General features: G+C 39.8%; 2 protein-coding genes and 1 non-coding gene across 6 annotated transcripts; 1 reads left to right on the forward strand and 2 right to left on the reverse strand.

Annotated features, from left to right (window-relative positions):
- Positions 1-39,057: 39,057 nt before the first annotated feature.
- On the reverse strand, positions 39,058-190,909 carry LOC103178075 (coiled-coil domain-containing protein 171). Its single transcript, XM_007892585.2, has 25 exons — positions 190,829-190,909; positions 179,406-179,597; positions 175,153-175,288; positions 171,425-171,599; positions 163,482-163,672; positions 160,078-160,224; positions 158,156-158,248; positions 154,342-154,502; positions 153,913-154,051; positions 150,855-150,957; positions 144,013-144,119; positions 139,123-139,212; positions 134,077-134,277; positions 121,847-122,014; positions 118,003-118,191; positions 113,586-114,081; positions 112,193-112,309; positions 106,123-106,349; positions 104,412-104,600; positions 102,623-102,814; positions 84,843-84,988; positions 83,480-83,534; positions 66,383-66,514; positions 63,349-63,501; positions 39,058-41,332 (listed from the first exon to the last, which is right to left on the reverse strand). Exons 2-25 carry the CDS (start codon positions 179,567-179,569, stop codon positions 41,087-41,089), a joined length of 4,017 nt encoding a protein of 1,338 aa, XP_007890776.2. The 5' UTR covers positions 179,570-179,597; positions 190,829-190,909; the 3' UTR covers positions 39,058-41,086.
- On the forward strand, positions 108,067-108,138 carry trnaa-cgc. Its single transcript has one exon. It is a non-coding gene; the product is annotated as a tRNA-Ala (tRNA).
- Positions 190,910-205,883: 14,974 nt separating the features above from the next.
- On the reverse strand, positions 205,884-225,150 carry c9orf72 (C9orf72-SMCR8 complex subunit). Of its 4 annotated transcripts, none has more exons than XM_007892584.2 (10): positions 225,033-225,150; positions 222,658-223,160; positions 221,641-221,736; positions 220,618-220,682; positions 219,211-219,283; positions 217,125-217,241; positions 215,173-215,408; positions 214,064-214,121; positions 212,671-212,780; positions 205,884-206,996 (listed from the first exon to the last, which is right to left on the reverse strand). In XM_007892584.2, exons 2-10 carry the CDS (start codon positions 223,099-223,101, stop codon positions 206,810-206,812), a joined length of 1,386 nt encoding a protein of 461 aa, XP_007890775.1. In that variant the 5' UTR covers positions 223,102-223,160; positions 225,033-225,150; the 3' UTR covers positions 205,884-206,809. The 4 variants fall into 4 exon arrangements, with proteins under 4 accessions (XP_007890775.1, XP_007890774.1, XP_007890773.1 ...); XM_007892583.2 differs by having other exon boundaries at positions 224,994-225,150; XM_007892582.2 differs by having other exon boundaries at positions 224,804-225,150.
- Positions 225,151-249,004: the final 23,854 nt, after the last annotated feature.

The following is a 249,004-nucleotide window of genomic DNA, read 5'->3' on the forward strand; positions in this document are numbered from 1 at the left end:
CAATATCACATCACACATTGCATTCCCCACCACATATTGTTTCCACCACTAATTGCACTCCAAGGCACTGCTGGGGCATTCCCTCCTTTGGATGAGATGTTAAACTGAAGTCCTGTTTGCCTGTCCAAGTGGACGTTAAAAATCTGATGGCACTATCTGAAAAGAGAAGGGAGTTTCTCTCAGTATCCTGGCCAACAATCCCCCAAATAAAATTGGTAACTCACTCCATGGGACATTTGTGTGTGCGAGTTGGCTTCTTCATTTGCCCACAAAATATACAGAGCCACAATACTTTACAGTGAAGCGCTATCCTGTGATGTCTTGACAACATGATGAGGCACTCTATCAAATGCAAAGAATATTATTATTATTATTTTCCTATTGGGGTCAAAATTATGGCATTCATAAACAGTCTTTATTACAAGACAATGACAAATAAAGAGTGACTAAGTGACTGACTTTGTAAAATGTACGCAATTTGTTAAGCAGCGCTATTACTGTGTTTTCATTGTGGTTTGCTCGTATATTTACCCTCTCTTTGTAAATTATCTGCGCTGGTTGTATCTTTGTCCCATCTGGCGCTCTCCCAGTGGAAAGGACAGTGCTCGGGGCTATGTAAATGCAATCAGCTCCTGTGCGCTCATTGCTATCAGTAGCAGCCTTTAGTCTTACGTGTGCAGGGCTGTACAATGGCACAGAACCGCTGCTGATGTCAGCGCCAATCAGACATACACGTGGTTCTTCTTGCTTCCCACCTGTAGAGGCCACATTGGAACTGAGGAACTGAGCAGAGTGAGCATTTGAACCTCCATCCTGCATTCCCTGGTGTCTACCTACAGCACTCCAATGTGCTGCCTCATTGTATCTCCAAGGGTCCATATTTTTAATGTGTTGTGTGAAGTAATTTCCTGCCTGACACGTTGTGAAGTCGAAGTGTGCTGGAAACTCATTCTAATGAGATCATTCGCTTTCAATTCAGAGGCACAAATCAACAGTTCACTTCATGGAATAAAATTGGGTAACATCGCACATCTAGGAGCATGAAATTAGTAACAACATTCTTGGGGAGCAATGAGCAATAGTATCTTTTTGTAGCATATTTCATCCAATGGTACATGTAAACCGTTCATTCCAAAGTCCCCGTTACATGTTATAAAACTAAACTAATGTAATGAGACCAAAAGGAATGCAACAACAAAATTACATTTGTATAGTGCCTTTCTCATCGGGAGGACATCTCAAGGTGCTAAACAATCAGTGTTTCGCATTCGAGCTGGGGTTCGAAATCCGGGAGGGTGGAAGGGCGGAAATAGGGTGATCGAAGGCAAGATCGAAGAGGAGGGTCATGAGATGGGTCTTGAAGGAGGCATGGGAGGGCGCAAGGTGGAGGGACTGCGGAATGGAGTTCCAGAGGGTGGGGGCAGAGTGGCTGAAGGCCCATCCACCAATGGTGGGCAATGTAAAGCAGGCCAGAGCTCACTGAGTGGAGGGAGGGGGCAGGTTAGTAGGGGATTAGGTCGCAGAGGTAAGGGGAAGCAAGGCAATGGAGGGCTACAGCATCTTGAATAGTATCCTCTGTGATGGAAATCCAGTGGAGTCAGACGAGGATAGGGTGATAGGGTCGCAGAGCCTGGTGCGGGAGAGGACACAGGCTACAGAGTTCTGGATGATCTGCAGCCTATGGGGGAGGTCGACAAGCGAGGAGTTTGCATTACATCAAGCCTCAATGTACGAAAGCATGTATGAGGCCTGAGGTGTGAGTTGGTGGCAGAGCCAGGTGATGTTGCGGAGGTAGGGGAAGGCACAAGATGATACGGGGGCTAGAGGAGAAGCTTTTTGTAGAGATGAAGTGGAGATGGTGTGATAGGTAGGATCTGAACCATTCAAGGACAGAACCATGATGGTTGAGGTTCGAGGAGAGGCAGTGGAGGAGGATAGAGTGGTCAATGCTATCGAAGGCAGCAGTGGGTCAAGGAGGACGAGGAGGCAGAGGGAGCCCTGGTTGCAGTTGGACAAAATGTAATTTGTCACTTTGATCAAAGCTGTTTCTGTGCTGTGGGCGGCATGGAAACCCGATTGGAGGGGTTCGTGAAGGAAGTGGTGGGAGAGTAAGGAACGAAGCTGGGAAGCAATGACTCATTCCAGGACCTTGGAGAGGAAAGAGAGGTTGGAGATGAGGTGGTAATTTGAGAGCAGGGTTGGGTCCAGGGAGGAATTTTTAAGGGTAGGCGTGATGTTGGACATTTTTAAAGGGGTGGAAACAATGCCAGTGGACAGAGAGCAGTTTATGATGTCTGTGAGTAGATCTATGTAAAGGTGGGAGGTGTTACCAGCCTAGTCTCCTTTTCACCTGAAGACACTGTCGGCTTGTGGCCTGTGGAGCATCTCTCATTGCACCTCGATACAAAGGTAAAAAGAAAGATCAGAATAGAACTGATGTTACACTGCATGAAGTATAAATATTTAACTTGACTAACAAACGAGCCATCATATAGAAAAAGAAGATAATAGATAATGTATATGTATCCCGTTTAATGTAATAGCAACACTAATCCTTGCATTTGATACAGCACCTTATATTGCCAAAACATCTCAAAGTGCTTCACAGAAATTTTACTGAGACACGTAGTCAGTGTTATTTGCAGGCACGTATAATCAGTTCATACACAAACCAACACCACCAACAACTTGCATTTATATAGTGCCACTTACATATGGTAGTGTCCGAAAATGTACAGTCACTGCACTTTAAAATAAATCCTATGACATGCTTTGGAATGGCTCCTGACGTGAAAACTACTATACCATATGTAAGGATTATCATTAGTAATAAAAAAATGTTGACCTTACTGTAACTGGATCGATTTCTGCCAACACTTATCTGCACCTTTTTATGAAAACAAATATTTAGACTTTAAACTGACTTTTAAATCAATGATTATGTCAGTTCTTATAGCTCCAGCTTGCTGAATAACAGGATATTCAGATGACCTCTGTCTCGCCTTCACAAGCTGGACATGACTAAAGCTGTGCTAAGCATGAGGAAGCAGAGAGCTTCTCCAGGGGGAAAAGCAGGCCTGAGTGTCAAACCCGTCATCACCTGCTTGGGGCGCCGCATCTAAGCTAGTGCCCATTTGCAACTAATCCATGTGTATATGATAGCTACACAAATCAGTGCCAGGTTGGACTGAGTGGAGGCAGACACATAAGAATCTGTGTGAACTGTGAGCACAGGGTAATTTGTTACTATACGTAACATCATCCAGTGTATTTTATAACCAGAGTGCCATTGTGGTGAGACAATAAGATCCAATGTGACAGCTTGCTGCCTGTTTCTCCTTTACAAACACTGGACATACTTATTAAGTGTTCGAAGTGTTATGTCTGGCTCCTCCAGTGGTGTCATGCAGACCAAGTTGTAGGTTCAAATCCCAGTACTCGGTGCTGGGTTAGCTGATCGTAGCCAGGGCAGCAATTGAGGCGCCACAATTGGCCTCAATCTCCCTGGGCTAGGCGGAGGAGGAAAAATCAGCATTCCCACTGCTGTTTGGGATCCAGTGATCCCTGCTGGAAAGTATGTATGTGTGGACGTCGGGTGAGATCAGGATTATGCTCAGCTGTATTGCTCCCAGAGGTGAATCACTTGCTGACACTCACTGCCTAGGTTTGACCATGAATAGTCGCCACTTGGCTGCGGGCGGCTGCAAACCTGCAACCACAAAGAGAGTCTGCGTCTTCAAGCATAGGATTGTTATGAAACGTGGAAAGCTGAGTTAAGTCAGTATTCCGTGAATCGGTTGTGAAATGCTGAGGGCTAGCAGGTTCAAAAGTGCCATGAGCTGGCTCATTGGCTGCCACAAGCAGCTTTGGACCCAACCTTGTTTCCTAAGCCTGGGCCTGTTATTGATTAGGAGAGCACCGGCAGCAGAAAATCACGCAATGTGATAATTAGAATCAGTGCTAATTCTTATATCAAGTATCATATTGACCACTGGTGCTAATTATCATACCCACAACTGTTTGTGGGACACTGTTGTGCGCAATTAGTGGCCGTGTTTTGCCCACAACAATAATACATAGTAAATCCACTTTGCAGTATATTCTGTGAAGCACTTTGAGATATCTCAACGGCATTCTTGGTGCTACATCAAATGCAGGGATTATTATTGTTTATGACCACCCTAAAAGCCAAACTGTCCTTCAACAACTCGAGTAATCATTACAGTGAATGTTTCGTACTAGCTAATTGTATTGTTAGAATATACACTTTTTGTATACTGCCAGAATCATAATAGATGTTGTGAATGGGTTAACTTTTAAGTTAAGTCTGGGGGGCAACTGGACTGACAGTCATGGGATAGGACACATCTGGTTTTCTCTGTTTTTGAAAGAATAACAGGACAGCTTTGGAAAAGGGCAGGGGGTTACCTTTTATCAGTAAATGACAACACGCCCACAGAGATAACGGTCCAAAGTACCGGTCGACACAGGATCTCAAGTAAGGAATAAGTCGCTAGATTCTGACAGGGCCTGCCAAGCGGCAGAAGGCAACCCTCAAGAATAGCAACTAATGAGCAAGTTGCTTAAACTAGAGGGCCTTGGTACCATCCCGGGATACTGATAAGAAATAACCAGTCACTTAAAAGGAATGTACTAATGATCCCACCTTACAAAATAAAAAGCATCAGATAACAGGGGTCTTAAGGACAATGTGTATGTGTGCTGAGACACGTACACCCCATGAGGTGTTCACATGAACCCAGCATGATTTCGACAGGTGATCTAATGTCCGCACCATGATTGGACGAACATCGGTATAAGAGTTCTGATAACTTTGTGTACGGGGCCGTCCCGGGTCGCGGAGACAAGGATACGGGAGATGGAGCCATCCCGGGCTGCGGAGACAAGGATACGGGAGATGGGGCCATCCCGGGCTGCGGAGGCAAGGGTACGGGAGATGGAAGACTGAGAGCTCGAAACACTAAGACTGAGGATATCAGATGGAAGATTGAAAGCTGTAAGCAAGAAGACTGAAAGCATGAAGAATCAAGCTTGTGTGCTGGAAAGACACAGTGTTGAACTCGAGATATCTACGGTGGTATTATTCTGTTATAAGATCTGTTGATTGTACCAGCCTTTGGTCTGACCCATTGGGATATTGGGGAATAACGAACGAATAATAATAAAACAGTCTGATATCTGGTTGCAAACGGATTATGGATGATTTTATTTTCTAACAGTATAAACCGGAAGACAGGGTGTTATTAGATGTTAAATGACATGGCATTGTGTGTCTCAATGGTTTCTTCTAACCAATCATTGGTAAACCTATTATAAATAATCTCACTCATGTAGATACGTGAAGGTTTACACAGGATTTATGGTGAAATATCTGGACCTAAATTGTTCCTCAATATGTCTCAGGATAAGAAGCCCACAGGTATAATGAGCGACAGGGAACCTACAATAGAAAATAATAATAACCCTTATACAGTATTTGATATAGCGCCTTTCACAATGGGAAAATGATTCAAAGTATATCACAAAATATACTGTAAAGTGTATTGACTGTGTACTTTTTGTAGGTAAATGCATTCAGCCAATTTGCACACAGCCATGCCCCACAAACAGCCAAGAAGTGAACGACAAATTTTATTTGGGGTATTGTTGGCCAGGACTCCGAGAAACTCTTTTCTCTTTTTCAATAGTGCTTTGGGATCTTTCACATCCATCTGAACTGGCAGACAGGATCTACTTTAAGGTCTCATTTGAAGGACAAAGCATTGTTCCCCCAGCATTGCCTTGGAGTGTTTGTTCAAAGTCCTAAAGAAATCCTCGAGCACTCCAACATCTCACCAACAAGCTACTCCAGCAGTTCATCTCTCTCTTTATCTTTCTCTTTCCTGCTCTCTCAGCAATAGATTCTCTCCAAGCCATCCTCCTTCTTGGATCCCTGCACACGGAATTTGCTCCCTTGGCTAAGTTATTTGCTGCTTTTCAAAGCATCTGAAGACAGACGCTCAATTGCTGCAAATGAGCTAGTCACTTGACAATGCCAGACATCCGCTTACTATTCAGAATGTAGAAAAAAATCAGAAAGCTTTTTTAAAAAAACACATGGTAGAAAAAGAAATTGCCTTTGTAATTTTAATATCACCCCCATATGGTGTAACCAGTTTAACCACATATGGTATCTTCTAAAGTCATGTTTCCTGGCGATATAAACATCAGCATCCACTGCAGTCCTGGCCAACTGTTATACATACTACTCATTCCTCAAACAATGCAACAATACTAATAATCCTTGCATTTGATAGAGCGCCTTATCACGTTGTTGAGATATCTCAAAGCCCTTCACAAAATATACTGTAAAGTGAATTAACTGCATATATTGTGGGCGAAACGTGGCAGCCAATTGTGCAGAGCAGTGTCCCACAAACAGTCGTGTATTGAGTGACCAAATTATTATCATTTTTTTTAAGCGATTATTACGCCCAGAAAAGTGATCAACCGGGTTCCTGCTTACTGATAGGTAAACAGAGGCATGTGGAGAAAGGAAACTTTCCCAAGGTATCTCCCCACCTGGGAAACGGCCTCAATATTCCTGAGATTGTACCAGGAAATAAAAGTACCCACCTGTTCTTATTGCTGTTTTTGGACAGGTATTCTTCCTCTCTTCCTCTTTCCCAAAAAATATCCTCAAAAGATTTTATTGCCTCACATAAAACCATAGCTGGAAGAATCATATTGTTTAAGTACAGTCTTGTACACACTGTAATATAACCTTCATTGAACACATATTGGCTGAATGCCAGGATTGATGAGATGCTATGCTGTTCAATCTCAGTTGTCTTTCTCAGTATTAAAAGAAGTCTGTTTTTATCCAAGGACCATCTGTTTTTGATCTTTATGTTTCAGGTTTCCTTTATTTTTAATGTAATGATGTATTTTAATGCCATAACGCTGATTTAAACGGCTAGTGGTGAAGAGAGTGTGAAAATTATATTCCCAGTGCGACAATGTAAACATCAGTGAATCAATTAAAAANTCAGTTCTTGCTGCTAATGAATGAAGCAGTCTCGTTTTTATGTGTTGTGATGTTCTTAAAATATAAATATCTCCACTGGCCACAATCAATGCAGTAACTGGGGCTTACGATCTGATGTACCTTAACATATGGGAACCACTGTTTAATCTACTCCATTGAAATGTAAGGGCCTCTATCTATGAGAACACTGGTACAGGGGACAATCCTCTCATAACGTGAGTGCCAAAAGTTCTTTTAAGCCCTGAGAGTTCCATTTAGGGGAAATGTGCCACATCTACAAATGATTCTAAAATGCTTTGAAATGTATCTCCAGCTGTCTCAAATTCAAAAATGTTCCAGTGGGAGCAAGTATCTGTAACCTTCTGAGCTGAAACTGTTCAATGCTTCTTAGAGTGTACCTCAGTGTCAACTCTTGTATATTTGTGTTGTAAACTGGGTAGGTTGTATTCCATAGAAGAAGAAACTGCATTTAAGTGCAAGGCAAGCTGTATTGAGGACATTGCTTGGTACTCATTGCCCGGAAACTCAGAGCAGTGCAATAGCCACGTTTCATTCTTATAATAATAAGATAATAATAATGCTTCATTTGATATAGAGCCTTATCACATCATTGAGACGTCTCAAATTGCGTCACAGGATATACTGTAAAGTGGATTGACTGCGTATTTTGTGGGGGAAACGCAGACAGCAACATTCCACAAACGGTCGTGGAGTGAGTGACCAATTTTATTTGGGGGATTGTTAGCCAGGACACCGGGAGAAACTCCCTTCCCTTTTTGAATAGTGCCATTCTTTTGTTCCATTTCATAGGACACTCTGAATGAGTAACATGGGTCACCTGGAGGTTTAAGGTAGCACCTGCCCTCTCATGAATGTCTCCCCCCATATGACTGTCCGGGGATTGAGAACTCACCATGTGAGAAATGATGCGAGCAAATGTATGCCCTAGCAGTCTGCCATGCCATCAGGCTAACACCCAACCTTCTGTTGTTCTACATATAAATAGCTCCTCTATTCGCTCTCCTGGACATAACCTAGAGTTATGTGCAGGAGAGACTCAAAACTTGAAGGTCTAATGTTTGGTTTAATAGAAAGAAAGGGCAGTTGCACAGCAATAAATTAGCACAAGTGAAGATCAGACATCGGTCATATAATAATAATAATCATAATAATAATCCTTGCATTTGATATAGCATCCTATCGTATCATTGAGACTTCTCAAATTGTTTCATAGAATTTATTGTAAAGTGAATTGACTGTATATTTTGTGAGTGAAACACGCCAACCAATTGCACACAGCAGTGTCACACAAAGCCATGGATGAGTGCGCAAATTATTATTTTATTTTGAAGGGATTATTATCCTCAGAAAGCGATTCACCAAGTTTCTACTTCCTGCTAGGTAAACAGAGGCGTGTAGAGTAAGGAAACTTGCCTAAGGTTTCACCCTGCCCGGGAATGGAACCGTGTCCTCTCACTTGAAAGCTGAGTGCTCTAACCACTAAGCTGCACAACACGACATCTGTCAAGTGAAAAATTGCCATTTTCCAACACTAACATCCTTCATCTTAAGGAACCCAAAGGTCCTTAAGAGTAACCCAATAGTCATTAACCAAAAAAACCAGTGATTCCATTCTTTCACACTGTGCATTCCAGAGTTGTACATTCAAATCCCTTTATTATCACCATGGAGCCTCTAATTTAACTTAGTCTGGATCCATTTAATGTTTGAATGCAATCTAAGAGAATCTAATGCACAAACACATTCCTCTAGCTGGTTTTACTATGTCATAAATTATCTAATTGGATCTTACACAACAAATTGAGAATCCAGTAGGAGTTTTGGTGAAGCTTTTGGAGATGACTGAATGACTAAGCATGTGATTATTAATGAATGGCTAGTGACCGGAAATCAATTCCAATATTTAAAACCTGCTGTCTTGGTATTTACATCGTCTCGATTATAGCTGTGCAAGATTACTATTCTCTTAATTGGTTGCTGCAAGCATAATAGGCCATTCAATAATGGTTTGAATTTTAGTTATGTCTGCAAAATATGATGGCCTGACATTATGTGCTTTAAAGTTTATGTATGATGTTGTCAGTTCCTTAACAGTATCACATATACTTTTCTTATCTAAAATCAATATAATATATTTTCTCTCAATAAATAATGCAGACCTGAGTAAGGTTTTCTTTGTATGGATGCAAGCTATGACCTTTTCCCAGCAATTTAACCTGTCATAATAATTGTAATTCTAACAGTGGTCAGCATTAATGCGTAAAGGCTAAAATATTGTTATGTTGCACAGTCTTCCAGCAGTAAAATGTCTCAGGATTTGTATGAACCAGGAAAAGCCATGGACAACACACTGGTTTGTTAGCAGTTTTGAATTACAGCAGAGTTTCGTGGTTAAACTCTGTCTTAAGAATAGATGGCACACAGTCTTTTTTAAATCAAATAACTATTAAGATTTATGATGATTGCCAACATCCTTTTGTTTTGTTAGCTCATTTTCGGTTGTCTTTTTTGACATCATGTTGAGAACATGATGGGATACGTGAAGAGTTACTGAGAATGAAGCTGAATTAACGCACGTAGATGATGCTAAAGTAAGATACTGTAAAATACAGTATCTGTTCCACTGTTACACAGATTCCTTGAAGTGTCCAGCTCTGTAATTCCTTTAAGATACTGCGCTAGTGAAGCCATCAACAATCATCTTTGTCTACAAAATACACAGTTAAACCACTTTACAGTATATCTCATGAAGTTTCCTTACTCCACACAGAGCCTAATAATAATCCCTCCAAAAACAAAAAACAATAATAAATTGGTCATTTTCAATCTACGACTGTTTGTGGGACTTGGTTGTGCGCAATTGGCTGCCGCGTTCGCCCACAAATATACAGTCAATTCACTTTACAGTATATTCCAGAATACACTGTAAAGTGAATTGACTGTATATTTGTGGGCGAAACGCGGCAGCCAATTGCGCACAGCAGTGTCCCACAAACAGTTGTGGATTAAGTGACCAAATTATCATTTTTTTTCCTTGAGGGATTAATATCTGGCAAAGGAGTAAGGAAACTTGCCCAAGATTTCACCTTGCCAGGAATCGAACCCAGGTCTCTCGCTTGAGAGGCGAGTGCTCTAACCACTGAGCTGCAGGATATCAGAATCAATTCCTTTACTGGTTCCAACCACCTTCAGTGGTGAGAAATTCTAACTGGGTCTAGATTTGCACCATTTTCTTAGCATTTCAAAGAGTGAAGAATTTGACAAATCAGGCTTAAGTTTGAGATCTTAAAAGAATACAAAAAAAATCGGCTTCAAAATCAAGACTGAATTTAAGTATTTGTCAAATTCGGCACACTTTCAAATGCTATAAAATAAAGTAAGTCTAGAGCTAGCTGGAAGTTCCCCACCAGAAATTGTATTAACCTAAATGAAGCAACTAATGCATTTGTTTCTGGCTTTATCCCAGAATAATAGCGTAGATAATATGGATAGCTGCAAAAGATAACCTCTTGCACTCACCTGCTCCTCAAAGTAGACCGAGTGAACTGGAAAGACAATGGCTTCTTAAATTTTGATGGATATTACGGAGTAAAGGTTACCCTCTGGATACCCTGGAATCTCTGGATTGGCAGCTGAGTTGAAGGACAAGACTGCCCTTCATTTGTTATTCAATCTCAGTTTCAGTCACTCTGTGTTGGACGGAGACAATATTGTGTTGCACTGAGCACAACAGTGTTACAGTGTGAATACAAAAGTCCAAGAAGCTAAAAGCGTATTTGTAACCAGGATTTAACTGAACATTGTTCTGGTATCTTGTTTAGAATAAAGATGTTTTTTCTTTTTAATGTATTAACTCATAGTCCTTTTGTGACAGTCTATACTCAGTTCACTATACACAGCCAAGCAAGGAGAATGTTCCACTGTTAATGAAGGTAAGCTGAAGGGGTTCAGAGGTTCACAAGATAGGTTTACGTGAAGGAGATTCAAAAACAAAATTGGCCAACTCGATTTCATCCTTCTAGAATATCTGCTTCCTGCTTCTAGAATATCTTTCACAACGACCTCTTTCTGTGATGGCAAACCAGCAGGGATGCTTCCCACTTAGCTCCTGTTAAGCCTGCAAGCCCAAGCCTTAATGGTGGTCCTAGCTGGATAAGCAGCAGGAAAGTATTTTGAATGGCAACTTGTACTGATTTAGCTGGTTAGACTCCTGCAGTACCCCAACGCACACTCTGGCATCCCCATGCTTTGGCTCTTGCCAACCTACGCCTAATACTCCCCAGATTTAGGTAAACCAGATGAGTTCCATTCCAGACACAGGGAAATTTCCATGCGTAGGTGGCATGCATGGAATTCTCTCATTCTGGTTTATATGGTGACAACTTTCCACCTGTGTCGGACACCTGGCAATAAAACACCAAGCAGTTTCTCAAATTAATCCATAATAACAGCTTGACTTCTGACTCCCATGACCTCTGATCTTGTTGCCTTGGTGTATCTGAACAAAATTTAGAATCTTGTTAACATGCTCACTACTAATGTCAGAATCACTGAAGGATTGAAACTGTTAGCTTTGGCGAGAACGCAACACTTATATATGTGGCAAAAGGCAAAATACTGCAGATGCTGGAAATCTGAAATAAAAACAGAAGTCGCTGGGAACACGGAGCAGGTCAGGCAGCATTCATGAGAGAGGAAAGTGAGTTAACTAATATTTCAGATCGATAACCTGACAGGTTCTGATGAAGGGTTATCAACCTGAAATGTTAACTCATTTTCCTCTCTCCATAGATGCTGCCTGACCTGCTGAGTGTTCCCAGTGACTTCTGTTTTTATTACTTATACATGTTCGTCTGGTTCATTTGGTAGCAGCCTTACCTCTGATTCAGAAGGTTTTCGGGACTTGAACTCACATAGTCTAAGTTTGACAATTCCATGCAATGCTGGGGGAGGATGCACTATTTGAGATGTTGCCCTTCAGATGAGACATTAAACTGAGGTCCCTTCTGCCTGTTCAGGTGGACATGAAAGATCCCATGGCACATCTCAAAAGGAGAAGGGAATTTCTCCCGGTGTCATGGAACAACCTCCCAGATAAAATTGGTAACTCATTTCACGGCTGTTTATGGGACAAATTTTGCTGTATGCAAATCAGCTGCTGTGTTCATCCACAAAACACATAGTCACTGCACTTTATAGTATATCCTGTGAAGTGCTTTGCAACACACCACCTGATGTGAAAGGTATTATACCAATTTTAAGAATTATCATATGTTAGCAGGTGGTCAACTAGCATTTTAACCCCAAGGAACCAAAAGGAAAACTATGAGTGTGAGGATCACTGATTGTTATCACAATGCTCACCTATTTCATTACAGAATGTCGGCATCTTTTCCTGCTGGCCAGCTTCTTAATGACAGGCCTGCTCAGTTCAACTTGTAAAAGTGATCCCAGCAGTAACTTGAATCAGGGCCCCCATGAATTGGACCCCACTCGCCCATTTTACTTGACAATGCAGAACCCTTTCAGGGAGCCAGTGTGACACTGTTGCCAAAACATTGTGAACTTTGTTCTTTATAAAAGTGAAAAACTTGACAATTCGACACCAGAAAAACACAAAAAAGTTGTCATTGACTTTGCTGAACTAGATGAGACAGAGTGGATCTGGAATCATGTCCGGGCACATAAAGCCTGTTTTTTAAGATGTTGTATTCACACCCTCATCCCCCTACCCTCTGATCCTCTTTGTTCCAACCTCCAGCTTGAGTACAAACCCTTACCTGTCCAACCCCTTGGGATGTCCTTCCCACGTGAAAGGCACTATACAAATGTAATTTGTTCTTGCTATTATTGTTATTACTCAAGAATAGTTTCACTAATGTTAAAGCTATCCGATGCCCAGAAAACATTTGAACTTAAAGCATCTTTCGCACATAAAAACTGTCTGGTCATACAGTAGAACAGCAGATCTCAGAGCTCCACATTGACATTGAGTTACTGCTGCACTAAGACATCCTGAGCTATGTCATATTTAGCCACACATTGAATGAGTGTTGTGACATTCAGGACTCAGTTGGCGGTGTCTGTGAGCGATGCGACCAGTGGTAGACAGAAGTGGTTTACATTGACATCTAAAGAGCACTACAATGTCATTCAGTGGCGGATTGGCTGCCCATAAGTGTTCATGATTGTCACATAAAATAATAATAAAATAATAAAATGCTTGCATTTGATATAGCACATTTCACGTCTTCGAGACATCTCAAAGCGCTTTACAGAATACACTGTAAAGTGAATTGACTGTATATTTGTAGGCGAAACGCAGCAGCCAATTGCGCACAGCAGTGTCTCACAAACAGTCATGGATTGAGTGACCAAATTATTATAATTTTTTTTTCTTGAGGGATTATTATCAGGCGTGTGGAGTAAGGAAACTTGCCCAAGATTTTTCCTTGATGAAGAAGCACCAATATGTGGGGAGTGCCTAAAGTATAAAACATCTGCGTGTTTAAAAACAAATTTGAAACTTCTGGACTAGGCTGCACGAGTTGCAGGGAGTGGCATAGGGAGCCATTCGTGGGGGCACTCGGGAAATTTCCTAATATCCTATATAGCCAGTCCATTCCAGTTTGAAACTGCTGCGTTACCACTTGGAAAGCATTCTCGCCAGGGAATCAGGTCCAAGCTGATTTTCGCGACATTGTGTTGTGACGAGGATTCCCTGGAACACTGTTTATGTTGCAGGTGCTTTTGCTGGGGGCCATGTGACTGCCATGTTGCTGGAGTAGGGTTTAGACACCATTGTGTCTAAACCAGATCAGTCCTGGAGCAAAGCCAGCAAACCTTGATGTTATTGGCCAAGATATCTTTGCAGAAACATGACACCATTATAATAATAGCAATAATAATAAAAATAATTGTATTCGATACAGGGGCTTTCACATCGGGGCAATGTCGAAAGGAGAAGTTCACATGATTTACTGTGAAATAAAATGTAGTGATTGTATTATAATAGATGAACTTGGCAGCCAATTTAGGCACGACAATGTCCCACAGACAGCCATGAAGTAAATGACTAATTTATTTTATCTGGGGGATTGTTTGTCAGGACACTGTGAGAAACTCCCTTATCTTTTCAAATAAAAAAAAGATGCTCTTTTTGGGGGGGGGGGGGGGGGGGTGGCAATGTGGCTGTGAAGTGATAATTATCCATGGTAATAATTAGAGCAAGAAAATTGGGTTTTTCACCAAATGTGACATTGAAGGTGTAAAATGTAATTGTACTTTTGAAAATGCATTGGACTTATTTAGAAGCTCACAAGGAAGACATTTTAAGTTACCAACTAGAAGAGAATAGCAATTACCCATATAATATACCTATATAATAATATTTGTATACCAATATCAACAACAGTGAACAGAGTAATCCTTCCCTCATCCTTTCCATGGTTTGTTGGACAGGAATCTTATGGCTGGTTAAGAATTATCTTTGAATCGTGTACTTGGCATCAGACCCACATAGAGACCTACAATAATGCCAGCAACACATGGAAAGGTGACAAGGGTACATTAATAAGAAGCCTTTACAGGTCGCACAGAAAATATGAAAATCTTCAAACAGCCTAGATGCGGGGATGATGCACTGAAGCATTCAACAGTATGATGTACAATAATCTCAAATCATGTCAAAGGTAATATAGCAGAAACAATATTGGCTCTTTTTTGTTTATGGAAGGAATTTCTAAAGGCTGAATTGACGCTGGCATGGTTTTGTAGTCCCGTGCTCTCTGTGCCGTGTGACACATGATCCATCTGTGCTAAGTACAAAGTATCAGCTGTACCATCTGTGCCATCAATGACAGCTGTGCCTTTTTCCCCACTATCAGCTGTGACAATTGCTCTCACTCTGCCAAATGTGTCAGGTGCGGTGCCCGCTGTTTGAGCCCTGCCAGATACGCAGCAGAGGAAAGGTGGAGCGGATAGGAGACTGAACACATCAATAAATGAATACCTGTATACAGCAGGACGCCATTAGCTTCACTGTGGAACTCCAGCTACTGCCGATGAACATGGAACCGGGCCAGTGTGGTCCAGGGCTGGAGCACTTGTCAGGGGAATCAGCCACTGTTGCTCAGGGCCTGAAGTGTTCATTAGGAAACGCTGGACCTTGACTCCTGGCTCCTAGAAAGTAAATAAGAAATGTTGATTCAGGTACTTTGAGCATCTGTCAAGGGAAGTCTGGAGCATTGTTACAAGTGCCTAGAGTGCCCATTGCGTTAGAGCCTAGAGAGACTATCATTAGAGGATCATGCAGTAATAAGTCGTCCTCAGGAGGTGAAGTGGGTAGGAAATGTTTGTGTCTGGAGTAATTTTGAATTGTGTTACAATGGGGATTGGAGGTGCTTGTAAAAACTATGATTGGTTTGTTTGACTCAGATTAACCTGTGCTTGAGCCACTCTCCCACCCCCCAGCCTCCTGACCCCAATTTCCATCTCGGGTCCAAAAACCTGATTGTCCAGCGCCCTGGGCATCTTTCCGACGTGAAGGGTCCTATACAAAGTGTGATTTGTTGTTGTTGTTGTGAACGTTGCTGTATCAAATGGAAGATAATTATTATTATTATCAGATCCCATTCCGTCTTTTGTTGAAGTTATGAATTTTCTGATTTTTCTTTACTCCCCTACTGGTGAGACCTTCAGTTTTATGGCAGAAAGAAATTATAACTTCCGAGATCACTGAAAGATAACAAAGTTTCACCAAAAACACCTTATGTTTTCTTCAGCAAAACCTGTTGAATGTTGATCTTCTGCATCAGTATCCTACTGCTACAAAAGTGTATCAGATTCAATGTAATGTTTACAGAAAAATAAGGACACCTGTGATTGTTACTGTGCTGACTGCAGAATCATAGACATAATGAAATAATCCTTCACATCGGGAGGAGATCTCTAAGCCTTCTTGGGTTATTTTGGTAATGTGTAATAATTATATATTTTGTAGACGAAAGTGGCAGCCAATTTGCTAATGTCCAACAAACAGCCATGACGTGAATAATCAATTTTATCTGGAGGACTGTTGGCCAGGACACAGGGAGAAACTCCCTTTTCTTTTTGAACGAACAGGCAAATGGATGGCACCTCCAACATTGCAGCACACCCCCAGCACTGCATTGGAGTTATATGATCTGATGTCCTGGCGTAGGCTTCAATTTAACAACCTTCTGAATTGGAGGCAAGAGTGCTAACAACTGAGCAAGGCTGACAAAAATGACAGCATTGAAGGAAACCATCAACCCTAAACTGGTATTAGCTCATCCAGAGCAGCAAGCTAATCTAATCCCAATTCCCTATGGTTTATTCCAAATATACTGAACAAGAGATGTAAAATTCACCTGAAATATTTAATCTTCCTCCAAGAAGACATGGCTTTATACGCTGAAATCTTTCACAATATATAACAGTAAATATTTAAAACGTGGCTGTAAGACTATATCGAAGCTGCATGCATATGGTAAATGTCAGCATAGCATTTACCTAAACCAGGACAACAACTGTTTTAATTCATACAACTCAATGAATTGCAGCTCATTTCTATTTCATAACATGGCATTCAATGACTAAACATAGGAGTTGTGATTAGTAATTATATGAATTACTTCTTCGACTACCCTTTAATATATTGTGACATGGAGTAAAATGTAATTACTTTGTTGTTTATTAGTGTCACTCTAGATTGAAAAAGATTACACAGCATGGAGTGTATTAATGCTATTCTTGATAGCCAGGCTGAAAGTATACATACTACCAATAGGCTGCTTTTAATGGCTTCTATGTCAATGAATGAACCATGAAACTGCATATTAAATCAGAGGACACAGTATATCAGAGGATGTTACAGTGAAGGGCCATTGTGTGAAATACGCCACCCCCACAAAAATAACCACTCAATTTACTGTTGTTCCTGTACAACAACAGTTCCATCAGTCCGCATTATAACTCAGCTCTGAGAAGTCAGTGTTAGAACAAGATCACTGGATCCAAGGCACGATTGATGGCTGTCTCATTCATCAAGACTCAGAGGTATACAAATGTCCTCAAGCCAAAGCTATAATAGGTAGGATAGACCTAGTGAAACAACTAATGCTCGTATATATTCACTCAATCCATGACTGTTTGTGGGATACCCACGTGGGCGATTGGCTGCTGCGTTTCCCCCACAAAATACACTCTCAATTCACTTTACAGCATATTCTGTGAAATGCTTTAGGGACGTCTCAACTAAGTGATAAGGCGCTATATCAAATGCAAGGATTATTGTTATTATTACAAATTATATAGGGTTTATAATGTCAAAATGCCTTTACAATCATTATTGTTAACTGTGTATGTACTTGTAGGCAAACACGGCAACCAATTTGTCTCAGCAATGGCATACACCCACCAGTAGGTGAATGACCAATTTATCTCTAGAGGATTGTTGGCCTGGGTACCAGGAGAACACTACCCCAACACCAGACTGCAGTGTCAGTCCAGATACCATGAAATGTATCAGTGTTTAGTCCTAGCAAACTACTCAGTTGCCACAATTTATATTCAGATGGAAATTAGGTTGAAAGTGTGCAGTTATTTTACAACTGTGCAAGCATTAATATCCTCAGCTGTACTCTCTCACAGGACTCTCTACATGGACATCAATCACATCCCTCCCAGCACAGTCCTGATCCTCTTGGGCAGGATGGGGTTAAATAATAATTAAGCTTTTCAGCTGAATGATTGAAGTGGGTTCAGTAGGAAGTGTAGTTATTGTGTTAGCTTGTTTAGACATAAAAGCAATGATCTTGTACTTTCAGACATCCGGAATAATTAATATGACAAGGTTCAAGTTACAATGACCAAATTAGCTCGTTTTTGCAGTTTTGAAGCTATGAATTAAAACGCTGCACTTAGCTTGGCATGAACAGGGTTTGTAATGCAATTTGCTCCAGAGACAATTTGAGCCTTTTTACACAAGACTCAGATCCCACCAGCATGCAATGTTTACGCATTACACTGATCCCCTGACCCTAGTTCTGAGCTATACAGAACCTAGCACCAAGGGGACAATGTCAATGCTATTTATAAGTATCGTTAGATATTAGAAACAAATCAAACATATCAGAAACATATTGAATTGCAAACGTGACTTTTACTGGGCGAGTATTTTGACTTTTAATTTTAAAAGTGCATCACAGAATGTATAAAGTGTAGTTTGAACCGTTCAACGTTGATTATTAAAATCCACTGACACTCATATAATTTTGCAATCAGAATCTGGTCAGCAAAGAATTTCAAAAGCTCAAACAGTCAATTTATTTTTACAGAACATTTTGTCATTTTCATTATAACAATTAAAGTCTGATGTTAGATTGTTTTCTAGGCTAAAATAAATCCATTTAATAGAATTTAATAGGCAGACATATTATAATAACAATAATAATAATCCTTGCATTTGATATAGCACCTTATCACTTTGTTGAGATGTCTCAAAGCACTTCACAAAATCTACTGTAAAGTGAATTGAGTGTATAGTTTGTGCGTGAAATGCGGCAGCCACTTGCACACAGCAGTATTATAAGTAGCATATTGCACTTAGACCTTTTCACACCTAGAGAAGCAGATGTGAAATGGCTTGACTATAGAGCAAGCAGTTACAGGCATGTCAATAGTCTTGGCTTTTTGTGCTAATGCTTTAATTCCTGCACACCTATTCTGAAAGATTCTCTCTCTCTCAGAATTGTATTTCCCCCCTTTACAACCAGGGTAACAACCATGTCTGCCTGTCTGCGACAGAAATATTCCCTCACAGATGAGCAATTTCTTTATTACCTGTCCTCTTGGACAGGTGAAATGCGGACGTGAAGAATTTCTACAGCTACATTAAATGCAAGGGCACAGGCCCATTTCTGTAAAGGACAGGCTTGCCTTTCAGTCACATGCCTTGAAGTACAATTGCTTTTCACTGGTACTTTCCATCTCCATTTACAACACAAATGTCACCTTTCAATGTCTAAGATTTCCTGATTCATTTTTTAATGTTAATAATATCTCTTTACAGTTCACTACACAGCTGTTTGTAAGAAATTGCTGTGCTCCAATTGGGCTGCTGCATTTGCTCACAAGATACGCAGTCACTACACTTTACCGTGAATCCTGTGAAGTGATTGTTTGTGACAGTATCCTGACATGAAGGCACTATATCAAATGCAAGTGTTATTATTATTATTTGTTTAGATATTTTACCATATAACATTGTGTGGGGAGTTAAACTACGACTCCCAAATATGACAGTGGCGGGGGGGAGGGTCTAAACTACAGGTCTATTCCTATGTTTACTTGTTCTTCCTAGGATTACCGTGCTATGAAAGGTGATTCTGAATGTCAAGTTATATTGACATTTCTTTGGTGCCAGTGGTGGTGATTTCATAAAATAATTTGTTTATTCACATTGATGTGCTCTGAGATATCTCCCCGGCATAAAAGACGCTATGTACAGGGTGTCCACAAAGTCCTGTTACCACCTGTTGCAAAACAGTAATATGAGACTATGGAGGAGCTGAAATAAACTGTCAGAGATGCATTTCACTTCATCATGTTACAGAAGATGTTTCACCGAACATGGGGATGGATCATTATCTGCCATGAAAATGATGACTCTCACACTGATCTTCTAGACATCTAAATACAGATAACATTTGTACTGAACACACTTAAAGACTTCTAAATACAATTATCATCATTCTTCCACATGTTTCAGTTGTTGGTGCACTGTGTGTGTGTGTGTGTCTGTGTGTGCATGTTGGGGGGAATAATAATAATAATCCTTGCATTTGATATAGCGCTTTTCACGTCTTCTAGACGTCTCAAAGTGCTTCACAGAATATATTGTAAAGTGAATTGACTGTATATTTGTGGGCGAAACGCGGCAGCCAATTGCGCACAGCAGTGTCCCACAAACAGTCGTGGATTGAAAATGACCAATTTATTATTGTTTTGTTTTGGAGGGATTATTATCCACTTAATATCATTCCACAATATCAACTGTTGGTGTTTGAATGTGTCACCGTACTGGACGTTCTCAAATATTAGGATAAGAGTTAGGATTGATAATATCAAAAGGATGAAACATTAAACTGAGGAATTTGTGGATGGCATATATCTGTGAATTGTATTGTATTTTGCACAAACTGAATGACATTTTCTAGTTTGGTCTCACAAGTTTAAGAATGTTTATTATAGTAACATTTCATGATGATTATTATTGATAATGAAAGTTTACACCTGGCTACGGGACACAATAATAGAGTGACGGATGCTAAGAAGGCAGCTCACCCACCTTGACCTGAACAGGGAACAGATGCTCTATTGTCACCAAAACAAAGTCCCAATTGCCTGAATTTGAAGGGTGGGTTAACACAATAGGGTCAAGCTGAAAGGCTTCATCATGAAAATTTTATCAGCAACTTTCAGTATTATTGAAGGGAAGGTACCTACTTTCAGCCTGACCTGGAACCTGCTATTCAAGGTACCGCTTGTCTGTATATCGCATCAATCCACAAGATATTAAGGGCACTCCAATTGAATTAACACCAAATCAAACCAGTGCACTTAACAATACAAATGCACTTAAGGGATGCCTCAGAATGATTTGTGACTGAAAAGTTGAAGGAAAGAAGAGCGGGGAGAGTAAATCAGCTCATAGGATCCGAGTGGTATTTGGTGTGTCATATACAGGAAAAGCCATCAGTGAAATCTGAAATACCGGGAAGACACTTTGGAATTGCAAGTGCTCTCTTATACCTTACAGCAGGTCAGAATGTAGTTTGTCCATTGGGTTTCTGAATGTATAAATAAATCACCAGCTTATTTCATTACTGACCTGCAACTTCCATTAAAATTGACAATGCTGTTCTTGTATCGATGCAATTTACTACTTAGTGTGTTAAGGCAACCTTTTTAACACATTCTCATAACTTTTAGAACGGACTTTTTGAAATACATTTCTACCGACTAAATGAGCTGAATCGTCAGACTTGCTTGTGTAAAATACTGATCACTGCATTATTTTATTAAATGCTACTTGGATCCTGCACCCACCTTGGACCAACTTACCAAGAGTAAATAGCAAGTACATTGCAGTAAAATAAACAGGTTTATTCGGAAATGTGTGGATTTCTTTGTGCAATTATAGCAACTGAAGAAGAATGTAAAGGTTATGGGGAAAGAGCAAGGATATGATATTGGAGAAGTTAGCTCCAATGGAGGAGCAAGCACTAATTTAGGCTGGATGGTTCCAATGGCTTTTTCCCCATGCTGTAATTTCTAACAGGACACATTTGGGCCATTCAAGCAACTCAGAGTCTGATATTTACAGTGCTATGGATGCTATAAATAAAGGAACGATGCTAGCATTTGTTCTGTATTAGGGACTATTAGTAGAGAAAAATGTCATAAACCTAACAACAGGTTCCATTGGAACCCCAACCAGCCCTTAACCCCATACCTTGTGACAAACAACAACAATAATAATATTACATTTGAATAGCTCCTTTCACGTCGGGAGGATGTCCCAAGGCGCTGGACCATCAGTGTTTTGGTGAATTAACCCCATCATAACCAATGAATTAACCCCATCATACAATATACGCCATCTATAGTGGAGTAGATAATTATTTGGGGAGGATAAGTTTGCAGGGCTACGGGGAAAGAGTGAGGGAGTGGGATTGATTTGGATAGTTCTTCTCAAAGAGGCAGCACAGACACGATGGGCTGAATGGCCTCCTCTGTACTGTATAATTCTATGATTCTATGAATACTGCGCAATTCAATGCAATACAAAATTACATTTCTTTAGCGCCTTTCATGTCGGGAGGACGTACCAAGGCGCTGAACAGTCAGGGATTTGGACCCAAGTAGTGGGGTTGGGATAAGGGAAGGTAGGAGGGTGGCCGAAGGCGTGGTCGAAGAAAAAGGTCTTGAGACATGCCTTGAAGAAGGCAAGGCAGGGAGCGAGGCAAAGGGAATGTGGGATGGAGTTCCAAAGGGTGGAGGCAGAGAGGCTGAAGGCCCATCCGCTGATGGTGGGGGGGCAGGGCGGGGGGCATGGAGCAGGCCGCAGCCTGCTGAGTGGAGGGAGTGGACAGGTTGATTTGGGGTTAGCAGGTCACAGATGTAGGGAGGGGCAAGGCTATGGAGGGCTTTTTGTGTGTCTTTGTTTCTCCGTTTTTGTGTCTGGGTTCCTGCCTATGTGTGTGTCTGGATTCCTGGCTGTGTATCTATTTTCCTGACTGTATGTTGAAGGTGAGGATGAGGATTTTAAGAGGGATCAGGAGCCAGTGGAGGGTAGGAGTGATAGGGTCACAGAGCCTGGTGCAGGAGAGGACATGATCTGCAGCTTGTGGAAGGAAGAGTTGGGAAGGTAGAGAAGCAGGGAATTGGCGAGATCGATCCTAAATGTGATGAATGCGTGGATGATGCTTTTGGCGACTTGAGCGGCTAGGCAATGGTGGAGCTGGGCGATGTTGCGGAGGTGGGGGAAGGCAGAGCAGGTCATGGGACGGTTGTGGGGTAGAGAGGATAGTTGAGGGTCAAACAAGACCCCAAGGTTCCGGACTAGCCTCGTAAGGTGGAGTGTGTATCCTTGGATAGTGATGCTGTCAGCATCTGAGGTGTAGAGGCATTGACGGGAGACAATCAGTTGGGTCTCGGTCTTGTTGAAGTTTAAATGAAGAACGTTAGCTCTCATCCAGGACTTGATGTCCGACAGACATTCTGTCAGGACAGTAGTGGTCCTGTAGTCGAGAGTGGAGGCAGAGAGGTAGAGTAGCGTGTCATCCACATACATGCGGAAGTTGACCCCATGTCTGTGGATGATGTCTCCAAGCATGAGTATGTAAAAGTTGAAGAGGAGGGGACCAAGGACAGCGCCCTGATGAACACCACGCAAGACTTTGATTGGAGGTTTCTTTAATTATAGGATCAAATGGTCTTAGAGCCTAAGACCAAGGGAATTTGATGCCTCTGAACTCCTAACAATTGCACATGGTGATGATGGACAGGTATGGAGCTGGTGGTCCAAGCCTCTAAACTGATTACCAAGAGTTAATTTTGAGGCCTCGGAGAGGTTAGCTTCCAGCTCCCCTTGGCGGAAAAACCCTAGGAAAGCAAAATTAAACATAAAACTTACATCCCAATATAGTGCCTAGAATTTACAAAAAACATAAAAACATCATCTTTGGGGGTAAAAACAACAATGGCGGCACTAAGGGCCTGACTGGAGCAGAGAACCTACCTGGACAAGGGCACCACCTGCTGGTGCTCATAAAAGCGTTCCTTAAATAAGGAATTGACACCTTTTAGTGTATAAATCAAAATGAAGGCAGCTCTATTTCTGGATACCTCCATTTACAGTTTGTGAAAGATGTTTGAAGTAGTCCTAATATATAATGAGTTACCATTATAGTAGGTGCACCTGCACGCAAACTCAATCATCTGAATGCAGCATTGCACTGCAGGATCTTGTACCAGAGCACTATGCTTTTGTAGAGTATGAGAAGCACTCCGATTCACAGGTTATTGAGTTATGAAAGAACAATGTAGGTCATTGACCTCTAAGTGAGCTCTCCTCTTTAGACGATGCGCGAAGGGATTAGATTGTAGAGGGACTAGTGTTCAATAGCTGATCAAATTCTGTACAGGTCTCAATACACCCTGTTGGATCATTGGATTTTAAAGGGCCCAAATGTTACGCACTGTAGGTTGTTATATTCTAAGGAAACCATACTATGGCAGGACACTGAGTTGTGAAGGAGCCTTGCTATACCCTGAATTTTTGCAGTACTGAGCTTTGAGTTAACCTGAAGGGTCATATAACTAAGTTCATTGTAATAAACTTTTATACATTAAAATATTTGAGTTTATTTAAGGAATAAAATTAACGAAGATGTGTTTAATGTTCTTAATATTCAATTAATTATATGATATGGTGTATTCAATATGATGCAGTCCATTTACTGCACATCTACATATCGGTTAAGTGTGCACAATAGCAAGCAGAGCTACACATAAATATTTGGAAAGCTGCTGTTTTCTATTGACAATAATTACCTTTTGATGAACCCATAGGTTTAGTTACCATTTTGATGAACCCGTAGCCTTGGATCTGAAATAGACATTGAATAGGATTCCAGTTGCATTAGTGAGATGAGAGATATGATTCAGCTGTGAGTTACATACACATTTAACACTGAGTTCTAGTTATTATTGTGTATAAATAGAACAAGTTCCACATTTAGTGTTGTTTATATTGAACAGTTGCAGTGCTAATACTTTTAATGGTTAATATCAAATAGATTATATATCCTTCAGAGTTAAAAGTATGTTTAGGGTCATGTTAACAGAGACACACTTTCTTAGAAATCAATAGGGAAACATTTTGACTTTTGGAAAAATGGCACTTTAGTGGAGTGAACACTTCAGTGAGTTTACAGAATATCCTCTAGATATGTTACATACAGTATGTTAGTATAGTTTACAAGATGTAAAGAACACTGATCCTTTACAAAGGTTAAACTAACAGAAACTTGGTTTGTTACACCAGCTCAGAAAGGTCACTACAGATTGCTGACTTGATTTTAAGCCGATTGTTAAAGTTTTCTGCTGCACCCAATTTATCTGTAATGGAACGTCATGTTTTGAGCCTGAGAACAGGATATATTAATGGTTTCTGTATTGTGTCTGACAACTTCAGAAGTCGAGCAGGAGGTGAGAAAAGGATTACAGGCCCATCTAGACTTATCTCAGAATACATAGTGCTGAAGCCATGGTAGGCAGGATCTGTGTGATCAAGCAGGAAATAGGAAACAGAGTTCTGATGACTTTTCCGACAGGTTTGTGGCAAATATGCACTTCAAGAGACATGATGTGAGCTTATGTAGCCATTCTGTCCCTCTGTGTATTAACGTCTAAGAACACACTATCTTCAACAAATTCAGCTAAACTGATCAAATTTGAAACATTTCATCTAAGTCACTGTCACTTGGAGACTATTTATTCCAAAGGATGCACTTCAAATAGGGGGAAAAGAAAAGAGTTTTCAATTTGCATTAATGCTGCAGCGCCTTTTCCCAACAATCTAAGTGTCAGTTTATGGACCATATCAGAGGTTCAAGATGAACCAGCCAGGGATTTCCCTGCAGAGCCGAAATGTCTCTAAGAGCAGAGATGTTGATAAATGGAATTTAAAATACAAAATTAAAATGATTGGGATTAATTATAGGAATAATCCTTGCATTTGATATAGCGCCTCGTCATGTTGTTGAGACGTCTCAAAGCGCTTCACATAATACATTGTAAAGTAAATTGACTGCGTTTTGTGGGCAAAATGCTGCGGCCAATTGTGCACAGTTAATTAAACATTTTATCTATATTCCAGAAGAGGCTGATAGTGCATCGTTCTGCACATGTGAACCATTTTTGTTGGAAAACATGTAGTTCAGTCAAAGATATTGTTTTTTACTTTCTGAACAGATTAATGATTACATATGATAAGACACATTGCAGAACTTAGAAATAAGAGGTGGAATGACCTCATATGTATCACATTTATGTGCAAGTATATTTATTTAATAATATTATTTAATAATATATAGTGCCATTAGATGTTAACAATAATAAAATGATATAAGTAATAATAATTATTGTCATCATCTTTGCACTTGATACTTTACCTGTAACGTCAAAACATCACAAAGAATATGACAGATAATTGCTGTAAATTGAAGTGACTACACATTTTGCAGGCAAAATCAGCAACCAATTTGCACACAGAAATGTCCTGCAAACAGCCATGAAGTGAACGATCAATTTTATTTAGGGTTTGTGGTTAGGACACCAGGAGAAACTTGCTTCTTTTTTTGAATAGTGCCATTAGATGTTTAAAATGTACAAATTCAGAGCACTCCCAACACTGTATTCCAGTGCCAGCCCAGGCTGTGAGCTCAAATGCCCAACCTGGGGTTTGAGTTGAGAGTGCTACCAACTGAGCTAAGCTTATGCCTTAAAATACTACATAATGGAATCGAAAACAGTGGGGTCACGCATATAAAGTAATGCACTACGCACAGCAACACTGCACATAATAACAGGAAATAAATGATACGGCTGGCACTGAAGTTTTCTGTCTGGGGCCATTTATTTCCTAACACTGCTGATCTCATGTGCTATATCTGCACCAAGCAAACAAACCACTTCGTGCTGTGAAAGGCATCTCTGAAATCACTGCTGCTGAAAGATGCCATGGTAGAGAAGCTGAGGCCAATGGTACGGTTCAATTGCCCAGGCTGAGCTACATTCAACCTTGCAGTCACATTACATTGCAGTCTTAATGCAGTCTCACTGCAGTCACTGTGCAGTCACATGGCAGTTTCGGTGCAATGCTGCTGCAGACCTCCCACACGCAGGTGTTAACCTCAACTAGTGTTAGCCTCACAGGTCAGCATGTCACAGGCACTGCTTTACTGCCAACTGTTGTTAGCTATGGATCTTCCTGTACATCTGTTGCCTGGCATTCAGCCTATACCCTCCCTCAATGTCACTCTCCACTGCAGAGCTCTAAAACAACTTGCATGCATACAATACAAATTTATGTTATACACTGACTTTCACGTTGGGAGAACGTTCCAAGGCTTTGGACAGTCCAGAGTTTGCATCAAGCTGGTGGTGGGGGGTGAGGGGGGGATAAGACATCCAAAAGTGCAGGCAAAAAGGAAGGTCTCGAGGCGGAACTTGAAGGAGGCGAGGGAAGTGGAATGGACTTGGGATGGAGTTCCAGAGAGCAGGGGCAGATTCGCTGAAAGCCGACCTCCAACAGTGGGGTTGGCAACATGAAGCAGGATGGTGCTTGTTGAGCAGAGGGAGCAGCGGGTTGGTAGGATTTAACAGCATCTTAAACAGCTCAAAACACAATCACGCTCCAGGCACTAGCGTTATTAATCTTCTCGTTACAATTTTAGAATAATAAAATTTTTCAGCACAGTAGAAGCCATTTCGTCTCATCGTGCATGTGACAGCTCTATGCGCGAGTTAACTGCGTTGTCTCACTACTCTGTGGAAAACTACAAGTATTAATGAATGTGATAGACACCCACAGCCTTTTCTCCCAGGTCTCTCTCTCCTTCACTTTCCTGAGCTGTTGCTGTCTTATCAAGGCTGTAAATATTTTGAAGGATTATTGCAAACATCAGTGCTAAATGGCACCTGCATTGAAGTCAGGCCCCATTGACATTAGAAACAAATAATGCTACATTTTTAACACTGATAGTGGAATATAAGACATGGCTGGACTCGACTGCCTTCAGCAGGGAATTCATTCAGTCTCTGTTTTCTGCTGTATTTGCCAGAGGCATGTTTTAACGGAGTTGGAATCAGGAGTTAAGTTAAAGCCCTCTCTAACAGTAACAGACAGTTTCCCGCTGTTGATTGTGCACTCGCCAGGGCCACTAAAATTAGCAGAATATTTTCCTTTCCGTATCTGTAATTGGTTGAAGAGGAAAGTCTTCAGGTGTGATTTGAGCAAAGAGGGGACAAGACAGAAGGATTAAGGCAAGGAGTCCAGAGATTCGGCAAATAGTGGCTGAAAGCATGGCTGCCAATGGTGGAGCGAAGGGGTCCAGGGACGTGAAGCAGATCAATGCCAGCTAGGGTCGTGGCTAAAGGAGGTAAAGTAAGGTTTGGGAGTCATCTGCATATATGTAGAAGTTGACTCCATGTCTACAGATGACATCACTGAGAGGGAGCATGTAAAATGAGAAAGAGGAAGGGGCAATGGATGGAGCCTCAACTACACCTTGGTTAATGGTTTGAGCGGGGGTGTGGGGTGTGGGGAGATTGCAAGCGCACAGGCTTGTAAGTGGGGTGGCAGGCATCGGCCAGGAGCCCAGGTGTCTGCACCCCTCCACAGTTGTTGTGTTGTTGTGTGACTGACCTTGTGCAAATGTCTTTTTGTGTCTGTATCTGCCTCACTTGGGGTGGGGTGGGGGGTGCATGCTACAATATGTTAAACAAATCAGTAAAAGTGGTTTGATGGAGTGACTAGTGACAACCATCGTGTCACACGCTGCCCTTTACACTCAAGAAATTGTAGAAAGTTTACAGCACCGAAGGAGGTCATTTGACTCTACCAACTCTGACCAGTTCCATGCCCCTCATGCGCTCTGCCCAACCATTGCCAGATGAGCTTTTAAACACTTTACCCCCACTGCAATTCTCTTCTGTAATCCCTCACTTTGCCCTTTTTTCTCTGCTTTCAAAACCTGTCTGAAGACCCAGCTCTTTGCTGTACTTTCAACCATTTCCCTTTACCTCGCCTCCCCCACCTCCCTCACAGCTTATGTTCCCACTCCATTTTTGTAAACCTTCTCCCTACATGAAAGATGTTATACAAGGTCAAGCTGTTGTTGCTTCACCAGCTAGCAACCTAAAAGAAAATCTACGGAAAAAGCTAACTCCACTGTTCCGTGAACATCATTCAGTCACTGGTCTGAAAAAATGAACCTTGCTGAAAATAGGAGCAATCTTGTGACTGTAAAGAAAATCATATGGTATATATTATATAATAAATACCAGCAGGTGAGTTCAAGGCTGTAACCTAATCTCAGAGACTGAACCACACTCATAAAGCACTGAAGCTTGGCTCTGCTTGGGGCACTGTGTTTGGTTCTTTGACCGTTCACAGCAGGCTTTGGTTCCTCAGGGTCTTAGCTTTGCTTTGAACACCTGATCCAATCCAGGAACCCATAAGGTGAGCTTTGGCTTCAATGCAATTTGATTGACCCAAAGCTGAATTTCAAACTACAACCTCAAGGGCACGATCTCTAGCCTGGCAGTTAATAGCATTGTATGAACTTCTAAATTAGGACATGCTGCTAAAACTCCAGCTGCTGTCTTACGTACAGGGCAAGATGTGGATTTTATTTAAAAAATACATTTAAAAAATAAACACTAAAAATCATTGATCCTGACAACCAATGTGGCCACTGAACGATGGGAAGCAAGAACATCTTATAAGATATTAACCAAATTTATTCTAATTACAGGTTGTCAGACTGTTAGGACATCAATTGTTCTAATGAAGAGTTTGATTCCTCTCAAGCACGGTGATGGGTGTCCCGCTGCATAGTGGTTAGCGCACTCGCCTCACAAGCGAGAGGATCCGGGTTCAATTCCTGAGCGGGGCGAAATCTTAGACAAGTTTCCTTATTCCACATGCCTGTTTACCTAGCAGTAAATAGGAACCTGGTTGTTAGTCAATTAGTGGATCATTTTCTTGAAGTAATAATCCTGCAAAAAACATTTGATCACACAATCCACGACTGTTTGTGGGACACTCCTGTGCACAATTGGCTGCTGAATTTCATTCACAAGACACAGTCAATCCACTTGACAATATATCCCGTGAAGCACTTTGAGACATGTCAACAATGTGATAAGGCGCTACATCAAACGCAAGGATTATTATTATTTTATTTTTTTTAAAAAAGGAAGAAGCAGTTGTTTTTAGTTCAATAAGCACTTGATAGATACCATTGCACTTCTTGCTTGACACCCTCTTAATTATTGTTGTGATCCATAGTGGCACAACATTGAGATTTTTGGGAGGTGAGTTTACAGTGTGACAGGGTTCAAGGCTAGCTGGACTACTTAAGTAAAACTGCTAATTGGATTACATCTTTTAGGGCACATTTCCTTACACTTGCTATTAATTAGTCGCAGGTTCTATCATGGTCTGCGCAGTGTTAGCTGATGTCACTCAAGTCCAGCATTCCAGTTCCTCTTCGCTCACCATCAGCCTCGATGCTTTCAATGCTCAGGTGCCGATCCCTTTTGAACAATTTCATTGCTTCAGCTTCAATAGCCAATTGTGGTAATGAATTTAAAACACTGATAACTCTCGGTGAGACAAAACTCCTTCTAAGCTTTCTCCTATTTTTGTGCTAACAATGCTTAGACGATGCCCACATTCTCAAATATTCCCAACTAAAGGAAATAGGTTTTAATAATAATAATAGTCCTTGCATTTGATATAGCGCCTTATCACGTCTTTGAGATGTCTCAAAGCGCTTCACAGAATATACTGTAAAGTGAATTGACTGTATATTTATGTGGGTGAAATAAATAAATGGGATTTCCCTATTTATCCTGCATTGTCGCTGCAGTACCTCAAACACCTCTATCACATTACCTCCCAAGGTCTTCTGCTGCAGTGAAAGATCTAATATACATACTGTCTCATACCTGTATCATCCATATCTATGACTTCCATTCTGTAATGTAAAACAGACAGGTACTGTGGTACCATCACCAGGATCAACACGTTCAGGGAAGGAGGGGAGAAGAGGTTAACATGTCAGGATGCTAAAACTTGAAAACGTGTACAGGATTGCACATCTCACCCAAATCCAAGCGTTAGCTGAAAGCAAACTGAAAAAGTGCAGTGTGGTTTGAAAAAGATAAAGCCTGACTGGAACTAAAAGCAAACACTAGGGACTAACTAACTAACTAACTAACTAACTAACTAACTAACTAACTAACTAACTAACTAACTAACTAACTAACTAACTAACTAACTAACTAACTAACTAACTAACTAACTAACTAACTAACTAACTAACTAACTAACTAACTAACTAACTAACTAACTAACTAGTGGCCCCTATGGGAAGATCTAAAAGGCGGCTTGGGTACATTAGTGTTAAATGGAGTGCATAACACAATCCCATATGACAATGCTACCACTTTTAAAGTGTACTTAACAGGACGGTTTTTACTTGACTCTCTGAACAGGATTGTAGGAACATTAACAGATGCAAACAGGTAAGAATAGTACTATGTCAATAGCGTTTAACAGAGCGGTCCACGCAAAAAAAGACAATAAATACAGGATATCCTACAGAGTACAGACAAATCTCCAGATCATCTCATGAGTGTGAAAGGCAGAATAACTTATCCGAGAGACTATGTTTGCATGGCTCCCTGTGGGATCGGGGTGACCTTTCCCTCTCTCCCTCCTTCGTAATAAATAAATCTGTGGTGGTGCTAGTCTTGGGGTTACTGTCTGAGCTGTTAATAATAATAATCTTTGCATGTGAAATAGCATCTTATCATGTTTTCGAGACATCTCAAAGCGTTTCACAGAATATACTGTAAAGCAAATTGACTGTATATTTTGTGGGTGAAACTCAGCAATCAATTGCGCACAGCAATTTTAAATCAGTGACTTCATTTACCAGTGTTGCCAAAACATGTTTTTCTATGGAAATCCTTTTTTGTTCTTTTTAATATAAGAAATACAGTCGGTTGGTTATTGAGTTTTCAGAAAGAAGGTGGGTATCTTGAATGTGCTTGTAAGGTAGTTTGAGAAGAAGTCTTGGCACCAAAATTGGTAATTCACTTTGTGGTTGTTTTTGTGTGACCTTGCCTCCACAGCCACCTACAAAATACACGGTCACTACACTCCACACTAATCCTGTGAAGGCTTTGAGATGTTTTGATGACATTTTTTGGTTAGCTGGCCGTCTGACACATGTGGACACCCATCACCATGCTTGAGAGGAATCAAACTTGACAGAGTTCCACATATGTATACCATTTACACATGGGAAACTTTGATACCACGATAAAGGCTATATTGAATGGAAGGATTATAAGGATTATATAAAATCTGCTATTCAGCTGAATTCCAGGCTGAGCATCAAGATTACACCCAAAAGCTTTGGCTCCTGACTAAAACTCAGGACTTTGAATTTACAATCTGGGCTGACACTCGATGCCCACAAAATACACAGTCAATCCACTTTACAATATATTTTGTTAAGTGCTTTGAGACATTTCAACAATATGATAAGGCACTGTGGAGTCCTGTAGCTCAGTGGTTAGAGCGCTTGTCTTGCAATTGAGTGACTAGGTTCAATTCCTGTCAGGGTGAAACGTTGAGCAAGTTTCCTTACTCCACAATCTTCTTGGAACTCCATCCCCCAGTGCCTTCGCCTTGCTTCCTCCCTTTTCTCCTTCAAGGCCGGTCTCAAGACCTTTCTCTTTGATCGTGCCTTCAGCTCCCCTCTCGACTCTCTACCCCCTCCTCGTTCCCTCCCTTCCCTCCCCTCACCCTGACCATTTCCCCCCTGCTCGGGTCCTGACCCAACTGTCCAGGGCCTTGGGACGTCCTCCTGATGTGAAAGGCGCTCTATAAATGAAATCTTGTTGTTGTTCTGTTTACCTAGCAGTAAATAGGAACCCGGTTGTTAGTCGATTGGCGAATTGCTTTTCCAGGGGTAATAATTCCTTCAAAAATAATAATTTGGTCACTCAATCCACGAGTGTTTGTGGGACACTGCTGTGTGTGATTGCCTGCTGCATTTTGCCGACAAAATATACAGTCAATTTACTTTACAGGGAAGCACTTTGAGACGTCTCGAAGACGTGATAATGTGCTATATCAAACGCGAGTATTATTATTATAGCAAATGCAAAGATTATTATTATTATTATTCGGCATCTGACACAGTCGCTATGAAGAGCACCGAGATATCCTACATGAAGGGAAGTATATAAATGCAAATTGTTGTTATACTGGTACAGATATGGAGAGGAATAAACAGATGCTGAACACCATTATATTACAAATGTAACTTTGCATTAACAGTTGAGTTCCATCAAATTCATCACAATTATGAATACTTCGCATTTCACATCAAATACTTTAGATTTTCCCAAAATAACAGCAGGGGAAATTTTGAAATTGCACCTTGAGTTATTGTTACTGTCGCTTTAGATGAGACCAACTTGAAAATGCTCTCTATACATTGTTTCAATCTGCATTGCAATCTCTGTGTGACTGCCCTCTGACAGACTGTTGCAGATGATACTCATCAGCTTGATAAAATGGATGAAACATGACAGGGGAGGTCAGCAGTAACAGAAAATAACATGTAATTCAATTTTAAAAAACAGACTAATGTAAGATACCTGGATAATTTTCCACATATCACCAGCAATGATTATGTGTATTCTATCAAGCAGCCATTCACATTTTGCAAAGTGAGACTTCACTGATCCCAAACTAAATGCCACTTCATATTTTTAGTTTTTTTTTAAAAATGTTTCCATTTATCTGTTGTGGTGATGGTACAGGTTTTCTTCTTCCAAACAGAAATTCTCTTTCTTAAAAGAAAATAGTTTCTGATTTCTGGACATCACCCATTCCAACGTAACAAAAAAAACTTGCAATTTTGTGTTTATTAATAATAATAATGATTGTGTTTGATATAGCACCTCATCAAGTCGTTAAGACATCTCAAAGTGCTTCATAGAACATTGTTAAGTGGATAGACTGTGTATTTGTGTGCAAAATATATATATGTACTATAATTTAAGATTCAGGATTTGAATCGTTCTAATTGATTATGTTTTATACAAAATATACACTGAAATCTTAAACAGAATTGTTTAATAAGCCAAAATATATAGTCACTTCACTTTACAGTATATTCTGTGAAGTGTTTTGAGACATCTCAATAACATGATAAGGCATTATATCAAATGCAAGATTATTATTACGGTTCCGTTTTTAAGAATGCTCTCATAAGAACTCGTGAGAAGATTTTATAAACCAGTTAATTTCTTTCTCTTTTTTGCACCAACAAAAAAATTATTCTTCCAACTCAAACCACTGGAGTGGCTTAAAAGATCATCCTTATTAACATGAAGTGTCCAATCAATGTAAGACATACTGTAAGTTTTCCATATCAGATCACTTGGCTACAATTTGATCAACCACAAACATATTTCAGGAAATCTTGAGGCATTGTTTCCCTGAAACATTCTCAAATCAGTATTTCTATAGGACTCAAGGAATATATTGTGAATGAAACACGAGACAGCGAAGTGCCAAACTAGAATGGGTGATTCAGTACGTTGATGAAAAAAAAATGATGAAAACTGCTGATGCAAAGAAAAATGAAGCTGATAATGCTGGTTTAGTGATTTATTGTGACCACATTTAGTGGCACCATTTGGTGGAACTATGTCGTGGCTTGACCTTAATGCTATCTCTGTGACAGAAAAAAAGGAAGCAGGATAAAAAATTGTATTGATTTGCTGATGGGTGCAAGTTAGAAGTATGAAAGCAATGAGTTCATTGATGCAACATGAAAGGAGAAGCACATTAAGAAAATTGTCTTAGTGTTAAGAAATTCTCATGGATCAGAAGAAAGCTTTTTCATTTTGTGAGTATCAGAGTGGGTTACAGACAAGTACAAACACCTGACCTGTTTCTGTGCAGGTCCTGCATGCTTTGGCATGTAATCTCTATTGTAAACACAGATATCACTCGAATAAATCTTACAACACAACTGCAAATGTGTTTTTTTTACAGTTCAAACCTCTTTGGGATTTTTCACCGTAATGACCATCCAACCACAAATATAGTAGTTCAGTTTAAACTTAATCTACAGTGAATAGAAAATAATATCCTTGGTACATAATCAAGAATTAAGCTGCACTTTACAGCGTTTCAGATGCGTTTCAAAGCGCTTCATGTTAATTATTGTTAAAGGTAAACACAAAAGCCATTTTGGGCTCAACATGGTCTCCCAAACAGCCATGAGATAAACAACCAATTAATATGCCGCCAGAACAGTGGATGAAACAAGCTTTTTCAAATGGTCTGATGCGATCTTTAAGATCTACCTGAGGATGGGCAAATGGGACCTCAGTTTTAGTGTATTTTCTTAAGGATGACAATAAATGATTCAAATTGTTTGGCTACTTGCTGTGGAGAGATAAAACACGACTCCCGACACTGATTGTAGATGGACAGGAAAGTTGAGGAGGTGGAATAAAGAAGAGCTGTGTATCATTTTTAAGACAGTGTTGTCACAAGCAATCAGTGTCTTTTGATGTGATTTATATCATTATAATATCAGTTTGCAAACAAGAAAGCTTTCTCCACTTTTTTTCTAATGATGAACCCATTAACTATCAGTTAATGGAAATGATTTAAATCACAGGGTTTACTGCAGCAAAATATAGCTGCACAACTGGAAAAAGCCACATAGTGATAGCACACAATTTTATGCCCATTATTTCATTATTTGGCAAGATCTCAGTACCAGACAGAGGTAAGGTTCCTTAGATAAATAATACAAATCCTTACATTTGATACAACCCCTTTCACCTTGGGAGCACATCTCAAAGCTCTTCACAGATTTCACTTTAAAGTTTAGTGTATTTTGTAGGCGACTTTCCAAGAAGGTATGTTGTACCACATGGATTTTGTGACCTTCTTGAAGCTACTCAAAGCAGTGGCTTCCTTAGGGATCACCTGACTGCCTACTCAGATCAGAAGATGGTGCATGACCCTGGGAGGAGTGGGGAATTTAACAATGCTTTAAAGAATAGAACTTAATTTAGGGTGCAATTACTTGACGTGCATTCAAAGAAATTGTGCTGTATAATGATGCATTCCAATGCATGTACCTCTTTGTAAGAGAGTATATCAATGTAATATTGGGCATTGAACATTACATAAAGTTGAAAATATTATCAGAACACAAGAGTGTGAATCACACCAGTGCTGCTGCCCCAAGATCAGCTCAAGGCTGTCAGGGTATCTTATAATAGGTAAATCAAAATAAAGACTAATATTATTAGTCCCAGAGAGGGAGGCAGATGTTGCAGGCCAGTGCTCAGTCTGTTTGGTACTTACCCCTCAGTACTCTCTTTTAGGTCATGACTGAAGACCTTCCTCTTCGACCGTGCTTAGTCACCTCCTCCCTCTCCCCGGCTTGATGTCGGGCTCCACCACTGTTAAGCGCTTTGAGAGACTGCCCCGCGTGAACGGCTCTATATAAATGCAAGGCAAAATACTGCAGATGCTGGAAATCTGAAAACAAAAACAGAAGTCGCTGGGAACACTCAGCAGGTCTGGGTTTCCTGACCTGCTGTGTGTTCCCAGCGACTTCTGTTTTTGCTATATAAATGTAAGTTGTTGTTACCACTCAGCAGTGAGATCAATCTCTGTCCACTGAATTATTGGCTTGAGTGAGTACCTTATAATTTCCTGTGACACCAGTGTACCTCCTTTTTATTTTTATAACGTCGCCAAGGTCAGAGTTATCTTAAATGCAATGCTGCAATAATGTTTATGATCGTCCTAACGTTTTGGACATATTTCATCATTGCAATAAGTTAGACACAAGAAGCAAAATCTGGATTGGAATCAAGCTTTTTCAAACCAACAGAAATACAAATCGGGCAAGAAAATACTTCAGTGTCAGGTGGACCAAATTTTTATTTATAACAGTGACAGCAAAGTTGCTATTGCATTGCTCCCATTGTTGTTTCACTCACATGCAAGTGTGGAATTTTCCCTAGAGTTGTTGCTTTGTGCTTCTGCTCGCATTCTGTGTTCATATTTCATGCTGGCCTTCATATGATAGGAGGTAGGCAATTTAATTTGGCAACTTTCTGTTACACCCACAAAACAATACTGTGGAGTCCTGTAGCTCAGTGGTTAGAGGATTCACCCCACAAGTGAGAGACCTGGGTTCAATTCCCGGCAGGGAAAACCTTGGATAAGTTTCCGTACTCCACACGCCTGATAATAAATCCTCAAGAAAAAAAAACAATAATAATTTGTTCACTCAATCCACGACTGTTTGTGCGACACTAATGTGCGCAATTGGCTGCCACGTTTCACCTACAAATATAAGCAATTCACTATACAGTCTGTTCTGTGAAGCGCTTTGAGATGTCCAGAAGATGTGAAAAGCGCGAAATCAAATGCAAGAATTATTATTATTAATACAACTTTACATTTATATGCCTTTCATGTCAAGAGGACGTCCCAAGGCATCATAGAGTCCAGGGTTTGCACCGAAGCTGGTGGTGGGGGATGACTGTGGTGGAGGGGAGAAGGGTGTCAGAAAGCAGTCAAAGAGGACCTTGGAGGAGACAAGCCAAAGGGACTCCAAGATGGAATTCCAGAGAGTATGGGCAGTGCAAAAACAACAACAAATTTGCCCACAAAATACACTGTCACTACACTTTACAGTATATTCTGTGATGTGCTTTGAGACGTCTGGAAGAAGTGATAAGGCGCTATATCAAATGCAAAGATTATTATTTATAGTGCCTTAATACTTAAAAGTTCACTCCGCAGAGTTTATACAATGCTGATATTGTTTATCCACTGCCAGTGAGCAATGGAAACTGATAAGGTTGCATCTGCTGACAAAATATTGCAGAACATACATGTTCCTGCTGAGAAGACTTCATCCAAAATCATGGTTGTGGTTGGCAGGAGGTCACTCTTTCCATCCATAATTAAAACTAGTTTCCACATCCACTGGTTTTATATCAGCCATCTGAAATCCAACAAATATTTGGTGTGTATATGTGTGGTGGGGAGGGGTGAGGGAAGGAAAAGAGGAAAATAACCTAGACTGGATGACATATTGGTACAATATCACCAATCTTGCCCCCTTGTGGACCAATCTTTCAGCCAGCAAGTAATAATAATAATCCTTGCATTTGATACAGCACATTTTCACATCGATGAGAGTTCTCAAAGCACTTCACAGAATATACTGTAAGTGAATATAATGTGTATTTTGTGGGCAAAACATGGCAGCCATTTGCACACAGCAGTGTCCCTCCCACAAACAGTCGTGAATTGAGTAACCAAATTATTATTTTTTTTATGAAAGGATTATAATCCACGGAAAAGCGATCTGCTGATCGACTGATAACCAGGTTCCTACTTACTGCTAGTAAATCTAACCAAGACGCTATAGGACTCCACAAGTAATGAACATCCGCTTTGTCAGAGGTATGCAAGTTTCTTGCTATCTATCCTACAGTATTAGTACCACCAAAGTATACAGTGCATATTGTCAAGATTTCCAACATACTATCCTACTGATGAGTACAAGATAAACAACACCTAAATCAGAAAAAAAACACTCATTCACAGTTACAAATGTTAATATTCAATAAATGAAAAATACTCATAAAATAATATAACTTTTTTTTCAAAAAACAAATTAGTTAATAACAATAACTGACACTTAAAGTTATGCGTTTTTGTAGAGAAAGGCAAAGCCATCATTGGTTGGGGAGCAGGGCTTTAAACACATCTCGTAAAAGTATAGTGATCACGTAATGAGCACCCTGAGGGTAAATTTGGTTTTTAATTAGAAATCCATAAACAGTTTTATATGTTGTAAAATGTCCATTGTTTAAGGGTCAATAAGTAGACCTGAATACACAATTTCACTTATTATAAAAATATTTTATTAGTTTTAACTAACTAGATTGATTACACAATTGCATTGTTAATTCATCAAATGCTGCCAAATGTAGACATTTTGGATGTACTTACGTCTAATTCAGTGTATCTACACTTGCACTTTCTATCTCTTGCCTGTTGCACATATGTGCCATAAGGACAAAGTACTCCCCTGTGCACACATACCATTTCTCTTTCCTTGTTACTAGACTGAGGATCACATGGTAGCTGTTTTGAGAATCCCTGTTATTTATGGCTGGAGCCACTAGAACAGAATTGTTTTAATTTCTGGTGGGCAGCTGGGAGGTGCTGATTCCCAGCGTAGCGGTGGATATGGGCTTCTGCGCTCTGGCACACCTAACAAACAAATTAATCTACAGGAAGAGATATGTTCATTGTTTCCTGGCAATATAACAAGAACAATTCCCTGACACTCTCGTGGGGGCTGGGAGGTTTACGTCAATATTTCTTAACAGTTCAGGGAGGTTCTCAAGAGTGACTTGTCACATCATGTAACACACTGGTTTTCGGTAGTCCACTGCTCCGGGAACTGTGAATCCTGGAAGTCATCAGTATATACAGAAATTGCAAGAGCTATACAAAATTGTGAGATTGATTTCAGAATAATTTTATTATAAAATAGTTCACTTTAATGTTTCTCCCAAGCCCATGTGATTCCAAATCTCTTTTATTGCTATTTTGTGTTCGGTTCATTTTCTCGCCTGGCAAATTGTACATGACAAAGAAATGACAACAGAAATCTCACTGGTCGGTGCAGTGTTGAAGGACTCATGTAAACCAATTAGAAATTAAAATCTCTTTTTCTGGGGAATAGTCTTAGAGTTTGACAAATGAAGGGTCTTTTCTTCAGAGAGAAATATTTAGCAGTCTATTTTCCCACAATTTAAAATACACTGTTTTATATTATCTGAACAAGAAGAATAGCTATGTAAACAAATCTTTTTTGCGGTACAGAAACACCCAAAATACCAAGTAAAAACAAATTCAAGTTGGTCGAAATGTTTACTTTAACTGAACTGGAATTTTTTGATCAAACCATGGCGATCCTAATGCTGACACTTAAGGGGTTAAAGACTTTTAACCAATGTCAATAGCGTATCCTTTGAAGCTATTAAACAAGGGACTGTATTCGTTTGCCCAACTGAACATCACTTCATAAATTGCAGCCTCCTAAAAGCTTGTCAAATAAGTTGCCAGAAACCGCCTAGTGGTTAGCACTCAGTTCCTTCCTGCTTGACCTATTATTTGATATTTGACCAGTTGGTTGCGAGACACTTGCTCTTTCGAGCTGAAATGTCACAGGGGCTTCATGTCAACTCCCTGACATGCCGGCCTGACGTGCGTTTTTTTGCTTTTGTGTGCTACAAAGCAGAAAATGCAGGGCAACAGCTAAATTTCTAATTCAGTGCAATTTTTTTTCAGGGGGCAGAGGGAGGCAAAGGGAAGAGGTAGTCAACCATGGGATTCCAACAAAGCAAGAATCTTGTTTTTATTTTTACCTGATTTAATCCTCCCCACCTCTCGGTTCTCTCCCATCTTCCAATCATAACCTCATGCTTCAGCAATTTTCCTTTAGCTGGGAGGGCGGCGGACGTCTGCACACATGTAGCATGCTTGCTGTGAGTCCCGCTGGATAAAGTGATAAGAAACTCATGAACTGACTGCGCCGCTTTAGAACTGCCAAAATTCAGAACCAGGAATGCAACCCAGAACCATTCTGATTAACGTAACCACTACAGCTCCTAGCTGCTAAACAACTTTTTTGGGCCATGAAGGCCAAAGAAGCAATTATTTCACTAAGGTCTGTGAGAGCTAAATGAATTAGTTGCTGTAGTGACATTCTTTCAGGAACCAACACTGCGCAGTCCATAAACATGTCACCTCCAGTCTTCTCAGTACAGGTGTTTTACCTTCCTTATCAGACAATAACTGATAAAAAGAATGAGGTTGAGGGTCTGCAGGGACCAGAGACCAACAGTTAACTCAGTATGTTCAGATGGGCAACGCTATCATCATGTAACTCAGTGAGAGGCAATCTGACCTTCTCACATTGACCAGGAGTGACATTATTGTGCAGAGAAGAACCAGTCACATCATTTCTGCTCTGCACAACCTGTTTAAAGTTTGCAACTAAATGCTTGTCTTCAGTTCAGTTGACAAGAGAGAAGAGGGGGCTCAGTGAACCATGGCAAGGCTGCCATGAAATGACAGGAATCATTGGCATACATTTCAAATAGCTTTAGCGATCCTATTAAAGTGCTGCATCCCACCTTAAAACTGACATGTATGAAAAAAAACTTTGATAGATAGAGACTAAAATGGCTTATTGATTTCTTTTAAGCCGGTGGAAAATTACTTAAAATGTGTCACTCTTTTGCATTTTAAAATATAGTTATTCAATATAAAATGAAAATCACACATTATAAATAAAAGCTATACTTAACAAATAAACTGCTCAGCTATACAAAAAGGGTTTTGAACAGCAATGGTGTGGAAACATTGAAATACATAAATATAAGATTGTTTACAATTGCCATCATTTTAAGAGACACAAACTGCAACCGAAAGAGTTGTTTTCTTAATTCATATATGTACATCAAAATAGCTTGGATCTGTTATCTAAATGCATTATAGGGCGTATTTTGTGCTGGTCTTAAGGACCCAATGTCCGAAATAGTATGAAATGAGTAGGATGAGGAATGAGAACGGGTTCGCCTGTTCCCTGGAGGATCCCTCAGAAAGCTGTAGGAGACATCAGTTTCTGGATGCAAGGGTGCAAAGTCTTGGTTGACACTCTTCTCAGGTTGCAAGTCCATTTGAGACAGGGGCGTGAATGGCTTTTCCAATACATCTCTGGCAAGCTGCGTGATGGGAATGGAGGGAGAAACAGAAAAGAACAATCAGAATTTAATTCTGAAAGGCAAGAATCTGGAAAACTGTTTATAAATACAATTTTACATTCAATTGACGCAAATGGGAACATGACCTGGTGTGAAAGTTTATTTTCCAACATGTACATGCTGAACTCTACTTTCGGCAAGTCCAAAGCAGGGTGTGATGTTCAGCATGTATACAAGGCAATAATTTCTACATTATTAAATTTAGAACCGGTTACTATCATCACTGCAATATATTAAGTCTTACTTAATGTTATGCTTCTCAATAATGTAAACTTCTGTTTTTTGAATTCTTGACAAACAAGCGGGTCATAAGGGAGGAGGGAGAGAAGGGGGAAGAGAAAATTTTGTTTGAGTTCTTTGTTTACTAAAAAATACGGTATTCTGGGATCTCTGGGATTCGAAGGTCACAAAACGTACGTTCAACAATACAAACCCTGCTTTTCAGGTATCGCCATTGAGAAAGTTTCTGGCTCATTCAGTCATATAAATATCACATGAATTTCAAATTTGACAGTGAGTGTTTTTCTGCTCTCCATGATCAGGTGTCAGCCTGGCTCAGATGGCAACAATCTCATCTCTGAATCAGAAGGTTGGGTTCAAGCCCCATGTCGGGACTTTGAACTTCCCTAATCTAGGCTAACACTTCATTGCAGGACTGGGGAAACGAAGGCTCAGCCCCCGATGGTGGCATAGAGAGTGCAGGGGATACGCAGAAAGCATAGTGGACGAGTGGAGGAGAAGGTAAGAGAAGATCATAGAGAGGAGGTGCTAGGGCATAGAGGGATTTGTAGGTGAGTGCGAGGGCTTTTGAAATCAAGGGAGGACTGGAGTAATGGGTGTATGGAGTCTGGTGTAAGATACGGGTAGCGAAGTTTAAAATAGAGCTTCTGCATGGTGGAGCTAGAGACCAGAAAGAAATGCATTAAAAGTCTAAGTGGGAGGGAGGTAACAATAACTTGAATAAGTATCATTGGGTGTAAGATAGTGCCAGTGGTACGCAATGTAGTGGAGGTGAAGGAAAGTAGTTTTGGCCATGGTATGAATGGCTGGATGGGAGGGGGCGAGGTGGGGTGCTGGTGTTGCAGCTGCTATTGAGCTGCTCAACCAATGGGCGGCTCAATAGCACCATCGCAGTTAGGGCGGGTGGAGGGCCAACAGGAGCGAAGTTCAGAGATTGAGTGGGAATTTGAGAGTTTTCTCCACAACAACTTGCATGATGAAGGATTGACATGGGGAGGGGATTTAGGATGTAAAGGTAAGGAAGGAAGTGGTCTGAGATTGCAAACTGAAATTGAGACCTTATGTAATGACAAGATGTAGATGAGGGACGTGACATGTTAAGGGAGTTTGTTAAGGGAGGAGAGGAAAGCAAGGGTCAGTCGGGTTCGTGTGAGTGAGGAGTTCGATGAGCTCAACCAAAATGCCATGGATAGAAAGATCTTTGATAATGAGGCAGCAGATGTTATTTATGGTGATAGTAAGAGAAGGGGAGGGGGAGTGAAGGAAGGGAGGAAAAGCTAGAGGAATTATGACTGGAAATAAAGTGTGGGAGGAGAAGCCAGGAGTGAAATGGGTTGCCTTGATAGAGGTATACAAAATTATGAGGGGTTTTGTTAGGGTAAATAGGGAGACGTTATTTCCATTGATAGGGGAGCCAGTATCTAGGATACACAGTTGCCAATAGCCACAAGAACAGCAATAGGAAAATTAGGAGGATTTTTTTCACCCAGAGTTGTTGGGATGTGGAATACTCTGCCGAGGAGGGTAGTGGAGGCTAAGTCCATCGCAGCTTTCATGAGGGAAGTAGACAGGCATGAAAGAGAGAGGCTTGAAGGAGCATGGGGAAAAGGTGGGGCATTGGAATTGAAGCACTCTCTTTGCTGTGTAAACTAGTGCAGCCTCGATGGGCTGAATGGCCTCCTTCTGCATTGTAATCCAAGTTTCTAACTCTACCATCTTTTGATTACAACATATGAATGAGTGAATTTGAAGACACCATTAACATGTATTGAACAGTAACTAGTTTTCCACAAGTGAACACAGCTTCTCAAATAAATATCAGGAGAAACTTATTCCAAGAAAAGCATTTTTTTAAATTCCTTATTGGCATGTAGGTCAATTGTTGATTTAATTTAAATAGAACAATAATTTTAGAATATGCTGCTTTGTGCTGCTATGATGAGAAGTCTTACTGCAACACTCAATATTGTTAAACTCTAAACCACTTTCCACTTTTTTTGTTGATGTAACTTTTTCCACACAAACATCTTCACGTCAAATAGCACAACACAGCAGGAAATGTTGTTGCTCTGTGAACTAATGAGGTCTAATATATGGCAATTTCTAACTTGATTTCTTAATAGGGAAGATAGAAGTGTGACACTCTGACCCATGGGAATTCCATTCCTACGAAATCTATTTTCACCGCAGAATTCCCGCAGGTCGACGTGATATGTGTGATGTTTGCACAGTTACTCAAGAAATACCCATCCAGATTCCTTATGAAGAAATACTATTAGAATTGCAGTGCCAGTGAGGAAGCATTGCTTAATTACATACAATTCATGTCACTAGAGAATTACTATCCATTTTATTTAATGCTAACATACTGTATATTGTAGTCAAATCTCTTACAGATATATTCTGTTTAAGAATATGTTACTGTTATAGTAAAATATTATAAAGCACCTCTCATACCTTCACAGCACGCTACATAGGCCATCTTGAGAAGTTTATTAAAAAATAGACTTATCTAACTCACTCCACTATGATAAATCCACACAGATGTTTAAACCTAAAACATTTGATAATTCAACTCAGCAGAATTCTTCATAATCATATGCAATGCGATCCTTTCTATTCCTTTGGGATCCAGACATGGAAAACAGAGAAGCCATAAGGATTTCTACAGACTGTACTGTCTACATTTGCTGGCAGTAATTATTCAGATCAGCCGTCTTTTACTTTCCACAAACATTTCCATTGTCAGACACAACAATGTTTTTGAATGCCAGTCATCAAGATAAGTGAGCCCTAGATAGTTAACAATATATTTTAAACTTTTTATGTCACAGATTGCCAAGTCAGTCTCCTCATTAGAAGTGTGCATGTGTGTATTGGACGGTAAGAGAGGAATGAGGTTGAAGCCAAACTACATAACTTCATTTGCAGATCTGACTGAATGCCAGATTCATTGGTCTAACCTCTCTCTGCTTGTGAAAACTGCATGTTCACCACTTTAAATGCACTAATGGCACGCCTAACAGAACAGCTTTCAGTATAGCCAAATAACTCTCAATTTAGACGATAAAATGTAAATGACAAGACTGATAGAATTTACCTTGGAATAGAGAGGTGAAAAAGAATAGAAAGCCCCCTAAGAGACACAGTAAGCATCCACGTTCAATCCTCTAGTGTTTAAGAGTTACCATCTCACGCATTCTCGACTGGCTCAGCTCCAGTTTCCTTTTGGAACCATCTCAGATAGAAGAAATTACTTCCCCTACTTTCTTCCCAACTGTCTCTGTTCTCCAAATTTGAGAATTTTGACCACATTTTTAAAAGCCCTCAAATGCACACTTGACTCTTATGACCTGTGATATGATGAGATTATCGTATGCTATGAATTCTGAATAGAAAATAGTGTCAATGTTGAAAATAAACTATTTTCCAAGTTATTTGGTGGAAGAATTTACAAGTGATTCATTGAACCTAGAGTATTTTAATTTTGTTAAAATTCTTAGTTTTTGAGAATTTGCACTCATTTTAACATATATTATTGCAAATGTATCTTTAATGTCTATAAATTCAAGTAGATTAAATAAAGATTGATATTATACTTAAATCAACAATGATGACATTCAGCAACATTTAATTTTTGTTCATGTAAGTTCTTTGCCATTTTCTGTGCCCACAAAAATAATGAATCCAATGCTATACATCTGGAATACTACCTATTTCTCAAACAAAATTTATCCTAACAATACTGCTTTTAATGCTGGATTATGCAGCATGAGGTGAGATTAAGAACAATACAGTATTAAAATGAGCTGGTCACCAAATCTGACTAAGCCAGGGGTAGAAATTAGCTTGAGAACAAAGGTTATAATTTTTTGCTTGCATGTCCCCCGACTTGCCTGCCCCACCATTGGCGGGCAGCCTTGCGCCACTCTGCTCCCACCCTCTGGAACTCCATCACGCAGTCCCTCCGTCTTGCCCCCTCCCTTGCTTCCTTCAAGACCCACCTCAAGACCCTCCTCTTCGACCATGCTTTTGATCACCCTGCTTCCCTTCCTGCCCTCCACCCTCCCCAATCCCGACCGCCAGCTTGGGTCCGAAACACAATGGGACATCCTCCCGATGTCCGGGCGCTATACAAATATAATTTTGTTGTTGTACATTGAAGTGACTGAAAGGTAATTCAATTCAGGTATTCCCAAAAGGATATAAACAAAAGCACCAACCAACTCTAAGGACAAGCTACTTAGTCCAAGACTAATTGTTGGAAAACGGATCCACGAAATGTATTAGCATAACATTTCCATTCCTGAAGTTCCCTATCTTTATGGCTTCTCTGATGCAATAAACGAGAGCGACATGCAGGTGTTGAACTGAACCCCTCGCCCACCCTCACACACACAATCCTCAAAAGCAATCAGCAGAAACTTGCAACGCTTACTTAGCAAGATTTATTCCTACTTTACTAAGATGTAAAGAGAGTATTTCAGTTGATCAGATTGTTGACATTTGGATGAAGAACATATTTTTACATTTGTTAAAAATGGAGTGTGAAGCGCTTTGAGACAACCTCCTAACGCGATAGGCACTATATAAATGTAAATTATAATAATAAGAATCCTTGCATTTGATATAGCGCCTTATCACATCGTCTCAAAGTATTGTACTGTTTTATCATATGTTCAAATCAGTTTTTTTAGTAGCAAATGCACATGTGAAAGAATGACCGAAATAAATCAAAATTCAGACACAAAGTTTAACTAGCAAACTCCAAATATTGCGTCTTCTTTGCTGATACTGCTCAAAATACCTCAAAGTGAAATACTGCAATATACTAAACCGCTACCCACTTTAGCTTTACTGCTGCTTCTTTATTAAACAAGAGTTCTCATTACATCAGGTTTTGTGAAATACTGACTTGAACACATTGCTTTATAGGTCATTAAAACATTATTAGATTTATAAATCTCCTTTTAAAATGCCCTCTTCACAATTTTTTCAATATGCTGCTTATTATAGCTTGTAGCAAATCTCCAAATCACCAAAATCAATTCAATCAAAATGTTAAAGCTGCACGTGCCTTTTTTTTAAATAAAGTCTCCTACAAATAACAAGCTTCTGCTCAAAATAGGTTTGAGGAAATTCCTTCAGATTCAAAATATATTTTGGTGGTCAAAATTATGGTATTCTTAAATGCACCCCATTCTGTAATTATTGCCGCCAATAATTAATGAACACTTAATCAACTGGAACATATTCTAAATGACAGGTATGGAGCTGAAGATCCCTCCAGGAGGCTGGTGTCTCTCTCAGAGCCTGGATCAGAGAGCGCTGATTATGCACTTCTTTGCCAGATACTGGCCAAAATGTGAAAGCAAAAAATTAGTTAAAAAGCCATTCGAGCAACTATGAATGAATAAAAAGTTTCTCACTAAATTAACAACAAAGTTGTCCAAGGCTGAAAGAGAAACAGATGTCAGGAGCTGTTCAGTCCCAAACCTGTCATTTAAGGACAGGTTTTAGGGGCATGTTTTTAACCGTATCCTCTTGTTATATAATGGTTAGCTTTAATTTTTCTAAACACAGCATTTATATGCAGGATCACATTATATCCCAGACATATAGAAGGTTATTCTCCCCTTGTCAGGACGTACAATGGAATTACTGTATAATGTGCTTGTTGCCAAAGGTTGTTAAATTTACCAACCTCCATAGTGTAATTAATTATTCTGCTGACATGCAAACATCATAAAGCTTTGCCATCAATCAGGTCTTTCTTGTGCAAACATAAATACTGGTTTGTGCAATTGAAGAATTCAATTTCTGGGAAAATACTTAACTTCAACTCACTGGGGCTGAAAATGTATTGTAGTATTCCCAAATTTGCAAATTGTAAACCACAGCACTAATAACAGCTTCCTTGTTGTAACAAATTGCAGGATTCACTTCCAAATTTGCTTAAAAAAAACTGGGATAAAATACAATCTTGAAGGCTGTTTCTTATCGGCATTTTATTATTATTTCTCAACTGAGAAATGGAATAAAAGCAAATGTCAGCGGCAATCAAAAACTGGAAGTCACGAACACTACATTTTGAATCATCTTTCCATAGCTAACATGCAATGTAAAAGCGGTGGAGAAAAATGACTCAAATATTGTAGGAAATAGCCATTGGCTTTGCAGTTTAACTCTTAGAGAGTTGCTAAGATACACTTCAGTTAGGTTGCTAAGTTTACTTTTACACATTCAGGCTCGCCCACTCATGACTTTTCACTTTTTCTTCAAACTAAAGATTGACAATGGTAGCCAGTCAATAATAAAAAAAATCACTCCCACATTCCACAATGGACATAAATACATGAGGAAACAGCAATGGTAAAGTTAAACGCAGGGATAGTTAGAAAAACAGGGTGGAAATAAGGTTGAAAATTAGTAAAATTAAAATAAAAAAAGCGAGATTAAGAAACAGAAAATAGATTTAAAATTAAAAATGACAGGACAATTATAAATAATTAAAATGTTTTATTTTTTACTTTTGTTTGTGAGTTTATTTTAGTCCGAGACGGATGTGACAGTAATAAAGCTACTTATAATGTGCAAGAAGCTTTATTACCATAATAATATCGTTCAGTCACTGGAAATATCCAGTACCAATGGCACCTTGAAAGACAGGGATTCCCATTGATTTCCCAGAAACTTAAGAGCTAAAAAAACAAAAGTAGAAACAGAATAAGTGAAAATTGTTCATTTTCCAAGCAAAACCTGCATCCATATTACTTCTGAATACCATGTGATCTTTATACCTCTGTCATACTCAACACGGAAATGCTTTGTCAAATGATTTGAATGCAGAAACACTGAGCAAAAAAAGAAAAGCAACACGAGTTGACACGTACAGTGTGAAAGCTGAGGTGTCTGCATGTAATAAGGCTAGATTCTGAAATTGAACCACATTTCAGCTATCTTACAGTGCTGTAGTCCACATGAACTTTGTGACAGGCCTCTGTCTCCTCAGCCACACTTGACTGGCTCTCACTGACACTCAACTGTCAGTTAGCAACCCTTTACCATGCCCCTAACATGCTCTACAGCTTCACCCAATTAACTCGCTTTCACATGACATTGCAGCAAAGAGCTTCATAATAGGTGGTCAAGGTGCACCGTGTCTGCCTGCCCTCTGACTGCTCACGCAGAACAAAAAGTTTAACTACCTGCTAGTGGTGAATGGGAATGTGGGGATCATAAACATATCAGTTATATTTTCTTCTCATATGGACTTGAAATCACAAGTAGCACTAAGTTCTAATATAGCAAAATGCCAGTGACAGTAGCTAAATAAAGCATATTTAAATGAAATTTTTTTTAGCTGAATACAAGAAAAAAAATCTTGAGCTTTTAAAACATCCAGAATTATGTTCTTTTCCATTAATGGATTTAACAAAAAAGTGAATACTGTTACCTTTTACTGAAGCAGAACATTTTATAGGACTAGTAATTTTTCAGCAAACTAATCTTATATTTAAAATTACAGTCAAATATTTTATCACCACAACTATAAGCAATAATAATAATCCTTGCATTTTTGATATAGCACTTGATCACGTGTCTCAAAGTAGAGCTGTCTCAAAGTAGATAATAATTAGAATTGTGTACTCCAGGGCTTTGATTTATAACGTGAAGTGATTTTTATCCCACTGATCATCAACCACTGAATACAATGGGATCTACAGCTAATGGAAGCCCAGCAATAACTCTAAGGTAACAACCTAACTCCACCTGCACCAAGAGGTCAGCAGTGGATGCAATCTGGATAGTTTAAAGTATAGAAGGGGAAGGAAGCCAGGGAGACAAATTAACATAGGTCACTCTGGGAGCATGTAATTGTTGCGTAAACGAGAAGCAGATACGTCAAGACACCGAGGAACACTCTACTGTAGGCAAGGTAAGAGAGCCAAATAATGAGATGAAATCTTGGAGTAAAATAGATTTATAATAAATAATAATAATCCTTGCATTTGATATAGCGTCTTATCACGTTTTGTAGACGCCTCAAAGCGCTTCACAGAATAAACTGTAAAGTGAATTGACTGTATATTTTGTGGATGAAACACGGCAGCCGATTGCGCAAAGCAGTGTCCCACAAACAGTCGTGGATTGAGTGACCAAATTATTATTAGTAGTAGGTTTTGAAGGGATTATTATAAGTTATCAGGTGCAAAGGTGATAGGTTTCTGGTTTAATTCCAATATTATCCAGGCGCACAAAAACAACTTGCACTTTATAGCACTTTTCATGCAATTAGACATCCCAAAAGTACTTCAGAGAGATGGAATGAGTGGGCCTGGATAAGCTACAAATGTATGTGTTGGGGGGGAGTGGGGGAAGAGGAGGAGGAAATGCCTGGAGTCACAGTCAAAGAGATAATTTTTTTTAGAGCAGACCAGAGAGGAGTGCAGGGCAGAGGGATTTAGGCTGATAGATCCAGAAACGGGGGCAAGAAAGGCTGAAGGTTCACCCATCTGGTGTGGAAGGAGTGAGTAACATGGAGCAGGTAAAGGATCAGGGCACTGAGACATTTGAAAGTTAGAATGACGCTCTTAAAGTCAATCTGGGATTAGTGTGTGATTGTAGTTTGACATGGATGCAAGGAGCTTGGATAAGGCAACCACCTCCCTGGTACAGGAGACAACACTGACTTTGGAGTGTTGCATGACATGTACCTTGTGGTGAGTTGCCTCAGGAAGGCCAGAGAGAAAGGCATTGGAGAAATCAGATCAAAAGGTGACAAAGGTGTGGATGAAGTTTCAGCTGTATTGGGAGTGAGCTAGCAACAGGGGCAGGCAATATTACTGAGTTGAAGGAAATGTTAACGACCGGGGGAAAGGCTTAAAGAGAGCTGAAGGTCAAACAAAATGCCAATATTTCACATTGGTTCTGTTCACTGGAGTGAGAAGCTAGGAAGGTTGATATAATCAGAGCAAAGGTAAGTAGGGACTGTGGGAGCCAAGAAGGATGACTTTAATTTTGTCAAAATTTAGATGAATGAAGTGGTCACTCATCCAGGACTTGATGTCTGATAGTCTCTCAGTGCTGCAGTAGTAATGGACTTCAAAAGATGTATGTAAATAATGTGTGCAGGAGGGAATTCAATTTGTTATATCACAGCGGCTTTTTTCAAGTAGAAGGAAGTCCTATAAATGTCACTTCTAGGATGGCCTGCCTATTACTAGAATGAGAGCTAACTGTTGGCACAAAGCACAAGTGCAGCAATTGGGAATCGTTTAAACTAGACTCAGAGGGGAGGAACAAATGCTTCAGTAGATGATAATGAGCTCAAATGGAGCAAATGGCCATTTTCATCAAAACCTCACATGATATTGTGAAGTCAATGTCTAAAATATCATTTGGTTTGCCCTCTGAAGCCAGATATCTTAAGCATTTATTTGTGCACAACTGCTGAATGCAAAACTCTTCAAGCTAAATTTCCTCAGATACTACTTGTAGCTCTAAGAAAATACCAATACATATTAAAATATATACTCTAATTACATCAGAAAGCAGCTTTATGTGTAAAGAAAAAGATGTGGTGATGTCTTGAAGATTATGTAGTTAGATCATTTTGCAATCAATGGCTTTATATTTCTCCATTTTTTCCTCTCAAGAAGCAAAACTGTGGGGATACTGGACTCGTGGAGTCTTCTAGTTTAGAGGTTAGAACACTCGCCTCGCAAGCGAGAGGACCGGTTTCTATTTCCGGTCAGGGTGAATCGTTGGGCAAGTATTTTTAGTCCACACACCTCTGTTTACCTGGCAGCAACTAGAAACCTGGTTGTTAGTCGATTGGCGTTTCACTTTTCAGGTGGTGATAAGCCCTTAAAATAATTATTAAAAAAATGATTTGGTCACTCAATCCACAACTGTTTGTGGGACACTGGTGGGTGCAATTGGCTGCCGCTTTCAACCACAAAATATATAGTCAATTCACTTTACAGTATATTCTGGGAAGCACTTTGAGACGGCTTGAAGACGTGATAAAGCGCTATATCAAATGCAAGGGTTATTATTACACATCAGTTCTAGTACAGATGCTGGTTAACTGAGAATTATACCGGCAAATACTCTTGAAAGATGTGTTCACCCTCCCACATTGCATATATAATGTTGGCCTTAACAATTTACATTTATAAAACATCTTTCACATTAAACAAAAGTCTCAAAGCCCTTGAGAATCGCAGGGTGGACACAAAACGGAGCGCCCACCACGCAATTCTATCTGAGTGCTCTTTAGCATCTATCCCCCTGCACAAATAAACCATATGGATGGAAAGCAAGGTTAAAAGTGAAGATCTTTGTTTGGTTGATGGTGACTACAGCACGTTTGCCCAATAATTACCATTATTCCTTTACATGCCATAGGTCAGTATTCCACAAACAGAATTTGTATACGTCCAGACATTCCTTAGGATGGTAAGATATAAACAAAAGGGCACACACTACACAAAGCAGTAGCTTTGCAGATACTTTCACTATGAACTGATCTAACACTAGGCTAAAACGTGGATTAAAAGCTGTCCCATTGGATAATCACAGACTACCCATGGAAGCAACCTATTAGTTAGCTCAAAGTGCAGCCACAACCTCCTGCTGAAGCCTGCTAATTATGTACCATTGTAACTGTTTCAACCAGGAGTCAAACAATCTATCTAGCCTTTTAATCCAAATTTTCTAATTTCCATCGACATATCCATTGGATCATTTAGTACCCCTAAATGCCTTTAATTTCCAGAAACATATTTAATTCCTTTATGGTAACAAATATTGAAATTATGAACATTTTGTCCTGCATCAATAAACAGGTTGTCTGACTCTGGCTCTATATACTAGAGCTGGCACAATGCTCTGGACCTCTTGTACATCAGGACCTCACAAAATACAGTGAAGTGGGTCTTTTAACATCATCAACATCAAAATTAAAAAATTAGTATCAAAATTTATATATAATCCAAGTGGATAAGATAATCATTTGAAAGAGGAATACAATAGAAACAAGGTTGAATTTGAAGCACTTCTGATTTGAGGAAAATCAAAATGAAACAATCTGCTGGAAGTTACTCATCTTTAGATAAAAAGCACAAACTCAAGATATTAGATTAGAAATTGTCAAGAGATCATTATTGAACACTTAGCAATGTATAAAATGGCCTGACCATTGTTACAATAGCATTACTCTTTGAAGAAGAAGAAATAATGTCACCCAGATGGCCTAAGCTACGGTTTTAATGCAAGTGGCTTTGCTCAGATACAATAGAACCATACTATCATTGGAAGCAACGTTTCATCTTATTCTGACTAGTACATTAAAGCTGCATACACTTTTTACAGATTACACTGGATTTAGCTGATGATTGACAACTATATTGCTAATACAGTGGTCTCCGAGATGATTTCCATAATGTTGTTAATGAAGTCAGACAGAATCAGGACATCTAGTAAAGCTCACAAATATGTTTGATATAGCATCTTATCAGGACTAAAAATCTCAAAGTGCTTCAAGCAATGGGGAGACCTACAGCTCCACACGCCTCTGTTTACCTAGCAGTAAGTAGGAACCCAGTTGCTTGTCGATTGGTGGATCGCTTTTCTGCCAGTAATAATCCTTCCTAAAAAAAAATAATAATTTGGTGACTAAATCTACGACTGTTTGTGGGACACTGCTGTGCGCAATTGCTTGCCACGTTCCACCCACAAAATATATAGCCAATTCACTCTACAGTATATTCTGTGAGGTGCTTTGAGACTCTCGAAGACGTGATAAGGCGCTATATCAAATGCAAGGGTTATTATTATTATCCATGATTGCTAAAAATGGGATTGATTATGACTTATAATGAGCATTCCTATCAGCACATCCATTGTTGTTAGACATTTTACCTGTTGGTCACTTTTCCTATTCATCAAGTTGGGGGAAGTTAGTACTCAGGAACAAAATACCCAGCTTCAGCAATAAGCATGACTATTTTTGGTTTAGAAATACAGCAAATATTACTCTAATCTCAAAATTAGATGTACTGAGGTAGCATTGCAAACGTTTCTATTTCCCACATCACACGATCCTTCATGTGAAAGGCACTATATAAATGCAAGTTATTAATAATCATCCTCATTGTCTTTTTGAGTGAGACTGACAATTTAGGACCACTTCATGCACTCAGCCCCCTCACAATTGTAACTGGGTGAGAGACTATTCTAATTCATATAACATTGCCAGACTCTGCCACTGCCTCACCCCTCAGGCTGCCGAAACCCATATCCATGCATTCGTCATATCAAGGCTCGATTACAGAAACTCAATGAGCTCTGGTCTGCTCCATGTTTCCCGCCCGACCTGCCCTACCATTGGTGGCCGGCTCTGCCCCCACACTCTGGAACACCATCCCACGGTCCCTTCGCCTCACTTCCTTCCTTGTCTCCTTCCAGGCCGGTCTTAAGACCCTTCTTTTCGATCGTGCCTTTGGTCGCCCTCCCAGCTGTCTGACTTCCCTCACCCCTACACCACCTCTTCCCCTTGCTCGGGCCCCGACACCTGACTGTTCAGCGCTTTAGGACGTCCTCCCGACCTGAAAGGCGCTCTATAAATGTCATTTTGTTGTTGTTGTTCATGTAGGGTTCTTATAGTTGGTAAAGATTACTTTAATTCCATTGACCCTGTTATTTAAATACTAGCAAAATTTCTTTTTTTTAAAATAACAACAGTTGGATTGCAACAGCTACAGAATTTGCTGCTCTGTAAAACTGACACGATGGCTAACATGGTGATGATGGAGCAGAGCTTTGTGCTGCAGGAACTCAACCCACATGGAAACTCCCTATACATGAGTTGAGAGGGACAGAAAGGAGTCGATAAAATCTTTTATCAAAAGAAGAACACAGTACCTCTTTTCTAATTACATTTGACGCAGAGTATTCATTCATTTCAAAACAACTATTTTAAAGAAAGTAACATTCAAGCAACTGAAAAAACGTCCTTTCATTGAAGTGTTGTACAAAGCAGAGGGTTTTTTTATATGAAGAAATCTCGATTGTGACTTAAATGTTCCCATCTTTAAACAGTGGCTCAGTTTCAAGGTTAGCAAAGAGCGACTGACATGGGCTCCAATCAAGAAGCTTAAATCAACATTGTTTTCACAGCTGTAATTAAGTCATCTAATAAGAAACACATTTTGACAAGACCAACTATAGAAATCTGACATTACCATTGCTTGTTGTCCAGAGGGTTGACACTCACACAAAGCAATTAGTACAGTAAAGTTGTTTATACTTTAAAGACAATAAAGAGTTCAGGGAGCTAACTGAAATTAAGCAACTGCTTTTCTGTCTTTCACTCCTTCCCCCAGTATATTAATGCTCCAGTGGCAACAGTGACCAGTCTCATTTCCCGCCATCTCCTCCCCTTTTGTACAGTCCCCATCTCCCAAGTGGCAACTGCATAAGGGGGAGATGAGGAGCTGAGCCAAAGTCAATAGTTGAGCTGGTCTGAACTGGCTCTCCCTGTGTTCTGCTTGTAAATTGTGTTGGTGTCGATTAGAAGGCTAGTACAGAGTGTTGACTCTTAAAGATGTCCAGAATGAATTTTGTCAAATACCTTAGATTTTTGACTATAGTATTAGGTGAGACCTGCAATAGAATTTGTTCAGCTACTGGACATGAATTTCCAAACAGTCTAAAATTATAAGATAACTTAATTGCAGCCCGGCTTTCATGAAATACTAAACATTTTGAAAATGATAGTACAGATTGAATATGACATATAATCTATGGCTAGAGGTACTCCCACTCTCTCCCCCCACCCACCTACACACACACACTCCTTTCTTGTTTGATTGATATGTGCTGCTTTACCAATCTGAGACATAGTAATCACAAAGAAGAGATTGCTGTTTCTTTTGGGTAAGAGTTTTTGTGACCTGCCTGGAACAGAGTGTCACTGCTGCAGGTTTGGCAGACAGCCCACCTCTCCTCCCGCGTTCACAGGAATGCTCAGCTTGATTTAATCAGGAATGGGCAAGAGACCAAAAGCCGAACTCTGGGGCAGGCTAAACCCTGCAAATACTGCAGAATTGAATGTAGAGCAAAGAAAAAAGAGAAAAATTAAGAGCGGGACAAAAACATTTGACTACCTTTAAGATGACGGTCTGCACAGAAACACAGATAGAAAACTATGTTCATTACTGAAGAGAGCACTTCTTTCATGGGTTAGTCCCCTGCTGAGCTGTTCAGGCTCTAAACCTTGCACATAATTCTTGTTGACAAGCTCCTGAGCGAAAGTATTTGCATTTTGTCTCCCTACATTCCTGGTTTCTGTGCTTGTTCAGGACTTCGTTCCTGTACTAACTACATTCTCAAGATATTTACAAATGGGTAACAATGTATTTGTCTCCCAAGGCATTTTCTTTTCACAAATAGTCAGAAATTATAAACTGACTGATGTTGGTCACCAATGTTAAACATAAGGGTCAAACATAGGAATAAATACTGCATGTCGCAAATGAATTAATTCAATTATAAACCAAAGAACCCCTCCCTGTTCCCAAATGACTTTGTCTATGTTATAATGGTAGAAATGTCCACCTGATGGATGTAAACATAAAATGTTGTCCCCTGACACAAGCATCGATTTACTTCATAATGCACTCTGGGTGACTTCTTGACAATTACAAGATGCACTTTATTAGGCCAAAATGAACTTAAGTGTCATAGTAAACTAACTCTGAAGCAGATAAAAGACAAGGCACTTCTGAAATTGTACATCTTACCATTATTAATCTGCAGGTACAAGCGAGAGCTTTTTTGGCCCTCTAGTACGTATTTACCCAGAAGGTAGAATACTTCCTCTGAGGAACACTAATTATTACACAATTCAATCGGATTAAAAAAACATAAAATTCTTAACTAAAATAATCATATCATTACATAAATGCAAAGGAAAAGAATAAAGATGCTAATTTATATCACAGTGAAAAATTGCAGTCAAGAATTCACATGTATTTTGTCAGAACTCATACTCTACATCTAAATGATAATAATGAACAGCTATATACAGCAATCGTTCAAATGGAGGATCTCTCAGTTGGAGTGTTTTCTATTGTACTGTACTTCACTACTCATGCAGGAGCTTCCTCAAGATATCATAACTTTTAAGTAGTTGAGGTGAAAAGAACAAATGCTGGAAAGTTTCCTCCACCCAGAAAATCTGGATATACATGGCATATATCTGGATATACATCTGAAAGAAAATGCGACTTTGACATTTTGGCTGTGACCTTGTATCATAACATTTCCACAGGCACCAGCCACAATACTACTGTACATCCAATGAGCCCAGATAGTAAGTGCTAGAAGATTATTCTATTGTGAAGTGTTACAGCTGAGCCTGATCATGTCTTCACCCGACGTCCACAGATGAGCACCTTCCAGCAAGAGTCACTACATTTACAGTCCTGTAGCCTAGTGGTTAGTGCACTCACCTTGCAAGCGAGAAGACCTAAGTTTGATTCCTGGGCAGTACGAAATGTTGGGCAAATTTCCTTACTCCGCAACTTTACCTAGCAGTAAGTAGGAGCCCAGTTGTTAGTCGATTGGCAGATCAGTTTTCTGGGGGTAATAAACCCTTCAAAAGAAACTGTTTGTGAGGCACCGCTGTGCGCAATTGGCTGCTGCGTTTCACCCACAAAACTCACAGTCAATTCACTTTACAGTATATTCTGTGAAGTGCTTTGAGACATCTTGAAAACGTGATAAGGCTCTATATCACATATGAGGATTATTATTATTAGTAATATTATGTTACATATAGATAGCATTGAGGAACAAGAACCCTAGTCCAGGGATGCCAAGATCAATTGCAACACCCCTACTGCCTGGTTGGAACAGATCGGTGGCGTTCTTGGTCTGGCTTGTTTAGGTCATACTAAGTGGCATTATTTAAAAGTTTTGAATTAATTTAGTAGTTTATATATGTTTCAAAATCTTTACTCATTCATGAATTTTCAGCTTTCAGTTTGTTTTTTCTTAGGAACAGAATAAAACTTGCCCAAGCAAACGCACCCGTTATTTAAGAACCGAACCATGTCTGCTAGTGTAAGACTGAAAGATAACTGAGTGGCTCAGGCATCAGTAGACTAGCCCTAGCTATTTTTTAATGAACACATAATACCTATAACCTATAGAGCAACACAATACTATTTTTCTACGAGACTACCAGTGTTGTGAGTTGTACCATATGTCTAGATTTCACACAGGTGATATCAGTATCCTCTGGACAATTTTCCATTTAAAAAAAAATGAGAATATCCTCAAAGCTGCAAGTTTCGTGAGAAACCACTGCAATAAACCTAAATGTGAACTGAGCAATATTGAAAATCTTTCGTAAATAACATTGTTCTCAACCTCTAACATCCACATACAGTTAGAACTCAACCCTGTTGCCACTGTACGGCCGAGCCATCACTTGCAATTATAGTATTCATCCAAGAAGCTGCACATAAATCCAACATTAGATCTTCAATTTTTTTTTACATCAATATTTTAGAAATGTTAACACCTGACAATATTTCACCATGCCATAAACAGGATACCATGGCGTGCTGGGTGTGATACAATACTTAACAACTCATAGCCCCAGCCATAACAGGTACAATAACAAAAACAGCAAAATTACATTTGTAAAGCGCCTTTCACGTTGGGAGGATGTCCCAAGGTGCTTGTAAGCAATGAAGCAGTTTAAATACTGTGTGACATGGAACAAACCAGTTAATATAGATCTATACAATAATTTACACTAACAAACCCGTATTTTTTTTGAATGAGAGACTTTTGGAGCTTTTATGGCAGACATTTAACCAGTGATTTTATATCTCTGTGCCACTGCCATTACTATAGTATTGTTAAGAGTTCATATATGTTGCTTCATCACATAAGAGAATGAGAAGGTATTTTAAACATATTACACTTTAGGCCAGAGTTATCACAGTACCATAAAGCTGACATCAGGAAAATAAACTGTCTTAATCAGTGAAAACTATTTTTAATGCAACTGAAATACGGATTTAAAAAGCAAAGAATACTACACTGAATGAAAAATGGATGGGTTACATAAAAATCTAAAAAAAATTACTGCAATGTTATGGCACCCTACAGATATTAAGCTATTCATGGTAGGGACCTCATTGTACTAAGTTCTAAAGCTGTAACTTTCGTTTAGCCTGAAAGTGGCACATAAAGGTTGTAACCGCTTAGTTCTCTAACCCAAGAGATTAAAAGTATATTGGTTCTTTATAATGAATTAAACATTTATCCAGTAATTTTTCTTCCAATACTTTTCAATGCATATGCTCACAGCTACTGTATCCGTCAATTGTTAATTTACACTAGGGTCCAATTTGAAGTATTTAACAGATTTTTTTTAACGACGTTTAATTATTGAATTTTTGAAACTGAATATGCTGAAGATACATTTTATGATTTAGAAATTCCTAATGCATCTGCAGCACATCCAATGTTTTAGAAATTTGATAACACATTCCTTATTAAGAAAGAAATTAGACCACAACTGTTGCTTATTTTTGCAAAGGCGATCTTTGCTCATGTACAATGTAAAAGATAAGTTCCGAGCCTGTGACTTAGCACACCGCTCTGCTCAAACATTACTAAATGCAATTTTCTAAATATTTTATATTCTGGTATTTTAGTTTTTTTAGAAAGGAAAATGTTTAAAATGAAGATTCGGATCATGTTGCTGAATGCTAAGAAACTTTGCTGACTTATTACTTGAGGGATTATCTGTGTAATGTAACTATTCACATCTGTAATGTACCTGAACCTCATTCTGCAGGGCTTATTTTTGGATCCTTGGTTTTGGTTACCATCAAGATTGCTGGACATCAATGTGATTGAAATGGGCCATCGGATTAAACATCCAAAAGAAAACTGCAGGAATATACTTGCACTAAAACTATGAAAATAAAGTAATTCTTTGGAGATAATACAAATAGCTATCTCGAATCCCATGGAATTCAATGAATTGATTCATAAGCTGCAGAGTTTTTCCTTCAGTATTATGATTACAAATATATTCCACAATGAAATGTGTTAATTAGATACCTGGCCTGTTTTAGCATAGAGGAATCTGGTATTTTGGAGAAAAATAACACTGATTTTATGAGAAACTTCTATAAATAAGATCACTGGATTTGAGCAGCTATTATTTAAAAAAGGACAAATCTCAAGTGATTCTAAACATCTCACTCTATGTCAGTCAACTTTTCCTCTATTAGGATCTGTTTCATGTGGTCTTGAAGCATTTTATTAATTGTGCAGAGGCTGATTGCTCACCTTCAGTCACAGTATCCATAATCTTTCAAATGCAGTTATCTCTAAATAACAAATATAAGGTCAGTCCATTAAGGCGACATTTACTGGAGACATTTACTGGAGACAGGAGATTTCTGGATGGCACCACATCATTTTCTCTGCCCTATAAGGCTGTACTCCATATACCCACCTTTGTTATTTTAGAAATATAAATAAAGCTAACACAACGAGCATAAATAACGCCACCACACAGGAATCTATTGATCTCTCCTTCTTAGTTACCAATAATTTTCCACTGCAATTTTGTTTGTTGTTCATTTTGGCTCGAGCACATATTAAACATATTATTATGCATCATACAAAAAAATTAAAAATATTAAAAATTAAAAAAACTCAATTATATGTTATTGCAATTATTAAAAGGTACATCCTGGTCTGATCAGGTTGCCAAATGTTGCTGGAAAAAGTACACTTGTGGGGCTGAATGATTATCTTACTGAGCAGGTCCCAGTATTCAGTACAGGTGCTAATTTCTGAGTTTTTCAGGAGACTTTGGGGCTGTTGGTCTTCTGCTCAATAGCCACAGCAAGTGAATCCTTTTTAATTGGTTGATTACACAATCAAGGACACTTGTATGTGTGTGAACTATTAGTGGGCTATTATTCCAACATATTTCTTTAGATCCAAGAATCACCCTTCACTCAAAATACTGAGTTGAGAAGAACTGAAAACTTGCTAAATAAATAACCAATATGATAGACTTAGTGATAAGTGCTGTGCAACCTGGAAGCAGAAAAACTATACATGCCATCATCTGCAGTTATCCTGATGCTATTAGGCAATCTAATATGCAAACTGCCTGGAGGATAGCATTCACTATCATCATATTGAACAGTTTCTTCAGATATATTGTGAATGTTCCCCTTTTTAGATACTTAAGCATAGGTGGAATAAAACAAGACCTACTGAAATTATTCATGCAGCTTAGTATTTAGAGGTAGTGGTTCTTATCCCTTGTACAGAAAGGTTTTTTTATATAGGAGTTTTTGGTCTTGAGGTGTTGTGCCCATTGTTTTTCTGTGGAGTGCTGCTTTGAACATGTGAACATTTTCTTATCTTGTTCCTCAAAGACTTTCACTACCAAAAGGTGACTTTGTCCTCTTAGACTGAATATTTGGGAGTATCTCTGAAACTTTTAGCTGGGATTGTTAGCCAAGTATCAGTTTGCCTTTGCAGATCAAATGTCCAATTTATGGGCAGCACAGGCTCTCTCATATTTTCCTTAGTAATGTTAATAATATTCACATGATGCAAAGTTATACAAGGCCACACGCATAACAGACAATCACAAGAAACGTCTTCCTGCAATTGACATGGATTATGAAGAAAGATTTGGCATAAATCATGTTCTCTGAATGAAACATTAAAATTCACTTTAGTTAAAAAATACTTGATGCTGCAGATGAAATCTGGCCCAGAACTGTCTGAAGCTTTTAATTTGAGGTGGTATTCTGAATCCAACCTGACGCAGACATCGGATGAATAAGAATTCAAAATCCCAACTATTTATAAGGTACGAGAAGAAGGGAGGTATTGTATAAATCCAATCAGAATTTTTAACAGGTGTCTTTAGTGGCAATTCTTAAGTTTTATTAATATTCTGATTTTAAGAATAAAATAATCCTGGCGTGTGGAGTCCTGTAGCTCAGTGGTTAGAGCACTTGCCTTGCAAGCAAGAGCCCTGGGTTCGGTTTCCAGTAGGGCAAATTGTTGGGCAAATTTCCTCACTCCACATGCCTGTTTACCTAGCAGTAAGTAGGTCGATTGGCGGATTACTTTTCCTGGATAATAATTCCTCCAAAAAAATGAAAATAATAAATTGGTCACTTCAATCCACAACTGTTTGTGGGATACTGCTGTGCGTAATTGGCTGCAATGTTTCGCCCACAAAAATATACAGTCAATTCACTCTACAGTATATTCTGTGGAGCGCTTTGAGACGTCTCGAAGGCATGATAATGTGCTATATCAAATGCAAGGATTATTATTCGAAACATCACCTTTTATATCTGGAGGATGTCTCAAAGTGGCTTCACAAGATTTAGTGTGAAGTTTAGTGACTGTTTTGTTGGTGAAAGTAGAGGCTAATATGGACACAGGAATATCCCACAAATAACCACAAAGTGAATGAACATTTTTTATCTGTCAGATGTTAGCCAGGTATGGGGAGAGTAAAGAAAGAAAAAAAAACTAGATTTTTCTCCTCAGAATTTATCTAAGTAAATAGGATATTTAATGGTTTACACAATATCAATTATCATGTCTTCTCTCTCTCTCCACCCCAACACAAGCCACTACTATTGAACAAAAAACCTAAACTAACCAATTAAATAATCCTGCACTTGACAATGGCGATAATCGATTTTGCTTGCTGAAAATGTGACATTATTATGTGCTTGATCACTCCTCAATTTTGTTAATATTTCCTGACTTATTCTAATCTCTAAAATGTATTATGTACAGTTATTTTGTAAACAGAAAACTCAGAGGAATGAGTAAATTTCGAACAGGAAAGAAGTCATTCAGTCTGCTCACAACAGACCATTCCACAGCCTATAAATGACAATCTCGTATCAACAACTTGCAACAACAACTTGCACTTATACAGCAACCACTAGTACATTATCCAGAGGGTGGCCACAACCAATAACTCGTAGAATCAAGTACATAAGTTAGTTGAGTCTGCCTCATAGGTACAGCTCCTAACTACCACTATACAGTATGTCCAGACATGTTTCCTTCAAATGAATAGAACTATATTTCAGTAACTGACAAAGTACGGTGAGGGTTTGACTCTCTACTTCTCTACTTCTCTGGCACCAATAACCATTTTAAAGTTATGACCCAGTTTGAAATCTGGCCTACAATTGGTAAAGGAATGAGTCTGCCAATGGCAGATGGTAGACCTGTTATTTCACGCCTTGAATTTAATCTACAAGATACATGTTGTTGTATTTAGTCATGTTTGCTAACAAGTTGACAACACATTTTCAGCAAACAATTCCTACCAATCAATGCATTATAATGGACAATGATTTTTTTTCTGCAGTTGAAGATTTTCTGCTTATGTTAAATTAATACTGTAATTGTTTCTTACATCACAAATACAAAGTGAATAAATGCAGGTTTTGTAATATTCATTTATAACAACTAGAAAGACAGCTGTATTTATATTGCACCCTAGCAAATATGTCAGACGTAAACACAAAAACATTACTTGATTACAGAAAGCACTGCTCATTCTGCACCTACTGCTAACAATGGAGAGGTGACCTACCTGTAAACCATTATGTGTGAAAACTGACACTTACTGGAGTTGAGCCATTATTTTCACGCAGGCATGCAGTCTGAAGTTCTGATTTGAGAGCTGCAATGTGTTTCTGATGTGAAGTGATTTCTGTTTCCAGAGCAGCAATTCTGGAGCTAGCCAGCTGGTAAATGTCCATGAAAGTCTGGGTTAAATTCTAACAAAAGGGGAGGAGGGGGGTTAAATAGTATAAAACTGTGAGTAACTGCTAACAACTTACATTTATATAGTGCCCTTTGTGTAAAACAACTTTTGTACAGATAAATATTTCACAAGCATTTGTACACCACATTTTATCTCCTTTCATGAAAAATGAAGAGTCTTAAATATAAATTACCACATTATGCAATTTAAAGATCACTTACTTAATACTCTTTACACTTAAAAGGCACTCCTAGCCAGCAAAACATTTTGTATATTATGTGGTGCATGCTTATAATAAACATTTCATAATGTACCATAAAGTGCATGAAATGTCAGAAGTCAACTTCCAGAAGTCTTTAAACAGTGTGAATGTTATAACCAATGAACAGATAATGAGGATCAAGTGCATTACATATCCAAAAAAATTTAATATGGTAACCTAATCCTGTCTGTGAACCACATCTCAAAGAATTACTTTTACAAGATCACTTATGAAATTCAGCTATTTATTGGCTTTCAAGTGACATACACCTCTCGGAGAATAGACTGATTGCATCAAATCAGAAACCAACAGGAAATAAAATTCTGTTTATGTGTATTATGGAGGACTGCTGTCCCAGCTGTGTAATATTGATCAGCCAAGATAATAAAGTTAACTGCAGATGCAAGTTGAAATGGTTCTGTTGTGCTGGTAACTTTATATCCAGTCAGATTACTATAACACAGTTGGGATTAATGGAGTTCTTCGTAACAGGTAAACTATATATTTTTAAGGAATTGTTTTCCCCATGGAGCTAATCTACTTGCCAAAGTGTTACCAGCAAAACGTACATTTTCTAGGACTTGCTTTGTATTTAAAAGATTTCTACATATCCCCTACTGTGCTAATTAGAGGTTGTTCCACGTTTGGTGCTTATCCAATTGAAATTGTCTACAATAGCATCACTGGAGGTACGATTAGATCAGATAGTAGCAAATGCATGTTGAGAATCCACATTATTCAAGATATTTTTAGTTTATGCAGTATGGACCCATTTCAAATATGCAATGCTCATTCAACGTTAAGAACACAAGCAGATATAATGATTACATCTGGGAATATGGAGATTCCTTATTTTCCACGTACTTGTGCCACAGCTCAACACTCATAAGTGTGATTATATTGTACAATATTACTAGACAATTTTATCAAGACTATAAGGAGGAAGAATGAGAACTTTTAAGTTCAATTTACAAAAAATTACACTAAAGCAAAAGAATTGAATAGGATTAAACAATGATATTCAGATTTAAAATAAATTAACATTTAATCACACTCAACTCCCTTTTGAAACAGCTCATTGAAAAGCATGCTGCAAAGCTGAATAATATGTCTTTTTTCAATACTTCCTTTCTCATCTCCAATTGATTACCAAGCTTTGACCACAGTATTCAATATATCAGAAAATCATGCAACTACCATGGTGTTCACTGCACTTCCTTTTTTTTTATTTTGGAGGCAGAAAGATTTTTACCTAATGCGCTATTAAATTAACTAAATACAACAGCAAAATAAGACCAACATTTAAAAAAAAGCAAAAACTGTACTCAATGATCTAAAACAATGGTGAAAAAACACTGGTTTATTTTCATGGTTTACCTTCTTTCTTTCACTAAATTAAACACTGTAATACATTTTGCTGAAACCCACCCCAAAATCCTCAGTTACACTGAATATTTTGGTTGTTATTCGGCAAGTAAAATACCTAAACCGCTCATGTTTCCAGTCCTACAGTAATTAACTGGGCTAATTCAATGGTCTGTACCTACAACGGGTTAAGATTTTAACCACCAACATTTTGGTTGTAAAAAAAAAGACAAAATGGAACAAAAGCACGCTCTCAGTTTGATAACTCTTTGATAGTTACGAATATAAATGTTTGTTCCCAAACCAAAAAAAACAAGTGGAAGAAGGATCTTTGATAAAAGTTTAAAAAGGCAGTATTTGAATGTACTTCTTTTTTTCCCAGTCTTCTGATTTAAGTGCACAAAGCAAGTCGTCTGTTCATCTCCTAGACTGTACTATTTTAAACAGTTTCAGATCACTATTTAACACACTTATGCCATTAACTGTCTCTTCACTAGGGTTACAGGATTATATTCAAGTTTTAAGCGTTTGCAAATGCTGAAGACATACACATCTTTAATCTAGATTTATCTATCAAAATGAACTGACTCAAACCAGAAAATGATTCAGTTTATTAACAAACATACTTCAGTCCCTGCTCTTGTGAAGTATGTTTTGGAAAACTGGTCTTTGCAATAGATTTGCTATAACTTCAGGAATGTTTTTATTTTGCAAACTGGAGCAATAGGACTGATACAGCTGTGAAACGTAAATTTCTTCATTTAATCTAGGATCCTGGAATTCCACAACATGTACAGGAACTCTGGATTACTTTTTATTAACTAATTTAAATACACAGCACACAATAAAGCAGTAACATGTTTATTGTTTTTTTCTCCAGATTTCCCTTCCCAGCCACCATATTATACGGTGGAATGGCATATACTACATGCAGGAGGCATATTTACATTAAGAGGCTTTTTTAAATTCAGAAATGTTATAGCCCAGTTTGATAACTGTGGTATTTTTCATATTCATGGGAGCATTTCCAGTAACTGCTTTTGCTTAAATTACCATGCAGAATAGGGCAAATCAGGGTCAGTTTATGTCAGCTGCTTCAATCTGGGGAACTTCATCAGTCTTTGTTTCAAGGCATTATGCAAAGAAAACTGACATTAAGGGAGCTTTAACTGACAGCAAATGAAATCAATCAGCGAATCACTAAGCCATAATAAACAATCAGCTCCTGAGTTCCCGATTAACTCTGTGCACTATGTCAGACCCGAACCTGGAATGCAGCCGTCTCCATCCCACCCTTCAGCCCCTCTGTGCTGAAGGTCTCCATGTGCAGTTTGGGTAGCTGCAGGGTGAAGTCATTCCTTGCTGCCACAGACCATGACAGTGAGATCTGATCTCTGACCTGAGGAAGAGAAAACAGCATCAATGGTAATTCCCCTTCAGACACATTAACTAGGATGAACTGGGTCCCCTTGAGCCCGCTGAGTGGACTTGCATTGATCGCTAGGCCTGAAATCCATGAATAAATTTAAGACTAATTGATTTTTTGTTGCAAATAAATCAGTAATTCAGAGCAGCCACTGAGAATTTTAAAAAGATGGCGTAGTATTATCTGATTGAAATTTTAAAAAGTTGCCAAGAGTCCTTTATCAAGTCACTAAAATACTTTCTTTGGGGCGGGGGTTTGAGCGGTTAAATTCTTATGACCAAGTCTACACCAACTCTTTCAAAGTACTGTGCTTAAGGAGTCTCTAGGCCATGTCTTTGCATTTAAAAACTCCACACAATAAAACGTTAAAGATAAATCCCAGTCATACACATGCAGGAACTGGTATTTGATCTTTAAGAATTTAACAGCCAAGCTCTAAGTATCACACTGCCACCCTGTGGAAAACGTTAGTCTTCCTCTTAACCATAGCTGGAGAGACATCTGCTATTTATTGTTTTACCAAGGTTACAGCAGCAATCAAAATGTTTTGTTATTTGTTTTTCAAAAAAAGGTATTATATACCTTGATGTGAATAGCAATTTACTTGTTTTTTTAAAAAAGAATATTCTCTTCCCACAAGTCAGTCGTAATTGGTCTGAAAATTATGCAAAGTGTTTTTATAAGGTACAATTCAAAGAGCATTTACAAAAATAGTGAACAATTCAATGTTTAAAGCTGAAAGGCTGACTGTTTATTTCTTGCCATTTTAGAAATTAAAGGAGTGAGTTTATGTTTGGTTCATGGGAATGGAATGTGGTCAAATACAGAAATAACAGCTGAATCTGGAAGACTGTCTGATCTTAAAGTGAATGAGTATAATGTCAACAAAACACAGAAGTAGGGATGATAAAGGATCTATGAAAATTTAGTAGGCTTCAGGTTAATTGTCAATGAATAAGTTGACAGGAATGAATGGAACGTTTTTTCAGAACTACTACATTTTGGGCATTTAGCTTTACCGCACATCAAATTCAATTCTGCTGTGTATTATTCAATAGGAATACACACTTTGTTCATCACTACTTACTTATGAAAAAGCTAAATGTTACATTTCCATAAACAAATCTGTACTTTTATCCTGCACTAAAAGCTTTACATACACTTAAAACTAATAACAGCTTTCAAAAGAATAACTACTGCACTTCATAGATATTTATAAGTGTTAATTCTACTGTTAAATGTTAGCAGGAAAAATGCAGATGTTTTAAAAGAAACTGCCCTAAATTGTACGAAAAATACATATTAGGGAAATTTTGCATAAATCCACAGAAAGTAAGTTGTTTTAAATAACTCTGGAGAGTAAACACCATTTTACTTCATAAACCTCAAAAGCACATAAAAGAATTGCCATTTGTAAACTGTAGTATGCAAAATGTACACATAAAATAAACATTCTGTGGTCTGCTAAATAATCTGCCTATATGTGACGTGAAAAGTGCTCTATCAAATCCAAGGATGAAGGGCAATTCTGCTAGACAAAAAAGCCAAATGCATATAAATGTCATAAGGTTGTTGCAAGGTTGCTTTAATATATTAAGAATTCTAGATGAATATAAACTAGGTTTACAAATAAACATCGTATAGGACATTTAGTGCCAGATTTTATTGCGTCTGTACCAATACAAATTGTATTAATGAAAAATTCTGTGTCAGAAATGTAATCTTGTACCATGTATCACAGTCTTCTTTGCAACAACAACTTGCATTTATATCACGCCCTTCACGTGCGGTAGCGTCCCGGAGCATTTTACTGCATAAAACCTTAGTTGGGGAGGGCAGGGAGAGCAGAGGTGGCATTAATGTGACATCATCTACTTTTAGTGGGCACACACTACTACCTACATCATATGCAGTGTGTACCTTATTTTTATTTCTGCCCTTTATTCCTTTCATCAAACACTTTTGTCCTAAAACCTTTGTACCTGAGACAGATTTGTATGTACCTCCAATTTGTGGAGTCCTGTAGCTCAGTGGTTAGAGCACTCGCTTTGCAAGCGAGAGACCTGAGGTCAATTCCAGGCAGAGGGCGAAACCTTGGGCAAGTTTCCTTACTCCACACAGAGCCTAATAATAATCCCTCCAAAACCAAAAACAATAATAAATTGGTCATTTTCAATCTACGACTGTTTGTGGGACATTGCTGTGCGCAATTGGCTGCCGCGTTCGCCCACAAATATACAGTCAATTCACTTTACAGTGCTTTGTAAAGCGCTTTGGGACGTCCTCCCGACATGAAAGGCGCTATATCAAATGCAAGGATTATTATTATTATACCACTAACCTTAGAGCAGCATTAAAGTGCTGCTTTGTTGCCAAACACTGAAAATGCATACAGACCATTGAGCTGATGGGTCAGTGACTTCCAACAGACATAATTGCCATTTCTCACATGTTGCGCTTTTCTAAGTCACCTCACTCAATTGTAATTCTTGCACATCGAGGTAAAAGCATTGCAAAAATATATTTAAATAAGGAAAATAAAACTTGGTCTCCAGCATGAAACTGCACATTGTGCTGCTGAAAGCATTACATGAAACTGCACACATCACTGCTGATACACTGACTAGTGCACTAAACAAAAATAAAATTCTGTCCCTGGTCACTTGTTTGTCCAGCAGCTGTTTTTGTGCACAACACAGTACAGTTTAAATTCAATCTATTACATCCTCACTATAATAAGTTCTATTCTAGATTATGCCAAAAATGTTTGAAAGAATTCCACTGTAAATATTTGCACTGCTGTAACAAATCAAAAAANTACAGATGAGCATGCTTTCACATTCTATGTGAAAAAATTGACTTTAAAAAAACAAAACAAAATATAAACTATTTTTTCATTTGCACTCAATTTTACATGGTGTAAAACCTGAATTTGGAATGTTTCAAAATAGATTCACACTATTTCCTTTCAAATAGTAATAACAGATAGTAGCTCAATAGCTTGCTGTATAACATACAACAGGCTATTTGTTCATAAAAAAACAAATATTCAGTATTCAAAGGCTTTTTCTCTGTTGTATCAATAATTGAAGATACTGAATAGTAAATTGTTGGACAAAATGTAAATTACACATAAGGTGAAAATTAATGAGTGCTAAAGTGAAAAGCAAGTTATATAGTTTTTCCTCTCAAGTATAATAGATATAAATATACTTATTTTCTAAATGGTGCAGGACAGTTCTTCGTTTTAAGATGCAGCATATTGTAGTAGAATGTCCCTTTTTCTGAAGGTTTTTAACCTCTTATAAGTGTATATATTACTTTCCTATTCTCCCCTTTACTTTTCCCTCCTGCAGCATCCATCCCACAGCTAAGACTGGGGCCCACTTCAAGGATACTGTCAAAAGTCAATTTTGCAAACTGCTGCAAGGCAATGAATTCTATTCATCTCTTCTCCCTCTCCCCGGCCGCCTCTACCATAGAGGCCAGCTAATGCGTGAAAGCAGCTGTCCTCCGTGGATCTTAGGCTTGGGGAGCATTTGGTTCCATGTAATCTCTATTGATATGTCTTTTCACTTTATTTAAAGATCTCTACAGCGACAGTTTGTGTGTCAGCCTTGCTTTCGCTTCTGGGTTCATCTCCCCCCCCCCAGTTGGGACTTTGAAGTCATATATTAGACTGACACTCCAATGCAAAACTGGGGGAGGGGGAGATGCTGCATTGCTGGAGATGCTGTCCTTTGGATGAGACATTAAACCAAGGTGCTGTGCAGGTGGACATAAAGATCCCATGGCATCTCCTGGTATCCTGGCCAATGATCCCCCAAAATAAAATTGTTGATCACTTCAGACCTGTTTGTGGGATACTGATGTGTTCAAATTGGACTACAAAGTACACAGCAACTACAATTTACACTATAAATAGTACTGTGAGACACTTTGGGTTATCTTCCCAACATGGATGGCGCTAAACCATTTGTAGTTATTATTATTAATAATGACAACAACAATGATGTTATTTATTATTGGCATGGTACAGAGGAGTGCTGTAGCATCTATTTTGGTACACAGCCCCTTAAATTTTAGTTAAAGCTGGAAATTTACATGTTGCCAGCAAACAAAATTAAAGTCTTTCAACAGTTAACTGGGACCATTGGCGAAAGATATGTTTTGGGAGGGAGGTGAAATGAGAAATTATGATTTAAGTAGCGCGGTAAATAAGGAACACCATTTTAAAACTTTTTTTTAAAAAGAAATATCAATTGTATAATAAGTAATTACTTTTCTGTGGAAAATTTAGAGGGAAAGTCAGTTTTTCCTTTCTCTTTTATTAAGCTTTCCTTTTATTTCAGTGCTTATACAGAAAGGAAAAACTCACGAGTGGGGATTTCACATTTCCCCTGTGCTATGTGCAAGAATCATCAATATCTTTGGCAAGCAAATATCTACAAGATAGGGATACTGTGATGCAATTTTTATTGAAGTACTGGGTCTTTGGAGAACTAATTGTTCATGCTCTGGGCTGGACTCAAGCCATACGGATGTACAAGAGCAAGTCCCCTAGGAGGCTAAAGGACCTGGTTGCATACAAATTTTTAGCTGGTAACAATTATCACAAAAATGAACATGTTCAGCAGGGGCCAACTCATCTCCAGCTCTGTAGTAAATGTATAATTAAATATTAAAATACTTCTGAAAAATCTTTCTTTAGCCTTTTTACAGAAATTCAGGCTGATAAAAGGAAAAACTCAAGTGAATTAGAGTGCTCAGATTTTATCAACATCAAACCACAAGTGATTTTTTTGCCGTCTACATCTCACAGCTACAGTCAATAGATCTAAATATTTTACTGCACCCTGGCCAATTTATTGTTTGATGTTTAAAAACTCACCAAAAATCAAAGAAAATTCATTAAATCAGAGCCCTCCAATGAGTTGCTATCATCTTTGAAAGTTGAGTTTAACTGCAATATTGATAATTCTCTTTTTTCTGTGACAACAGCCACAAGGGAAATGTTTATTGTCAGAGTACAAAAGAAGATTGCCAATAACAGCAGGGAACAATGTACATATGACACCAAAGACCAAACAGTGTGGTGCTCCACACAGCGTTCCTGTCAATACTACCTGACTTACAACTCTCCTCTCTCCTTCCTATATCACCCCCCACCCATCCAAAGTAGGCAGTGATCTTTTTATCTATCCCTGTATCTATTTTTTATATCAGATATTGTATTAAATGCATTTATGGGAAAGTTACAGTGGAAAAAAATTGGCAAAACATATGTATTTGTTTCTACCCTGAATGACAAACTTCTATACAGATTTTAACAAGTGCATTTGTCTTAAGTTGTTAAAATATATCTTCACCACAATACATTTCTGTAACTATTTTTTAATGTTTACTTTTTGAATTCAAAATCAAGACTACATTTTCAGAATAGAATACTATCTTCAGCACCAGCAGTGGATTCTATGGTCTGATTAATTTGAATCGATGGTTTTTTACACTTTTGAAGTACACACCCTGGACAATACTAAATCCCTCTCAGCTTTAGAACAACCACAAACTCTTTACTCATATTTTGTTTTCAGGAATTTTGTAACCAACTCTGATGGGAGTTGAAAGCAACTTCACACGATAGTGCCATCTAATAAAGTGACTTCTGTTCAAATGTCCGTGAATAAGGGTGAAATACCTTCTTCTCCCATAAGCAAGAGAGATCTTCATAACTCACGTAATTTGTCATGTCTGTTTTCTTCTTTGCTCATACAATAAAAACAGTATTTCACCGATGCCTACACAAGATGGCTTGCATTCCAATAATAGTGTGGAATGACAAAACAAATATTTACAATTTGGAGAATATAGATTTACCTCACTGAGGTAGTCCACAAAAAAAGTATAATGCAATATAGTTTTACCTGAACACTCGAAAGTCTTTAAATGTTTTACAGAGATCCTGTCAAATTACTGTACCCTAATGAAAACAAATCACATCATTCACTCAATTATCAGCCAATGTTTTAGAAATCTTTAACTGTGAGTAAAATTCACAAAAATGTTTCATTAGTCATTTGTGATTGTACAGGCCATTGTTACTTTAAGTGGTCTTTAGATGAGAGTACTAAAAATTATGAAGGCTATGTAATCAGAATGCAAATCATTGCATAGACTTTAACCACCACCCCCTCCCCCACCTGTAGATGACAAAATCAAATGTGATAAGGAACCATCCTATAGAAGCTGCAAAGTAGCTTTGTGCTAAAATGAGTCTTCCCAACCACATTCATAAACTGTAAAATGTCACACAAACAGCTTGATACTGAGTGTGGACTTCATTCTATCCTTCAGAAGTATAATTCCCCCCTTCGTGCAGTTGGCAATTTCATGATTTTAGGCGTTTTGAATTTACAATACACAATTTGAACAGATACTTTATCAATAAAAGAATGGTTCTTTCAGAATCCAGAACAGATATTAAGTAACCACAACATACTAAAACAGTACATAATCAAAATTTATGCTACCACCAAAGTCCTGGATGAAAATTCAAGCTATGAATCACAATTTAAAACTTACATTTTTGGAAGCAATTTTCCAAAATTAAGAGGCAGATTTGATTCTACTTATCGAGGTAAGATGGCTTACTAGGTATTACTAGACTGTTCATTGATTCATTGATCACCTTGTCCAGTGTGAAATAGCACTAAACAAAGAAAACAGGATGTTGTACTATACTGCTAAATCATTTGCCTTCAATTCCCCAGAAGTCAAGCTCTAGCTGTACCGTGCTCTGGGTAGGCCACACCCGGAGTTGTGCACAGTCTGGTCACTGTGATATAAAGGGACTAACCAAGGCCTAGAGGCGGTGCAGAGGAGAGCACTGAGGTTGATCCCCAGGGTTAGAAGGATGAGCTATGCAGAACAACTTGATAAGCTAGGGATTTTCAGCCTTGAAAAGAGACGTCTCAGAGGGGCCTTACAGAGGAATACAAGATATTTAAAGGGATAGAGAAATTAAACCAAAACAATACTTTCAGATTCACCGAGGCAACAAGACAAAAGGGCACAGGTTCAAGGTTGTGAAAAGCAATTGTCAAAATAAATACGGGAAGTATTTATTTACACAGAGTAATCAACACCTGAAATGAGTTAAAAGGATCAACTGTGGAGACCAAAAGACTGGACTCAAAACAGCTTTATGCTGTATAAAAAAAGCTTTAAAGAGAAGACAGTTAGCATGCTGGAAGGAATGATATCTAATAAGACCTATAGTCTTTCTCCAAATTTATCTAGTAAAAGATGCAAAGAAATATGTGCAACAAATCTATTTTGTTGTACAAAGTCTACCTACTATTGTGTGTGAGAGAGAAAGAGAGAGTTCAAACATTAAAATCACAAGATGAGTATACAAGGAAAACAAGGTGTTCTCAAATGCTCACTTGGTAAGTTGTGGGCGAGTGCGAGAGTAATTGGTTACAACTGAAACTGTGTACAAATAGGAAGAGATGCCGTGAACTCAACCACGGTGGTACAGGCACAATTAGTCAAATGGCCCTTTCCTGTTCTTATTATATTACATTTGGATGAATGGGTTTCTAGTCACAAAATTTCTTGGGGTTTAGTAGGACTGATGACATGTGTAGCCTTGGCTCCTACACAGTAATGTCCATATGTTTATGGACTGCAGCTGAACGTCAGCAAGACTGAGAGTCTTTTGATTGGCTCGCGCCAGCGCCTCCACACCTCAGGCACTGGCAGCATCAGCATCGACAGATGCACACTCCACCTCACCAAGCCAGTCGGGAACCTGGGCGTTTCTTTTTGAACCTCAACTGTCTTTTCTCTCTCACATCCGTGCCATGATCCACTCTGTCTTCCCCCAACTCGGCAACATCGCCCGACTGCGCCACTGCCTCACCCCGCTGAACCCCTCATACTAGCATTTGTAACCCCAAGGCTCAACTACAGAAGCTCCTCCTTGTCGGCTCCCCAAATCTTCCCTCCACAAGCTGCAGATCATCCAGAACTCTGCAGCTCATGGTCTCTCCCACACCAGGCTCTGTGACCCCATCACCCCCACCCTCGCCCGGCTCCACTGGCTCCCCATCCCTCAGAGGATAGAATTCAAAATCCTCATCCTCACTTTCAAGGCCCTCCATGGCCTTGCTCCTCCTTCCTCTTTGACCTACTGACCCCATCAACCTGTCCGCTCCCCCCGCTCAGCCGGCTCCAGCCTGCTCCATGTCTCCGGCCCGACCCGCCCTACCATTAGTGGCCGGGCTTTCAGCCTTTCTGCCCGCAGTCCCTTCGCCTTGCTTCCTCTCTTGCCTCCTTCAAGACATAACTCAAGAACCTCCTTTTCGACCATGCCTTCATCCACCCTCCTCCCTCTCTGCCCTCCTTCATCCCAACCTTGCACCCCCACCCTGGGTCCCGATCCCCGACTGTTCAGCGCCTTGGGACGTCCTCCCAACATGAAAGGCGCTTTATGAATGAAATTTTGTTGTTGTTGCTTAGGAAGAAGAACGTAATCCCTTAAATGAAAAAAAGGAAGCTTGAAGGAAAAGTTAGGAAAATATCAGGAAAAAAAACTAGGATTATGTGAGTGATAGATAACCAGCAAGGAGGTTTCAAAGACACCATCAAATAACTGATCAATAATTAGAGTTTAACTGATCATATTCCAAGTCGATGTCAAACTGTTTCACTCCACAAAACTACCCACACTTTTTTGTGTTCACTTGGGTCAGAACATTCATTTTGCTTAGCGTTTTTGTTAAAAAAAACGCTAAATGTACTTCTTTCTTCCATGGAACTGAATAAGCAGTGATTAAGGGGAGCAAAACAGTTTAAACCCATTAGTGCTTTGGTCCTCATTCCTCACGCTATAGGATCTCATTCTGGTGTCATATCCCCAGTCTTTTGAAGAAGTCACAACATAGACAAGACAAGAAACATTTCAAGAAACATATACACATTAGATTGCTGTTCAGGTCAGAGAGATGAATCTTGAACACAGGTTCTTTGGTTGCAAAGTTTGTATTAAATTCAGATATAAGGCGGTAAATGTGACATTCTTCCTCAATCATTCAATCTCCATATACCAATGAATCATTCAAAACTACTGGGAAAAAAACAAGAATCAGGAAACACTAATTGAGTCTTGAGGTTGACTTGAAACACTGAATTGCCAAAATGCCATCTTTTATCTAACAGGTAAAGACAACCCATTTTGTGAAAGTGTGCCTCATCTTCACAAACTCCTTTAACTCTACCGACCTGGTCATCACTCTGCTCAGCAAACACTGACCTGCAATTTGACCCACCGCCATCATTACATTGCCTCAGATGGTTTATCCTCCATCCTTGCCAGGTCACCTTGGGATACGACACAGGTATGGTCAACTTCCATATATATGGGATGATACATAAATCTACTTTTCCCCCATATGTGCTCTTATCAGACATCAAGGCCTGGATGAGCGCCAACTTTCTGCAACTGAATAGTGACAAGACAGTAGAGGTCCTCCTTGGCTCGAGGCAATGTCTTCTCATCTACAGCTACTTAATCTTCTGGCCTATCCCTCAGACTTGCTGAACCTGTGCACCACGTAGGCATCAGGTTTGAAACCCAGCTATCCTTCCTTTGCCAATTTGACCCTGACCAGGTCCACTTTCCTTCACCTCCGTCCCCCACATTGCTTGCCTTCGACCATACCTCACATCCAACACTGCTGAAACTCTTATCCATGTATTCATCACGTCTCGCCTCGAATTCTCCAATGCCTCCTCGCCAGTCTCCCCAGGTTCACCATTCATAAAATCCAATTAATTCAAAAGTCCGCTGCCCATTTCCTATCCCATACTAAATTCCGCATCCCCATCACCCCAGTCCTTGCCAGGCTTCACTGGCTCCCTATTTCCAAATAGAACAATTTCAAAATCCTCACTTAATTCCCTGGCATCTTCCTATCTGTCTGACCTTACAGCCCATTCCTCAACCCACCTCCTTCGCTCAACTAACTCGGCCGCCTGTACGTTCCTTCACCCCCTACATTCCTGAGACTCTGGAACTCTCTGCCTCAATCCCTCCACCTTGCCCCTCCTTGCCTGTCTTCAGATGGCACCTGAAGAGCTTCCTTTTCAGCCACATCAACTGTCATCCCCCCCTCTCCCCGGCTCAGCGTCAAGCACTTCGAGCTGCTACCCAGCATTAAGGATGCTATATAACAACAAGATTACATTTGTATAGCGTCTTCCACGTCGGGAGGACGTTCCAAGGCGTTGAAAAAATATAATAATCCTTGCATTTGATATAGCGCTTTTCACGTCTTCTCGACGTCTCAAAGCGCTTCACAGAATATGCTGTAAAGTGAATTGACCGTACATTTGTGGGCGAAACGCGGCAGCCAATTGCGCACAGCAATGTTCCCACAAACAGTCATGGATTGAAAATGACCAATTTATTATTGTTTTGTTTTGGAGGGATTATTGTTAGGCATGTGGAGTAAGGAAACTTTCCCAAGGTTTCGCCCTGCTGGAATTGAACCCAGGTGTCTTGCTTGCAAGACGAGTGCTCTAACCACTGAGCTACAGGACTCCACATATAAATGCAAGTTGTTGTTGTTGTCAAGCTTTGCTACTGTTAAGCACTCTGAGCCTCTTTCCCACATAACCGACACTCTATAAATGCAAGTAGTTGTTGTAATCATTTTAACAAACATTATCTACCTACAATATCCATCTATCTACTGAGGTTACAGAAAAATATTTTCTAGGGAAGAAATATTACTGCATTGCATATCAAGCCGCATAGGCTGTGTGAGTAGTTATTTAGCTGCATAACAATTATATGAAGTGAAGGAAGAAACATTTTAATTAATTTTAATGAAGCCAGAACATAAATTTGCACGAGACAACATTGATGTAAACTGCACTGAAGTGATTATGAATTTAATACACAATATATCTCTACTGACTGCACTCGTTGAGAAAACCATTCCCATACAGTCTTATAATAATAACCCTTGCATTTGATTTGGCACCTTAAGTCACATCGTTGAAACGTCTCAAAGCGCTTTACAGGATATACTGTAAATAATAATAATCCTTGCATTTGATATAGCGCTTTTCACGTCTTCTAGACGTCTCAAAGCACTTCACAGAATAGACTGTAGAGTGGATTGACCGTATTTTGTGGGTGAAACGCGGCAACCAGTTTTGCACACACAATGTCCCACAAACAGCCATGGAATGAATAATCAATTTTTTTTATTTGGGGAATTTGTTGGGTAGAACTCCCTTTTCCTTTCGAATAATGCCATGGCATCTTTAACGTCCATCTAAACAGGCAGATGGGACTTCGGTTTAACGACTCATCTGAAGGTTGGCACCTCTGACAATGCAACAGACCCCCCCAGCACTGCATTGAAGTATCAGCTTAGGCCTAGGGCCTGAACCCACAGCCTTCTGACTCAGAGGTGAGAGGGTTACCACTGGGCCAGGCAGACATACGAGTGAGGGGAGTGATAGAGGGGAAGAGGGGAGGTGCAGAATAGTTTTGTGCAAACATCTACAGTCTGCATTTTGTGTAGAGGTGCTGAGGACATAAACAACATAAGGCACAATATCAAATGCAAATGTTATTACTACCTCCTGTATGAAAGGTGACCGACACCAAAAGGATCTCACTCATATCACCCCTCTTTCCAAATCAAAATCTTCTGTGGAAAATAAGTCAAAAGAGTCAGATTGTAAATCTATGCATAGCTAGAAAAACTCAAATATTCTATAGAATGTGATCGTTCCTAAAATCTGGAAGCACAGAGCTAACCAAAGAAAAATAGTATAGAACGAGGATTTAACTGCAATATTTATTAAAGAAGTTGTAAATAATAAATCTCACAGGTGACCAGATTCCAGACTCTTGATTCCAAATTAACTGCCACGTTTCATTCAAACGAAGGGCCTGAAACTCTACAGGAGATCAGTGTGACACATCTGCTTCTCAAGAATCCTTTAGCAAATATCACAAATTAGCCCCTTGGATGTTCAGATAAATGGCCAAGGTTGTGGCATTCACAACCTGAATTGGGAGTACGATTTATAACTATTAAATCTTGGCAGAAAACAGTGTGCACGGATCTCACTGGCCTATGGGAACTCGGTTCCAAAACATAGGATGTAGATCATGTAAGAGTGCAGTTCCCATGAGTCAGCCTAATGTACATCTGTTAAAAACAAGATTAAATACTGTATTTACAAATCTTTTGGGAATCCAGGTTTAGACTCCAGCTTCTTTGAGCCCATTGTCGATTTATTTTCAGGAGAGATCTGGGAGAAGCTTGGTAGCACTTTCCTTCAAAAGATGTATGTTTTGATCTAAAAACTCTGCTGCCCATTTTCTCACCCAAACCAACTCTACAACCTCATCACCCCAGTCCTTGACAAGCTTCAATGACTCCATATTGCAGAACAGATAGATTTCAAGACTCTCACACTTACTTACAAATCAATTCATGGCCTAGCATCTCCCTAGCTCTCCAACCTGCTTACACCTGACTCCACTACCCACCCTTCACTCAGCTGTCTACGACCTTCTACATGTCCCTCGTCTCCACTGTTCCAACATCAGTGGCGATAACCTATTGCCACTAAAAGTTTTTTTTTGGTCAGCCGGGTGTCTGACACATGTGAAAATCCATCGGCATGCTTAAGAGCATCCAAACCAGACAGTGTTCCGTGCATGCTCAAACACATGGAAATTCCTGTCTGGTACTACTAAGAGTTTGGGTATGTAAGTATTCAGAATAGCATACATAATGCTTAAGGTTAATCCATTTTTTAAACTTTACAAGCTTGAGCAGAAGAAACATGCTTATTTGTTTTACCTTCCTTAGCGGGGATTTTTCCATTATTAGAATACAACTGTTGGCAGCCAACTGCATGTTTACCTGTGATCTGATTGATACCACTACCTTCGATATTAAGAAATTCTTTAAATGTTCCAAGTGGATTTAGTTTTTCCAGAAATTAGTGTTTTAAGTTCACTATCCAGCTGTTTTGTAAAGGCACAGCTTTGATACGTCAAGGTTTTCAAATTCTCTCTGTAACTGCAGAACCATTTATAGCTTGGCTGGGTCAGAATGACATGAAGTGATGCAATTGATGACATGCTGGACAGCACAGCTGCTGGATGACAAACTAGTTCAAGTATCCAGCACCTGTACATCTTGACAACTGTCAGAAGAAAGCTAGAGGAACTGGGCCAAATCTTCCCGTTTGCTGGCCCTGTCTTAATCTTAAGCACAAATCCACTGTTCCTTGCAGACAAAATTGTCTCTTAAATCAAAATTGTATCTGGAAGGAGAAATGGTCATACATATAGTTTTATATTTATACTCGAGACAATTAAATAACTGCAATTAAACGACCATTAATGCAATGGTACTCCTCTCCTGGTCTTGAAACAGTGTTATGTAACTAAAGTTTCATTTTAAATACAAAAGACAGTCAATCATTTCTTGGAAGTTTTTTCATTGCTCTATAATTTTTCAGGGGAGGGAAACATTGTCTGGGCTGTTTAGTTAAGAAAAACATCACAGAAGTCGATACTTTATTGTTCTGACGTTCTGACCTACCTACCTTGATTCAAAAACAATAAATCATCTAACTATCTGGAGGGATAAATTACTTGGACTGGGTTAGCTCTGTGTGCAAATAAGTGTTTGGACCAGTTGGAAACTGCTACCTAATATCCCCAGCAAATTAGCATTTGTGGTATTTCTTTTTTTGCAGGTATAATCAATGCTGTTGACTTTTTTTGAAGATGTACACCAATCAGGACACTGCAAAGTAATTTATACTTTAGGACTGCAGCTGATTTCAACACATATTTAAAAATAAAAGTCAAAATGTCCCTTAAGCTTTAAATTTTAATAAAAAGCTAATCATACACCTGGTTCTTTTGTTTTTCAATATTATTAATACAGTAATAACATTGGAAAACAAAGAAATGTTTGGCAGAGCAGAACCATTCAGAGGAATAAATATAAATCCAGCTTCCAACAACAAATCACACAACTAGTGGGAGTAATGTTGGAATTCCTTTAGCTCTACAAAAACGCAGAAGTGATATAACAATGCAAGAATCTGCAATACGTAGAGAGCTTGAAACCAAATACTATATCTGGCTAAGGAGAGTAAGGTTCGAGCCAACGGGATAAGAGGTTTGAATGATCACTATTGAACATTAAACAAGAAATTGTGCTCAGCAACTGGAAGTTAATGCCATTGATACTGAAGCTGTTAACTTAAAAAATACAGTAAATATTAAAATATCTAAAAATCTATATAAAGAAAAGGGCAAGATTAAAGCGTGCAAAATGTATTTATTAAACAAATTAAACTGAACCAGGCAAGATGTCACAGGCTAGAGGAGTGTGGGAAAACCACAAGTTGTGTTGGAATATTAAATCTGAAAGGGACAATAAGTGATGATTCCCTGTTGGGTATTAGCTTGTTCCATTTCATGTGGCAGTTGAATATATGAGGAAGAGCTAGCTGGTTCTATTTCCCCCATAAAACCTTGCTTATGGCTTTGATTCTGTAAAAACATGCCAAATTGCTTGAGTGTTATGAAATCTTAGAACAAAAGGCCACCTCTGATATAGAAAGTTGGAATGAAATGAATGTTGCCGAAAGGAGCAAGACTTTGATTTCTGCATTTTCTGCATTCTTCTGTCACAGTGAGTTCTTCTTTGATTCAGATATTTATTACTCTGGGCCAAAAAGCTTATCACCACTTGAAGGAGACCCCTGATAAATGAGCCTTGGAGTCAGAGGCCTGCTAGAGGAGCCAAAGGCTTCTTCAACCCACTATTCTCACTATCGTGCCTCTGGTGACTACATGAATGTGACATCAAAGCAAAAAACAGCTAGTTTGCTTCACATGAAGAGGAGGATTAAGTTCTTTACTAGCTTAAAGAGATCTATCTAGCACTATACGGAAAGGTCACGCAGTTTGTATTACTTATAGCAATCTGTAAAGATGCAAAGGTAAGTGGGGACGGGAGAGAAATTGTGAGGAATATTTAAAATCTGAAATAATCCTCTCACTCCTCTCTCTCTGGTAGGAAGTGAATAGTGCACAACATTTATCCGGAGTTAACTACCCTGCTCTCTGTTGCTAGTGCAGATAATGCAATGTTAAAATAAAATACATCTGAGGTAATATATTTTCAAATTAGGGGATTCACTCTAAATATTAGTGTATGCAATTCAAAACAAATGCAACTGAACTGTGATCAAGCAATTGTATATCTGAAGCAAATAAAATTTAATTTATTTTAAAAGAAGTTTCTACATGTCTTGCTCTGAATAACAACCCCAAGTTTACATATTTAATTGGTTTTATAATCTCACACTGATCATCATAAAATCGACTTGTGACACATTGGGGTTTAATTTACCACTCTAAATTAAGAGACACATTTTCAAATATGAATTGCCTGGTTGTACCCCTCTATCGTTCTCAATGCCAACAACCTGAAGGCGATTAGTGCAAGTGTCGTAAGATCATGGCAGTTCACTGCTGTAGCAATATCAGTGTTATTCTTGAGCTTTTACTTGTGCTGGTTTTCTGCTAACTGGCAGTCAAAAGCCATGATCTGGAAGACGGACGTGCAACTTTCAGGATGTTAGTCCTGACAACTGGGACGACTAGACCACAAATTAAACTCCAGTATCTATATTATGTAATTGTAATGTGCTTTCATCTACTCATCTGTTCTATGGTGAGCATTTCTGCGAAGACGGGAGTAGGAAGAAAAGCTCTTTGGGGAAAAAAGGAATCATATTTTATAGAAAGTGCATCACAACAAGCCATTCATTTGTGTTTTCCTGCAGGGAAATTATCACAAGAGAGTAGTAGCCATCTTCAATGTTTTTCAACTCTTAACGTGGGATAAGGGAATAAAATAGTTCAAGTGTAATTTTTCCAGTGCAACTTATATGGCCAGAACAGAATATAAATGAAAAACAAATAAAGGGTTGGGTCTCTTATCTACAACCCTCAATTGATTTTATTTTGTGGTTTAAAACTTCAAACATTGCTTCCCACACATTCTTCCCTATCATGACTGGAAATGTGCCATGTACTGCTAGTCTTCCTCAGCAGTTTCTACAATCTGAAAGACGCTGCATGCAGACTACCTTTGATAGTCAAGGAGAATCGGATGATGACTGCTGCAAAGTCAAAACATAAAAGAAATAAACTCAAAGAATCCAACTGCTTTATCTTTCTTTGTGAATTGTGCACCATTAAGGCGCTGCAGAAGGGAACATTTTTCCACTTTGTACCCAGTAAGAGCATCAACAGCACAGTTCATCTACAGCACAGACCTATTCTGCTCCAACAAAAGGCTTAACCCAAATTTAGAAGAGCACCTCTTACTTGCACCAGACATTTCTATTTCCCACACCATTTATTCTTATAGTCGTTCTGAGGCCAATTAGTACCAAATTATGGGAAGTTTCATGCTGCAGATTCACATCTAGAAGCAATTGAGCTGAGACTGCCCAAGATCATTTCCCTCAGGATATTTAACAGCCAAGAGAGAGAAGAGACCTTAATTTGGTGCTAATTGGCCTCAGAACAACCATAAGGATAGATGATGTGAGAAGCCGAAATGTCGCCCTGGTCCAACACAGGTATTTTTCGGAATTTAACTTGAGTTTCATGGTTGGTTCAGTGTGGATTTGAAGTGCTGGATTTGAACTCAGGGCCCCAAATCAAAATGACTGTGTAAAAATTAATGTTGAACGCTTCTGTAAAATCGGAACTTTATCCCTAATATTTATATTTGATAAAAGCAAAGATGTATACAAAATAACTGAAAAATTATTAATAAGTTTAAAACATAAGTAATTTACCTCCACAAGGATAGTATCCACGGATCTCACGTAACTAATCAAGTGTTCTCGGTTTCTGTTAGGAAAAAACATTTGCTATGAAAGTTGCTATAATGCGGAAATAAAAACAAATAAATCGTAACTGTTATTTCATTAGAGCAAAGCATTCATTTTGCTTGAAGAAAGCAATCCCTACCTTAAAACAACACTTCATTTGGCTGTCGTCGTCTCTTCCTGCTTAAACAGGAATGACACAGTGGTGACTGATACCTAAAAGTCATCAATTTTATTTTAGTGCAGGATCAGCTGACCTGCTTCCTGCTTGTGCCCAAGTGCAGTTATATCGTACTCCACAAGACGCAGATTACGATTTTATGGATCCCAAACACTGCATTATAACTGGGCTGTACTGTACACAGTCTCTACACTTCACAGACAATTCTGTGGAGTGCTTTGAGACATTTCAACATGATAAAATGCTGCATCAAATGTATGGATAATTTATTAGGAGTTTTAGAGGTGAAAAATGTAGTATATGATGCAATAATTAAAAAGTGTAATCCAAACCTGACTTTCATTAGACAAAATTGGAAATTAATATCCCACATCCCCAACTTCAGCACAATGGTTTAGTCCAAAGCCAATCAATTCTTCACGAGTCACCATTTTGTTATCACCACCTTTTAGTCACTCTACACATATTATCAGCCAAACTTAGATTGAATTATGCTGAAAGACTGTCAGGGTAGCAAATTGGAAATCCAGTCAGGGTTTCCAATCCGATCATTACACATTGAACCACTGTAAAATGTGACATCGAGGGAGACTTGGTTATGGTGCTCCTACAGTCAATGAGTCTGCCGAAATAGTATGTAAAACATACTTTAAGAAAGAATCCTCAAGTGGCCACTAAGGCCAGTACAGCTGGCAAATGTGGAGCCATCTCTCAAGCTGAAAATTGAAACAATATTGTTAGATTAAAAATTAGAAAATGGGATGGGAAAAACACAGGAAGGAAGATGTTCAATAGAGGATAAGAAATCGAGAGACTTTCTTTCATATAAAAAACTTTTTAAGATCTAGAAAACTATTCAGTGCAAAATGTGTTGCTTTTATCTCATAAAAGAGCATTTTTACAGATGTTCACATGTAGATAGATAAAGTGCAAAATACAGACCTTTGCTTCAACATATATATTTAAAAAAACAAGCATTTCTGGAAACCTTCAGAACAAAAAAATATTGACCCTGTAACTCTCAAAGGTAGTCTCTGCCATTTGCTTTTGAACTCTGGCCCCAATTATTTTCTACTAAAAATCTCTACTCTGAGAGCATGCATTGATCCTAAGCTGTTTTAAGTATGGTCCCAAAAGTCCTATGCTCACTTTGCTGCCATGCAGAGGGCATTTTCTGCATCCTGGATGCTCCTCTCAAGTTGACGCTTGTCCTTCTCCAGCTGGGTTAGGTGTTTGTTTAGCTGACGCAAAGATTGATCTTTTCTCCTTAGTTCCATTTTTGCCTCCGAGAGACTCTGAAACAAACAGAATATCCTCCAGTTCAGAATTTCAAATTGTGCCATTGGCAGAAATCTAACATAACTAACTTCAACCAGTAACTGGGAAAACAGTGATGTACAAATTCGCAAGCATCTTAATTTAAAATAGGTTGATGTAATCTAGTAGATGATTATATATGTAAGATAAATTACACCATTGGTATAGTCTTAATTTCAAACAAAGGAGTAATTAAAACATATGTAGTGACAAATGGTGGGACGCTGAATTCATCCCATTCGTGAATAAGGCTTTTATAACTCATGAGCTTTAACACTCAAGGGTAACACAGACTTTCTCATTCAGGAGATAAACTCTCATGGTTTCCTGCATGCATCGTTTTATTTATTCTTCAGTAGAAATTAACTCTCAGAAGCTAATAGCTTCAAGGAGAGCAGCAATCAGAATTCTCAACCACTGAAATCTGAATTATTCAAACCTGATCTTTAAACAAATGCCAGCAGATAAACGCGCATAGGCCACTCTGAGTCACAAGAGAAAGGGGATACATGGGGACAAGAAAAATATTTGGTATGAAAAACAAACAAAAACACCCAGAGAAATGCACATGGACAAAAATAAAGCTAGAAATATGGCCATTAGCTAAGAACATCACAGTACTCTGGTGTTATTAGCCCAGTATACCATCAACAAAAACACAAATGGGAAGGACAAGTTTGCAGGGCTATGGGGAGAAAGCAGGGAGTGAGATTGATTTGGATAGCTCTTTTCAAAGAGCCGTCACGGCAGAGATACGATGGGCCGAATGGCCTCCTTCTGTCCTGTATAATTCTATGGAATTGCATTTATATGGCATCTTTCACATTGGGAGGATGTGCCAAGGCACTGGATAGTCAAGGGTTTGAATTAAGCTGCAGGCAGGCCCAAGAGGGTTGAAGGTGAGAAGATGACCAAAGGCGTGGTCGAAGAGGAAGGTCTTGAGACAGGCTTTGAAGGATGCAAGCGAGGGGGCAAGGTGGAGGGGCTCCGGGATAGAGTTTCAGAGCGGTGGGTGCAGAAAGGCGAAAGGCCTAAACTCTGATGGTGGAGTGGGCCGGGCGGTGGACATGGAGCAGACCAAGTGGAGGGAGCGGTCAGGTTGGTAGGGTTTCAGGAGGTCATAAAGGCAGTGTGGAATAAGACCATGGAAGGCTGTGAAGATGCAGACAAGGATTTTAAATGCTCTGGGGGACAGGGAGCCAGTGAATCCGGGCGAGGATGGGGGTGGTCAGCCAACATGCTACAAACCAGAGTGCATAAAATGAGACTGCTTTATAACCTAGAGCACTTTATACAACAACAAAATTACATTTGTATAGCGCCTTTCACGTCGGGAGGATGTCCCAAGGCGCTGGACAGACAGAGTTTCGGACCCAAACTGGAGGTCGGGACCGGAGAGGGTAGAGGGTAGGGAGGGAAGCAGGGTGATCGAAAGCACGGTCGAAGAGACGGGTCTTGAAGGAGGCAAGGGAGGGGGCGAAGCGGAGGGACTGTGGGATGGTGTTGCAGAGGGTGGGGACAGAGTGGTAGAAGGTCTGCCTGACAATAGTGGGGCGAGCGAGGTGGGGGACTTTGAAGCCGGCTGAGCCTGCTGAGTGGAGGGAACGAACAGGATGGTAGGTGGTTAGGAGGTCACAGAGGTAGGGGGAGCAAGATCATGGAGGGCTTTGAAGGTGAGGACCAGGATTTGAACTGTATCCTCTGGGAGATGCGAAGCCAGTGGAGTCAGGCGAGGATGGGAATGATAGGATCACGGAGCTTGGTGTGGAAGAGGACACGGGCTGCAAAGTTCTGGATGATCTGCAGCCTATGGAGGTAGGAGTTGGGGAGGCTGACAAGCAAGGAGTTTGGATAGCCAAGCCTCGATGTAATGAAAGCATGCATGAGGGTCTCGACAAACTGCGGTGTGAGACAGTGGCGGAGCCGGGCGACGTTGCGGAGGTGAGGGAAAGCAGAGCGGGTCATGGCACAGATGTGGGGTAGAAAGGATAGTTGAGAGTCAAACAAGATGGCAAGGTTCTGGACTGGCTTAGCAAGGTAGAGTGTGCAACCATGGATGGTGATGCTGTCAGCGCCTGAGGTGAGGAGGCGCTAACGGGAGCTAATCAGGAGAGCCTCGGTCTTGTTGACGTGCATTACCCCCTCATTTCAAGCCTAGCCACTGATATCACTGAGCCCGGCTCCGCTTGTGTCTTGCGCGCAGGAAACAGGCCAGTGCTCAGCACCTCCTCATGGTGAAGCAGGTAGTCAATATGCACGATGATATATCCAAACCTGCACTATATTGAATAGATTGTATTCCCATTTTCCCCATGTCTCCTAGGGGAACATTTGTCGAGTTGGATTGAGTCCACATGTGCAAATTGATTCTGAGTGCTTTAAACTTCAGTGCCTTAATCTTACAATTACATCGGAAATATCAGGAGCACCACATAGAATAAGAAACTAGTGAAAATCCACCAAAATGTAAATTCTGAAAAATAGCCATAAATATTGCTTATTGAATCACACAAACTCAATGTGACATCTAAAGTGTGAGAAAATGGATGACGCTCAGTGCTTTTAATTTAATTGGTTCCAATGTGAAAGTTAATTTGTACACAAACCTGCAATAATTTATAATTATTGAAATGTAAACACATTTTAACCACCACTAAATGACAACCTGGTTTCCACTTAATAGGAAAAACTGAAACGGCTAAATTGATTTGGATAATTCAATTCAGCAAAAGTTACATTCTTTAAATTACCTACAATCAATTAAACACTGAACTTAAAATGCAAAGGGTAAAATTAATATTGTCTCTTAAGGGTAATCAACAGTTGTACATTTAAGAAAGAGCTTGATACTGTTAAGGGAAGAAGATAGGTTTGACAATCTGGATTGACATTCAATCAAATGTACTGAGATGCCTTCTTTATCCATCTCTCGCTTGTAATAATAATATAATAATCCTTGCATTTGATATTGCGCTTGTTCATGTCTTCTAGACTTCTCAAAGCGCTTGGACAGAATATACTGTAAAGTGAATTGGCTATATATTTGTGGGCGAAATGCGGCAGCCAATTGTGCACAGCAGTGTACCACAAACAGTCATGGATTGAAGTAACCAATTTATTATTGTTTTTTTTTCTTGAGGGATTATTATCAGGCGTGTGGAGTAAGGAAACTTGCCCAAGATTTTGCCCTGCTGGGAATCTAACCCAGGTCTCGCTTGCAAGGCGAGTGCTCTAACCACTGAGCTACAGGACTTGTAATTTAATGCTTTGAGATTCTCAAAATTTTGGATTATATACTCTGTGTAAGTAGTCATTCTTATTATTGGAAGGTAGATATATTTTTACTCTTCCCCTTTTGGAAAAGCTTTCCAGCCTTTATTATTCATCCCAACACATTAAAATGAACACTTACTATTCTAGTTTTCTACTCTATCTGGGGCTCCCCACCCACCTGCCTTTAAAAGTACAATACTGCATGTGAAACTCATCACATGAATGTAATAGAATCTGCCATGAGATGTTAAGCATGCAAACATTATCAACTGTCACTCAAGGTGACTAAGTCTGCACTGACAGTGGCAGGGAACAAGTAGCACTGTTTTCTTTCTTAAAAAAAAACTCTTTGGCGAATGGTACTACATTGATACAAAAGATAAATACTCGTTTTGCACACAAAAGATACAGTCAATTCACTTTACAGTATACTCTGTGAAGCGCTTTGAGACGTCTCAAAAGACGTGAATATGGTGCTATATCAAACCCAAGTATTATTATTATTATTGTCACCAGGACTGGAGAATCAGGGAGAGGAAACTAATCAGCTCCTCCTCCCTTCTCCTATACATATGTATAAATAGTCAGTTCTGATATCTTCAAATAAAAGAAGCACCAGTGGTAAATACCTCTGTTAACCCAGTTTTTTTAAGATCATCATTTTGAAAATCAAAAAACTGAGGTTGACTCGCAGCTCTTGCAAATATTTTTTTCGGAACAATCCCCAAACCATCCTTCCCCTCACTCAATAAGAAACAGATAAATTGGTCATCCATTTCATGTTTTTTTGTGGGTCGCTACTGTGTCTAAATTGCCTGCTATGTTCGCCTATAAATACACAATCACTTCACAGCAATTATTTGTGAAGCACTTTGAGACATTTTGATGTTATACGCACTATAGCAAAACACAAGGATTTTTATTGTTAAGCATTTTCAAAGTTCTTCCGATAGATGAGTGATTAATATTTTGTGGTGTGGTTCTAAACCACGCATATCAAGCAGAACGTATATCAATTCCTCATTTGTATTGAGGTAGCTGATCATAGTTGGAAAGACAGTGAGATTAGTTACCCTATATGAAGGACATTATTTCAAGTTCTTATTGTAAGAGGGCGAGGAGGGATGGCTCGATACTCAAAAAATAATTCCCTTCTGTAATGTGGAGATATTGGCTGTGCAGAGGCTCCATTGAAATATTCTGTGATTGAATAGCCAGCAAAGCTGACCTTCAAGTTAGAATGTAGATTGCCAATTCTAACAAGATACTAGAGAACTCCCAGTAAACAGGGATCCACACCCCTTTCAGGAGAAGATGAGAAATTGGGGGCAGAAATCAATAAAAAACTTTTACTATAGAATATCCTGAGAATAATTCTGATATTATTCTCCCACTAATAATTTAATACAATTTTTTTTTTCTTACTTGACCATGCATCAAAAAACTTGCTCTCAGTTTTTTTTATTCAGACAAGAAAGGCCCAAAGGCAACAGGTAAAGGAGGGAGCGGGTGGACATAGAACCGGCATTTTAGATTTTTGGTCACATAAACAAAAAAAATGAAAAAATTACCACCAAATAACCTACCCGATTGCTGGATTTGTTTATTCTACATACATCTCTCCTTCACCAAAGCTGCATAAATGAAATACAAATCTCAAGACTCAGAACAGCAAGACATGAAGAAGGGCTCAGGAGTGATCACTGGACCAATCAAAATGTTTTGAAGCTTGTTCAATGCAGCTTCTAATTTGACTGAGTGATACAAATAAGGAGTATTTGAAGAGTTTGAAAAAAGTTGAAAGGAAAACCCAAATACAAATACCCAAATCAGAGGGGAATTTCTCCCAGAGTCCTAACCAATAATCCCTAAATAAAACTGGATAATTTCCATAGCTGTTTCCTCACATCAACACAACAGCAAAAACAACTTGCATTTATATAGCGCCCTTCACGTGGGGTAGTAAACCGGAGCGCCTGACAGTGGAGGAGTCTGACACCGAAGCAGGGGGAGATGGAGGGGGAGGTGACCTTAAGCACGATCAAAAAGGATGGCCTATAGGTGGGATTTGAAAATGGGGAGGGAGGGGGCGAGGTGGAGGGATTGAGGGAGAGAGTTCTATAGTTTTGGGGCATAGTGTCTGAAGTCATGGCCACCGATGGTACAGCAGAGGGGTCGAGGGACAAACAGGAGGCAGGAGCCAGCAAAGCAGAGACAGTGGGTGGTGGTGTGGGGGCATAAGCAGATCGGTTAGGTAGGGAGGTGTGAGGGCATGAAGGGATTTGAAAACAAGTGAGAGGATCTTGAAATCAATCCATTCGGTAATTGGGAGCCAGTGAAGTCTGGCAAGGACTGGTGTGATGGAGGTACAGAGTTCTGTGCAGATGAGTATCCAGGACAACAGAGTTTTGAATTAATTGACTTTTGTGTATGGTTGAGCTGGGGAGACCAGCAAGGAGGGCATTGGAATAGGCCATGATAGTGTGAACGGCGGTTTCGGCTGGGTTGGTTGTGAGATATGCGCAGAGATGGGCAATGTGATGGATGTGGAAAAAAGCATTCCTGGTCAGCGAACGGATGTGTGGTAGAAATGAAAGATGGGCATCGAATCTGACGCCTAAGTTACTCACGGGTTCGGTGAGTCTGAGGGAGAGCCCAGGGAGGTTGAGGAGTTCAGACTCACATGAGAGATGACGTTGACGGGAGCCGAAGAAGTGCGGCTTCTGTCTTGCCGACACTGAACTGCAGGAAATTTGCGCTCATTCAGGCCTTGATGACCGTCAAACAAGCTGACAGGACTTCAGCGGACTGGGAGTTGCAGCTGGAGAAGTAGATTTGGGCATCACCTGCAGACATGTGGATGTTGACCCCATGTCTGCAGATAACATCGCTGAGAGGGAGCATGTAGCTAAGGAAAAGGAGGGGCCAAGGATGGAGATTTGGGGTTACCCACAGGTGATCGGGCGGGGGCAGGAGGAAAAAATATTTGCCGAGATTTATTGTTGAAGGTTTGTTAAGTAGGACTCAAACCATACGAGTGTGGTCCCACTAAGGTGGATAAGGGAGGAGAGGAGGTGGAAGATGGCGTGATCGACTGTATCGAACTTGCCGTAAAGGTCGAGGAGAACGAGGAGACAGAATGAGCCCTGGTCACAAAGAGAGAGAACATCATTTGTTACTTTCACGAGCACTTTCTGTGCTGTAGGCAGGGCGAAAACCGGATTGGAGAGGTTCGAGTAGGGAGTGGAGGGAGAGGTGTAAGCAAAGTTGATTTGCAGCAACATGTTCCAAAACTTCGGCCAGGAAGAGCAGGTTTGAGATGGGTCTGAAGTTTGTGAGGATGGAGGGATCAAGGGTAGTTTTTTTAAGAAAGTGGGCTCCCTAACTGAACCCACTATTCTTAAACTTTGCCAGTTGCCTGCCACTATCCGTATCATACCAAACGCTGCCGGAAGCCTCATTCATCCCTTTGACTTCTCTAATGCTCTCATCACAAATCTCCCAACTTCCACCATTCACAAGCTCCAATGCTCTAACTCATTCAAAACTCTGCTACCCACATCCTCACTGGCTCCAAACTCTGCATGCCCAACATCCCAGTCTTTACCAGGCTTCAATGGATTAATTTCAAGGTTCTCACACTCACGTATAAATCCCTGCATTACCCTAAATTAATAAGTGAAAGGTGTTATATAAATGTAAGATGTTATTGTGGGACTATGCAGTGGAAAAATTGGCTGCTGCAAAATAAATGCAGTCACTACAGTCTACAGCAAATCCTGTGGGCACGCTTTGAGATGTCTCAAAGTCACGATAAGGCACTCTATCAAATACAAGCATTACTATTAAAATTCAGGGATTATTATTATAATTTCCCTCTCTGCCTATTTAATGCAATTAGCATTATCCCATATGAATCTCTACCATCAGATTTGCAGTTGTGTTAATGTAATAGGCAGAATAGAATAGTGACAGTTTTTGGCTGGAAGTGAAATTTCCAATGGTTATAGCAGCCAAAAAATATTGCTGATTTAGCAAATTTTATAATCCCCTTGACCCTAGCTTCTCTTTGTTCCTGACTCTTTCACAGATCTCCATGACACCTTTCTTCTCCATTGCCAGTCAAACTAACACTGAAGGAAATGTTGATTGCTATTGTGGATAATGAACCCATTATAGCAGTACGACATCAATCAAATTCTTAGTTCTAATCCCTGCAATAGTAGAACAGAGCATTTGTAACAAAAACATATTGTAGCCAAAATGTAAGATTAGTCGCGGCAAAATTAAATGTGGAATTAATACCAGTTTAGCTCCAATTGTACTTCCATTTTCTCACCACAGGTGTAAGCATTAAGAAGGCAGGAAAACATATTGGACCCTTTGAACGTTTTTTTCCTCCAACAATTTTTTTTGTATATGTATGCCAAGTAATACAATAAAAATAACAGAGTATGAGAACACTGAAGAACAAGTAATTTATAGAGGAGTGAGGCACAGGTCAGAGTGGGAGAGAGAGAGAGAGAAAATCATTCTTACTTTATCTTCACCATACTCTGCTTTTTATGTTTATATTTGCTTATTCGTCAATTCCAACTGATCTACTACTAATAATAATCCTTAAATTTGGTATAGCATCTTTCATGCCAGAAAGACATCTCAAAACGCTTCACAGGATTTTATTGTAAATGTTTTGTGGGCAAATGATTGAACTGGCATGTCTTCAACAACATATGATAGCTAGGCCTACAAATTCATGCTTTGCACAAGATCAAATGTAGCAGGAGACAAACACTAATATTTTTACAATATTTATACCAAGAGTTGAAATAGATTTGGAACTAAACTAGATGCTCCTAAGTAAAATGGCTTTCTATTTGATCAGGAATTGCTGTATCCTATCCAGCATTATTATTTGAACAATACTGTAGCTGTGCTGGTGCAAAATGAACAAGGGCTCTCTCAATGCCACACACCAAAATCAACGGTCAGCTGTCTGCTGTATAAACTAAGATTGTAAAATACATACAAAAAGGAATACTTGTTAAACGTTTCAACAAACGTGCTAGAATTGGGTCATAGAAAGAGAACGAATTTGATTAATGTTTTATGGGATTTTTTACGAACATGTTAAAGCAGACTTTTGTTTGATTATTACCAGCTTGTTTCTTCTGTTGCTGGGTAAACATTGTAACTGAAGACTCTTTTAAAAAAAACTTCCAGTTAAAAGATTTATTATATTCACACTATTGTATAACCATAACTACTAAAATTGCATATTTAAATTAGTAAAATTAATTCTCATTCTCACTATTCTATTCCAGAAATTCTTTCTGCTCAACCTTCTCCAGCATGGTTTTCTGAGATGTGGAATACATTTACTTGTATTTTAAAAATTGGCAGGCTACAAAAATGCCTGCGTTTTTAATACAGTATAGACGTGCTGCTTGCGGTTTCTGGTTTTCAGGCAACAGACTGGTTTCATTAATCATTGGGTTAATACTGGAGACAATGTTATAAAATAATGTGTGTCAAGATGGAGAGGAAAGCTATTTGAGAGTTCAGAGACCCCAAAGCTAGGAGTCAAAGAGTTCTTTGGAGATGCTCTTGCTGCACACTTTCTGTTAAACATCACAGATTCTATTTCCAGGACTATTTATGTGTTTCATATCCATGTTCAACTGCTCAAATATTTGGTATTAATTTTTCTAACTGTTGAATTTTTTTTAAAACTCGACTCTTTCTTGGCAAGAATTCAGTGGATTGGCTCAAAGAATGTTTGAATGTCTGGTTTGGCCCTTTACAAAATATATTTCCCCACTCCAGGAGGTAGGTAAATGTAAAACATGGTTAATGACCTATAAACATAGAAACAGAAGTAGGCCATTCAACCCTTCAAATCTGTTCCACCATTCTTTAAGATCATGACTGATCTGTACCTCAACTCCAATTGCCCGCCCTTGCCCCATATCCCTTGATACCCTGACCAAGCAAACATCTATCTACCTCCGTCTTGAAAATGTGAATGGATCCAGCATCCATAACCTTTAGGGGGAGAGAGTTCCAGATTTCCACTACCCTTTGGGAGAAAAACTGCCTCCTAATTTCACTCCTAAATGGCCTAGCTCTAATTTTAAGATTATGCCCCATTGTTCTGGATTACCCCACCAAAGGAAATAGTTCCTCTGTATCTACCCTATCAAATCCCTTTATTATTTTGAAAACCTCAATCAGATAACCCATCAACCATCTAAACTCAAGGGAATTGAAACCCTGTTTATGCAACCTGTCCTCATAATTTAACCCTTTAAGACCTGGTATAATTCTGGTGAATCTGCTGTCGCCATTTTCAGTGTTGCTCTGAATTTTGTCCCAATGTCAGACATTTCTGCAGATAGATTTGCAACAGTAAACAATTCCAAAAGCAAGAAGAACTTCCTGTGCTATTTGTGACAGCTCTGGATAATCGGATGCCATTTTTGGACGAAAAATGCCCAAATTATCCAAAGGTAACAAATTGGAATATGTTGTGCCAAAAAACAATGAATAGTGTTTAACAAGCCAGGCTTTCTCAAACTGGTTTCAATATCAGTTTTGTCAGCAGAAAAAGTATTGAGCATTTGTGACTGAGACCTAGATGGTAACATTTCAGTCATATTTCTGACAAGGAAGCAGGCTTGGAGTTGAGAATAAACAGATGACTGACTGTAAATCGTTTCCTGACTTTATGCAACCCAAGTCTTCAATTTTCTCTGGTTGTATCATACAAGACAACATATTTATTCTATTTTTTATGACAGCAGAATTCTACTCTGTTCAGTAGGAAGTTAAACATACAATGGCACAATTTGAAAAGAGAAGGAAGTCTTCTGCCACCCAATATTCTGTCCAACAATCCTACAGATAAAATTGGTCATTCATCTCATGGCTGTTTGTGGGACATTGTTGTGCACAAATTGATTGTCACATTGACCTACAAACTACACTTTACAGTAAATTCTCTGAAGGATTTTCAGACATCTTCATAATGTGAAAAAAGCTATATCAAATGCAAAGATTGTTAAGTAAACTCCAAAATGGATCCAGTGATGAATTATCCAATATGACTAGTCAGCCATTGGTCCTCACCTAATTCTCCCAGGTCTCTTGCTGCCGCGCTCTCCCTCTCTCTCTTTCGCTCTCTCGCTCAGCCAGCAACTGCTCACCCCAGACACCGCATCTGAGCATGCGCGCCCAACCTTCCCTAACCGCCCAACCAGGGAGTGAGGCCACAGCACTGCCCTCCAATAGAACAGAGGCCTCTGCCATGTAAGAGGTCTTCTTATAGAACAAGTTATCTGATCAATTTTACATTGCAAGTAGTTTCAAGAATTTCTAAAATTCGACAAATTACACATTAAGCGGAGTGACGAGTAAAGTTTTGTGCCTCATTAATAATAATCCTTGTATGTGATGAAGTGCTTCACAAAATATACTGAAAAGTGAATTGACTGAATATTTTGTGGGTAAAATGCGGCAACCAATTGCGCACAGCAGTGTCCCACAAACAGTCATGGATTGAGTGACCAATTTATTATTATTTTTTTTGAAGGAATTATTACCCCAGAAAAGTGATCCACCAATCGACTAACAACTGGGTTCCTACATACTGTTAGGATACCAGAAGTGTGTGGAGTAAGCAAACATGCCCAATGTTTCACCCCATGGAATCGAACCCAGGTCCTATTGCTAACAAGGCGAGTGCTCTAACCACTAAGATACAGGACTCCACAGGACTTCCCATATAAACTATTAACAGTTTATATGGGAAGTAATCAGGATATTGACAAAATGATGACTTAAGTGACAGTGATGAGTTAAGCCAGGTTAAGCCAGGTTGAGTTATCAAGAGTTCACGTATTTTATTTTTCTGTGGAAGGAAAAAAAAGAGTCCGAAAGGTTAAAATTACTGCACTAACTGAATAACATTTTGGTTAACCTCTGCTGGGGAAGGGGATGAGTTGGACAGAGTTTGCTTTTGTCTTATTCATGATAAATGAGTCCAGATTTACTATTTGTTGATGGAGAATGTTTTGAATGATTGATATTTAAAAAAAAGTGTTCACGATAGAATTTGAATGAAAAAAAATCCAGTGTTGTTGAGGAAAATGAATTGACCTTTCCAAATTGGGAATGGAGAAGCAATCGTGTCCCGTATTAGGTATATCCAAATAGGTTTTTATTTGGCATCAACTCTTTAAAAGAGATCTGTACAGTTCTATACAAGTGTTCAAGCAGATGTTCCTCACCCTTCCTCACTTCCAATTAGGACATTACTCATTATCTGAATAAGACCACATCATGGTACTATCCAAAGCAAATACTGAAAGTACTTTCTGAAGTTATGGCCAAAGTCCTTTAATAGCTGCCAGAGGAGAAACAAATCAATGAAGGATTTAACTTTGGAGAATCTACTGGCATTAAAATTTCAACTTTTGCGGAAGACTGATGAAAACAAGAATTGGAGCTACAAATAAAACTAACCACTGGTTGACAGGTTGAACAGACTGAATTTTTCCTACCGGGGAGCCAAAGTGACACACTTCTGCAGACAATGAGACAAAATGAAGCAAGGACTGTGCATATGGGTTGCATACTCCCCTAGAGTGGGGCAACATCGTAACTTATCATTGAATCATCGTAACATTTATTTTGGTCAGCTGGGTGTCTGACACACAAGGAAACCCATTGCCATCCTTAAGACTATCCAAACAAAGCTAAGAATTCCATGCATCCCACCTACAGATGGAAATTCCAGAGAGTTTGTTGGAACGTTGACTACAATAAATTATGAAAAGGAAACAAAAACAAAATCTCATAAATAATATAACACATTATAATAAGCCTTGCATTTGATATAGCACATTATCGCGTCTGCAAGACATCTCAAAGCGCTTCACTGTATATACTGTAAAGTGAATTGACTGTATATTTTGTCAGTGAAACATGGCAGCCAATTGTGCACAGAAGTGTCCCACAAACAGTGGTGGATTGAAGTGACAAATTTATAATTTTTTTTCAAAGGAATTATTACCCCCGGAAAAGTAATCCACCAATCAACTGACAACCGGGTACCTACTTACTGCTAGGTGAACAGATATGTGGAGTAAGGAAACTTGCCCAACTTTTCGCCCTGCTGGGAATCAAACCCACGTATCTCGCTTGCGAGGCGAGCGCTCTAACCACTGAACTACAGCCAATTGGAAAGATCGTGGCGACAGAGGTTTATAATCTAAAAGTTCCTTTTACATGGGCAATAAAAAATTGAGAATGTAAAGCATAAAAATCTTCCTACCAAAAAGGGCAAGGTGTTTTGACATCTTTCATACCAGGCATATATTTACATAATACTTACTCATTAATCAACTGCATTTTTTTTTACCCCCTACTGTTGATATTATGCACAAAAACTTTCCAGTGACTGATAACATGTTTTTACAAAACTGACAGTAATGTTGAAAGACTTCCTCCACTGACTAAGCTACATCATATGCTTTACACAGGCCTAATTAAACCCCTTGATAAATTCTGAAATTCTCAACCTTGCAACTGAAAGTTGCTGGCTACCTTTGTGTAATACAAACAACAATGATAAGTCATTGAATACCCATTAATTTCCAACAAGCGTGAGTTCATGGTCCTCCTTGAGCATGTGATGGCCTGATATCCGGCAAGCAGTGCAGGAGAGAATAGGATAAATCAAGTTTAATAACTCTGCTCCTAATTGTTCCACCAATGCTCAACTCTAATTACTCAGAGAACTCTCTCGACTGTCACCTGATATTAAGTTGTTGGAAGCTGAGCGAGGAGCAGCAAGATAATCAATAAACATTTAGTGAAGATCCTGCTATGTAGTGGGAACCTGCAGCACCCAAAGCCCTTCTGTTCATGATAAAGCCTAAGGGATAGCTAGACTGATTGCAAAGCAATAATCCAAAGCACTGTTTTAAGGTTCTGAGACCTTCAGGCGATTGTAAGTTAGAAAGAAAAAGGTGAGCATGGTCATCCTAATTACAGCCTACTTTCATACACTTCACACATTAGCAAAGACAGGCCAATTAGGTAGAGAAAAAGATAAGGAAAGTTTTATTTGTATACTAATTAAACCCCAATGAAATTAAACTAAAAACATACAGCTCGGCAATTGTGTGTCTGAGAGAGGTCAATAAGGCAACACTTATCTGAATTGCACACACCACAGCTTAATCTGAGGCACAGCACATACCAAGCATCAAGAGTCATAAAAAATGATGTAAGTTAATCGCACAAGTCGATAATGCTACGTTTTCTTCTGCTTTATTGCAGTATTAGAAGCACAAAGAAAACTTCAAACTGAACAAGTTTAATTTTTTAATTTAACTTTAGCTGACAAAATGGGTTCTTCTAAACAGTCATTTCAAACATATTTCAGAACACTCCCATTAATAATGCAAATTCAAAGCAATCTTTTACACAACACTGCCAATATAAAAACAAATTTAATTGAAATAAAATGCCCATGTGTTGAAATTCATGCAAAATATATATTTTATATACACTATATAGGTGAGTGTGGGCATGACCATGTGTGTATAATAGCTCTCAAAATTACTGTTTTGTGAAAGTTTTATTTTTCTGTTAACCATTTTAACCATTTAAATTATACAGTCCACTAACCACTTATTCTCTATTTAGTCGCTCAATTACTTTTGTATTAAGGTCATAGGCCGCAATCTATTCATTTGACCGTAGAAAGGTTTTGTATGATCAACATAAAAAANTTGCCCTTTTGAAATATTATTTTAAAATTATGGAGATGGAGGAATAAAGGGGGAATTCTTTGGTCAAGATGAAACTGGGCATCATCTTTGATAGAAAAATTGAGTTGGGGCAAAAAGGCAAGCTCAGTAAAGCTCAGTAAAGCTATTGATAATCAGTAACTTGATATTGTTTACTTTATGAGCAGCAACAAATGAAATAGACAATACAATCTTTCAAGTTGCTTGTTTGAAAGATGGTTGAGAAGAAGCAAATTAAAATTTCAGAAAAAAAATTTAGAATTTAAATTCCAATTGGGAACCAATGGTTTAACACTATTCATAAATCTGAAGATAAAAGATGCTCTCCCACCAAACTGATAGATTACGGAAGACTTCAATTGCTACTCAATGCCACTGACCAAAATGAAATTAGATTTTGATCAAACATTTAACCAAACATTTGTAAAGGATTATTACCCCTGGAAAGTGATCCACCAATCGACAAACAAATGGGTTCCTACTTTTCCTACTTACTGCTAGGTAAACAGAGGCGTGTGTGTATCGCGTGTCTGTGGAGTATACCTTAAACTTCCTTCTCTTTTCGAATTGTGCAATGGGATCTTTTAACATATGGCTAAATACGCAGATTGGACCTCGATTTAACATTTCATCCAAAGGATGGAACCTCTAACAAAACAGCACATGCCCAGCACTGCATTGAAGTGTCAGCTTACACTATGTAAATTCAAAATCCAGACTAGGGCTTAAATTTACAACCTTCTGACTCAGAAGCAAGACTGCTATCAACCGAGCCAGATTGATGCAAGGATTTGCAGGTAAATTAGAAATGAAAAGAACCAAGACTTTTTTTTAGATGAACAGCACTGCACAAACTGTTTCTATTTTGTAGCCTAGGGTGAATTATTAGATGATTCACAGGAAGACAATAGCATATTCAAGAAGTAGGTAATCAGTGGAAACTGGTTATTACCCAACACTTAGGACTTAGGACAGGATGTCTTTCTAGGGGGCGGAGGGGAGAGAAGGAGAATCCTCTTCCCCCTTCTTTTCTCTAATTTTCTATACCCTGTGGGAATGGGGAGGAAAGATTGAACATACAGGGGAACAAACCATCCAGTCTGGAAAAACTACTATGTTACTTTACTATTTTGATATCACATTGGTGCAATGGAATTATTTTCATTTCCACTGATATCTTTCATCCCAAGTGTTTTAAAACTTATTACAGTATCAAATCTTTGGAGTGTTACACTGCCTCTAATGACTAATTTTTTTTGTCAAAGTATTGATTCGCAAAATAATAAAGATTTTCATCCACAAATACAATGGCTGGGTTAAAAAAAAGTAAAACTTTAATTCACTGAAAGTACTATTGAACCTGTGCAACATTAGAAAATAAGCCCTGCATATGATCTTTAAATTGCCTACAAACCTTCTTATAATTGTATCAGACATAAAATAAATTGGGAACCTTTAAAACAGTACAAGTTATTCTATCAATATTTATGGTTTCAAAAGCTTAGTTCCATTACAGTATCTATTAATAGGATACGCTCTTACATCTGTCTGTATCCATGTACAATGCATTTCTAAACTGATCAAGATAAGAAATGTTGTAATGGAACACTTTTCCACTTTTGTCACCCTTTACTGCTATCAAGTTATATACTGCAATATCAGATAGAGTGAAACTTGTAGGGGTTGAAGAAACATTAAGATTCTGCACAGGCGTCATGAGCTGGAATGAGAAGCCTGAATAAGATAAGAGTCAGAGCCAGAGGTTGGCCAAATTCATTTCACGTAGGAACTTAATTGATAGCGAGCAGATTTTCATATCATTACTCAAGGATGGATCTGAGAAGTTCCTGATCTGAGAAGTAACAGAACTGTGTGATAATTCCATGAGCTAACAAGTCTCATACTTTTATTTTATAGGATATATTTATCAGTGTTCAAAACAATCAGCTGTACTTTACAAATCACTGCTTCGGTTAAGTGCACACACTTCAACATTACTAAATAGTCTCTTATTGGATTGTCATTCTGAAGTACAGATTTCAGGCTATAACATGGTTCTAATATCTCAGAGGCTGCATTTTTAGCGAATAAAATGGCCGACACTGACATCACTTCTCATGATTTGCACGCTATATACACGAAGCAACGCTGATATCATTTCCTACAACCTGAAGACCTGAAAGTCTGCCATTTCTTGGTGCAGGAAGCCAGGTATACAACAAATTTACATTTATGCCTTTCATGTCAGAAAGATGTCTCAAGGCACTGGACAGTCCAGGGTTTGCTACCCGAGCTAGGAGTGAGAACGGGGTTGGGCCAGGGGAAGATGAACGAAGACACGGTCAAAATAAAAGATCTTGAGGCGAACCTGGAAGGAGTCGAGAGGAGGGGTTTGAGGGTTAGCATGAGACAACAAAACACTAGTGCTACTTGACTATTTTATTACAGAAAAATAAAGGTCAATCATATGAGTTTAAAATCAGTTATTTTTGTAATGAATTTTTGCAATACTGCTTCATTAGTTCAGCCAAACAAAAAATGGACATGAATAAGAATATTACATTATTATCCATGATAATTGCTATTTTTGATGCTTTTGCTTTAGGTTTGAAGGGTTAATAAACAGAAACTCTCTGTGGGGTTAAAGGGAGACTATTTTTGGACTTCTTGTGCTCCGAGTGGATCGATGGGTAGAGTGGATCGATGGGTAGAGTGGATCGATGGGTAGAGTGGATCGATGGGTAGAGTGGATCGATGGGTAGAGTGGATCGATGGGTAGAGTATTACTACGATTACTGGGGGAAATTCTAATTTATGGATTCTATTTTTGAATATTCTATGATTCTGTTCTATAAACGGCAACTTGTGTGAGGTGCCAGATCCTGGAAAACTATGCATCAATATTAGTTGCTTCCTTTATGAGAGAGGACAGAAGGAAATAAAACTACACACATTTTTGATTGAGTTATTTGGTAACTGTATGCTTTCAACACACCAACAGCATGTAATAACAAATTACAGGCGACAGACAGATCAATTTTATGTTTTCTAAAAGTCATCATAGATATAAACGACTACAAAGGAAAACAGCCTTGGAAAACAGTGAAAAGATAATGCTTGTACATGCTTGTTGAGAAAATCAAAGAAGGCACCCCACAAAGCACGGATAAAACTCAAAATTATCTCACGCGAGAGGATGATTGCATGGAGCTCTTCTTCAAAAGTAAGATGATGATTACATTTCACAGTGCTCTGTAGGATGTCCCAATGTCTTTTTTCCTCTATCTTTCTCTGACAAAGTTCAAGATTAAGCAGAGCCATTGTTATGGCTAATGTAAACGATTTTTTTTAAGACCACAATATACAGGGTAAAAGAGCATCATTAGGTAAATTTATTTGAAGAGTACCCATGAATTAACCAAGACAAAATAAATGGATCAGAATTAGTTGTGAACTAATGCAACTTATTGTCAGATTATGATGAGACACAAATCACTCTTGCCAATGTGGTCAGGTGCCTACCTTTATTGCCTCAGAAAGGGTCTGATCCTTTTCTGCCTCTTCACTGGAATGCAGCTCAAGTCGTAAGCCCAGCTCCTGCATCTGATGAGCTTGTTCATTTAACAGCATTTGGGCTTGCTGTTCTCTGTGCAATGCATTATTCAGCTCTTCACATATACTCCCAAACCTTTCAAATGGAACCATCTTCTGGGTCTACCAATTACAAAAAGATTTATGAAATATGCGATTGTAAGTTATCATTAAGTTATGCAGCATCACAAAAATACTTCATTAAACTATTTGAACTATAGTAACTATGAATACTGGTGTGCAAGCCTAGCTCAATTGCTTGCACTTTCGCCTCTGAGTTAGAAGTTTGTGAGCACAAGCCCCACATCAGGACCCATTTAGTTTATGCTGACATTTCAATGCAGTACTTGGGGTGTGCTGCAGTGTTGGAGGAGCCATCCTTCACATGAGAATTTAAATTAAGGTCCCGTTTGCCTGTTCAGGTGGCTGTTAAATATCTCATGGCACTATTCAAAAAGTTAAGGGAATTTATCCCGGTATCCTGGTCAATAATTCTCCAAATAAAATTGGTGATTCACTTCATGGCTGTTCATGGAACATTGCTGTACCCGATTTGACTTTCACATTAGCCCACAAAATACAAAGTCATCACGTTTTACAGTACATCTGTGAAGTGCATGGAGACATCTCAACAACATGATAAGGCACTATATCAAATGCATGGATTATGTTATTACATAAAATAATATTGTGCAGTATTTTATTGCTGATTTTTGAGGGGAGCCCCAGCTCTCGTATCTCAATTTAACTTAATCAATAAGGTGTTCTCTAAACAATATTATTATTGAGGTCGGTTTGATCTAACATTGTTTCAAATACAGAGTGTAATATTGTGTCTGATTATTTTAAGAATAGAAATTCTGTAGATATAACAAGGAAAAGTGTCAATGAATGGCTTGTGTCCTTTATAACTGGGCCTGTGAATAAGCATCATCGCAAACAATTTCAACACAGCTTTAAACAATAGTGGCCTGTCAAACAAAAGCCCTGAGTGGAGAATGAAGCTGGCCAAAACCTTCAAGTTAGGACATACCAATTGGAAAACCAGAACTCTATTGGAACATCTTGACTAATATTTCCAGTTAAAATTTATAGATGCTACAGATTTTATATTGGTAATCTGGAGCTCCAAAGTACTTATTAGAATATTTATGGCTATATAGTGGTGCAGCCTGAAAAATAAACACAACCAGTTTTGATTGCTTTGGGAATGATGTTTGTTCTCCCTCCCTTTCTTGGGTATTATATGAGAGAGAGTGCAGCCAGAGCCAGGACTCTACTTCATTGCATATTTAATGGGTTATAAGAAATTTCCTAATACAAAATGCTATCCCAGAGAGCAAATTATGTGATAGAGAAATATTTATCACCAAAATTAATGTAGACCAGCATGGTGAAATGACGTTACTGAGGCTGATACACTATTTCCTAAGTGGCCTACTACCAACAAGATCTTAAAAGAAAACGAACAATAAACTCATTACTTTATACACTTGAAAAAATCAGGACAGCAGGTATAGAAAATATATTTATGCCATTTAGATGTTTTCGCACAAATAATGTGAGCTCAAGTGCAAATACCTGAAGATCATTTTTCCTCTTAAAATGGCATTTTCAGGGAGTGCAATGCTAAACAAACGAATGGATGCAAGATAGCTTTTATTTTAACCTTGGGATAAAAGCCACAGCAAAATAATAACACACAAAGAGATATCTTCACCCTCATAGCTTGCTTGAGGTCATTCAGCTGGTGTTCAAGGTTCTGAGATTTCCCAGTTTCTTTTTTCTGCTCACTCAACTCATTTTTAGTTTGTGTAAGCTCCATACGTAACGAGCGACGCTCTACTTCTGCTGCATGCAGGCGCTGCGTAAATTCAAGGATCTGTTTCTTCAATACTTCCACACTTTGCTAAGTGAAGAACACAAAATATTTGGGAATATAGGGTTAACAACTTACTAAAATGGCATAAAAGTTAAACCATTCAAAGAAGGATGCAATTGAATGAGGAAAAAGTGTTGATTTGATGACATTTTCTTTGGTTTAAATTTATTGTCAACTTATTGTTGTTAAAAGAACATTTATTACTGATGAAAGCCTATTCTACCCTGCCCTGCACTAATAATGTTTTTTAGGTTGTTAATGTTAAGGGTTATTCTCCAATGCACAAGATGCAAATTACTACATAAACTCTTTCATTGGAACACAGGGATACTGCTCAAGCATCTACTGCTACAAGAAGCTAATTGTATATTTTAAACAAATATTAACTACTATAATTTACTGATGATCATCATGACCAAATAAAACATATAAAATCAATCTACGAATAAAGTAAGCCACATAATTCAAATATTGTTTTGTTCCCTTAATTATCACACTCAAGAGTTTAAAAACACGCCATAAAATTGAGATACAAACTCAAAACCCAAGTGCCTATTTTCAAACATCCAAGGTACCTTAACTGTTTTAGTAAGACAATAGGACATATCAAAGAGTAAAACAATTTAGGCTGGATTCAAGCACTTCATTGGCATGAACTCTACATAAAGGTTTGAACAAACACATACTCTGGATGGTGTTGAAGCGAGAAATGGGATTGAATGCCATTTCTAGAATGAGTAAAAGTAAAGCCACTGCTTTACTGTAATAAATTATTAAAATAATAGTTTGATCAGGTTGGCTGGGAAGCATTAATTCCCAGTAGAGTCCAAAATTCTAAGAACCTAAAAGGGAAAGAAAGTCTAGAGGGATTACTTTATGTTCAAAGTACTCCCCCGAGTTATAGAACAAAAATATTGTATATCGTATTCTACCTTTAGTGAGAACTCCTTGCTTTTTACTGTGCACTTGGGACCAATTTCCTCAGCTGCCAGCTCTGTCAGGTGCCATCGCTGCCAGGAAGAAAGCTGGCACATCCCAGAATGGTTTCATTTTGTTTAACAGAATAGGATTGATGGACTGGTCTGGGAGTTGATCCAAAGACCTCTAATGCTGGCTGTGCATTATATTATATACTGAATGTTATAGAAGCTCCAGACTGGTTTAAAGTGTTTGCTTTTATTAATCCAAATGGAGTTATTTCTGCATGTACCAAACTTCACCCTGTAACATATGCCACCAGATCAGAGGAGGCACATCAAAGAGTTGTGCTAAAAGTGGTGATTATTACCAAAAAGTAATATAGTTTTATAACAATACTATTTTCCTCTATGAACAGGGAAAATAGTTTGAATTGAATTTTTTTATTTTCCTTTACTCAAAATAGGTCAGTGTGCACAAACTAACATCTAAGAACACGAGGGCTTTACACACAAGATTTCAAACTAATTTAAACTCTCATCTTTCACACTGCATTTTAAAACTTTGTTTTTATACACGATAGTGTCAATAAAGCAACAAATGGTTAATAATTGTAAACTGTTCACATTACCTTAATGGGCACAGTGACTCCAATTCCTTGTTTTACTGCCTTGGCATTAGCTCTGCAGAGCCCATGGCCTAATATCTGTATTAATGAACCCTTCTGCCCATATCCAAAGTATCTGTCATACACAACTGGATCATTTTCCATCTCCACACTTATTCTGTCCATGAGTTTTGAAAATGAATTCTTAGCTGCATTTGCAATGAAACGGCTTGTAGGAAGGGGATTTGTGTCTAAACAGGAAGAAAAACATGAACCTTGTAAGAACTATACTTTTGGAGCAACGTTTACTTAAATATACATTAGATACTAAAAAAATTTAGGAAGAAATATTTTAAACAGGTCTACACTTTGTTGCTAAACGCCATCTCTTAACCCCTGATGCCTTGATATTTATATCCTGTGGAGTTAGGCTGTAATTTACCTTTTTATTCTGAGGCAATTAAATTTTTACTACTAGCACAATTACTTATTTCCCCTGTGGAGTTTGGTAATTATCCTTCTCATATGATGGTTTTATGGCCTCAGTACAACAAACATGTTCAGCTCACTGCTAGTTTTGTCAGGTTTATAATTAATAAATGTGTTTTATGTAGATAAATAAAATTATCAGTGCTAATACTGGTTAGTATTCCAAATACCCTGCATTTCTAAGTAGCTTTATTTGAGATTTAATAAGCATTATTTCCCTCCTCTTTCAGGTATGGGTTTTCACAGAAAATCTTAATCCATCTGTTGCTGTCTATGTACCAAAATACAGAGATAATTATAGAAAAGGTTTTATACATTCTGTAGCTCTGATGAAGTCAAGAAAACAACGTTGCAAAGCAGTGTATAGGATGATCATATCAGAGGAACTGCCTTGCAACATATGAGGCTTGAAATGAATTCAAGACTACTTGCCAAAAGCAAGTAATTAACAAAGCAAACTCATCAAGTTTACTAATTATTCAATATTGTAGAGTTGGTACAGCGAGGTGTGATTGCTTCTTTCAACAACTCTGTTGAATAAAAGGTTTTTTTTCACAATTTGAAAACCAAAGGTGAAGTTCTTTCATTTGTTTAAAACTACCAAAGTATGATTGAACATGTTTACCTCAGCAAATAGCTTCAAAAGGTGTTTTTTAATAGATATATAAAAGGAGGCAATGGGACTGAAGCAAACATGTTTATTTTGATAATTGAATGGATGTTTATGATCCTGACCACATAAATATTAATGAAAATAACAGGGCATTTTCACTTAAAGGAGCAGAAATTGTGCTCCCATGCCACTTCAAGAGATGGAGAGTGAACACAATTCTAAACTGAATGAATCAAGCAGTGCAGTGTATGAAAATATTTTAATTTGTTCCCCTGAATGTGATAGTTCCATCAAATCTGCAAGGGGATTTTCAGAAGACACGTATTTTGCAATACCTGGCAACTGACTGGATGTATACAACAGCATTTAGTTTAAACTATCAGTAGCCTCTTTATAAAAAGCACTGTTTGCAATCAAACATAGTAAGTACAACAGTGGCTAAAAACAGAATTACATGATACACTAGCTCCCACCTAATGGTGTACAAATGTACTACAGTTAAAATTAAAACTAAAAAAGGTTACTGCAAGTGCAAAATTGATGAAATTGATGAATTAAGCTGAAATTGATCGTTTTATCCGTGCATTTTACTTTTAGAAGATAATACAAGTTTTTATTCTAACAGAATTTAAATTGTTTTAGACTACCTGTAATAGCAATTATCTGCCTTTAGGATATTACACTTCCCCACCCTCAAAACCTGCTTTAAGACCTATCTTTTCAACACTGCTTTTAGTGACCTTCTCAACCCAAGAGAGTTTTATCAACACCAGTCAGGGAAGATGTGTCTATCCTGAAGCCCCACATAAACTGTAATTGGGTGTCTCTGAACAGCTATGAGGATAGTCAATATTGTAGACAACTGGAGTCCTGTAGCTCAGTGGTTAGAGCACTTGCCTCGCAAGCAAGAGACCTGGGTTCGATTCCCAGCAGTACGAAACCTTAGGAAAGTTTCCTTACTCCACCCGCCTGATAATAATCCCTCAAGAAAAAAAATAATAATTTGGTCACTCAATCCACTGTTTGTGGGACACTGCCGTGCGCAATTGGCTGCCGCGTTTCATCCACAAAATATACAGTCAATTCACTTCATAGTATATTCTGAAACATCTAGAAGACACTATATCAAATGCAAGGATTATTATTATCTTAGAAAACGTAAGAAGTTCTTCAAATTAGACTTGGAAAAGGCAACAGTGGGCTTGGTGTCAAGTGTGCTGCTGGCTGAATACAAGTAGAGCCCTCAGGAGAACAGGCAGTTGACAACTGTATCTGTTTTTTCCCCATTCAATAGTTCATCAAGTGTAGCCTTCAGGTCTAGGAGATGGTCTAACAGACCCCCCTCCACCCTCCCCTCCCCCCATAAACACAGACAATCTGGAACGTGAAATGTTTGGAACTGAGGCACTTGAGATCTGCTAATGGATTTCCAAAATGGTGAAGGGTGAAATTTACAAGATGGCCACACTGGCTTGAAGAATATTGGTGCCAATTCTAAAAAACAATGTTGGCTATATTACTGGTCAGCATGAGAAGTCTCAACTGACACACCCAAAAAAGACTTGAGCTGGTTAAACGAAAAATAACAATTATAAATGACAATGACAAGTGAATCATAAAACAGAAACACTAAAGTTTCCTGAATGTTTCTCTGGACACAATTAACTAGTGTGCCTGGGGTGGGGATGTGATTATATAGTGCACAGGAATGGAAGAATCACAAGCAATGTCTACATATATAATGTCGCAAGCTTAAAGGAAATATTCTCAAGTGATCTTCCCCTCGCAGAACATACCTCAGGTGCCAGTAATAAACAGACTCCAGCAGTGTGTGAATGATGGTCATTGAAAGAACTTAATATATATTAATAAATAATAATACATTGCTTTAACTTAAAATACTTTTAAGAAAATAATCAGGCTTTTTACGTTGCTGGATAGTAAAAATTGTCTTTGAATTTTATGTTGCAATGTATCTTTATCATACAGTAATAATATTAAATATTATTTATTTGTAGGAACATAAGGGCTCTACTTTGGAACATGGGATCTCAAATAAATTTAAGAACTTGTCTTGCATTCTGCATTTTAAACTTGATTGCTAAACCTAATCGGAGGAACGAACTTCCATTGTTCAATATGCTACAGCATTAACAATGTTGGGGTTGAGAGAGTGAAGTTCACAAGATGGGTTTTTGTGGATTTAAAGTGTTGAACAGACTTCTCCTTCCATTATTCAAGTTTGTTTGATTTTCAAGATGACATAACTCCATTTAAAAAATGTCTTTAATAAAATGCAATCAGATATGTATTTGGGTTCTAACATTGTAAATATATTTAAATGTTCGTTGGTTTGTCTTCGGATAGTGATGGTGCAATAAAAAAAAATGAACTGCTCAATATGAAATTGATGCACACTCCAGTATTTGTGGCATAAGTTGTGTAGCCAACAGTTTACCAAATCAAGTACTATATTCAAATATTCACAGAAAGAGATCTGAAAACATAGAATAGCTTTGATTGCTAAACTTCATCATATTTTAAAATGAAATATTCCACCATTCAAAAGGTCAGGTTGCGAGCACTAGTATCCATTAGCACATGTACATCACAACTCTTTAAAGGTCAGGTGCCGAGGATTTCCAATTTCCTGTTAAATGTGTTCTTTACATAGTTTCCCATCTCTACTTTTTTCCACCGTTATAAATTAAATAATCGAATACTCTTTAAAATGCATATACATAAAAATACACATTTGTATAAGATTCTCTCAATGAAAATATAATTGATGATTCCACGCTAAATATAACTAGGTCTTCAATTTTAGGTATTAACAGACTTAAAAATATAGTGTTTTATCAAATTGTGGTTTGTCTTCTGAATCCAATGATAAATACCCTCTAAACAAAGAAAAACTCCCTGGTATTTGTCCTGAAATTGCCCTTTGCAACTCTAAACCTGTGTTCTCTTGTTCTACTCTCTTCGTCATTCTAAAGTATTGTTCTGAGTTTATTTTTGCAATACCATTCAAAATGTTATGCTCATCTATAATGTCCCTCTAAGACGCCTTCTCTAAAGACTGAAGAGTCCTAGCTTGTCTAACCGTTGCTCATAGCTCAGTAACCCTGGGCAATCATCTTTGTTACTCTTGTCTGCACTGCCTCTAGTGCCTAGGCAGCATACTTATATTGTGATGACCAGAAGTGTATGGCACCATCATGGCCAAAGCAAAGTACATTATAATAATAATTATGCCACAGTAACATGGCCAGATAGGTCATCGAAACCCAGACCAACCAGTGTTTAATTCCAACCTTCAGTGATGATATATTGTAAAAAATACATACATACACACACACACATATACAAGCAACAGATTTTGGAGGTAAGATGAAAATATCCTGCTCAAACATTATATCCAATTCTAATAGTTACTGCCTTACACGCACATTGTATGTTCCTACTGTGTTATGGATTGTCATGCTATTTTTATATAATAAATAGCTTATTTAGAAATGTGAGAATTAATTACAATTATAAATATCCAACTTAATTGAACTCATATTCTAGGCTGAAACAATAGTGATTTCCTGGGTAAGTGTCAATTATCAGGGGTGCCATCCTTGAGGGGAGAATTTGTTTTACTACAAAAACGGTCACTAAATGTAAGATGTAATTACCAGTGAAAGTTTAAACTTTTGATGTGATAAAGTATTCTAAAATGCAAGTTCTTTCTTTCTAAACAATTCAAGGCTTACCAATAACATTTAGAAACTTATTTTTATTCAGGACACAAATTCTGACAGTTAAAGCACATTTATCAGTGCAATTTCTGATATCCAAACCAAGTGTGCGATGTAACCATTGTTGAGGAAATGTTGCAAGTAGAAAGCATACATGGGCAGAATGAGTCAGAAACGATTGCAGCATTCCTTCCCAAGTTGGAAGATTCCTTCCCAAGATGTGAATCGGATGGAACACAATTGACCAAGACGGAAGGAATGCTTGCTTGATGGAAGGAATACTTTCCAGAATTAGGTAAGCAGAGAGCAATCCCTCCAGAGGGAGAGTGTGCACTCTATTCCTGCCACAGGGAAATTTCCATGTGCAGGTGGTATGCACATAGAGAAGTCAGTTTGGTTTGGATACTCTGAAATATGTTGATGGTTTTCTAACTGTCAGACCCCTGACTAATCAAAAAATAAATAAAATGCCTACACTATACTGAACAGAACTGTAGCGACAAACAATTTACTTCAAATGAAAGGAACCTTCTTAAGCGTTTAAAATAATGTTGCAGAATCTGTGGTGTTTAAATCACAGATTATGCCTGCCTGACAGGATGTTATTATTCTTATGAAAAATCAGGGCTAGCAAATACTCTACTTGAAAGAACACATTGTATCAGTGATTGGGTCCAGCTGAGCAAATTAAATTGTTAATTTGAACGCTCTGTGAAACTATATCATATGTTTAATGATTATAGCTTGTGTTATTTTGAAAATTATCATCGAGAATGACTCATGTACTGAAACAAGATTCAATTAGTCATATAATTACTTAATTAGTAATTAAGGCCATAGTGACTCAAAACCATGTGACATATTTTTGAAGGTTAAAACATTAACCAAAACTCTCAGGTTAAAAAAAATACATTTTGTTAATTTTTGCAGCAAGATCAGTTTATTTTGGTGGCTAAAAGCACTGTCAAGTGCATGGGTCTTAAGGTGGTTTTAAAAGCAAGGAGGGAAGGAGCAAAGACTCTGGGATAGAGCAGGGGGAAAAGGCTGAAGGCTCATCCATTGATGGTGAAGCAGACTGGGTAGGGAGACATGAAGGGAGCATCCAGAGGAGTAGGGTCGCAGGAGATCACAGGGGCAAGAGACATCTGAAAGTGAGGGTTTCTTGAGAATGGAGGTGCTGATAGCGGTTTTGAAAACAGGAGATACTATGACCATGTTACCCAGATGGTGGATTGTACACTTTGCTTACCTGTTTTAATAATTACATCTTGGAGCTCAGTCACTGAATCAACCACCGCAGCTAAGAGATCAGAACTTGAAAACCACCCAAGTGTTTGGCTAAAGGGGCTCTGCTGTTTTTCTTGACCTAACAAAAAATTAAAACGTAACATGATGGTACATAATCTCCCAAACCACAGAATCCTGTAAAAACAGAACATCTGAAATCACTGCTACTCCCTTTCTGAAATGACACCATGGTCAAAATTCCTTCAAAGCAAATAATAAATTGATCAATTCAATCCACGACTTTTTGTGGGACACTGCTGTGCGCAATTGGCTGCCGCATTTCGCCCACAAGTATACAGTCAATTCACTTTACAGTATAAACTATGAAGCACTTTGAGATGTCTCGAAGGCATGATAAGGCACACAGCTGGCACAGACATGATGAGCCGAATGGCCTCGTTCTGTGCTCCATAATTCTATGATTCTCAATAATTCTATGATATCAAATGCAAGGATTGTATTTATTATATTATAAGAGGCAGTCACAATTCAAATCCAAAATGTTTAGATTGCATTAAAAAGTTGCAAAATAAAAGCTTTAAGATAATACTACTAATGTTTTATAAACATCTTTTATTTAGCTCAATCGACATTCAATGAGTATTAACTCAATGAAAAATTTGTTTAGTTTCTGAGAAACATTCTTCTTTAGAATACAAAGGAATATTATCAATACATATTGTAAACTCCTGTGGAGTCCTGTAGCTCAGTGGTTAGACCACTTGCCTCGCAAGCAAGAGCACCTTGGTTCGGTTCCCGGGCAGGGTGAAATGTTGGGCAAGTTTTCTTACTCCACACGCCTGTTTACCTGGCAGAACCAGTTTGCTAGTGGATTGGCGGTTCGCTTTTCTGGGGGTAATAATCCCTTAAAAATATATAATAATAATTTGTGATACTGCTGTGCGCAATTGGCTGACTCATTTCACCCACAAAATATACGATCAATTCACTTTACAGTTATATTCTGTCAAACGCTTTGAGACCTTTCAAAGACGTGATAAGGCGCTATATCAAATGCAAGGATTATTATTATATTATATAACTGAAATAATTTGCAATCTTGGACATGATGCTCAAGAACGGCTATACTGCTTAACAATGTATCAAATTGAATTACCTCTTTTGTTCCACACAAAATAACTTTCAATTAAAAATGTGTCATCACTGAACAAAATTCAATAAAATGTTAAATAACTTTAGATAGTAAAATGGGTAGCATCGTGCATTAGGGCAATCTTCTCTCACCTCTGGGACCAGGTTAAAATCGTCATGGGACAACCTCTCCAAGTAAGCAATTGGAAATTGAAAGAAATAACCTTAGTAATATGCTGTTTGCTTATTGTGCTGATACTTACTTGAACTAATGTAGGACTTTGCTCTGCCTGTGCAAACTAAAAGTCTTGGCGACTCCTTAAAGTTCTCAATCCAGGTAAAGAGTTGACCACATCCTCGACCAAAGGTTCGAAATCTATTTGCTGCTATGACGGCAATAACACAGTTTCTAAAAACCTGAATCATTCCTCTGTCAAGAGTCTTCCTTTTCTTCGATTTGCCTGGATTACCTTCCACAGAAAGTACCTGAACAACAGTCTTGACCTCATTTTTGAAATATTCATAACTAATTATTTGCTCTTGAAGAAAGTTTTTTTGCACAAAGAATGCACAGGATCTACTGTATAATGGGTACAATGCACCAGCCATCAAGGCACAAGCGGCCAGCAAGGCGGTATGCTCCTTCTGTGTCTGACACAAGGTCTTCTTGAGGAGAGATAATCCAAGAGTCAGCTGCTCTTTGACTTTTTCCAGACCAAATACTTTTTCTTTGGCTTCTTCAGCTGCTGCATGACATTTCTGTGAAAATTAACCACATTGTTTCATAAATGAGGTTCATAATTTCAAAACAATATGAAACGAAAATGCTTTGGTTAAAAATAATGTAGGGTACAACAAAGCTGCTAACAGAGGTTGTAATAACAGAGGAAAGCAGAACGAGATTCAGCGCTAACATGTATACTGGCTAAAAAGAAACATTTGGGTAAATTTTGATTGTTATTTGTGATTAATATTTTTAATATTCTCCAAGTCGATTTCGTCAGGTTATCCAAAACTGCCGCACTCGTCCTCACCTGCACAAAACTTGCATACCTGTCACCTACATACAACCTCGACAGACTCCATTCGGCAAACTTAAGCCAGCTTTATGCCCCCATGAACTCCAGCTTTGGTGCCTGAGCCTTTAACAACTAAGATCCTACCTTCTGGAACACCTATCAGTCTTCAAAAGCTGATTAAATATATACCTACTGCAGCAAGCATGCCTGTTGTCACTTCCCCTCTCCTCCTCACTCCCCATCACTCAGTAGCACAGTCTGTGTAAAGTATTCTGAGACTTGAAGGATGCTGTATAATCAAGCTGTCGACTACAGTGGATCCTGGATTATCCCCCAAATAGAGGTTCGCAAAGAGTTCTTGTAAACTGATTCTCTAGCCTGACTTTTTTTCCAAAAATGCTACATCAGCAACTTACTAAACCATATTAATATTAAAGTATTGAATAAACTGCATGTGCAATTACCTAGTTTGCTAAGTATTCCAGAAGAAAGCAATTATCTGCTAAACTCCATTGATTAGTTTTAATGTTTTTTGCCAATCGTGAATTAAAATAGCAAATTTTAATATATTTAAAGTTCTAATAAACAGAAGTTTCAAGACAAAAGAATTATACCACCAGCTACAGGACCCAGCAGTAGCTCTCTTTACATACATTGGTATTGGGAAGAAATATGATTGAGAACACACTGTGGTGTTCAGATTTATGAACTGCCACAATATGGCTGCCGCATTTCGCCCACAAACTATACACTCAATACATTTTTCAGGATATCCTGTAAAGCGCTTTGAGATGTTTCAACGACATGATAAGGCACTTTATCAAATGCAAAGATTATTTATTATTATGAAAGGTACCAAGAATGTTAAATTGTTCATTTCCCACCTAGGATTTGTTCTGAACAAAATTATGTCAGAAAGGTTTGAAACTATTATGCTTTGCTTCCTTAAATCTTAGATTAAAAAAAACTGTTGTTCTGCTGACATGTTATAAAGGGCTGCTCTGTATTTGCTTTTAAATCTGAGAATAGAAACAAATTCAAATTGACTGGAAATGGCACTCAGATTTTAAGCGTTCTGGGATGCTAATGGTTGAGGGGTGCTACATGAATGCAAGTTGTTGTTGCTGTTGTACTAATACCAACTTTGAAACTTTTTCATTCTAATATTTAATCTGTAACTTCCCATTATCAAAATGTTGTTTCTATTCAAATGTAAGTACTATCAAATAAAAGTCAATCTGAACAATAGTAATAATAATACTTGCATTTGATATAGTGCCTTATCACGTCTTCAAGATGTATATATTATATTCAATCACCCTTTCTCAATTACCCTCTCTCAATCTCCCCCCTCTGTTTCTTTCTCTCTCCCTCTCCTTCACATTCACTCCATTTCACCCTCTCTCTCTCTGCCTCACACTCTCCCTCTCTCAAATTTCTCTCTGCTCTCCACTCTCTCAATCGCTCTCCGTCTCACTCCTCCTTTCTTACCTCTCACATATACTCTCTCCTCTTTTGCCTCCCACTTTCCTGCCACCCTCTCTCCCCCTTCTTTCCTCACCTCTCTTTCTCCCTCTCTTCCCGCTCTGTCTCTCCCCCTTCGCGCCCTCCCCTCTCACTCTTTCTCCCCCCTGTCTCTCTCTCCTCTCTCTTCCCCTCTCTATCTCTCCCCTTCCTCTCCTCCCCACCTCCTCTATCTCCCCTCTTCCCCCTGTCTAAATCCCTCTCTCCTCCAATCCCTCTCCCAAGTGTGGGTGACTATCTGCAGCGGCAGAAGCCAGTGATTGGCTGTTAAGGACACAGTTGGTAAGAGTCGCGCTTGCCTTTCTGACAAGACTGCAGTAAAGGTTTTGCGTGCTGCGTCCTCCCAACCGCTGGCTCCTGACACTGCCCTGGGGGTATGTTCACCAAGGAGGGAGGGAGGGAGTGGAATTTGTGATGGAAATGGTCGCGGGCCGTATAAAATCACCTGCTGAGCTGCTGGCGGCCCACGTGCCACCTGTTGGACCACGCTGCTCTAAGCAAAGAAAAGTTCCCTGGTATCTACCCTGAAATTGCCCCTACAACTCTACTATCATGATACATCATAAAGTATTGTTCTGGATTTATTTTTCAATCGCATTTAAAATTTTGTAGATCTCTGAGATCCTCTCTGAGTTGTCTTCTCTCAAGACTGAAGAGCCGTAGCTTGTCTAGCCATTGCTCATAGCTCTTTCCTCTAGCACTAGCTGGCTGACTGTTTATGGGACATTGCTGCGCGCAATTGGCTGCCGCGTTCGCCCACAAATATACAGTCAATTCACTTTACAGTGTGTTCTGTGAAGCGCTTTGGGACGTCCTCCCGACGTGAAAAGCGCTATATCAAATGCAAGGATTATTATTATTCTTGTTGCTCTCCTCTGCACCACCTCTAGGACCTGGGCACCCCCACCCCCCCACTTTTGTCATGGTGACTAGAAGTGTATGCAGTGTTCCGCTTCGTGACGTCATCCACAAACATTGCACAAACTTCCACATGTACGTGGATGACACCCAACTCTATCTCTCTGCCTCCACCCTCGGCTCCAGGACCACTGCTGTTCTGCCTGTCAGACACCAAGCCCTGAATGAGAGGTAACTTTCTCCAATTGAATGTAGACAAAACAGAGGCCCTCCCATTAACACCTTTTCACCTCAGGCGCTGATAGCATCACTATACATGGATGTACCCTACACCTCACTAAACCAGTACAGAACCTCTGTGTTTTGTTCAACTCCCAATTATGCTTTAACGCTTCCCCCCCCTCATTTCCATGCCTTGACCCAATCAGTTTTCCCCCACCTTCGCAACATTGGTTGTCTCCGCCACCACCTCTACCCTTGTGTCCCCAAGACCCTTATCCATGCTTTTATCACTCTAGGCTTAACTATGTGGAGTCTATGTTCACTGATCTTCCAAACTCTTCACTCTACAAGCTGGAGATTTTTCAAAGTTTTGCAGCTCATGTCCTTATTCGCACCAGAATCTGTGAGCCTATCACCCCCATCCTCGCTTGGCTCCCTTGACTACTGGTTCCCCATTCCTCAAAGGATTGAGTTTGAGATCTTCTGGACAAACAAAATTACTCTTCATTGTAATTTTAAATTTGAATATGCAATCACCATTCATAATGATACTTCACAATTTGGACTCCTCAAAAAAGTCTGAGATTGGTCAGACAAGACCCACCTTGTCTGAACCGTGTTGGCTGTCAATTATTAGATTATTTTGATATGGGTAATAATACAAGTGTGAACATCATCACACATCATCAGCAGGAACAGTGGCCACCATGACAGTCACTATAAGGTAAACCGGAACTCCATCACATCAACAATTACAACTTGCATTTATATAATGTCCTCTTCACATAGGGTAACATCTAGGAACACTTACATTATATACTATACACACACATATACACGCTACATCCATTGTAGTTAGGAGATTCCATGAACTGCTTTTAAAGTTGTAATCTCATTTTGAGGTTAAGTTGGTAGTGATACACTACTCAACCTTCACTCTTAAAGCTTATGATATCAACTGAACTTTCACACACACCAGTCAAAACCAACAGGGGACTACATACACATCTGCAATCCACTCGCACAGACACTGTCAATTCAGTCATTCAGATTGTACCTGTGCCCTTGTATGAACCTCCCCAAGGAGTCCAGAATAATGTTCTTCTAACTCTATTTTCTGCTTCTGCCAGCCAGCCTCTCGCTCCTTCATCTGTTCGGCCAGTTTACTGAAAGTATTATCCTGGCTTTGTTGCAATTCTTTTATAGTTTCATCCTTATTCCTACAAATATGCTCCAAGTGAGATACCTGTAGGTTCAGAATTATTATAAAGGAATTAAAAACATTCACATCAATGTACACTTATAACAATAATAATCATCCTTGAATTGATGTCGCGCTTTTCACATCTTCTAGAAGCCTGAAAGCGCTTAACATATATACTGTAAAGTGAACTGACTGTATACTTGTGGGCGAAACTCGGCAGCCAATTGTGCACAGCAGTATCCCACAAACTGCCATAGGTTGAGTGACCAAATTATTTTTGTTTTCTTTTCTTGAGGGATTTTTATCAGGCATGTGGAGTAAGCAAACTTGCTCAAGGTTTCGCCCTGCCAGGAATCGAACCCAGGTTTCTCGCTTGCAAGGCAAGTGCTCTAACCACTGAGCTACAGGACTTCACACTTGTACAAAATGCACAATATAAATATAGAATATTATGAGCTGTATCTACAAGTCTTTCATTTGGAAAAAACTGATGGGCTAGGATTACTGTAAATTAAAAAGTTACCAGTGGAACAAACACAAAAATTACACTAATTGTAATTTAAAATATACAATCATCATTCATAATGATGCTTCACACATGAAGCCAAATATCTTCAGTACTTAATTTAAGCTGCTGTGCGTGTCCCCACTTTTTACAATTGGTACTTATGACATTAGGATATACGATCAGAACTGAAGAAGGGTCGTGGACCTGAAACGTTAACTCACTTTCCTTTCTCCATAGATGCTGCCTGACCTGCTGAGTTTTCCCAGCTCTCTCTGTTTTGGTTCAGATTCCAGCGTCTGCAGTATTTTGTGTTTTGTTCATATTAAATTCACAGTGTATGCTGATACTTCAGTCCAATAATAACAATATATTGATCCTTGCATTTCATTTAGTGCCTTTCAAGTTGGGAAGACGTCTCAAAATGCTACACAGAATTTACTATAAAATATAGTGTCTGTATATTTTGTAGGTGAACATAGCATCTAGTTTGGACAGAGCAATGTCCCACAAACAGTCATTAAATGAATAACTAATTTTATCTACAGAATTCTTGGCCAGACACTAAGAAACTCCCTTCTCTTTTCAAATTGTGCCTTGGGATCTTTAACATCCACCTGGACCTTGGTTTAATCCCCTCAGGGCAGAATCTCTGGCATTGCAGCGCACTGCAAACGAGCGACAGTCGAAACATCAAATTCAAAATTCGACGTGGGGCTTGAACCCACATTCTTCTGACTCAAAAGTGAGTCATTTACTCAAGTCAAGGCTGACACTTACTGGTGGAGCTTTGTATTGTCAGAGGTGTTTACATAGTGCTTTGTGGGACTTGTTGTCTCAAAATGGCTGCCACATTTGCGTACCAAAAATTATTACACTTGAAAATAATTACTTGTGAAGGACTTGAGATGTTTTGATAATGAGGCACCAATCATCCAAGGGTTTTGCTCATCTTGGATACTGGAATCTGAGCAGAATTCCAGTAGCCTATTGCTCTGGTATTGCCGTACAGGGTCTACACGACTTCTATTTTTGAAAATATAGAATCTCAAGTGAAGAACCGATCTTTCTCCTTTGCTGAAAGGGTCTAACACTTTGTTCTGTGCCCCCATTGAGGTGCCTGCCTAACATATTCATGGAGGTCAATTTATGTCAATGTTCAAAGGTTTCAAAAGCAGTACATTGTTGAGAGATTCCCATGCTGCTTGTTGAGGCACTGGAGCTCAACAATACTGTCAGTTTACAACTTCATGGAACTCTGTATAATTCTTGCCTTGCAGCTCAGATTTCTTGCATGTGATGAGTTGTAGGGGCAATTCCACTCCGCTGACTGCAAAACTCTCTTTATTTTCCTTTGAACTCTCAACACAAAAGCAGTAAAAATATAGTGTAGAGCAAAGTAATCCAAACTTAGCAGCACATCAAACTATTTCTGAAATCTGGATTCGTACACTTAAATCTTAAGGTTGAGTTTTAAGTTATTGATTGAATTCTCCAATGGTTGTATTTCACATTTTGGCAAGTGATTAAATCAGGATAGAACGTCCTTAAATTATTAAAAACCTTCACTAAACCCCAGCTCTGACCTCCCTAGCTTTTCTCTATCAACCTCACCAAAGCGTGCACAACCAGCCTTGTCATTCAGTTTAATTCTCAGCTCTTCTTTCCTCCTCACATTTGGTACCTAACCAAAACCGCTTTTCTTCTTCACCTCTGCCACACTGCCCACCTCCACCTCACACAAAAGGCTATTGAAACCCTTATTCACGCCTCTGTTACCCGCCATATCGATTATTCTAACACACTTCCCATTGGTCTCCCCAGATCCACAGTCTCCAGCTCATCTGAACTCGACCACCTGATTTCTCATCCATAGCAAACTCTGCATGCCCATCACCCCACTCCTCACCACACTACAGTGGCTTCCACCAAATCAATGTCAAGGTCCTCACCTATAAGTCCATTTACATCCTCGTACCTCCCTGTCTTGGACCAAGGAAAGAATGGCAGATTTCCTTCTCTAAAGTACATTGTAAGTTTGATTTTTACAATAATTTGCAAAGAATGTACACCATGAGAAGAGGCCACTTGGCCCAATCAGTCTGTACCAGTATTTATACAGTACTTTGCATAAGTTTCCAACCATTTATTACTCTATCCTATATCCTTCTTCTCCACTCCCTCATGTGAAGGTCCAGCTTCCTCTTGAATGCATCTATACAAAATTTATACTATGAGATATTGCTGTGTGCAAATTAGCTGCCACATTTGCCTGCAAAATCCAGTCACTACACTTTACAGTGAACCTGATGAAGCACTTTGAGATGTTCAACCATATAAGGTACCTCAACAACTATAAGGATTATTATTATATAGTCAAATCACTTTACAGTATATTCTGTGTAGCACTTTGAGATGTCTCAATGACGTGATAAGGCGCTATATCAAATGCAAGAATTATTATTACTATTAGTAGTAGTAGTATTACCCTCAATTTTTATTATAAGGTAACAACCTATGTTTGGTTGTTTTCAATATCCATGCCAGCTTGCAGGTTAGTCCAAGACACTGGTTCTCATTAATATCAATTAATATCAGTGGAGTGATCTGAGGCAATCCTCATGCAAGTTGTAAATATTGTCAGCTTGTTATTTTGTTAAACAAGCATCAAATATGTTACAGGTAGATTCAAACACTGTTTGTGATCGATGTGCTAAAATTGATCAGAGTAGAGGAAGGGTGCACCAACTCATTTTTATGCAAATCTTTTTGTGGAGGTGTATATTGTTGTGTTGTGCTGTGAATATGATTTTGTTTTATTGCTACAAGTGAACAAGTGCTTTGAATTTTTCTTCTTGGTAAAATTTAAATTAATTTATTTTCTTCTAATTAGGTCCCTGTGGCTAATCCTCAGTAGCAGAATTAGCAAGTCCTGAAAAAGTATATAACAAAATTCAGATTTGTTTTTGAGACGAATGGTGCTTGGAGAATTAATTCAGACTTCAGTCACATTTGCATGTCCTTAGAAATGGCATCAAACTGCATCTGAGATAAATTATAATTAATGTTTCTGAATTATTAAAGAGGAATTTCTTTTTGAAATAAGTTGATTGTCAAGCCTTTTTTGAATCATGTTGTGAAGACAAATGTCATTGCATTTGGTAGGATGGCTAACAACTTCATCAAAGTTACCTTTTCACTGGCCCTGTTCAAGTCAGAAGTGAGGGTTTCAATGTTGTCTTGCAGGATAGAGCACAGCTCAGTCCAGGAGAATTTGGCCAGCATACCATCCGATTGTTTCAGGAACACACAACCTGCTACCAGACGCTGATACAAACTATGAAGGAAGATCAGTTTCTCCTATAAAACAAACAAGTGCGTTATATGTCACATTCGCCAAAGTATTTCATTAATTACAACATTTACTGGTTTGGTCAGCTGGGTATCTGATATATGCAGAAACCTATCACCGTGCTTTAAAATGTCCACCTAAACGACCTAGAGTTCCATATATTATATGCATGCTTTCTGTTTGTCTGGTAATGGAGTGCACAATCTCTCCCCAGAAGGATGAACCTGCTTTCCTAATCCTGTAGAGAGCAAGTTGAACCAACGTGTGGGGAACTTGCAAGTGTGCATTGAGTACATTGCTGGAGTTTAACTAGCTAAAACCATAGACCTTATCATTGTGAACAATGACAAGTTTCCACTGCTTGTTCAGCTAGGGTAGATCTACCAGTTAAGGCTTTGGATTGCAGGGTTATGATCCTGATATCAATGATTTGGATCAGGAAATAGAAATTAACATATCTAAATTCACGGATTATACGAAGATAGGTGGGAGAGTAAGCTGTGAGGATGACACATGAAGAATGCAAAGGGAAATAGACAGGCTAGGTGAGTGGGCAAGAAGGTGGCAGATGGAGTGCAACGTGGGGAAGTGTGAAGTTATTCATTTAGGTAGTAAAAATAGAAAAGCGGATTATTTTCTAGAGGGGGAGAGACTAGGTTGTGTTAGTGTTCAGAGGGATTTGGATGTCCTTGTACACCAGTCACAAAAAGTTAGTTAGTATGCAGGTATAGCAAGCAACTAGGAAGGCTAATGTCATGTTGGCGTTCGGTGCAAAAGGGTTAGAGTACAAGAGCAGGGAAATCTGTTGCAGCTGTAGAAGGCCTTGGTGAGACCGCACCTATAATACTGTGTGCAGTTTTGATCTCCTTACTAGAGAAAGGACATACTCGCCTTAGAGGGGGTGAAGCGTAGATTCACTAGGTTGATTCCTGGGATGAAGGGGTTATCCTAGGTTGAGTAAACTAGGCCTATATTCTCTAGAATATAGAAGAATTAGAGGTGATCTTATAGAAACCTATAAGATTCTTTAGGATCTTGACAGGATAGATAGTGAGAGACTGTTTTCCCTGGTTGGAGAATCTAAAACTAGGGGTCATAGTCTCAAGATTAAGGGTCAGGCTTTTCAAACTGAGTTGAGGAAACATTTCTTCACTCGGAGAGTAATGAATTTGTGGAATTCTCTACCCCAGAAGGCTGTGGATGCTCAGTCCTTGAACATATTCAAAACTGAGATTGATAGATTTCTAAAGGACAGAGGGATTAAGGGATATGGGGATAGTGCGGGTAAATGGAATTAGGTTAGAAGATCAACCATGATCTTCTTAAATGGCGAGGCAGGCTCAAGGGGCCAAATGGCCTACTCCTGCTCCTACATCTTATGGTCTTATGGTTAAAAAAAGCTGTATGCCAAGAATCCCAGATCCCAATGACAAAACCTTCTAACAAGTCATTAAACATCTGACAAGTACCAGTCTCAGCCCTTCTTATGTGGATAGTAAGTGCCAGCAATGCTAGTAAAAATGTACATACTGTTGTTGAAATATTTGAACCTTATTCTTCAGTGTACATTCATTGCATTTAGAATTTTCACAAGCCAAAGCCTGATTACATATCACAAGAGCACAGAATCTTCAGTAATTTTACTTGTACATTGAAAGTGTTAGAAATTATTACATTTAAGGTGAGTTTTCCCTCTTTTCACACTAAGATTTTTACTTGGGTTATTAGTCTCTTACGTGCAATGGTACCTCATATTAAGCCCGGTTATGCAGTTCAACACTCATTGCTGTTCACCCAGATTTTTAGCCACTATGTAAAATCAAACTCTGTAATTTCCTTCAACACTACTGACCCAGCCACATTTTAATCCCAGTCAGTTGCCTAAAGCACCTTGAGATGTGAAAAGTGCTATATTATTTTAAATTATATATTTTAAAAAATCTAAATTGTTGTTGCCTAGCACCTTTGCTTGACAATGCGAAGAAAATCTTAAATATAATAAAATTCCATTAAAAAATCTTGATTCCAGAAAATACTTAAAAAAACTCAGCAATCATTTATCTTGATATGGAGGTCCAATAGGCAACACTTTCTAACTGGATTTCTTAATAAGGATTCTAACTGGGAATCCCTCACAGTAACTAACAAGTGCGACCTATGGGGAACTCCACTCCAAAGTGAATTCCTTGGAATAGATTTCCCACTAGTCAGAGAGATGTATTTCTGGTTTCCTCATTAAAGCATCCCATTTGAAATCATTTTATTATATCTCATTAAGACCTAGAATTCAAAACTCATCCTTCATCTGTGGCTAACTGGTACAAAATAAAATTCTATTTCAGGAAAGTACAAAGTTATCAAGTAAATTATACACTATGAAGATTTTCTGGATAGTTATTGCTAACTTCGGGGAAGCAGCAAGCAGCATTAAAGAGACTTCTGCATTCAAGATATTTTCACTAAAAGCAAATGAAAAGAATGTTTAAAGATGTATATAAGTAACAAAAAAGTAACGCTTTGTGGCGGAAATGGTTCCTCATGAGTTATTAGATCATTTTAATTTCTGGAATATTTAAAGCAACATTATGTAGACATTGCATGTTTTATTTCTAGTAATTTTTAAAAAGATTTTGCATTTATTCATATTGCATTCTATTTCATCATATTTAAAGAGATATAGTGACATTTTCATACCTTTGAATGATATTCTATGCAATTTCCAGTTGCTTTTTTAAATTTCCATTTCCAACTTCAAGGTCCTCATCCTTATCTATAAATCCTTTCATGCCCTAGTATCTCTCTTATCTCTGTAACTTTCTCTTACCTCAACCTGCGTGCCCCCCCCCCTCTTCTCAGTTAACTTGGGCCTGTTCCGCATCTCCCATGTAGTATCACTTTAAGAGTAAAAGGACAATTAAAAAGAGCCAATGAGATAAAGACAGGAAGTACATAAGGACACTGGGAGAGGAACAAATTGGTGTGTTTATGGTTAGTGGACTGGAGATTTTTGAGAAGAGAATAAAGAAACTTAAGATCACGCTCGTACTTTAGCACTCTGGGATGCTATATTTTGTGAGGGGCTCTACATAAATTCAAGTTGTTGTTGTTCAGATTGTGTATAATTACACCAGCTTTCTCCATGCCACCATTGGTAAGAGAGCCTTCACCTACTACACTCTAACCTCTGAACCTCCCTCCATCTACTCCTCCATCTAGCCCTCATTCTATCCATCTTCAAACCTTGCCTGAAAACCTATCTCTGACCTGCTCAGTCACCTCACCCTTTCCCCATACTCAGCACCCGATCCTGTCCTTGTGATACACCCTGAGATATTATCTTATGTGAAGGGCATTATACAAGTGCAAGTTGTTGTCAATCTTGAACTTGACGACTCATCAATAAATGCCCAAAGCAGAAAGGAATCACAATCCTAATTGCCTTATTATTCACTTATTCTTTAAGAAAACATGTATTTAGGAATTGATTATCGACAAAACAAAACACAGTATATTTTGATACCTAATTTCCAGCCCAAATATCTATTCACAATTGCTATTACTACCTTGTTGCTAGTCATTACACTGTCTTTTCTTGTCTTTACTGCAATAATTTCATAGCACTATCTAAATTAATAATAATTATTGCCTTTGATATAGCGCCTTATCACATCATTGAGACGTCTCAAAGTGCTTCATATTTTAAAGTGGATCGACTGTATTTTGTGGGTGAAAATATCAGGCGATGCTGCAGTAGATTTCCAAAGGGTATATTGCGTTTGAAATTAGCAATAGCACATCTAATATTTTCTTTACTCATAGCAATTTACAGAAAGAGATCAAAATCAATATTGTAACCTTCAAAGCAGCCAAACTTAGATCAAAAAAGTGGCAAATATTTACTTACAGGAAGAGTATTACAAAATCACAAGGGATGTTCAAATGTAAAATGGCATTCGGCCCATTTAATCTCATCCTTCCACAGAGTCTTTCCTACAGTCCCTCCATCTCTCTTTACACTATTAAGATGTTATTTAAATGTCTAGTGCCCTGGCCTCACTTTCACTTTATAACCTGTCCCAATTAATGATAACCTCTGTGAAGTAAAATATTTTTTACTGGCTATCCTAAACTTGTTTTTCACAACTTTGAACTGTGTCCCTCTTATCCAGCTACCTTGGCATATCTGAAAATATTACTCCATATATACATTACATTCATAATCTAGTGAAACTTCTATGAAAAGCCTCTTTTCTGAACTCAAAAGTCCTGGTTGCTCTTCACAGATGCTAACTCTAACACAGGTTGCACAACATCATTGCTCTCCTCTGCACTCGCTCTAAGACATGGGTCACAGCGATCAGAATACTACATAGTACTCCAGGTACAGCCTAACCACAAAACCATACAGCTTGAACACAATATCTGGGGAACTGGACTGATTTGCCAATATAGCCCAGAATCCTATTCACCCTGTTTATTGCTGCTTTGAACTGTTTGGGCATTGTGTGTCAGCCTGGCTCAATTGGTTACATTCTCACCTCGAAGTCAGAAACTAAACTCCATCAGTAACCCAATGCATACTCTAGGGCCCCCAAGCCTTGGCAACCTTTGCCGAATACAGCAGTTTCCAAGATTAGATGAACAGCATGCTCCCTCTGGGGAGAGTGCACACTCTAGTCCACACAAAGGGTAATTTCCATTCTTCAGCAACAGTAATTTCAGTAACTCGCAGTAGTTTGGTTTGGGTACTCTTGATCATGGCGATGAGTTTCCAAGTGTGTCAGATACTAGGCAGATCATAAAAAATTATCTAGATAAGGTATAAAACCTACACAAAGGGGCAACTGTAATTATCAAATTAATTGTGATTTTTTAATACTAATTAAGATTTTTTTAAAACATTTCCTTCCTACAAATAGAATATGAAAGGCCAAAAAGTGAGTAACCTATTTTGTAGCTGTTTTATTAGAAAATAGTTCTTGTTCAACATTTCTCTGAGAAAATGTATGCAGTAAAATTTGCTGCGAATCACTAATAGTATTGCCATGTGTGTCAGACCTTTGTTTTCAGAGTACCTGTGTTAACAAACAAAGCCTGTACTGTAAAAGCAGCATGAATAAATCAAACTAGTAAAAAATTTATGCGCACTTCAAGAGACATTCTTTTAAACCCCAATTTAAATGGACATCTCGGATATGAAATAGATGTGAGATAGTCTGTTGAAAGTTTAAAAAAAGGACAAAACACAAGGTAGTTGTCAAAATGGGGAATGTCAAAGTGCTCCTTGTTGACATAGCGGGAAGCTTGCCTGAAGCTGTTTGTAATGGTAAGTGCAGGATATATAAGCACATATCTATGAATCTGGACTCTGGGTAATGCCTTCCAGCAACCTTCCTCCCAAGCCTCAGTTTCTCATCAGCTACTCAATGATATCTTTCAGCATGGCGGGTGAATTTATATAGATCAACTTTGTAGAGTGCCAGCTGCCCTACGTTCTAGAGGTAAAAGACCAATGCCGAGTCATACTTGCATTTGATATAGTGCACCAAGATGCTTCAAAGCATTTCACAGGATTTACTTTGAAGTTTAGTCACTGTGTAATTTGTAGGCAAACATGGCAACCAATTTGTGCACAGCAATGTCCACAAACAGCCATGAAGTGAATGACCAATTTTATTTGGGGGATTGTTGGCCAGAACACCAGAGAAAACTGCCTTCTCTTTTCAAATAATGCCACAGTATCTTTAACGTCTACTTGAAGAGGCAGACGAGACCTTGGTTTAACACCTCATCTAAAGTCCGACACCTCCAACAATGCAACCGCACCTCGAGCACTGCACCAAAGTGCTAGCCTAGACTGTGAGTTCAACGACACAATGGAGAGCTTGAACCCACAATACACTTTTCTGACTCAAAAGTGAGAGACCTACCAAGTGAGCCAGGCTTACTAAACCAGGTTGACTCAATAGAACTACTTAATCTAATTTCTTATGACATTCTATCTGTGACCAGGGCTCCTTTTGCCTCCTCGTACTCCTGGATCTCTCTGCTGCATTTGACACAGTCGACCACGCCATCCTCCTCCACCGCCTCTCCTCCCTCATCTACCATAGTGGACCCGCACTCACATGGTTCGAGTCCAACTTAACCAACCGCCTCCATTTCATCTCAGCAAATGGTTTCTCCTCCCTCCCCTGCCCTGTCACCTGTGGGGTACCCCAGGGCTCCATCCTTGGCCCTCTTCTTTTTCTTATCTAACTGCTCCTGCTGGGCAACGTCATCCGCAGACTTGGGATAAACTTTCACATGTATGAGGATGACACACAAATCTACTTTGCCTCCTTCAGTACCAATTCCAGTTCCGCCGATGTTCTAGCAGCTTATTTGGCAGACATCAAGGCCTGGATGAGTGTAAACTTCCTGCAGCTGAATATGGATAAGACGGAAACGATCGACTTCAAGATCCTCACACTCGTGTTCAAATCCATTCACTCTCTGGCACCTCATTACCTCTCGGAGCTCCTCATTCCCCAATCCACCACCCGGTGCCTCCGTTCAACTGGCACCGGCCTCCTGCTCATCCCTCACACCCTCCACCCACATTGGAGGATGTGCTTTCAGCCATTACGCCCCAAAACTCTGTCTTCCTCAATCCTTCTGCCTTGCACCCTCTCTCCCCTCTTTCAAGTCCTGCCTGAAAACGTTCCTGTTCAACCATGCTTACGGCCACCTCCCCCTGGCTCTGAGTCAGGCTCACCACTGTTAGGCGCTCTGAGATGCTACCCTGCGTGGAGGGCGCTATATAATTGCAAGTTGTGTTGTTGTTGTCGTCATGTGAGTTTGCCTTGGCAAGAAGCCATAACCACTGTGAAGTCCATTATGCCTCAAAAGGTGCTGAGTCATAGGTCAGGGAAAAGAGAAAATAGATAAGTCTATTTTATGTATTGTGACAGGTTAATTCAATAAAATTATGACCACTTTCTTGACTCATATTGGCTTGGCTTAGAGCACAAAAATGGCAAACACCAGAATCAAATTTAAACCTGCTGAATTTCACCCGAAGATTTCTGTAAACTTGTCCATTTTACAATATGATCAAACTACTAGTTTCCTGAGCTTAATTAGTCCCCGATGTTCCAGCTGCTAAACATTCCCAACAGTCTTGCGTGTGCAACATTTAAAAATCAGTATAAGAGACATGGAAAGAATGTTTGCCTTTGGCTTAGTTGGCACAACTACATTTCTGAGTTCACCAAATACAAGTTTTGCAGAAACCCTATGAAAATGAAGATGCCTTGTGCTAGCTGGACAATATTGTTTCTGCAAAATAAAAGTCATGATTTGGAAATCAAAACAAAAAGCTACAACAGCAAGTTGCTCTAACAATTCCTTTTATACAATATTTGTCTAAGTATCCATTACTGAACAAGTGATGGTAATTCAACAATTTAACATTGTGGTACATATAGTGACATGCACAGATGGCTCAGCTGGTAAAGCCACGACATAGTGCGAAATGAGTTTCACACAAACAGAAGGTCCAGGTTTTGAATTGGGTCAAAGCCAGAGAAGCAGCGGGTTTATTAAAATTGACCTCAGGCTTACTAGGATAAGTGCTTTAAGACGTTTTCCCAACGTGAAAGGTGTTATACAATAGAAATTGTTATCGTTGTAGTAAAAAGGGAGTTTCTCCAATTTCATGGGCAACATTGGCATTCACTTCATGGCTGTCTGTGGGACATTGCTGCGTACAAATTGGCTGCCACATAGACCTACAAATAACTTGCTAACCACACTGGCAGAAACCATAACCCCTGGAAAGCGATTTGCTTTACCAGGAAGGACTTCATAGAATCATGGAAACTTTAATGCATAAAGAGCCCATTCAGTACACACCGCCTGCACTTCATCTCCACAAACGACTTCTCCTCTAGCCCTTGGACCATTTTGTGCGGCGTTCCTCAGGGTTCTGTCCTTGGTCCCCTCCTCTTCAATATCTATATACTCCCTCTTGGTTACATCATCCGCAAACATGGGGTCAACTTCCACATGTATGTGGATAACACCCAGCTCTACCTCTCTGCCTCCACCCTTGACTCCAGGACCACTGCTGTCCTGACTGAATATCTGTTGGAAATAAAGTCCTGGATGAGAACTAACTTTCTTCAGTTGAACATCAACAAGATTGAGGCTCTCCTGATTGGCTCCTGTCAGCACCTCCCCACCTCAGGCACTGACAGCATCACCATCTATAGTTGCACACTCCACCCTGGTTAAGCCAGTCCAGAACTTTGGAGTTTTGTTTGACCCTCAACTATCCCTTTTACCCCACATCTGTGCCAAGAACCGCTCTGCCTTCCCCCACCTCTGCAACATTGCCTGGCTCCACCACTGTCTCACACCGCAGGCCGCCGATAACACTCATACATGCTTTCTTACACTGAGGCTCGACTGTGCAAACTCATTGCTTGTCGGCCTCCACAACTCCTACGTCCATAGGCTGCAGATCATCCAGAACTCTGCAGCCTGTGTCCTCTCCTGCATCAGGCTCCGCGACCCTATCACCCCCATCCTCACCCGACTCCACTGGCTTCCCATCATACAAAGGATACAGTTCAGGATCCTGGTCCTCATCTTCAAAGCCCTCCACAGTCTTGCTCCCCCAACCTCTGTGACCTCCTAACCCCCTGCTCCTGTTCACTCCCTCTGCGCAGAGGCCTCCGGCTTGCTTCACTTCCCCTAGCTCACCCACCCCACTATTGGCAGGCGGGCCTTCCGCCACTCTGCCCTCACCCTCTGGAACTTCATTCCGCAGTCCCTCCGTCTTGCCCCCTCCCTTGCCACCTTCAAGACCCATCTCAAGACCCTCCTCTTCGACCGAGCTTTTGATCGCCTCATTTCCTTCCTTGCTCTCCACCCTGCCCGACCCCAATCCCCAGCTCGGGTCCGTAACTCTCTCTGTCCAGCGCCTTGGAACATCCTCACGACGTGAAAGGCGCTTTGCAAATGTCATTTTGCTGCTGTTGTTGTAGCTATTTGCTGGATTTAAAAAAAAGGGAAAGTCAACCCAACATTTTCCTGTACACCTCTTAACAGCTGATAAGAAGATGTGATACCAGAGGCTGAGAAGCAGTCATCCAACCTGCTTTTTTGGCCAGGAAATGACATATGGATTAGGGGAAAAGTTACAAATAAACCTACAGTCAAGTTACAACATAAATGCAATATCAATGCAGATGCATGCAAGTACATTATAATATGTATTATAATATATTATTATATGTACATATATACATATATATATATGTATATGTACATACATATTATTATATGTACATTATAATATATTATTATATGTACATGTAAGTACATTTAAGTTTAATTTTAATTTAATTTAAGTTTAATTTTCTAAATACAGTAGAACCTCACTAATATGGTCACTCAAGTGACAGAGCAAAAGTGACTTACTTAGTAAGGTGACCTGATAACTGAAACAGGTCAGGTGAATCAGATCACTGATGTAATGTTAAGGGCAATGCTAATGGGCAAGGATGATGAACATTCAAGAACCATACTTTGCAATCTCATGAAAATAAAGGCATTGTCAGATTTAAAACAAAAGCTGTCATGTATTCAGCCTATCTTTACAGAATGTATCCAACTTGTCTTCTGCCAGTGCCATAGATCACAGTTAACTGTCTATGACTTTTGCTCTTACTGTTTTTGATTAAGTCCACTCTCTCACGTAAGGACAACTCCTTCCGTGGTGGCATGTTTACAACACTTGTCAACAGTCACTAAATCAAAACAAACAGCGTACACAGAAACCATGTGCTCTGAAGACAGCATTTACCAAGAATTGGCCACAGGAGATCAGTTTAGGCCACGGACGTCGGGCGAAGTCGATTTTCCGCTCACGCCGCTTCCACGATCCCAACGCTGCCCGCGTCACGCAAGCGCATCCAGACCCTGCCCAGCGTCAAGCAAACAGAGCAAGGAGCCCGATGCCTAGCGCACTGTGTACTGTACAAGTTAGTAGCGGAGTGGGATGTTTGTACCGGAGGAGAGCGCTGTAGCGGCCGCAATCAATGACCATTGTCCTGAATAGTGAGGTGCCCGGTTTACTGAAGCAGACGGCCTATATTCTAACATTGACAATGAAAGCATGTCTGCAATTGTGAGGTGGCTGGATTACTGAGGTGACCGCAAACCGGGTTTCTACTGTAAATTCAAGTCTCTACCTATCTATGCCTCGAATTTCTTTTAGCATCTATCCCTGCTTCCTAACCTTGCAAAAATTCAATTTTATGTTCCACTCCGTAGTAGTATAGCACTACACTACATCAATTTTCTTCTTGTTTGTTTTCATCAGTAACTTTTACTCCAGTCATAATCTCAAACCTAGCCTAGCCCTGCACAAAGGTTTTACATAATTAAACATCTGTGTTGCTACATTGGCTGTGATACATTCTTACTTCTGCAGAGATCAAAAAGGTGTTTCCAAAGCAATTAGTTCCACTAATGATCAGATTTCAATTGAGTACAGAGCATTGTTCAAAAACTCCACATGAATTTTTTTTCCACGTGATAATATTTACACCTAGTTATTAATACTGATGTGCGGACATTTTAACATTGACTAAAATACAAGTCAACTCAGAATGCAGCTTTTTTTTAATGCTGTTTACATTATAATAATGCTTGCATTGATATAGTAACTTATCACATCATTGAGATATCTCAAAGTGCTTCACAGTGTAGTGACTGTGTAGTCACCACAAGACATCCCAGTTCCTTGGGGCATCCTTCTGACGTGAAAGTCACTATACAAATGTAATTTGTTGTTGTTGTGTGCTAAACCATTCTAAACATAATATTTAAAAATACCCTAATAAATATTTCCAAATGTTGAAGTACTTAAAATGTCTAGTGGATTTCTTTACCTTGTGAAAAGATTGAAACCCAAGATGAACTTGAGCATTTGTAAAGTTGCTTTGCTCTCAAAAACATCTCACCTGTAAGTTTGGCCTCTACACAGAGAGTTGTTAGATTGTGGAATGCTCTGCTAGGTTTGGTGTAGTGGCTGAGGTAGAATCCATAATCGCTTTTAACAGGGAAGTAAATAGATCTAAAATAAAAGCAGGAATTTTCCAAGGTATGGAGAAAAGGCACATAAAAGGGATTGAATGGATGGCTCTTTCAAAGAGCCAGCACAGATATGATGTTCAAATGGCCTTTCTCAATTCTTTAAAATTCAATTGTTTTATGACATCAAAACTCAGCCTATTTGCAACATATTGCAAAATGTCACATTTCAAATATCATTTTGCTAGACTTTAAGTTTTTATAACGAAGATTATTAATATTAATAATAATAAACCTCAAATTATTAATCAAACTGAATAGCTCTTTTGAGTTTACTCTATGCAGCTAAAATGCAACCCAAAATATTTTAATTGTACTTTGGAAGAGAATTCCAAACATGCTATGCAAGAACACATCTTGCATTTTTATAGCACCTCGGAGCGCTGCCTATCAGAGACAGCTGCTAGAGACCTACCAAACAGTCTATTACCTGCTACATACATCTACCTGCTCATCAATAGGCAGCTCTATGTACAGAGGAAGTGCTAGCTGATATCTGTTTTCAGTGCGTGTCATGACATTTGTTCACAATTTCTACCTGATCTTAGACAAGCCAATTGACTCAAGATTTTCCTGTTGTAGTCAGGTATAAATTGCAACTTTTTGATATTCCAAGATTGTCTACAATAAACAAACACCATGTGCATTATGCACACCACATACAAACATGTCTGGTTCTGTAGCACAAGGACTAACCCTTACCTGAATAACCTCAAAATTGACATTTAATGCAACAAATACTGCATTCAATTTGTCTTAAAATGTCCCTATTTACACATCACATACCTGAAGTATTTCCAAGGCATCTTTTAAAATATATATGAAGAATGACATATGTCGAGCTGGGCCACACATAGTGGCTGTTTAGCCCGTCATATTCAATATTTATTTACAGGTTGTTCTGTCTTACTGTTTGTCACAATACCTCAGTATTTTTTTGATGAGCCTGCGTGAGTTTTTGAATTTCGTTTTCAGCTTCAACAGCTCGACTCTTCTCCTTCTCAAAGCAGTGTTTCACATTGTGTAGATCCATTTTCATGCTGCCAATCAGTCCGTCTCTGTCAGCACATTCACTGCGCCAATTATTTAACTCTTTATTTGCAGCTGCCAGGTCTTCCTGAAATTTCTATAGAAGAAGGGTTTAAATTCCATTAATTCAAATTTTGTGATCTCAGCATCTAGACTAAGAAAGTACACTTAATGTAATGTATCAAAATTATTAGGTAGTCTCACTAATAGAACCACTACTAAAAAGTGGACATTTCAAGAGAATTATAATTAAAATTTGTGTTTCTAAAAGAAATGTTTAATTGAAAGTTAATGACATTGGGGGGACTGCATTTGAAGAATTACTAAGCCTCATATTGCAGAAATTAGATTGGGGATTATTGGCCAGGACTCCAGGGACACACCCTTCTCTTTTCAAATACAGTAAACCCCCGCCTTACTGGACTCCGGGTATCCGGAATTTGGACATAGCTTACTGGGCCTGGGGCCAATTTTTTTTTAAATTTCTTTGTAGACCCCTAACTACTCCTAGAATGCGCAGAAAATAGCTATCTTCTGCTCAGGGATTCAAACAATTACAATGCAGGTCTGGCTAGCCAGGGTTTTAGTGCATTGCCATGAGATCTTTAACATCCATCTGAACAGGCAGACAGGACCTCAAGTTAATGTTTAATTAGAAGGACAGACCTCTCCCAATGAAAGACTTCCCCAGCACCACATTGGAGTGTCAGCCTATGCTATGAGCTCAAAGTCATAGCTTGTGGCTTTAACCCACAATTTTCTGACAGAGATCAGAGTGCTACCAATTAAACCATCTTACTTAGGTTTTGCACTGAAAATCATATTTAATAATATTCCAACTGTGTATTTTACTTAAGTTCCTTCCCCTTACGCTAAAAAATCACCTCCAAAAAACCCCAAACCCATTTGCTCGAGCGCAGATGGCGGAAAACTGGCCTGAGCATCTCCACAGCTACCGCCGTTCTTTGACACGTGCAAAAACGGCCTTCTACTTCAACATCATCTTGGAGGCTAAACACAACCCTAAAATCCTTTTTCCACCACCCACTACCTCCTCCGTGCCCTCCCTCAGGCCTCCTCAATCTTCATATCAAATGCCAAGTGTGAGGAGGTCATGTACTTCTCTTCTAAAATACTTAACATCCGCCAGGCAGCCTCATCCACCTGTCCCTTGTCACCCACCACCACGCCCTCTCTGTCCCCCTCACCCTCCCCATCATCTGCTCCTACGAACACCCCCATTCTACATTCCTTCCTCCCCATCTCTCCCTCCTCCCTCTCACCTGTCATTAGCTCTATGAAACCCACCATCTGCTGCCTCGATCCCCTCCCCACCAACTTTCTGGTCACCCAGTTCCTCCTCCTCTGCCCACTACTGGCTGACGTCATCAACCAGTCCCTCTCTTCCGGATCAGTCCCTGCCCCCCTCAAAACTGCTGTCATCACTCCCCTCCTCAAAAAGCCTTCCCTAGATCCCTCAAACCCCAGCCATTACCACCCTATTTCTAATCTGCCTTCCTTGCACAAGTCCTAGAACACATTGTTGCCAATCTACTTCGCGCACACCTCTCCTCCCACTCCCTCTTTAAACCCCTCCAGTCCGGTTTCCGCTCTGCCCCCAGTACAGAGACTGCGCTTGTGAAAGTCACAAACGACATCCTCACTATATGTGACCAGGGCTCCCTCTGCCTCCTTGTCCTCCTGGACATCTCAACTGCGTTTGACACAGTCGATCACACCATCCTCCTCCACCGCCTTTCCTCCATCATCCACCTCAGTGGGACCGCACTCGCCTGGTTCGAGGCCTACCTCACAAACCGCCAGCAGTACATCTGCAAAAATGGCTTCTCCTCCCGCTCTCACCCGGTTAACATCATCCTTGGCCCCTTCTCTTTCTGATCTGCATGCTCCCTCTTGGGGATGTCATCCGCAGACATGAGGTACATTTCCACATGTATGCGGACGACACCCAACTCTATTTTTCCACCTCTCATTGCGACCCCCAGTCCCCTGATGTTCTGTCAGGCTACCTGTCAGATCTCAGGGGCTGGATGAGCACAAATTTCATTCAGCTGAACGTTGACAAGACAGAAGCCATACTCTTTGGCTCTCGTCAACGTCTAAAATCTCACGTTTCTCACCTCCTCCACCTACCCGACCTTCCCCTAAAACTCTCCGAACCCATATGGAACCTAGGCGTCAAGTTCGACCCCCAACTATCCTTCCTCCCCCACATCCGGTCCCTCACCAGCACCGCTTTCTTCCACCTCCGACGCATCGCCTGTCTCCGCCAATACCTCACTCCAAAAGCCGCTGAAACCCTGGTCCATGCATTTTGTCACCTCTCTGCTGGACTATTCAAATGCCCTCCTCGCCGGCCTCCCCTCCACTACCATCCATAAAATCCAGATTATAAAAAACTCTGCCGCCCGCATTCTCACCCGCACGAAACTCCGCTCTCCGATTACCCCAGCCTTTGCCAGACCACACTGGTTGCCTGTCCCAGAGAGGATCGACTTCAAGATCCTCACCCTTGTCTTCAAATCCCTCCACTCCTCTGCACCCCCCGACCTCTCTGACCTCCTCTCGCCTCAAAACAGTGCCCGCTGCCTTCGTTCCTCCGGGTCTGGCCTCCTCCTTGTCCCCTGAATCCTCCACTCCACCATCGGCGGCCGTGCCTTCAGCCGCTATGCCCCAAGGCTCTGGAACTCCCTTCCTCACTCCCTTCGCCTCACTTCCTCTCTTTCTATTTTCAGGTCTCTGCTGAAGACCTTCCTTTTCGACCGCGCCTTTGGTCACCTTCCTCCCCCTCCACCTGGCTTGGTCCCGGGATCCGTTACTATAAAGCACTCTGAGACGCCGTCCGGCGTGGAGGACGCTATATAAATCCAAGTTATTGTTGTTGTTGTTGTACGCTACCAAGTTTTCTAATTCCTCCAAACAAGTCACCCAAATGGTTAGAACTTATTGTTTCCAATATACGAAGCAGACAAACAAACATGCAGAAGGAATGTAAAAGGATATTAAAGTCAGATGCATTTATCCTGTATCTGCCAAAATCAAGATCTTTCTCAGTGTGTTTAGTGGAAACATATGGATTGGCCCAATTAGCAACTTTGCAGTTATATGTATGGTAACTTCTTAAAAAGTTAGTCCAAGATTCACACATCAATCCAATGAAACCGCCTTTAATCTAACTAGATTTTCAACTCCTGGAAGTGACCTGCGTTACAAATAAAATTTGTTCTAGTTGTGTGATAAGTCAAAGATTTCATAGCATTGTCAAAATATAATTGGTGCTCTAACTCAGAACTATGCGGAGGATGACATAACGAATGGAGGGCTGATTTCTTGATGCAAATAAAATTGGGACACCACCTTGGGTAGAAAGTTAGAATGGTCCCTGAAGGCAGCTCTGTCATTATGCCAATTGAATAAGAATATTCAACTTACCAGCACCAGCTCAATAAGTCTTCTGGCAGAAACCAAAGCTATCAAGAGAGTTTCAGTTCACTGGAATACATTAATTTAAATCGAGGAGACGTAAGCTTACAAACAACTATAGTTAAGTCCCATTGGTGGAGTTGGAGACATACAAGAAGGGTTTGATTGCTAAGCCCTTTCATGAAAATGAGAAAGGAACAGCTCCAGGAGAAATGTCCTGTGAAGAACCATAAAATAGCAGCAATATGTAAACTGACAGAACTTGGTTTTAATCCAAAACACCAGATGCTGAGACTAATCCAAAATGTGAGCAATCTCGTATGATAAAAGGTTCAATCAGCCAAGCTGCATATCAAGGGACAAACCTTTTTTGGTTTTAGTTGTAAAGGCCTTTCAATAGACAGTGTCTATAACAAAGTTTGTCCCTCTCAAGTGCTAGACAGTTAACAAAAAATCTGTTGGATCTGGATGGAGTTTTACCTTTCAGATGAGACAGGAGGGACTCTGTAGAGAACTGAAATTGGATTGACATTGCTTATTGCTGGAATATTCGGAGAACTACTGATATATCATTGGGGATCACTAAAAACAGAAAGACTATGAGAAGAAAATGTTTTTTTCTCTACCAAGAAAAAAAATAACATCTAACATTCGAGATTGGTAGTCCTTAGTTTTCAAACAGAAGAAATGCTTTTTGTTTGGAAATCCTTTTTGTCAAATTCTAGATAACCCCAAACCACAATTTTGTAAATCACCTCCAGATACATCACATTTTAGTGAGGATGAAAAAAAAATCCCTGCATTTGATATAATGCCTTTCACATGAGGAAGATTATTCAAACCACTTCACAGTACTGTAAAATGGTCTGAGTGTGTATTTGTTGGCAAATGCAGCACAATTTGCGAATGGCAATGTCCCAGAAATTACCATGAAGTGAATGATAAATGTTATCTGGTGACTTGTTGGCTAGGGCACTAGGAAAAACTCTTTCAAATAATATCACCGGATCTTTAGCGTTCACCTGAACATGCAGACAAAACCTCAGATTAACATCTGAAGGGCACCTCTAACAACACAGCAAACTACAACTTGGGAGTGAGATTATGTGAGTTCAAAGTGCCAAAATGGTGCTTGAATCCATAGTCTTCTGACTCAGAGGTGAAAGTGCTAGTAACTGAGCCAGGCTGATGCCAGAATAAACTACCACCTGACTAAATTATCGAACATGATTTACTTACTCAGCTCCAGTATTGGGCAAATGGTTTGAAAACCCCCAAAAAATATTCTGATTAATGCTATAGAAATGAAGTACTTGGAAAGTGGTGTTCATGAATGGAAAATGGATAAACTGTTTATGAGGTTTCCCAATGTGCTGCGTTGTTGGAGGTACCTTTCAGATGTTAATCCAAGGTCCTGTCTACCTGTTCCCAATAGCAATCCATATGTCAATACACTAGTTTGTTATTTTCCAAATCATTTGAATACTTAAGTTCCTACCTCAAGACTTGACTTTTGTGACCAAACCAACTCTTTGTAGGTCTCACATTCTTTGCTCATCGTCTCAGCCAACTGCTTTGTTTTGTAAAGCTGAAATGGAAGTTAAAATGATACGCTTAGCCTATTAAAGCAATATGTATTTAAAAATACAGTACATATCAGTTTCATTGGATAGGGTCATGCAAAATACACTTTGCTATTTACAAAATCAATAAAAACTCAGAAAAGAAACATTCATCTACACAGCATTGCTGGATGGATTTCCTCGTCACTAGGTGTAGTCATTTCAAAAATCATTTCATGATTTTCATCGTCAGATTCACTATTACTCAGCAGATTTTGCCTTTTGTGTTTTTTTTAAGATTTCTACTTTTTTGTGCAGAATGGATTAATGCACCAAATAACCTTGTCTCTTTCAACTCGTTATGTTCTTCAATCTGTAGTCAAATCTAACAACAGTTATACAAATTGTTTAACAAAATAGTGTTGAAATTTTAAAGAAAGTGTGTTTGTTGAGACAACTAGCCGTTCACATGCCTAAATTCCTAAACACATTCTGTGATTTTTCTACAATTTTGAAATTGTTGCAGCTAGAAGTTTATCCCAGAAATGGATTTCCTTTACATCAGGATCAATTTGGGATCAGATTTGAAGAAACATCAAGAGCCTCACAGAATATACTGTAAATTGAATTGACTATGTTTTGTTGATTGTTTGCAGCCCAACAGTTTCAAAAACTCCCACTCACTGAAGTAGTTTTACAGCTTACCCAGTGATAAAGATCCTGAACTAAAGGGTTTAAAACAGGCAAAACATTTATATTTCCTAACTAAAGTGCATATGTGCCATGCATTGCACACGAACACACATACACTGCACATTTTGACTTTCATCACATAAACAAAGTTAAAAAAAAAGCACTTACTCCTCAGCTTCTCTGCAAATACATTATTACATGTAGTAAAAATGAGCCAAATCGTTTGCCTCCTATTTGCTGTTTAAATAGGGTATTAAGAGCGCAGACTTCATGCTGGTGATCAGGGATCAGATTGAGACATCAGATCTGCTCTGATCTCTGACCGTCACTGTAAACCAGGTATTTTGTGTTGGTTTAATTCCCTCCTTGATCCTACTGCCTTCTGTGTGCCTTTTTTTGTTCTTTCTGTGTCAGAGGCTCCATTTCCCCCTAAAGGGACCTTTTTAATGGCCTCTCGTATGTTTGGATGGAATATTTTCCCTTCAGTGTTAGTTTCCATCTAAATAGACAGTTTTTCTAGTTTATCTCAATTCCACAGTATGCACTTGTAACAATTCAAAAAAGGGCAATGTCATTCAGGAAATGCAATGGCATAACCTTTTTTTTTGAATTGTCTGTGTAACTTGCAAATAAAAGCAGTACAGTGAACATTAATTGAATGGGAGAAAGGTAAGTACAAAAGAGGTCAGGCGAGATCAAGCGGATCTGAAGCAAGAAAGCAGAACTGAAGTGGCATCGGGGAATAAGCTATGCAGGAAAAGGTACTTGCAAACAACATGGGAAAAGCAGGCCTGGGAAGTAGTTTTGCAGTCAGAAACCCCAAAGTGGTTGCACAGAGTCCAACAAAGCTAACAGAAAAGGAATTACTTATTGGTAGCTTTTGAAAATAAAATCCATCAATCTAACAATATTAAGTTAAAATTTCTCACAGTTCAAAAAAAGAGCACTTAGAAAAAAAAATAAAAAAATAAGAATATGTACAAAGTCAAGAAGTTTAAACAAAGGAATAATTTAAGCAAAGAATGATTATTTTTGAGTTTACTGGAAAAATAAATTTGTGAGAACAACCTCACTCATTCTGCTTTTTCATTCTGTCAATCTGTGACCACAGCATTTCATGCTTATTAACTACATATTCCAATCTCAAAATGCTTGTATTTTTCCACAGGTGACATATGTAACTATGGTTGATGACTCAAATTACACATTTCTCTAACTTGACCCACACTGTTGTTGCCATTTTAAAATTAAAAAAATCTTATGTCAATAGATATGGTACAGAAAATGTAATTGAAGTTGAACGTTTTGCACTTTGGAATCCAGAGATTGCAAACATCACACAATGACTGTTATTCAAAGAGGAGATAAACCAACATTCAGTCTTTGTTTTACAAGATTTTAAAATTGCATTTGAATGGTATTTCTTCATCAGAAATTTATATTGAAATGATCAAGACAAATTGTTAAATGTTATCACTGTTGTGGGTGAATTCACATTGATCAAGCTTGGAGGTTTCCTGAAATAAATTTCTACCAACCCATTAGCTAGTTAGATATATGTGTTGGGGAGAATGGGTAGAAAAGTGTTGAATTCTTAGTGCTCTTGGGAGGATATCACTGATAATACAGGTAATGTGATTCTAGATGTGAACTCACTTTGAGTGCTGTCAAGATCCTTTAATAAGATCCCATAAACACCCAATTCCTACTGCTGGTAAACTTAAATAGTTAAATAAATGGATTGTACCAAACAATAGAAAAGAACCTTTAAAGAGACCATGATTTATTCTTCTGTGCAGCAACACCTGCATTTAGTCTACAATTCTATATCTTTAAGAAATAACAGATTATCAAGCAGAGTATTAGACAAAGTATCTGATCTGAACTAAAAGTCACAATGCCTTGTGTTGAGTGATCAATTAGACTACACAAAATTAATGCTGGAAGAAACAATGAAAGTTACAATTGGGAAGTAGAGGAAAGTGTGTGTCCAAGGTCAGAGATCTCAGGGATTAAGCTGTGCAAGTTAGAAGCCAAAGTGACACCAACATTGTGAGTCTACACAGGTATTTGCAAGAACCAGAAATGGCACTTTGTGGTCTGAAAACTGGTGAGAGCAAGGCATATGCTTCGTCCATAGAGACTTACACCTGGGCTGCTGTGGGTTGTATAACCCCGGTGATGCACCAATGCTCCCCAGACCTAAGCAGTGCATATAAGCAATTCATCCAAAGCTGCAGTGTGAGAAACCCACCTACCGCAAACTGCTGGAATACTTTAAATACTGCCAACAGCGATAGTTTCAAAGCAATAAATTAAAAATATAGCACTTGGATCGATAGCAGAAATAGTAATATTTAATTTGGGCAGATAATGACTACTGAACTGGCCATTTTCATACAAATCCATCCCTTCCTTCAAAGTGAGCCATTTAAGATTAATAACCATAATACTCAATAAAATGATGTTATTGCTACAGTATAACTTTATCAGTAATAGAAAAATAACTTAGAACTTGCATATTTATTGCACCTTATCTCTCAAAACACTTTGTACATATTTACTGCCACTGTAATGACTGTTCTTATAGGCAAACATTTACACCTTCAAGGTTCCAAAAAATAGTCATGAGATGAATAACCAATTACAGTGGATGATTGTTGACTAAATCAATCTCGCCGAGTAAAGAAATCTAGCTAGATTAAAACTAAACACTGAAAGAATTAACCAAAGTTTTGCAAGTCAGAAAATAGTACTGAAGTCAACAAGAAGTACCATGAAGGGAGACAAAGTAAAATAAAATACAAAATCTAGGTTAGAATAATTATTTTGTTTTCTGATTGATGTAAACAAGTCACAATAAAGGCAGAAAATCTCACATTTCTTAAGTCATGAAACCCATTGTTGACATCTCTGCAATTAATTCTATGATAATAGTGCAGAAATTACCTTTTTTTAAAAAAAGCTGACACCAGTGCACTGGGTATAGTCTTTTAATGCCGCTATGGTGTGGAGCAATTCCTGACACATTGTGACACAACTATGGGGTCAGTCACATGCCGTGGGATCAGGGTGACTTGTGGCAGGTCATCAGTTAGAATCCACAGCTTGGATTTATTTTCTCTGACAGTTCATTCTTCTTTCTGTCAACCTATTCCCTTTTGCTTTCTCTGAAACCACCCTCTCAGTCTCCCCTCTGCTATCTCTGGCACTGTTTCACAACTCAGAACATTTCAGAGCCAAAGCCTGCTGTGTCAACCCCTCCACGCTGCTGGGGATCATGTGACATTTATCTTCACTAGTAACAATTCACCACAGGTAACATGTTCCAAGTTACTTTGAAGCCTCTTGCAATGGGCCTCAGAGTTTTCATAAAGTATTCACTTTACTACTTCATAATCCTCATGCACACAGTTCAAAAGGTCTTCATGCTGTTAAAAATATAATTATTTCTCCCAGTTTATTTCAATGTCCTTCAAAACTCTTATAATGGAGAATATAGATCTTTCAAATGTGCATACAAGTGTAATCGCCGGTTGATAAACAAGACTCCAGGAAACAGTGGGATTTTTTGCACACAAGCTGTATAAATGCCTTTTACAGTGCAGCAAAGACCATCACAAAAAGCAACAGAAATACATCACTACTCTTGACAGTGATTATTGTAAAGAGCTGTGAGATGGTTCAATGTGATAAGGGTTTTCAGAAAACGTAAATTATTTTTATAAATAATCAGATAATAAGTTCACTGTTCTGAAAGAAATAGCCAAAGTCCTATGTACGAAGTCAAGCAAACGAGCAATGAGAGTTGAAGGATCAAATGATTTTCATTGTATTCCATAAAGCACGGTTAAAAAAAGTCATATTTACATATCTTGTAAGTTATTTTAACAATGTTCTAAAGTCTACTCCAAATGAATGGTATAACCCTGCAGTGAGGATTGCTTTTTTTGGATTAAACACTGCAGCCACATTTTATGTTGTTTCCTCAGACACTGTAGGTATCTGCAAAGCTGTCAATCCTAGATTCCCTGTGGTCACTGCAATCTCCTATGACCTTTGTAATGAGCGGGTTACACATACTGCTGCAGGCCAAGGGCTGTATCTGAGGCGCCAAACAGTGCAAGTGTTACCTCATTAGATGCGTCTCCTAGCCTGCTCTGGTAATCTGTCAAGGTATGTCTCAAATTCTCAAGGACGACAGAGGGGCTTAAGGGTTTTTCTTTGTCCTTGCAATTGCCTGAAGTAAAAAAAGAGAAAAGTAAAGCTTTTAAATATTGTATTATAATTCCACAAATGGATACCTCAGCATTAAAATAGGTATATCTACAACATTTCTCATCAACAACTTGCAAGATGAATCAATCTGGAATCTTTACAGTGCATTTATTGAATTCTTCCAGTAACAGAGATATTCAATGCTTAATGAGGTCAGCATTTCTAATGAACTGAAGGTAAAATAAACTACAGTAAGCACACAACCATTTTGAATGGCCACTTCTGCCATTAATCAATCTGATAATCAACCAATGTATTCATTTCCTCTCTTTAATCATTCATACTTAATTCTGACTGTTTTTATACTTATAAGTGTACCCATAGCAGAGATATTGACTGTACATTAATCTGTAACTTTATACATATCTGCAATTCATCCCCTGTTGAATACGTAAAATGTCCTAAATAGATAAGTACTTTTTGTACAAGTTGTGCTTGAATTAAAAAATTGCAGAGAACTATATCATTTTTTTAAAAAATACATAGCAAATTAAAACACACTAAGACCCAGTAATAAGTTCCCATAGTATTCAAATTTTATAGGTATATCTGAGGTCTAGTTGCAACAAAAACAGAACCTAGAATAAGGAGAACCTAAGTAGTATTGGTTTTACATCTAATAGTGATTATCGTTTTTCACTCCGATAACATGAAGGTAGAAACAAACCCCGATGAGATTTGTCATCCTAATTCTTTAAATTAGTTCAGTCTAAACACATACCATAATGTTCAGAATATAAGGTGAGCTTTTTTCTTCTAAATTAAGTTTCAGAATTGCTACTTATCTTTTTTTGCGAACTAACCACTACTGTATAATGCTGCAAAATTCCAGCAAAACAAAATCCAGTTGCACACATGCTGAGAATTGCAAAATTGGAGGAGAGGTTACATATAGGCACACAATTCCCCACACAGAGGTCTAGTAACATTGCATGCGCTCAATTTCCCAATTTTCACACATGCTTGGAGCTGAATTTATTTGCCAGTAGCACACAGCTACATTTTTATTAAGAGTGAAAAGTTACAAAGATTGTGGAAGAGGGTAAAGAGAGAATGATAGCGGAAGAGAGAGCGGAAGAGTCAGAAAGTTAGAAGATCGAGCAAGAGAAAAGAACCTGAGAAAGTGAGAGAGAAAAAAATACAGAGAAAGAACGGGATAGTACAATATAATTGCATGACAGCTATGGAGAATATTCTAAATTCCCAGCTGTATTAAAACATTTTAAATATTAGAATTTTTCAGGATAATTCTAATGTACTGTAATATTATGCAAAATGTGTTTTGGACTGCTCTGTGTCTACTCTGCTACACATTTTCCTTTTTTTCTGAAATATAACTGAAAATTAGAGAGGGGCGGGGTACTGTGCCTTATAATTGAAGTCACCTTATATTTGAAACAATATGGCAATTGAACAATTAAAGATTATATGGGAAAAAACTTAAAACTATTATCATTTTAAGAATTTGAAGGAGAATAGTAAGTTATACTTCCTCAACTTCCGCTCTAATAATATTTGAGTTTCTAACCAAAAGAGTTTGCACAGATAAATGTGAAAGTTTATCAAGTTTAAAAATATATGCAAAACATGTTCCAAGATGCACCAAGTCAAAAAGAGAGCAGGTGATATTGGTGAGGTTAAACTTCTCAAGATACTTTACAAAAAAAATGAGGATCACAGAAAAAGGAAAAAAGGGAGATTAACAAAGTGTTGACCAAATGTCAAAGCAATAATTTTTTTAAAGAGGGCTTTGAAAGCATGGAGGGAAAGACAAATTCTGATAGGATTTGGGGAGTTTGTTCCAGAGTGTACCATAATGACGAAAGACTCACACAGAAGAAGTGAAAACGTGCTCATGCTTGCTTGTTCAATACATGCATGCGAGGATAATAAGCTGCAACGTTTGGGTGAGTTGGAGGTTATGCTGGGTGCAGATGGGAAAGCCAGCAGAGGCTATCAAGGAGAACGCTGGAGAAATCTAGCCTCTAAGTGGCAAAAACATGAATGAGGGTTTTTGCTGTGGAGGGCTGAGATGCAATACAATACAAAATTACATTTGCATAGCGCCTTTCACATTGGGAGGATGTCCCAAGATGCTGGAGAGAGAGATGCATGAAAGCAAAGTTCAAGAGATGAAAGAAGATAAGTCTTTTAGAATGAGCTCTAGCTCTGTCTCCTGATCAACTAGAAATAATAAGAGGCAATCCATAACCTAATTTACTAATTACACAACTGTTAAAGGAATTTGACATCGAATGAAGTCATTGCTTAGAAAGAGGAATAAACAACTTGCAAATCTTCATATAAAGTAGTCAAAGAGGTTTAGGTTTTGAGTTGGCAATTAAATAAAACGTTAGAGGTGGAGGGAAGGAGGCAGGGAGTTCAAGAGGTTAAACACTATTTCCCTAAATGGAAGGCTGAAGGTTAACAAAATAAGTATGCGGTGGCAGGCAAAATGTTAGCAGCATTATTTCCTGAGACAAATTAAACTCACTTGGGTAAAAATAATGATACAGTCTTTTGACTGCCAGATATAAATGCCAAAGCATGACATTTACTAACCTTCGGACTAAAATAAGAATGTGTAAATGTCTGAGGATTTTTAAGGTCATCAGAAATCTCCATCTGAAAGGAGTCTCAAATAAGCTATTTGGTACAACATTCAAACTGCAAACTGATATTAAGCACCGAATAAACAACTTGCATTCATATAGCGCGTTAAAGCGTTTAACATTGGCGGAGCTTGACGCCAAGCCGGGAGAAAGGGGAAGGTGACGGTAGGCACAGTTGAAGAGGAAGGGCTTTAAGTGTGATCTGAAAAAAGGGAAGGAGGGGGCAAGGTTCAGAGATTGCGGGAGAGAGTTCCAAAGTTTCAGGTCGTAGTGGCAGAAAGCTCAGCCGCAGATGGTGGGGCGGAGGGAACGAGTAACGAGCAGGAGGATGAAGCTAGCCGAGGGAAGGTGGCAGTTGGTGGAATGGGGAGAAAGCGGGTTGGAGAGACAGGTACATAGATTTACCGTAAGTGAACCGAAAAATCACTGGGTGTTCAGCAACTTACATTACAAGCCTTTGCCATTACAAGTACATTTAGGGAGGTCGGCAACAGGGCCCAAGAAAGCAGTAACCAAGTAAGTTATACTGGCTGAAATGTCACGCTCCAATAGATTGGTAGTATGATCTTGACAACGGAGCTCATGCCCTTATCTGAAAGTGTTTATAGGTTTTTTAGGTGGTGGTATTTTGAAATCCCTATTTCAATAGTGGAGGCTTTGAGGAGCAGCACGCAATTTCTGACCCTTTAAGTCGATGCAGAACTGGGGAAAAAGGGGAATGTCCATAAGCAGAAAATAACCAATTCAATCTTCCTCCTGCATATAACCAATTTGGGGGGAGCAGATCTTTGTCTCTGAATAATTTACTTTATGAACTGCTAAAGGTACTAATTATAATATAAGCATAACACTGATTTCCACTGAATTATTAGGCACAGCAAATTCATCATGAAATTTCCTGGAGGGTGAAGGAATACTCAAATTTTAGAATAAAATCAAATTCTATTGTATAAAAAGTTGCATTATCATAAACTATAAGCAGAGATACCCTGCCTTGGATATCATCTTCACTACTATTGGCACTTTCTAATAGAATCCAGAACATCCTTCCCATGCATCTTGGCGCGGGACCCACCAAATTGACAGTATAACCTTCTATGTCTCCTTCAGCTCGCCATCTGAGACACTATTCACCTGCAAATTGTGCAATGCAGTCCACCACTGGGAAGCTTACAGATCCTAGGCTGCAGTGCAGTGAGTCACCACAAAAGTGCAGGAGGCAACAGCTGGAGTTTTTTCACGCTGGGTCCCTCTTGCCTTTCTTTTTTGAATTTGCGCCATAAACAAAAGAATTTTGTCTGTTCAACAAAACACTTTAGTGGCTTTGCCTGGGAATGCCTTTAGACTTTGTTGGTGCTTTTTATAGGTTTTCAGTGTGTCTTCCACTTATGGCTTGGAATACTGCCTTCCAGCATATCAAACGTTCACACCTGATGATGAGCTTCAAATTGGCTTCACAGTTCTGAAGTCATGCAATGCCAGTAGGCAATGTAGACAAAGGTCACAGTTGTCAGAAACTGACAAGGACTTTTGCGGATCTTAAAACCAGCAGCTATTAACTGATGGAAAGGTTTCATTCACTCATAATGGTTGTTTATGGCAGAAAAAGAACTGATTGGGAACGTACAAGGAGAAGACTCGATAACCAAGACAGCTATTGTAAAAAGCAAAATTCTTAAAAGGAGCAGAGCTCCACATATTTTCCCTGTAGGGTGTTTTTCAATACAAGAAGCAGCTATTTCATTATTCTGGACACTATTACCTTACCACAAAGATGTTTGGAATTCTTCTCTAAGCAGTGAAAAAACACAAGAAAACACCAGGATGTTAGTCATAGAAATAAAGTAATGTAAAATAAAAAAACTACTATAGATGTTTTATAAGATGGTCAAACATAGTCCCCCATTTGTCATTGCTGCCTCGGCTCACAGTTGAAATGTAGCTTCTAGTAAATGCAGCAGAAACAGTTCATTGTGAACATGTCCAGCCTTATATTAATACTTTCCAATTCTAATGCTAAACTACATGCAGACACAAGTGCCAATTCTGTGGCGGCTTCAATAAGAGCCTGATGTTGTTTGTCAAGTTTAACAAAAATACCATAAACCATCTAACTTATTAAGTAGATACATTGAGGAGAGTCCCATATTGAGAAGTTGAGGACTTCTACAGGTCTTCTCATTAGGGTTGTGGGAATTCAATACAACAGTGGTCCAAAGATAACTGCAACTGCCCTTTTGTTAATATGTCCCAAAACTAGCACATACATGCTTAGACAGTAGGAGCCCTTTCATGGAGACTTTTAAGAAACACAAGCATGTAGAAAGATACAAGTCATTTTATTTGCTTCAATTATGTTTGTAGAATATTAAACAAATAGAAGCAATATTTTTTGGAAGTCTGGTAAAAGACCCTTTGTTTACATAAATTAATCTATGTTACACAGAGTCGTTTCCTTAAATAGCGTTTATAATCTCTTTGCTAGAATGAAATCCTAGAAGATAGGCTAAAAATCAACATTCTTTCCAAGAGGTTCATCATTGTTAGGGTCAGGACTAGTTATAGACATTTAGTAGAGCACATAGTACCAGCATTTCAAGTGCCCCTTTACTTGTGTGGCTGGTCTGAACTGATAAGGAACTGATGCAGTGTAAACATACATACTCTATTAAACAGCTGGATTAAACAAATCAGAATATACTAGAATTTAACAAAACAGAGGGCATTCATTTAGCAAAAAAAATCTTAAAGGATCAATTTACTTACAATAAAAATAGGAAACTGGGTATAAAGGAATATTCCAGAAGACTGCCTTAGATTCCTATTAGATTTGTGTATTTGTCAGTAAAATAAGCCACTAAATGTAATTGTTTTAAAAATCTTTTAACTTCACCTTGAAATATCTGACTTACCAGCCAGGGACTTCATCTTCACTGCATTTTTAAGGCTAAGGAACAAGCAGCAGGGAGTGCTGGGAGCCAAGTTAGCTGACAGCACATCACATCTCAACATCTAGCCTCCAAATGGAGTGGAGATGGAGGAGACCAAACACCTTGTGCTGTGAGTTTGCAAGTTTGCAATTTTTAAAAAAAAGAATTACCCGCAATATTCTGTATTTTACAAGTGAATGCATCTTGGTGTATGTGAACTGCTGTAACACAAAAATGCAGATATGGTCAAACTCTCAGCGCATGTGACCAAAGGACAACATTTGTCCAATTCAGAATGTTGTTCTCTGTATTCAAAGGTTTCCTTGCCACCTTTATTTTTAACTTATCAAAAGTTCAAAGCTTCATATAAAGCGTGAAGAAATCCCAGCTGATTTAGTCTGCTATGCAAATAAAGTCTCATTAACCTTGATCAGACTCAATTACAAAAGCTTTCTGAAATTCTTTATTACCATATGTCAAATCATTATACCATTAGGTTGCATTGCTTTCAATCACAGTAATGTATTTTAAAAAGGGTTCTTTAAAGGCATAAAGGTTTGAACAAAACCCTTAACTTTATTTCCAAAATTAAAGAAATTCACTTAAAAAAAGCGAGTTTGATTTACAACCAGAGTGAGAAGAAAAAATGTTGTTGTATCACATTTATACGATTGTGGCAGAGAGCTTTATTGCCTCCTATAAAACAATCACTTTTAACTGGTTTTTTTGAAGAGTTAAGATTAAACACTCATTATTGTCCTGAATAACCTTCCTGAGCTGCCAACTATCAAGTTGTTCAAGACGCTATAGCATTTTGGCTCAAATAAACTAAAAACATCTGGTCCCTTTCCAGGTATTTTACTCCAAAGCCTGTGAGGGCCTCTGTCCCTGCTGGATTCATAGCCAGCAAGTGAGCCTGTCAAGCTGACCCTGGCACTTGTAAATCAAGCTCTGGCCCACCAACATCAGGCCCACATTCTATCACCTTTTCTCAGCCTGTTTGGCCACTGTACTGCTGCGAAGACCACTCTTATCTTGTCATCAAATCAGAGCATGTTGAGAAAAGGGATTACAGAGGCATCTGCAGAATTCCCACAATCCAGTGGCTCTTGGAACACTGACAGCTGCATCTGTCATTTTATACCTTCAACTAACCTGATGTCCATTGGCCTGACACAGCAAAATTGTCCAAAAGGAGTTCTAGCTCTCTCATGCTGCCCCCATATGTCTCTTCAAGGAAAGCCTGGCATTTCTTTGCCTTGTATAAATAAATAAAAAATTACTGCCATAAACGCACTTATACATAGGTATAAACAGCATTTGCAGATTAAAACATTACTGAAAGAGATGTAGAGGAAGGAAGCAGTAAATCAGCAGCAAGCAAATACATGAGAATACACAGAAAATTCAATTACGTAAATTAACAGAAAATAAAATTTGTTGTTTCAGTCACCAATAAATATTAACTTTTAATTTGAAAAATTATTTCTGATAGCACAACTCTGATCAAAATAAAATAGCATAATACAATATTACATTTGCAAAGCGCCTTTCAAGTCGGGAGGATGTCCAAAGCACTGAACAATCAGGGATTAGGACCCGAGCGGGGTGGGGAGAGGGTTGGAATCAGGGAGGGTGGAGGGCAGAGAGGGTAGGAGGCTGGCCGAAGGCACGGTCGAAGAGAAGGGTCTTGAGGCCTGGCTTGAAGGAGGCAAGTGAGGGACCGAGGCGAAGGGAATGTGGGATGGAGTACAGACCCCTGAGGATCCGCTTAATCCCTTCACTATTTTGACCAAGCTTCCCTAACAGCGACCCTCTGCTTCCTTCACTTCAGCCAAATACCATGTCCATGTCTTATAATAATATAATAATAATTCTTGCATTTGATTCTTGACCTTGATACTCAGAAACATTGGTTTGTGAAGAAGTATTTCATATGACATTTTGTCAAATGCCTTTTGAAAGTCCAGATACACATCGCTTGCTACATTCAATTTGGGACGTCACCTCCTCAAAAATGTCAATGAGATTGGTCAGACAAGATTCATCACTTCTGCACTCATGTTGACTATCAATTTATTAAAAAAAATTATAAAACTACCATCTATTTCCCAGCTGATAATTGACTCCATCATTTTCTCAATAACTGTGGTCAGGTTGCCAAGCTCTATAATTCCCAGGTATAGTTTGTCACTCTCTTAAATTCTGTTTGGCTGTTTTCAGGCTATTGGAATCTCACCAATGTTGACTGACTCGCTTATAATTCTGTCATGGCTATACAAATTTCTGCCTTGTCTCCCAAAGTACCCTGGGGTACAGTTCATCCGTCATCTTCAGTTAAAAAAAAACTGTAAGTAGTTGTCATTTAATATATTCGCTATCTTCTGTTCATTCCCTTTCTCAACCCGATTAGATTCCCTTTGTGTTTTAACATCTTCCCTGACTACCCTCTTAATATTATAATATTAAAAGAATATCATGGCATTATGTTTGTGTTTGCAAAGGGAGTTTCTTCCAGTGTCCTTGTCAACAATCCTTTACATACAATTAGTCATTCACTTCACGGCTGTTGGGAATATTGCCTTGTTAGCCTATAAAATATAGTCACTACACTTTACTATAAATCCTGAGAAGCCCTTTGAAATGTCCTGCCAACATCAAATTCAAGGGTTACTATTGTTATTTTATCAAATGCAAAGTTTATTTATTATAAATTAACCTTTGTCAAATAGAATCTTAGATGATTAACCAATAAATCCAGAATCTGTGCCCTACTCTTTTATGCTGTTCCAGGTTTCTTTTAGCATGTTATATTGATCTTTGAGATGTCTTGAAGACGTGATAAGGCGTTATATCAAATGCAAGGATTATTATTTTTATCTTTAAGGTCCCCTCTGAGATGTCAATTTGAGGCTGAATAGCACTAGCTTATGAAGTCGTTCCCTATAGCACAACCCTCTAACATCTGAGAATCAGTCTCCTTGCTCAGTTACATCCTCCCAACAGCAAGGGCTCAAGATTTCACTAATACACAGCACCCTTTTCAGGCCCAAATTATAACCGGGAACATTTGAATCTTCAACCTTCAGTGAAATTGGGTATTGAATTTTCCACTCTCAGATCCCTGCTGACTGAGATCACATAAAAAGGTGTCATGTGGCCAAGAAAGCTGTGAAGTCACTTGCTGCTGGGACCCCATAGCTGATGCTTTATGTTGGTATTTTCTAAAAACACTTGCGAGAGTGATTACAGCTGAACAGCTGGCTTGCTAGATGCTTGTGCAGGAAGTTGACCAGTTCATTCCAAGTGTGCTGGGTTTCTGGTAACCACAGGTGCACAAGAGACCCAAGTTTTAAGTAAAATTCTACTCTAGCAAAGCTGAGATGCTTAACAACAGGGTTGCCCTGTATAAGCAACATTATTAACTACAAGTGCAGATGAGTGAGCTGAAAATTTTCTGTTAAATATTGTTCTTCCACAACAAAATTAGGCAAAGTATTCTGCTTGACTAGGCAGCAAGAATATTATGCAGATTCAAATATTAAGCAACTTTAAAACTTGATTCAATAACAAGAATAATGCATGTTTATTACCAATAACATAGCAGAACCGTGATTAAAAATTTTCCAGCCAATTTCAAATCTAGAATAATAAGCTTTAAGATGTAAAATGAAATTAAATACTCGTCCTCTCAAACTATAGTCCTCTCAAACTGTATAATCTCAATATATCTTTCTCTCAAATGTGGAGGGGGGGTTAGGGGGTAGAAAAGAGACAAGATGTGAATACCCAGGCCTGATGCTGAGTTCAGTCTCTCTGGGCCTAGACAAAAATAAAGAGATACAGTAATTTCAAGTGATTGAAGTCTAATGTCACAGAGTGCCACTCCAAAGAGTGCCAAACCCGAGAGTTAAAGGCTGCAGAAGAAATAAGATAATCACACTTGTCCCCACTATAAGAAAGGTGAATGTGCCATTTCCGCAAAGTTGTGCTTATATATGTATGTGTGTATGGGTGGAGGGGGGGACATAAAAAGAAAAGAGGGAGAATGTCAAGTATGCAAAAGGTTTGACTACAATGGAGACAAACTGTTTGAAGTACAGACACATGATTTCATAACTTTGCAAGAAAATGTACCACTGTCCTCATCCTTATATTAATTCATTTGGCTAAAATTGTGTTCAAATCAATATTCATCAATGATTGCCCTTACTTTAGTCAGCTCTTCCCGAAGATTTGCAAAGTTTTCCTCATGAATTTGAAGCTTTTTCGAAAGGTCAGCAATCATTTTCTTATTTTCTTCTTTCTCTGCTGCCATCTGCATTTTTATTGCTGCATATTCCTTTTGAAATCTTTTTTTTTTAAAATTGCAAGATGTTAGTAATCTTTAATACAGCATTGCTAAATAAAATTTGCAGTAACATAAAACTACAGTATTTCCACAATCTAATATGTTATTAAAATGGCAATGTCTTTATTCAATCTGATTTTTGCAGCATATTTAACTAAAGTAACTTTTATCTCACGCTGAGCAACACCTCAGAAGAGAAAGCATTGTGCATATCCCAAGTCTGATGTCACCAGAATCAAAAGAGCATTATGCAGTCTACTAAGCGGTACAATCACATATAGAGATTCTTACTTCTCCAACTGATCAGCTGATTCCTGAGTTTTTGATTTTTCCCTTTCATATGCCAGTTCTACGTCTCTGAACTGTTGTTTGATCATCTCCAAATTTGCCACTGCATCTGCATGGCTAGACTTTTCCACTTGCAGTGTACTTTCAAGGTCACGAATGCGCAACTGTAAAAAAAAGTTTTAAAAATTGCACTGGGGCAACACTGGGGAAATTCAGCAGCAATAAATACTTTGATCAAATCTCAGTAGTTCTACAGTGTTTTGCTACATTTTTAAAAACTGACAAATTATTTTTTAATCTCTAGTGACTGAATGATGGATGAAAGTTTGTTGCATATATAATAGACACTGTATATACTACTACATAAAAGCCCACACTCTTGCAAAAACTGCCTAAGAATAAATTATGTGTGTAAATATATGCAATTTCATTAGTCGTATCACTAATAAATCTTCAAAGGATGATAAATTAATGACAAAATAACTTTTAAAGCATCAAATAATCTCACAAACTATGTCTTAGCCCTTGTGTGTTGCAAACCAAAATAATTTCTAGGAAATATTCAAATAGATACAAATCAACCATTAATCAGCCTTTGAAAACTGACCATAATCACTAATAATAAACTGTAAAATACTCTTATTTTTGTCCATAATATATTTGTAGTGCTCAGTTGGTAGAATTCTTGCCTCTAAGTCAGAAAGTCGGTTCAAGTCCATGTCGAGAGCTTGAGCTCACAGTCTAGGTTGACACTCCAGTGCAGTGTTAGAGGAGGAATTTACTTCCGATTTTAAACTGAGGTTTGCATGTTCAGTTAGATATTAAAGATCCCATAACACTATTCAGAAAGAGAAGGTAGTTTCTCCTTGGGTGCTACTCAACAATCCTAAAAAAATGGTCATTCACATCCTGGCTATTTGTAATGCACAAATTGACTGGCACAATCAACCACAAATACATAGTCACTAAAAACTGTAATTACCATGAAGCATTTGAAATGTTTTGGCATTATAGCTATTTACCAAATACAAAAATTGTTAACTATTCTTGTTGCAAAGAAGAAGCCTGATAAGGAGTCAAGCATAGGAAACTATTCATTTCTTCAATCCAGTTATAGATTGAACTATTTGGACTACACAAATAATGGTGCAGAGGGTGTTAGAACAACAATGAATTGCAATTATATAGCCTCCTTCACATTAGGAGGATATCCCAAGGCCTAGACAGTCGAGGGTTTGCACCTGAGCTGGGGGTTGGATATGGAAGGGGTGGGAGCCAAGTGGTTGTGGGGTGACTGAAGGTGCAGAAAGAAGGAGAGATGGACTTCGAATGAGGTAAGGGAAGGGACTGAAGGATTGAATTCCAGAGACTGGGGGCAGATAGACTGAAAGCTTAAATGACGATAATAGCAGGGAGTGGGGGNCATGAAATAGGCCAGAGCCAGACGAGCAGAGGGAGTGAGCCGGGTGGTAGGGTTTAAGAAGGTCGATGGAGGGATTTAAAAGTGAGGACAAGGATCCTGAACTCAATCATCTGGAGTATGGGGAAAGTGTGGAGCCAGATGAGGATGGGATGATAGGATTGCTTTAATAATATTAATAATAAGGCATCTTTTTAAGGTACCAAAGATATAGGTGTTTAAACAGAGAATGTTATACAGAGAAAATGTATTAAAATTACATTTGTATAGCACCTTTCACGTCGGGAGGATGACTCAAGGGGCTGATACAGAGAGAAAAGCAAGTGCTGATCAGTAACTAATAGAGAGAAGAGAGAAAATATCTAAATTAGAGAGCTAGAAAATTAGAAAGAGAGACAATATTTGGAAATGTGTCATCAGTTATTTGAGTTAATATTAATGAACCATAATATTGTTCCAAAATTACATTAAACTTTTTTTGACTGCTCTATAATTATCATGTTATTTTTGACACCAAATAACTCTAGGAAAATGGAGGGCATGATGTTGCTTTATAATTGAGATTGCCTTATATTTGAAAGAATACTGAGGTATCCAATTTTACCACATGGATGTCATTACGAGTTTGGATTACAATAATAGCAGAGGATTAAATGAGCGTGCTTCTGATTGCATGACTTAGAGCCACGTACATTTTTGGCAGGTTTCATATAAACATTTGAGCATTTTGCTGCTCTAACTTTCATTGCTGATTAGTTATTCTTGCAAGAATACACATCTTCAGCAGAACAACTCCCTTTCAAATGGTTTTGGGAGCCACACAGACACAGCATTAATCGGGATGGTCATATTGCATGAAAGATATGTTTTGCAGTTTTTCTATCTATAATGCAATCAATGTTGTTCATAGTGAAACTGCCTCCACTGCAGAATCTTCCTCATATTTCAAATACAAGCACCTTGTGCAGACCAGTTCATCAATAGGAAAAATCACCAGGATAAGGTTGATTTAATGGGTTTTCTATCCTTAGGTTAGGAAAACACTAAATAACTCTTCTATGATGCATTTTTCCTGGCCTGTTAAATAATCATTTTTCCACACGATGTCCACTTTGACTATGAGCTCATGTGTGAGCTCATGAAAATGCACCATTTTCTGATATGGAGACAAGAGCTCTACCAACTGAGCCAGGCTGATACCTAAAAATGAAAGGAACAAAAACAGGCTGGGTTGCTTGGTACGTGGAGGACACTTCCCTCGATAAATGAGAAAATCTCTACAAAATGGGCAATCTCATTTTATATTCTCTCTCATTATCAACCTTTATATTCTAAGCAGGTTAATTAACTTCAATGGTTGGTGAGGTAAATGGTGTGTACAGGAAGGAATTGCGTGAATAGAGATGTTTTCAAGCAGAAGTAATGTTTATAGGAAAATGGTCTGGATGTAATTATTGCGCAGAGGGAGCAAAGCTTTTGGCACAAAACATAAATGCAGCAAATGGGACTGATATGTAAGCAGACTTTAGTGATGGGAACATAAGGAAGATAATGAACTCAAGGGTCACTCAGTCAAGTATTGATGGACATCCTTCAAAAACACTCTGCAGATCATGCAGGACAAGAGCATAGCCAAATGAAGCAGAGGCAAATTAAACAAACATTCAGCAATGGATCCAGATGAAAATTAATAAACAGATTAAGACAAAGTTTGAAAGAAGATCAGATCACCCTGCTAACTTCAGCACAATGCCTGGGCTGAAGATCTCCGTGCTCGTGGAGAATATAATTTTGAGAACATCATCTATGAGCATAAAATAAAATCATCTCAGCTGGTGACCTGTAAAGCCGCATTCATGTGCTGCCTCTGGACTTGTTAACATTTATCCTTTCCCACTCTAGCTCGACCTGATCAGATAATAGCCAAACCACCACGAAAGAAACAAAAATGGCTGACATGCAGGGCATCAGGACAGCAATGAAGTTTCATCAGGCGCACAGGAGTCGACTCTGGCAGTGACATGATGACTCAGTAGTTGGTAATTTTGGCTTCCTGCACACTAACTGGCATTTTGAAGCACCGATGTTGGCAGCCTCTTTCTGCATGCACGTGCAGTAACAATGACAATGGACGAGTAACACAGCAATCACACCGCATTATAGCGCTGGTTGCAAATCTGTGGACCCCAATTACTGCATTATACTTTTCCATCAATTATAGGATTATATGAATATTGAAAAGGGATTTTCATTAATCCATTTATTCTTTAGCCCATAATGTCTAATTTACACATTACTCAAAATACAAAACTGATTATTTCAATTCAACGAAGACAATAAAAAAAGAAGCAAATATAATTAAGACTACATCCTAATAAAGAGAACTTAGCTGCGTACCTGAATAATTTCAGAGTTAAACTTTGATTCCAGATGTGCTGCTCTTTCTGCCTCAATATTTTCTTCCAAAATCTTCACCCTTTGTAGTGCTACCTGAATAATAAGCAATTGTCAAGTTTCTTCACTAAAGCATCAATTCGTTCGTTTGTTAGTATTCAGAGTTTTAAAAAATTCTTTCATGATTATAAAATTGAATTCTGTTGTTTAGACAACTACAACTTGCATTTTACATCACCCTTCATGCGGGTAGTGTCATTGAACGCTCAACAGTGGCATGGCTTGATGATGAGCCAGAGGGGGAGAGGAGTTGTCCCAAGGTACAGTTGAAGAGGAAAGTCTTCAGGTGTGATTTAAAGACCAGCAAAGAGGGGGCAAGAAGGAGTTCCAGAGATTCGGGACAAAGTGGCTAAAAGCACGGCTCCCAATTGTAGAGCAGTGGGGTCGAGAACTTGCAGAAGACCCCAAGGTGCCAGGTCATGAAGCGATTTGAAAGTGAGAGTAAGGATCTTGAAATCCATCCGATCTGCCAGGGGAACCTGGCAAGAATTTGGGTGATAAGGGTGAACAGCCTGGAATGGATGAGGATACGAATGGCAGAGTTTCGAATGATTTGGACCTTACTAATGGTTGAGCTAGGGAAACAGGTGAGGAGTGCATTGGAAAAAAATCGAGATGGGAGGTGAATGAAAGTTTCAGCAACATTTGAAGATAAGAGTGAAGGCAACTGATGTGTCGGAGGTGGAGGAAGGCAGTCCTGGTTAGGGACTGGATGTGGAGTACGAAGGAACTGGGAAGTGCAACTGATTCAAGGTTACATATAGGTTTGGTGAGTCTGAGGGATAGGTAAGTCAGTCTAAGGAATCAGGTTAAGGGTTAAGTTATGATACAGGCAATATCAGTGTGAAAATATTCACTACACAAAATACAATTTAAAAATATTGTATTAGAAGAGGACAACACATTAAAACTCACTAATGTTGTTATACTGCCAATTCCATGTCAGAAATACATTGATAATGACATTAATCTAACAGCGAGTAAGAGGATATATGCCACAAAAATTGAAGTACCCTTAATGCACTTCTTGTCAGACTATCTGAAACCATTCGTATTGTTGGCTTTAACATAACATCTGCAATTGATACAATCTGAATTAATTCAGTACAATCTAGTTAGAAACAAGACTCTGAACCTCCCACTTGCACCCTACCATGAGCTGGTTAGACTTGCACTGATAACTAAACGCTTGTGTCAGCCTGATAGTTGGAACAGATCAGGTGCACCACATAGTCAGGAGCAAAATGACTGGAGGCAGTATCCCTCTTCACCAAGGAGGATCTTCAATCCAGAATTTACAACCAGCATAAAATAAATGGGAAGTAAAACAAACCCACAAAGTTGATTTCAGTTACAAAATCGTTTAGGCTAAAATCACCAAGCAGTAATGCTAGATTTCAGACAATGAACCAAGCACACCACCATGGGTTGAAAGAAACATGTCTGCAGTGTGGCCCTCTTATAGTGCCAGAAGAGAACAATTACATATTGTCATCCAACCAAAAACAGAAAGAGTCAGATGTACTTGGCTGCCAATTCACACAAATATAACGTGTGCCATGTGTAAACACTGAAATTACAGGTAATTCTTAACTGTGTAATTAACAACAAACAAAAAAAGGTTTTGTTAATTTGATTAGTTAATAATCATAATTAAGGCCACCTAAAATTTCACGCTACATGCCCAAGGCAGCAAATAAATTGCTATAGGTGAGGTACTGAAAGGTAACAGTAAAAGCACGAGAAAATAAAAGAGCAAAATGCCTCCACATGAATTTAACAGATGATACATGACCCTAAATAACACCCCTGCCATCTAAAATGTAAATTAAAAACCAAATGCATATGTCAGAGATATTAATTACCTCAAGCTCTGATTTTAATCGTTCCTCTCGCTCAGTGCTGAACTGAAGTTCATTCGCTTGTCGTCGCAATGCCTCAGCGTTACTGTTCCGATCAACTTCAAGTTCCTTTAATCTTTTCTGCAGCTCAATAAATGTTTGTTGTTGTTCCTTTCAAAATATAAATCCAACTATTTAAATAGGAATTATAAGCAACTGCACAGTAATTTCTCTCCAATCATCATCATGGATTATTACTAAAAATAATAATCCGTACATTTGGTAATAAATAATAATAACCCTTGCATTTGATATAGCGCTTTATCACGTCTCCGAGACGTCTCAAAGCTCTTCGCAGAATATACTGTAAAGTGGATTAACTGTATATTTTGTGGACGAAATACAGCAGCCAATTGCGCACAACAATGTCCCACAAACAGTCGTAGATTGAGTGACAAAATTACCATTATTTTTCTGTTTTTTGAAGGGATTATGACCCCGGAAAAACAATCGGCAAATCAACTAACAACCGGGTTCCTACTCACTGCTAGGTAAACAGGGGAATGTGGAATAAGGAAACTTGCGCAATGTTTTGCCTTGTCCAGGAATCGAATTGCTTGCGATGCGAATGTTCTAACCACTAAGCTACAAGATGACACCATTCACATTAGGAGAATGTCTCAAAGGATCTCACAGGATTCAGCAACAATGCGTCAGCCTGGCTCAGCTGATAGCGCTCTCGTCTCTGAGTCAGAAAGTTGTGGGCTCGAGCCCTACTTCGGTACTTGGAATCTGTTAGTCCAGGCTGATATTCCAATGCAGGGCGCGTGCTGTGCTACATTGTCGATGGTGCCATTCTTTGGATGAGAAGCTAAACCGAGGTCCCACCTGCCTGTACTGATCCCTTTAAAGGGATCATTAGATATTAAAGATCTCATGGTACGATTCAAAAAACAGTTTCTCTTTGCCCTGGCCAACAGTCCCCAAAATAGAATTAGGCATGCATTTCATGGCTGTTTTTGGGACATTGCTGTGTGCAAGTTGACTGATGTGTTCACCCACAAAATACAGTTACATCACTTCACAGTATATCCTGTGAAGATGTCTCAATAATGTGAATAAGGCTCTATATCAAATGCAAAGATTATTATTATATACTGTAAAGTGTAGTAACTATGCATTTCATACGTGAATGATGATGACATTGGTGCAGTGGGACTCACTTAGATCATTTTCAAAATTAATATATGGAGAATAACATCCTTGAATTCGTCCTTTAACCTTCCACCAACTGCATCGTAACATGCCAACTTCAACTGAATACACATTTCCACAAACCAATCTACAAACATATTAAAATACCTCTGCTAAACCATGCCAGGTACGAATATTCATCTTTTCAGTATTTTATGTCCGCACCGCTTATTTTGCATTTATCCACATTAAGCACTATTAGCCCAACTGCTGAACCTCACTTTATACATACATTTTGTTTTATGTAAAATGGGGTCAAAGTCTGAACATTAGGAATCCCTATTAGTGACTCAGCCACAGCTCGTATAATGCTCACGTATAATGGCTCCAGTTTCTTACCATTAGTTTCAATTCAATGTGTTAAATGTCCCTTAATTTCAAGAACCCTCAATTCACTAACAGTTTTTATTCTAAAAGGTACTTCATTAAATGTCTTGGGAAAAAAAATGCATTAAACCGATCTACTAGGAGCTGGATTCTTCCCATCCGGTTCCTGCAAGACGAATCCTTAATGGGTAGAATAGTCCAAGCTGAACAAGCATCAGGAAGCTTGCCAATCTGTGTCATGACAAGTTGTGTGATTTTAGCTATTTAATGTTTAATAGTACACCAATGCACACTCTTACCAAGCTGCACCTAAATTCTCCAGGATTAGGCAAACAAGGTGAAACAAAATACATCAGGAAAATTTTTAAAAAAGGACAGGAAAAAAANTAGCATCCAAGAAACAACTGCTGAGTTTAGACAACTATAGTCACCTTCCTTCCACAAAATAAAACTATCATACTTTGCTGCTAAGATACTGGAACTATTTTTAAAATATTGAATTAAAAAGCATAGTGTTAGATACAATTCTCAAGGAGCAGGTAACGAGGTGAAATTCACCCAAGCTTTCCTCTTGGAGGATATTTCACACTCTTCTATTCTTTGGACTGTTGTTCACCAAATAGCCAGAAGGGGTCATACTGTGTACATTAACTATCTGTATTTACTTCTTCCACCGGGTGATCAAAACTTCTTCCTATTCTAGCTCACACAATGCCTCAAATTTAACTTCTTCATTTATATTTGTAGGATCCTTAACTTCCCACGCACTAAACTCTGTAAGACCATCATCCCAATCCTCGCCAGTCCCCACTGGTTCCCTGAACAGATCACTACATTTCAGGTGATGCTAAAATACGATACAGAAACACACACTGATGAATTCAGCAAGTACTGAAAGGAAAATATGTAAAAATGCAGCTACATCAAAGTTAACCACACAACAAAAGCGGCTCACACAAAATGGAGTAAGGTAGAAAAATGGCAAAATACTGCAGATGCTGGAAATCAGAAATAAAAACACAAGTCGCTGGGAACACTGAGCAGGTCAGGCGGCATCTATGGTGAGAGAGTGAGTTAACGCTTCAGGTCAATGACCTTGCGTCAGAACTTTTTTTGGGAGCGGGTGGGTCCTGCTGTGCAGCGGAAAGCCTCCTGGCCAAAAAAGTTGGCTTGGAGCCAAGACGGCGAAGAAGAAGAGCTCAGCATCATGTGAAGCTCAAAATTGATGAGGTAAGTGGGTGAAGCCTTTCGTTTCAGGTCATGGACATGAAACGTTAACCCACTTTCCTCAAATTTTGCTCTCTCCATAGATGCTGCTTGAACTGCTGACCTGAGCATTCCCAGCGACTCCTGTTTTTATTTTGAAGCAACGTGGAGGTGGCCTTGCCCATAAGCAGGTTTTAACAGGTTAGGTTTTCTGACGGGAAGAGATAAGTGGGTAGGGGGGAGATGGAGGGGTACAGGAAAGGAGTTCCAGAGGTTAGGGATGTAGGAACTGAAAGCTCAGCATCAATGGTGTTCCAGTGAGGGCTGGAAACATGCAGCAAGCTTGAGGTTGTTAAGCGGAGGAGAAGACCAGTGAGATTACAAGCTACCAGGATGTGGATGAATATGTGGGTAAAGACGAGAACCTTGAAAATCAATCCAATAGACAATATAAAGTACTAAGTGGAAAGAATTATAATATTTTGTTATTGCAAAAACAATAGAATTTAAACATTAAGAAAGAATGATTGAGAAACAGTTCCTGTGAACCATACCCAACCATAACCAAAATAAGCATGAAAAAAAATCAGGAAAGGAATGCACATCATAATTGCAAAGAAACATGAGACATTGTTTGGTACCTGCAAGACAGCATCAATTTGATCTCTCTCAACGACGAGCAACTCATTTTCAGCATTGTAATTGTGAATAATTTTCTCTCGATCCTCCAGTTCTATTTGAGACCTAATCTGATCATCTTCCCGAGCTTGCTTGGAAATGTATAGGGCGTTCTCCAAATCCTCTCCTCTCTGCTTAAGGGCTGTATTTTGCTCTGTTTATTTCAGCAAAAGACAGCAGTTCGTAAAATGATGTACAAGTAACTTCTTCACATTACCTGCCTCCAATCGAACCTTACCCCAAATGCAGCCGAAACCCTCGTACATGCCTCGGTGTCACCTCCTGCTTGGAATACTCCAACACACTCCTCGCCTGTCTCCCCAGCTCCACCATTCAAAAGATCCAGCTCATTCAAAACTCTGCTGCTCCGCATACTGACCCAGACCAAACTTCGTATCCACATCTCATCAGTTCTGGCCGGGCTCCACTGGCTCCCCATCACCTTAAAGATCAACTTCAAGATCCTCACACTTGTGTTCAAATCCATTCATTCCCTGTCACCTCCCTACCTCTCCGACCTCCTCATTCCCCAATCCACCACCCGGAGCCTCCGCTCAACTGGCACCGGCCTCCTGCTTGTCACTCGCACCCTCCCACCCCACCATTGAAGGTCGTGCTTTCAGCCACTACGCCCCAAAACTCTGGAACACTCTCCCTCTTCAACCATGCATACAGCCACCTCCCCTCTCCCCCCGGCTCAGAGTCAGACTCCGCCACTGTTAAGTGCTCTGAGATGCTACCCTGCCTTGAGAGCGCCATATAAGTGCAAGTTGTTATTGCTGTCACAAAATTAGCTATTCTACTGTTTTAATCTGCATGGCTGCAAATTTCAAGACACTGAGAAATGTTTCAGGTATACTGCAATAGTCCAGAAGACAAACTTGTTAAGAGACTACAAAAGCCTTCAATGTTGAAGTAGTTGAAGAAACTACATTTGAAATAATGTACATAATTTCCATTCTTATCCTTAAATTATCTCTGGGACGCTACCCTGGGTGAAGGCCGCCATAATAATAAATAATAAAAATTCTTGCATTTGATATAGCACCTTATCACGTCTTCTAGACGTCTAAAGAGCTTCACAGAATATACTGTAAAGTGAATTGACTGTATATATTTTGAGTGGCAAAACGCGGCAGCCAATTGCGCACAAGAGTGTCCCACAGAGTAGTGGATTGACCAAATTATTATTTTTTTTTGAAGGGATTATTAATCCCAGAAAAGCAATCCGCCAATCGACCCACAACCAGTTTCCTACTTACTGCTAGGTAAAGAGAGGCATGTGGAATACATAAGAACATAAGAAATAGAAGCAGCAGTAGGCCATTCGGCCCCTCGAGCCTGCCTTGCCATTTAATAAGATCATGGTTGATCTAACCTAATTCCATTTACCCGCACTATTCCCATATCCCTTAATCCCTTTAGTTTTTAAAAATCTATCAATCTCAGTCTTGAATATGTTCAAGGACTGAGCATCCACAGTATTCTGGGGTAGAGAATTCCATAAATTCACTACCCTCTGAGTGAAGAAATGTTTTCTCAACTCAGTTCGAAAAGGCTGACCTTTAATCCTGAGACGATGACTCCTAGTTATAGATTCTCCTACCAGGGAAAACAGTCTCACACGATCTACCCTGTCAAGACCCTTAAGAATCTTATAGGTTTCTATAAGATCACCTCTAATTCTTCTATATTCTAGAGAATATAGGCCTAGTTTATTCAACCTCTCTTTGTAGGTCAACCCTCTCATCCCAGGAACCAACCTAGTGAACCTACGTTGCACCCCCTCTAAGGCGAGTATAGCCTTTCTTAGATAAGGAGACCAAAACTGCACACAATATTCCAGTTGCTGTCTCACCAAACCCCTATACAATTGCAGCAAGACTTCTCTACTCTTCTACTCTAACCCCTTTGCAATAAACGTTAACATGCTATTAGTCTTTCTAATTGTTTGCTGTACCTGCATACTAACTTTCTGTGATTCATGTACAAGGACACCTAAATCCCTCTGAATACAACAACAACTTGGATTTATATAGCGCCCTCCACGCTGGACGCCGTCTCAGAGCACTTCACAGTAACAGATCCCGGGGCCGAGCCAGGGGGAGGGGGAGGAAGGTGACCAAAGGCGCGGTCGAAAAGAAAGGTCTTCAGCCGAGACCTGAAAATAGGAAGGGAGGGGGCGATTACTAATGCTATCAAGTCTCTCCCCCTCTAAAAAATAATCTGCTTTTCTATTTTTTCTACCTAGGTGAATAACTTCGCACTTCCCCACGTTATACTCCATCTGCCACCTTCTTGCCCACTCACTTGACCTGTCTACATCCCTTTGCATCCACCTTGTGTCTTCCTCACAGCCTACTTTCCCACCTAGCTTTATATCGCCCGCGAATTTAGATGCATTAAGCTCTATTTCCTCATCTAAGTCATTGATGTAGACTATAAACAGTTGAGGCCCAAGCACTGATCCTTGTGGCACTTTACTAGTCACAAGCTGCCAATCTGAGAAGGACCTACTCTCTGTTTTCTGCCTGTTAACCACTTTTCGATCCACGCTATACTACCCTTAATTCCATGAGCCCTAATCGTATGTAACAACCTTTTGTGTGGCACCTTGTCAAATGCCTTCTGAAAATCCAAATACACTATATCCACTGGTTCTCCCCTATCTAACCTGTTAGTTACATCCTCAAAAAATTCTAAAAGATTTGTTAAACACGATTTCCCTTTCGTAAAGCCATGTTGACTCTGCCTAATCATGTTATGACTTTCTAAGTGCCCCACGACGACGTCCCTAATTATAGACTCTAGAACCACCGATGTCAGGCTAAGTGGTCTATAGTACCCCATTTTTTCTCTCCCACCCGTCTTAAATAGCAGCATTATGTTTGCGACTTTCCAATCAACGGGAACCGTTCCAGAATCCAGGGATTTTGGAAGATCAAAAACAATGCATCCACTATCTCTGCAGCCACATCTTTTAAAACCCTAGGATGGAAGCCATCAGGTCCAGGGGATTTATCAGTTTTTAGTCCCATCAATTTCTATAGTACTATTACTTTACTGATATTAATTTCTTTAAGTTCTTCACTAACATTAGTCTCTTGGTTCCCCACTATTTCTGGTAAGTTTTAGTATCTTCTAAGACAGAAGCAAAGTATTTGTTTAGTGACTCTGCCATTTCTTTATTCCCCATTATAATTTCTCTTGTCTGCCTGTAAGGGACCCACATTTACTTTTGTTAATCTCTTCCTCTTTATATACTTGTAAAAGCTTTTACAATCTGTCTTTATATCTCTAGTTACTTTACTCTCATATTCCATTTCCTCCCTCTTAATCAGTTTCTTGGTTATCCTTTGCTGATCTCTAAAGCCCTCCTGATCCTCAGGCGTACAGCTCTTTTTGGCAATATTATTGCCCTCTTCTTTTAATTTTATACTTTCCTTAACTTCTCTAGTTAGCCATGGTTGAACCACTTTCCCGAGGATTTTTTATTTCTCAAGGGAATATGCATTCGCTGGGAATTATCTAATATATCTTTGAACATCTGCCATTGCTTGACTACCGTCATATTTATTAATCTACTTTCCCAGTCTATTTTAGCCAAATTATCCCTCATACCTGTAAAGTTGGCTTTATTTAAGTTTAAGACCCTTGTTTCAAACTTAACTACATCACTCTCAAACTTAATATTAAATTCCATCATATTATGGTCACTCTGCCCTAGAGCCTTAACTTCCAGATTGCTGATTAGCCCTCTTCATTACACAAAACAAGATCTAGGATCGCCTGTTCCCTGGTTAGTTCCTCAGCAAACTGTTCTAGAAAACTCTAATGCATTCCATAAACTCATCCTCTAATTTACTTTTGCCAATTTGGTTTTCCCAGTCTATATGAAGATTAAAATCACCCACTGTTATTCTATTCCCCTTGTTACATGCTCCACTAATATCCTAATTAATACTCTGCTCAATACTGTAACTGCTGTTTGGGGGTCTATTAACTACTCACACTGGTGTTTTCTGCCCCTTGTTGTTTCTTAGCTACACCCGTATTGATTCTACATCCTGATTTTCTGACTTAAGATCCTTCCTCTCTACTGTTTTTATTTCATCCTTTATTAACAGGGCTACCTCACCCCCTCGTTTTCCATATTGCCTATCTTTCCTATATGTCAGGTACCCTGGAATGTTTAGCACCCAACTTTAGTCTCTCTATAACCACGTCTCATTAATGGCTACTAGATCGTACCCGTTTATCTCTATTTGTGCCATTAATTCATCGATCTTGTTACGAATGCTTCGTGCATTCAGGTATAGCGCCTTAATTTTAACTGTTTACGGTTTCCCCTACTCATTAATGCCCTGTTTTCTTTGTTAAACTGGAGTCCTGTAGCTCAGTGGTTAGAGCACTCGCTTTGCAAGTGAGAGACCGGAGTTCAATTCCAGGCAGAGGGCGAAACCTTGGGCAAGTTTCCTTACTCCACACAGAGCCTAATAATAATCCCTCCAAAACCCAAAACAATAATAAATTGGTCATTTTCAATCTACGACTGTTTGTGGGACATTGCTGTGCGCAATTGGCTGCCGCGTTTGCCCACAAATATACAGTCAATTCACTTTACAGTGTGTTCTGTGAAGCGCTTTGGGACGTCCTCCCGACGTGAAAAGCGCTATATCAAATGCAAGGATTATTATTATATTATATTATTATTTCTCCCTATTTGACGCACTTAGTTTTTCATCTCCCAAGTCACTACTCTGCTCTGCAGCCTTGACTTTTCTTATTTGCTTTGTGAGTTTACATCTAGCCGTAACCCCCCCACCCCTTATTAGTTTAAAGCTCTAAAGGAAGGAAACTTGCCCAATGTTTCGCCCTGCCTGGGAATCAAACTCAGGACCTCTCGCAAGTAAATGCAAGTTGGAGGAGGACAGTGTCTGTAGACATGGTCGAAAAGGTACGTTTTTGGCGGCTTTTGAAGACAGTGAGGGAGCAAACTATTTCAAATATTCACTCTTTCAGTCAACAAGTGAATCGATCAAAACACCCAAATGTCGAAATAGCAAATAATTATTAAATCTTCAGTTGTTTATTCACTTAATGAACCACAGGAACTGAACATTATACTGTACTATATACTATCATCCTGCTCGCTCCCTCCACTCAGCGGGCTCCAGCCTGCTTCACGTCCCCCGCCTCACTCGCCCCACTATTGGCGCGCGGGCCTTCTGCCACTCTGCCCCCACCCTCTGGAACTCCATCCCGCAGTACCTCCACCTCACCTCCTCCCTTGGCTCCTTCAAGACGCATCTCAAACCCCTCCTCTTCGACCGTGCTTTCAATCTCCCTGCTTTCCCCCCTGCCCTCCACCCACCCCGACCACGGCCCCCAGCTCGGGTCTGAAACTTTGTCTGTCCAGCGCCGTGGGACGTCCTCCCGACATGAAAGGCGTTATACAAATGTAATTTTGTTGTTGTTGTATAGCATTTTCCCAGTAATTAACTAGAGGTGAATCGAGGCTTGGATTGGATTGTATATCATGTCGATATACAATCTTTCATTATATGATTGTAAAACAAAAGTTCTAAAAACAGAATAGACCATAACTCCATGTTATTCACTTTGTATGGATCCCCATGATTTAAAAAAAAGCATTGTCTTGCAGGCAGAGGGGTCTGTGGGCAAGGAAAGGAGTTTTGATGAAGCCTTCATTGAGTAGAATAATTCAAAGATAGAAGTCTACCACACATCGGAGGATATTCGACCCATTTTTCATGTCGATATACAATCTTTCAAAAAGCTGTCTGTCAGAATCCCAATCCACTGCTCTTTCCCCGTAAAATCCTTCCTCTGCATGTATTTGTCTAATTCTCTTTTATAAGCCTACGATTGACTCCATTCCAACAGCGACACTTAGCAAAATATTCCACACTCAGACAACCCTCTGAGAGAAGTTGTTCTTCCAAACCCTTCCTTTTACTTCCCTAGTCACCATCTTGAATTCATGCCCTCTTATCCTCAAATCTAGGTTCTTACTGTTGTTAAAAAAGTCAATCAGGTCACCCGGGGATTTATAAGCACATCTTTTTACCTTAAAACCTCTTTTGAAATTGGCATTAGGGCAACTTGGAAGCAAAGCTCAAAATCAGATTAAAACTGTCAAAACTGGATTGATACTACGCTTTTAGCATTGTGGAATCCTGTAGCTCAGTGGTTAGAGCACTCGCCTCAGCGAGAGACCTGGGTTCGATTCCCGGCAGAGCAAAATCTTGGGCAAGTTTCCTTACTCCTCACGCCTGATAATAATCCCTCAAGATAAAAAAGAACAATAATAATTTGGTCACTTCAATCCATGACTGTTTTTGGGACATTGTTGTGCGCAATTGGCTGCCGTGTTTCGCCCACAAAAATGCAGTTAATTCACTTTACAGGATATTCTGTGAAGCGCTTTGAGACGTCCAGAAGACGTGAAATGCGCTATATCAAATTCAAGGATTATTATTATTATTATTATAAATCCCCTTCCAGCTGAACGGAGTTTCACAATTAGTTCTTTCAAGCCTTTTCATTATCTTAAGCACATTTATCACATCACCCGTCAATCTCCTCTGCACCAATGGAAATAATTCAAACCTCTCCTCAAACCTATATCTTTCATTTCCAGCATCATCCTCATGAACCTACACTGTACCCTTTCTCTAGCTTTAATATCCTTTCTATAATGAAGTGCCCAAAATGCATACAACATTCCAGCTGCAGCCTAATCAACATCTTGTACAGAATCTTTTTTTTGTATTCAGTAGTTCTGTATATAAAACCCAGATTCCTGTTTACCCTTTTAAGGGCAATCATATTTTTAACAAACTATGTATCTGTACCCCAAATCACTCCCCAAATCCAAATAAACATCTACTTTGAACAGTATATACTGCAGTTGGATCTGTCACATAGATAGAACGTAATTATTCACTGTCACTAAGAGTAAAACCTTCCACCTCTTTTCATTATGCCAGGAAGGGGGTCAATGGCATCCATTTGTCTTTTTATATATTCACCATAGTGGATTGATTAAATCATCAGAATCTTTATAGGATTCATATGGTGGATGTCATGTCTCTGTATGTTGATAGGTTCTCTCTTGACAATATACTTGTATTTTACAGCTTTAGCAAGAATTTGAGATACTGAGCACCTACATTTATTGCTTTAGTTTGCTTTTCATTCCTCTCTTTGTACAAGAATCCACTGCCCTGACAGCAGATTGCTTCAGTTACTGAATTGGGTTTAAATCATGCATTTGGACTTTGCCTCTGACTCTGGGTATAATAATAGTATTTAAATTTGGTATAGTACCTTTGACATCAAGAGGGTGTCCCAAAACATTTTATGACTAATTTTATTTGGGGGATTCTTTTTTTTGGAACATGAAATCATTAACATCCATATAACAAGCAAACGGGGCTTCAGTTTTAATATCTCATACAAAGGACGGCACCTCCAACAATGCAGAACACCACATTGTAGTGTCAGCTATACGAGTTCCATGTCCCAACCTGGATATTGTTCTTCATCTACACACAATTGGCTTATCTTATGTAGTCACAAAAGAATTGGCTTTACAACATGAAAAAAATCCCAAATAAAATTAGATTAAAACATTTTTCAAAACTACTACTAATAATAATAATACTATCCTTGCAATTGATATAGAGCCTCATCATGTCAATGAGACATCTCAAAACCCTTTACAGGATATACTGTAAAGTGCATTGACTGGATAGTTTGTGGGCGAAATCTAAATCTATACCTTAATTATCTACAACAGCGGCATTTATATAACGCCCTTCACACAGAGTAACGTCCCGGAGCACTTATCTAATTATCATCGGGAAACAGAAACTTGTACCTTTCAGTTCCTCATGTATTTTGTTCACCTCATCTATTCTGTCTTGTGATCTGCACTGAATAATATTAGCTTCCTTCCTGGCCACAGCTAGCTCATACTCCAGATTCTGTCTCAGGGCTTCTCCTTTCTCCAGCTGAGCTCGTAACTTTGCAACCTTGCTTTCAAATTTTGATCTCTGTGGAACAAAGTGACAGTGACAAAACATTAAAATATACATCACACTTTTATTGTCCAAATTAAATGGTCAAGTACCTGCATGATATTGAGACTATTAACTGGGGAACAGGTTGAACCCTAGTCTTCCTTGGAGAAGAAAAACAATCACATCCACTGTTCATCAATTGCCCAACATCACTGACATCACTCAGAGAGAACTATGGTCTCTCTGAACCCATGAGAAGATACAACTATCAACTAGACTTGAGCATCTATCCCCTCCTTTCCCACTTTCAAAGCCCGACTTATCTGTTTGACCATGCTTTCAGTCATCATTCCCTTCCCTACCCTCTTCAGCTGCCAGCTCAGGAGCCCAGCCAGCAGCGTAAACCATTTGTAACTCTCAGATAGAGACACACTCACAAAACAACAACAACAAGATTCCATTTATAAAGCGCCTTTCACGTCAGGAGGACGTCCCAAGGCGCTGCACAGTTGGGTCATGACCCGAGCAGGGGGGAAATGGTCAGGGTGAGGGGAGGGATGAGAGGGAGCGAGAAGGGGGAAGAGAGTCGAGAGGGGATGTGAAGGCTCGGTCAAAGAGAAAGGTTTTGAGACCGGCCTTGAAGGAGGAAAGGGAGGAGGCGGCGAAGGCACTGGGGGATAGAGTTCCAGAGCCTCGGGGCTGAGAGGCTGAAAGCCCGACCACCGATGGTAGGGCGGTTGGGGCGGGGGACGTGGAGCAGACCGGAGCCAGAGGAACGGAGGGTACAGGCAGGTAGGTAGGGGGATAGTAGGTTGGAGAGGTAGGAGGGAGCGAGGCCGTGAATGGCCTTGTAGGTGAGGATGAGGATCTTGAAATCAATCCTCTGGGGGATGGGGAGCCAGTGGAGGCGAGCGAGGGTGGGAGTGATGTGGTCCCGAAGCCTGGTGCGGGACAGTACACGAGCTGCAGAGTTCTGAATGACCTGCAGCTTGTGGAGAGAGGTGGCGGGAAGGCCGACGAGGAGAGAGTTCCCATAGTCCAGCCTTGAGGTGACAAAGGCGTGAACCAGAGTTTCAGCAGCGTGAGGGGTGAGGTAGTGCCGTAGTCTGGCGATGTTCCGGAGGTGATGGAAGGCGGTGCCAGTTGTGGCGCGGATATGAGGGAGAAAGGACAGCTCAGGGTCGAACAAAACGCCGAGGTTCCTGACTGGCTTTGAGAGGTGGAGAGTGCAGCCTTGGATGCTGATGGTGTCGGCGTTTTGTGACCAAAAGCCAGATCATTAAATACATTTGTAGCATCCTAGTTCTGAAGTAACAAAAAATGCACTTGTATTTTAATGCAATGGTACTCTAGTTTTTGATACAGCAAGTTATACAAAATGTACTGGTATATAATGAAATATATATCAAATTGGTAAGCACATTTCTCCTGGAAGTCAGGTAAACAGCCAACCTCTAAGATTAATCATTAAGTGACTATACATGCTTTTAAAAACGTTTAATAATCATCAAGGTATAACACTTCACACCATAAAAGATAAAACAATAACAAAATTACATTTGTATAGCACTTTTCACGTTGGGAGGATGTCGCTGACCAGTCAGTGCTTCAGAGCCAAGCTGGGGGTCAGGATTGGGGAGGGTGGAGGGCAGGGGGCAGGGTGGAGGGCAGGGTGACCGAAAGCATGGTCGAAGAGGAGGGACTTGAGATGGGTTTTGAAGGAGGCAAGGGAAAGGTGAGGCAGAGGGACTGCAGGATGAAGTTCCAGAGGGTAGGGGCAGATTGTCAGAAAGCCCGCCTGCCAATGGTGGGCAGGGCAAAGCGGGAGACGTGAAGCAGGCCGGAGCCCGCTGAGCAGAGGGAGCGAGCAGGATGGGGTTATTAGGTCACAGAGGTAGGGGGGAGCAAGGCCATGGAGGGCTTTGAAGGTGAGGACCAGGATCTTGAACTGTATCCTCTGTGTGATGGGAAGTCAGCGGAGTTGGACGAGGTTGGGGGTGATAGGGTGACGGAGCCTGGTGCAGGAGAGGACACGGCCTACAGATTCTGAATGATCTGCAGCCTATGGAGGGAGGAGTTGGGGAGGCCGACAAGCAGTGAGTTTGCACTGTCAAGCCACGATGTAATGAATGCACGTATGAGGGTTTCAGTGCCATGCGATGTAAGACAGTGGTGGAGCCGGGAGATGCTGCGGAGGTGGGGGAAAGCAGAGCAGTTCATGGTACGGACGTGGGATAGAAAGGATAGTTCAGAGTCAAACAAGACGCCAAGGTTCCGGACTGGCTTAGTCAAGTGGAGGGTGGCCTGAGGCGCTGACGGGAGCCAATCAGGAGGGCCTCGGTCTTGTTAACGTTCAACTGAAGAAAGTTAGCTCTCATCCAGGATTTGATGTCTGATAGACATTCTTGTACAGTTGGGTGTCATCCGCATTCATGTTGAAGTTGACCCCATGTCTGCGGATGATGTCACCAAGAGGAACCATATAGATGTTGAAGAGAAGGGGTTCAAGGACAGAGCCGAGGAACGCCGCACGAGACGGTGCAGTGACTACAGGAGAAACCATTTGTGAAGATGAAATGGAGGAGGTGTGAGAGGTATGATCTGAACCATTCAAGGACAGAACCGTGAAGGTTGAGGTGAGAGAAGAGGTGGTGGATGAGGATTGAGTGGTCAACGGTGTCAAAGGCAGCAGAGAGGTCAAGAAGGACGAGGAGACATGGGAGCCCTGGTCGTAGATGAACAGAATGTCATTTGTCATTTTGACCATGACTTATTTCAGGACCTTGGAAAGGAAAGTGAGGTTGGAGATGGTTTGAAGATAATTTATTGTTTTATACATCAATCGTAATTTTCTTTCAAATCACCAAAATATTTTTCAACTCCTGTAGCACAGGATGTGATTGAATAAACTGTAATAAAGTAAGGAAAATACATTAATGAGCTTGTGGCACATTATATTATAACATATTTGTATTTTCATGCATTAGCAAGGCATTCTACTCAACAGCAAATTTGAAGAAATGTTCTCATAACTTTTGAAAAATATAACAGCCATGAATAGCTACAGCTCTATTTCCCAAATATACACCAAAACTAATTTATTTGTTCTTCAGTATCACCATGCACCTTGATATGGTTCCACACACATTTTTCATTGGGCAGTTGCTGCGAGTTTACCCTCCAAGTACTTAAAAATGGTAGAAAATGTATAAATTTTACATCTGCCAATACCAGGGTGAAGATTCTAAGCTCTCATAGTTCAAATCAAAATAAAATGTTCTTGCAGTTAAGGAGACCACATAATGTAGATTACTCAAAGACTGCCATGTTATTTGATCAATCCCATTACTACATTACACATTTTCATGTCAAAAGTTATGTTTGTTTCTACAAACGATGGAAGGGATACCAACACGCCAGTGTGCAAGGCTCAGGGAAACCAGAGGGGAGAAATATGCAGAGAATCAATGCAAGAATAATAACCTCAACACAAAAACACATTTTTTAAGCTGTCCTAATACTAGGAAGTTACTATATTCCACAAAAGATTGGTTTGAAATAATAATAAACAATTTTGCAACTCTACCTCTTCATTGTATATGCTTCTGATTTCCAGCTTTTCTTTCTCCACTTTGTTCAATTTCCACCGAAGATTTGTATTCATGTCATCTCCATTCCCGGACTGTAACTGGTTTTGGAATTGGCCAATGGTGCTTTGCAATCTGAGTAATAAAATATGTAGAACTGTGTAGATCAGAAAGAATGTTGTTCATTATATACACCATTTATTCAGGCGCAGATCAATTTTTCACACATTCAAGTGGGAAACAATGCTGACAATCGTGGAGTCATCTTGTGCTATTTCTAGATGTATTCCAAGTTTGAACTTTTATCAATTTGTTTCAGTTATATTTGTAAGGTTTCATGGAAAATATCTATAATAATCCAGTTTGTGTTAGTTTTTTAAAAACCCTCAGAGCGCCAATTTACATTTTCTAGTTTTTAATACAAGAGGTTGCTAGAACCACATCATACAAGCTTCAATTTTGTAATTTCTGATTCACTATAAAAGCAGTCAGTCACAAATAAATAGTTAACCTTCTAAGATGGACGTTGGGGAAAAAAAGGTAAGCAATGTAGGTCTGATATTCATAAAAGATAGAATATGTTAAAAAAAAGTTGTAAACTGGTAAAATTTACCAGTTTTTTTTAACATGGGCCCAGTGCCAAGAAAAAATAACCTCTTAGATGCAGGAGAAAAAGTTCAGAATGTACGATTTATTTTACCAAAACATTGGAGGTGTTCTGATAAGTATATATTTATTATAAAACATTCATGGGTTTTTTTGGTGTGTAGTTAAGCACCGCTTTACGCACTAGCAATGTAGCACATCTCAGGATGGGCAGTTTGGAGATGGGTTTATCTGGAAGCAAAAGTCTTTGAGCGAGCTGTCGGTAATGATCCTAACTACTTTGTGAATGCGTCCATGTTCTATTTGTCTTTGTGCTTTTCTCTCCCTCAATTCCTGTTTGTCTCCCTGTCGTCCCCATCTCACTGTGGGCTTTATCTGTTCGTCACTCTTTCTCGTCCGTCTTTCTAGCATTCTCTGCAACACTCACTTGTTGCTTCCCACCTGAACAACTTGGATTTATATAGAATTCTTTATATACAGTAATGTGTCAGAGCACATTATAGAGTGTGCTGAACACCAATCAGGGAGAGTGAGTCACTCTCACTTTTCCTCTCCTCGGTCCTCCTTCCCTTTCACTGAGACTCTTTCTGTTTCTCTTACATCTCCTAGTATGTAATTCACTCTTCTCTCTCATGAACATTATTTTGTCCTTTCCCCTATCTATTACCTCATCCACTCACACTCTTACACTGTCTCTCGTACATTCGTCCCTTGTGCTCACTAAGAATTCTATGTATGTGTGTCTGTGTGTCCATGGGAACCATTTTTCGCTCAATGTAGACTTTATAAATGTGCAAAAGAAGAATTGAGAGTGGCTAGAAGTTGAGGTGCAGAAGCATATGTGCTGAGAATCGCAGGTGCTGTAGTTCTAAAGTTGTAAACCGGATTGTAAGGTAGGAGCAAAGTAAAAATGGCTGTTCTTAATTTCATTTTCTGGGCAGGAAGTAATGTCAAGGCAGGCATCTTGACCATGTGCCTCCTTACAACATGGTCCCTTGATGTCTCTTCATGTCTGTGGATGAGCACCACACAAGGCAGGGCAAAACCTTGGGCAAGGTTACTCCACACGCTTAATAATAATCCCTCCAAAATAATAATAAATTGGTTATTTTCAATCCATGACTGTTTGACTGGCTGCCGCGTTTTGCCCACAAATATATGGTCAATTCACTTTATAGCATATTCTGTGAAACGCTTTGAGACAACTAGAAGATGTGAAAAGCACTATAACAAATGCAAGAATTATTATTATTATTATAAAATTAGTTAAAACAAAAATTTAGAAAAATTTAAATATGCAATAAGCTGGACAAGCAAAAATAATTGTAATAAAACCTTGATAGAAAAACTTGGAAAAAAGGAAATGGAAGGAAACAACAACAAGATTACATTTGTACAGCACCTTTCATGCCAGGAGGACGTCCCAAGGCGCTGGACAATGTACAGCATTTCAGACCCGAGCTGGGGTCAGGGGGGAGAAGGGAGGGGAGGGGAAGGAGGGTGACCAATGGCATGGTCGAAGAGGAAGGTTTTGAAGCGGAACTTGAAGGAGGTTAAGGAGGGGGCGAGGCGGAGAGATTGGGGGATGGAGTTCCAGAAGTTGGGAGCAGAGTGGCTGAAGGCTCTCTTCAGGAAAATACAATATTGGTGATAGGGAAAGTACGGGTAAACTTTTAAATTTACCTTTTTATCTTTTCTATTAATTTAGATGTTTTGAGCTAATGTAGAGGTAATAATGCTATTCCAATGTTAAAGTAGCTTTATTATTCCATTATTAAAATTTTCTCCAAATCACAGTAACTGAGCTGATAACATTCAAAACCAGTTGGCAGCCACACGCTCTGTGGAACTGGAAGCTTTCCAAGTGTTATATGTATACATGTACAATAACAACAACTTGGATATTATAAAGTGCCTACACGCTGAGTACTTAAAGAATACCCCCTTGAAAGAATACTCTACAGCAGCAGAATCAGTTCAGTGCTGCATATGGTTTATTACCTTTTTAAGACTTTGCTGAGTATTTGAACAAAACAAGGACCATACTCAATGGAGACTAACAAACAGCCCATAGTTGGGTTGTAAACAGATAAGAAATTGCAAATCTGTCGTGGATTAATGCTTTCAACCAAATGTGGTGCACTGGGATTCCTTTGCATCATGTCATCCAAGTGCTTTTGCTTTCCCACAAAATAGAAATTTGTAAATTAGGACATTCAGCTAATTGATAAAACATATAATTTGGATCAGACATAGGAGTACCCTTCAGGCCCATACTCCTCTAAACACCATAACTCAAAATCATTCAATTATCACTTTTATATTATAACAATCAATAGTTTTTCCTGCCAAGTTTAAAAATTCTAAAAACCTTGCATGGTTCTGTATTTTTTATCCCTCATGACCAAATCATTGATCAGAGCCTATCCTGGTGCCAACTCCTCAACTGAAGCTAACTACTCTAATCCCAGCATCTAATTATCAAAACAAATCCTTTTTATACTGTTTCCCTTCAAATATTTATCCAATTTCCTTTTAAATGTTTTATGGTCTTAACCTCAATAGCTATTTGTGGCAACGCATTCCATGTTCTGACAACCATCTCATGATAACGTTTCTTCCAACTTCCACCTTTAACTATTTTAGTGACAATTCTGTCCTAATGCTCCATAGATAGTTACTGATTCATCAACCAGCAGAATTAATCTCTCATGATTTAGCCTATAAAGACCCTTCATAATTTTGAATCTCAATTAGAATAACATTTTCTGTTCAAGTTCCTTTTTTCAAGCCTATTTTAACTATTACCACTTGTTCCTCTGAATGAAAACCCTTTCTGTACCTTTTCCATGACTTTGATGTCCTTTCTATCCAGTGGCTGGGTTGTAAAAAAAATTGTCATTTAGGTAGGGCATTAGGATAGAGTCAAGGCCTCCCTTCAATCTGCACAGGTGCTCACTCCTTCTCATGGAACCAGAGAGGAACTTCTGCGGAACCACCAACTGTCCTTCAAACCCCACATACATACTCTCACTCACTCTACTTTCCCTTACCTTTGCAACATTGCCCACCTCTGCCACTACCTCTATCCCCCTCTCCAAGGCTGCCAAGACCTTCACTCATGCATTAATCATCTCCAGGCTCAACTAGTCCATTGCCCTTCTCACTGGCCTCCTCAGTTCCTCCCTATACAAGTTGCAGGCCATCCAGAACGCTGCAGCCCTTGTTCTCTTCTACACCAGCCTTCACAAGCCCGTCACGTCCCTTCCTTACCCGGGTCCACTGCCCACTCCATGCCAGCTACTTTGCCCCCTGCTATCTGAAACACCATCTCAAAACCTTCTCCACCTTGCCCCTTTCATCTCAGACTTTAAAGCCAATTTTAAAACCCATCTCTTGGACTATGCTTTCAACCATTATTCCCCTCCCCTCCCTGTTCAGTCTCTTAGTCAGTTGTGTGAAGTGTTCTGAGATGTCTTTCTAACATACAAGTTTCTACATAAATATTAATTGTTGTTGTTGTATAGTTCCTTTCTTTTTCCTCACAAAATGTACGTCACATTCCGCAACATTAAACTGCATCTGCCTATTTTTCTAAATGATCAGTTCTCACAGTATCTTGCATTCTTATATTAAATTACATTACCTCTCAATTTCATTTTCACAATGGTTTTGTTTTTCCTCAAGAGCCAAACTTCGGGTCCTTCCATTTCTTATTCCCGTGCTTGTTCTTAACTGAGCTGACTGAGTGTTGTCCCCTGTCCCATCTAGGATACACTCCACACGTCCTTCGAAACCTGTAGCGGACATACCTAAGCTTCCCTACATTCTCCAAAATCTACAAAAACAAAACAAAAAAATGAAAGTTTACATTGAAAAACTATGAGCAACATTATTTACATATTTAAAAAGCTTTGTGCATTCACAAAAATATCCACATAAATATTATATCCAGAATACCAACTGAAACACCAAATCGGGCAGAGCATAGGGATGTTCAAAGGCAAAGAAGACTAGTCTGCTAGTTCTCTGGATGCTAAATAAATTGCTGGTCAGCCACCCCATAAGTCTGGTCCAGATCAGCTAGAATTATTTCAAGCCACTTGTGAACTGCAGAATGTGGAATTGTGTGGTTCTGCTCATTAAAATCAATTTCAAACCTAAGAAGAAAGAACCTGCATTCAATGGAACCCCATTGTAATGTTCTTGTTATATTGCAGGTTTGCTTAATGTGTGATTGGGGCGTGGGTCCAGATATTTATTTTCCAAAAAATACAAAATACATCCAGAAAGCTGGCAGCCTTACTTCAAAACGTTGAAATGACATCTGCAGCAACCTGATGTCCCAGACATTCACCATTGTTTAGCACAGAAGTCAGCCAGCTTTCTACACTTGTGTGCAGTGAATGCAAAGCGCTGTCAATCATGACCTGTTATAACACTGGTTGGTATGGATCATAATTGCCATATTATAATGGGACCCCACTGTATTTTTACTACTTTATCATGTTAAAATGTTCCAAAGCACTTCACAGTGTCGTGCCTAATTGTTTTTGGCACCAAGTGCCTACACAGAAACCCATCTCCATGTTTAAGTGTATGCTTATACTCACTTACTGTGAGTATATATATAATTATATGAAGTGTGTGCTTATACTTACTCTTACTGTGTGTATATGTGTATATATAATTGTATATAGTGTAGTGTTTATACTCACTCTCAGTGTATATATAATTGTATATAGTGTAGTGTTTATACTCACTCTCAATGTATATATATAATTGTATGTAGTGTATGTTTATACTCACTCTCAGTGTATATATATATTTGTATGGAGTGTATGTTTATACTCACTCTCAGTGTATATATATATTTGTATATAGTGTATGTTTATACTCACTCTCAGTATATATATATATATAAATTGGATATAGTGTAGTGTTTATACTCACTCTCAGTGTATATATAATTGTATATAGTGTATGGTTATACTTACTCTGTGTATATAGTGTAGGTTTATACTCACTCTCAGTATATATATAGTGTACGTTTATTCTCAATCTCAGTGTGCATATATAGTGTATATAGTGTATGTTTATACTCACTCTCATTGTACATATAGTGTATATAGTGTAGGTTTATACTCACTCTCAGTGTATATATAGTGTACGTGTTTACTCACTCAGTGTATATGTAGTGTATATAATGTATGTTTATGCTCACTCTCAGCATATATAGTGTACATTGTGTGGGTTTATACTCACTCTCAGTGTATATATAGTGTACATAGTGTATGTTTATACTCACTCTCAATGTGTGTATATATAGTGTACAGTGTGGGGGTTACACTCACTCTCAGTATATATAGTGTGTACACTGTGGGGTTATACTCACTCTCAGTGTGTGTGTGTACTGTGGGGTTATACTCACTCTCAGTGTGTGTACACTGTGGGGTTATACTCACTCTCAGTGTGTGTGTACACTGTGGGGGTTATACTCACTCTCAGTGTGTGTACACTGTGGGGGTTATACTCACTCTCAGTGTGTGTGTACACTGTGGGGTTATACTCACTCTCAGTGTGTGTGTACTGTGGGGGTTATACTCACTCTCAGTGTGTGTACACTGTGGGGGTTATACTCACTCTCAGTGTGTGTGTACACTGTGGGGGTTATACTCACTCTCAGTGTGTGTGTACACTGTGGGGGTTATACTCACTCTCAGTGTGTGTGTACACTGTGGGGGTTATACTCACTCTCAGTGTGTGTACACTGTGGGGGTTATACTCACTCTCAGTGTGTGTGTACACTGTGGGGGTTATACTCACTCTCAGTGTATATATAGTGTGTACACTGTGGGGTTATACTCACTCTCAGTGTGTGTGTACTGTGGGGTTATACTCACTCTCAGTGTGTGTGTACTGTGGGGTTATACTCACTCTCAGTGTGTGTACACTGTGGGGTTATACTCACTCTCAGTGTGTGTGTACACTGTGGGGTTATACTCACTCTCAGTGTGTGTACACTGTGGGGTTATACTCACTCTCAGTGTGTGTGTACTGTGGGGGTTATACTCACTCTCAGTGTGTGTGTACACTGTGGGGTTATACTCACTCTCAGTGTGTGTGTACACTGTGGGGGTTATACTCACTCTCAGTGTGTGTGTACACTGTGGGGGTTATACTCACTCTCAGTGTGTGTACACTGTGGGGTTATACTCACTCTCAGTGTGTGTGTACACTGTGGGGGTTATACTCACTCTCAGTGTATATATATATATATAAATTGGATATAGTGTAGTGTTTATACTCACTCTCAGTGTATATATAATTGTATATAGTGTATGGTTATACTTACTCTGTGTATATAGTGTAGGTTTATACTCACTCTCAGTATATATATAGTGTACGTTTATTCTCAATCTCAGTGTGCATATATAGTGTATATAGTGTATGTTTATACTCACTCTCATTGTACATATAGTGTATATAGTGTAGGTTTATACTCACTCTCAGTGTATATATAGTGTACGTGTTTACTCACTCAGTGTATATGTAGTGTATATAATGTATGTTTATGCTCACTCTCAGCATATATAGTGTACATTGTGTGGGTTTATACTCACTCTCAGTGTATATATAGTGTACATAGTGTATGTTTATACTCACTCTCAATGTGTGTATATATAGTGTACAGTGTGGGGGTTACACTCACTCTCAGTATATATAGTGTGTACACTGTGGGGTTATACTCACTCTCAGTGTGTGTGTGTACTGTGGGGGTTATACTCACTCTCAGTGTGTGTACACTGTGGGGTTATACTCACTCTCAGTGTGTGTGTACACTGTGGGGTTATACTCACTCTCAGTGTGTGTACACTGTGGGGGTTATACTCACTCTCAGTGTGTGTGTACACTGTGGGGGTTATACTCACTCTCAGTGTGTGTGTACTGTGGGTTATACTCACTCTCAGTGTGTGTGTACTGTGGGGTTATACTCACTCTCAGTGTGTGTACACTGTGGGGGTTATACTCACTCTCAGTGTGTGTGTACACTGTGGGGTTATACTCACTCTCAGTGTGTGTGTACTGTGGGGGTTATACTCACTCTCAGTGTGTGTGTACACTGTGGGGTTATACTCACTCTCAGTGTGTGTGTACACTGTGGGGTTATACTCACTCTCAGTGTGTGTGTACACTGTGGGGGTTATACTCACTCTCAGTGTGTGTGTACACTGTGGGGGTTATACTCACTCTCAGTGTGTGTACACTGTGGGGGTTATACTCACTCTCAGTGTGTGTGTACACTGTGGGGGTTATACTCACTCTCAGTGTATATATAGTGTGTACACTGTGGGGTTATACTCACTCTCAGTGTGTGTGTACTGTGGGGTTATACTCACTCTCAGTGTGTGTGTACTGTGGGGTTATACTCACTCTCAGTGTGTGTACACTGTGGGGTTATACTCACTCTCAGTGTGTGTACACTGTGGGGTTATACTCACTCTCAGTGTGTGTGTACACTGTGGGGTTATACTCACTCTCAGTGTGTGTACACTGTGGGGTTATACTCACTCTCAGTGTGTGTGTACACTGTGGGGTTATACTCACTCTCAGTGTGTGTACACTGTGGGGTTATACTCACTCTCAGTGTGTGTGTACTGTGGGGTCATACTCACTCTCAGTGTGTGTGTACACTGTGGGGGTTATACTCACTCTCAGTGTGTGTGTACTGTGGGGTTATACTCACTCTCAGTGTGTGTACACTGTGGGGTTATACTCACTCTCAGTGTGTGTACACTGTGGGGGTTATACTCACTCTCAGTGTGTGTGTACTGTGGGGTTATACTCACTCTCAGTGTGTGTACACTGTGGGGTTATACTCACTCTCAGTGTGTGTACACTGTGGGGTTATACTCACTCTCAGTGTGTGTACACTGTGGGGTTATACTCACTCTCAGTGTGTGTACACTGTGGGGTTATACTCACTCTCAGTGTGTGTGTACTGTGGGGTTATACTCACTCTCAGTGTGTGTGTACTGTGGGGTTATACTCACTCTCAGTGTGTGTGTAACTGTGGGGTTATACTCACTCTCAGTGTGTGTGTACACTGTGGGGTTATACTCACTCTCAGTGTGTGTGTACACTGTGGGGTTATACTCACTCTCAGTGTGTGTGTACACTGTGGGGTTATACTCACTCTCAGTGTGTGTGTACTGTGGGGTTATACTCACTCTCAGTGTGTGTGTACACTGTGGGGTTATACTCACTCTCAGTGTGTGTGTACTGTGGGGTTATACTCACTCTCAGTGTGTGTACACTGTGGGGTTATACTCACTCTCAGTGTGTGTGTACACTGTGGGGTTATACTCACTCTCAGTGTGTGTGTACACTGTGGGGGTTATACTCACTCTCAGTGTGTGTACACTGTGGGGTTATACTCACTCTCAGTGTGTGTGTACACTGTGGGGTTATACTCACTCTCAGTGTATATATAGTGTGTACACTGTGGGGTTATACTCACTCTCAGTGTGTGTGTACTGTGGGGTTATACTCACTCTCAGTGTGTGTACACTGTGGGGTTATACTCACTCTCAGTGTGTGTACACTGTGGGGTTATACTCACTCTCAGTGTGTGTGTACTGTGGGGTTATACTCACACTCAGTGTGTGTACACTGTGGGGTTATACTCACTCTCAGTGTGTGTGTACTGTGGGGGTTATACTCACTCTCAGTGTGTGTACACTGTGGGGTTATACTCACTCTCAGTGTGTGTGTACTGTGGGGGTTATACTCACTCTCAGTGTGTGTGTACACTGTGGGGTTATACTCACTCTCAGTGTGTGTACACTGTGGGTTATACTCACTCTCAGTGTGTGTACACTGTGGGGTTATACTCACTCTCAGTGTGTGTACACTGTGGGGTTATACTCACTCTCAGTGTGTGTGTACTGTGGGGTTATACTCACTCTCAGTGTGTGTGTACTGTGGGGTTATACTCACTCTCAGTGTGTGTACACTGTGGGGTTATACTCACTCTCAGTGTGTGTGTACACTGTGGGGGTTATACTCACTCTCAGTGTGTGTACACTGTGGGGTTATACTCACTCTCAGTGTGTGTGTACACTGTGGGGTTATACTCACTCTCAGTGTGTGTGTACTGTGGGGTTATACTCACTCTCAGTGTGTGTACACTGTGGGGGTTATACTCACTCTCAGTGTGTGTGTACACTGTGGGGGTTATACTCACTCTCAGTGTGTGTGTACACTGTGGGGTTATACTCACTCTCAGTGTGTGTGTACTGTGGGGTTATACTCACTCTCAGTGTGTGTACACTGTGGGGTTATACTCACTCTCAGTGTGTGTGTACTGTGGGGTTATACTCACTCTCAGTGTGTGTTACACTGTGGGGTTATACTCACTCTCAGTGTGTGTGTACTGTGGGGTTATACTCACTCTCAGTGTGTGTGTACACTGTGGGGTTATACTCACTCTCAGTGTGTGTGTACTGTGGGGTTATACTCACTCTCAGTGTGTGTGTACACTGTGGGGGTTATACTCACTCTCAGTGTGTGTGTACTGTGGGGTTATACTCACTCTCAGTGTGTGTACACTGTGGGGTTATACTCACTCTCAGTGTGTGTACACTGTGGGGTTATACTCACTCTCAGTGTGTGTGTACACTGTGGGGTTATACTCACTCTCAGTGTGTGTACACTGTGGGGTTATACTCACTCTCAGTGTGTGTGTACACTGTGGGGTTATACTCACTCTCAGTGTGTGTACACTGTGGGGTTATACTCACTCTCAGTGTGTGTGTACTGTGGGGTCATACTCACTCTCAGTGTGTGTGTACACTGTGGGGGTTATACTCACTCTCAGTGTGTGTGTACTGTGGGGTTATACTCACTCTCAGTGTGTGTACACTGTGGGGTTATACTCACTCTCAGTGTGTGTACACTGTGGGGTTATACTCACTCTCAGTGTGTGTGTACTGTGGGGTTATACTCACTCTCAGTGTGTGTACACTGTGGGGGTTATACTCACTCTCAGTGTGTGTACACTGTGGGGTTATACTCACTCTCAGTGTGTGTACACTGTGGGGTTATACTCACTCTCAGTGTGTGTACACTGTGGGGTTATACTCACTCTCAGTGTGTGTGTACTGTGGGGTTATACTCACTCTCAGTGTGTGTGTACTGTGGGGTTATACTCACTCTCAGTGTGTGTGTAACTGTGGGGTTATACTCACTCTCAGTGTGTGTGTACACTGTGGGGTTATACTCACTCTCAGTGTGTGTGTACACTGTGGGGTTATACTCACTCTCAGTGTGTGTGTACACTGTGGGGTTATACTCACTCTCAGTGTGTGTGTACTGTGGGGTTATACTCACTCTCAGTGTGTGTGTACACTGTGGGGTTATACTCACTCTCAGTGTGTGTGTACTGTGGGGTTATACTCACTCTCAGTGTGTGTACACTGTGGGGTTATACTCACTCTCAGTGTGTGTACACTGTGGGGTTATACTCACTCTCAGTGTGTGTGTACCTGTGGGGGTTATACTCACTCTCAGTGTGTGTGTACACTGTGGGGTTATACTCACTCTCAGTGTGTGTTACACTGTGGGGTTATACTCACTCTCAGTGTTTGTGTGTACACTGTGGGGTTATACTCACTCTCAGTGGTGTGTACTGTGGGGTTATACTCACTCTCAGTGTGTGTGTACTGTGGGTTATACTCACTCTCAGTGTGTGTACACTGTGGGGTTATACTCACTCTCAGTGTGTGTGTACTGTGGGGTTATACTCACTCTCAGTGTGTGTACACTGTGGGGTTATACTCACTCTCAGTGTGTGTGTACTGTGGGGTTATACTCACTCTCAGTGTGTGTACACTGTGGGGTTATACTCACTCTCAGTGTGTGTGTACTGTGGGGTTATACTCACTCTCAGTGTGTGTGTACACTGTGGGGTTATACTCACTCTCAGTGTGTGTACACTGTGGGGTTATACTCACTCTCAGTGTGTGTACACTGTGGGGTTATACTCACTCTCAGTGTGTGTACACTGTGGGGTTATACTCACTCTCAGTGTGTGTGTACTGTGGGGTTATACTCACTCTCAGTGTGTGTGTACTGTGGGGTTATACTCACTCTCAGTGTGTGTACACTGTGGGGTTATACTCACTCTCAGTGTGTTGTCACTGTGGGGGTTATACTCACTCTCAGTGTGTGTACACTGTGGGGTTATACTCACTCTCAGTGTGTGTGTACACTGTGGGGTTATACTCACTCTCAGTGTGTGTGTACTGTGGGGTTATACTCACTCTCAGTGTGTGTACACTGTGGGGGTTATACTCACTCTCAGTGTGTGTGTACACTGTGGGGGTTATACTCACTCTCAGTGTGTGTGTACACTGTGGGGTTATACTCACTCTCAGTGTGTGTGTACTGTGGGGTTATACTCACTCTCAGTGTGTGTACACTGTGGGGTTATACTCACTCTCAGTGTGTGTGTACTGTGGGGGTTATACTCACTCTCAGTGTGTGTACACTGTGGGGTTATACTCACTCTCAGTGTGTGTGTACTGTGGGGGTATACCACTCTCAGTGTGTGTGTACACTGTGGGGTTATACTCACTCTCAGTGTGTGTGTACTGTGGGGTTATACTCACTCTCAGTGTGTGTGTACACTGTGGGGGTTATACTCACTCTCAGTGTGTGTGTACTGTGGGGTTATACTCACTCTCAGTGTGTGTACACTGTGGGGTTATACTCACTCTCAGTGTGTGTACACTGTGGGGTTATACTCACTCTCAGTGTGTGTGTACACTGTGGGGTTATACTCACTCTCAGTGTGTGTACACTGTGGGGTTATACTCACTCTCAGTGTGTGTGTACACTGTGGGGTTATACTCACTCTCAGTGTGTGTACACTGTGGGGTTATACTCACTCTCAGTGTGTGTGTTCTGTGGGGTTATACTCACTCTCAGTGTGTGTGTACTGTGGGGTTATACTCACTCTCAGTGTGTGTACACTGTGGGGTTATACTCACTCTCAGTGTGTGTGTACTGTGGGGTTATACTCACTCTCAGTGTGTGTACACTGTGGGGTTATACTCACTCTCAGTGTGTGTGTACTGTGGGGTTATACTCACTCTCAGTGTGTGTGTACTGTGGGGTTATACTCACTCTCAGTGTGTGTGTACTGTGGGGGTTATACTCACTCTCAGTGTGTGTGTACTGTGGGGTTATACTCACTCTCAGTGTGTGTGTACACTGTTGGGGGTTATACTCACTCTCAGTGTGTGTGTACTGTGGGGTTATACTCACTCTCAGTGTGTGTACACTGTGGGGTTATACTCACTCTCAGTGTGTGTACACTGTGGGGTTATACTCACTCTCAGTGTGTGTGTACACTGTGGGGGTTATACTCACTCTCAGTGTGTGTACACTGTGGGTTATACTCACTCTCAGTGTGTGTGTACACTGTGGGGTTATACTCACTCTCAGTGTGTGTGTACACTGTGGGGTTATACTCACTCTCAGTGTGTGTGTACTGTGGGGTTATACTCACTCTCAGTGTGTGTGTACTGTGGGGTTATACTCACTCTCAGTGTGTGTACACTGTGGGGTTATACTCACTCTCAGTGTGTGTACACTGTGGGGTTATACTCACTCTCAGTGTGTGTGTACTGTGGGGGTATACTCACTCTCAGTGTGTGTACACTGTGGGGTTATACTCACTCTCAGTGTGTGTGTACTGTGGGGTTATACTCACTCTCAGTGTGTGTGTACACTGTGGGGTTATACTCACTCTCAGTGTGTGTACACTGTGGGGTTATACTCACTCTCAGTGTGTGTACACTGTGGGGTTATACTCACTCTCAGTGTGTGTACACTGTGGGGTTATACTCACTCTCAGTGTGTGTACACTGTGGGGTTATACTCACTCTCAGTGTGTGTGTACTGTGGGGTTATACTCACTCTCAGTGTGTGTGTACTGTGGGGTTATACTCACTCTCAGTGTGTGTACACTGTGGGGTTATACTCACTCTCAGTGTGTGTGTACACTGTGGGGGTTATACTCACTCTCAGTGTGTGTACACTGTGGGGTTATACTCACTCTCAGTGTGTGTACACTGTGGGGGTTATACTCACTCTCAGTGTGTGTACACTGTGGGGGTTATACTCACTCTCAGTGTGTGTACACTGTGGGGTTATACTCACTCTCAGTGTGTGTACACTGTGGGGTTATACTCACTCTCAGTGTGTGTGTACTGTGGGGTTATACTCACTCTCAGTGTGTGTACACTGTGGGGTTATACTCACTCTCAGTGTGTGTACACTGTGGGGTTATACTCACTCTCAGTGTGTGTACACTGTGGGGTTATACTCACTCTCAGTGTGTGTACACTGTGGGGTTATACTCACTCTCAGTGTGTGTACACTGTGGGGTTATACTCACTCTCAGTGTGTGTGTACTGTGGGGTTATACTCACTCTCAGTGTGTGTGTACTGTGGGGTTATACTCACTCTCAGTGTGTGTGTACACTGTGGGGTTATACTCACTCTCAGTGTGTGTGTACTGTGGGGTTATACTCACTCTCAGTGTGTGTGTATTGTGGGGGTTATACTCACTCTCAGTGTGTGTGTACTGTGGGGGTTATACTCACTCTCAGTGTGTGTGTACACTGTGGGGGTTATACTCACTCTCAGTGTGTGTGTACACTGTGGGGGTTATACTCACTCTCAGTGTGTGTGTACACTGTGGGGTTATACTCACTCTCAGTGTGTGTGTACACTGTGGGGTTATACTCACTCTCCGTGTGTGTGTACTGTGGGGTTATACTCTCTCTCAGTGTGTGTGTACTGTGGGGTTATACTCACTCTCAGTGTGTGTGTACTGTGGGGTTATACTCACTCTCAGTGTGTGTACACTGTGGGGTTATACTCACTCTCAGTGTGTGTACACTGTGGGGTTATACTCACTCTCAGTGTGTGTGTACACTGTGGGGTTATACTCACTCTCAGTGTATTATAGTGTGTACACTGTGGGGTTATACTCACTCTCAGTGTGGTGTACTGTGGGGTTATACTCACTCTCAGTGTGTGTACACTGTGGGGTTATACTCACTCTCAGTGTGTGTACTGTGGGGTTATACTCACTCTCAGTGTGTGTGTACACTGTGGGGTTATACTCACTCTCAGTGTGTGTACACTGTGGGGTTATACTCACTCTCAGTGTGTGTACACTGTGGGGTTATACTCACTCTCAGTGTGTGTACACTGTGGGGTTATACTCACTCTCAGTGTGTGTACACTGTGGGGTTATACTCACTCTCAGTGTGTGTGTACTGTGGGGTTATACTCACTCTCAGTGTGTGTACACTGTGGGGGTTATACTCACTCTCAGTGTGTGTGTACTGTGGGGTTATACTCACTCTCAGTGTGTGTACACTGTGGGGTTATACTCACTCTCAGTGTGTGTGTACACTGTGGGGGTTATACTCACTCTCAGTGTGTGTACACTGTGGGGGTTATACTCACTCTCAGTGTGTGTGTACTGTGGGGGTTATACTCACTCTCAGTGTGTGTGTACTGTGGGGTTATACTCACTCTCAGTGTGTGTACACTGTGGGGTTATACTCACTCTCAGTGTGTGTGTACACTGTGGGGTTATACTCACTCTCAGTGTGTGTGTACTGTGGGGGTTATACTCACTCTCAGTGTGTGTACACTGTGGGGGTTATACTCACTCTCAGTGTGTGTACACTGTGGGGGTTATACTCACTCTCAGTGTGTGTACACTGTGGGGTTATACTCACTCTCAGTGTGTGTACACTGTGGGGGTTATACTCACTCTCAGTGTGTGTGTACACTGTGGGGTTATACTCACTCTCAGTGTGTGTGTACTGTGGGGTTATACTCACTCTCAGTGTGTGTGTACACTGTGGGGTTATACTCACTCTCAGTGTGTGTGTACTGTGGGGGTTATACTCACTCTCTGTGTGTGTGTATTGTGGGGTTATACTCACTCTCAGTGTGTGTACACTGTGGGGTTATACTCACTCTGTGTGTGTGTACTGTGGGGGTTCCTCACGCGCTCTCAGTTCTCCGCTTCAGTTTAAAATGTAACCGACGCTCCTCTTCCGCCAAACAAACGGTCATTTCCGCTCTCGCGGAGCAAACCGCCGCTTCCGATTGGTGAGCGCGTCGCTCCTCTGTGACGCCATCCGCCGCCTGTGGCGGGGAGGGGGAGGGGGACGCGAGCCGGTCGCCAGGGGTAACCGGCGGCGGCTGCTGCGCACGCGCCGTGTCCTGGGCCAAGTGATTGACAGTGGCTCCGCACGCGCCAAAGACCCGCTCCACACAATGGGGAGGGCGGGAAGCTGCAGCTCTGCTCACTGTTGTCAACTGCACTTTTCCCATTGCATTATTTTCGTACCTAAACTGGATTTAACAGGAGTCACTGTTCTGCGTTAGTCACATCTCGCCCGCAAAATATACAGTCACTACACTTTACAGTGTATTGTGTGAAGCGCTTTCGAGACGTTTAGAAGATGTGACAAGGCGCTATATCAAATGCAAGGATTATTATTAGTCGATGGTCCTTGTGGTTCATTCACAGAAGTGGGCGTTTAATAAAAATAAACCTTGTATCTGATGCAGCTCCTTGTCACGTCGTTGAGACGTCTCAAAGCGCTTCACAAGCTATGACGTAAAGTGGATTGCTTGTATATTTTATGGGCGAAACCCAGTAGCCAGTTGCACAGACCAATGTCCCCGTTACAGTGAGTGACTAATTTTATCTGGGGGATTGTTGGCCAGGAGTAACTTCTCTTTTTGAATAGTGCTTTATTTTATCACAGGCAGATGGGACCCCAGTATAATGTCTCATCTGGCAATGAAACACGCCCCCAGCGCTGCATTGGAGTGCCAGTTCAGACTTCCAAGTCCTGACGTGGGGCTTGAAACCACAACCTTCTGACTCAGAGCTGAGCGTGATACCATTAAACCAGGCTGACATGAGAGTAAAGAGAGAGAGAAATGTATATTAAATTTAACAGTGATTTAACAGTAATGAACATTCCCACTACACCCCTCTCTCAGATGAACACCTGAACGCTAAACTGACAGGACAAACACACACAGGACATTTCAACCCCTAGCGACCCGCTATGAAGCCACCACAAACCTGTAAACACCAAAATTAGTCTCTGTAACCCAAGAAGAAGCTAATGAACTTCTGCACTGTACAATTTGCCCTTTAATATTAAACTGCAAAATATTAAATTCATAACATTTAGAAAGAGCTTCTTTATCTAAAAACCTAGTCTGTAATGTGAAAAGATAATTAAAACCCCAAAACTAATACTAGACGATTAAACACCCCAAATTCCTATTGCTCCAAAGGATGACTAATCCCAAGATCTTCTAAAAAGTTCTGAAACCAGTCTACAACAATAAAAACAACAAATTACATTTGTAGAGCGCCTTTCATGTCGGGAGGACGTCCCAAGTCCAGACTGCTTAGTCTATCCGAGACCAAAAAAATTAATGCTAAAAGATTAACTTTAAATTAATCTAAATTATTAATTTAGATTAATTTAATTTATAGCTAGCTGGAACCAAATTCTCTAACCCCCAGATTCTTTAAAAGGCTGAGACCTGCGCCCCAAGTCTTTACTGTTAACTCTAATTCAGACCTTGACTAATGTTAGACCCCTATCTCAGAGCATAAGGCAAAAAATATGCACCTGTAATTTAAAAACCTACAACAACAACAACAACAAGATTCCATTTATTGAGCGCCTTTCACGTCGGGAGGACGTCCCAATGCGCTACCCCTGCTCGCCTGCCTGCCTGCCTTTCGTGTTGGGAGGGTATCACTTTGCTAGATTTCACTCTGAAGTGTCATGGCTGTGTATTTGTGGGTGAGCGCAGAACCTAGTTTGTGCACAGCAGTTATCAGACAGGCAGTCATGAGGTGAATGACCAATTTTATTTGGGGGATTGTTGGCCAGGAAACTCCCTTTTGTTTTTGACGAGTTTTAATGGAACTTTTCTGTGCAGCTGAGGGTTTTTGATAGAGATAAAGTATTTCCACTTTCCACTTTCCATTGACTGGAGGGCATCAATTTAAAATAGTTAGCAAATGGGAAAGTTAGGAGAATATTTTTCACCCACAGAGTTGTAACATATGAAATGGCCATTGGTTGAGGCAGAGCATTGGGTGAGGTAGAATCTATATTGGCTTTTAACTAGATAAATAACCTAAAAAGGAGTCAAATTTGGGGGATTGGGTAAGGGCAAGTAAATGAGTCTGAAAAAATAGCTCTTAAAAGAGCCAGCACAGATATGGTGGGCTGAATGACCATGCTCAGTGCTGAATATTTCCATGGTTCTATGATGTTTTACCATTAATATCTATATCTAATGTGTTAATTATAATAAAATAATCTTTGCATTTAATGCAGTGCCTTTAATAGTAAAACATCTAAAAATGCTTCACATTAATTCCTGTCAAGTGTAGTGACTCTGTATTCTTGGGAAATTGCAGTCAATTTGTACACCACAAGTCCCCCAAACAGCCATGAAGTGAATTATCTGGGACCAAGACACCAGGAGAAACTTAGTTTTGTTTTGAATTGCATTTTAGCCAGCAGAACAGGGAGATGGGATCTGAGTTTATTGGCTCATCTGAAGGATGGTACCTCTGGCTAAGTAATTCTTGAGCACATTGTAATATATTTGGTTTACTAGATCTCCTGTCTGGTTACCGCCAAACTGACCTCTCTAATCCTCACAAGCTGACAGCAAAAATGTTCTTTGTTTCACCTGCCAGCAAACCTGTGGAAATTGGTATCTTAAGCAAAATTAACTTCATCTATACAGTTTGAATTGAGCTTTCAATAACCACTAGATGTTCGATATATCCTGATCTCATTAAGCACATATTTATTTGGCTATTTGTTCCTGATTCCACTACATAATAAAAAGGTGTTGTTGTATGCAGAAAAGTAGGGTATGTGGGACCCTGTAGATACATACAATATTTTAGTTCAGTTGGAATGTGTTTCATTTTGCATCTTAATGAAGTGCTCTGGATTTTCCAGTTACAGTTTTCTATAATTTGCTGTACACATTAAAGTCTTTATTTTGCATTTACATTACTCCAGAGTGTTTTTAAACAGATGTTTAACACCCACATGAGTATGCAGCCACACCTCAGCTTAATGTTTCATCTGAAGGTTTAGTGAGTTGATACAGCAAGTAGTTAAGCTATGAAAATGCCAGATTCAGTCCCTGGTCTGCGCTGAGTTTGCTGATCTCAGGATCCCAACTTTGGGAGAAAAAAAAATCTAGCCTTCCCATTTACCACTGATGTCCAGTGATCTTTGTTAGAAGTTTCTGGAGAACAATAATATAGCTTGGCTGCTATAACAACAACCATTTACATTTACACTATATAGCATCTTTCATGTCAGGAGAACGTCCCAAGGCACTGGACAGTCCAAGGTTTCCACCCAAGTTAGGGATGGGGATGAGAGGGTGGGAGGGGGAAAGATGACCGAAGGTGCAGTCAAAAAGGAAGGTGGACCTTGAAAGAAACGAGGGAAGGGGTGAGTCATTGGGAATCCAGGACGGAGTTCCAGAGAATATAAGGTCTAAAGCCTGCTGACAGTCATTGCATACAATACAGTACAAAATTCCATTTGTAAAGCATCTTTCATGTCGGAGGATGTCCCAAGGCGCTTAACAGTCAGGGATTAGGACCTGAGCGGGGGATGGGAGTTGGGATCAGGAGGGTGGAGGACAGATAAGGTAGGGGGGTGGCGGAGGCATGGTCGAAGAGGAGGGTCTTTAGGCATGCCTTGAAGGAGGTAAGGGAGGGAGCAAGGTGAAGGGAATGTGGGCTGGAGTTCTAGAGGGTAAGGGCAGAGAGGCTGAAGGCCTGACCGCTGATGGTGGGGCGGATCGGGCTGGGGACATGGAGCAGGCTAGAATCTGCTGAGCGGAGGGAGCGGACAGGTTGATAAGGAGGTAGCAGGTCAGAGAGGTAGAAGGGGGCAATGCCATGGAGGGCCTTGAGGGTGAGGAAGAGAATTTTGAACTTGATCCTCTGAAGGATGGTGAGCCAGTGGAACCCGGGCGAGGGTGGGTGTGATGGGATCACGGAGCCCGGTGCAGGAGAGGACACGAGCTACAGAATTCTGGATGAGCATAGACTCACGTATGAATAATGCTTATTTCGGTAAGGTAATGGAAGGTCATGGAGATCCATTTTACCCCTAGGAGAAAAGTACCAGTACTTCTTCAGTGTACTTGGTTGAATACTATGCATTGGAACACACCACATTTTGACAGCCCCATTAGAAAGGTTGTTATTCTTCAAAAGTACAATTAGTAGAACTAACACATACAAATTTCTGCAGTGGTATTCATCTTTTATCTACAGTATTATACCATAATCTACTCTGGCATTTTTGATGGCAAACAACGAAAAGGACAACAAGATTCCATGCTTTTCATTTTATCCATGCAGTGTTACAATGTTAAATAATGCCTACTGTGACTGCATGATGGAGACATCTGACATCAAAAGAGCAAGTGTCCCCTGGTGACTCACTCAGAAATAATTGGAAAGGTTCCTGAAGGTGAGAAAGTTTACAAAGCTCAATGAGGTTAACAAATCAACAATATCTCACATTCTTAAAGTAAAAGCTAGAGAGTAGAAGCTACATAGTTCAATGGTAGGAACAAAAAGAGAAGCAGGAAAACCTCCTGCTACGTGAAAATGTTTGTTGGTGGTGTTCAGCAGCTATAATACCCGGACAGCAATAAATGGACAGCTTCTTAAGTGACATACTGGATAAATGTTTTGGATAAGGACTTGGGAACTTTGCTGATAAAATGGTTTGGAAGTTGAGACTTCTGTTTTGAAGCCTTTTCAATATTTTCAGACAGAACCCCCATTATTTGGTCTCTAACATACCTCAGTACTCTGTGAATGACATCTAATTTGGTCCTGACAACTTGTCCACTTACGTTCCAGCTTTTGTCTATATTTATTATAATTCCTTCACAACTTCACAACCAGCCTCTCTCCCAGCACATGCTTTTCTCTGTCTACTGCAAAGAACTTATTTAGCAAATCAACCATTTCCTTGCTTTCCACAATACATTTATCTTTCATATCCTTGAATGGATCTACAATCCCCCTATTCTCTTTTTGTTTTTGTTTTTGTCGCATTTCAGCCACTACGCCCTAAAACTCTGGAACACTCTTCCTCAATCCCTCTGCCTTGCCCCCCTCTCTCCCCTTTTCCGAGTCCCGCCTGAAAATCCTTCCACTTTTGACCATGCTGCGGCTACCCCCTACCTCCCACCCCCCCAGCTCAGAGTCAAGCTCCGCCATCGTTAAGCGCTTTGAGACTCTACACTGCATGCAGCACAGCGCCTTGGGATGTCCTCCCAAAGTGAAAGGCACTATACAAATGTAATCTTGTTGTTGTATATAAATGCACGTTGTTGTTGTTGTTTATGTGTCTGTAAAAGCCTTCTTTATTTCCTCTTAAGTTTCCCACATTCAGTCCACTAATAATAAAGCTTTGTGCTGCTTGTTGAAAGATGAACAAGAAGGACCAAAGTGGAAGGAAGGAAAACAGATTCTGACTTCAGTTTCACCTGTTTTTATACATTGAAAAACACCTGCTTCCAATAGCAGAGCTAAAAGTGGAAAACGTTAACAATCCTATCATTCCACAGTACAGCAGTTTTTGAGCTGATAATGATTTTACTCTTTACTGATTGTTTGATGCATGGGTTTCAATTATACAGAATTGCGTAGAATGGTATGGAAATAGACCATTCAGCTCAATTAGTCCTTGCTAGCATTTATACAGTACTCCACATGAAATATCAGAGTTCTGTACTGCAAAGCATTAATGACTGAGGTAAGTTAACCGAGGTGGCTGAATGGGAAAAATCCCTTTGCAAGTGTAACTTTTTGTTTTGTTCTTATTTCCAGTTTATAGGTTTCCTGATCAACCCAACTCAGAACATCCCATCTGCAATGACCAGATGGTTACATCAGAATGTACTTCTCAACTTTATTTTTTTTGTAAGTGTAAAGGTATAAATAGGTATAGAGGCAATAGTTTAACTGTCTAATACTAAAATATCTTTGGTAATTGTCCAGCGTAATTGTCCAGCGGCAATTGTTAAACCCCTGATTGGCCAGGGCCCTGGAATGTCTTTCTGACATGAAGAGCACTATACAAGTGAAAATTGTTGTTGTATCAAGATTACATTTGTATAGCGCCTTTCACGTCGGGAGGACATTCCAAGGCGCTGGACAATGTACAGCATTTCAGACCCAAGCTGAGGTCGGGGGGTGGGGTGGGGGGAGAAGGGAAGGGAGGGGAAGGGGGGTGGCAGATGGCATGGTCAAAGAGGAGGGTTTTGAGGCGGGACTTGAAGGAGGCTAAGGAGGAGGTGAGGCGGAGCAATTGGGGGATGGAATTCCAGAGGTTGAAGGCAGAGTGGCTGAAGGCTCTCCCGCCAATGGTGGGGCAGGTGGGTCGGGGGACATGGAGCAGGCCGGAGTCGGCTGAGCGGAGGAAGCGGGCAGATTAGTATGGGTTTAGGAGGTCACAGAGGTAGGGTGGGGCGAGGCCATGGGGGGCTTTGTAGGTGAGGACCAGGATCTTCAACTGGATCCTCTGATGGATAGGGAGCCAATGGAGTCGGGCAACAGTGGGGGAGATGGGCGAGAAAGGGGGAGATGTAAGTATCCTACTTAGATAGTGGTTTAAAACTAATTTACTTTGGTCATTACACCTTACTATCTGCTCTAGACTTCTACTGATGGCAAATTTTACTGGCTTCCTTCAGACACTCGAAGGACCTCAGCTAGCTGAGCCTCTGATACATATGGTCCCGTATGGTGATTAAGTACCTGATGCCTCTCAGCAATTTATGATCGATCAGGAACTCATGGAGAACAATTCCTGTGCCTCCACTACCTGTCTGCATATTTATAACATTTCATTAATTTAGGCTCAATGGCTTGAATGGTGTGATATCTATGATTCTCTCCTTTATAGAGGTAAAAAGATTTTAAATGGGATTGAGAAAGTAAATCCAGAGCAACACTTTCCAATGCAACAAGATAACTGAACAAGAGGACACAGGTTTAGGGTGGCAAATATTTCTTTACTCAGAGGATTATTAATAACTAGAACAGGTTTCAAGGAAGGGTGGTGGTTGCAGCTAGACAATAAACTCACTTAAAAAGCTGCTTGATTCTGTGATGGGAGGGCAGTAAGAAGGGTTTTCTGGAGGGATGAAATCAAAGGGCCTTCCTCATCCAAACTTCCATTGTAATCTGGTGGTATTTTTCTAAGGAACCTTGTCACAATGTCAGGGTGACTGTTATTCAACATAAATCTTAGTCCTAAAAGTTGTGACTAGAGGCAGTCAGCTGCTTGAGCAAAAATTGTTGATGAATTTTCTAGATTTGCAACTATGGGGTCTAATCTAATCTAATAATAATAATCCTTGCATTTGATACAGCACCTTATCACGTCATTGAGATGTCTCAAAGCACTTCACACAATATATTGTGGAGCAACTGTATTTTTTGTGGGCGAAACACGGTAGCCAATTTCACACAGCAGTGTCCCACAAACAGTCGTGGATTCAATGACTAGATTTTTTTTGAGGGATTATTGCCCCCGCCGGAAGGCAATTCTCCAATCGACTAACAACTGGGTTCCGACTTACTGCTAGGCAAATAGAGGTGCGTGGAGTGAGGTTTCGCCCTGCATGAGAATCAAACCCGGTTTCTCTTGCTTGGAAGGCGAGTGTGGTAACCACAATGCTTCAGGACTCCATACATATCTGTGATAGTGTGGAATCTGTGATATTCGTATCCTCAACTATTGTATTAATTGTATCACTTCTAGTTTAATTTGCAAAATTCAAAGAACAGCTAAGCATGAATCCCAAAAGCCACCAATGTCCAAACAATAGACTATTGAATCACTGTTAACTTAATAAAGGTAAGCTGGTTTTGCCATCTGGTTCTGACACTGCAGAATGGTGCTCCTCAAATGCACACAGCTGGGTTTGCACTAACACAGAAGAGAGTTTCCGGGCTCTTCAAACGTTTTTGATAGCCTCATTCCAAAATAAAGGCCATCCATAAAAAAAACTTTCAAAAAAAACTTTCAAAGGAGATGGAGTAGCCCTCCATTGATCCATAGCAACAGCAAAGAGCCAAGTTATGGACTGTTACCATCTGTTCTTGCCCACCGGGTGCAATATAGACTCACATTATTTTTTTAAGATGTGAAAACAGTAATCTCATGTTCAAAGCTGTTCTTGCTGAACTTTGCATCCAATGCTCAACTGCTGCTGTGTTTGGCTAAAAAAAAATCACTACACATGACAGTAATTCCCCTTGAAGCACTTGCGCCTTGAAGCAGCGCCTTGGGACGTCCTCCTGACGTGAAAGGCGCTTTATAAATGGAATCTTGTTGTTGTTGTTGTTGTTTGAGATGTTTCAATGCTATAGGCGCTGGATTAAATACAAGGATTATTATTATTATAATCTAGACTTTAATAAAGTGTCAGGCGGCTTAGTTGGTAATTAGTTGGTAGAGTGCAAATTTCCTTCAGTTGAACATTGACAAGACGGAAGCCATACTCTTTGGCTCTCGTCAATGTCTAAAATCACATGGTTCTCACATCCACCACCTACCTGACCTCCCCCTAAAACTTTCCGAACCTGTACGCAGCCTAGGCATCAGGTTCGACACCCCAATTATCCTTCCTACCCCACATCCGGTCCCTCACCAGCACCGCTTTCTTCCACCTCCGACGCATCGCCTGTCTCCACCAATACCTCACTCCAAAAGCCGCTGAAACTCTGGTCCATGCCTTTGTCACCTCTTGATTGGACTATCCAAATGCCCTCCTCGCCGGCCTCCCCTCCACTACCATCCATAAAATCCAGATTATTCAAAACTCTGCCGCCCGCATTCTCACCCGCACCAAACTCCGCTCCCCGATCACCCCAGTCCTTGACAGACTGCACTGGCTGCCTGTCCCAGAGAAGATCGACTTCAAGATCCTCACCCTTGTCTTCAAATCCCTCCACTCCTCTGTACCCCCCGACCTCTCTGACCTCCTCTCTCCTCACAACAGTGCCCGTTGCCTTCATTCCACCGGGTCTGGCCTCCTCCTTGTCCCGAATCCTCCGCTCCACCATCGGCGGCCGTGCCTTCAGCCACTACGCCGTGAGGCTCTGGAATTCCCTTCCTCACTCCCTTTGCCTCGCCCCCTCTCTTCCTATTTTCAGGTCTCGGCTGAAGACCTTTCTTTTCGACCGCGCCTTTGGTCACCTTCCTCCCCCTCCCCCTGGCTCGGCTCCGGGATCCGTTACTGTGAATTGCTCTGAGACTCCGTCGGCATGGAGGGCGGTATATAAATCCAAGATGTTGTTGAAGTTGTTGTTGTTGTTGGTAACAGTCTTACCTCTGAGTCCTAAGGTTGTGGATTCAAGCCTCACGTTGGAATTTTGAGCTCATATCCAGGCTGATACTCCAGTGCAGTAATGGTGAGTCCTGTATTATCAGATACATTGAACTTCAGATGAGACGTAAAACTGCTGTTCTGTCTGTCTGTTCAGGTAGATGTTAAAGATTCCATTGCAGTATTCAGAAAGAGAAGGGAGTTTCGCCCAGTGTCCTGGCCAAAAATCCTCCAGATAAAAAAATGTTCAATCATTTGCTGGCTGTTTGTAAGATATTGCTTTGCACAAATTGGCTGCCGGATTCATCTGCAATTAGGCTGCTGCGATCAGCAACAAATGCAGTCACTACAGTTTACATAAGCATGAAGCCCTTTCAGGTATCACAACTTGATAAGGTGCTTTATCAAATGCAAGTGTTATTATCAACTCACTTATCTCTGCATTGTACATATTTTCAGCTATCCTTCTTTGGGTGAGATAAGTGAAGTCTCCTTGGAGCTTGGCTGGCTCCAAGGTGACATTCTTGGAAATGGAATGTCAGAAATAAACTAACCCTCTGTGGTGGTCTCATTGGACCTGAATATTTCTGACAGCACAGCCAGCCTGGCTCGGCAGGAGTTGGAGGGCAAGCTGGTTACTGGGAGCAGTGATTCTTCCCATTTTTTTCCTGTAACCCAGTAAGCCAAATCCCTAATGGGTAGGGTGGTCCTAGCTGGACAAACAAATTGTTTCCCACAAAATATAGTCAGTTCACTTTACTATATTCTGTGAAGCGCTTTGAGGCGTCTCAATGACGTGATAAGGCTCTATATCAAATGCAAGGATTATTATTGTTATAGACAGCAAGAAGCTTGCCTGGAAATGTTCGCAGTGGCAATCTATGCAGCTTTAGCTGGTTAGACACCAGCAATACCCAATGCACATTCTGAGCTCTCACCAATCTGTGCCTAGTACTCTCTCGAATTAGATAAGCAGCGTGCATCCCTCCAGAGAGAGAGTGCACATTCCATTCCTGACACAGGGAAATTTCCATGTGCAGATGGCATACATATGTGTAATATTACTCTTAAGCATGGTGATGTGCTTGAACACAAGTCACACACTAGGTTGGCTAAAATCAGCTTTTCACAACACAATATAAGTATCACAAGACAGTAGTACTATATTATAAATTTGCTGACATCAGCACTTAGAATAACCGTGATCGGTGTTTATATGCTTGCATCCTCACTGTCTATAGTTTATGGTTAAAACTGTTTGTTGTAAATCCTGTTTCTGGACTTCGTTCATTTGCATTGTCTGGATGTTTAGAGAACCACATCTGTTGATGTTTTACTCCTGGAATCCATCTATAAGTAAATGGGTTGAGGGGGGGTGGGGTCAGGAATGGAATGCACACTCTCTCCCTGGAGGGATGCACCCTGCTTACCTAATTCCAGAGAGTATTAGGCACAGATTGGTGAGAGCCCAGAGTGTGTGTTGTGGTACTGCAGTGAGTAATAAATTAATGTAGTTACAATCCATACTTTCAGGGAAAAAAATATAACGTATCGGAATACAGATCCCAAGAAATCAGAGAGACTGTCTGTTTCATTTCCCACATGCAAGAATAATGATATGACCAAACTGATGGACACTGCCTTGCATGTGAAACAAGGAACAGGATGCCTACACGAGTGAGACCCAAGAACAGAAACCGTACTGAAAAACACAGCTCTGCCAATATTTAGAATGCTTGGCTAACAGTGTGGTCAAATGATGTTATCCCCAACTCCAATTAAAACTATAACTAGGACAAAGGGGCTAATTAAGGTGATGGCCAAATGTTATTTGTATTGGTCCGTACACTTGGGTTTTCACCATAAATGCTGTGGCATTTTGTGTGTCTGTGTACGGATTACAATGTATCTGCTGATTTCCCTATAGGACGCGCTATATAATTAACATAAAATATTGATACATCTTTGCTACTGAACATAATAATCACATCAAACAGAGTTCTGTAAGACACATACTGATTACTGTATGTTTATCACAAATGAATGCCACATTATTCATACCATTTCCTGAATGTTAGTCACAGGGGATGGAATTGTTCACAGCAGGAGAGTCACAGATAGGAATACTAATAAGGAATTAATTTAAAACAGGTCTGCACAGGTTCCAACAATTTTACACTCTGCAATGGTAAGTGGAAACATGAAGTGGCTCTGGCATGAAAAGTAAAGAATTTTAATGTTCAGCTATTTTCACGCCAATACCCAGAGTGAATGTGGTGTAGCTCTAAAGTAAGAAGACATCCATAATTGTGGTAATTTTAACAAAGAGTGCTCTTTTGAGGGGACATTAATGCCTCATCTACACTTTTTACAGATATAAAAATGGTGATCAGTTTCCATCATTTTTATCAGTATATTTTTGGGGAAGGAGAAAACAGCAGAGCATTCTTGTGATAAAGATGACAATTATAGATAGTAGTGATCATTAGGGACAGTGATCTTCAAGGTTTATTGCATTCACACAACCTAGGTAGTCTTTTTCATGTCTTTTTACTGTAATAGCGCAAACTTATGGCAACTTTTCTCGGTGAGATTTAAATTACACAGTGAATGCACCAAATCATTAACACATATAAACATTTTTAATGTACAGAAGATGCTGTAATTTATAATTATAAACCTTGCATAATTATAAACCTTGCATTTGTTATAGCTCCTTCCAGGTTGGGAGGGTTTCTCAAAGTGCTCTCAGAATTTACTGTGAAGTGTGGTGACTGCATATTTTATCGGCAAATTCAGGAGTCAATTTGCACACAGCATTTTCCCACAAACAGCAGTGAAGTGAATGATCAATTTTATCTGTCGGATTGTTTGCCAGGACACCAAGAAAAAGTCCATTCCCTTTCTGAATACTGCCAACGGATCTTTAACATCCACTGAACAGGCAGACAGGTCTTCATTTATTGTCTCAACTGAACTGATGACACCTCTAATAATACAGTTCACATCCAGCACTGTTTTGGAATCTTACTATGTTAATTCAAAGCCCTTACGCAAGGCTTGAACCCATAACCTTCTAACTCAAAGGGAAGTGCTACCAACTGAACCAGGCTAACACCGAAAGTAAATTTATCACACAACTTTTCAGGCAATTTCAGGGCAAATAAAAAAAAAGCTGGAAGGTAAAATCTTAAAGGGGGTGAAGGAACAGAGAGACCTCGGCGTTCACATAAGTAAATCTTTGAAGGTGGCAGGACAGGGAGATAAAGCTGTTAAAAAAGCATACGGGATACTAGGCTTTATAAATAGGGGCATAGAATACAAAAGTCAGGAAGTTATGATGGACCTTTATAAAACACTGGTTAGACCTCAGCTAGAGACTGTGTTCAGTTCTGGGCCCCACACTTTAGGAAGGATGTCAAGGTTTGGGGAGGGTCAAAGGAGGTTTACCAGGATGGTACCAGGAATGAGGGACTTCAGTTATCAGGAGGCTGGAGACGCCAGGATTATTCTCCTTGGAACAGAGAAGGTTAAGAGGCGACTTAATAGAAAAGTTAATAGTTTTCAAAATTATGAGGGTATTCGTTAGGGTGAACAAGGAGAAACTATTTCCACTGGCGGGTGGGTCGGTAACCCGAGGGCACCGATTTAAAATAGTTGTTAAAAGAAACAGAGGGGAGGTGAGAATTTTTTTCACACAGCGAGTTGTTCAGATCTGGAATGCATTGCCTAAAAGGGTGGTGGAAGCCGATTCGATAACAACTATTAAGAGAGTAGATAATTATTTGGGGAGGACAAGTTTGCAGGGCTATGGGGAGAGAGCGGGGGAGTGGGATTGATTTGAATAGTGCTTTTCAAAGAGCCCGCACAGACACGATGGGCCGAATGGCCTCCTTCTGTGCTGTATAATTCTGTGATTCTATGAAATAGTGGGGTCGTGTAAGCACTATTAATGTGCAGTGAGATCTCCAATTTAAAGTCAATGAATTCTGTGCACACAAACCTATTTGGGCTGCAGCAGTTTTATCTTGGATCAAAGAATCCTGCCACTGAGATGTACAAGCTGGATGGCAGTACAAGATCACCATATGAATATCCCACGTGACACAGAGACACACCATACACGGATAAAGATGCTTTCTCTTTCTACTGCATTCATATTGACATGAAAGCCAAGGCCAATATGAAGAATTTATGGAATTTATGGAACCAATACTTCAGTGACCTGCATGTCAAATATGCCTGGGTAAATTATCAAAAAGCTCTTATTTTGTAACCATGACGAGGAATGCCGACCCTTTGGGAACTGCAGCAGCATAGAGGTAGGCGTTGAAAAGGGAGATACGCACTTGACAAGTGATGATATTGAGGCATATGGGAAAAAGATAGGAAAATAAGATGAAAAAGGTATACCATAAGCTAATAAGATTGTACAACAGGCTCGGTCAGCTGAATTTCTGCTTCTCTTCCTCTGTTCCTATTTTAGGAACAAAATGTGTGCTTTTAAAAAAAAAAAAATTATTTTATTTATTCCAAGGATAATAGCTACAATTTTTGGTTCTGTACATTTCTCATATTCATTATAACATTCAGCATTTGACATTCACAGATAAATTTTTTGCAAGCATCACGTGGGAAAATGTAAGGCTGCGTCTACCTAAAGTATTAAAAAAAGTTCAAACAATTTTAAAATGATTCCTTGATTTGGAGAATGCAACTAAGTGCACAGATGAAGTGCAACTTTTTACCTCCTGACACTGATATTGCATACTTCATGATCATAAGAACATGTCAAAATCTCCAGATCACTACAAGTAATAGATTACATCTCCAGTTTATTATAACCTGAAATACATTTAAAATATTTTACTTTAAATTTAATCATAAAAAAAACTCAAAGCCGCACCATGAAGATCATGCAGTGATCCAGCGACTGCTTGAATGAGCTAATTTTTCCTGCTCTCTAGTTTTAAACATTAGCCACATTAGGGAGAAGGGATTTGAGGGACAACGGTGATGGGTTTAAGAGATGCTGAGGCTCATTTGGAACACAAAGACCAACATGGGTTAAATAGTCTGATTTTTGCTATAATGAATAATTAATTTTTGTTCATTGTAATCATTCTTGCCTTTGATATCGCGCCTGATCATGCCATCAAAATGTCTCAAAAACATTTCACAGGATTTACTGTAAAGTATATTGACTGTATTTGTAGGCAAATAATTCTACATAAAATCATATGAATAAAAATTGCCTTTGAAAAATGAATGGGAAAATGTGCCGTCAAAGTTCTAATAAAGTACAATCCTGCTAACTGAAAACTAGAAATTGATTGTGCAGCTTCAGTACATTGTCTATCAGAATAGATTGAGAACTGTTTTAGATTGGGTGGATTGGGGAATTCTAGTTCCACCGTACTTGAGTAATTCATATTTGATACTTGAGGAACCTCTTAATTTAGACCCCATTAATTCTTAAAGCTTTCAAAACGGTGCACGGGATAAACGATTGGGTAATGTGCTCCATGCTTTTTAATTTTGTGTGTGAAATTTTCAAATATTGTGACAAGGTACATCAATAGATTTTATTCATGTGAAGTATTTTAATTCTGTAGTTGTATTTCAATACTTAAATTTCAATAATTAAATGAAAAGAGAGATAAGCTTGGGCGAGACCTATTTTGAAATGTCTAATACAATTGCTTGAAACCACATGAGCAAGAACTTCTGCACACAACAAAAGTACATTTTGATTTGCAATACAATTTACACTTATATCGTGCCTTTCATTTTGGGATGACGTCCTAAAGGGCTTGATAATTCTGGCTGGGTAAATGTGAGGGTGGAAGCTGAGGAGGGTGAAGAGGGTTGAGGCTTGTGTAAAATAGGATAGGTGTGTATAAAATCCAAGACAGATTCTTTATACATGACCAAGGTTTTCCGATGTTGATGTTAACCAAATACAGTTTACTCAACAATTTACTTTTTCACAGTTGTATGAAACAAGACAATAACATTTCAATACAACATTAGCAGGTAGCCTATTTTAATTTCAAAATATTCCCCAGTAATAGCTTGGTTTTCAGTACAGTAGAGCCCAGTTGTAATAGTTATAAAAGTAAAATACTAACCCGTTATATAATGGGGCACGATTGCTGGTTAGTGCTCCCACATTCACCGCACAAGTGCAGCGGGCAACTGGCTCCAGTGGCACTTCAAAACACCGGCGGGTTTGAAGAAAGACAAATAGCTGGCTGTGGAGCACTTTGAGGTGTCCTCCTGACATGAAAGGTGCTATATCAAATGCGAGGATTATTTAACAGCTCGCCTTTGATATTTTCTGCATGTTAAAGCATTATAATAAAGTGAGTTATAACGGGGTTCTAAAGTAATTCTGTTCTTTCCTTGTGAAATTGAGGAAAAGTGCACATTTAAAGACGTAAAGCAGCTATTTGCAATAAGCAATGCAAACAATTATTCATGTTAAAGTACAATTCATATCATTTATATTTAAAGTGACATTAGTACATCTCGTTCTTGCACGCTAGTGTAGAAAGACTTTCCAAAAATAAATGAGTGCAAGCCAGGTTTTAATTTCTCAGCCAAGGCCATAATAATGCTCAAGTCACCCTCTACTGTAAGGTCAAGGTCAGTCTTCAGATTTCGCAGTGATTTGAAAGGCTTCTTTCCCTTTTGACTAGAGAGAAAACACAGAACAGAAGTTAACATACAAATAAAATACTTTCCGTGCTCTTCAGTTACAACAAATAAAACTGCACAGTTGTAAAATGCAAGGTATTTAAACACATAACTATGATAAACAGACTGCTTAAGTACCTGCAGGATAATTAATGAAAACGCAGGTGATAATATGCTCATCACAAAAGCATATTATGATGGCACAAATCTGATCAACGCTGAGTTACCATTAGGTATTCTGCTCACACAATAGCCTCTGATTTCCAATCTTGTAAAAAAAAATTTGAAGCTTCTTCAGAATTTTTTTTGTAGAAAATGTGATATGAGCTGTGTGCACTGTGTTGGGTTTACAGTGATACTGCTTATAATCTATGAAGTGGGATTAGATGGGGGATAGCAGAGAATTTTGCAGTTCAGGGTTTCTCTCTCCCTTTTATTTCAGTGTTGAATTTTTTTTAAAAGATTCTAGATTCAATTGAAATAGCTGCGGTTAACTTTCTTTTAATTGTGGGTTGGATCACAACTGCAGTGTGAAGATTTCGCTTTAGAGTGGGCAGAGAGTACAAACCAGCAATTCTGTCAATTTGGCTTGCCCTTTTTGGGGAGAGGGTTATTTTTTGGGTGTCTGACAAATGTAGAAACCCATCACCATGTTGTAGGCCACCTGCACGTTGAAATCTCCATGTCTGGAATGGAATGTGCACTCCACAGAGACCCACCATGTTTACCTAATTCTGGAGAGATTAGGCTCAGGTTGGCAAGAGCCAAGACTTTTCAAAGTGTGCATTGGAGCATTGCTGGAATTCGATCAGCTAAAACCACATAGTTTGCCATTGTCACTGCTTGTCCATCTTAGGACCGTTACGACTTTGCCTCGCAAGGTTAACAGGAACAGAGGAGGAAGAATACCTGCTCTAAGTGAATCTCTACACCTCCAAGTCCCATTGACACACATAGACTATAATCAGCAATAATAATAATAATCCTTGCATTTGATATAGCGCTTTTCACGTCGGCAGGACGTCCCAAAGCGCTTCACAGAACACACTGTAAACTGAATTGACTGTATATTTGTGGGCGAACGCGGCAGCCAATTGCGCACAGCAATGTCCCACAAACAGTCGTAGATTGAAAATGACCAATTTATTATTGTTTTTGGTTTTGGAGGGATTATTATTAGGCTCTGTGTGGAGTAAGGAAACTTGCCCAAGGTTTCGCCCTCTGCCTGGAATTGAACTCAGGTCTCTCACTTGCAAAGCGAGTGCTCTAACCACTGAGCTACAGGACTCCACATGCCCCGGAGTATTATGGATCAACATGGCTTATGAACTTGGATCACCACAGAAGGTTGACCTGATCTTGAAATTTTGCTACTAAGCACGTTATCTTGGAGCCAGATCAGCTCCAATGAAACTCTGCTTACCTTTCTCCCCACACCCCACCCCTCCCCGCGGAGGATAGGGAGAAGGGGAAAAAATTATGATACCAGTTGTATATTGAATGAAAGATTGATGAGAGTATTTAACATAGTAATAACTCGCATTTATATAGCAGCTCTCACATAAAAGTGAACATCTCAAAGAGCCTTACAAAATATAATTGATTAGAAATGGAAGTGAAGTTGTTATACAGGCAAACACGGCAGCAAGACTGCACTAGCAACATCAACAATAATGAGACAAGCAGCCCAATTAACCTGAATTTGGGAGTAAATTGGGATTAGGAGGGGAATATAAACCAGGATAATTGGGAGAAAAACTCCATGTTCCCTCTCAATAGCAGCCCTTTTATACCCAGCTGTACCACAAGACAGATGGAATCTAAAAATTAACAACAGAAAAGCGCATTATGTCAGCACAATAGTATGGGTGATATGGGAATTAGTACCCCAAAATTATTTACAACCCCCATCTCAGACTTTTTTTAAAATACATCTGACTAACCACTCACAGTAAAACTACTGACTCTTACTATGCACATCTTGTATTGTTGAATGCTGTCCGTTGAGCCTGTCACTGTCTACTGACATGACATTAACATCTGAGTGTTTCTTTTCTGTTTAACTACTCTTTATGGAATCCTACAAATGCACTATGAAGATACCATTAAAGGCATTTTTTAAATCAAAATGGGGAGACGATTTTAGCTGAAATACATTGAACAACTTTTCTAAACAGTCATTGTGCAAAAGGTACATGTTTTGTTAATTGCAGTCTTGATTCAAGATCAAATTACAAGAGGCAGGGTTTTAGAGTGGTCATAAGCTGGGCCAACAGAAAAGTGCGGAAATATTTGCCCAAAATTGTGTCAAGGTTTGGAAAATTGCAGAGGGATTTTTGACAAATTTTGCAGAAAATGGTGGGGAGTTGATTAGTGCTATTGTACTACATGTTACTGCCAAGCTACATTTTTTCACTTTATTGATAAAAACTAAACATGAGGAAATAACACATTAGATTGCTGAAGAAAAAATAATTGCTTCTTTAACAAAAACTGAGTGGCTTTTGGGGGCGCGGGGACACTAGTGAGACTACAGGAGCTCTCAGGCCAGCACCGCACACAGACCCAGAGAGACACACACACACTCACTGATACAGAGACACACGCGTATACACACATCAGAGAGACACACACACACTCGCGGACACAGAGACACACACATACACAGACAAGAGAGAGAGAGACACTCACATAGACACACACACACAAACACACAGAGACAAACACTCAGAGGGAGACACACTCACATAGACACTCACAAACAGAGAGACAAACACACAGACACACACACAGATACTCAAAAAAGCATACAGATACATACACACAATCCTGCACTCTCACACTCAGAGACACACCGTGCATCTGCGTCAGGAGCTGCCCCGCCCACAGTGACATCAAGTAAACAGCGGGCAAGAAACTACATTTATAGTGGGTTTGTGGTGGAGGGTTGTTTGTAGCGGATTCCATGGAAAAAGTGCGGCCGCACTTTTCTACTGGCCCAGGTCATAAGTAACATACTTTTCATAACGCTGTGTTGATTTTGCTGGAGCCCAGGATTCTAGATAGGGTTTGAGCAGAGCACTGCGTAGCTTAAGCATAACTTCTCAGGTTTATATTGAATTAATATGAATGTAACTCGTAATCCTGTTTGCTGTGTTTATTGATCAGCCTCATACTGCTTTTGCTGTGTTTTTTTGGGAGTTAAACATAATACAGCAAGAGTCACCCTCTCCTTTTCCTGAAAAGGCATCAGTTATGTGGGTCAAAATGTATCTCTACCTAATTTTAAAGCTAATGTTTGCTAAATGTTGCTGAATGGGGACACCTACTGGAGATAACTGATGCACAACAGATTTACTGTAAAAATAAGCATAAGGACAACTATCTCAAAATTGCACAATTGCAGCTCCGTTCCTCAAACCAGTCACTATATTTATGGAGCTAAAAAATATCAACTTTTCATAACAAGATTGTAAGCTGATTATTTAAGCAATACAGTATTTTTAGGGGGAAAAATAAGGTTATTTAACTGTCTATTCCTTCTTATGCAGTTGCCATTTTTGAACTGTTAACTAAATAATGTAAATTATTGAAGAGTTCCCATCTCCAACCAGCATTTTAACTAATTCGCAAGTTCTACACATTATGAATTCCAAAGCATCTTACAGTTTATAAACAATTATTTATGAATGTTATGCTTTTATTTATCTGAACTTTTTTTTTAAATCACTGTGATCAGATAACTATGAAGCTGTTGTTTGTTACAGCATTTGACAAACGATAAGATCCACGGCCAGACTGAAAATCACTAACTGTAATTTCCAAACCACCATAGTGCACACTATGTAGTTTATCGTCTTGCGGCCCTGGTAGATACATTAGGTAGATGCAGCCCAATGAAATATAATGTTTTTAAAAAGCTAGAAACACACAATAGGTTGATCAGTATACAAACAAGGAAATAAAATAAAAACAGTTTATTGTTTTGGGTAGGAAGGACTCAAGTTTGTTTGTTTTCCATTTGCATCTAATTTATGTAACATTCCCTTAAGAGAACTTGAACTAGATTTGCTAATAAGGCCTTCAAACCGTGAGAATGCTTCTGAACTCTAAAATCCAAATAAACTATAGGGAGTCCTGCTAAATCAGCTGGAAATGGTGTATTGGGATATAAACTGCAGGACTAACTTAAATGATTTTCACGTTCTCCATTTTCATGCAATATTCAACAAGTATTAAAGGCATCATATCTTGTTGTGACCTACTGTTTTTTTGGGGGGAGATAAGCATTGTTATGTGGCTGAAACGAAACTGAGCAGTCCTTGCGCTTACAAAATGCGCACTCTGGCCTTGGTAGAACGTTGTGGGTTCCAGTCCCACATCTGGATTTGGAACCCATATACTCTACTCCAGTACTGGGGCTGCGCTGCATTTAGAGGTTCTGTCCTGCTGATGAGACATTAAACCGATATCCCATCGGATTGTCTATGGCACTATTCAAAAAGAGAAGGGAGCTTTTCTCCCGATATCCTGACCAACAATCTCACAAATAAAAATTGGTCTCTCACTCCATGGTTATTTGTGGGACATTGCTGTGCACAAATTGCCTGTTGAATTCGCCTGCAAAATACACGCACGGTTATTCCACTTTACAATAAATCCTGTGAAGTACTTTGAGACGGTGTGATAAGGAGCTTTATGAAATGCAAGGATTATTGTTATTATTTATTATAAAATATGAACACTGAACAATGGAAACGAATGCTATCAATACATTACAAATTTACATTTGTATAGTGTTTTTCATGTCAGGAGGACATCTAAACAGTTATTCAGTTCAAACCATATTAAACTGTATTCAAACTGTACCAGTTCAAATCTCAAATCCCCAGTCTCTTCACCAATTGCACTTTAAAAAAAAAATTAATTAGCCAGTTAGCCTTAATAATAATACTTGCATTTGATATAGCGCCTTATCGTGTCCTTGAGACATCTCAAAGAGCTTCACAAAATATATTGTAAAATGTAGTGACTGTATTGTGTATTTTGGCTGCGAAACTGTATCAAGGCAACATTGTAACTGTTTTAAACATTCACCTGCAGTTCATGAAACAGTCAGCCTTGTTGTGTTATTGAGAGTATACCATACATAAACCGATTTTTACATTTCAATGTGTTTCCCGCTCCAGTTTAAAAAAAAAACTTGCATTTATATAGTGTCCTTCACACAAGGTAGCTTCCCGGAATGCATAATTTTATCAAACTGTCAGCAACGGACAGCCTACTGACAAGATTTTAGTTGTTAAAAGCAAAATTGGAAAAGGGTTTACATTTAAACTCCCTCAGCATCAGAGACTCTGATGAAAGTACCCTTAACACCTGTAAAGCACAACAAGATAGAAATTTCACCTAAATCCAGATTTACTCTTATTTATGTGGCTATTCAAAGCGTCCAGAATTTAGTAAATTCTTAAATACTGTCTGAATTTTGAAGCCGGTTTTCTGTAAATAAAAATCTTTCAAGAACTGCAGAAAAACGTTTTCAAAAATAAGATTGAATTTAACAAGTTCCCAAATTCTGCAGGCCTTGAGATGCAAAAAAAGACCCAGGTGGAATTTCATCCCCATACGTTTTTAAAAACAGTGAGAATCAAAAATAAAGCTTAACATACGTTTCATCCTCTATGTATTTTATCACTGTTTGAGCTTTTCTGTAGAGAACAAGAAGAAACTGTGCCAAGAAAATGCTCCTCAGGGATAAACCAGACTTCAGCTGAAAAATCTAAAAAAAAATTGACATTTGCAATTATAGTTTTACAAATTCCATCAAAAGCAGCAGCTTTACATAATGCTCTCAAAATGCTTAAAAATTCAAAAGGATCATTTTTTTTGTAAGAAAGTTTGTACTTTACCCACTGGGTAATTTACAACTGAAACGGGTTACCAGGGAGGGTGGTTGAAGTAAAGACACTGAACTCATTTAAAGAACAGCTTGATTCTGTGATGGGTGGATGGTGGGATAGGTGTTCTGGAAGGATTAAATCAGATGGGCCGAAGGGCCTTTTCATCCAAACTAGTCTTGTGATCTTGTGAAATGTTTTAAACATTAAAATTGCAGAGCAATTACCGAGAACACTTCAATTACAAAAGTTGAAAGTTTTACAAAACAACCCCATTAGAAAACATCTTGCTGGAGCGAGAGTTCACTTATAACCCTGGTTTCTTGTGCATTATTGAAAATGCAGTACACTTCTGGTTTCTGGTGTGGACCAACTGGCTCCCTGCATTTTCATAATAATATTAATAATAATCACTGCATTTGATATAATGCCTTATTATCTTTGAGACGTCCCAATGCGCTTCATAGAATATATTGTAAGTATACTGTACGTTGTACAAATTATATCAAAAGCAGCAGCTTTACATGAAAGCTCAAAATGATTAAAAATTCAAAAGGGTCATTTGTTTTGTAAGAAAGTTTTACAAATTGACTATATTTTAGGGGCGAAACACAAACAGTAGTGGATTGAGTTATCAAATTATTTTATCTTTTTTAAAAATTTTTTTTTTGAAGGGTTTATAAACCCGAGAAAAGTAATCTGCCAATCAACTGACAAGCGGGTTCCTACTTACTGCTAGGTAAACAGAGGTATGTGGAGTAAGGAAACTTGTCTATGACTTCGCCTTGCCTGGGAATCAAACCCAGGCCCACTCACTTGCGAGGCGAGTGCTCTAACCAATACGCTACAGGACTCTCCAATATAGGCAGGAAGCTGGTCGCTCACACATGCATTTCTTGTGCTAGAAACGATCACAAGGATTATCGCGGTTGACCAGCCAGATTCATGGACAGAAAGCAAGCTGATCCATGCAGAAACTGGGAGTGATGTAGGTGGCAGTGGAACTGATAGCCATTTTTTTGCAGATGTTATATCTTTATGGATACGAAAAACACATTATAATGGGAGGGGGTTCCCTATAGTACTTGAACAAGAATTTTTACCTCCGAATACAATATTAATGAAAATTATTTATACTTACTATTATACTTATATTATTCCATACCTGATCTAAAAATGACTTCACTAATGTGTCTCGATGCATCACATCCTGGAAGATATTCCTGTTGGTAAAATAGGATAAAAAATAATTAGGTACCAAATAGCAAATGCAAACCTCAAAAGTTGCAAGATATTGACATATTGAATGGCACAAATGGGAAGATGGCTTGAAATCTGACCAGAACAATTGGACTTCTAAAGGTGATTGAAGTTTCAGTATCTTATAATTGTATTTTTAAATACAATTCCAAAAATTCCCCACACTTTTAAAAAAAAATAATTCAGCAATGTTAGGTTTATAGATAGGATTTTTCGTTAATGTTACAAATAATAATAATAATAATAATAATCCTTGCATTTGATATAGCGCTTTTCACGTCGGGAGGACGTCCAAAAGCGCTTCACAGAACACACTGTAAAGTGAATTGATATTATATTTGTGGGCGAACGCGGCAGCCAATTGCGCACAGCAGTGTCCCACAAACAGTCGTAGATTGAAAATGACCAATTTATTATTGTTTTTGGTTTTGGAGGGATTATTATTAGGCTCTGTGTGGAGTAAGGAAACTTGCCCAAGGTTTCGCCCTCTGCCTGGAATTGAACTCAGGTCTCTCGCTTGCAAAGCAAGTGCTCTAACCACTGAGCTACAGGACTCCACAGGTCGTAGAGATGTCTCAAAGAACTTCAGATAATATACTGTAAAGTGAATTGACTCTATAATTTTTGGGAGAAACGCAGCAGTCAATTACGCACAGCAGTGTCCCACAAACGATTGAGGGACCAAATTCTTCTTGGGGGGGGGGGGGGTAAGGGATTATTACCTCCGAAAAGCGATTCGCCAATCGACCAACAACCGGGATCCTACTTACTGCTAGGTAAACAGAGGTGTGGAATAAGGAAACTTGCCTAAGGTTTCACCCTGCCCAGGAATCGAACCTGAGTCCTCTTGCTTGCGAGGGGAGTGCTCTAACTTCTACACTATAAGACTCCACAAAGGCAAAATAATTTAGTTTTGTGTGTGTTCAACTCTGGATTTCAGTCTCAATTCAACGATCACGATTATAAATCTATATACCCCTTACATTGGCACATTTTATGAAAAAGAATACATACAGATTAGGTGTAAAGCTTTCATCCATATGAATTACAGTATCAGGAATCATGTCGTCTTCTGATGCAATCTTTTGAAGTACTATAAGTTCTGATGTCATGTAATGCTGCTGGTTATAGATATGTTCATGGCATGGGGCCATCTGCTTCACTGTGTTAACATCTACGTCAATGTGTGTAGTTGGGTATGGAGCGTACATAATTTGACGGAAAGGCAACACAAAGCTACCAGTAGCATCCTGAAAAGATAAACAATACGAAACATATTTGTTTCAATACAAAGCGTTGAGTTTTAAGTATTTTCTTTCAGCAACAATGAAAGCAGGTTCATGAATTTACTTAAAAGAGTTCACATAATATAATAATGCTTGCATTTGATAGACCATTATCCACTTTGGAAGAACGTCTCATAGTGCTTTACAGGACTTACTGTAAAGCAATTGTGGCCAACCCACGGGGGTGGGGGGGGTGGGGGAGTGGAGCAGTTCACACAGACTTAATTAATTAGACTAGTGCGAAGAAGCAGCCCGCTGAAAATTCGCATTAGTCTAGGTAAACATGTGTTAAATCAATATTTCTTTTGCCAGTAGCTACTGAGTAACGATATTTATGGTCATGAATCAAGAAATATTCAATAAAAATAAATTTATTTGGTTGGCTGACCAAGAAGATTACTGCTGTAAGTATAGTGACCGTGTATTTTGCAGGCAAGGGTGGTATCCAATTTGTGCACATCAATGTTCCACAAACAGCCATGAAGTGAACGACCAATTGTTTTCTCTGGAGGACTGTTAATCATGACACTCGAAAAAACTTTCTCTTCTCAAATAGCACCATGGGAGCTTTAACATCCACATCAATAGTTTAAAGGCTCATCGAAATGATGGCATCTCCAACAATGCAGCACTGCATTGGAGGATCAACCCAATTCAACCAAAAAACACAAATATGTTGAAGCAATCTTAATATAGAATTATTTAGCACCTTTCACATTTAGAAGAACGTCTTAAAGTGTTTTACAAAGACTGAACTGAAGCCCAACCTGGGAGGAGGCTGGGGGAAAGATGGCCAAATAATAATAATCCTTAATACTCAGTCAAAGAGGTAGGTTTTCGAGTGGAATTTAAAAAGCAGAAAGCAAAGGGATGAGGAGGGTGGATATCAGGAGAGAGTTCCAAAGGGTCGGGGTAAAGTAGCTGAAGACTCGACTGTTGATGGTGAGGTGTAGCATACAGGGGGGCATGAAGCAGGCCAGACTTGGTGGAGTAGACATGGCTGATACATTCTCAGGAGATCTAAAATATAGGGTGGTGCGAGGTCATAGAGACATCTGAAGGTGAGCTCAGGATTTTAGGTTGATTTGCTTTGGGACAGGATCAGAGGAATTGCAATTTGTTTTAAAGTTTCCATTTTTACAATAATTGGAACATAAACCAGCTTTTCGGTGTATACTTCCAATTACTGTAGTCCAGAAGATAATTATAAGAGAAATGAATGTTATATTCACAATAAACAATCTCAGCCTTTAATATTACATAATTTATGCTCATGTGGATATGCTGTGTTGATCCTAAATGATCTAATGTCTTGTGGATTGTTTTGTCTGACACCCAGACAAGAGCAAAGAAACTATAAAGAGTTTGAGATGAACCATTTTGGAGTGAGTTATTTATAAAGTAAGTGAACCCTGTTTTTGAAAATTACTACTATGATTATTACATGCATAAAATAATAATCATCCTTGCATTTCGCACGGTGCCTCATTACTTTGTTGATATGTCTCAAAGCGCTCCACAGGATTTTACTGTGAAGTGTAATGCCTACAATCACCAGTTATGAACAACAGGTTATTTGCCTGCTCTCATGATCAAGCAACGATACCTTACATTAACGGTATAGATTACAAAACATTGGGTGGATGCTGAAAAGCAAATAGAGTACTAAAAATGCCTTACCTTTAAGAGGCCCTGAACAAAAAGACCTGGGTCATATCTGAAAGAGCCATTGGCATTGGCAAGTCGTGAGCACTGCCGTTCTGCCGGAGTCAGGAAGAGGCACAGAGTGCGGACCATCTGTCAAATGTTCAAAAATGTTACAGAACACCTGGTGAGTAACAGTTAAGCAAAGGTTTACTTTCCAGCCTTTAGTCAAAACTTTTCGGCCTTTTGTCAGTTTTAAAGAAAAATGCTGCCTGCAATCATAACTTCGGTTTTGAAATTTTACACCTTAGACTACTACTGTTGCTGTTTTGAATGTGCTTTTTGCCCCACTCACAATATAATAATCCTTGCATTTGATATAGAGCCTTATCACGTCTTTGAAACATCTCAAAGCACTTCACAGAATATACTGTAGTGAATTGACTGTATATTTTGTGGGTAAAACGTGGCAGCCAATTGTGCACTTATAACCTAAGGAGAGGCATACCGAGGTTTGCGAGATGGACCACCCCATGTTTGAAACCCAGGAGAACTAACCAAGGTCGGAAAACTATAAAAATGGGTAGAAACTTACTGCATCCATATATACTTGAAATGTTCTTTCAGGAATATGACAAATTCTACAAATTCTATGGCCTGTGTTTTAATTTTTATTTAAAAAGAGATTATATAATGAAGAGAACAGTCTTGTACTTTATGACTGCAGGCTTCATAGAAGTTCAAACAACTGGTTCCACTCAGATAATCTCCAAAACCCTTGAGCAACATAATTTATCTATGACCTTAACTAGCTCTAAGCTTGCACCAATCAGCTACTGTTATAATGTTAGGTAAACAGAGTGGTCAGAAGTCTTCATGTGAAGTTACCAAGATTACATAAAGCGAATAGAAAATATAGTTGGATAGATCTTATTGATATTGGAGAACTTGAATGGAAATACTATCTATAATAAATAATCCTTGCACTTGATATAGCACCTTTCATGTTGGGTGAACATCTTAAAGCACCTCATAGGATATACTGTAAAGTGTAGTGACTGTATATTTGGCAGGCAGACATGTTAGCCAATTTGCACACAGTAATGTCCCACAAACAAAGTGAATGACTAATTTTATCTGGGGGATTGCTGACCCCAGGATACCCTGAAAAAACTCATTTCTCTTTTTGAATAATGCAATGGTATCTTCAATGGCCATCTGAATAGGATCTCAGTTTAACGTCACCTCCAAAGAGTGGCTCCTCCAACAATGCAGCACACCCCCAATAGTACACCGGAGTGTCAGCATAAAGTTCAAAGCCTTGACATGAGGCTTGAACCCAAAATATTCCTGTTTGCCTGCAAAAAGTGACTGTACTTGATAATTACCTGTGAAACATTTCCCAAAGCCCATGACACTATTGACTGAGCGCTAACATAGATTTACACAGCCTGTACAGGGAACAGGACATTCATCCCAACCAGTCCGTGCTGGTGTTTATTCTCCACAAGTCAGCAACTCAGGAATCACCTCTCTGCTCTCCTTCTCCTTGACTTGGAATTTGTTTTCTTTTTCCTGCACATCTATCCACACATCTTTCTACCGAGTTTCTATATCTTTCCTCCGAGTTTCTATATCTTTCCTCCGAGTTTCTACATCTTAGAATTTTTTGCAGCTTCCTCCTTGATGAAGAAAGGCACGTAGACTGAGGGACACATTAAGAATAAGTAGCCATGGTCCACTGGATGCAGAGTATGTTAGCTGCACTCCCCACTCAAGCTGGGAGTGGGGGCCGAGTGAGTGGGGAGTAGAAAGAAGACTGAAAGTATGGTCAAAGAGGCATGTTTTGAGACAGGCTTGAGGGAGGGAGGGAGGGAGGGAGGGAGGGAATGAATTCCAGAGAATGGGGGCAGAATTGCTGAAAGCCCACCTGTCAAAAGCAGGCATTTGAGGTGTTAGCATAATAAGGCATTACAGACAGGTGTTTGTTTTCAAAGGTGAAATGGTAAAGATAAACATGGAGTACAACAGCAGCAGTTACAGCAATTAATTTTATGAAAAGATAATTTGATGTAAATATAAAGTAGTGTAATCAGAAGCTCAAGTGAAAGGAAATAACTACCTTGTTTACTTTATCTGGATTGCTTCCGATAACAACAGAGCATCCACATGTCTGTAGGTGAGAGCTAATGGCTCTGTAAATCAAAACATACACATCTAATTATTGTAAGATACTCATGTAATAGTTATGAGATGAGCTTGTGACAAGAATCTGCACTTCATTTGATACAAGTACCTGAAAAATTAAGCATTTAAATTTTTTATTTACTTCAAATGAGAGAACACTTTTTTCTTTTACATTTTAGGACGGTGCCCTCAATTATGGGCATATAACATTATAATAGCTAAGTTTACCATTTACCCAGCTACATAATGATCAGCCATTATATTATACAAGGTCCATAAACACGTCTACCCGGTAAATATGCAAACCTTGGTGTCAAGCCCAACAAGAGCGGCAGAAAACAATAATAATCCTTGCATTTGATATAGTGCTTTTCACGTCTTCTAGACATCTCAAAGTGCTTCACAGAATATACTGTAAAGTGAATTGACTGTATATTTGTGGGCGAAACGCGGCAGCCAATTGCGCACAACAGTTGCATAAGTTTCAATGTGCAAATAGCCTGCCCCCTATTGGCAGAGCTCAATATCTATATACTCTGTGTACATGGGCATATATGGGCTACACGTCAGCCAACCATAAAATAGTACACTGTGATGCCTTCCTTTCACTGTGCACTTCCTTTCCCCTTTTTCATTCCCATCCCAATTATAAATTGACGTGAAAGCATTTAACTCCCTTTCTACTACTGCGATACAGTAAAGCAGCAGTAAAATAATTATAATAATCCTTCCATTTAGCATAACACCTTTCATGTTGGAAGGACGTCTCAAAGTGCTTCACAGGATATACTGTAACGTGTAGTAACTACACATAGCATATATGTAGAATATATATGCCCCATGGTGTTTTTTTGTGGGCAAATGTGACAGCCAATTTGAGCACAGCAATGTCCCACAACAGCCATGAAATGAATGAACAATTTTATTTGGGGCTTATTGGCCAAATCAACAGGAGAAACTCCTCTCACTTTTCAAAAAGGGATCTTTAATGTCTACCTGAACAAGCAGACAGGGTCTCTGTCTAATGTGTCGTCCAAAAGACAGGATCTCCAACAATGCAGCACACCCCCAGCACTGCATTGGATTATATGCTTTGATAATATGGGCTTCAATTCACAAAGTGGGGCTTGAACCCATAACCTTCAACAACAACAACTTGCACTTATATAGCGCCTTCCACGCAGGATAGCGCCTCAGAGGTGAGCATGCTGCTAACTTAGTAGGATACTCTGCTTAACTTACTTCTATGTGTTGGTGGCATGCATATGTGGAACTATCAATGTAGTTTGGATACTCAAGCATGGTGATTGGTTACCACATGTCAGACAAATGCAACACTTACTTGTGCAGGAAATCTTCACGGCAGCTATCTCCAATATCATCATCATTCAGCACAGTCTCCTTGATCTAAATGAAAAATGTAATTGATGAATACTCAATTTAATATTCATTTATACCATAATTTTGAAATGTTTACATTTAAGTGTTTAGAAGTAATGGGGAAACATCAGAGGTAATGAAGCGAGTATGGGAAGCTTTAACAGTTAGTAAACGTTTAACATTAGATGGGCAGGGAGAAGCTGCATTCAAATATATTTGAGTGGACCTAGATGGAATGCAATGACCCATATCTAATGTTCAATATTTGTTAACTGTTCAATATTTGTTAACTGTTATTTAATATTTGCTAACTAACATTGCAGAAAGTCTATCTCTTTAATAACTTTAAGAAATATTGTAATAAGCAACTATCATTTTGAGCTCAGCTATACACACTGACCCAGTTGTAAATGGGCAGCGTTCTCCTCAGAGTCAGCCAATGAAATTTCAGAGCAGACAGTTTAAAGTAATTATTAAAGACTCTTCAGTCGTACATCCATCAGACTGGTTCACTTGGTTGCACTCTTACCTCTGCATCACAAGGTTGTAGGTTCAAGTGCAATATTGGGGCTTTAAACTCAGTCTAAACTGACACACCAATACAAAAACCCAGCACTGCATTGTTGCAGTGCTATCCTTTGGATGAAATGTTAAACGATCTGCTAGTTCAGGTGGACGTTAAAGATACCATGATACTATTCGAAAAGAGAAGGGAGTTTCTCTGTGTGTCCTGGCCAACAATCCTGAAATAAATATTCTGTGAAGCACTTTGAGACGGCTCAACAATGTGAAACGGGTCTTTTTTTAGTGCTGCTGGTAGGATATTTCTGTGTAGAAATTGGTTGCTGTGTTCACCAACAAATAAACAACCAATCTACTTTACAGAAAGGTCTATGAGATATTTTGATGCGATAAACCACTAAAGCGAATCCAATATTTATGCATAATACAAGATCATGCCTTTGGAATTTAAACCAAAACTTACTTGAACTTCTTCCACAACGCCATACGCTTTCATAGATGAAAATAATTCCATAACAGGAGTGATTTCTGTTGTTAAGAAGGAAATTATGCTCTGCCCCTATATAAAAAAAAGTGTATAAATTAAACGCAAGGGTATCAACAAAAACAGAGGTAAACTTGTATATAGAGGCACTTGAGAGGCAGTTCTGAATCTGAAATACCTGGTCTCATGTCTCCATAATGGCTCGTCCTGACGTGAGGATCCTCTGTAGAGGGAATCTAATGCCCACACCCTTCCTACCACTCTGTGGCACAGCATTTATATATATAATATATATGCATATCTAGTATCCATAATATGTTACTGTATTACACAAACTCTACTTCACTATATAAAGACTGGTTCACATTAAAGATCTATAATAAGCCCAAATAGGAAGCCTAAAATGGCTGGTGCTAATTTTACAGTGCAGAGTGGAATTCATAACACTGGAGGCAACATCTAATTCAGAAGAGAAGTTCAGATGTCTTTTGACCCATTTGATATCATCCTTCCAGAACATCCACTCAACCGTCCTATCACATCATCAACGTTGTAAATGAGACCAGGGGCCTGGCCTCAACCACCCTTCCTGGTAACCCATTCCAGTTAATTGCATTCTAGGTAAAGAAATATTTCCCGTATCTGAAGTTGCTATTTATTACCCTAAACTATCTATTCTATTTCTTAGCGCATTTGAAAGTATTGTTATAGGTTTACCTTCACAATTAGTTTTTCGAATCTTATATTTCTCTATAAGATTCCAACTGAGACAATTATTTTCAATACTGAGCCCTGTCTATTCACTGCTCAGAGCTCATTGCTGACACTTGGGTTCATTTCTTCACTGTATTACCCCAAGGGCCTACAACTAATGGTTAAGGCAATGTGGGAACAAATATTTAGACTAGACATCCCTCTGACAACATCTTGAAGACAGAGGATAGTTTTCTAACAGACAACATTTACTGTATTAATGCAACTTTTCAACAAACTTACCTTATACATCCATATCCTTCCTTTTCTAATAATGTGTGTCAGTCGATCCACACATACTCTGTGCAGAGGTAGGTAGAAGCTAAGTTCAGACTGTGGCAGTATGACTGATAGTGCATAAGTACTCCGGTCACCATTCATATTGCCGTCAAATATTAATGACACTATGATTACCCCCTTTTCAGCAAGTACGAAGAATTTGACATCAATTGCACCACTTTTGGCACTTCGAAGAATTTCTCCATTTAGTGTGTGGTTTGCCAGAAATGTTATTTCTCCGTCACTTAGCAGCATCTGTTCATTCTTTGGCGCCCAGATGTGTCTCACTCTTGGACCAAGAATGTTATCCCAATAAGCAAAAGTAGCAGCTACCAATGGTGATTCACCATCCAGCAAGATCTCTGTTTTTGCAACAGCTGGAGATTGTGGTGGGCAAGAAGAAGACATATCTGCAAATAAGTCTTCCCTGCTGGCATACTCAACACAACACCTATTGTAAGCAGAGCCTAGTAAGCAAAGAAAAAAATATTAATTTTAGTTAATTCATCTAAAGACACAACTTTTTTTTCTCCGGGTTTACTAATGGTGACTCAATCAAAACAAATGTTGGTAAATGCTGGATTGATGCTAAGTTTGTTGCCATCATCATTCATGCAAACATTGTACGTGGCATGATTACACTGTACAGTTGTCCATGGAAAGTAGTGATGGTTTTCGCAAACAGCCACTACCCAAATAATAATAATCCTTGTATTTGACATAGAGCCTTATCACGTCTTCTAGACATCTGAAAAGCGCTTCACAGAATACACTGCAGAGAATCGAATGTATGTTTTGTGGGCGAAACACGGCAGCCAATTGCACACGGCAGTGTCACACAAACAGTCACGGATTAAGCGACCAAACTATTATTATTTTTAAAGGATTATTACTCCCACAAAAGCGATCCACCAATCGTCTAATAACAGGGTTCCTACTTACTGCTGGGTAAACAGAGGCGTGTGGAGTAAGGAAACTTGCCCAATGTTTTGCCCCGCTGCCCGGCAATCAAACCCAGGTCCTTCGCTTGTGAGGCGAGTGCTCCAACCACGAAGCTACAGGACTACAAATAACGGTGGTGCCACAGCAGCGAACCGTAACTGTGGCTCTGGTTCTCTTATCTGCCCCTTTGCCACGTACTCGCGGGTCCTTCATTCACCCCAACTCTCCGTCCACGGTAACGTGCGGTTTGCCCCGGTCTCCCCCCCTCGTCGCCCTGCGGTTGATTTTTTTTTACTCTGGTTCCTTGCACTCTCGTGGTTGACGTTCCGGAACATCGCCAGACTACGGCATTACCTCACCCCTCACGCTGCTGAAACCCTGGTCCACGCCTTTGTCACCTCAAGGCTGGACTATGGGAACTCTCTCCTCGCCGGCCTTCCCGCCACCTCCCTCCACAAGCTGCAGGTCATTCAGAACTCTGCAGCTCGTGTACTGTCCCGCACCAGGACCACATCACTCCCACCCTCGCTCACCTCCACTGGCTCCCCATCCCCCAGAGGATCAAATTCAAGATCCTCATCCTCACCTACAAGGCCATTCACGGCCTTGCTCCCTCCTACCTCTCCGACCTACTATCCCCCCACGTACCTGCCCGTACCCTCCGTTCCTCTGGCTCCGGTCTGCTCCACATCCCCCGCCCCAACCGCCCTACCATTGGTGGTCGGGCCTACAGCCTCTCAGCCCCCAGGCTCTGGAACTCCATCCCCCAGTGCCTTCGCCGCTTTCTCCCTTTCCTCCTTCAAGGCCGGTCTCAAAACCTTTCTCTTTGACCGAGCCTTCAGCTCCCCTCTCGACTCTCAACCCCCTCCTCGCTCCCTCCCTTCCCTCCCCTCACCCTGACCATTTCCCCCCTCCTCGCTCCCTCCCTTCCCTCCCCTCACCCTGACCATTTCCCCCCTGCTCGGGTCATGACCCAACTGTGCAGCGCCTTGGGACGTCCTCCTGACGTGAAAGGCGCTCTATAAATGGAATCTTGTTGTTGTTGTTGTTGTTGTTGTTCCGCCCACACGGCACAGCCCCATATCCACTTTACAGCGTATCCCGCGAAGCCCTTTTGAGCCGTGATGAGCCGCGGTGTCCGGCGCGGGCGGGGGAGGGCTGCACTTACCCGGTGTTCCCCCCCGGGGTTTGTTTGTGATGTCTGTGTGGCTGATTCTATGTGTTTCTCTGCGGTGAACCGTCTGCCCTGATTTTACACTGACTTCTTGCCCTGTTCTTTCTCACTCACTGTGTGGGCTTTGCTGCTGTGGACTGTTACCCGCTGACTATTTTTACCCCCCGGGTTGCAGTGTTTTTACCCGGTTGTTGACGATCGCTGATTGATACCCGGTATTTACCCGGCTCCCGGGGGCTCCCGTCTTTTCCGACTGTACGGGCTGTTGCTATGGTGACGGACGTCCCCGCTTTTCCCCGCTGGCGGGATCTCCTCGGCCCCTCCGCCGCCGCGGCCGCTGACGTGACGCAGGAGGCGGGGCGGGGCCGTGGGGGGTCAGGGGTTGCCTGACGTCACCGCGCTCGGCGAAGTGACGCGGACGCGCGACGACGGCGCGGGACCGACGTTCAGCGTCAGGGCGAGTGACGTCTGCACCGTCCGTTGGGCTTACAAACGGCCAGTGGCGGCGCGCGACGCCGCCTTCACGCAGCGCTTCAGGTTCACGCCCAATGGGGAGGGGGGGGCGGCTTTTTGTGGCCTTGGGCGTGAAAAGAAACACGGCTGTGGGCGGGTTGCGGGTGTTTTGGAAAAAAGTAGAATTTTAACCTGCAAAACATCAACACCTGAAGACCTTTTCTTACAGTTTCAAAAGCACTGACCCCAATCAGCCACTGTAATGCACATAGGAGGTGATGCACAAGATATGGACCACTTTTGGGCTACTTGGCTACTTTTGGGCTACTGAGTTGATAGGCGCTATATGGATATAATGAATTGTTGTTTAACAGGTGTTGCTGGGATCAGACCCCCCCCACCCCACCCCCGCTCTGACCTAACAGGACTCCCTCTCTCTCAAACCTTTTAAGGATAATAACCGTTGCACGTGATGGTCGGGACGTCTCAAACCGCTGCCCAGAATGTACTGTCGAGCGAACGGGACCGCTTTGCGGGTGAAACGCGGCCGCCGATGGCTCGCAGCAGCGTCCCGCGACCAGTCGTGGAGCGAAGTGAGCCGATGATTGTTTTTGGGGGATTGTGACCTGCGTTAGGTTTGCTCGCCCACAATTACAGTCACGTTACCAGCAGCGCGCGGGGTGCTCAGGAGCTGGTCAAGGCACTTATCGGTTTAATTCTGTCATTTTCAATTGCACCGAGGTGTTGATTTTCACAATACAATAGTGCACATTACCAGCACCCGGTAAACGTGGCTCTGACCAGAACGCTGGTTTTGTTACCCGGTTGCTAAGCTCAAGCTCGTGAATATTTCAGTGTTACTGCTTAGCTTCACCGAGCAGCGGTGAAGGGCCTTGGGACGTCCTCCCGACGTGAAAGGCGTTACACAAGTGTAAGTTTGCATTGCGTTCACCGCGTACAATGTTTAAACCAAGAACCAGAAGCTGACAGCACAGAAAGGAGGGCCATCCATTCCCATTGCGCGGCTCTTTGAAAGAGCTACCAACTAGTCCGACTCCCCCGCCCTTCCCCATCGCCCTTCCCCATCGCTCTGCGCAGTTTTCCTTTTCCAGTATCTATCCAATTCCCCTTTGAAAGTCACTATCAAATCTGCTTCCACCACTCTCAGGCCGTGTGTTCCAGATCATAACAACGCGCGGTAAACATGATGTGTAACGGTCTGTCGAATGATTAATTACGATACACATTTCATTTATTAAGCAAACAATTAAACGAACAAAGCATCTTCACAGTCATATTGTTTGCAGCCATTGTGGCCTGAAGGGAATATTAGTAAACAGTCATTATTATTAATATAATAATATAATTATAATATAATTATTACGACTATTATTACAACAACAACAGAATTCCATTTGAATAGGGCGGTTCACATCGGGAGGACGTCCCAAGGCACTGGACAGTCAGTGTTTCGGACCGAGCTGGGGGTCAGGACTGGGGAGGGTGGAGGGCAGAGGGGGAAGGAGGGCGATCGAGCGCACGGTCGAAGAGGAGGGTCCTGAAATGGGCCTTGAAGGAGGTAAGGGAGGGGGCGAGGCTGAGGGACTGCGGGATGGAGTTCCAGAGGGTGGGAGCAGAGTGGCAGAAGGCCCGCGCGCCAACGCTGTGGTGGGTGAGGCGGGGAATGTGAAGCAGGTTGGAGCCCACTGAGCGGAGGGAACGGGCAGAATGGTGGGGGGTTAGAAAGCCGCAGAGGTTGGGGGGAGCAAGTCTGTGGAGGGCTTTGAAGGTGAGGACCAGGATCGTGAACTGTATCCTCTGTGTGAAGGGAAGCCGGTGGAGTCGGGCGAGGATGGGGGTGATAGGGACATGGACTGCAGAGTGGAGGGAGGAGTTGGGGAGGCCGACAAGTAAGGAGTTTGCATAGTCAAGCTAATTAATTAGTCACTATGGCCTGTGGGGAATACTAGTAAACAGTCATTATTAATATATCATTATAATATATAATAATTATTAATATTATTAATTAGTCATTGTGGCCTGAAGGGAATAGTCACTGTGTTACTGAATATTAGTAAACAGTCATTATTATTAATATAATATTATTATAATACATAACTATTATCACTGTTTGTAATTAATTATTATAGCCTGAAGGGAATAGTAATTTTGTTATTGAATATTAGTACAGTTTTTTTTTCACCTCATTTTTATTGACAGGCAATGGCTTTAGAAATTTGTGATTTGCAAACCTATAAATTATCAATATACCAAGCAGTTTAGAAACATAAATATCATAATAATAGTAATAATAATCTTTGCATTTGATATAACGCCTTATCATGGGAGCAGTAGTGTCCCACAAACAGTGGATTGAGTGACTACATTTTTTAAAATTTATTTAATTTTGGGGAAGAGATTTATTACCTCCAGAAAGCGATCTTCTGATCAACTAACAACCAGGTTCCTACTTACTGCTAGGTAAACAGAGACATGTGGAGTAAGGAAACTTGCTGAAGGATTCGCCCCGCCCGGGGAATCAAATCGAGGTCTCTCACGTGCGAGGCGCGTGCTCTAACCATTCGGCTACAGGACTCCTCCTTGGGATGTTTTTTAGTGTTTCATTACCTTCATTCAATTTTTTGAAGGTAATGAAACACTAAAATACATCTCAAGGACATAAAGATATTTGCTGGATATATGGCATATAGTAACTCAATAAATTTACTGTCTAAGCTGACTTCAGTGCAATGTTGGGAGTCGCCACATTGTTCGGAGGTGCCGCCCTTTGGATGAGATGTTAAACTGAAGTCCCATCTGTCCTTAAAGATCCCATGCCATTATACAAAAACAGAAGGGAGTTTCTCCCAGTTTTGTGGCCTCCCTGGATACAATTTGTCATTCATTTCATTATGTATTTGTATGTGAAACAGCAGCCAATTTATGCACATTGATATCCCACAAACAGCTGTGAAGTAAATGAGTAATTTGCGTGACTGGGGCAGTGTTGATGAGGGAGAGACTCTCTTCTCTTTTTGATTAGTGGCAGGGGATCTCGGTTTAACATATCATCCAAAGGACACATTAAAACATAAACAATCCTGGTTAAGTGCATCAGTGTGTGTTAGTTCATCTCTCTCAATGTCAGATGCAGAAATCTCTTCCGAGATATTTATGTCATCGCCTCCTCCCCATCCTGTAGGTAAACATGTTCAACACAACAGAAAAGCAAAGCAAAAGAGTGTTCTTTTTTTTATAAAGTTATGTTTCATTTTTAAAATTAGTCTTGAGAAAGCTCTTGTTCCTTAAGAGGGAATTATGTTCAGTTACTTAGACGTAGTACTTGATCCTTACCACGAGATGGCAAGCTGAGTGTTTATAGTATCTGTTGTAGTATCTGATTTCTTGCACTGGGGGTCTCTGCACAGAATACATAAAAATGCAATGTGCTGTCCATATTTGATGAATAACAAATCGAGGAAAATAGAAAATAAAATAAAGGGCTGAAAGAAAAATGGAGTGAAATAACCATTAACACATTTTTTTTTGCTCCTAATTGCTTTACAATTGTATGTTAAGTATCACAACCTCAGGAACCTTTTTTTTTAAATCGAGCAATTCATTAAGTGTTTTAAAGTGTAAGATTACGTAAAATCCTTTCACAAAACCCAGCAGAAAACTGTATCGATCAATAGATGGAGTTTGAACATAATTTGACAGCAATAGCCAGTTCACATGTTTTCCATTTATTTCTAAAGAAGTGGTTTACAAAGGACATATTGTCGATTTTAGACTTAGTTTGAGTAGATTTATTCAATAGCCCCCATCAATTTTGTTTTGAACTGTATGTAAATTTGAATAGAATTCCTGAAATGCCTTTATCCTAAGATCTATTTCCATCTTTAAGTGTTCATCCACATACAGAATAGTTAATATAAAGTATCTTTGCCAAGAATCTACTCATCTTCCTTCCCAGGTCAAAGTGTTTAGATCTCACTTTGAGTAAAGCATGTGCTTTGTTTTGGTTTAATAATATTAAAATGATTTTTTTCCTTCTTCCTTAAAGAGCTCAGAGCTGGTCAGTCACCAGAGGTGTTATGTACCACCTCCAAAGTTTAGCTTTCCTTTTCACTCAGAACAAATGATACAGCCTGAGCTTTTTTTTTGCATTTCCATCACATAAATGAATGAATCTTGATACTGCTTTCTTGGAAATAGCTATTGATTTCCTTCTCCAGGAGTGAATGACAACTTTTCTCTGGTAAATGTGAATTGTGTGAAGCACTGGCCTTAAAGCCCCAACTTTTGGTTTTGAGGCATTCGTTTTCTTTGGAGATGGATCTCCTGATGAAGCACTATCCAAGAATGGGATGTGCCACAAAGCAAGGACTCTCTTGGAACAAGTATCAATTCTTTTAATGGTGAATCAATTAATGAATTCCCTCTATATGATGAAGCGATATTAGTCACTTTTACACATTAATTTTTAATGCCTACCTCTCTGACCGGCTGATTCCCGAACTCACTACCCGCTGCTTCCGCTCGACTGGCTCCAGCCTTCTGCATGTCCCACGTGCCCTCTGTTCCCCGTGGGTGGCCACAGTTTCAGCCAATATACCCCGAAACTCTGGAACATTCTTTGCCTATCCCTCTGCCTTGCCCCTTCCTTCCCCATCTTCAGATCGGGCCTGAAGACCTTCCTCTTTGACCGTGCCTACGGTCACTTCCCACTCCCCCCGGCTCGGCGTTGTGCACTGTCAAGCGCTCTGGGTCTCTACTCTGCATGATATTAAGTTGTTGTTGATATTAAGAGGGATGCTATGTATTTTTGATTATTTCTGACTCCATTTTTGATATTCTAAAATGTGATGTTATTTTTTCCCACCTTCCTTATGTTCTCACAGCATCCCCAGCATCACCAATGGTGGAACGAAGGGGACGAGGCCAGAGCCAGCCGAGTGGAGGTAGTGGCTGGTGGAGATGGGGGCAAGCAAGTCGGATAGTTAGGGACGTTCAAGTGGCTCTGCCAGTGCCACTTTGTATCGGTTTTCCACTCTGCCAATTCCTCATTGGAAATTCCAGGACATTAGTTGCATTTATAATTTGAGGCTTTCCACCTCAGTTTACTCATTTCCAGGACTGCAGATGAAAAAAGTGAGAGCAAAAGAGGTTGATGCTCTGATGTCAATTTTGCAGGTTAATTAGACATAGTTTTGTATCAGAGGATTGAAAGATAAGTAAAGGAATATGATTCCAACCCTTAAAAAAGTCAGAAACATGATCCTGGCAATGATAGGCCTTGACATCTAAAGCTGCAAAAGTATTGCAGTCTAATAGAAAGGAAGCAATCCAAAAGTATTCAGTGGGAATACAACAATAACAACATCTTGCACTGTATAGTGCCCTTCACGCAGGGTAGCGCCTCGGAGCACTTGACAGTGGTGGAGTCTGCCAATGAGCCAGAGCGAGAGGGCGAGGATAGTTGACCGTGAGCATGATCAAAAAGGAAGGTCTTTGGGTGGAATTTGGAGGTGGGGAGGGAGGGGCAAGGCAGAGGGATTGAGGGGGAGAGTTCCAGAGTTTCGGGGCATAGAGGCTGAAGGCATGGCCACTGATGGTGGAACGGAGGGGTTGAGAGACAAATAGGACTCCGGAGCCAGCCGAGCGGAGACAGCGGGTGGTGGAGTGGGGGGCAAGCAAGTCGGATAGTTAGGGAGGTTCGAGGGCATGAAGGGATTTGAAAACGAGTGAGAGGATCTTGAAATCAATCCGTTCGGTGATTGGGAGCCATTGGAGCTTGGCAAGGACTGTCTGGAATAAACTCAATACATGCAAGATAACATGTCAGAGAGGCAAATCCTGCTGACAATCTCAATTAAGTTCTTTAAAAATGTAGAAGAGAGAGGCTTAAGGATATTTCTGTATATGACTTGAGATTTTATGCTATTACGCTATGATTTTGACATTCCATTTATGCCAGTATTGGCATAAATCAAGAGCCACGATTGTAAGTATTAATATAATACAGCCAGATTGAAAATTGATGCCCTTGTAGAAAGCTAGCGAGATGTCAGGCTACATTACCAAATCAGTTAAGTTCAGATACTCAAGAGTCATGCTGAAATCATACAGTCCTCTCGTCAGGCCACAGCATAAGAAGGCTGCCCAAGGCCTAGAGGCAGCAAAGAAGAGAACAACAAGGTTGATTGCCATGGTTAAAGGGATAAACAATAAGGAACAACTGGATAATCAAGAACCTTCCAGACTCAAAAGTATTTTTTCATTGAATAGAAAAAGTAAATGCAAAACAATATTTTCACGTATGTTGTGGAAACAGGCTAAGAGGACGCAGGCTCAGGGTTATGCACAGCAAGTTTAGGACATATAACACAAATTATTCTTTACACAGACATTGGTCAACAGTTGGAATGGGTTAACAGTAATGGTGATAGAGACCAGGACTCTGTGCTTGTTTAAGAAAAGGCTTTACGCTACAATAGGAACATTTGGTAGGATGGGTTTTTTGGAAGGGGAAATCAAATACCACCATAATAATCCTTGCAATTAATATAGTGCCTTTTCATCCATCAAGACATCTCAAAGCGCTTTACAGGGTTTATTATGAAGTGGTGTGACTGTATTTTGTGGGCGAAAGCATCTATTTCATTTGAATCTTTCATAGGATCTTGTGATTCAAACCTTTCCTGTGATAAAGTAAATATTTTGAAATTCAAGTTGAAATTGTAAATTGGATTATTAGTGGTCTGTTTAATAGGAGACATAAAGAGATGCAATAGTTATAATTGGGCTCTCAGGGATTGGCCCTGAGACCTTTCACGTCACAATACTTGTTAATAATGTAAACAAAAGGTAGAGGAATTCAAATATCTGAGTTAACAGATGACGCAGAAATGTATGGAAGAAAATAGGATGTTATAGAATCAGAAATTGAATTAAAAACTAATGAGATGAATGGACTAAAATTAGACAGTTAAAATCTTGCAACAGTCTTGAAAATTAATGGTACTAAAACACATTCAAAACCATATTGAATATCTCTTCACTGTAAAACATTGATTTAAGCACAAATCTGCAGTTTATTGTTTGGTGGATATAAAAGTGCTATGGTTTATGAACTGTTATAGTTTATTGCCAATGAGTATGATGCAGGATTTTAAGGATTTACAAGCAATAGATTTTTTTAAAACTAGTTACGATGATGAAAGCAAATCATGTTGTATGCTTAAAGGGACAACTGATAAATATAACATGAAGAGAAACTATCCTGAATCTAACCATTATGATGAATCATCTGCACAAAGAGAACCCCACTATTTACATCCACGCAGAGGACTGACGCAAAGGTCGGAATGCAAAGATATGCACATTTGCCAGAACACTAGGAAGTAATCAAAGAAAACTGACAAAGAGAAAGGTGATAAGAAGTTGTGTGCATTTAAGCAAATCTGTTATGAATTGTAAGCAATATAACAGCACAAATGTAAAGTCATGCATTCACATTCGGAAGTAAAATGACTGCACATATATGTTTTGAAATACTCCATAGTGCAAAAAGGAGAGCAGTGGTATATTAATCAGCTCACTATTGAGAGTAGACTGTAGATCTATACTAAGTAGAGAGGAAATAAAAGATTGCAATTTCATTGCCCTTTGTCATGTTTCTTTTGGTCAGCCAGGTGTCTGACACATGCGGAAATTCATCACATTGCTTAAGAGTATCCAAACCAAACTGAGAATTCTAAGCATCGCACTTATATATGGAAATCCCAGAGATATTTATTGGAATGGAATGCGCACTCTCTCCCTGGAGGGATGCATCCTGCTTACCTAATTTTGGAAAGTATTGGGCCCAGATTGGCAAGAGCCAAGGCTTGCGGACCCCAGAGTGTGCACTGAGGTATTGCTGGAGTTGAACCAGCTAAAACCGCATATCTTGCCATTGTGAGAGTACTGCCTGCAAGCTTTCCCGCTGCTTGTCCAGCTAGGACCACCCTACCCATTAGGGCTTTGGCTTACAGGGTTAACAGGAGATGAGTGGGAAGAGTGACTGGTCTGCCCTTCCAAGTCCTACTGATGACCCAGTCATCAGCAGTGCCCTGGAATACTGCGGACCTGCCTGGCTCAGGAACTGGGCCACAGAGGGTTGGCTTGATTCTGATATTCCATTGCCAAACGTGTCACCTTGGAGCCAGTTCAGCTCCAAAGAGACCCTGCTTACCTCCCCCCAAGGAGGATGTTGGTTGTTTGACATCCGGCAATGGCAGATTTGAGCCCTCACTAAATAATAATCCTTGCATTTGATATAACGCTTTTCATGTCTTCTAGATGTATCAAAGCGTTTAATGAATGGCAGTTACCAGGAACTCCCTGCTGGATTCCTGGTGGGCAACACAGCTCAACTTGAAATGTGGGAGAACATTGGCACCATCTTCTGCCCACAATGTGGACACACATCCCTTCCCATTGAGGGATGGTTCCATTGAGAGAGGTGCAAAGTTTAAACAGCAGCTGCTTACCTCTCTGCAAACCAATCAAGCGCTGGATGTACGAACATGTGTACACAAACTCAGACTCCAGGTAATGCCTCCCAGAAACTCATCCCAAGCCTCAGAGTTTCCTCATCAGCTATCCGATAGATATCTGCCTTCAGTGTGGTGAGAGGATCTTTACAGGACAGCTTACAACATGCCAGCCACCTTGGTGGTCTTGAGGTCGATGCCAATGCATTGTACTAAACTTATTCAGCAGTTGCTGCTTAATCCAGGTCCTCATGTGAGGGCTTTTGGCAATTAGACGTGCCCGCTGTAAAGCTGACTCCACCTCCAGGATGCTTATGTCATGTTAAACACCTCAAAGTGTTTCACAAATAATTGCTATCAAGAATAGTCCCTATTTCTGTTGACAAATGTGGCTGCATTTTAAAGCTGCAAGGTCCCACAAATAGTATAAGGTGAATGACCACTAGAAGTAGATTAGTTGGCAAGAACATTAGGGAAACTCCTTTCAAAAATAATCTTATGGGATTTTAAATGTCCATATGAAAAGGCACACAGGGTTTCAGTTTTCATGGGATCATAGAATCTTACAGCACAGAATGAGGCCATTCAGCCCATTGTGTCTAAGCCGGCTCTTTGAAAAGAGCTATCCAATGCAACCCCACTGCTCAGTTCTTTCCCCATATATAATTTTAATGGCTCATCCAAAACTTCACTAACAAGACTGCTGTTAATGATAGCTGAGTGTTCAACTTTTCTCTGGCTCTAATCTGCCTTTACACAATTTCAATTAATTTTTTAAAAAAACCTTGGGTTTTCTGTGGAATTTTATGAAGCACAATGGTCCTACCCATGGAGACATCTTGAAGATGTGATAAGGCCCTGTATCAAATGCAAGAATTATATATTATACTAGCTGTACCCGTTGCAGCTTCACTTGCAACCAAAGGATCCAAAATAGAATGTGGATTGACACACAGACAGAAACATTTTATCTTTATTTATACTCAGCTGGGAGGACTCCTGTGGGAGGACTCCTATTAAAGCTACGGTAGCCAAAGGGGTTTACTGTGTGATCCGGCAGGTCCTCGAGTTATCGCAAGGCTTCCGATTAGACAGCATTTGCAGTTTTTCCTCCTTCGGTCATGATGTATAGGTTTTGAGATGAACCCACACATGAGCATCCAACATGGCTGTACATTGAGTGGGCAATTCATTTTGCAGTCATTTCAGCATTCAAGTCCAGCTGTGCTGTTCTTTGAGTGGGCAGTTCAATTTAATGTGTTCTTACAGTCTTTTCAGCATTGACAGCCAGCTGTGTTGTTCTTTGTTCTTCCATTTCATTTAATTGGCCTTCTCTTTTTTGTCTTGCATTTGTATTTGTCCTTGAAAGGCTTGATTTTCGCTTCTTAGGCATCTTCCCTTAAGATTAAGAAAATATGCTATTGGGAGGACTCCTATGGGAGGACTGAGTGGGAAGACTCAGTGGGAGGACCCAACTGTGCAGCGCCTTGGGACGTCCTCCTGACGTGAAAGGCGCTCTATAAATGGAATCTTGTTGTTGTTGTTGTTGTTGAGGACTCCTGGTTGGGAGTACTGAAGATCCTATGACAACCCAAAAAAACTGCCATACATTTGTTGCAGAATACATTAGTATTGATGTATCTCTTCAGAAAGGTATGTGCTTCCCTTTGTCACCATTTTGTTGCAGAATACCATGCATACCTCGTGTTTTGAGGCTTAATTAAAGCATTTTTAAAATATAGCTCATCAACTGTAGGAGATCCCTGAAAACAAAAGTGTCAATAACACTCCCGAATGCAAGACCTTTCCGCTGAGGTATAAATCATGGCTCTACGTCAATCAGCTATTGTGTTATTGCTGGAAATACAGACACACACACACACAGACTCTTCATCTTTATTAGTATAGATTACCCAAAGACTTGTAGATATCAAGTGCCATCACCTACAGTAATTTTGCCCCAATACCCTGCTCCTGGGAAGTGTGCACTAACGTAGCACACAAATACAGAGGGTAAAGAGTAGGTGCTGAGGGTTGCATTACAATAAACTGGATTTACAGAATAGCATGAAATAAAACTGATTTTTGCCTTGATGTGTGTTTAATAGTATTCAATAGCTTTTGAAAACAGAAACCCTGGTTGCTTAAATGATTAATTATGTCTGCTACATGTGTTTCTCCAAATACATAATTTAAAAAGCCTTTAAGGTTTTTTAAGACTGCACACTAACTCCTTCAAATGATTTATCAGCACTGTGAATTAAATAGTCCTTTCCCTGTTCCGGTTCATAAATATTCAGAAGTTGCCTATCTCTTTTTTACTGTGCGTCATACTTTTTTGACAAACAGCGGGAGCTGTTTTATAATCGTTTACGGTAATTGAATTATCCATCATTGTTTCTTTTGTTTGGGCAATGATAGCTGAGAAGTGCTGCTTCTTGTGTTTGCTACTGCGTCCTGGCTACCAAATTATCTTTTATTTCAGTGATGCATTCCCATGTTCTTAACAGCGCGGCTGGTTTCATTGACCTTATCTCCTTGTGCTTGATGATTTATTTGAGAATGCTCTGAGGCGTGACTCTTTCTCTGTCGCTATATATCTTTGGGATGGTACACAGAAGTACTTTCTCCCCATATTGAAAGTGTCTTCTCAAGTGTTCCTCCTGAACACTTACAATTACAAGGTCTTATAATAATAGTTCTGTAACATATTTTGCATTTGATATAGATTTGATAACGTTCACGCTTTCAGTGCAGAGCTAAACACATTGATTCATTGTTACATACAAATTCTAATTTAACCTTCCCTGGATAGATCAGGGTATCTAGTACTGTCAAGGTCTTGAAGACGTGATAAGGCGCTATATCAAATGCAAGGATTATTATTATTATTATTATAAGGTACTTTTAGGACATCCTTGCTGTATCAGACACCAATGGGATTGACTTCAACTTATGTAACCTAACATAGCCTCCGGCAGATGGGTAATGGTTGAATCTCAATCCTTTAAAAGGATTATCTTTAATGGATATATACAGCAGTGCATCAATAGAAATAAGTAATAGTAAGCAACAACAACAACAAAATTACATTTGTATAGTGCCTTTCACGTTGGGAGGATGTCCCAAGGCCCTGGAAAATCAATGTTTCGGACCTGAGCTGGGAGTCGGAATTGGGAAGGGCAGGGGGGAAAGCAGGGTAATCGAAAGCATGGTCGAAGAGGAGAGTCCTGAGGTAGGTCTTGAAGGAGGCAAGGGGGTGGGGGGCAAGACGGAGGGACTGCGGAATGGAGTTACAGACGGTGGAGGCAGAGTGGCAGAAGGTCCGCCCGCCAATGGTGGAGCGGGCGAGGTGGGTACGTGAAGCAGGCCAGAGCCCGCTGAGCGGAGGGAGCAGGCAGGTTGGTAGGGGGTTAGAAGGTCGCAGAGGAAGGAGGAAGCAAGGCCATGGAGGACTTTGAAGGTGAGACCAGGATCTTGAACTGTATCCTCTATGTGATGGGAAGCCAGTGGAGCTGGGCGAGGATGGGGATGATAGGGTGGTGGATCCTGGTGCAGGAGAGGATACATGGGTTGCAGAGTTCTGGATCATCTGCAACCTATGAAGGGAGGAGTTGGGGAAGCCGACAAGCAGGGAATTTGCGTAGTCGAGCCTGGATGTTATGAATGTACGTATGAGGGTTTCGGCGCCTGTGGTGTGAGACAGTGGAGGAGCCAGGCAATGTTGCGGAAGTGGGGGAAGGCAGATCGAAACATGTCATGGATGTGGGGTAGGAAGGATAGTTGAGGGTCAAACAAGACGCCAAGGTTCTGGACTGGATTAGTAAGGTGGAGTGTGCATCCATGGATGGTGATGCTGTCAGCGCCTGAGGTGTGGATGCGCTGACGAAAGCCAATCAGGAGGGCCTCGGTCTTGTTGACATTCCACTGAAGAAAGTTAGCATTTATCCAGGACTTGATGTCTGACAGACATTCTGTCAGAACAGCAGTGGTCCTGGAGACGAGGGTGGAGGCAGAGAAATAGACTTGTGTATCATCCGCATACATGTGGAAATTGACCCTATGTCTGCGGATGATGTCACCAAGGAGCAACATATAGATGTTGAAGAGGAAGGGACCAAGGACAGAACCCTGAAGAATGCTGCACGAGACGGTGCGGGGGCCAGAGGAGAAGCTGTTTGTGGAGATAAAGTGGAGATGGTGTGAGAGGTACGATCTGAACCATTCAAGGACAGAACCATGAAGCAAAACAGTTTCCGAGACTGAAGTGCTCCTTCATATGTAAGTTTAAAAAAGACACAAGTTCATTACAATGGCTAACAGTGCAAAAAACAATCATCAAAAGTGTGAGCTCTCGTACTGTTATCGGTAGAAAAACATAAATGTGGCATCTGATGACAGCGTGAGGCATTGACAGTAACAGATTACGAACTAACATTGGCTTTCTTAAGCAGCTTTAATGAAACAGCAGCTACGCCTTTCAATCACACTTTCTTCATGACACGTTTGCATCTTAGCAGAAGTCAATTTGAGCCATGATAATTTATATAAAGGGTTCAGTAGTGTGTTGAAAGAGTAAGAGTCCCCCCCCTCTGGGGTTAAAATGACAGTCATGACAGGTTGGAAAGAGCCTCCAACTAATCCATCTAGATCGCTTGCCATTAGAGGGAGTGGAGGTTATCTTCTGTCTCCCTTCCCCCTCTATGAGCATTATTAGATTGTCATCTGATTGTTCGGAGAAATAGGGCCAGGGAGACGCATTACTCCCTTGTGAATTTAAGAGGAAACACAATCACACAAGAGGATAGAACTCCTCTCCCACTCACCCCACCCCCGGCTCATGTCCTGCCAGGATTATAAAAACCCTTCCCTCCCCCCGCCCCCAGATCATATGCTCTGTAAAATGAGGAGTGTATGTAAATCACAGACAATGGGGAAGACAAATGGGTGCTGAGAAAAGTAATTGTGAGGATGTGATGGCAGGAAAAGAATGGAAATCAAAGGAAGGCTAAATTAAATGTGACAAGCAAAAAAAAACTGCTGAAAGAAAAGGAATTGATTTTGCAACTAGCATGAAATTAGATAAAAAGAACTAGGTGAAGAATGAAACATAAAATAAATTAACAAGGAAAAGCAGTTAAAGGGTGAAATTCCATTGTTGGTAAAGATACTGATTTGTAATGGGAAAATGCCATTATAAATACACACCACAGAGGTCTATAACTTTCCCAACCATGGGAAATAGGAAATAGGAGCCCCTAAATAGGAAACACAACTGGAGATGGTAGTAGTATTTAAACTGTTAACGTTCTATCGTAAGGTATAAATTGCTGAAATCTTAGTGAGACCTGTTTAGTGAGCAGAGCCTTGGGATGTCCTCCCGACGTGAAAGGCACTATACAAATGTAATCTTGTTGTTGTTTATACAGTTGCAGAAGTTTTCACATATTCTGTAAAATGAAATTATGATTTTATTATGTTGTATTATGTTAAGAATGAGAATAGAATAGTATTTCATTATCTTTTGAAAAGCTACAATTGCTAATCTCAGCAATTCCCTAACTACAAAGCTGTCCAATTTTATGCCACTGTCAATATTGACTTGAGGCTGAAATGCAAAGGGCTCTTTAACTACCAATAACATTGATGCAAAGGGGTGAGATTTGGCAAGGGTGGAACTCTGATTTACCAATGGAAGCTGGTAATTTGGCTTTTATGACAATATACAAGTGTAGTGTCCTGCAGCTCTCACTCACACAGGGCATGCCCATTGAATCCACAACAGAAATTTAAGCTCCTAGCATTTAATAACGCTGTATCTAACTTCATCAGCGCCAGAGACATTGCACCAAAGAAAATTTCACGTAGCAGTGAAATTTTCCATTTTATCAGGAAATTTACAGACTTGATTGTATTGGAAGTGCAGGATACCAGGTCTATCCCCTGGGGAGGGGAAGGAGTGGGAGGGGAAATACATCCCATAAGTTCATGCCTTTCCAACTGAGTTTGTCACAAAATTGGAAACAAATTTATAAAAATTCACCTGAAGTCAGAGATTTCACAACGCATGGTACAAGGAGCATAGCTGGTGTGATCGAGGGAAGCTTCACTATTACTTCTAAACATTTTTCATGACTCACACGATCACAATAGAGGTTTGGATAAAGAAGGACCTTTAGCCTATTTGATTGGTCATCCATTCATGGCTGTTTGTGGGACATTGAGCAAATTAGCTGCCACGTGTAACCACAAAATACATTCTACTTTACAGTAAATCTGGTGAACCACTTTGAGATATCCTCCCAACATGAAAGGTGCTGTACCAAATGTAAGAATTTATTAGTATTAAGTAATAATTAGTATTAAGATTATTATCTGACCTCATCCTTCCCCAACACATATCTTGCCATCCTTCCATTTCAGTATTAAGAGGTTTCTAAAATGTGTCAAGTGTCAACAACAACAAATTACAACATCAACTTGCATTTATATAGTGCCCTTCACGCGGGGTAGTGTCCTGGAGTGCTTCGTATAAATTACATTTATATAGTGCCTTTCATGTCGGAAGGATGTCCCTTAAGACCTTTTTTGGTAACTGATTGGGAGACTAGTCAAAATATTCTGATTTTGTTTCTCATTGCTTGAACGAATGGGTGGGGGAGTCTATATACCAAAGCATCATCTTTGTAATTTCAGAAATTAACCAATGCTAGGATTTCAAATGACATCTATTTAAACTTCATTGTAAATGCTGGGTAGATACATAGTTTCTGATCTCTGCCCTGAAATTATCCCTTGCGATACAAACCTGTACCTTCATGTTCGGGCATACCTGAAAGTAAAAAAAAGACAACCTTTTGTTGAGAATTAGATGGTGGTGTTCATTGGTTCACTTGAAAGTAGGAGGAAACTTTGACAAACAATTTTGTTTTGCATGTAATATTCTTTATATTATTGGCCCAGAATCAAAATCAGACCACCAATGTGAAGGGTCAAAATTCTACCATGAATCACGAATACTGGTCCAACTAAAGAAGTAAAAGGATATGTGATATAGGATCTGATAGAGTTAGGGTTTTTCAGTCTTAGAGCATTGAAGAATAATTCTGACTGACTCTTTTGCAATTCCGTGTGGCATTCTGGATCAACATAGGTGCCAATGAAATAAGTAAGTTGATGGCAGGATGGAATGAATGAGAGCCAGAGAGAAAGTAGGCCTGTGTAGGTGTTCCCAATGGAAAACAGAGGCTTTGAGACTTCATTATAATCCACTCTACTGTGCAGAAGTATTTTCATAAAGAGCCTATAACTGCTCAAGTACCAGTTTATAAACAGAAAATGACCTGATTTGCAATAGTGCAAAAGTGGAATGCACTGAACCAAGTTCCATAACCAGTCTAGCTGTGTGGTCTATTGAGGGGTGTGACATGTTTTCCATTTATGGCTAGGTCACTTGCAAGCTAGAAGGAGAACCAGTTAAATTTGTGCAAGTTCCTAGCTGCACTTGAAACAAACCTTCTGGCGGGGCAACCAAGCAAGAACGTATTGGTGTGTCGCCACAAAGATGTTCTTCGGCTGGAATGTCTTATCCTTCTGGTCATATTAAATGGATACTGCTGACTATTTTATCAAAATAAAAATAATAATCCTTGCATTTAATAGAGGTGTTCAAAATGATGAGGGGTTTTGATAGAGTGAACAGAGAGAAGCTGTTTCCACTGGCGAGTGGGTCGGTAACCAGAGGACACAGATCTAAGATAGTTGTCAAAAGAACCAGAGGGGAGGTGAGGAGATATTTTTTCACACAGCGAGCTGTTCAGTTCTGGAATGCATTGCCTGAAAGGGTGGAAGCAGATTTGATAACAACTTTTAAGAGAGAGGTAGATAGATATTTGGGGAGGACAAATTTGCAAGGCTATGGGGAGAGCGCGGAGGAGTGGGATTAATTTGGATAGCTCTTTCAAAGAGCCGACACGGACATATTGGACTGAATGGCCTCCTTTTGTGCTGTATAATTCTATAATTCTATGATTCTATGATTTGATATAGCATCTTATCATGTCATTGAGATGTCTGAAATCACTTCACAAAATATATTGTAAAGTAAATTGACTGTATTTTGTGACTATATGAACATTCTTATTAAAAAAATCAAGTATTTTTCTCATTCACTTTGCTCTTGATGTTCAAGGGGGAAATCTGCCCTAAAATATATAATAATTTCTTAATATGAGTTAGGCTTCAAGTTTTATTTTCCAGCTTGTTGCTTGAAGTGTGACCTTGATTGTAAATCATAATGCTGGATAAAAAGTTTTCAGTTTTATTTTGACCATATTGGTTATGAAAATTAAAAGTAGTCAGTTAATTGGCGCAAGATGCAAAAAAAACACTTATCAAAGAGATATCTGCTCGGCTGTTCAGCTCCAAACTCCCACTCACTTGCTGTATATAAATGTTAAGGTGGCCTTTGCATGGAAAATGTATAAAAGACCTAGCATGTTCTGTTTGAGTCCAGTCATAAATTTCTATTTTTGTTTCTTGTTGCTCGAAAGAATGGGTTAAAAAAAAGTCTGTATGCCAAAACATCATCTTTGCTATCTTAGAAATTAACAAGCACTAGGATTTCAAAGGAGACCTATTTAAAATTCATCGTAAATTGGTGGGAGGACAAAGTTCACAATGCATAGAATTCACAGCCACTTTCCCTCCCACTTTGTTGTATGCCTGTAAAGATTCCAGCATACGTCTATTTTTCATGACAACAAGGGCATCTAAAATTCAAATTTTCTTCATTCAGATATGGCTATGTGGATTTCTGCAGTATTTAGTTACCTACATTGGCATTGAATTTCTGTAAACTATGGTATTTGTTTGTATTGCCTATTGCCATTCAGAAGAATACATATTGGGATGCAATACTGAACAGGAATGGCTTCCACTCAATCAATATGCTGGTGCTCTGCAATCCACAATAAATTATTTTACATCTAATTGTACAATATCCTGGATCTACATCAAAGGCCGTTCCACCAGCTTAAATTTCAAATTAAAAGAATCTTTTTGCCTCAAATAGATCCAAGTTGGCGGCAATCAATCCCAAAAAAACAGACCAGAGAAATTACTCTTAGGAAGTCAATGGGGTGATCTGCCCTAAGATGGTCATTTAATGTTAACTAGCAAACGATTACAAATTCTGCCTTAGTGATAAGTGCCAGTGATAACTTTCACATTGAATAGTAATCGCATTGAGCTGCTAATTTCACCCGATAGTTTAAGACTCAATTGGACACTTCAAATAGGAGTACTTCATAGGTTGCATCAATATACTCCTAAATGATCAGTGCTGTGACTTAATAGTTCAGATGGTGTGCGGGAGAAAGGAAGAAATTTTAGAATACAGGTCAGCAAAGGACTTTATATTTTATTGTGGTCTACTGCTGTCTACTCCGTAGTCACATTATCATTAACATTGACGGTTTAAAGTATCATGTTAGGGTCTGCTGATTGTTTAAGCAGAAACTCTACTGTCTCAGGGCTTTAAATCACTTTTCATTTTTGTAACTTCCATATGTACTGGTTTAATTTGTGTCTTCAAGGAAAAAAGAACAATCCATATTAGAATCCTTTTAAAAACAACTGGTCACCCAATCCAAGACTGTTTGTGAGACACTTCTGTGTGTAATTGGCTGCCGCGTTTCGCTCACAAAATATACAGTCAATTCACTTTACAGTATATTCTGTGAAGTGCTTTGAGACATCCCAAAGATGTGAAAAGGCACTATATCAATAGGAAATGTGGTAGTTAGGAGAGGAAATTAGGGTCAATCTGGTAGCCACCCAGTTCAGTTTAGACAATATCCAGTGTCAAAGCAAAACACCATAAAGCAGTATGCCTGATACCAGGTTACATATCCCAACCATGCTCTCCCACAAAACATTACATGGGTTTTTACATAGTAATTTCTGGATGCAGTAAAGGAGCAGGGTGGATGAGCTGACTGGTGTGCTTTACTCCATTATTATTTTGCTCTGTTGTTTAATTAAGCTTCACAAAGAATGACAATCACAAGCTTGCTCAAAGGAAACTGTGGAGTTCCCATGTATTTGGCTCACAAGACCAACGCTTCCATTAAACGTCCTAAGAGCCAGAACTCCGAAAGCAACCCTTTAAGAGACTTGAGGGAAACAGAAGGTAAGCTTTTTTTGCAATAAAGTTGTTTGGTCCCAACTTTTCCATTAATGGATGTTATAAGATGAGTCATAACTTTTAAAAGAGTGCAGTTGCAGTTACAGAGTACATTTCTTCCAAACCACAATGGTTTAAAGGTTGGGCTATCAATCCCCACACAGTGAGTGCCCACTCTCATCACTGATATCTGGGCAATGCACTAAGTGGATGCATCTCCCAACAGCCAGCTCACATGCAACACTGGAAGAGCTCAGGTACTCTCTCAGCCATAGAAATGTATGTAACAGAAAACAGGAAAAATAAAGTTGGGACAACAGAAGAAGTAAATACATGAAACAATGTTGTCTAGAGTGACACAGAACCACACAATAATCTGGAAAATTCCATCATTATTCCATAGGCTTTCTCTTATGGTGACATTCGTGGCACAAGAATTGGCCTAAGCCCTGCTGAGCTAGAGATGGAAACTTCAGTCAGGTTCAGTCTGCTTCTGGTTACCCTTCAATATTCATCTTCTGGAACATATTTGTGCAGATGCTGGGTGAGGAAGGAAGCAGGCTCAAATGTAACGCTGCCCATAGTTTGAACAGACCCCAAAGTTAACTAACTAAACTCACATGACAACAATTTGCATTTATATAACCCTCCTTAATGTCTCAGCGCACTGTGCAATGGCAGGGTTGGTTGCCAACCAATGGAGTAGGAGGAGGGGAAAGCGACCATATTTGTAATAATTTAATAAGAACAAACAAACACCAAATTTTGCATTTATGTAATTGCATTCATGTTGGCAGGACATCCCAACGTGATGGACAGTCAAGGGTTTGCACCCGAGCTGGGGTTTGAATTTGGGGGTTGGGAGTGATGTCCGAAGGTGCGGACAGAGAAGAGAATTTCTTCATACATGAAGGTAACTGAGCACTACAAGGGCTCATCGAAGTGTGCCCAACTGGAGACAGCATCTTCAGGAGAGGCGAGGACAAAATTAGGTGGAAGAGTAAAACAAAACTGATTTAAAAGAGCACTGTTTTGGTGAGAAAGTGTTTCGCGCACTTTGTCTCAAAACAGATGATGTAATACCATAAAAGATGTAATCATATCACTAACATGTGACCCCATCATAACAAAAGTGACATACAGCTCTTCTCTCTCAGCAAAAAGGAGCGTGCGAAACATTTATACATCGAGTTATTGTCCTTTTAATCAGCACTGAAACCATTCCTTGTTTTGTTACCTTGATTTCAATGCACTCACAACCCGCAGACCATCAATCACAGAAAACAAAACATAAAGTACTGTTTGCTTCGTTAGACATCATTAGAAAACACTGATGGAAAATTCCACTGTTGAACAGTCAAACTCAACTGCGGAAACCTTATTAAAGGGGTTGTGATGTGCTACAAAATCCATTAGGAACTAAGTCTCCTTTGAATACACAATGGCACAAATAAGTGTTTTAAAATGAAACCATAGCAACAGTCGCCTTTATAATCCTTTTGTAAGCCATGTCTTGTGGTATTGTTAAATGCCTTACATTGGCACATTGTACTCTGAACAGTGGAATCATGCCTACTTTCTACCACCTAGTGTCCTGAATTCCCAACACACACTATAAATTATGGTGCTACATCTTAACATAACAATTTTGCCCACAAATATACGGTCAATTCACTTTACAGTATATTCTGTGAAGCGCTTTGAGATGTTGAGAAGACGTGAAAAAGTGCTATATCAAATGCAAGGATTATTATTATTACAATAGGTGGTCTATGAACCTAGCAATATTAGAAAGAAAGAAAATACTGAACCACCAGATGGGTGACGAGGCAAAGTTTCCCCTTTTTTAATGTTTAATGATACCTGTTTATACTGTTGCAGAAGCTTTCACAAAATCTGTAAGGTGAAATGATGAAAAAAACATTTTAATTTGTGATGTGACTTTTTTTAACTGAAAGGGTTTTGTAAGGATGATGTAATCTTTTTAAACAAAAAGAATTTTGTAAGGTTGAACAATAGTTCATGGAAGTGGTGCTTTTCATGGGATCCCATTTTCTACAATTACACAGAAGGACTAACCATCAAAGATTTGCCTGGTGCTGGTCTTAATGGAGAGAATACAACGTCAATTTACATCATATAGTCCTTTCACGTCAGCAGGATGTTTCAAAGTGCCTGAAGCATTTGTAATATATGTCCCAACACTACTTGAGGATATGCTTCTCCACTGGAGAGTCCTATTTCTAATGTTAATGCCAATTACCTCCAGCCCTTTGTCTTGCAGACTCAGTCATGCTCTGCAATCATCCCTACAGTCCATCTGGGGCTGCTGGAGTGTGCCCAGGCACTGAATCACCCATTTCATTTTGTTACAATTTGAATATTAATGAGGTTAACTTAATGTGTGTTTGTGCCTGAGCACCAGAATTTCATTAGTTCCCTCTCATAACACATAAAAACACAAATGTTATTGGCAACCCTGAGACAAAAGAGAAACCAATTAATGCCGAAAAAGCATTAACTTGGCCCATCTTTTTGAATGTCTGACCTGGATGTTAGTGGTTTTGATATTTTATAGAAATAGAGTAAAATTAGTGGTGTTTTGTGGCGTGTTTGATGTGATATTTATCATGCCAAACACATAATCATAGAATCATACAGCTCAGAAGGAGGTCATTCGGCCCATCATGTCTGTGTCGGGTCTTTGAAAAGAGCTATTCAAATCAATCCTGACTGATTTTTCCTGTCCTAACTAATTGCAATGTCCCACTGGCATCCTGGTTGAGATTCACTACCACTGTCTCAGTTAAATTGCAATTGCCCATCGAGTTTTCACTCTTGGCCCGATTGTCCGTAAATTTACCGACCTGTGGGGAGTGACCCTTTCACGGGATTTTCTCTTCTGTGTAAAGGGATTTCTATTAGGAATCTACAGTGCAGAAGGAAGTAATTCAGCCTATCAAGCCTCTTAGAGCAAGGAGATTGCTTAAATCCTACCACCCTGCCTTATCCCCATACCCCTTCAAGCCCCTCTCTTTCATACTTCCCTAATGAACGCTACAATGGTCTCCACCTTCACCACACTACTCAGCAGGGAATTCCACACCCCAGCTACTCTCTGGGTGAGATTAATTCAATGGCCTTTTAAGTGACATAAATCTAAAATGAATTACAATGTGAAGCAGTTTAGAAGCTTCTGTGGCAATTACAAAGAGTCAGCAAGGAGAATTAAAACACAAATTTAAAAAAAGTGAGGGGCGGAAAGTACTTACACTGCAAATTCCTGAAAGTGCAGATGAGTATAAATGAAAAATGTGTTTCACTCTGGTGTGGGAAAATATTTTATTTGAAAAGAATTTATTATACCTAAAGTACCATGTCACTGTGACACAGGCCTCAGATTGCAGAAACCTGCCTTTAAAAGCTATTTCTTATAGGCTGAATGTTAGACACGAAGCAACTGGCAGACTCTCTTTCATTGTCTCTCATCTTATAAGTAGGTTCAAAGTGGTCAATGACTTTGTCAGCTGTTGTGAATAAGGAATTTTTTAAAAATCATATATAGATCACGGGTATATTATGTTGGGAATGAAGCTTGAACATATTAAAAACAAAGTGCCAGCACTTTATAAAAAAATACATGTTTATTTATGGAGTTCTCTGTATAGTATGACTAGAGCATTTCATCCACCTCGCAAGTTACAGAGTGGTGCTGTTCAGCCAATACAGTACAAGGTAGTTCCACAGCCTGTGTACGAGATACCTGGGAGACCATATTCTCAAAGAGGAGAAGACTATCTGGAAAAAAAAAGCCGTAAAAGTATGGCACAGTGCTTGTGAGCTATCTGGCTGACTCTTTGTTTCGCTCTTTGATTTTAAATATTTATTGCCCCCTGACTCGTCAGTCTTGCCTTTTCTTTTCTTCTGCCTGCCAGTATGTCTCTGCTTCAGAACTCTCACAGAATTATCTGCTGCTCTTATCTAGCGTGTGGCTGCAGGATTGCTTTTAGTCTCATAGCTCCATCCCTCTATATTGACTCAGTATTTCACTTTCATTTCTTTTCATTTCACTCCTCTTCATAGCTTGTGATAATAACAATCCTTGCACTTACAAAATATTTTAAGGCACCATGTAAGAAATTGCTGTCAAGTGTAGTGACTTTGTATTTGTAGGTAAAATTTTGGAGCAAATTTGCGGACAGATTGTACACAAAATAATCGCGAAGTAGCCAATTATCTGAAGGATTGTTGGACAGGGAATTGGGAAAAAACTCCTTTCTCTTTTTGAATCGTGTCACGGGATCTTTAACACCCACTTGATCAGCCAGATGGGGCCTCGGGTTAAATGCAGAGCTGCTGAACTCATTTGGCCTTTGAAGCTGGATATGCAGTTAAGCAAGAACCATGGGTTCAGTTAGATTGGTTTCATGCAAAATAACAATTTGCTTTTGTGTCACACCCTTCACGTAGAATAATGTCTCGGAATCTTTACAATGGCAGGGATTGATGCTGAGAGGAAGGGGCGGATAGGGAAGGTCAAAAAGGTAGGTGTTAAGGTGGGACTTGAATACAGAATGGAATCAAATAGAGGGGTCGAGGGAGGGAGTTTCAGAGGTTAGGGCTGTAGAATCAGAAAACTTGGCCACCGATGGTGGTGTTTGTAAGGTGGTGGATATGCTGCACCACCGCTAACATCACTTTGTGTGAAATCAGCAGCTGACGGTGCCACTTTCTGTGAAAATGGCCACCGCTGACATCATTTCCTGCGTGTTTGATCGCCCGTGCTGAGCTCACGTTTAGGGTGAGTTGAGTTTCAATGTGGATCAGAAGGAAGACCATGAGAACAGTTCATCACACAAGTAAGTACGCACTCCCAAACATGGTACCACTCTTGCTGCATTGAGGCGTATGTTTGGGAAATATGCGACTGGGAAATTTTCAGACATCAGCTTATCCCAGTTGGTAGCATTCCCACCTCTGAGTCACGAGGCTGTGAGTTCAAGCCCCACTTTGATC

The sequence above is a fragment of the Callorhinchus milii genome, unplaced genomic scaffold, assembly GCF_018977255.1.
Source record: "Callorhinchus milii isolate IMCB2004 unplaced genomic scaffold, IMCB_Cmil_1.0 Scaffold1, whole genome shotgun sequence".
In the NCBI taxonomy this organism is placed as follows: domain Eukaryota; kingdom Metazoa; phylum Chordata; class Chondrichthyes; order Chimaeriformes; family Callorhinchidae; genus Callorhinchus; species Callorhinchus milii.

What these genes read in the sequence shown, in the direction of transcription:
- LOC103178075 (XM_007892585.2), bottom strand. Translation starts at nt 179,569, where the DNA reads ATGTCCGCTACAGGTTTCGAAGGACGTGTGGAGTGTATCCTAGATGGG. An exon ending in AATACATGAGGAACTGAAAG is followed by an intron (nt 163,673 to 171,424) that starts GTACAAGTTTCT and finishes TGAAATAAACAG; the next exon opens with AGCAAAATACAGCCCTTAAG. An exon ending in AGATGTAATTATTAAAACAG is followed by an intron (nt 106,350 to 112,192) that starts GTAAGCAAAGTG and finishes CTTCCTGTTTAG; the next exon opens with ACACAAATCCCCTTCCTACA.
- c9orf72 (XM_007892584.2), bottom strand. Translation starts at nt 223,101, where the DNA reads ATGTCTTCTTCTTGCCCACCACAATCTCCAGCTGTTGCAAAAACAGAG. An exon ending in ATCCAGATAAAGTAAACAAG is followed by an intron (nt 217,242 to 219,210) that starts GTAGTTATTTCC and finishes AACATTTGACAG; the next exon opens with ATGGTCCGCACTCTGTGCCT. An exon ending in TTGTTCAGGGCCTCTTAAAG is followed by an intron (nt 215,409 to 217,124) that starts GTAAGGCATTTT and finishes TTATCTTTTCAG; the next exon opens with GATGCTACTGGTAGCTTTGT.